This window comes from Pagrus pagrus, assembly GCF_965226575.1.
Source record: "Pagrus pagrus genome assembly, chromosome: 20".
NCBI lineage: Eukaryota > Metazoa > Chordata > Actinopteri > Spariformes > Sparidae > Pagrus > Pagrus pagrus.
The window spans coordinates 10365347-10653704 of NC_140207.1; the positions used below are offsets into that span (position 1 = coordinate 10365347).

Genomic DNA, 288358 nt, shown 5'->3' on the forward strand with positions numbered 1-288358 from the left:
CTCATTAACTTTTCAATGTTCAGCTCATTATTTCCTTACACTGTTTCCTTGAAATTACATTTATATAGCTCTAAATTGTCTGTCCAATTTCATTTTGACGGCTAAAACAATTGCTGCCTGCTTGATGTCCACAGGCAACATTATGTCAGGTAAGAACGTGCTTTAAAATATTTTTCATCATGTTTAATTGTAGGAAAACAAGTGAAATACAGTGCGGGGATCATTTTGCAGACACATTCACGGTCAGCATATTGTGCAACCTGCCGCAGACGATAATTAGTAATGCTTATAAAAATGGAGCTGCTGTTGCAAACTAGACTAAACATAATTTCCATGAAATTGCATGATTTGCATGATGGTCTGTTATTGTGTTTCAAGGCCAAAACCAAGGACACTATTTTACATCTGGACACAGCGTTGCAGGCACAGCCACATTTATTCCTATGAAAGCTGCTCAGTGGCGTTTTGAAGCCAAAAAAGCTCGACTTCCCAGCAATGAAAAATACCTGGATCTGCCATGTTGTGTGGCCCATAGAGCGTGCACAGTCGAGACCTCCACCAACTGAGCCGTTATCCACCGTTTTACAGCTTTCACAATGTAAGCTTATGGCAAAAAGTCTTGTGGGCCGCAGTGCATCATGTGCATTGAAATTACACGGTTTGGCCACTACGTAAACTGGCTTCAAAGCCTGGAGCTCTTCCTGGGGGCTCGGGAAAAACTGCCTCTTCAGGCAAGTTTCTTTAGTAGTTCATAGAAGAAACAATAAATAAATTGATCAATCAAGAAATAATCAGCAGATTTTAATCATAAGTTGCAATGACGAACATTAACTGGCTCATAGACAGTACTTGTAGAAAATCATAGCCACGAGGGATGTGACAAGGAGGAATCTTTGTTGAAATATTGTATATAAACATAGAATAAGATATATATGTTAAGGGTATGACAGAAAACATCAAGACGTCTGTGAAAAATCATTCAAATATATTAAATTTTTCATATTTCCTGTTCACATACAAATAGGTGAATGTAACAGAAGTCCCCTTTAAAACACATCCATACTGTACTGCCGATGTTTAGGTGATCCACCTTGAGGTGTGAGGCCACACTGTTTTTGATCGATGGCCCAGAGGAACGGCCGATCATTTCCAAAAATGCTGAATGTGCACTGTGAGTGAGCGGGACGTTTACAATCAATGGCCCAGGGATTGGACTGCACACAGGCGGTCCTCTACATCAAAAAGAGAGAGGAGGAAAGTTGGAGAATTTAGGGGTTGATGTGGTGAAAAAGTTGGAGATGGAGGCAGGAGTGATAGTGGGTGTGGAAAGAGGCCAGAAAATGATGATGATATGTGTCCTGATGTAAACTGATGACAAAAAATGAATACGTAACGCTTTTTAAACAAAACTTCTGTGTGCTGAGTTGAAAACGACTGTCCTTGTATAAATATAATACAATACTCGCTAAAAAAAAAAAAATCCAGGGCCGGATCAGAAACCCACTGGAGCCTGATATTACATATAGAAAACAGCAGCACAGTAGAAATGTTTCACAGTTGCAGACTTGCTCTCTGTACTGAACGATTTGCCCCTTGGTCTTAAAGCATGTTTAATATGAGCAGATTTTATGAAAGCCCCCTGCAGACCCAGCTATGTTTTCTGTGCAAGTGTCTCGGCCCCTCTGCGTGTCCTCCACGGTACATTAAAACTACTCGCTGTGATCTTTCAACAACGTGCAGTGTGGAACCGCTGCCTTTTTGATGGATGCCTGCGACTTAATGAGAAGTGAGAGCTGTCAATAGACAGGATCAATAGGAACGTTGATGCATATCTCAGCAGCTCCACTTCACAGACCTCACGCTCCATTCAGAGCCTCGTAGTGCTACCCCCACCATGCACACATACGCACACATGTACAACCCCCAGTGGACTTGGCCTTGATTGCTGTAAAGCTGAATACAATCTAGCCAACACACCAAAGTGGAAGCTGAAGTTCACAGCTGATATTCACAATCGCTTCTGTGCATATCAGGAGTTTCTATATTTAATGAGGAGGTGTTGTAATTAACTTTTAACCACTTCAACATAGCAGTAGGTAAAAGCAACAGCTAACTTACAGTATCTTATCTACTACTACAGTAGATAATTAACTGTGCTAACTACAGTAGCTAACTAATCATGCTGCTTTCGTTAGCCTAAATCACCAGCTAGCTAAAGCTTATAAGATGTATGTTGATAATTTACACCTTTCCTAATCGCATCGCATCAAAACAGTATTTTATCAAACAGTAGCGTTAGCTCAAATGTGGTGGAATGCTAATGTTAGCTGTTGTCTGATGGAAGCTAATTTTATCAAACCTGTATTAAACTATCCGTTGTCTTTACAGTTGCTAATCAATCAGGAAACAGTGACATGATAACAATCTGTCAGACGTTCATGTGACTTGTCCACAGCTGTACGTCAGCTAGAAATTATAGACCTGTTTTTGCTCAACTATTTCTGTGTGATAAGCATTTAAATGTCTTTCTCTTATTATTAATTCATGTTTGTTTTTGTGTTGTATAGTACTTGGGAAGGAGAACCTAGCTGGCCACGTTTGCACAAATTCCCAATGGACGTTACTTGTTATTCAAGCCATTCAGCAGCTGAGTGATATTGGCAGCACATTCAGGGATATATTACCAATATAGACAGGGGGGGTACTGTATATATCTTGTTAGTTATGTCTGTTTGTTGGCTCTAGATGTGTTGATGGAAAATGTTCAGTTGTCAAAACTCGTAGCAATTCTAGGAAAGCCAGTCAATCGGTCAAAAATACACATCCACTGGAGAATACCAACATAGGGGGATGCTTTAACTGCAGAGAAAACACATTAAAGTTTAATCCCTTCTGTCTAACAGTGACTAATTTGGTCCAATACATACACAGATAAATAGAAACAACCCAGGACAAGCTGTTAATATATGTGCTATATGACCTACTGTAACACATGGTGTCTGTGCATTTGGCATCAGGTGTGTATCGCGGCTTTGATGAAGATGTCAGTGATGAAAACAGATGGTTAGAAATGGTGAAAACATCACAGTCATTTATATGTACAGACGCCTCCTCCACACTACACAGAGAATTAACCTCGGCTCTTTAGCATTCATCACATTTATTGTTTAATCGTTTCGACAAACAAAGAGGAAACATGATTGTGATTTGCAATTACCAAACACAGACAGAGAGAGAGAGAGAGAAATCTGCAGTTTTTCCACAAAGGATGATGCTAATTACAAATAGCTCTCTGTGACCTGTAGAATTTTATTTTATTACAGTTTACAAAGCTGCTAATGGTTTCACACTCTCAGAAGACTGCTTCTCCTTTTAAACACCAATCCAGGCAGTGAAGGTCGAAGGAAAAGCGGCATGGAGAAGCAGCTATTTTTATCAAAGACGCATCTTTTCTCTCTTGCTTGTAAGTGCACTTATTTCTATTGAATTAGATGATCGCATTGATTTTCATTTCAGTTTGCATTTTTATTGGGTTGCAACATCCGTACCCTCAACAAGACAACAGAAGAAACATAACTTAAAAGCCGATCCTATACAAAAAAAGATACTGTGCTCAACTGTATTGCCTCTTAGAGAAAATGAAAGCTAACAAAAAACAGCTCTTACTCACAAGTTCATGTAAGAAATGGATGAATCTTTTCAGCAGTATTCTTCAGAATTGACAGCAAAACAAATATGTAATAATATTTCATTACTACTTTATTTCAATGTGTAAACAGATGCAGTTTAACATTTTATTGAAATGTTTTATACGTCTCAGCAGTCAAACGTGCCACCGTTTCTTGATACTGCTCTCTGTTTTCAACTAGTTCCACATAAAAATGCTTCTCACGTGGCTGCCTACGATAATTACGTCTGTCTGAAAGGAACAACAGGACAAATCTCGGGGGTGTTATGATGACATTTCTTGTAACGATACTCTCATGTTTCAGCTATCCTCCTTCTATACGGGCAGTGAAGAGTCATGCAGCAAATGCAGATCGGAGAAGATGGGCACCTGAACATATAATAGGACCTCGTGAGCACAGCATCCACACCACTTGTACTTGCTGTCGCGTCTCTGCAGATATTACACATTCAAACAACTTTTAATAAATTTTAATTTTGGAGTACTGTCTGAAAAGGTCAGCGTACTTTAAAGTGCTTGCAAATGGCATTACGGCATTTTAAACCCCTTCTCCCCGCCTTTCTGATATTTTAATTGGGGAGGCTGCATCTGATCTTTCTGTAACTTTCTGAAACCGACACTCCAACATCCACTCCCACTTCACACGATTAGCTGGGTGGGTGGAGGTGGAACACACACTGAAATCACTCCAACTTTTGTGACTTTTTCTGTGTATAATAGGGTTGGGATATGTCTGCCGAAATGGCATATGACGATGTCCACAGTGAAATGTTGAGTTTGGAGGAGTTTGAGTTAGTGTGTGAGAGAAAACTGTCTCCCGTTACCACCGACATACATCGCCATGTCACGTTTAAAAGGGTCTTCATCGCCACGCCACATGTCCGTCACATAGCTGTCTTCAGCCTTAGAAACTTAGAAACTAACAAAGTTAGCCGGCTAGCTATGCGGATGAAGCTAAGCTCAGAAAACACAAATAACAACAGCACAGTGTAGGAAAACATGCTAACAGCAACCTGCAGAAAAGAAGCACTGCTGCCACAAAAGTTACGGGGCGTCTTGGGTTTGCCAAACTGGGCAGCATTGATCGGAAAACCATGGAGAGCCAATGTCACGTCTGTTCAGGTTCGCCCCATGGGACCTTTTTTCGGAAAAAACATTGTATGGTAGAGACACGCACTTTTTTGATCCTGCTTGAATTGTTTGTCAATTTAAAAGATCATTTTACAACTTGAGAAAGTTGCAGTTTGCCATAAAACTAATGAAATATAAGACTGAAAATCCGTCATTATAAAGACTACACAGCCGACAGTTGCATTAGTGACGTCGTCTCGTTGAACGCTCACCAAAACCCGTAACTTAAACACTGTAGAGCTGCTCCTGTATATTAGCTCGCTCACAAAAATGACGAACTCTCCTTCCACAGTACTGCAGTTGTCATTATGACCAGATTTATTGTGATTTTAATCTTTTTTAGTACCTTTCCTGCACCGAGTTGGCTGCCATGTTGGTGTTTTGAGCGAGTGCGTAGTTCACAAGAGCACAAAACTAGATGATATTTTACTTTAATTACAATAAACTGCGACTTTATTGACTTGAAAATGCATCTTTTAAAATGACAAGCATCATATACGTAGTTCATGGAAGAACAAAAATATATCTCTCTCCATTCACCACTGTACTGTTCAAAGTTTATCTGAAATAAGGTCCCATGGGGCGTGACTTTGACACTCTATACCAGCTACATCCAGACACCACGGCTCCACTTCAATGTGTTTTATATTTTTATCTCTTTTAGGGTGCACGTGTTCATCCCTGCTTCTTCCTCCCTTGTGTACAGATGGGTGCACACGGTCGCTGACACCAGACGGATGGAGGTGGTGATATGGTCTTCAGAGTGTGAAGTGAATCACTTGCTGCTCAGTTGCGTCCACGTTTCCTTCGCATTCATTGGCAGCAGTCACACCAGAGTGAGTGGTGACCTTTAGAAAGGTTGTACAGTATACATTGCTTGAGATTAAACAAAAAGGCTTTGGGGGGCAGCTCGCGATAAAAGTATGAAAAGAAATCTGTTAGCTGCAGTGTGTCTGAGTCAAACAAGCCTCATGAATCAGAAACAAACTTGAACAAATGAAACTCAGATGAGATTAGCACAATTCATCATGGCTGCATAATTATTGCTTTTTAATGTAGCTGCTTAGTAATTAATGCTCTATTACACATGCTTTAAGAGTAAACGTGTGTTTGTTGGAGGTGGTTCATAGTTCATCGCAAAATGAATCGCCCCGTCGGAGGAATTAACGTGATAAATCACCCTGATGCCGAGCTGCGAGGCTGCAGGCTGTTTTTTCCAATCTGCATCTAATAACATACGGCTGGAGTGGCACTGATTTGACTTTACATTTTATAATAGAGGCACTGAGGCTAATGCTGCTGCGCATTGGGCCAGGAGAATAAGTGATCAGCCTGAAAAGCTTTTGTGTTGCCACATTATTAATACGGTTTCATCAACACCTCTGTTAATGTACTGGAGCTTTGAGGGCAATATCAGGACACTGAAACGTATTAATTAATTCTCTGACATTGTGCAGCGGAAGATGTTAATGGCCCCATTTCATCAGATCAGTTACCCAGGAGAGGATTAATGCAGTTTTGTCCCAAATCGTCCTCAAATGGGTAAAGAGCGATTAAATCAGGACTCTCAAAAGGACACCACCACCAAGATATTCCTTCGATGATGCTCTCTAGTTATTGTTCAGAATAATGTACTGGTGTAGAGTTGTTTTCTCAGTACTCTAGTTGTACTATAGACTCATTTTGTAGCTAGTGATGTGGCACCAAGTGGCAGTGTTGGTCTTGGTCAAGACTAAGATATCTCAATAATTACATTAGATTGCTTTGAACAGGCCCCCAAATGCCTACTGGCTTGGTAATCCTCTGACGTTCGCCACTGTTTTAGTGAAATGTCTCAACAGCAGTCGGATGGCTCGTCATGACATTTGGTACAGATATCCAGGATGACCAGAGGATGAATCCTAATCACGCTGGTGATCAACTGGCTTTTCCTCCAGTGCCGCCAACATAATCTTAAACTGTCCAAAGAGATATTTTTCACCACCCTTTGTTAGATTCATTTTTCCCACAGGCAATGTTATGTGACTCACAGTTGGTGCACTTGGATCCAATGGACACGAAACTTTCCCACTTACAGCATGGTCTCAGTTTGGAAGAGCTCTTCGCTCAAGTTAGCAATAATTTATGCAACATCTGTTAGACTTTCACAATAAAGCTCACATATTACATATTCTGGTTAGATTTAAGAAGAAAAAATGGTAAGGGTTTGGAAAAGATCATGTTTTGGCTTACCTGATGTCTTGGTAAAAAAAGAAAACACCTGGTTTTCCGAGTGCAAATTGTCCCAACGTCTTGTCAAAAATATCTGGTTTTGTTGCAACACATCCTCAGGCCTGAATGACTGACGGCTGAATGGTTTAGGCAAGAAAACTACTTGGTTAGGTTTCGGAAAACATCTCAGTTTGGCCTTGACTCCCAAGGTGAAAGTCAGCTCATATAGATGTAACGTGAGACATGACAAGTACTGGAGAAATGTGGATATGGTATGTTTGCACCCATAAAAAAAGCATTTTATATGAAAACAAAAATAGTTTAAGAGAGTTGAATGATTAATTGAATCAATGAATGAATCAGCCCCCTTATGTAGACGATGCACTGATGCTTCAAACTTTCTAAATATGGAACATACTAAAGCGCTGTCGCTGTACCATTAAGCTACAGGATGTTTTTCAGATTTATGTTCTCTGGCTGTGCTCCCATCAATACTCAAAAACACATAATGAAGCAAACCCAATGATCCATCTCACAATATGGACCCTTTTAGTTCAATTCCAGAAGCATGCATCGCTGGAAACTGACATTTCCAAGTGTGACTTTAGTCATCTCCTCTCATTCATTAGACAGCTGCTTCTTGGAAACTGCAGGACACTGGACAGGCAAATATTAATAAATATATACCAGGCAGAGGTGCTGGAAGTGCATTTCTATTAAGTCCTGCTAGCAGCACCTAAATTATCAGAGCATAAAGATGAACAGCAGAGCACAGTGAGAGCTGGTTTGGCATGTAGCTGTAGATCCATACTCGGCTTTACAACCGCTAAAATCAGAGCTGAGTGATGGAAGTGCATTGATTGCCATATGGAAAGACAGAGTGCAGTACATTTGGATTAAATGAATAATTTTAGCTGGTAACGCACCAGAAGTCAGAGACAGCTCTTACCTAACTCACACCAATTAAAAAGAACCCCGAGCTACAGCTTAATGAAGCAGCCAGTGTCATACAAATAGCCTGCGTAGTGTGGAGTCGTCATATGAAGTTTGGCCATGAACAAGCCTTTTCTCTCCAGCACATAAATGCTTTGATCCTAAAGCCTCTGCAAATGACAGGCTCATTAAACACACACTTTGTATGCAGCTGCTCAGCCAGAACAATATGTTAATAATAATAATAATAATAATAATAATAATTATTATTATTATTATAATAGTAACCAGTAGAAATGAGTTACAGGCTGCTATGTGTTCATTAGTAGTCAAAAACATATTTTAAATTGAGTCTTTCACATAACAGCCAGTCGCCAGGATAAAATGTTGGCAGTTAAAGTTTTGCAAAGCACTGAAAAGTTCACATTTGTGTCATTGGCTTCGTATCATATTCTGAAAATTTGTGTCACGTTCATGTTATATATTTATGACTATTCCCGCTGTGTTTGTGGTGAGGAAAGCTGACGAGAAGTCAGGACATCTCCAGCTGGGTTTGTGGTGACCAAAACAGGTGTTTTAAGCCAAAACATGATCTTTTCCTAACCCTGACAAAGTGGTTTCCGTGCCTAAACCTAACCAGAGCACAGCGTTGTCACATTTTTCTATATTATGTCAACATGAAACAGAAAATTGACCCTTTAGAAATGTAAAGTTCATCAGCAACATTTATTACGGTGATGCTGGAGCAACCGGTATAATGTCTACCAAAACCTTTCTACGTGGAGATTTTCTTTTTTTCCCTCCTCATTAGCCTCGAGCACAGGATGGAGCTTTAAGGGGTTGAATGTCGTACTTCAGTGTCAGCAGGGTTTGAACCGGAGCCGTGCACATGATCCAAGATGCAACCTGCTGCCTTTGTGATTCTGCCCCCAGGGCTGTCAGGCCAAAACCCAATTTGATCCCCATTTCTGTCATTTGTAACCCTCCTACATCCTCATAATCCTCGGTGTGAGCTCTGTATATGACATTGATACATCAGACTGAACTGCTTCAGTCACATTGAGACAAATTACAATCAGGGTATTAGGAGATGTACATCATCAAGATGACTTTCTCCTGACCTCTGGCTTGTCCAGCCAGAACAGCCACAAGTCAGGAGGAAAAGGCGCCGGCACTTTAAGATTACACAAGTGGCAATTTAGCAAAGGCGGAATTAAATAAGAAGCTGAATTAAGGCTACATAACGTCTATTTTCACTGTTCCCTCCGGCCTGCTTGGTGCAGCCTTGTGATATAAGCTCTGGTAAATATTTCATATTCTCTGAGGTGTTTTGAGAGCAAACTGGTGGAAGATGGATGCATTTAAATTAGGTACTGTGTTTAAAATGGTTTTCAGGGGTGATGGTCATTTTAAGGTAATCATGACCATCAGGATATTTGCAGCAAGAGGAATAACAGTGGTTTCCTGTTAAATTATTCATACCATGCACTCTATCCTGTATATATTTATGCTAAATCAGACAAAACATACAGAAGGAAAGACTGACAGCACCGTCAGATTGGAGGGGTCCAGTTTATATTTTTCCATAAAGTTTCCATAATTCAAAACGAAGAAGGATTTCAGATTTAAATTGCTTTTCTTCTCTAAGAGCAGCTCAAAACACGTGTAACACAAAGCATCACAGACACGTAATGTATGAAAACATAATCTGAGCTTAGCATCAAATTGTTTTTTGCTCGCTGCTCAAACTACAGATGTATTAAAAGACTGGATACCACGTGCTGAGATGGTTCATTCCTATTAAAGCTGCTTCACATGAATGACCTCCAGACTCAAATGTTACTGGACAGAGTGGATCAAACTCTGATAATATGAAGTCATTTCAGGGTATTTGTGACATATATACTTTTACTCCTTACTACATTTGTTTGACAGTTTTAGTTACCATTGAGATTACAGCTTTTCAAAACCACAATTTTTCAAATTTGGTGATTTTGAATTTGAATTTTTACTCTAACACCTACTTCTTAAGATAGAAAAACTATCTGAACTCTCTTGGATTTGCTGGAAAATGCATCGTCGCCAAGCTGAAAACAGGGCTGGTTTCCCGAGCCGAAGAAAAGTTGACTTCTTAAACGCACAACGTGTAATTTGGACGAGCGAGTCAGGTGCAGAGTCAGACCTTATGGAGGAATAAACACCCGGAGTCTCATTTGATTCTCCTCTGATCTGGAGCTGTTGACCGACAGGAGGAGAGCTCAGAGATGACTTTTCAACTTTTAAAAAGTGGACTTGTCTTCACTCCAGGGATCCACAGAGGTGACCTCCATCGTCGGGTGTTTCTGTCCTGTAATGCACTTCACTTCATGAAGACACTAGAAGTGAGAGAATGGGAGTCTCTTGGGAGGGCTGAGTTCAGTAAGAGGTCGACCTGCTTTCAAACGCACAGACATAAACACCATTGGTGCATGCTGTTGCTTGCTATCTTACGGCTAATGCACCGTAAAGCAATCTGGCTGTTTGAGGAGAATGAACTTGATATTTTCTAGTTTTATTTGCGTTCGGTCTCATTCGCCGGCTTCCTTCGACGCTCTCTCACTTTCTCACAGTAGATTAAGCGACAGTGGCAGTCAGGACGGTGATGCCACAAATACAAGACGGTGCCAGATTTCTTAGTGCAAACTGTTCTTCCGTAAGTAATCTAAACTATCAGCTGTATTTAATAACTGTCTCGTTACGTATAGTCTGTTTTCCATCGACAGTCCACCTGTTTAACAGCAGCAGAACAATGTTACTGCTCCAGAGCATAAAACACATGGCAGCCCAACGAGCGTCTGATCTCAGGAGGGCAGGAGGACGGGAAAGAAAAGATCATTCCCCTGTGACATATTCTTTGAAGTCACAACAAAAGGATGAAGCCGAGGCCTCCGGGGGAATCCCCACTGTGCCCTACACATTTATTTCACTTTTCATCTGAGGAATAAAGAGTGGGTGAGAGTGAGACGTTACCTGTTTTTTTTTTTTTTCACCGACTGACACCCTGCTCATTTTTTACCTTCACATTCCCTCTCGGCTAGGTTAAATTGTTATTTTTTGCTCCTGACAGGAAACTTTAAATCGGGTCATAATGGCCAGCCAGGATGTGATAAATCACACTGAAGGCAAACAGAAAGGTCGGTCACTTCTCTTTCCGTGCCACAGAAAAGGCATCCAGGCCTGATGTCTTTACGAGTAGACTGCAAAAGTGTTTATTTTGATCTTGTTTGGAATATTTACAGGGTGCAGAGTTACTTTCTAAAAGCCCAGCTGCTCCAACAATTAAATCTAAACATGGATTTGACACATCAGCTGCATCTGCTGCTGAGCGGTGAGGAGTTTGGCTTCAATACTCTTGGCTCTCATCTGGTCATTTATGGCTCCCAGCACCAAGCGGAGAGTGCTTCAGGAGGGGTAATCACGGCATAGTGTGCCGCTGTGAACAGAAAGGGCTGAATGAGAGTCTGAATGCAGCGGAGAAGGATTGAAAAGACTCGAAAAGGTGACGTTAAAGACGAGATGTTTCATCACAGATGTCAGAAAAGAGGTGAAAATAAAAATGTTCCACAGAGTGAAGGTGGTGAGGTGGCATTTATGTTTCTGTTGAACGCAAGAACGTTTTATTCACTGCAGAGCCAAGTACAACACACAGTGTGCTGGTCACGGACTGTGAGGCATGAAGTCTTTGAGAGACACTGGACTTGAATCAATATAAGGTCTCCTCCTGGCTTTTAAATCTGGACACAGCGTTGGAGTCGGAGCTCTTTCATTACTATGAAAGGTGCTTAGTGGCGTTTCTGGCGTTCATCCTGGGGGCCTGGTGACAACCAGCGAGAGGAGTGACTGTTCGTTTGAAATAACAATGACTGTAGCATCTGTTACATCAGATCTGGAGAATATATTTCATTGAAAGAACAACACAAAAAAATGGTTTTGTTAAGAGTTTGATTTTCCAACTGTCTCCACTTGTGGCAGAGAAAGATTGTGGTTGTTTAATGTTTTTTTGCGGTGGTTGAGGAGCTATACAGCACCGCTGACAAGCCTGTATGAACCCGTATGGTTCTTTAGAGGTTCTCTACTTCGGCTTCGTTTAGTTGAGTTGGGGAAAAATAAAAATAAAAATTACTTAAAAAATACTATGTATTCCTGAGGATAACACATTAAAGCAGGAGTTTCTTTTTGCCCCCGAGGCCCGGCTATTTCTGTAAATATTGCAGGACCCCTAAAGGAGACAGGCCTGTCTGTGATCGTTGCAGCTCCAACAGCACACACTCCAGTGAAGTTAGTGCAGCTAAAGTATTTGACCTCAGAGAGCCATGAAAGTGATTCAAAAACAACTTTTGTCTTTCAAGTATTTATAACGCTTAACGTATTCTTTACATGTGACAGTTACAGGACGTTCATGAGTCTGAGCCTCTTGTAATCATTTGACATTGAATGGATGACGGTCGATGATTGGTGATTGGCTGTAGTCTTTAAATAAATGTATGCACATAGGAGGCGTGACAGTAGAAGGTGTTTGCAAAGCACCAAAGAGAGGTTCGACTGTGATTATGAGCCCAAGCAACACTTTTGGGTACCATTTAGCAAGCTTGATAGTGTTGTATGGCTCCTCTAATGGCTCTACAAAAAAACACACCGCTTCTGTATAGCATAAAAAGAGGTTCCCCTATAATTACGAGCCAGCAAACCACTTTAAGTGCTACAGTACTTAGCACCATTTCTTTAGTGTGCACTCTCCTGCTCTTGATCTGATTGGTTGAAGTTTGCCTGCAATAAATGGTGATAGATAGATGGTTCGTCCAATCACCTGCAAAAGTTGAAATGAAGTTTGAAAGTATCATCCCTTTCCAAAATAGTTTCTAGCACCGTCTTTCCAGATGGTTTCTTGTAACAAACCTGCCAGGCTGTGGCTCAGGAGGTAGAGCAGGTCGTCCACTCAATCAGCAGTCCGGTGGTTCGATCCCCACTTCCCCTGGCAGCGTGTTGAAGTATCCGTGAGCAAGATACTGAAACCCAAATTGCTCCTGATGGCTGAGTGTGTGTGAACGGCTGAGAATAGAAATACCGTGGGGGGATTTGGTTTGGCAGCGCTGTGCTGCTCCTGATGAGCATGTCTGCACCTTGCATGGCAGCCTCTGCCATCACTGTGTGGAGGGGTGAATGTGACAAGTTGAGTGTTCGGTGAACTATATAGTGCTATATAGATGCAAGTCCATTCATCATCTGGTGCATCAAATTAAATTCACAAATCACAGGCTGTACAGTGTACGACACCCTCTGTCCTCCATTCAAGTAAATAAAAACTCCCTTTTGGCAGGCGCGCACTTGTGGAGTCCTTCTGGATAACTGGGTGGCTTATTATCTGAGATCCTGACTGATTAATAGCCTTCTTCTGGCTGATACAAAAGCCAGCAGCTGAATCAGGGCAAAGCACTTCAAAGCCATTGAAACTGCCACAGAATCGACTTCCATTTTGGATAATGAGAAACCTGAAGTAATCAAGATCCTGGCAGGCCTACACACAGATGGTCTGTCTTCATCGCGCGATGTGCCCCAGTGGTGTGATGCAGACAGAAGAGGCAGCAGGATGATTTCAGTTATTTATTGGTAGTAAAAGGATTACACGTCAGAACAGGAAGGTACTGAGCCAGGTTAAGTTTCGAGTGGCAGAAGCAGGAGAAAAGACAAGACTACAAAACTACAAGAGGTTGGTAACTTAGTCTGGAAAGTTTGCAAACTAAAATGGCTGGAAGTCTGCAGAAAGTCCACTCGAGGCTCCCAGTGGGACCGGATGAATTGTGGGTTTGGACAGCCCTCATCACTCGCTGGCTTCCCGCGAACGCGAGTGTGCAAGAGCGGTGAGGTTCGGACATTTGGATTCAGCCACAGAGAGGCACAGTGTGACAGTCGGGTCAGATCAGGATGATGTCTATTTTTAACCCCTCTGCTGGTCACGTTCCATTAAGGACACAGTCGAAATCATGATCAAGGACCTGCCTGACCCCCGGGGGGTTTGATTGCACCGATGAACACCTCTGAAGTCTTTGAGGCGAAACGTAAATACACATTCAGCACATATGCATTTAAACACAAGTGATGTCGGCCGATCACCAGTCTGTCTGTATGTGAGCATGAAATCAATCTCTATCTCGTATTCACAGCTGCCTATAGTTCCTGTGGACTGTATTCTTTAGTGTTGTGTGTGCTAAGTCGCTGAAGGTGAAATCATTACAACAGACATTTGAAAGCACTTTCAGTCAGTTGCAGCTGCCTGTACAGTAATAAGATCAGACAAGGTAACATAGGAGAAGCCTTTGTTGATCTCCAGAGGCTAAATTCAGGTGTTGCAGCAGCACGAGGACAGAAATAAATACAGATAAAAAGAGAAAAGTAAAAAATAAAGATATATATATACATATGGAATGAAAATAAGAGTAGAATTAAATCTGGAAACGTAATAAGGGCAATTAAACTCCAAATTACAAGACAAGCAGTTCAAATTAATACATTGTCCAGACCAGTGTTGTACTTAAAATAACGCTGTACTGTTTCAAGTGAGGCCACATAGTGATGTGATCAGTAGCTGCAAAGTCAACGAGGTGGAGTAATATGATACCATTTACTATAATACCGTAATAATAATAATATTAAGTAATTATACTGTATGCTTGTCTGAATCAATATAGAATTAAAGCACATAATGTAAAAAATATCACATGACATAATAACATAACGTGAGGGATAATGCCAGACAAGTTGTCTGTTATCAGGAATTATTAGACGACGTGACGACCAGAAATGTCCGACGCAAGGACTCCATTAATTACTGAATTGACCGATTCCGCTTATTGTGTTTGTTTCCGACCTTGGATACGTCTTAGCAACAGACGAACTGACAAAGAGAGCAGGGAGCACACAGACACGAAGGGGGTAGGGATAGCTGGACACAGGTGAAACACAACAGATAATCACAAAGGTGGGAAAACAGACAAAGGGAGGAAGTAGAACATGAGACAAATAACTTCAAAATAAAACAGGAAATAACAAAAACACAAACTCAAACTGTGACAATTGTCCCCAAATAAATATGAAGAATATCGTGAACAACTAAAATCAGCGGTACAGTGTTGCATTGATCGTAAAAAAAAACAAGTATATGATTATAGTATAGTATATGATATATTATAAGTAAATACAATGAAAAAAATAATTGGTAAAGTTTAATATACGATAAAATATAATAGATATTATGTATTTGGAGAGTGGCGTGGGTGTCCTGATGGTGGGATGATGGTAACAATCGAATACAGCGAAGAAAAGAAGCTAAATGGGATTCAGTCCATCATTACTTTAAGCATCAGGACACCCACAATGCAATGCCTCACATATATAACTATACATAGATATACAGGGACGAGGAACGAATGAACAGGGGAGTGGTTTTGGTTGGTTGCAGTCCATCTGGTGACGAACCATCACCTTGTTTTATACAATATTACACCAGCAGACTTAAAACACACCACTGGTCTCACATCATGATTGCTGACTGTATGTGATCGCTCTGCTCATGTGTGTTTATTTCCCAGAGTGGAACCGTCACATCAGATTGTTATTCAGCGCTGAGTCTGAGGCAGCTGTGGTTAATGTGGCTGTAGCTTTAAGGTGGGACACATCAGCACTTCCATCATTCTTACTGGTGTGTTGATTTCGTTGACCTCACATCATATAGAGCACGGCTTAACCTAATATTTCAATGGTAAAACAAAAAATCCTGCCATGTCTTTAAAGTCACCCCTTTAAAGTTCCAGTTTGGTTCTGAGCAGCAAACTAACTGCAGACTTCCAAAAACTTGTTGTGGTTAATCCATCACTGTGAGCAAATCAGTGCAATTAATCCGTTTTCAAAGGAGACGACCGTGCTGAGAGCCAAAACAAGAAACTCTTCACTCCTTCTATCTAAGCCCCTCTCTTAATTTAATAGTTTTTTGTCCAAAATAAATCTAATAGCAAATACTAATGTGATTAAAACAGTGGAAAATGATCTACAGCCGTCAAAGGCAGTGAGGGAATGAAGGGAAGGAGTCCTCTGCAGAGAAGCTTATTTAGGAAGGAGGTAAAAGTTGAGCCAAGACTTTCCAAAAACAGAGAAAGGGAAGGTGTGGGAAGTACATTTGTGTTTCCATTCACTTGTTTTTATGCGCATTTTCAATGGCACAAAAAAAAAAACCTGAAAAAACATTTAACGCTTGGCTGAGATGTGTAAGGTGATGTTTTAACGAGAATGAGAAGCAACAAAGTGGAATGAAAACAGCGAATAACTCGTGATGTACAGAAACACAAGATCTGTGTGCAGTCATATAAGACTTTCTGCAGGTTTTCCACTGTTTCAGGTTTGACTTTTCACCTCGCTGCGCCCTCTTCTTGGATAATAGTGACATTTTATCAGACTGAAGACTCAGAGCCATCTCTTCGTATCTCGATTAATCACCTCGTAATAGCAAATGTAAATGTACATTCATTTTAATCTTCCTTTGCAGATTTTCCAGGAATTCGGTTAAAATGAACGCAACATTTGAATGAAAATGGCACTTTCTTGACAAACTGAGCATGTGAGCAGGAAGCGAAAAGAAAGTCTGTTGATGATGAATTGGTTTGTGCTCATTGTGTCATCATTCATCAACACAATAAACCAACAGGTGATTTTTTTTCTTCTCCTTTTTCATTTTAGATAAATTAACATTTCAAACTCCATTGGCCAGTAAATCTTATCATTTGAATGGAAACCTGAGGACAGTTAACGGTACACGTCAGGATTTAAGAAACGGGAAATCAGCAGATGGCACTTCGTCGACGAAAAGAGCATGACAGCAGGAGACTGTCGCCAATTATCAGAGTGAAGAGGTCAGAGCAGTCTCAAAAGATGAGACGATTAGTGCTCATTTTGTGGTTAATCCCCAACAAAATAAACAAACAGATGATTTTTATCCTCCATCTGATTTTTAGATCAATTAACATGTTTAACTCCAGTGCCCAGAAAATATTATCTAGAGTTTTCTTGAGCTGTTCATCAAATAAATACGCGTCCTCAGATATCCACTGTATTCTTGTGATAAGCCTCCCCAGAGAAACGTAAGTCATTGTCATATTTAATGAATTCCATGTGAAATCTTTTCCAGCGGGCTTAAAGTTTCACACTGAGAGCGATGAGGAGGGTGTTGTATAAAATATTCATGTCAATCTTTGTTGTTATGTCACAAGCGCTCTGTACCGACTGTATCTATTCACTGGTGAGGACAGCATCAATCATAAGGCGAGCTATGAATATTGTATAAACTGAGGCACTGGATTTCATTATACACGTATGTTTCGTAGCGTACACAGAAGGCCTCTCCGCAGAGTGTGGAGGCTCTTCGAACTCTGACGATGTAAAGAGCGAGCAGAGTACCAGGTGCAGCCCGGGAGGATGATGAGCCTCACCTGCTGCTGATTAAGCTCTTTGTGTGTTTGTTGGTGGAGGAGTCTGAGTGGTGACTTCTGGAAGACGTATAATCAAACACCTGAAAGCATTAGACTGCAACTGCAAGCTACAACTCCTCCACTGATCATGCAGATGTGTTTGTGTTTTGTTAATTTATCTGCGTCGAGTAAAGACGCAGCTGCAAACCAGGACGCCCTTTTTCTCGCAAGTTTCCCATTTATATTACTGTGTGATGTTCGTGTGCTTCATATTCGGGAGGGATGAGCATGAAGTGTTAGTCTTGAAGCACCATTTCCATGACATCGTGGGTGTGAAAATACGGTTACTGCTTTTACGGGTCTCTAATGGGAAGAAATTAATAGGCAACTATAAATTTAGGGAATCTTTTTTGGTGTTTCTAACCAGTAACACTGGTGCACTTAATCAATTCCAGTATATTGCACAGGTCTGCTGCACATCCAAAAAAGAAAAAACAGCCTACTGTACACTCCCCTGGTACAAATATATAAAACATTTTATTCACTTAATCAAGCGATGTTGACACACAAGAATATGTTTTTTGGACATTTTAAAAGCTTCCCTCAAAATTAATTGGATCCATACTCGTTTAGCTGAAAGTCAAGGTCGCTTCATTTTGGCTGCATCGCGACTCCGTAACTTGACGCACAATTTCAGTTTGGAAGAGAAGGTTCGAACGTCACGCGGGAGAAATCAGGCGTAAATCAGTGGGATTTCCATCAGAGAGAGGAGGCCAGATGGGCTGGCTTATTTAAAGATCTGTGAGGTTTTTTATCAGGTTTAATGTGGTTTAAAAAAGACTAAACTGGTTTCCAGGACATAAAGATGATGGGATTTTGAGATTATAACATAAAGATTAAAGGTGCATTTTCACTTTAATTTATAGGGTGAATAATGTATCCCTGTGTGTACTTATGTAGTAATATTTGTAAAATAATGATAATCTTTTTTTACGACAAAACAGCTCTTTCAGTACTGTATGCATGTGTATGTGTGTGTGTGTGTGTGTGTGTGTGCGCGTGTGCAATCCAGCTATTATCAATCAAACATTTGTTGTTTTGATAAGATGTCTCATATTTTTGTTTTGTTTCATAAATGATGCTGTACTCACGAGAGCATCAATCAAACTGCTGTTGGTTTATTCATTTTAAGTTTCTCCAAATAAAAACTCTTCATTCATTCTCAAACTGTTTCCTCGTACTCTCAGATGCATTCTAGTAGCTTATTTTTAGCTTAAAGTAGGCAACACATGTTTCTCCGATTTCTCACTGAGACGTTCGCACTTCCACCGGCAGGCGAGACGCACTTGCCCCTATTCTTAAACTGTGACGAACAAACCCAAACACCACATCCCACACAGCAACACGTGCAATCAGCGAGGGGCGAGAGGTGGCCTCCAGACAGCAGGCATTACTCTTACTAATAAGCCCTGTCAAAGCGGAGCAGGGTGAGCATCCATCAGCCATTACAAGACTGCCTACCTTCAATATCTAAAACACGCAGGACGTTGCAAAATAAATGAACTTCCAAGGAATAACGTGTCTCTCAGTTTTTGCTGGTTTGAGTCACCTGAGGAAGTTTCTACTCTTTAGTTCTCAGAGTGGTGAGTTCAGGGACAGTGAGTCGGTCCGTCTTTACATGATTCAACTCAAAATGGACTCGTCTATCTGAACACACGAAGTAAATCGCCTTTATAAGAAGACATAATCCCTGCAGGGGAAATAAACGTTGAGTCCCACATTCTGTCATTTTCAGGGGATTTAACGGATATTACAATTATTAATTATAACTCATGTCATGAAGCAAGCATTTTACAAGTGTACTTCCACACCTTACACACGACAGCTTGTTTAATATTTCTTATTTAAAGCTTTTGTGCAATCTTTTCTTCTCATGGTGATTTTTCTGACTCACTTGCCCTTCAAGACTTTAAAACACAAGCAGACGGAGACACTTTTTATGTGATATACGTTTTTATATCGAGCATCCATGATGATCCCGTTGCTGCATGCATGATTCGGACGCCTGACATTTTGAAAGATATTGAGCTGTAAACATCAATTTTCAGACAATGTTTGGACGGGAATTCATTCGGATCAGCTGCTGTCAGAAAACAGCGATAATTGTGCAAGTATTTCACCCAGTCAGGACATCGTGTCAGCGCAGTGTCCTGTCAGTAAAGAAATCAATAATGATGCTAATACTCATTTTGCTCATGCGTGCGTCAGAGACTGGATCCATAAATGCATTCATCTGTATTCAAACCAAGTGGAATCTGCTGAGTTCGTCATCCTCAGACCACCAGTTGTTTACCTATTTTATTATTTCAGGACCACATTTTTGTATTATTTCTCAGGGTCAAACCCACGGAGATTCTTATGCACAGTACAGTTGCAAAAACTATGAATAATTTATGAGTGTCAGAGCAATTATTCACCATCAACCAGCTTCATATTGCTGAAGACCTTTCGGGCCAGAGTTTCTTCAGACTGGTCTTCAGGCTAATGGAGGTGACGACCAGCAGGCACCATCATACTAATGGTCATCAGCCTGACAGGTGACCTGCTAATGGGGGCTGTATCCTTTGTCCAGGTACCTGCCTGACCTTACATGCTCTTAACTACACGCCTGAGGCAATTATAGGACTGTTGCCATTTTATCCAAAGTATCCGGAAAACATTTATCACCGTTTTTGAGCGCCTCAGGGGGACAGATCATAGTCGCGTATGGGTTTAGATCAGCTCGAGTCATCACTTAAAACATCACAGAGAGTTCGGGACGGCAACACGATCCCTTTAATAAACTTTATTGTGCCGATGTGTTTCAGAGAGCTGTGTCAGTCCTCAGGGCAAACGAAAATTATATGTTTTCAAGCAGCGAGCGAGTAGCCCTTCAGGAGTCAGAGGAAGACGGCTGTGTGCGATTGAAGTGCCGGCGTCTCCTTGATCTTTGTTAAACTTTCTCATCAGCTGGAATAATAAATTATGTCTTGAAGTGGTTTTAAAATAGTTGATCGGAATAATAAATTAAATTGAACATTTTCATGTTCAATGTTAGGGTTATTTTTTTAAAGTTTTGATTTGAAGTTGTGGCTTTTAATGTCACTTTAATTACCTCTGTCTGTGTCCGTTTGTTGGTTGGTTGGTTTGTCAGCAGGATTACACAAAAACTACTGAACACATTTCCAAGAAACGTGCACTGAGGATGGGTTTCGCCCCGGAATAAACCTCAAATAACTTTTGGTGTGGATCCGATAAATCCAGGAAGACGGATCCAGGAATATTTTTCTCACTTTGAGAAGAAAAAACAAACGTTGAGCAGGAACAAAAATACTTAAATTAGATCAAAAAGCCTTTATTCAAAATATGGCTACTTACAGAACGGATGGTTTATAAATTTAGAGTGATACAAGGCTTTGGAGTTCGATATTGGATTAGATGTTGATGAAGGTTCTCAGTCATCCGGGTCATGGTTGGTATTGTATTGTAGGCAACTGGACGCTTCACCTCTCATCCAAGAGGCTTCTTCAGGTTACTATCTGGAGGGGAGCTGCAGGCTTTTAAACCCTGTGCAGGATTAGGCTTGAATGATTTTAAGGGGGCCTTGGCGGAGGTATGCACTCTACTGTGTGCCTTTTTAGTTTAAAATGAAACAGCCTACAAAAAACACGGCAACATCGACATGTAAACATTTCTACAGTAAGTGTTATATCATGTTCTCATTACATGTATATGAGCCAGTGCATGAAGGGGAACGTTGTCATGAATTTATAACTACAGCCTGTTATGTTTTCCTGGGTAAGGGAGAAGTTGAACAATGCAGTTAAAGGGGCAGACTTGTGCGATGAGTATATACATAAAAACACAATCACAAACACTATTTCTCATGGATCATCAGTGTAACTCGTGGCATACTGAGGAAATAGAAGAGATAGCTTTTCCAACTTTAAGCCCCAAACATACAGAAGGGATTCAGACCCAGAAGTATCATATCATTGAATTTTACCTGAATTTTCACTATGTCTAGTCTTGCACACATACCGGTCTCTACTCTCAAACACCTGTAAATACATGCAACTCAATGAAACAGTTTATAAATCGTACATTTCAAAACATGCAACAAGTGGATTGCCTCTCAAGCTGATGTGAAGTCGTAGTCTTTTTAGTCAAATATCAGGTCGTTTAAAACCAATTTATTCACCGAGTTATGGACCAGAAGTCCAAAGGAGCACAAGGAAGTCGATAAAGCATCTGAAGGCAGACAGGAGTCAGAAACAGGCAAGAAAAGGCTGAGGTATTGTAGCTGGGAGCGCTCAATAAATAATGAGGCGAAGACAGAAATTGGCAGAGTCAGAGTAAACAATAAGGGTTATTGGGGGATGAGAAGCAGGTGCACAGGTGGTGTTTGGATGAGTTGAGGTCAAATGCTGGTCGATATGATTCAGTGTTGACAGGCAGACAAAGAAGAAGACAGGAGGGAAAGGTGCAAAAAACAGAAGGAACCCTGACGGACTCCAAAAAGTTACTTTAGCTGTGTTACAGCTCCAGGTTTCTTCTTCAGGCTCCTCGACTCTGAGTGCTACAGCATTTATCACTTCCTGCTAAATGACATCATCAATCACAGGCGAGCCACAATCTGTCCTTGATCTGTACATGAGTTACTGCCTGTTTTAGTCTGCAGTTAAGTACATTTTGTCTTACAGCTTCTCTACTGAGAAAATTAAGATATAACTAAAATGTACCAGGAGACATTAAGCCACAAATAAAGGCTGATAACTCCCTTTGGTCATTAATTCAGTGGACGAACACTGAAAGCAGCTTGTTTTAAGTACCGTCTGCCCCACACAATCAACACCTCTCAGGGCTATTGCCGGCTTCTGTGCAGAGGAGGAATTGTTTTTATTTCCCATGTCCACCTACAACCACTCCCGTAAGTGGTCGGTTAATGGCTGCTATGTACACTAACCCAGGCATAACATATATTGAGTCCCCGGGGCATTTACGTAAACTCAATTTCAGATTTTGAGAGGAAGCCAAACAGCATTTACATGTGTTTCCCCTCCTGGTAATGTGTCTCTGACCCCGTAATCCCACCCAGCCTGCAGCGAAAGTGTCAGTCATGTGTGTTATAACAGTCTTGCAGTGTCAATACCAACTTTAAAGTTATGTTTCTTGAGCAGGACTAATGAGAACAATCGCATTACTGTCTTTTCCTATTGTTTCATGTCATCTGTTCATCTTTTGTCACACGTTTCCACAAAAAAATGTCATGTCAAGTTATATGAGATAAGTACCTAAATGTGGTTTATTGGACCAATAGAGGAGCAGCAGAGCCACAACACACAGCACCCCCACCCCTGGAGCATATGTCCATTTACTATTATATGGAGGTGGAACAGTGACAAATAAAAAGTTTACAATAATCAATGTTTAACCTCACATTTTAAATTGTGCTGAATTTTGAAAAACTAAAAAAATGTAGATTGTATGTCTTTGTGTCTAGTCAGAAAACTATTGTACAATATTCCATCATCCAACCTGTATTTGTTTGTACATGTTCAGGTTTAATCTCAGAGGGCTGCGCCTCCTCGGTTCTTTCAATCAAATCATCAATTTCTGTAGGAAGGAAGCTTAATTATTCAAATGTACAACAACCTGAATTATTCAAATATACAACAACCTGAATAATTCAAAGCCCGGCTGATTTGCTCACCGCTCACCGATTATAAATGGATTTGCCAGACAAATATCTCAATCAGCCGCCGATTATTCTTTTTTTTTTGGCGAGAAACTCATCAGATGTTGACGGAGATGCACAATCTCCCAGGGCTGAATTGAAGCAATATTGAAAATTGCATTTTTCCTCTACACTGTGAGGTATTGCAGGTAGTGCTTTTATCTCTGCGGCCCCAGAGGTTATGGGCAGCATACAGAAAAATCCTGTTTACTTTTTACCTTTTCCTACTGAACCCTGTGATCCCTGAAGGCCACGAGTGCGCTGTGGAAGAAGCAGCTCACCACTGGGTAATTGGTAACCTCTTCCAGGATACTACCAGGGACTACCATCCAGAATCTACCGGGTAAATCCCTTTGCAAAGTAAAAGCAACTGTTCCACAGCACAAACAGCGAAGATGGTTTATATCAGATCAATAAACTGTGTTCTGGCTTTCTCTTCCCCCTGTTTTAAAGACACCATCTCTGTCCTGCCCGGCCTTTGGGTCCAATGGGATCACACTCACTCAGTGTCAGTCATGCCATGTCAGCTCATTTGGAAGTGATTGAGGCTGACATCCTAGGTGGACTGGACCAATTGCCCTTTGTCTCACACAGCAGAGAAGAAAATCAAAGGGCTGCCAGCCTTGCCGCAGGAGGAGAGAGGTTTTAAACAGATCTACCACTTGACGGCTGAGGTCCCATCAATAGACCTTATCTCCCAGAGGACATCAGGAGGAGTTTGACAAAGGTTAATTACAAGCTGTTTTGTCTCAATTGTCTTCTAAAGAGGACGCTTTGACGATTATCACTCAATTCATCATATAATCCTGCAACCTTTGATGGTAGCTGCTCCTTTCAAAACAGATTATGGGCTAACTCCAAATCAACCACAAGACACACAGTAAACACTCACCACATACAATATACAGATGAATGTTGATGGTATCTTTTGAATAATAACTAGACGCTCGAATTAAATGTGGGCATTGTACACACGGCCCGAGACCTCTTTAAGACCGAGTTTGCTTTGCAACAAACAAAGCCAGGTAATTTAAGATAGGCGACAATTTTAGCTAGTGACAGCGAGGTGAAATGACTGCCGATGGAAAGACCAATGTTCAGGACCTCTTCGAGACTTTTGCTTCCCGTGTCAACGGTCAAAACTAGGTAATTTCATCTGGACGAAAACTCAAGCTAGTGACAGCTTACAGCTTAAACAAGATATCACTGTTTAAAAGTGTTTCAAGACCATCGTAACTTCCCATTTCAATGGACAAAACAAGGTTTGGTGACAATTTTAGCTAGTGACAGCTAGGTGAGTTGACTGCCAAACGAGAGACAGATGTTTGAGACCTCCTCAAGACCACCATTCGCTGAGAACCTACCGTCGGGACATTTTACAGCCATCTTTGTAGTCACAAAACTCAGTATATCTGGTGAGACATCAGACGGTTTCTAGTCATATGGCACCAAAACATGGTGTTTTCCTAACCCTAAACCCTAACTGCCTAAACCTAACCATAGAATTGAAAACCGAAATTTGACGACGCCCAAAGTTGAAACGCTAAGCCGCTAAGCCACTGACCACAATATACATGTATCAGCAGTTGAAAAATGCCTCTTTATGTCCGTGTAAAACAGAAAGCAAACAAGAGGCAAGTGGGAAGCGTTAAATTGTTCTTGGTGTGCGCACTAGGTGAGAAGCTGTCATTGGATTTAATGGCTCAGAAAGTTTTGATATCTCATCCTGTAAATCCAGTAAATCATCTATTAAATCTGTGAAACAAGGTAAACCAGAGTCAACTAAGACAGTTAATGACCAAACTACAGACCCAGGAAGAACAAACATTCTCAACTTGTTTCATGAAACGGGTCTTCTAGCTCTAAAGGAAATGAGCCAGAGACTTTGCTGTGTGATCACAAACCTACTTAATAACAGTTAGATTAGATTTCAGGCTCAGTAAATTCGGTGACTGTTTTTTAGGCAGTAAATATTTTAGATGGTTCTCCCCCTCACAGCTCACACTCTTTCTCCACTGTATGTGTGAAGCTAGGCGAAATTTATACTTCTCCCAAAACACCACAGATCACATGTATCTGATTTTAGGAGCTACATGAACAGTGATCAGCTCACAACTCCAAACTATAAACTATAAATGTTTTACTAGTAAAAGTACTCATGCTACTATTGTTATAATATTATACTATCAAATCATTAAATTATTATGAGCTCCCACAGGTTGTGTTTTCACCCATGTCTTTTTTCTTGGTTGGTTTGTCAGCAGGATTACACAAAAACTACTCAGTGGATTTCCATGAAACTTGGATGGAGGAATAGATGACATAAACTTCTAGTGCAGATCCCGATAAAGGGACGGATCCTCGATTGACAGGGCGTTTTTCAACACTTTCATTAAACTTTCGGTAAATAATGCATAGATCTAGATTTTTAAAAAGTTGTGTTTAGTTGACTGGTATCTATGCGTGAATACAATTTGATGTGGATCCTTAAATTATGGTTAAAGATGCAATATGTAAGAATTGGTCACTTGAATTCAAATTTTTGTGATATTTAAAATAATCAAATGGTAATTTGTACTGAACTACAGTACTTGAGTAAATAAAAATGTACTTACGTAGTCCCTTCTGATTTACAATTTTTTATATTTTCTTATTTATTTATATATATATTTTTTTTTACCTATGACCAGTTTTATCCAAGGTGGTTTAAAATGTGATTTACTTCACAGTCATTACTTGAATGTCAGAGGTCTCTAAGTCCAATTTATATTTACATAAATACCCGACTCGGGTTGTCACAAAGCAAAGCCGATGAAGGTCTTTTTGTACCTAGTTGCGTATATGTTGCAATTCCCGTCCTCTACTTTCAAAGATGCAATCTCAACATGGCAGCATGTTTTTTCTACTCGATATAAATGATTCATGTTTGGCCAGATTGAAAGAGAAGTCAGCGAGAGCAATTGAAATAACAAAGAGAGCACGCATAGATAGAGGCTGAAGGAGAAGGTAGATAATTTTGACGTGACTCACCGCCTTGAAGTGATGTGGGACAAATCTCAACCCATCACAGTCAAGAGATGCCTGATATAACTCATCAAAGCACAGCTCATCAAACGGATTCAAGTCACAGAAAAAACTCAGACAATAGAAGATCAAAGACGCCCTGATTATAGGTTTTTGGTATCAAACATAGGAATTTAAGTGCGACTGGTGATATTTCTGTGCTGATAAAACCTGAGTTAAATATGAGACTAAAAATGGAAAGGGTAAACTTCGCTCAGCCAAGTCAACTTTGCTTTCATATATCTGTTTGTTAAAAACACGAAGCTAAAGCTAAGAGCTAGCTTGACATCAGGACTAGAAAACAGAGGGAAACAACTGACAAGGCTCCGACCAAAAGCAAAACAAAGTACAACTCAGTCTTTATGCTAAGCTAAGGTGCTGGCTATAGCTTCATACTTCACTGACAAACATGAGCGTGATATTGATGTAAATTATATTACATTTTTCATGCAATATGCAATTTATGAAACAAATATTAAAACACCTGTCGTTAGTATGCTGCAATGGTCATGTCGTTTTTGGAAACGGTGACACATACTGTATCGTTTTGGGAGTCGCGAACGACCTGTTCAGTTGTTTTGGTACGAGGGTGTGTTGTACAAAGTACAACCACCACTGATGGGAATTTTATGAGTTTCATAATCAAAAGTATTGCCGCATAGATCAGCCTGTGTGCAATTCTCCAAACTAATTGTATTCAACCTGGAACAGACTTAACTTCTCTATTATTATGTTGATTTTTCCATTTTGTCTCTCTCTGCCTTGTTCTGATTGATGTTTTCATTTTGTATTCAGTGGGAACATGGGACTTTACCAAATGAATGTTCAAGTCTAATGTTATTTCTTGTCTGCTCTTGTGGGATATCCTGACTGAGACTCATGAAAAGGCTTTTTTTAATTGACACTTTGTCAGTGTAAATGATGAATGTCACTTTTATTGAGCTGTTTTTTTCCTCTCTCACCCTTTCGGATTTGTTTTTGTATTTTTCATAACTGAACAGTGAAAAAAGCATCTAAATGATTTTCACAATGGTAAGTCGCTTGAGGTTTGCAACCTTCAACCACTGTCTATCAAGTTTTAGGACAATATGCACATAAGTAGATTTGATAATGGTAATTAGATTTCTCCTGGGGGGTGCATAAAACCAGCGGGGCGCAATATAGCAGAAAGAAACTCATTAAATTAGATTATTCTCCTCTTCTTTTTTTATGGCTCACACTCAACCAAGAGCAGTAAAATCAGTGAGTGGGTACAGTCATTTGAACAGTCCAACAGTAGCGTCTCCCCTGGTGTTGCAGTATTTTTAGACGGGGTGCACTCGGTCCTAACAAGTACGTTAAACAAATTTGACATTCATCATATCAGATTTGCTCTGACAGCTTCTCAGACATTTTCCCAGGTGTGCTGAATCTATTACAGGGAGATTTGGCTCATCATTAAGACGATTGCTGACAGAAATGATGGTACATCAGTACAGACAGATTCATTTGTAAGAGACAGATGAAAGAAATCTCAATATAAATCTATAGACCAATCAGACCATCTACTCCCCAGTTCTGATGTAACTGATGTTATAGCAGCTTCTGTGCCGACCTCTTGAGGAGCCGCCATTGTTGTTTTCAAACGCACAGCTGCTTCTCTCACTGGTCGTTGCACGTAAACCGCGTCCATACCTGCCAGTGGTTCCTCACCGGACGCTGACTGGTTCCAGGTGATGACTCTGATGTTCAGTTTGAAGTGAAATAACCATAAAATTAAAAACACAGCAGAGAGAAGCAGGATGTGATCGTCCATATTCATGCATCATTCTTGAATATGCATCTAGCTTCAGGGGTTAAACCAGTAAACTTGCGTTGTAAGGTCACGATGCAAAACATGTTTATTTGTCGCATGTCCTCGCCTTGAGAAAAAGGCTCAGACTGACATCACAGTGGACACTTATGTGCCTGCTATTTCTAATGTTTGGGCCTCAGCAGACACGTATCTGTGGGCATGACTGTGGCGTTTTCCTTGAGCAAAACGATCTCGGCTTTCATCACACCGTGCATATTGTACAACACAAGAGAGGAAACAGGCGCTCTGAAGGCAGAAATCCTTGTCGCCTTGATGTGAAAACGGTCCACGGAGATTTTCATTTATCTCCTTTGTTACTTCTGCTCACAGCTCCTGCTAATTAAACATCAAGTTACTTGTTGGTGTGTTCTGCAGCAACACGACCTTTGACCTCGACCAACTGTGTTCACTAAAGCGATTTGTGTTTGAACATTAAAAAAACATCTAGTCCAGTAGCAAAACTGTGTGATTATCTTCCCTTCTTAACATCTTTAATAATACATAGGCGGTGGTTTCTGCATTGATGCTCTTCATAGATATAAAACAGGGTCATCACACATTTCGTATTCATCGGACAGCTTTGAGTGAAGCTATTTCGAAGGCCCAACACCAAGACAGGATTAGTAACCTTCTTAACCTCTTTTTCTAACAAAACGAAACTGTTTGAAGTACTCGAACCAATTTGTTCGACTGCCTTCGTCATTGATTCCCCTTAAATCCAACTGAACAGACACTGAGCATTCAGAGGATTAAAGAAGAGAGAGGTCTCACCTCAGTGGCGTCCAGCCTATGAGACAGTGCTACCTGTCATTGACCTCTGTAAATAATGTTAACAAAAGGGTTGTCCTTAATCCTCTCATCCCAGTTTAAGGATCGAACCATTTAATTTGTGTTTCATGTGTTTTGACCCGCATCAGCCCCGTCAGCCCAGCCCTGTTCCCAGCGATCCTCCCGGCCCATCAGCTCCTTTTCCTTCTCCTTCATTTCTTCACATCATTCTCCTCACCTGTGCTTCCACACCTCTCTTCACCTCCCCCTCATCCCATCGTTAGTTCAATCATTAGTTCAGTCTTGATCGAGTCATCTGTTATGTTTGCCTGTTCCTGCCATTGATTCTGAATGAAACTTCATCCATTGATCTTCCTGCCCGCCGTCTCCTGCATTCGGGTCCACCTTCTTTGTTCTCAGTGTGACACGATCTCCAAGTGATTTGTCAATAATACAAATACTAATATAAACATAAACAACTCTCAGCACAGTGCAAGTCACCAGGATAAGATGATGGCAGTTAATATTTCTGCAAACCACTGATACCTTCACTTTGTTATATGTTATGTACCATAGTTACATTCCTACAAAATGTGTCCCATCACATTCACATTACATGTTTACGACCTGACTGTCATATCGTTAGATGGAGTGATTCCTCTGCTGCCTCATTTCATTCTAGTTGAGGGAAATTGTGTTTATTCTTCAGCCCAGTTGAGTGACCACAAAAGTCACCAGTCAGCTAGGCTACCTGCATCAAGGCTGTCATATTTGTGTCAGTGTTGCTTGCCGTGCAAGTAGCCGGGCGCCTGCAGGTTTTCTTTTGTTTGTTGATCTTGACTGAACCCCTTGAAACCCAAGCCCCTATACACCTTGAGTTTTTATTAATATTAATATATATGATTTCACTGGGGACTTGAGAGCTTGTAAAAGAACATCTCAGTTTTATTATCCTCTGAAGAGGCATTTGTTTATTATCAAAGTACTTGAAATTTGGCTTTCCCTGTAGATGCACATGTTTTTGTTTGTATTTTTTGTTAGGTTGGGGATGGTTTGCAAGCATTTTACTGCCAGTACCACCACACACACGTATATATATTAATATAGTAATGAATCTTAAACAAAGGTTAGCAGAGGTCTTGGATGCCGTCTAAGTTTTGAAGTCCTTGAGAAATAATAAAATCATGTTTTAAGAAATAAACAGCCTGTTACTTAAAATAGTATTTTTAAAGAAACAAAACAAAAGGAGACCTTTTCAACTGAATATAAATCATTCTGACTCACTATGGAGGATAAAAACCACATCAAACATAGAAAGAATTGACTTTTGACTTTTTGCATCCATAAATAGAACGAGTCCTTTTCTGAAGTTATCTAGGAAGCCACATTACCGACTCATATCATAAAATACTGCAGCACAAGTTTTTCCACTCCAGCACCTTCAACCTGCCTCCTCGCCTGAACATCTCTTTAGAATAATTAATTCACCTCTTCAACCCCTCGAGGAACGGTAATGGAGGAAAATTGATTTAAACAACAGCGAAGGACTGACTTCTCTTTGGGGAGCTCTAAAGTTGACAAATAATTTGTCCATTCGTGCTGTTTTTGGAGCTGCGGTTCAAAGGGGCTTACAGATCCAATAAATAGCTTAAGAGGGAAGGAAAAATAACACTTTTACATCACTTGTGTTTTTATGAAAACTGCATTTCTGTCATTGAAGCCATTCGTTGCCGTTGTGTTGTGGAGGTTATGTGCCGTCAAGAAATAAATGACCCGTTGCGTGACTGTGGGCATGTATCTGCTACCCAGAGGCCTCCTGCTCCTTTTGTCATAAACAAACTCCTGAAAATAAAAAGGAAAATGCCAAATGGTGTTAGCTGTGAATTACCTGCTGTGCTGTGGGCGCTCATGATGATGCAACGCGGCAGCTCTCCAGGCGGCAGAATGGAGGATCAGAGAGCGGTCGAGTGCAGGAAGGACAAAAACTGAGCCACGACTTGAATTTTACCCAGGATCGAACTGGCCAAATTTCAGCAACAGGGAATTCTTGTAGTATTAGACAAGTGTTAAAAACGTGCAAATGAACGAGAAGACAGCTACGGTCTCTCATAACCCTGGAGCAAAATGGACAGCACAGGGGAGTGAAAGGAAAAAGGGTAGAGCTGAGATCGCATTTAAAACGAGAAGCCCAGGAAGAAAGTGTCACTAAATGCTGTAAAATTACAGATACTTCATGGGGGGAGATTTCATCCACTACCCCTTGTAACTCTGAGGGGCAAGGGGCACTCAAAAACGAGGGGTAGGGGTAAAAAAGAAAAGGGACTGAGTGTTCAACAACATTATTTAAAGGATCCCTACAACCCTCATTCCAAGGGTCCATGTTAAAAAATACAGGAGTTCCCCTTTAACACATGAAGCGTCCGATAATATAGGAAGCTGTTTACATCCACTATATCTCTCGAGTAATGAATGAAGAAGATGGATCCCTGAATAATTCTGAACTATGAGCTCAACTCCCATGAAGTATTTGGAGGGAGAGACACCAGTTTTTTGTTTTTTTTACCACCTCAGTGCAGCATTTTATTAGCAAGCCATCACTGACTCAGTCCAATTACTTTGGAGGAGCATGTTCCATTTCTCCCAACCTTCATTTTATTCCTGAGAGATCCCTAATTAGTTTCCAAGTTGCTGTCCGCGGGAGACGAGGTAAGCCTTGAAACAGAGTAATGGACGTGGAAGAACATTAAACCTTTACAGGCTTCCAGACAGATGTTAAAGACAGCCAGCACCCAGCGAATGGGTGTGCTGAAAACACAAAGATGTGTGGTGTGTACAGGATGTATGAGCACTCGGAGACAGAGAGGAGGTAGATCAATTTATCGTGACACCTAGATGAGATATTAGTTATATAGGGAGCCCTTGGGTGATCCACTAAATGATTTTTCCCACATATATGAAGATAATCTCAGTCTCGTTGAACAGACCTGCTCTCTGTTTCCTTGTGTTTTCTTTTCACTTGTCTGGCTTTAGTCTTCCTGTTGCTGTTTTGCAGTGAATGAGGCGTGAATATGAAGTGACTCGGTCCTCGTCAGTCCATTACCTGCTCTCCCTGCTTCTCATTACAGCCTCTTCCCCCGGGACTGCAGTAAACTTGCACTCTGACTGCAGGGCCATTTTATTGGATTATGCTAATGTCAGGTGTTCCTATTGTACCCTGGAGTGTGTGTGTGTGTGTGTATAGATAATAATATGGCACTTTTATAAACACTTACAGGGTACAGGAATCAGTGGACAGAGCATTTAAAAACATATAGGCCTGCAGTATATTTATAAATTATTGGACACCCCAAAAAGTATGTTGATTAATTTTGTGCTTTCTGTTCTCCGTCAACAAAATAGGTCTCTCCAGCTCACAACTGTGTCTCTGGGCTATGCAGTGTGGATGACTTGAACGTGGATGATATGGTTTCGGCAAGGCGGCGTTTGCCACTGGGCTGTTTGTGGAGGGGCAACCTGCCCTTAGGACCTCCAGGCTGTCTGCTCTCGAGGAAGACAATTACCCAAGAAGAGCTGCAGTCGCCCAGTCAGGAGGGACTGCAACAGACAAAGAGGGCAGTATGTTTACTGGGGAAACTACAGGTCTCAATCCCTGGTATTAGCAGCGCCGCTAAGCACCAGAGGAGAAGCTGTAAAATGGACTGAAGTGGACCAACCACTAGTCTTAGTCAGTCACAGTTGTTAAAACAATGTGGTCCCTGGTCAAAAAAACATCCAGTGGTTTCACCCTCACAATGTTGAAACACAGTCTCTGGATTGGCAGCCTTCTCACCTGTAACTCCACCACTGTCCCCTCCATCTCTTGATATGAAAGTCAGGTCATAAACATGTAAGGTTAACGTGATATGACATTTTTTGTAGAAATGTCAATATGGCACAGCATGTACTATATCTTATGACACATACAAAAGTAAAGGTGTCAGTGGTTTGCTGATATGTTAACTGCCAACATTTTATCGTGGTGACTGGGCTGACTCACGACCCTCGTAAAGGGTTATTATGGGCCTTCTATTGTTTCATTCAAATACATTTTATTTGAAGGAGTTTTGAGGCCTGGAGTGGTTAAAGTATCTTCCCCACTTTTGAAACTACTCTTAAGTCCATAGAAAATGGTTTTCCCAGTCTGTTGAGAAGAACTCAGCTGGTTTGTGCCCATACGTCAACCCCATCCAACACCTTCTGGATATCAGCTGTCAAGGGTCGACTAATGGTCTCGTGTCTGATTGGGAGAAAATAGAAATCTGGTGGAGGACATTCACAGGACAGCACAGGCTGTTATAGTAGCAGATGAATGTCCCTGGTTCTGGAATGACAGTCACATCAGGGTGCAATGTTTGGTTGTCCACGTATCTTGTTACTTTACAAAAACATACACTATTCATGCAGGAATACAATACATATAGTTACGTGGCAGCATTATTCACCATGCATGCAGGAAGGGCGCGCATCGTACAGCCTGAAGTAAGGAAACATGCATTTTTAATCCAAGTTCTGAATGAAAAATAAAACTTTAATACTCTACTGCAAATCCTAGAAAGGTAAAATTCATCATTGAGTCCATCTCCCTGCTGCAAAGAATCCTGATGTTCACTCTGAGTGCCTGTCACAGAAGATTGTCCTCCACAGCAAACGACTCTTCAAAAACATGACAGCTGTAACAAAACTTAAGACATCTACGGGAGGCCAGAAGAACAAAATATGACACTGCTTAACTTCTCATTTCATCAAAATGAAAGAGAATTAAGTTGAATGATGATGCCTCTCTGTCGAGCTGTATGCAGTTGGAGGTCTTCTGTTTCTCTCTCCTGCACACAAATGAAAATACAGTCACTTGGGGCTGGTTGAATTCACTGCAAACCAATTTCCTCCCGTATGAAAGCTTCCCTCGGAGCTAAATTGGAAATTAGCTGCAATTCATTGATGGTGGCAAGATTGTTTCTAAATGTGCATTGAAGTTTAAATTAGAAAATATAACTGCCCCCGATCAATAAACGATTATGAGGAGTCATTCTAGTCAGGCTTGATTTAACCAAGTGCTGGAGGCAGTTTTAATCTAAGGTTTGATCATTTACATGCAGAAAGAGTCAGTTAAGAGACCAGATTTAAATACAGCGGGGTCTTATAATGACAACAACTGTGCCTACTTTCAGGAACACTTGACTTCCACTTCATTTATTGTAAATAAACCATTAAAGCAGCTAAAATTGATATTTTTCTGAGAATAATGAGGTGAAATTGTCAGGGCCAAAAATGTTCCTGCAGAACGTGTTTCAGAGCATGTTTCAGGGCATTTGGAGTCAGTTGGTACATTTTTGTATTGACATTTTTTTGGATCAAGGGTCAGGGTTAGGTTAGAGGCAGGCTTGCTAAGTGGATGGGATGGATCAGAAGGTGTGTCAGGGGCAAAATGTTTCATTTCTTCCTCCAGGGGGTGTTTAGGAGCGTGTTTCAGGCCGTTTGGACCGTGCTTGCACCCCTCTGTATGGACACTTTTTCGGACCTGGGGTCAGGGTTGGAGGCAGGAGGCAGGCTTGTATAATGAAAGGGATGGATCAGAGGTGAATTTTGACTGTCAGGGGCAAAAGTTTTCAATTGTTCCGCCAGGGGGTGTTTAGGAGCGTGTTTTGGGCCGTTTGGACCGTGCTGGCACCCCTCTGTACGGACACTTTTTCGAATCTGGGGTCAGGGTTTGCGGCAGGCCTGCAAAATGAATGGGATGGATCAGAAGGTAAAATTTGACCGAGTGTCGGGGCCAACATCACCCTGACACCGGGGTGTTAAGGAGCAGGTTTCGGACCATTTGGAGTCCGCTGGTAACTATTTGTATTGACGTTTTTTTGGATCACATAGTTGGAGCTAGGGTTAGGATAGAGGCAGGCGTTCAAAGCTGTTACTTTTTTACAAGATGTTGAGACATTTTAAAGCCATGTTTGTAACAATGAAAGAGGATATTTTTGATAATATGTCCGGACGATGTCCAGCAATGTTTTTGACAACAAGGCCCGGTGGCTTTCAAGAGCGAGTCCGCTGTTCGAGCTGGGTTTTCAACATTTGTAAATGTTCAACCACTGACACTTTTAATGTGATGTTGTGTCACTTTCCAGTCCAGTTCCCCATAATGGTATCAAAAGAGGATATTTCTGACAAGATGCCAGGACATTTTTCAAACTGTTGTATATTTTTCTTGCAATGTAGGGACAATGTCCAGCAATGTGTGTGTCGGCCAAACCAAGTAAACCCAAACTAGACTGCTTCCAAGTGAGAGACAACTGTTGCAACTTTTTTTGGTTCTTATCCTGTGACAGTGAAGTGCCATGGTTAGGTTTAGGCAGAAAAAACAATTGGTTGTGGCTGGGAAAAGATTGTGTTTTGGCTCAAAATACCCATTTAGGTTGTCAGAAACATGTCACAACTCCTTAAACATATCCAGTGGTGTCTTGCTGACAAATGCTGAAACACAGTCTTGAACTGCAGTCACTGGCCTGCCAGTCTTGCTGCAATCCCTTCCACCATGTATAAATGTGAATGTATCAGTGGTTTGTGGAAATGTTGACATTTTGTCCTGCAAATGGGCTGGTGTTCGCTACTGAACTGTATATGCTGCTTGTAAATACTAAATAAAGTTTGTAATAAAGAGCACATCACATTTTTATAACTTTTTGTCCTTCCTTCTCTTTACATCATTAATGACCTGCTTCTGCTGAGTCAGGCTGATACATTTTGCCTGGAAAAAATCTTCACGCCGAATGTGTCAGCAGTGGATGTGATTTACCTGAGGACGTATCCAGGTGTCCTCAGCTTCCACAACAGGAGTCGTTCAGCAGAGCCCTGCAGGGGCCTGCCGGCCATTTCTGCCTTCCCTCTCACTCAGACATGCAACAATCCATCATGCCCAAGTTATGGTGCAGTGTAAGAAAGGTATTTAATCAACTGGATAAAAAATGAAAAGGAGTCATTACAGCGGAAACCTCTGTGGCCCTGCGATAAACTATGGAGAGAAGCCTCAGCGTGGGACTCTACTCTAAATTACAGTGCAAAAAAATGAGTGAAAACCGATGATTTTTGAGGTTCAGCACATTAAAAGATTTTTACTCACTGCCAAAGTAGGAATAATGACTTGTAAAGAATCGAGCTACAGGCTGGGAGAATGGGAAACATAATAACCAGAGTGAACGTTACTGCACATTTCGACTAAACGACCTGAGCAGACAGTTGTGCAGATGATTTACTGAATGTGTTTTGGAAGGCTGGATCTTCTTTGTACAAGGATGCGAGCTCTTTAAATTGATACCATATTGAATTTAGAAGTGATGCACATACAGTCAAGATTTGCAGGCAGTTTAAAGGTAAAAGATTAAAAGATTCACACATGTGCTGATGTGCTCCAGCCATAGATCACAGTTATCTCACCAGAGAGCGGGGTCCATTTAAGAGGCAATCCCTCTCAAACATTACTACGTCTACAAGATATATGATTTATTATTTGGCTTAGAGGATGACTTTTCTGTGTATTGAACTTGTTTTATGGCTCACACATACACAGCGGAAGAGGATGGATATTCCTCCTCTGCAGCAATCACCATTTAGCATATTTCCAATGTCGTATTTGCAGCTTCAGCTGCAGTGGATAATCTCGTTCCACAATATGTGCTGTGCAATGAACTCTGGGACCAGGAATGTGAAAATGAATTCAATTTGATTAGTATTCCTCCCCTGTGTGGTTGGAAGAGAGTAAATACAGTGTGTGGCCGTACTGCAGGGAGATATAGAAGTTCTGTTTTGGTCAGATTATCCAGCATTAAAAATTTATACATAAAAAGGATAGCCGCTGTCTGCAACTACAGACAACATCTAAAATAAATGTTACCCTATTAATTGGTGCCCGAGTTCATTTTACTCCACATGGTGAAGAAAAAAACCAAGATCCCTGGTTTTCTTTTGGTTTTTTTAATGAACTGAGACGGAGTTTTAGATTCTGCAAATATGCAGAAATGAATCATGAGGGGTTATTTTAGACTTATTCTGATATTTTGGACTTCATTTATTGAATATTTGGACCTTTTCAATCAAACATCATTTCAATAGTGCCAGAAGATCCTTTACCTGAGTACGCGTACTGCTTTTAGATTTTGTGGTCAAGCTGGAGTTAGTTTAAACCCCTTTATGTACAGTTTTGTCGAAGAATACATCAGAGGGGTCATCAGACGGTTGGGAACTACTCTGGTTTAACCTTTTAAAGGGGCAATTTGTTCGATATGGCCAGAATTTAAAACGCTGAATAGAAGAACTAACATTATCAACAGAGTGTGTAGAAATTGTGTCAAAGACGTCTTTGTACTGTGTTGCAGAGATGTCTACTTAAGTTAGCACGCTAACCAGCTAGCTTCAGCCTGTCCTGTCTCCTAATACCACTTTGTACCACAAGAGGCAGTCTGATAGTTCCTGTAGTTTCAAATGGGTGATAAATGCCAGCTGCTAGTGTAATGAAAGAGCAAAGAAATGAAAAACTCTTTCTTCTGTCTGCCTCACTTAACAGAAATATACAACTATACACCTTCTGATTTCAAGTTTCTCTCTTTTACCAGCTGTAAATCGCCTCCATACTGTACCAGTCCAGGCAAACTCTAAGGCCGCTGGCTCCACGGCTAACCGAGCCATGAGCTCAATGGTAAGCTAACGGTAGGTAGCTACAGCCAAGGATAGCTAGCAAAGAGGAGCAATTGTCGGCTACTCTGTTGATATGCTGCCCCCTATATTTTTGGAGCTAGCTTCAAATTCTGGCCATATTTTACAAATTACACCTTAAATCATGCATAGAAGAAATATAAAACAGCATAAAATAGGTTAACTTATTCAACTTAAGTACAGTATTTGCGTATATTTGAGTTTTTTGCCTGATGTGTAGGCAGAAAAACTTGACAAGAAATATAACAGAAGGCCAAACAGAGACTATACAAGGTTTTGGTTTCTATAATTCAGTTTAAAGTTTGTTTTTATTACTTTCACTTAATCAGGTTCTCAGTTTAGTTCTTGGACTTGCTCTCTTCTTGTTTTCTTCATCCTTTGGGATCCCAACGAGCCCTGACATGTTTAAACGGATCACTACTGCCCTCTGGTGGACACAGGCGGTACTGGGCCTCCTGTGCTCCTGGGGAGAGGCGAAGCTGCAGATGTGGGAATTGGGGTTTTCCAGATGTTTGATTGAATTATTCACAGCCTTGGCATCTAAAACCTGTTTCCTACACTCCTGTCATCCAGTTTAGAAGGAATGCGTTTCCAAAAATCTATCATTTTCCTTGAAATACTGATACATTCACATATTTTCATGTAGATTTATTAATGGTTTTTCATGGAATTTAAGCAAAAAAGAGGTTATTTTATGATAATTTGCTAGAAAATAATCCCAATATCTGGAATCTTCAATCAGTGACATACAAATCAAAATATTATCTTTGCAGTGCAGATCATCTGGCATCATCAGTGTGTGCTGCGGTAACACACCGCACATTGTGTCCTGGCTGCACGCACAGAAAAATCTTTTTCACACTTGCAGGAGACGCATGCGCGGAGAGGAAACCAAGTGGTTTGTGTCAAGTCGAGGCAGACGGATGTGATCGAGCCAAAAATCACCTGTATTCTGGCATTCATGGTGACACAGTGAGTACATGTTTATTATCGTTTGACTTTCGGCTTGTGTGTGGATCAGAAACTCTCGTTTTTTGTGCGTATATAATATTTTTTTTCCCCTTTTTGTGGAAAATAAAGCGGATGAATTTCAGGAGCCAGTCCGGCTGCTGGAGCATCTTTATGTGGATGCTCCAACAAGCAGAAATAGTCTGATTCATCTTTAATTCGTGCACATGAAACGATAAAATCGCCGATCAAACGTGAATATTTGCAGATTTTTTTTTCCTCAGAGGATGAATCCTCTGGCTGAATTATCAGCTCATCTGATCAGATCATTTCATTATGTTTCTATAAATGGCTGCACGCTGCTTCCTTCAGGCTGCTTGTCATAAATCGACCATCATGAGTGTGTGCATGTGTGTGTGTTTGCATGTGTGTGTGTGTGTGTGTGTGTGTGTGTGTGTGTGTGCGCATCCTCCCGTGGATGGATGCGACTGATGGATGCTGATTGCTGCGGTCCAACAGTGACGCCTTGTCGCTATCATTACTGCTCATCCCTCATAGACAGAGGGGGAGAGAGGAGGAGAGAGGAAGGAGGTTGTTGCTCATCACAGTTTGGTTTTTCTTACATCCAGCATGATCCAACAAACCGGTAGGACGTTTGCCATTGGCTTTCTCGAGCTGTTTGCATGAAAACTGAACCTGAACGCACCATTCTTGCTTTTAAAAACGTCGATTCATTGAGGCTGCACAGAAGTTGACCCCACCTCAGATGTTATATTTGTCAATAGTCAGTACAGCATGCATCGATTAGGCCTCCCTCTTCCTCTCAGATCTTACATCTCTTCTGATGTCTTGAATCTCCTCATGTTTATGTGTGATGCTCCAGCTTAATGCGGTAATAATCTTCCAGTGAATCCCCACACCCTCCTCCTCCTCCTCCTCCACCATCTTTCTCACTGTGGTCTCTCTTCCTCCTCCTCCTCCTCCTCCTCCTCCTCCTCCAGTCCATGGGCTCGGAGCGGGTGGAGATGCGTAAGAGACAGATGCAGGTTCATCAGGAAGCAGCTGCCAGTGTCCTCCAAGCGCGCCACAGAATGGGAAACACCCCCACCAACGCCTCAAACGCCTGCTGCTTCTGCTGGTGCTGCTGCTGTAGCTGCTCCTGGTAATAAACACTCCACCGCTTCCCACACAGACAGCAGGGCCGGAGACAGGCAAGGAGATGTGAGGTCTCAGAGCCCTTTTCAGTGTAGCGTGTGAAGCCTGCGAAACATCTAGTCCTCTACTGGTAGTATTCGAGGTTCAGATGAAGGTTTCGGCTGCTAATTTGCTGTAAATCTCCAATCCGCCCGTTATATAACCATCTTATTCTTTATTTGTTGCCATCTTCTGATTTATATCAGATCACACAGCTGCTGTAGCACCTGGGTTTCCAACGGGGGTCTGCAACCCCTACACCAGGCCCTATCAACCAGTACTTTTAGGCCCAGATTTGAGTAAAAGGTGGTGTACCAAAGGGGCGCACACGTAGCCTTCTTAGCCTGTGTCTGACCCGTAAAGCTCTGAATTTAAATGTGTTTAAACCGTCAACTTTTATTTTTTTTCTCTGCTATGTTTATTAGTTTTCACATTTGAAAAATTTGCGCCTCTGGCTGACTGCTGTAAATTCGCTCTGCTCAAACAGCTGAGGTTAAAACTTTTCAATTAAATAGCAGTATTTTGCGCCTGGCAACAGACATAACTAATGAACAGGCTAATTAGCAAAACAAGATGATCAAGGGACCGAAATGGGGTTGTTAGAGGGCTGCCAGTTGAATAGGTTTGCCCTCAGGGGTCATCAGAGTTAATGCAGGGGTGTCGCCAAAATACTGTTTGATAATATTTTTTATTTTCCAAAAAGTTAAATGTGTTACAAAAATACAAAATACAAGTTATCACCAGCATTTGAAGGACTCTATTTATTGTGTTGCAATAAATCTACTGCAGTTAGCATGGTCCAAAGCTCCCGTGGTGGCAGTGTAAACACCAACGCCCCCCTGGTGCTCCGAACTCCCATTCTGTATTGCTAGCTGCACAGCTAACTGGGCTAACTAGCTAAAGGCAGCTACAGTTGGCAGCAGTTAGTTTGGTTTTTTTATCTTAATTACTGCGTTTTCTCTGCTTTATACCTAATTATCGTCGGGTTTTTGGACTGTTGGATGGACAAAAAAACAACATTTGGAGACATCACCTTGGACTGTGAGAAATTATAGGGGACATTTTTCATGAATTGATTACTCAATATTGAATGTTACCGTTAGCTGCAGCCCTACTCTATTGTAGCTTATCAATACAACGTGTGTGAATTCAATGTAGCCAATCTCAAGTCTTTCATTCATGCTTTAGAAAATGCTGCCACTAAATAACATGCTGCAAGACACACCATGCATTAGAAAATCGGCACATTCTTGGCACACATTTGCTTTTCTGGTGCACAGATTTGTATTTTTTTTTTCTAACAGCCTGTGGAAGATCACACATTATGTACTTGTGAAGAACTAAATGTAACATGACAGCAACAAATTGCATCATTTTATAATCTGAAGTCCCTCTCGGCCTCATTTGATAGTCGCAGCTAAATAGTGGGTATTACTTCCTTTTTTGCCTCCATCCTCACACCCCTTTCAACAACACCTCAGCGCTCGCCACCCTCCCAGAAAAACAGAAACACACGGTCCTGTGACCCAGGCTGATCTCATTGGACGGAGGCCTCGGGGGGTTTAATCTGTTTTGGACTCATCAGCCTTTTACTTGTGCTTCCTCTGAGAACGGCCGACCTGTTGTGTGCAGAACACGGCCATGTTAATTCACTCCACCGGGGATGAGTAATAGGTTTTGTCTCTACGTCTATATCAGTTTCATGTAATTGTTACACGGCTACAACAGCCACATTCCCAGATGGGACAGCTCTCACCTGAGCCAATTAGTCCACAGCCAGCTGCTACATCAGGTGTTGGGGACATTTTAATTACGCACAGGAGACCCCCACAGGAAGATGTGGACAATTGACATACTTAAGTATTTACGCAAACGTTCCCAAAGTTCCCTGGAGATCGTTGTGATCTATTATTTCAAGCTGGAACTAACGACATACAGAGCCAATACTGTGGTACAGTGGGGCTGATATGCACTTTCTAACTCACTAAATTATATTTAGTAAGGAAGGCTCACATTAATGGAGTCTAGAGTTATTTAAAGTGTTCAGTATCCTGGTGGGATCAAAACTAGATGATGAGCTATTTATGGCCTGTTGATCAAAGCAAAACCAGTTTCATTGTGTTTTTTTTCTTCCAGTTTGACTGTTCGGAGTGAGGACGAGACCATACAGAGGTCAATATTAGAGCGCAGGTCAGAGGGAACCCCTAACTGTGAAGACAGGTAATGACTGAGCACTGTGACCCTTCCAAGAAACACCATCTTTCACATGATGTGCCATTACTGAGAGAATTCAATAACGATGAACCACTGTTGTTTTTATCTTTCAGTCTGAAGCCCTCCCTGGAAGACGCTCACTCCTGGCCGACGTCATTTGAAAGGGTGATGAAAAGTGCAGCGGGTCGCAGCTGCTTCAGGCAGTTCCTGCGGACAGAGTTCAGCGAGGAGAACATGATGTTCTGGCTCGCCTGCGAGGACCTCAAAAAGGAGACCAACAAGACTGTGGTGGAGGAGAAAGTCCGTCAAATATACGAGGACTTCATCTCGATCCTTTCCCCGAAAGAGGTGAGCCACCAAGGCCAGAGCTAGCTCAAAGCTAGCTCGTACAGTATGCTGCATCTTCTTAGAGTTAAATGGCCAAGCAAATTTCTGTGCCCCCTCCTCAAGGTGATAACATCACCTGGTGTATTTCATTTGGGGCTCTGGGGTAGTTTTAGTCCCCTTCCTCGATCCTTCAGTGGCAAAAGAGCACTGAAAGTCAATGCTGTCCGTGCATTTTACATCATATACTTCACATAATTTCTCGCATCTGCTTATCTTCTCCAGGTCAGTTTGGATTCACACGTTCGAGAGGTGATAAACCGCAACATGCTGGAGCCGACCTCGCACACGTTCGAGGAGGCTCAGCAGCAGATCTACACGCTGATGCAGAGAGACTCGTACCCGCGCTACATAAACTCCTCTGCGTACACAGATCTGCTGAAGAGCCTCGAGGATCCTCCCTCTGAGCCATAGACTCTCCACTGCCACACACTTAGCTTTTCAAAAAATGGCGCATGCGACCCACCCGAAGGAGTTTTGTGTTCCTGTTGGATGCCTACTATTTAGAGAAAGACAGACAGGAAAATGAACACTACTTAAAACTGGTCTTTATCCAGCTGTAACTGCTGTTTATTTACCCATGATTAGCTTACCAAAATACGTGGAGCAAACGAGAACAAATGCTAGATCCAGCATCTGTACTTGTTCAAAACATATCTATATTTTTATATATTCCCTAGCGCTTGACATTGCACTTTTCTACCTTGTTTAATGAGGGAAAGCATGTATCTGTGAGCACTGCATTTGTATTTAGGTATATTGTGAGCCTTAATGCATATCCAGTTCTTGTAGAGACGAGTAGGTTTTCTTTAACAGTAACTTAAGAAGAAGGAAAGTGCCTTGGAATAAGATCTTCTACACTAGCACCTTTGGTCTAACGTGAATGGTGCGACAATGACTTCACATGTTGGTGCTTTCAGCTCTTCTCAAAGATAAAAAGTTTTTACAACTCAACGAGCTGATACCCGGAAATAGATCTTGTCTGTGTGTTTCAATACTGTGATATTAGTCATATTATATTTAATTTAAACAAAACAGGGAACAAGACACTGAATACATGACCATGACCACTGATATATTTGTGTATTTAAAAAGGGATTTGTGTGAAATAGCTATTTGAATTCTCACAAATTAAATAAAGCACAATCGTATGTTGTTTTTTTGCTGTTCATTCACTCACAGAACATTCTTTCATATGGAGCTATACAATATTAGAAATGCTTCACATCTGGGTTGCATATTCAGCTGCTTTTAATGTGATTGATGCATATGTGCTTTGTTTAAAAATGCTTTACGTTAAGATTTTGTGTTAATTAAGAAATATTCTACACATCAGGGCTGCAAAAAATCATTATTTCCATGAAAATGAAAAGGTGCAATATGTAAGAATTTGTCATATTCATACTCAAAGCAACTGCAGCTGCCCTCAGCTATTTAGCTCAATTTGCCATGCAGCTAGCGGTTCTGACTAGGTGCTCAGGGACCAGCTGTGTTGGTGTTTACACCGCTAGCACAGAAGCATTCGACTGGGGCTAGCTGGTTAGCATGCTAACTTCTCTGCAACATTATAAAGAGACGCCATTATGTCAGAACTGTTATTTTTCACATTCTGTTGATGATTTTAGTTCATTTTTTAGTGTTTTAACTAAATTCTTACATACTGCCCCTTTAACATTTATTATTTTTTTCAATTCACTCTTTAGTCTACAAGATGTTAAAAACGCTGGAAGAATGTCCATCTTGTGCTATGAAAGTCCAGGTTGATGTCTTTAAAATCAGTTTGGATTTACAACAAATCCAAAAGACAAAATTATTAGATTTACAATCATTAAAACAGAAGGAAATATTCAAAATTGAGAGGCTGACTGGAAGCAAAAGATGTTTGGCATTTTTGCTGATAAAAAGGCCTTAAACAAATTAATTTATCGCTTAAGAAACTTGTTTCAGCACTACTACACAGATGCTACATTAATAAAAAAAGAAAAATTTAACAACAGGCCATTTATTGTGAGATAGTATGTAATAAACCAAAAAGTATAGCCCTAGTTATTCCAATACGTTTCCTACAGGAAATGGCTTGTCTCAATGGCAATTAGCTTAACAATCAAGCAACTAATGTTACTCTACTGTAACACTGTGTGGCTCCAAAGTCAGGATGCAGCATCGTTACAGTCATGCCTCTCCAGGGCTCACATGTAGCCCCTGTCCTGTCTGGCTCTATGAGTAGCAGCGTGGTTTTGTTGTCAAGTAAGTCAGTGGTTCCTCGAGCCCACAAAGTCTCGCTGGACTGAGGCCCGAAGGACTCTGATGGTGCTGTGCGGTCGCGCGGCTACTCCTGAGTTCACTCATCGCTGATGGGAGGAAGCTGCTTCTCAATGAATCGTTTGACATCCACCATTTCCTGCAGGGATACACAACAAGACAAAATATATAATACAGAAAGCAACGAGAGGTCTTGAGTTAAGTGTGACTTTTCCCCACACTGACCTCTGGACAGGCGCTGTGAGGTAGACCTCTGTACGACTTGAAGACCATGTTATCTGGATTGATGAGGTCTTTCATCTTCGCTGCTGTCTGTCTGCCAAATATGAAGGGGACCAGAGGGTCGGAGTCCCCGTGGCATTGTAGGACGTGCATGTCCTTGTTAGCAGTGTTGGCAGAAGCCTGAGAATAGAAGAGATTAGGATTATCATAATCATCTGATTATGACAGATCATGACTTGGTTATGGGATATCCCTTAATTGTAATTCAATTAAAGGAATAGTTCATGATAAAATGACAAATGAGGGAATTTTCTTTGTAATTTTGAGCAATTCAAAAGATGTGTGGTGCTTAGCGCTGTATTTTCATTGTCGATTATTTTCTCCACCAATTTTAATCACATTAAAGTCTTTTTAAAAAGGTCTTGGGGAGTACTTCTACAGATGTGAAAAATAAAGCCTTTCGTGGCTCCAGAGGAAGCTGAATGTAATCTGCTAAATTGTCTCCAGTTATGTCACTCAGTGGCTAAATTGCATTGTGGGTAATGTCGGCACCAGGTTTTGTAAAGGTAGAAGAATGTGTGGAGTAAAAAAGGTGATATCTCTGGTTCTGCTGTATCGAACAGTGCATTCTGGTGCCTAAATTACCCATAATGCAATTTATCAGATTATATTCAGTTTCCTTTGGGGCCTCAAAAGGCTTCATCTACTATTGTAGACCTGTAAACACACTTTAATGTGTAAAATGGGTGGAACTTCCCTTTAATCGATTACTTTTTGCAGCTCTAGTGAAACAAATCCTTTAATTGTGTGTTTTAGTATTTGTTGAAGCTACTACAAATAACTTTTGTCGATTTTTTTGTCGATTATGGCGTCGCCTTTGGACAAAAGATGACGAAGGTGAAACAAAGTAAACTCTGTTGTAGTGCCAACCCACATAAGTCAGAATCCAGCCAAGTGAAAGTCATTAAGAAAAATTATAATGACTATACAGAAATAGCCAATGGTCTCATTTGCTTATGTAGGTCATGACGAGGCATCAGTATTAAACTGAGACCGTTTCATAACAAGATAAAAGTACCTTGTCGTACATTTCAGAATCTGCATGTAAGACACTAGTGCAGGTACAGACAGGTGTGTGTCGTGTTTGTTCTACCTGAGGGAAGGAGTTGCGGAGCGGGAGCCAGCAGCTCAGAGCGACCACTCCAGCCAGCTTCTGCTGAGTTGTCAAAGCCGTGTAGAGAGACAGTGCTCCACCCTGAAAAAACAAACCGAACACGTTTGATTAAAAAAAAAGCCTCGGCACATCTCTCTTGTGTTTATTACTTACAGAGACAAAAAGCATAAAAGAAACGGCATCATAACAGCAAAGAACTGAGCTTATTTCGGGATCTTAATGTATGAAAAAACAGACTCACCTGTCCTTTTCTGTGATTTCACTCATTTCAGATTTGTTCATTTGCAATTAAGTGCTCACATTGTCTGGTCTAGCACTGTAAATCGTTTTGCAGCGCTGAAACTGCACAAAAACGATATTGACAGCTGGTCTGTTGAATCACAACTCTCAAGTTTTCATGTTAGTATTGACCCTGACCTGATTTATACTGAAAGTTCAGGGGATTACATGCCTGTCTTTTTCTTTCTCCCAGGAGTCTCTACTAGTTGCCTGGCAACTGCTCAGAGCAAAGAAAATAGTCCTGCACATAATCCACCATAGATGGCAAATTGTCATTTTTACACTTTGGTTTTTGTGTGGATTAAACAAACAAGAGAAGCGGTGTTAGTTTGTAAGCTTTAGAGGAGCTGGTGGGTGGATATTTTTACTACTGGACAGAGCCAGGCGAGCAGCACTGCTTCCAAGTTAAGCTGCTGCTGGCTGAAGCTATGTATTAAGCACACAAATATGAGAGTGGTATTGATCCTCTCACTTAACGCTCTGCCAGAGAGCAGATACGCATTTTCCAAAATACTAAACATTACTTGTGCTTGAATCTTACTCACCATTTCCGCCACATCTTTTAACTCAGACCCATCCATTAAATTGCACTTTACTTCATTGCATCATGTGTTTAACTTTTTATTTGCAACATGAGTAATTTCCCTCTTCCGTTGATTTTTGCGCTTACTGAAGGTATTTTGTAACTTCCTCTTTGTGTCTCATTAATAACAGTATCAACCACTGACATCCCTTCAAAGCTGAGTTTCTTCACTTCAAAGTAGCAGTTTTAATAAATTGCCAAACAACCATCTTCTTGATCTTTGAGCATGCTATGGCGAACCTGTGTTTTGGTGCATCTTATTAGCTGTGCAAGTCCTTTTAATCAAATGTATGCATTTATATTTATAGAATCTGCCCCCTTGAGAATTGCACATACAGTATACGTGTATGCATCTTCTGTTATTCAAATACCTTGCAGCAGTGAATCACAGTCAAAACATGGTTATGTAACGCATCATCCGCGTACATGCCACACCTACCTGTGAAAATCCACCGAGGAGGATTCTGTGGGAAGGTATCCCATTCTTCACCTCCTGGTCTATCAAGGCTTTAACTGTGGAGAGATTAAAGAAACAAATATTAAATTTGACTCACGAGTAAACAAGCTCTTCATCCAACAAACGGCAGCACATTCCTAATTGTGTTTATTCACCAAAGATATGAATAGACGTACTGTTCTCTGATGCTCTTTTAATACCAGCCTCGTCTTCATCTGCATCCGGGCTCAACCCATGGATATCAAACCTGTACAACAGGGGGAGAAAAAACCTGTGAGGCTCATTGGGCATGTGACAACCACACTGTATATTCAAATAAGTCTGAACACTGTGACACTCACCAGGAAGGCATGGACATTCTCATGTTCAAAGACACAGGCATGGTGGGGCTGTAATGAAGGGAGAAAAGTAACACAATGAAAACAAAACATATGAATGTTGCTGTGACTGCAAACAAGTTTATAAACATTTACACCCTTTAATTCAAGACTATACAGGTGCCTTTCTAACTTTTCCAGCACTTGCAGACACCCTGTAAAAAATACCATGGCTGCTGTGAATACTTACGCGTGTGGACAGATGTATTTCACATGTGGTAACCTGATGCCTGCGAAGGCTTCAGCCCAGCCATGCCTGTCATATTGGATAAAATCAAACACGTTTAAATACACCTGTGTGCGGCTCAATAACTGACAGACTATTATAATGGTGCACTAAATGAGAAAATAACCGTCTTCACGTACCCTGTGTCACCAAGGCCATGCAGAAAAATCACCTGCAACAAGAACAGCAACACATAATTGCCCAGGCAGGTACAGGCTAAAACATGTCAGAATTTGGCTGAGGTCTGGTGTGTCGTTAGCCGGGCAGTTAATAGAATCTAAAGCAGCTTTTTGTCTCACTTGAACCGTCTAGAGGTCAGTGTCGTCGGGTTAACTCACCGCCGCAGTGGCTTTCCGGGCAGCAGGCACAATGGCAGGTAAAGGCGCTGACATGTTGTTGCCGCACATACAGCGCTGAGGCAGCTGATATGTCGGGACAAGTTAGCTGTGAAGCTAGCTAATAACGAGACCCTCAACTGCCAATATGTGTCGATGTCGGTCCAACTCTGGCTGTCAAACACCACCCAGCTGAAGGACAAATGTCGAGCCAATATGGAGGTCAAGGTACCTCCGCCTCGTATCACCGCTGGCAGTCGGGAATTTCTTTTTGGAAGTTGAATTTTGTGGGAAATAATACACCGACCGATCAAACTAACTGCTAGCACGTTTTCCAGCAGCGCTGGTACGCTTCGTAGTCCCGCCCCCCTTCCGCAACGTGATTGGCTGTCGTTAAAGTTCCTTTACAAATGCCAAGCAGGGATTGGTTGGTTGAAATGTCAATGAGCGCTGGTTTTAAAACGATAAATCCTCAGCAGCGACAACAAAGCACACTCCGGCATATCAGGAATATAGACAATGAGATTATACAACAATACAAATGTTACATTACAAGAATAATATGTTATATATGGATTAAACATTTATCATCTTGTGACGTGACCTTTGACACAGATTTTAGAGCCAAAATATCTTTTTCATTAGCTCTGTTCAGCGATTAAAGCTGAAAAAAGTAATTAAAAATGCTCTTTTTACGTCCTATATAATACTGCCATTTAATGAGATTCGGCAAAAATCCGACCTACATACTTCACAGCGCCGCAGCAATTTGACTGCCGTGCTTTTATTTTGAAAAGCCGAAGTACTTCCGCGCACATCGGTCACGTGACCTGTGTGTCCTTGGTTTGGCTATCTTTGACATGTGAGCGACAGAAACATGTCTTTCCCCAAAAAACCTGGTGGTAAAGCGTTAGATGTTTTGCAGACTCTGCCGCGGATCACTTTAGCAAACTTGCGGCCTGAACCAGGATCCACAACGGCGGTTAGTTTTATTGTACCACTTGTAATATAGCTATCTTTAGCTAGCATCGCTTGTTAGCCTGTTACGTTCGCCAGTGTAGACAAATGCTAACACTCTGTCAGTTGTGTTGATGATACGTTAGCAAGCTAGCGTAAACACTTTTTTCTGTAATTTTCTGTAATTGTAGGAGAGACGGCGAGGGAGAGGACAACATGGTGGCAACAGAAGCGGCCGAGGGCACAAGGGAGAGCGACAGAGAGGCACTCGACCTCGGCTGGGTTTTGAGGGAGGTCAGACTCCCTTCTATCTGTCCATCCCAAAATATGGCTACAATGAAGGACACAGGTAAAAGCTTGTCACACTGCTCTCCAACCTTGAAGCTAACCAGAGACTGTTTGTCAAGTAAAATGGAGTGTTTGTTCCTACAAGTTACAAAAATAAATAGATCATAGATTACAAATACTGTTTACCATATTCTCCAGTTGTGCTTCTCATAAGATGGCAGGTACATTAATCTCACAAGCTTTCACAAATAGATGATCATGGTATTTATACGTCACAGTCCTGCAGATGGTGATGAACTTGTGTTGGTCAAACAGTAGTAAGTAAGACCTCCAGTCGCTCTTTTTCCCAAATAAAGTGAAACAGAAGATCTAAAACATTTGCATACCTGAATATTTGTTTTGTTCATCGTTTTGTTGTTTTTTGCCTCTGCTTCGGTAACGTTTAAGTCAGCTTCTCGTGAATTAAGCAACCAGCAACATATATTAAAGCATCCAGTAGTAAATGTAACTACATACTGTATTTAAGAAGAGATATGATAGACCTTTATTCATCCCAAGGGAAAGTGTTGTGCAGCAGTTGCACGACAAAGTGGGACAGATTGCAGATATAAACAATGCAAAATATTAATAAAGATGCAAGTACAAACATATCAACACAAAGATATCCAAAAACAAAACATAAACAAGGCTAAATAAAGATGATAAGTTTCTTGTATCTCAAGTTGCTTCTGAATACATTGTAGTTGTTGTACAACTGTAAGACTTTTGCATTACATCTTTCTGCTAAGCTGACCGTCAGATTCTGGTGATGAATCATTTCAACCAATTAATAACAGTGCTTTCTCCTTAGTCGCCGTCCTCAGTACCAGCCCCTGTCATTGAAGCGACTTCAGTACCTGATTGATCTCGGACGAGTTGACACGACCCAGCCCATAGACCTGACCCAGCTGGTCAATGCCAGAGGAGTGACGATCCAGCCTCTGAAGAGAGACTACGGAGTCCAGCTCGTTGACGAGGTAAATGCTGTTGATCATGGACGTTTTCACACTTAACATCGATCAAAAGACAGTTCAAAAGTTTTACTTCAAAGGTTAAAAAAAGCACTTAAGGTTCAATGTGTAAGATTTAGGAGGATTTAGGAGCAGAAATAACATGTATAATCACCTGAAACTGATAATTGTTGTGTTTTTGTTAGCTTAGGATGAGCCTTTTACTTCTACAAAAGGAGAGCGTCCTCTTTCATGGAGTCCACCGTGTTGCACATTTTTTGACGGTAGCCTAAAACGGAGAAAAACCTTTTACTATTTTTGCCATTTTAGTAGCGTCCAGATGAGAGGCTGAGACAAGGGATGTTCAGATGGTTTCAATCTGCAATCACACCACTAGATGCCACTAAATCCAAACACTGACCCTTAACTCTCCAGTTTACTGCCTTTTATCTCTCGAAGTTGTAGAAATTCATTCATTTTTAAAGGGAGAGAAAATGGCTTACATTTTTGCTTAATAGGGGGAATTTATAGTTACATTATTGTCAAATAAAATTAATATTTTTTTTGAGTAAAATCAGATTCTCAGGAACCTTAATGTTTCACCACAAATGTAGGGGAGCTGTGTATTTCTCTTGGCCATGATGAGTGTAGAAGAAGGATGGAGGGACTAGTCATTGCTACATGTTTTATGTTAGATGAGGCTTGACAAATGGTCTTTCACATTTGTTCAGCAAAAAACCCCACTACTGTACCAAGTGTAGCTGCAGTACATACGGCATTAGAGCAAAATACAATGTGGCACTATTTTTGTCAGCATACCGTCTTTATTGTCACCAGTAGAGCTGTCCATTTGCCTCATTATTACTGTTAACATCCTGGTCAAATAACTTCCATGAAACTAGAAGGAAAAGATCAAATGCTGATATCAAATTATGGATTTTGGGAGAGGAAGAACGTGATCGCTCTTGTATTATCTTGTGCCAGAAGGGGGCGCCACATAATAAATGTTGTCACTCTGTCACAGCTCATGTTGTTTTTGATCCTGGTCTGCCACAAGTTCACCTTTTCATGTGCTCTCTCTGTTCCAGGGTGCTGATATTTTTGCTGCAAAGATCAACATAGAGGTTCAGAGAGCTTCTGAAGGCGTCATAGCTGCTATTGAGAAGAACGGAGGGGTCATCACTACCAGTTTCTATGATCCTATAAGTCTGGGTAACTAATGAATGATCAATCTTTTTCACCTAGCATTCATCTCTTGTATTTGACATAATGAACTGAAGAATATATTGTTTTTTCTTTGTAGATATTCTCATCAAGCCTGTCCCGTTCTTCATGCGCGGGCAGCCTATCCCGAAGCGAATGTTACCAGGGGAGGATATGGTCCCGTATTACACAGATGCCGAAAGCCGGGGTTACTTGGCCGACCCGGAGAAAATACAGCAGGCCCGGCTCGCCCTGGCGCAGAAGTATGGATATATTTTGCCAGACATTTCAAAGGACGGACTGTGTCACATGCTCTCCATGAGGAAGGATGTTCGACAGATCTTCTTTGGCCTCTCTCCAGGCTGGGTCGTCAACATGGCGGAGAAGAAGATTCTGAAACCCACCGATGAGAAAGTTCTGAGATATTACAGCACGAAATAAGTGTTTATGTACAGTATCTCACGTCAAAACGTGTAAAAAGTCTTGAACATGTTTCCATTTTATATTAAAAATGTGGAAAAGCAGCATTCGGTGTATTGTCATTACACTTAATCTTGAAAACCACACTTTCAAATATGCCGGTTACTTAACTTTTGGGGTTATAAGCTTTATATTTACAACATGATTTAATCCACATTCATGAGTATTTCCCTGCTTTTGAGTGGCTGACGTCTGAGGGCCTCGTGTCCGAGCACAACCGGCCCGTGCTGCATGATGGAAGGAACGTGAACTGTAACAGGTGAGGGGGAAATAAGGCAAATAAGATAACTCAAAGAATGAAAACAGGAAACAGATGCCTAGTGATGTGTGTTACTTGCGAAATGGGTTGCCTAGGCCATAGAAGGGGAGTTTGAAATTAGTCATAGGCAGCTGTATCCTGGTGTGGACGTTCAAAAGATCCCTCTCCGCCCCCCCCTCTTGGAATACAATCACAGGGAAGCACATACATACAACTTCGCCCGGTTGTCCTTAAGACACATAATGATGCCATGACGATCTGTTTGTGCTTTGATATCCAAGGAAATTACCATGATTTACTCTTGATCACTTAAGGATGTCGCTCACCTTCCAGAAGTTCACACTTTCACTTAAGACTTTACACATTTCCAGTCTGTTTTGAAATCCAGTTGGTTTCAATGCAGAATCTCATAAAGATTTTTAGATATTTTAATCAACACCTCATGGCCATTTCCCCCCCGCCTGCACTAGAATATAACCTCGTAGGTTCATGTCTGATAAAAGTCCACTTGTATTTGAACTCTCCATTACGCTTGTGTTTATTTTTTGAAGTCAAAATGGCACACTCGCTATAAATAACTTGGTATTTTACGCAGATATTGTCTTAGGGGAGGCTGCCATAGAATTTCTGCTGGTATAAAAACACTTTATCAAAGGAAGCATATGTTTGTGTGAGTGTGTGCAGGACCACGAGCATTGTGTTTCTATACAAAGTGCCATGTTAGTTACCGGTAGGCAGGGCTCAATTATGCAAGAATAAAAAAGAAAAGTGATGCGCCAAACTTAATGTAAAATATGACTGATTTTATTTTATTAAGTGTTTTTTTGTTGTTGTTGCACAAAACAGCATTGTTAGGGAGAATTTCTTACATTTTTCTGTACATTTCGTAATGTGTTACCACGAGAGACAAAGGTCACACTTTGATGACTTTGCTTGTGGTTCCCTGAGTGTTTTCCTGAATCTCAAGTATCCAATAAACTACACAAGTAGTGGATACGTACACAGCTGGCCCTGCCAGGAAAACCAGCCCAAATCCTTACAGCATAATACTTTAAATAAATCAGGCCACAGGAAAGAAACAGCACAATCATTGTTTATGGCAGAACCACAGTGCTTATCTTCAAAGCAGCAGATCCTTTTGAATTTGTATCAGGTCTCAGACGAGCGAAAGAAAGAAAAAGGAGTCCCTAACAGGCACAAACATCTACTCTGTGAATGTGTGGCTGCATGGAAGAATAAAGAAGTTTTTCTCCATCGATTACACTTAAGAAAACAGTCGTTCACTTGAGCTAAAAAGATTTGTTAGTCTGTTTAAAGGGGAGCATTTCATCTCTGTGTTTCTGCTCCAAATAATCTAATGTCTGAGTCTAACCAGTTCACACTATTTAATTAAACATCCAAGCATTGCCGCTGGAGCTGAGCAGGCCGGCTTGTTTTGGTTATCTGCTGCCTTGAACGAGCCGTTTAGGACAGACAGATATCACGGTGTCTCACAGCTCTCTGTCTAGTTCCAGTTAATAATTAGGGCTAATTACAGCTAATGCAGGCCTCTGTCTGCTGAGGAGAGAAGTGTGGGTCTGCTCCTGGATCAGATTTACACATCTACTGTGTTTGAGTCCAAAATCATGGCTGTGATAAATGACCCGCTGTGATCCTGGACAATAAAAGACTTGGAAGACTTATTCAATTCCTGAGATAAGACTCTTATCAGCAGCAGAATACAATTCCTAATTTACAAAGAATAGTGCTTTTTTCAGCATGAGTGGAGCTCTGCCTCATTAGCCAGTCTCACTCTGAGCAAGTCTGCATGATAGACGAATGCAATGCAATTAGAAAGCAGGGAGGCTGCGATGTAAGGGGAATAAAAGGAGCCAGACGGAGGGTTTGATGGATGTCCTCTTGAATGAATCAGATTTCTGATCTGTTTATCACCACGTCATTAGTCACTTATTGACTAAATAATGATCCAAATTACAAATAAAATTTGCTCTGATGTGATGTCGTCTTCTTATCGTCCTTTATTGTTCTTTTTTCTTTTATTTATCTCTGTATTTGCTACGCTTTTATGTGATTTTACCTGTTTTATCGCTTTTATTCCTTTTACTTTTATTTGCTTGTGTTGACATTTTGTGTTTTGCCTTCTTGCTTTAACTCCTCAGACAGTTCCTTCTTTATTCTGTAATATTGTCCTCATGAGTTTCCTGCTTTTGCCCGTCTGTCAAAGCACTTTGTAAACTATAAATAAAATTATTATTATTGTTATTATTACTACTGTGTCACACACTCTTGCCCCACATGCGTTTATCCTTTATTAGGGTGACATTTTGGCCCTCAGACCTTTTTCGAGATCAACAGTCATTATTGATTGGTCTGTCACTTACTTTCAAGATTAATAGATTAATGGTTTAACATAAGAAATGTCAGAAAATGGTAAATAAAGTGGCCATTGAAAGTTAAAAAAGAAATGATTGAGACTAATAAATAGGAAAAACTTTATCAAACCTGTTTTCTTTTTAGATTTAATATGATTCGTACATTCTCTCACACACAATTTATTTATTTTACTTCTTCATGTAAAGGTTAAAGGTTAAATTCTGAGTTTGAATTTCTTCTCCAAAACTACATAGTGCCCCTTTTAATTATTTGATTTTATGCTGTGATGTTCCCATTCGAAGATCCTATTTTTTGGCAGACCAACAGTCCAAAACACAAAAATACACAATAAATTTACAATAATAGTAAAAAGAAGAAGAGCTTTATTTATACTATAGCTCTGAAACAAAGTAAAAAAGTGCTTTACATTAAAAACATACAGTAAAAGATATAATAGATACAATCCAGAACTAAAGCTACAAACAAGGTAAAAAGTTCAAATGATAACAATAAATACAATCAGTTAAAGGTTAACTTTTTACAGGCCTTAGACAAACAAAGAGACCTCCTGAAGCATGGATTAACAGCTTGAAAACATTTTAGATGAACTTAAAGCCATATTTTAAAGCAAACTGCCTTTTTGAGTTTGAATCATAGTGGGGGTGAGAACAAAATCAGCACATTGCACATCTAGAAGTCGGACAGGTCAAGAATAAAGGACGACGTAACAAAACTGTGGATCGAGACTGAGTTTTCCTGCCTGAGATCCCCAGACAATGATATAAAACAGAGAAAAGCAGTAAATCTTCCCACTTTCAGACACAGGAAATGGTGAGTGTCGGCATTTTTGCTGCATAAATGTGATGAATCATTAATCAACTGTCAAAAGCTGAGAATGTTCAATCGATAATGATGCTCAAAAGTTCAAATCCTGAGCTCTCAGGTGTGTCCTCTGAGCTGTGTTTGAAGTCTGGCTGAGCCCCGGCCTGTTATCTCTGCTCAGAGGTGGGGGCGTCATTGTGTTCGGCTAATGAGGCTACATTAAGCCTGTCTACACCAGGGGGCATGTAATCCTCTCAGCTGGCCTGACGTAGGGCCGGGCAGGGCACTGTTTACACGGGGAGTGTGGAGGCTAGCACTCAGGGCCCCGGGGCCCTCGGTCTATACTGTTAAATCTGCTCAAACACGTGATTAAGAAGAAGGTGGAGGTGGAGTTGGAGGTGGAGGTGGAGGTGGTGGTGGGGGCTCAGATCACTGCATAGAATGGTGTCTGAGTCCTGACAGAGTCTATCTTGCTTCTGGCCTGCTGTGCCCATACAATACAACACAATGCGATAGAGTCCCTCGCTGCGAAGATCACGGTCACCTGACACAGCAGTATTATATCCCCTTCACACCTTCCAGCCATGAAACAATGCAGCTCTTTATGAATGAAGCACTGTAAGGAAAGTCGGTGGGATGGCACCGGGAATACAGTGCTTCATTATCAGACGTTTTCTCGCCTGGGGGTTTTTCTGCAAGTTCGTCTCAGCAAATCCTCCATAATATGAGATGAGAAGAGCGTTCAGCAGCTTTTGTGGCGTCTAGAAAATGTGAGTTCAGGTGATCCGGCTCACGTGAAACCATCCTTTTCATTCACAAATCACGCATAAGTGCTCCAGATCCAACCAAAAACTTCATCCAGAGTCGCCAAGAATCCACGAGGCCCTGTTTAAATCCTGCTGAGATGCTCCTGGTGCACGGATCCTCTACCTGTGCAAGCCCGGCCATCACTGCTCCACAGCGAAGACGGAGAGGAGTGTCCCATATATGAGTTCTGTCCAATACAATGGCACATTGTGATCAGAACAATCCCCATTCAGGAAGGATAGTGCCCATTCAGCTTGTTTGGCTGTGGGACAATGCAATGATACCCTACTGTCACCTCATAGATCAGGATTCATTAATAGGACTGGAATAAAGGGCAAATTACACATGTTTTTAAAGGTATAATACGTAAAAAATTATCCTGGTGGCAAATTAATACATGGAGTAGGGTGAGTGGATAGTTAAAGGTTCACTATGTAGTTTTAGAAAAGCAATTGTAATCAGAAGAGACTGATTATTTGATTTGACCTATTTTTTGCTGTCATGTTCTCATTCGAAGGTGAGAGGGTGCAAAGTTTAAATGATAACGATAAATACCATCAGTTAAAGGTTGTTATGCAACTTTTTACGGGCCTGCTTTTGAATTTCTTCTCCAAAACGACATAGTGCCCCTTTAAAAACGACAAAATCCAGATATCAAAGGGGCACTATAAGAAATTCAAATGCAGAATCTTAATATTTACAATATTAATGCGATAATGATACAGAAATGTTTATTTTTCCATAACTGAATGAACCAGCTGTTCTCAGAGGAAAATAAGTGCTTGGAGCTAGAAGGGTGGCAGGGTCCGCCACATATAAAGAAACACAGAATGAATTTCATTGTCCTTTAAGGTCAGTTTGTTTATTCAGGCATGAAAACAAAGAGAGTTTGTTTATATAGTTTGTTTATTTAGATTTAAATGTCTTGCCCCAAAACTAAACAGTGCTCCTTTAATGATGCAAAGATCCAGATGCTGACCTCCACCTTGACTCCCAAACACTGTCTAATATCAATCAGACTCAGTTCTCGGGGCAGCTCGGCCGAAACTAACGTTATTGTATTCACGCTGCGTCGTTCAACTTAATTGATTAAATCCATTAGTGCTCTTCAAGGCGCAATGGCGCGTGCGTCCCGTTTGACACCGCGGATGTGGATTCAACCTCTAATTCTGACAACACGTGAAGAAAAGCACCTCCACCCCTCCTCCACCCTCCACCTCCTCCACCAAACACTCTCAAACTCCAGATTTTAAATCTTCATTTCTCAGGTTGGCATTGATCTCGTGACGCGTCTCGTGTTATCTGTCCTCTCAAAGCCGCATGCCACGTTTATCAGTTTCGCCTGATGGCTGACGGTTCAGGTGGACAGTGCCTTAATCAATCCTGTTATTGAATTTGCCAATGTCACAGTATTGATCGGGCTTTTATTTAATTAAGATATCAAGCTCTATTAACGCCTGATTGACTTCTCACAGCAAAGTCCAACGAGAACACTCATATAATATCTATATATACATATAAATAACAGTGGAGACTTGCATGTGTGTATTAACGCAGTAATACACAGTATTTACAATGCAAAGCGGCAGGTGCAGGTATAACTGCAGGCTCAGTCCGTGTATTGCAGATGCAAAGTCGCCGCTGTCACCATAATGACATCTATTGTCTGTGTAATGTTTGTCGCCGGTGCCAAAGACAGATATTCATTGAAACCAGGCAGAGGAAGCGAGCACCTGTAATGGCATCCTGTTATATTAAAGTGGGATCACACGCCTGAGGAGTTTCTGGAGAGATCATTAAAGCCCAATACACAAACCGACTTTATACTCTTCTCTTCAGTCATATAGTCTAGTGTAATGTCGTTGCATGTATTTATATGTTTGTTTTGTTCATCTTAATAAAGCCATTATCTCGCATTCACGTGTTTTTAAAGGTGCACTGTGCACATTTTTTTAAATATACCTAAACAAACTAAATAAACAAACTCTCTTTGTTTACATGACAGAATCAACTGAATAAACAAGCTGACCTTAAAGGACAACACAAGTCAATACTGTTTTACTTTGTGGCGGACCCTGCCACCTTTCTAGCCTCAAACAGTGTTCTGGGCCTTATTTTCCTCTGAGAACAGCTTGTTTATTCAGTTAAGGAAAAATAAATATAAGTTTGTATTTCCTCTCTAGAAGTACACAGTGCTCATTTTAATGCTCAGAAATGTGTTTATTCTGACATTTATTCACTGCATGGCACTTAATTCTGAATTTCCTGTAAATAAAACATTCCTATCATATGAATAATTCCCCAAAAAGTGTGTATTTGTACTTATATTTGTAGTTATACCTCATTATATTTTCATTTCTTACAGGATTTATAGGTTATTTCAAAGATTTTGATGTTCTTTATACTTTTCAATAACACATAAATAACACAAAACACAACAAAACAGCTTTTGTTGCTTTCTCCTAAATAACTTAAGTAGATGGGGAATTAAATCCTCAGTAATGTTTACTCTGATATTAATGCACATGGCACTTAATTCCTAATTTCCTGTAAATAAAACATTCCTATGATATAAATAATTCCCCAAAAAGTGTGTTTATGCACTCAAAAGTGAGTTATAGCCAATTATACTTTAATTTATCAGAGGATTTATAGGATATTTGAACGTTTTTTTATGTTTTTTATCCTTACAAAAGAAACTTACAAAAGAAACATACACAGGATTAAAGGATGAGTTCACACAAATATGAAAGCTCACAACAAAACACAGAGTACAACTGACATAGATGGGGACTTGTTTGTAACTCTCATAAATGTGTTTATTCTGATATTTATGCACTGCATGACAACTTAACTCTAAATTTCCTGGAACTGAAACATTCTCACAATATAAATAATTCTTCAACAAGTGTGTTTGTGTGCTCACAAGTGAGTTATGGCCTATTTAACTGTTATTTCTGTGGATATTTTAAAGCTTTTGGTGTTTTTTTATCCTTGAAAAATGTCACTGTGCAATGAGTTATTTTTAATTAGCCCATAAATTATAGAAAACTGACAAAAGAAACATAAATTATAGGTTGAAAGAGACAAACTGCAGTCATCCTGCCATAGTTTCTATGAGTCTGAATCTCTGCTGCAGTTTTGACTCAGTTCAATACACTTTTGTCTCTGTCTCCTGTTTCCTCTCAGGAAGTCAGTCAGTCTATTTTTATAGATTTGTCTCATCTTTTAATTCAGATTTTTTTTTTCAAAGTAAGAAAGCAGCTGTCTCAGTGTTTTTCCTGTCCTCGAGGTGAGCTCATCATGCCCCTCTGCACGCACCTATCAGCTGTTTTTTTTTTTTTTTCTGTGTGTGTGCGGGTAAATATTTGTGCGCGGTAATCGTGTAATAAACGCGCCTTGATCATGTTTGTTTCAGTCCTGTAAAATGTACTTTGATAGAGACAGTGGACGGCCGATAAGAGCTGAGAGCCACAATGTAATTAGTAACCAGGCCGGCCTCCTGAAAACTTTGATGTCCCCCTATCAATACCCTGCCTGCTGCCTTTCAGGACCTATTGATTAGATTCCAGTTCTCTCCAATGGGGGAAGAAGCTGTAATTTGATTTTCCTCATATGTTTTTTTTAAGAGAATTAAGACTGAAACTGGATTTTTCTTCAATGAAAGTGACAGAGAAGGAAACAATTCATGCGTAAATATCAGAAATTGTCAAAATCCAAATTTATTTGCCTAAAAAGATAAAAAGAAGGTAAAATATTCTTTAATTTTGCATTTTATACAGACATATGTGTTTACATGTGCAGTTAAAAAGTCTTTAGGTGTAATTATGGCAGCATAAAGAGGCAAAAATGCACATTTCTGATCGCATGTTCTCTTATTTTACGCAATCTGGAGATGAAACGATGGATTTTAACATTATATAACATCTTAATCTCACATCATTACACACTCATGACTCCTCCGATGTGAAGTTTCGTGAGGTCGTTGATTGGGGCGTCGGATGGGCCTATCACCGACCCGAGAAAACACCTGGAATTCACACCTTAAATCCACTCCTCCCGGCCTCCCATTGGTGGAGCGCCCACATATATCCGTCAGCATCACCAGGAGGATGACAGCGGCCTTCAGCAGCAGCCGAGTCAACCATCATCATCATCGGTAACCATGCGTTTCAGTCACGACCCCGCCGCTTTCCAGCTCTGCGCAAACATGTTCGAGAGCGAGGACTCGGGCTCCGCAGACGGGGAGCAGATGGCCGAGGTGCGCTCGCCGTGCTCGGGCCCCTCCAGCCCGCAGTCCGTGACCTCGGACTCCAGCTGCACCAGCCCCGAGGCCAAGTCTGCGTCAGCGCAGCAGAGAGTCAGGAGGCCCCTGAACGCCTTCATCATCTGGACCAAAGAGGAGCGCAGGAGGCTGGCACACCTGAACCCAGACCTGGAGAACACGGATCTGAGCAAAATACTCGGTAAGATTTTTGATCTACAGCCTGAAAAATGTTCCTAATAAGACCTGTGTTTCGTCTTAAAACTAGTAGAAATGTTTGTAGTCTTTGGGCCAAGAAAATGTCTCGTGATCTCCTGCCTGCAGCATAAAAAGTTTCAATCATATACCCAAAATATATGATTAAAGGATAAGTTCACCCAAAAATGAAAACTCTTCTATGTACTCGCCCTCATGCAGATGGAAGTGCAGTGAAGTTTCATAGTCCACAAAACATTTTCTTGAGCTTCACAGCAAAACAACGTTCTCCCAAACATCTGAAGTAGATGGGGACTTGTTTTAAAATGTAAAAAAAACCAAAACAGCCCCCATCTACTTCAATCATAGCAGAATGTTGCAACACCGAAGCTCCAGAAATGTTTTGTGGACTATGAAACTTCACCTGATTTTCTATCAGCATGAGCTTGAGTAGATAACGACTGAATATTTGTGTGAACTACTCCTTTAAAGTTTTCATTAACTGTCACTGGTCGGCTGCAGATCATTAACCCCGCTCTCTTCTTACAGGAAAGACCTGGAAGGCCATGTCTCTGGCTGAGAAACGCCCCTACATGCAGGAGGCCGAGCGTCTCAGGGTCCAGCACACCATCGACTATCCCAACTACAAGTACAGGCCCCGCAGGAGGAAGCAGCTGAAGAAGAGCTCCAAGCCCCCAGGTGCAGATGCTTCCTCTTCCCATCCAGCGCTCTGCAGCTCTGGCTTCATGGTGCCCCACAACCTCACCCACCTGCTCCAGAACCAGCAGCCATCCTACCCGAGCATGCACGCTTTCCCCAACTCCCCCGCTAACTTCAACCCTTCGCGCAGCAGCTACACAAACAGTCCAGTTTTTCCAGACACAGCAGCAGCGGACGCTTTCAACCCGCCGGCGTACCCTGCAGAGCCTCAGGTGTACTATGGCGGTCAGCACATGCAGTATGGTTTCTCCGCCTCTGCAGCTCCCCATGTGGATCAAGCAGAGTCCAGGTTGTACGGGGGCCTGCTGTGTCCTGCCGGGCCCTCCCTGGAGTTTTACCTGGAACAGGTCCAGCTGGACATGCTGTACGATCTGGACCGCAGCGAGTTCGAACAGTACCTGAGTCCGACCCCTCACAGGCCGGAGTCAGTGGACCCCAGCAGCTACCATCAGCAGAGCAGCCACAGACAGGGACGCTCTCTGTCGTAACACCGCGAACACTGACGTATTTATTTAAATCATTTCGGCGTGTCGTCTGATAACGACCGCTGGAAGTGTACACTGTGCAATTTGTTTACGAAAACTTGTGTTCTTAGATGACTGTACCGTCTTCAAATGTGATTATATTGAATCAATAAATAATTAATTCAACTGAAAATCTTCATGTCGTGCGTTGTGAATATACCCTGAAGTCAAACTTGAGTAAAAGTAAAGATGTGGTGTTAAAATATCACTTTGGTAAAAGTGAAAGTCACTCATACGAAGATACTTCAATAAAATATGAATTATCTGATAAAATAGGTACTGAAGTGTAAAAAGTACAAGTAAAATCAAATATATATACATATATTTATATCTATATTTATATACTGTATTCTAGAGGTCAACCAATTATCAGCCTGGCCGATAATTGGATATAATATTCAGCATCTAATTGTCTGAATCAGTGATTTTTTCTATCAGATTGACAATAAATTTAATTAATATATTAAAAAAAAACAAAGAACTTTGGCTCTGATGCAATTGTCAAAGTAACTAGTAACTAAATTTATCAAATAGTTGTAGTGGAGTATAAACAAGCAGACTAAAGTAAAGTACGAGTACCTCAGAATTGTAAATTGAAAAATATACTTAGTTACATTCCATCACTGTTCATGCCTTTATTAATACATAAAAAAGTAGAAAAACCACAAGAATTACAGATTAAAATGATATTTTTTTTAAACCAACAGGTGTCATAAAGCTGCTCCAGTGATTTCTGCATGTAATAACTCATTTATAATACATTGTAATGCACTTATAAGCAGAAATAAGTGTTTAATAATGTAGTTGTCAACCACTATAAATCCTCAACCACTCACACACACCCTATAAACAGATATTGAATGACAATAAAGTGAAACACAGCTGCAGAGATGTCAAACATCTCGACAAATACTAAACATTCAACACTTAACACAAAAATGTCCTTATTCCTGCTGAAAACTGAATGACAGTATGTTATAAATCATTTATATGCGAACGTACTGCTTATAAATGATAAAAAGGGAAACTTAAAGCTTGACCAACATCTTTATATGAAATGTGGATTTCCCTGATTTAGAGTGAATGATTTTACTTTTGTTCAGTACGTAGTTACAAGGATTTAGCACTCGTTTATTTATCTCAGTGAAAAATAAAAATAGACGATTCTCTCCAGGGTCACAGGAAACATCACACAACTGTCCCACATGGTGAGTCCTCATGACAAGTACACTGATCGGCCCCTTTAAGATGGATGCAAATGATTTTAAATATCTGTTTCATTAAACAATGTTGGAGCTATACTACCCGCCCTTTGGCAGAAGCCAAACTGTTGACACGCTGTTTAATCTCCATCCTCACGTCTTTCTTGGCTCACAGAGGGAAGCAGGGTGGGCGCCAGGGGCATAAACTTCCCAACTTCCTGTTTCATTTTAAAACATTTCACAAAGGCTCTAAAAATATGGCCCAAAATCGACATATCTCCAGACTTATTTGACTTTGGCTGCCAAATGTTTACTCATTTAGGAAAATGTTTACTTCCCTGCCCTGTATTTTCTGTGTCAGAGCCTCGAGGTTGAACTCTGACCGGGACAGATATAAGGCCGAGGCCCTCGATCCAACAGGTCGGGTGCTGCAAGGACAAAACCCGTCAGTTCACCCACATCAGGAAAATAAATATGAAATGTATCATCTGATTATCTGATGCTTTTACTAACTGCAGAATCTGCTATTAGATCATGTTGTGTATGTGTTTTACTACAATGTAGGATGTTTTTGGCTATCGTGTTAGTTATATTATTATAGGGTGCATAAGAGCATCCTGCAAAGGCAAACAGTCTTTTAGCTAACTCGAGTGCATTTACGTTTGTTTGAGTATTGCTTAATTTACGCCGTCCCTTTTCAAATAACATAATGATTATAAAAATAATAATAAAAATTACTTGGTGTTTCTTACTTCCCTTGGAAACTTAAAACAAAAAACTTTTTTTCCCCCAAAATGCAAATTTTATATACAGCATAAATATGAAACATTTTTAAAGATATATAAATGTAAAAGTAGTCCAACATGCCTACCAACTTTTTAGTGATTGTTACCTATAAAGATAAATATATGACTAAAAATAGCTAATGTTCATTTTAAAACATCAAAAAGTCAAAATAATAATCACAGCAGTCTTCGTAAAACTAGATCAGACTTGCTTATCTGTACTCAGTATTTACTACTAACTTCTACAAGGACACAATATTTGGTCAGAAGTTACATATCCACTGATCGGAGTGAAACTTTTTTTAAAACAACTTTTTTAAAAACTTTTCTTTAAACAAATGTCGCTAATATTACAGCTTTGCCCTCATTAATGACTGCACTGTTATTGAAAACACCTAAAAATGCCCCAAAATGTGACGATTTATTAACTGCAACACATTTACAGAGGATTAACATTTATCTTCATTGCACTGAAAACTATTTAAAATCAGAAAATCTTTCCATGGAAATATTCAGCTATTTAAAAATTAGCTGACCATTATGGACATTTTTTGCTGATTAATTGGTCGAGGGTGTTTTTTGTAATGTTATTTTGGGAGTATTTTGGGATTTTTACATGATTTTGTTCAGTCAGCCCTCTGAAGCTAAAGTGAATAAAACACTGAAATAAAATAAAACATTATTACCTTTGAAAACAGATTTACTTGTTGCTAACGTCTGGAATTTTTTAATCTTTTTTTAAACTGCAGTGCATCTTGGGGTTAGGGTTAGTGTCTGAAATGTTAAATGCAACTCGTTGTTAAGCTAAAAAACAAACATTGGTGTAGACAGCCGGTAGCAGCGTTTGGAAATGAGTCTGCAGAGGGCTATGTTGTGAGTCAGTGATGGAAATCAGATCTCGAGGTGTTGGAAGGAAATGGATGAGCACTGCGCCGGCTGAGGGAAGGATGACCTCGCTTGGACGCGAGAGCAGAGGAGCTGATTAGGAAAGCGAAGACTTGCTGCAATCCAACGCCACCTGAATAAGCGGAAGAAATCTGACGTCAGTTCAACTCCCATGACAATATTACAAAACACGCTGCAATGTCAAACGCAGAATGAACTGCAGCGCAAAAATAATACACATGATGAAATAATGCTGGTTTATGTTCTGTCAGTCCTTGTTTTCCCCCTTTTAGTAGCTTGAACTCAAAACTGTTCGTTCAACTTGTTGTTTTTGTCAAACTTTGGCCCCTCAGCAACAATTAACGACCAGTCGCAGGAACTTCCTGAAGGAAAAACAACGGGATGATATCAGTGTTTCAGGTGAAAATATCATCAACGATAAACAGAGATGGAAATGGCAGCTGCACGAGTCAGATATCTTTGTTACATTTATGAAACTCATTATTTGTCAAATATTTACAGGGCTGTGTTTACACAGACTTCTGGTTTATTGGAAAATAAACAACTGAAAGTGAATGTGCAAGAAGTGAAACTGGAGTAGGTTTTGATGTTAAATCCTTTGAAATCCAGCAAAACTTTCTCTTTTAACACTTTTACTCAGCATTTCAAGTGGCTTATTTTCCTAAGATGCCATTTGTTACTGAAGGAACAGTTTATTCTGACCTCCTGCTTTTACCGATCTGGATTGTTTTGATGTGAGTTGCAGATATCAGCCAAAGAGATGTCTCTCTTCCCTTGAAAATAAGGGAACTAGGTAACACCCGGCTTGTGGTGCCCAAAGTGCTGAAAAAAAATACATTTGAAAAACTCAAAACCTAAAAAATCATGACCTGATGACTCAAGATGATCTACAGACCTTGTTGTGAGCAGCTTCACGTAGGAACAATTTACTTTCAACTTAACTAAACGATGTAACCGTGCAGAAGGAAACATGCGTCTGCTCATGGATGTGCAGCTAGCTAACTACGCTAAGGAGGCCAGCTAACGTTGACACACCTGACAGGTGTAGTTCGGTGTAGTTTACGCCATATTTCGCCACCTGGAGAATAAGAACAGCTACGTCAGAATGCTGTTTCTAAAATTTCTGCTTTTTTTTTTTTTTTTTGAGAAACAAAACCACACATTCTCAGGCCTTTCCCCAGTTTTTCCAAAGACAATGAAGATTAAACAGGTTTCCTGTCTGAATTTATGTGATCTCGACCCAGAGTTATTTCTGTGACTAGTCCAAGAGTGGATGCCCGTATCATAAATCTGTTGGAAAGCTCACAGAGGCATGTTTGAGCTTATCACCGGTGAAGAATGTGAGGAATCTCAACATGTCAAACATGCTGTAATAAAGTGGAAACATTCCTCAACCATAAAATACTTTTCTCGTTAGAGATTAAATATGTAAATATGCCAACTCTGTGTGTCTAATATTGACAGGCCAAATAGCTGGAGTTTATATTAAACCTTAAAAATAACTCGAGCTCACTTACCTGTAACATTTTTGAGATATTCTGAGCCATAATTAGGTTTTTCTTGTCTTACCGCCTACATGAAGGTCATCAATAGTTTCCTGTCCTGAGTGCAGTTTGGGTAAACCTGTAGCTGCTGTCTGCAGATAATGCTCATCCGAGTATTATCCTGCAGGGACGTCTGCTCTGTCTGGGGCTGAGGAGGAAACTCGAACAGGAAGAGCCCTGAAGTGAGACACTCGACAGTTTCTTATCCTAAAGAAATAATGAAGCAGAGAAAAGGTTTTGTCATTTCTGCAGCTAGAAAAATGTAATTCCATAAAACAAACCTTCAGGAAGCTTCGGTTCACATGAGAACAGGAACATCCGGTTGGGTTAAATGTGTCTGTCTGATCACTTCATTATGTCGGTCTGCTCAACCTCTAATCAAGCACTAATTGGGCCTATCAGATTACTGTAACCTCATCAGGTCAGGCCTGCACAGGAGTTTCACCTGCATGTCTCACAGGTTTGTATCTTCAGCAGTGACTTCAGAAAACGTCCAGACATGTGCAGGAGTCAGTTAACTCCAAATGTAATTTTCTCTAACCAATACATTGTTACTGGACCTATTTTTATATATATCTTAAAGTGGCTCTGCACTTTACATGTTTTCATCAATATGTATTGGCCATATGTGAGCAGATTGTAATGTGACATGTAAAACGAGGCCTTCCCTTCTCTCTTGGTTTCCTACAGAAGCCTGAGGATGACTTGTTTAAGCTGTTTAATGCTGCTGGCCTGTTAATTTCTTTTAAAAGGACTCAGTTTGGCTTTTCCACGACAGTCCAAATGATGTGACGTTATGCACAAACCCCAGTGCCTCGTCTCAGTGCTTACAGAGAGCAACAGTAGCTAACGTTAGTTTAGAAATAGAGATAAATAGAAGGACAATTAAATGTTTTATATGACGGTAATATGTTTGTATATTTTAATCTGCGACGCAACTGCTGACTACAGCTGTCAAATAAGTGTAGTTGAGCAGAAGGTATAATATTTTCTCAGTTGCAATGATGCAGTGATGTTGAAGAACAACATTGCACTCACCTCCATTGTATTATACTGGCGGCAGAAATCCCAGACATGGATATCTTACAATCTGTCCACATTAAACCAAAAACCATCTGCATGGCTGGATATTAATTTGGGTGAACTAACCCTTTAGTTTGTTTTGCTTTATATAGCTTTAAACGAGAAGGTGGAGGTTTCATCCTGGTGGTGCAGAAAAGTCACAAAGAGCAACTGTTTTTGTGGTTTTATTATGACCTCGGCCGCGTTTCCCGCCAAGAGACAGCCAGTCGGTGAGCGGCAGACAGATGATTACTGTAACAGGGTCCGACAGACACACTGAGGAGAATAGAGCAGCTGGGTGTGTCCCTGTGACCTGCTGAGCAGATACAATACTCTGACAGAGTCTCTTAGCAAAGAGGCTAACGCCTGTCAACAAACACTCAAGAGGATGATTAACACAAACACAATCCTCAAACCGGAGCGGAAGTGTTTGTTTGTGTCTGGGCTGTTTTTATATTTCTCTTCGCATATATAGTCTTTTATCATATGTGTTTTGAGCTGTATTATATATTTGTGTATACTGTATACTGAAGCCTACATTTGTGGTGTTATGTAGAGATATTTTAATATCAAATACCTTCGTCACAGCGAAATGTGGCGTGTTGTTCAGAGTCATTCCTACCAGACTGATTTCTGTGGAAATAACGTCACACCTCCTTCCTTAGTGTCTGCTGGCTCTTTATGACTCAGTCTGCGAGTATGTCCATGAGCTGGTCAGAAATGTCCATATGCATGTGTGTGTTTTAAGTGTTTTAGGGCTGAGACGCACCTATCAGACCTGTTTCAGGATGTGATTGTATTTTAATTTTCTGTTTTGTTTTCATTACCGTTTTCCGAACACTACCCCCTTTCACTGGATAAAAAAAAAACAGAACTGTGATGGGAAATTAAACTCTTCCCTATTTATTATTCAGTTAGACAAGTTGGCCTGCTTAGCTATCTGTCTGTTCTCCATCAGCACATGTAGCCTGTAGGCCTACAGTTTACATTAGTCGCCTGATAGTACTGGCAGATACTGGAAATGTCATATTTAAAATGTATTTTCCAAACCATTGGTCCTTCAGACAGGTAGACAAAATCAGCGTCTCATTTCTGTACAGCAAAAAAGGGTTGTTTAAGAGGTTAAACAATCTGTTTTATCTATTTATTATTCATGCAAACAAACCTCTATGCATCTATTTAAAATGTACAACTAATGCAGGCATGTGCATGTTGGTAAATTCATAGCATTTCCATACAATGACAACACCAGCGACACCTGAAGTTACAGTCGATCCATCCCCTCAGTGTCTCCCTCTACCCCCCTCTGTCTTAATTCTCAGTGGGCACCTGTTAGTTTGTGCTGACGTGGCGTCTTTAACGCCTCAGCTGATTGGCTTAGCGGGGTAAAAGACTAACAGCTTACCGGGCCCCTCAGCAGGTAGCGGACTGTGTGCATGCAGCAGGCCGGTAGCACCTGAGGGCAACGCATTGTGTGCTAAGCTGCCGCTGTAAAATCACTTTGGTTATAATGCTCTGATACGGTGGTTGAAGCGGGAAAAAAATGCCAGAATTTAACATGAAGGCTTCACGGTCAGATCCCCCGCGAGGGATCACAGGGGGTCATGAGAAGGTTAACATCATGGGAAAGTAGAGAAGGAGAAAAAGGAGAAGAATTCCTCTCACTTCTTTTTTCTTTTGGATAAAAGTACCTCTTCAGATCTTATAAAACTGTTAAAGTGAAACAAAGACAATAAATTTGTCTTTGTTTGAGCTGGTCACAACCTGAAGACACATTAACTACAGATGAAGGGTCACACGCCTCATTTAAAGGAGGCTGCAGATGGTGTTTGCAGGTAGCAGGGCTCTAGTAAAAGCTGCCTACAGTAAATTGCATTATAAATCCAGGTCCAGGTTAGTTCAAGACACAAATATTAAAGTCGCCCTGAGCCAATAAAATCCATTTCAGGAGTAAAATATGCTTTAAACAGCCTCAGTGTCAACACCTAAGATGTAGTATGAACTTTTGAAAATAAAGTCTACACAGGCTCCTAACTATGTTACTGGTAGTTAAAAGTTTCTTTGCAAATATTAAGATTAGCAGGAAAAAGCTGATTCAACACCCAGAAGATAAAGATAAATCTGGCTTAAACTATGTACAAGATAAGGCCAACGTGTCAGAAAATGGTGTTGATTTCAGGCTCTAAGCCCGGCAGGTAGCTCAGAGTAAACAGCATTTGGTTTGATTGGCAGGTTATTGTTGAGTCTGTGTGGGTGTTGAGGAAGGTTGGACCTTCTCTCAGGACGTAGCCTCACTTCCCTCGCTCAGAGGCTCTCAGGAGGAGAGCAGTGTGCCTTTTAACTTTTTTATTTGTGCTGTGTTTGTTAAGGCCACATTCCCTGAGCTTGGCCTGCAACTTGTGTTATTCTTCCTGTGCTGTTTGCCCCACTCGCAGCTGGAAGGACAGGAAAACCGATCTGGAAAACTACTTCATGTATGTCATCGGTGATTACAGGACGGCAGCACCCGCCTGTGCCTGGTATTGGCAGCCTCATGCCCTGGCTCATGGGGGCAGGCCGGGGAGGCCTGAATAATACCGTCCCATGGGGGCGATGCTGCGCACCCCTCCTCATTCAAGGCCTCACTTCCATGCAAGGAACCCTGTGAGTCCATGCAGCCCTGTCAGCACTCTTCCTGTGGAGAAACTGGAGAGGAAGCTCCACAAGGCAGCCTGAGGTGGCCAGAAACCTCCACAACTTTCAATTTCTTTCTTTTATCTTTCAAGTTAGAACACACAGCCACACAAATGACCGACTCCGCTGCATATAAACTATAACATACATATAAATATGACTATAATCAGTAAGTTACATCTTCTGCTGAAGAGAGGCTACTATGGTAATGAGAGGCAACTGCAGGATAATTAAAATATCATGTAACAGAAGTACAAGTAGTGATGAGTCATAAAGTCAATAAACTGAGTCAGTAATGACTGTTGCGATACGATACAACAATGCGATACGATACAACATGACATGATATGATACATTACGATGGCATACAATAAAGTACGGCACAATACATTATGATACGATACGATACGATACGATACGATACGATACGATACGATACGGTGTTCGGGTATTCGGTTGTCTCTATTTCACAAACTGCTGTGATACCAGGTCGTACGCCTTGATCTCCTGAATGTAATCTGAAATGTTTTGTAGTAGACGTATAAAGTATCAGAAAACATGTAATTATGAACAAGAACCTTGAAAGTGTACTTGAGTAAATATATCTGTTTACTTTCCACCTCGGCTGTTTACAAGAATAACTTCACAGTTTTTGAGTCATCAGATCAGCCTTACAGACTATCTGGGATGCAGCCGAGTAAAATATTCTCACCGATCCCTTTTTCATTGCTTCCTCTTTCCTCCGCTGCCACTTTCCCAGGCAGAGGACCTAGAAGAGCAATCTAGGGGGATCAGGAATGACAAGGCAGTCCGGCCTCCCATTGTATGTGAGCGTTTACTCAGCATGGAAGAGCAAGGACAGTGAGGCTACAAGAATACAATAGGCTCATATTTATTTACTGCTTAGTGGCAGCCAGGGAGACCCCCCTAATAGCTGATAGCAACTTTACAGTAATAGACCTCTAATAAAGACCTCAGAGGGCAAGTAGAGGCCAGACTCTCTGGCTCTGTTCAAGGTGGTTGAAGTGCCGTTTGAAGTGCAACCAATGACATATTAAATCTGTGAGGACAGCATGATTTTTTTAACCTTTTGGTATTATAATTCTGATTTACAAACAACACAGTGAGAGTACCGGATTTATAGTTGAAGTTGCTGTCATCGTACTGTATACAATGCTACCATCACAATTATATCTATTATTTGGGGTTGGAATGTTTCTCTTCCGCCCAATTGTCCATGTCTGAAATGCTGCGTACTGTTAGCTACCATCTATTATCTCAAAGGAGATGTTGAAAATGTATCTAAAGAAATTTTCTGCAGAAAAAAGGGCTGATCAGAAAGCATGAAAAATACATGAATTATTGTAATTTGGCCTAAAGTGGCAGAAAAGTGAAATAATTACCTTCTAGCTTGACAAATATGTATTAACGTACAGTATATATATGTGCACGGGTATATATTTGTATGTGTTTAGGTATTATTCTGATATATCTGATATGTCGGCTATCAATAAAGGAAAAAACTGCAAAATAGCGTTTATTTTACCTTGTTTAACCAAACTGCTCCGGATTACAGACATGCATAAAACACACCAAACCTCTGGAAAATGTCTTTTACTCAATAAAATACTGCAGGATGGCAGAATCCTTAAATATGTTTTGCCTTAATTAATTAAACCTAAAGACACCTAAAGAACAGAGAAAGTCTTTCACCTGTCATGCTTGGCACCCCCTCCTCCCCCAACCAAAGCTTTGCATATTCGCTGTTGATTACTACTGAAGCTCTGGAGCCCAAAAAATGATATTCAGGACAGTCCTAGTATATACTCGAGGCAGAAAAGTGCAACTTTAATCTTATCAAGAGTAAGATTACGCAGAAATCTTGTCCTCCTTGTCAAATTGCTCATTAACCCCTGGACAAGCTCCTCTTTTTGTGCATCAAATGACAAATCAAGAAAAAATGTTCCTCTTCTTAAACCATTATGATAACAGATATGATCCTGATCTTTTCTGAGGAGGAACTCTTTAGAGGTTATTATCAAAATGTAGACTTTAGTCAAAGTGTTACTGAGACAGAGCTGCAGTACATGTGTGCAGATTCATCAGGCTTGTGTGTAATGCCTCTGAGCTCCAGTGGAGGGCTCCCTCTGTTGAGTTCATAATCCATCTGTGAAAAGGTAAAGCAGAACCTCTGGATGAATGTGAACTTTAAATTTTAATTTGTGATTTCAGATCAGGCTGCATTTCCCTTAAAACACCTCATGCAGAATGAAGAATACTGCACATCTAACGTAAACCCTTCCTTGTTTTTGAGCAAAGGTCAAACCAGCAGTTTATATCCAGCTGATCTGCTGTTTTAAGCACAGCCTGACAGAAGCTTGACCATCATTTACACTTGTCTCCTTCCATGTTTTAATCTGACTGAAAAATGCCTGGAAATCGACCAAACCAGCAGCCCACTACCTGACCTACATGACCGAGCCTCAGAAAATTAATTTTCCGAGAGGCATTATGAGAGCGTGATTTATTGGTTGCCTTGATGCCCTGTGGGTGTAATTGTGAGAGCAGGGCTGAAGTTGAGTGGCTTTGATGCCCCGTACGTCCCCTCCTCCAATCCCTGAGTTTCAGAGATTAACTCAGACACTGGATTAAAATCTCAAAATAGAGAAATCCTTTTTAGATGAACAGATTGATTAAAAAGGGGAAAAGATGAGTGTGTGGTGGAACTGAGCTGCTGATATTCTCACCTGCGAGTTCTCCAATGGTGAAAGTCAACTCAGAGCTCGGACAAGACTGTTTGAAGCCAAACATTCAATGCTGATGCTGAACTGAAAGTAAAACTCAGTGTATTAATCTTTTATGGTGCTATTTTCACCATACAACTTTCACTTGTCAACAATATATCATCGATGTCTTTGCTGAAAGTTGGATGAGAAGATAGCACGGTCATATCTGTGCGTTAAATATGAGGCTACAGCCAGCTGCTGGTTAGCTTAGCTTAGCATAAACACTTGAAAGAGGTGGAAATCAAACGACTAGTGTCTCGGCCAAAAAGCTGCACACTGCAAAGACCATAGCTAGCCAACAAGCTTCGTAAGATGACCTAACTCTCCATAACACCAGGTGGCGGTAGTCTGTATTTGTAATTCAAAAAGACTCCAAGCCTCCAGACTATGGATACATCGCAGGACCACCAGTGTATAATGTTAGCAGTTAACTTTTCTACAAACCACAATACGTCCAAGGTTGACATTTGCTCTTAACGTGGCATGTCATGCTCACATTATTTGCTTATTTGCTGAATTTCTCATCTGGAGGTTGAGGGGAAGCGTGTGGCGTTATCAAAAAGCTACAAAGCTGCCAAAAAGATGATCTCAGTCCGAGTCTGTGGGGAAAATCCCGGCCATTTTTGTGGCGAACAAAGCTGGCTATTTTTCACGGGGAGTTGGACCATCTCCAGCTGTTTTTGTGGTGACTTTGTGACAAGAGAGAAATAGAAAATTGAACCTAAAGTTGCAACACAAAGAAACGTTCAGTTTTAACTTGTGTTTTTGCAGAAACTTACTTGACGCTAACATGTATTCTGGCAAATGGCTTCACCAAAAAGCCACAAAAAGCCAACAAGGGCCGACGAGTGCCAATGGCACGGGACACACTGCAACAACTAGGGCCGCAGACGCTCTCATTAACACATTATGTCTCGTTTGTTTAATTTGAGCAACAAGTTACGGAGGGTTATGTGCTGGAAATCAGCATAGATGGACTATTTATTTGCCAGGTGAAGTGCCTGAGCATTATGACCGCACAATACTCCACATAAAGCCACAAATTGTTCTGTTTTGTATGCAGAGTAAACAAACAAGTTATAATGTGTCATTTAATGACATTTAGAGGTACTGCTAGGTGGATTTTGTTACCTTTGGAGAGAGACAGTTGGCTGTTTTCCCAGTTTCTGGTCTTCATGCTAAACAAAGCTAACCGTCTGCAGTATCATCTATCTATCCATCTAACTCTCTGCAAGAAAGCAGAAATGGATACTTCCCAAATGTCTCCTTTCTCTGTAAATTTCATGAAACTGCCCTTCTATAAACGCTGTAAACAAAGGTGATGCAATCTAGACACCGTTTTGGATTCTCAAATTTACATGGTTGCATTTAGTTTTTGTTTTTTTTAAGTATTTACACACGGAAAGAAGTGTGCAAGTGATAAGAGAAGACAGGAGGGATTACTCACAATCCTCCCCTTGAAGTCAAGATTAAAAAAGAAACCAAAATCATCAATGAAACTGCAACAAAGATAGGATCAAATGCGCAAAACATTGATACATTTTGTGGATGCGCAAACATGCACATAACTGCACGCCTGTTCATGGACAATACAGCATAAGAAACTCTTGAGTAATAACTGTTTGGTGCAGATTTTAGTGAAAGCTGCAGATCTTCGTTCTCTCCCTGCCATACTGCCGGCTCTGGCGTTAACAGACAAAAGCCTGATGCTTGATATCGTCATCATTGTGTGGCCTGTTTGATTGCGGGAAGCAGGTGTATGTTAGTGTGGCCTTTCAGACCAAATTTAGTCATCAACTCACTTCCCCCTGGACCCCAGGTTCCCTCTGCGTTTCCCAGCAGAGCTCGGCCCTCCTCCCACCAGCGTGCATGAAACCCAGCGCGGAGAGCTTAAACCTCTAATACCACATATAGCTGCACGTGTGTAGGGTTTGTTGCATTGCTTGGATTTCGATTTTTTTCAAATATGTCTTGTTTTTGCTGCTCCACTCTCCTCTCCGACATCTCTCTTTGCCCTCATCCCTCCGTCTCCCCGCTCTCCTTCCAGACCTAAGCTCTCTTCCTTCCTGCCCTCTCACAGCTTCCTGCTCCGGCTCTTATCACTCCAGAAAACGTGACACGGTCTCAGCCCAGTCAAACCAACACTAACCTCTGTAGTCCCCCGTTTTCCTTGGCCATCACTGCCTTAAATGGAAGTATTCTGGCCCCGCTGGGGTCTAGGTGCCTGCAGGGGGGGTGAGGGGATATCACGGAGGGCTGTGTCACCCATCTGGGCCAAATCTGTTAATGGACTTATTTATTATAAACAATATAGCCCCCACTTCACAACCTACAGAGGAACAATAAACCTGAAGTGGGCCGGGCGTGTTTTTATTTATGTATTTATTTATCTGGGAGGAAGCCGTGGGCACGTCAGGACATTATCAACTCTTTCTCCTCCGAGGGGTTTTCCTCTGAGCCGAGGAAATCGTCTGCTTTGATTTACTCTGTAAATCTGTGCCTTATAAAACAGCAGCAGGAGATCGCAAGAGGCCAAAGCTGTGAAGTCTGGTCCGTGGTAAAAATGTGCACAATCATGCTCAACCTGATGCAACCTTTTAAATAATTTTCATCACACGTCTTTAACAAATAAAGAATAGTTTAATATTTTCCATTATTAAATGCTAATGATCTTCCTTGGCTTGGTGTAATTCCTCATCAAGTCACCTCAGATTTAAAGGAGACATATTATGCTCATTTTCATCGCTACCAGAATAGGTTTACATGCTTTAATGCTCAAAAAACACATCAGTTTTCTCACACTGTCCAGTGCTGAAGCTCTGAACTGCCTCTCCGTCTGAAACGCTCTGTTTTAGCTCCTGTCTCTTTAAGAACACCCATCCTGAACAACAGGTCTCCTCTGATTGGCCAGCTCACACACGCCTGAGTCAGCACCGCTCACAACGTCTGCAGTCGGCTCTGTCATTGCAAATGTGCGACGTGGTGATGTAGTGTGATGTCAAAAAGTCGATTACAGGTGGGACTACTAACGAGGCGTTTCAGGAGCAGTGTTTTCTGTGGGAGAGAGGAGCTTCTGTTGGTGCGAACTTTGACCTTTTTTAACTTTCAAGATCTTTTGCATGCACAAGAACCGACACAACGCACTGAAGGAAAAGTAAAAATGAAAAAGCATAATAGGTCTCCTTTAATGAATGCCCATCCCAGCTTATAGAGCATCTTGAGTAACATTATGTGCATGGCTTGGAGGCTTTATTTATTGTTGTTGTATGACACTGCTGCCAGATACGGGTCTGCGAAGGCATGATAGAGCCTGTGTTATTGTAAGGCCACAAGGCCATCTGATAAGGCCCCATGCTCCACAGCCTGCAGCGATAACACATGTTTTGGATGGTATCGAGCCAAAAAAGCTGAACCTGCCGCTGCACAGAATGCAACAATTACTGCAAAGTTCAAAGTCCGCACCACGGGCACTGATCTGAATATCTGGATGCCATTTTTCAGCTGCGGATAGAGTTCTCCTGGGTCTCCATTGTTTCACACACTGCAGCATGTCAGCATAGGTAGCAGGCTTTTGTGTGGATGCAGTTAGTGATGATATCAGGAGGGACTTTCCCCCAGTTTCCTAATGGCAGCTTTTCCCATGTCATCATATAGGAATAATCACAGGAGGGATGCTGATCAGCTGACTTTGATTGCTTGTATGTGATTGGAACTGGAGGGCTTTAATTCATAACATAGGCCCTCATATGACTGACGTTCTGGGAACTTTCTTTCTGAGGGTTAGACGACTAGTTTGAGATCACTCACATGTCTGTGTGCTAAAAGTGGAGCCAGAAGCCTTTAGCTTAGCATAAACCCTAGCTTTGCATAAAGACTGAAAGGAAAAAGAAACAGCTGGCCTGGCTCTATCCAAAGGTAAAACATTCACCTGTCAACACTTCTTAAACTCAGGAATAAACACCTTATACTGCATACAATTTGTTCAATCAATACAAAAACAAAAAACTTAAGGTGACTATTTGTGGTTTTAGGCTAAAGTTACGTGCTGGAACAGTTTCTTGGCGGACCAGAAGTTGTCATTTTTAGTCTGTGTGTGATAGAAAATGATAGAAATGTGTTAAGTTAGGCTGCTTTACTTTAGACATGGGTTAGGGTTAGGGTAGCACTTCGGACAGATCCAGACTAGCTTGATTTCCCCCTGCTTCCAGTACTTATGCTAACATTAGCTAGCTGACTCCTGGCTGAAGCCCAATACTTAAAAGACTAGTTCGAATAAATGTGCTTTTTTGCCAAGAGTTGGCCTACATGGGAAAATACATACAGCTCTTAAGTAACCTAAATAGTGATTTTTTTGTAGGCCATCCCAGAAGTTAGCATCGCCCCGATTCCCTCGACAAGAAAACCTATGAGATTCTTCAATTTGATCTTAGATTAGTTTATGATACTTACATGTTTTGTTTAGCAAAGTAATCTTCACAGATGAACACCAGTTTTATAATATTTGAAGTGTAAATGCACACAAGTTAGCTAACGATAGGCGATAAGCTAACTGCAGCATGGTTGCTTAACTTCATCACCACCCTTAAGATTCCAATTACACTGAAGACTATGTGATGATACTGTATGATGATACTGTGTGATGACCTTTAATGACAACTTCTGTAGTTTTATTCCATAGAACAAAACGTGGAAATCTCTTCAGCTAGTGTTAACCGCAGATCTTCTTAACGTCATCAAATCAAAAACCCATTCAAAAAACCCACTGACTTCAAGACAAAAGAACAGCTAGTGCAAAAAGACATATTTCTTGCAGCACTCTACGGGGGAAACTCCAAAATTGCCTGATGAAAATGACCCAACCTTTCCCTATTTACACTTCTAATGAACACAGAGAAACATTAGCATTCATCCGGAGTATTTTTTCCACTCTAATTTTAGCTAGCCTGTTATTGTTTTGGTTGTGGTCCAGTATACAACAAACAGTGCAACCACAAGTTGTCACGTATGTATATAACGGTTTAATTAGTGAGCTTCACAGGTGCTGGTGGGCGGATTTTGTTACCTCTGTATAGAGACACGTTTCCCCCTGCTTTAATCCAAGCTAAGAAAAGCTAACGAGCTCTTGGCAGTAGCTTCATATTTATGGTGCAGACATGAGAATGGCATCAATCTTCTCATCTAACTGTAGGAAAGCAACTATTATTTAATAGCATACATTCCTTTACCGAGGCTGCAGGGTAGTGTTTGGTGCAGCACAACCTAAGGCAGGGAGTGAGTAGATATTGATGATCCAGACCATTGTGTGTAAATGAACCGAGGAGATAATCTCCATCGGGTGAACTCAGACACTGAGAGGTTTAGCCAAACACAGGAACTCCTTGAAGTGTAAGATAGGCCAGATATGTAAGATAATGTATTGATAAAATGCTCTCGTGGCCCACATTTCACTGAGAGGTGACTGACTGTAGTCAAAACAGATGGAAGATTTCATTTTAATTTATGTATTTTTGTTAATGTCAGCCCTCACCTCTCTCTCAAAAAGGAAATTTAAAAAAAAAGGTGAAAGCTACATTTTCACACCTGAGGTTCATTTCTTTCCACCCCGCACCATCGTTAACCTGACACCAATCCATCGTGTGACTTAGCAAATTAGACAGGACATTAATTTAACACGAGCAGAGGTTCGTTCTGTCGTCCCGAAGAAACAGCCCGACAAGAAATTATGTGTGAATTCGATTACAGGTTGGTCGGCTCTTCCTACCAACGCTGCTTGTTTCTATACAGCGTTGGTGTAAAGGGAACAACGTAGGGAGGAAGCACTCACACACACAGTGCATTTCCTCCATAAAACCACAGCTGTGTGAAAACAACATGCGGTGCATTCCTCGGCCATTTCTCTCACTTTAACGGGGTCTGCAGAGAGCCGTGGTCTCTAATGTAACTGCACCGAGGTTTAATAAAGATTCAAGTTTCAGTAAACTTGGAAATGCTAGCATTACTCTACTAAAGTGTTGCATGTTATTTAGGTAGGGTAGAGATCAGAGGTGATTATGGGAAAACAGTTTTAAGGAGTTTTGAACCGCAGCACGTTAAAGGAGAAGTTGTTGCGTCTATGAGGAAGTTCCAGCCATGAGTTTGGGAGTATTTGTTCTGTAATCTCCAGAAATGACGGCGCAGTATTTCACGGTGAAACAAAAAATTATTTAAAACATTTTTAAAAGTCCCATATAGACCAGGTCTTATGATTTTGTTTCCACCACAGTTCAGGATGTGATCTTTTCTCTTATCTTCTGCCCCTGCAGCTCCCCTTGCTTACCTCTATTGATCCAGATTCTTGCTAGGTGCCACTGATCACACACGCTGTTATTGATCGACATTGGCGAGCCCGGGCCGACGTGGCGTCCTGTTAGCGCCCTCGGGGGGTATCGCCGTTTTGTTCTGCGGTGACGCTTTAGCGCCTCGACAAGGCAAAGGCCACACATGAAAGGACTTCGGAGTGTTTGAGCGACTGAGGGATCAATTCACACCCTGATTGTCATAAACAAAGGCCTCACTGTCTCTCCCCTCGTATCCAAAAACCAAGTCTGGAGAGTTTGATCAGTAATTAACTCATCAACCTTCATCGAACACCAGCTGCATTCACCCGGACCCTAATATTAGGCTAATAATCAGAATAAACACCCAATCATGTAAACACCTCAATCGGAAGAGACTGGCCTGATCTGAATTAACTTTCAATCAGATCGAGAGCGGCGGTGTAAACCTGTGATATTCTGGTCCGAGGGAAAATATTAACCATGTAAGCGCTTATTCCGATTGTAACGAGGTAACATCATAGGCGACGCTGCTTCCAGGAGGCATAACAACATGGCTGTAGCAAAACAAAACTGGTCTGCGGCGGATGAAACGTATTCATCGGAGGTCTTAAAGGAGTTAACGACTGTTGAACACCTCAATGGTCGACAAGTGTTTGAAAAGATGATCGAAGCACGAATCCACCGAATCACTGACCTAATCAAGAACCGCTGGAGGAGTCTGAAGGCAGCCGACTAATATCACAAGGCTAAAAGTCAAAACTGCTAAAGTGGTTCAGACCGATACAGACTTACGGATGGCGAACACGACTTGCTATGATGTGGATGTGAGGTTTGAGGATAACTTGTCTGAAGCTCTTGTTCCTACTCGACGACAGCAGCATTACTGGTAAGTTCAATGACAGCTAACGTCATAACAGTAACGTTAGCTCAATGAACATGAACGTGAAAAGTGAAGACGACTTCAGAATAAACTGAATAATCTCAACACACATCTGGTTACTTTTTTTAAGCATTCATGTCAACAGTTGGAATCTTGAATTGGGATGATTTCAATCAGATTGAAGAAATACTGTCCACTTATTGTCCACTAGCTAGCAGGTCGAGATATTTTCCTGATTTCCATTTACTTTGGAGTAAAAGTGCAGATCTCTGCGACCTGAATCATCGTGTCGCTGCAAAACAGATGAGATGAATTGAGGGACTTCTCTGGGCGGAGGGGTCAAAGGCAGGTCAAGTTGCGGAGAGCAGTATTTATGTGGCTGGTGGCTGTCAGGATAACAATTATGCCTGCTTGGATGTAATCTATCATCTGTTTTCTCACCAATACTTATGAAGCAGTTCCTTATTTATGCCACACAAAGCCTACAGCAAGTGCAGGAATTGTGCGAAGCTGAAAATGACTTTTGTGTTTATCTGTTCGGCTGAACAAAGCTATTGTTTGCACATAAGTGAGCTAGTTATTGTTTAGGAGTATAATTTCATCCCTTTGATGGTACAAAAGTCAAAAATGTGTTTAATAATGTACCTGAAGTTCATTTTCTGGTGTTGGTGTGCGTGTTTTGTTCTCTTAAAAAAAGTTATTTCAGGCTGAAACTAATGTGTCAAGGACGTAAAGAAAAGAAAGACCTAAAATAGACATGTCTTATCAGTTTGGGAATGGTCATAGCACCGCTGGAAACAATGCCGAGGCGAGATGGGAGCTGAGGTTGACCCTAATAATGCGGGCTGGTCTGTCAAGGAACCTGGAGAACAGGAAGCCCACCGTACCTCTGTCTTCATGGATAAAGTCATAAAAATGATAAACATGGGTCTCGATTAGCCTCCGTCAGGACAATGTGCCAGTCGCCAGTGGGGAGGATTAGTCGGGCCAGTAAGAGTGAAGAGATGAAAGAGCTGCTCTCCCGTGTGGCTGACCTCCCTGTTCATTTCATTAAGGAAACCTGGGTTTTCCCTTTCCCCCCGCTTACTAATGGTGATTCATCAATCAATCAAGACGCTCTATTATTAGATTTTCTTCTCCCTGTGGTGCTGCTGTAAAGAAACACAGTTACAAATGAGCGAAAGTCACCCCGAGAGCAAGAGGGTGGCTTAGTTTAAGTGTACATTGTAGTTACAGGATAATTCAAGTTAAGTATAACTTGTTTTTTTTTAAGGTTTGGCTTTTGTTTCTTTTGCTTATAATAACATGAGAGATTCTCCGGTTGCACAATGTAGCGCTACGTATATATACTTTACGAACTGCACGTCCTTTGGCTTCCGGTGCCAACTCTACAGTCTATACTTAACACCGCTTATAGTGAAACAGTTTACAGTTTGTTTTTGCATATTGTGTTTTTAGCCTGTCAGCTAGCTTAGCTGGCTGCTAAAATGAAGAAAGGCATTCGTAATTGAAAACATAGCTGGACGCATTAAATTTAAATCCCTTATCCAGCAACGAGGTCGGAGCTTCACTGCTCGCTTTCAGAAGACGGTGTACATCAGTCACTTTGATTTTCGGCAGCTCTTTCAAGCACAGAGCGTAAAAACGAGCCATAGAGAACTAACGTTAGCCCTGTGGCTAACATCACTAATGTTTATCTGTCCATCGAAAGGATCGAAAAAACAAAAACAAACTTACGGTATAATACGTTGATCCTAATGGGGAAAAAATATGCATATTTGGATGGCTGGTATCTATGAGTGATGCGGATAAAATGTACTGTTGGGCCATGGCGGAGGTATGCACTCTACTGAGCTCCAGTTTTAGCAAGGCCCAGTGTTCCCAGACTTCAGCAGGTACTGCGGTGAGTAAAATGTTATGATACCTGATAAACTATGAACAAAACTAAGAAAATATACAAGTTGTAAAACAAACACATGAGCACTTTTGTTGCAAAATAAAAAAAACATCCAACATTTGTGATTACATTTATCATCAAACATGGTTTATGGTGATAGAATGAACCACATTGTAATATATATATATATTTTTCCATATACGTATGCAGTGTGTGTGTTTAAAAATGTGTGTACACCATTTTCTCCCATACAATTCGTTCACAAAGGCCTCGTCTCACTGATCCAGAGCCTCACACGGTATCCTTGACATTATCAAATTTGTATTTCTGTATCCTCTTGTCGCCTGACTGTAACTACAGCACTATGGATGTTCTCAGGAAAGAGACTTTGATTATTTTACTTGTTGCTTCCGTTTTATTGTTGGCTGACCCCTGGCAGGCTGCAAACCCTGAGGTCGCCACAACTTGTGGTGAAAAGTTTCCAAACATCCTCATGCTAGCATGACTAAAGGCATATTTAAGATTTGTCTTGGACCCGGGCTGCAGTTTAGTCAAACAGACGGAGAATGAGGGCGAGACGAGGAGAAGACGAGGCGGATGTGCTCATCTCCAAGCCGAGCAGCAGAGACAAACAAGAAATAGTTTTATCATCAGAGCATCTTCGGGAGGCGGGGGCAGGATGGTGCTGCAGAGAGGGTACGGGGTGAAGACGTCCTCAACGTGGAATGAACCGGCCAATAAACACAACAGGGCCGAGTAGATTCCCACCTGATTCCCAGCAGATCCCTGACAGATTAACGCCTCCAGAACAATGAGACGAGAGTGGAGACGGCTTCCTCTGTGTCCGCGCTCGTCTGCGGCAGACAACATCCCAGCGCTACCCCTTTCTGCCGGGTTGTGCTGTGTGCTCACGGGCAAGGAAACTTTCCCAGCAATCCCCCGGGGGAGGGGGAAGACTCTACCACCAGTAGCGCATAAAAACATCTGTGTGTGCACGTGAGCTGCGAGGCAACGCTTCAGGCAGCGTGATCGCTGACCTTTTTTATTGTGAATTTCAAGTCCCTAATTTGTGTGACCAAAAGGGAAAAAACATCACCAAACACAGACTCTCACATCCTTAATGTGGGCATAACTTAACCACCAACCCGTGGATGATCTCTCATATCTGCAATCTCCCGTATGGGGTGATTTTCAGGTGACTAAAGACACGGCTGGTCCTCAGCCGGCTCCTGCAGAGGTTTGACTGACAGCTGACGGCAGAATGAGGACTCATTTTGAATTCCTGAGTGACATTGCTAGTGTCGAAACTTGAAATGTTCCAGCTTCTCGAAAAAAGGTGTGATATCTATTTACAGAATAAGAGACGTTTCTCTCCTCCGTTCTGCACACCTGCTATGCGCTCCCCTCCGTAACCTCCTCGTTCTCTCCTCCTGATGAGCCCCTTCCCCCCAGCCTGAAACACCTCCCCCTCTCCAGAGCAGGTGTTGGAGGAAGTCATCGTCTAATCAGACAATCTAAACAATCACTATCTCACCGCTGATAATGACGAATGTTGACACACAAGACTGTATAGAACCATAACCCGGCTTTGTTGAGAGGCTGACCGTGATTTTACTGCAGGTAAATACATGGCTGTGTTCATTTGAACACGTTTTTCAAAAGGTGTGAAGATCCCAAATTTTTTTAAAGCTGCACAAATCAATATATTTACATGGAGAATGGGTCCAATGACTGTGGTGTGTAATAAAAAACAGGTAGAACTGAACCTAGAAAAGGATTATCATCCATAGCTAAAAAGCTAATGTTAAAGGTCAAGTTTGTTGGATTTAGAGGAATTTAGGAGGATCTATTTGCAGAAATGGAACTTAATATTCACCTGATACTCACAATCATTGTGTTTTCGTTACCTTAGAGGGAGTCTTTAATGTCCACGTTCTCTTCCACGGACACTGCCGTGCACTGCCACGTTCCTCCGAATGGACAAACCGACCCACGGGTTCTGGAGAGGGCGTTTTTAGTGGCTGTCGTTGAGTGAGAAATCCTACACACTGGACTGTTTTCAGTTATAAGTTACAGTACATCCATGATATTACCACGTAGTGCTTCTCACCACAGGAGCAGCAACGTAATAAGTGTTAATAAGTTAATTGTTTAGTCTATAAAATGTCACAGATCTGTGAAAATTGCTCTGGGAAATTTTGACCTTAACATCAAATTGAGTGTTTTTTAACAGTCCATGACCCCAAAAACTTCAATCAACGATGACATAAGACAGAGACAAAGAGTAAATCTTTGACACAAACAAATGTAGCTTAATAACTTAATAGCTTAAATGATTAAACTCTGCAAAAATCTAAATTATCGCCCTTAAATTGTCTGTTGATTGGCTCCTCAACCAGTAAACTAAAGTGGTGTAAGATTGTAAGAACAGGGCAGAATACACAAACATTTGCTGATGATTAGCAGAGTATTGTTTAAATTCAGAACATTTTGCCCTTCTGAGTCTTTGTCCAGCTCAGGCCTTCGCAGCTCGAGTGGCTCAGGGGATCAGTGCCGAGTGCTAACATATATATACCTTCCGTCCCTGCGATTTAAACTAACACCACTGCCTCGCAGCGCAGCACAAAGGAGCCAGCAAACACATTGTGCAATTCCCAAGAAAGCCACCCACAGACATTTATACAGCGAGACTGGCGACCAGCAGCTCCACTGCGTTTCAGAACTCGCTTGGAAGGCGGACAGTTTGTGCTGCTACGCCAAGGACAGGAAGTGCTTGCAGAGGGACAGGAAGTGCTCACCGCTGCAGTAGCCGAGGCTGGAACTGAGATAATGCCATTGTGTAAGCAAGCCAAGTGACCTCTCCCTGAGCGCAGAGTCCAGAGGCTGGCGTCGAGAGCCCTGGCCCCCACCCAGCCCCAGACTCCCCAGGCACGGGGTGGGGGACTTGGTTGGAGGGACAGGGGGAGGGAATGGAGGGCGGAGGAGGGGGGGGGTATGAGGCGTGTCACCTCCGCTCACCACCGCCTCCCCTCCACTCGTCTGAGTTGACTCTGAACCTCACCTTGTAGAGGAAATGTGGCTACGACTCCAGACTTTATGACTTCTCCCATCAAAAGCCAGGATTTTTCACTCCCACACAGCGAGAGAGGGAGATGTGGCCGGGGCACGCTCATATCCACGCCCATGTCAACACACACACACATGCAGGGAGACTGTCTTTCTCCACTCTCTTAGTATCGGAGGGGGAAAACCTTATCAGGTCATCGGCGGTAAAATAGATGATGACAGTATTATAGTCCAGATCCTGTCCCATGCAGCGCTTGGCTTGGACCCTCCATCCACAAACACCCTCCCACCAGCCCCTGGAGGGTCACCCAGCGTGCTCTGGAGTCCCCGCTGGTGTCTGCACGGGGCACGGAAAGGTTGCATAAGCATCCCTCATATTTCTGTCAGCCGCTTTTGACCGTAGCTCACGACGAGTCCGAGAAAAAGACGGAGCTGACAGGCTGAGGTCTGCTGGCCCAGATAAGAACCCCCGCAGCCTTGTGTGGGTGATGTTTGGATTTCTGGCCACAAACAGGGGGCTTCAGTCTCTGCGTAAACACTCCACGTCTGGATATTTGAGGTGTAACAGGTTGCTTTAACCTTTTCCCCCCCTCTGTAGCACCGTGCTAGTCTGGCACAGCTGCTCCAAAAACAAGGAAACACATTCTCACACATCTCTGCAGCTCGCACGTGTGTCGTGGAGTTAATTGAGTTATATTTGACTGCTGGCTGATGTCATCCACATGTATTCTGTCAAGCGTGTCCGAAAGTTTCACCTCAAACTCAAGGTGAAAATGCATGTTGTCAAGTGTCAGAGAGGGATGTTTATTCACATTTTACAGTAAATTACACTTGTTTTATTTTATTTTTTTAAATTCTACTTTTAATTTGGTTTTTCATGATTTTATTATGATTTAATGACTCAACCCGGTATGTTTTGTTTATTTTTTATTGTTTATTTCTTAATTTTTTTCATTCTTCTACCTTCCACAGCCTAAGTAATTATGTTGTTAACTTGAACTGCACAGCATTGAGTTTGTCACTGTTCCTTTTTTGTATAACGAATAAAGTTATTATCTTTTTAAAAAGTCAGACGAGGATTTAAAAAGCATACAATAGGGTCAAAATAATTTGAGATGCAATACTTCTGCTTTTTGGTGAAATGCACCTTAAAGCTTTGTTGGAGGAGGCATAAAAGACAATCGAAGCTTGAGCACATAAGAAAAACTAACATATCTTTGATTACTTTGAATACTCTGTTTCATTTTTAGTCACCACACACTTGGCATCAGTCCCTCTCTGTCCCTGTATTGTCACTGCTGTTAAAATAAGTTCAGACAAAGTTATTTGGGCGTTTTTTTCTAGATTAGATATGTTTTCTTTATTATGGAAGCCCATTTCTGGGAAAAATCATGGTGAAAGATAAGCTTGATGAAAAATGTATTCCTGTTTGGTCATAATTATTAGATGAAAAGTCTAAATTATGAAATAAAAGTCAAAAATTATGAGATGAAAAGTAGAAGGTATGAGAAAAAAGTCATTCCTAAATTATAAAGAATTTGAGAAACAAAGTCAAAATTATGAGATAAGAGTTCAAAATTGTGAGAAAAAACTTGAAATCATGAAATAAAAGTCAAAAATATTAGATCTGTTCTGACTTTGAGAAGTTAATACTTTATAAATGTGATACTGACACACAGTCAGTCACTGTTCGCCCTCATCTTAATCAATCATCTGTTTGTTTTGGGTCATTAACATCTCAGACCGACGTCTGGTCCGTCAGACACAGTGTGAGACTGTTCTGACATTTGAACGTCGCAGTCTGAGCCCCCAGTATCACAACATCACCAGTTTAGTTTTACACGGTGATGGGTGTTTATTTAACCTTCCTCCACTCTTATTGATTTCACTTTAAGGACATTTCAAATCCTCATTAACGCCCTTTTGTCCGACGCTTCTCATTAGGCTGCGGTCAAAGAAAACGTCCATCGGTGCGTAAAAGTTGCGGCTGAGGGAGCCATCAGGTCCACGCGTAAACCTGATATTCACGATTTAACGCGGTTAATTCCCCCAATACACACACTGACGACCGGGTGAGTTGATGTCTGAGCATTAGTGTCAGTGACAATTAAAACTGGACCATGTGGATTAAAGAGTTTCACGTGTTTTCGCTCCAAAATTGGCCATTTTTAAAAGAAAAAACAATCTGAAGGAAAGCCTGAGTTTATTTATTCATTTATTCTTTGTGTTTAATCTCGCTTTAAATTAATATTAATCTGCATTTTCTCCACAAAATCTGTTTGAAATCTCCTCGTCTCTGTCCTGTGAGGGTCCCAGCTCTTCAAACAAGGGTCGGAGGCGGAGTACTCAAACTTTTTTACACCTTTGTAGCGCAGAGCCCTCCCACCTCATGGCGATTGGCTGCCTGTGCGTTTATAGCGCACCAACCTTCCCATCCACCGCTGAGAAGTCGGTACCGTTCAGTCCACGCGTCTCCTGGAAGCGTCTCATGGATGTGACTTATTGCTTTATATTCCTGCTCGAGAGCCAGAAACCCTCAGTGAGTTATTTTCTGTCTGTTGTTGGCTGTTCTTCGTGCTAGTGCGCTGTCCAAAAAAATCCTCCCCGCTGGACAGAGATGAGCAGTCCCGATGCGGGGTACGCCAGCGACGATCAGACCCAGGCAAGGTGTACGATGTCAGTCATGATGCCTGGAATGGGACACTGCCAGTGGGCCGACCCTCTCAGTCCTCTTGGGGACACCAAAGTGAAGAGCGAGCCGTGCGCCTCCGGCTCCGGCAGCCAGAGCCGCGGCAAGAGCGAACCGCGGATCCGGCGGCCCATGAACGCGTTCATGGTGTGGGCGAAGGATGAGCGCAAGAGGCTGGCGCAGCAAAACCCGGACCTGCACAACGCGGAGCTGAGCAAAATGTTGGGTAAGTCACTTTAGACTCCATTTAATCGATCCCAAGCTGCCAGTCATGAGTTATTATATGATTGTTGTCATTGTTTCTGAATTTAAAGCGCTTTTTATTTCAGTTTTATGGTTTGAATCTGCTCTAAAACACCTAAATGTTTACTCCTCAGTGGATGCAGTGATTGTTTAGGCAGCAGGTGTTATTAAAAGTTCCTGCGTCTCAGTTAAGCCGCACATGTAACCTGAAAAACCTGTCCCTGCCCCCTAAAATGGCAACAAGCTATTTTTGTGTGCATCACCCGGCTGCGTACAGTATCTGCTGACATATCATTGATGTGCACTCTCCTCTTGACCTGCAGGGAAATCGTGGAAAGCCCTTCCTGTTACAGAGAAGCAGCCCTTTGTCGAGGAGGCCGAGCGGCTGCGGGTTCAGCACATGCAGGATCACCCCAACTACAAGTACCGGCCACGGCGGCGGAAGCAGGTGAAGAGGATTAAGAGGCTGGACTCTGGCTTTCTAGTCCACGGCGTGTCCGATCACCAGGCCCAGGCGATGTCCGGCGACGGCAGAGTGTGTGTGGAGAGCCTGGGCCTGGGCTACCACGAGCACGGCTTCCAGCTTCCCTCGCAGCCGCTCAGCCACTACCGAGATGCTCAGGCTCTTGGAGGCCCCTCTTATGAGGCCTACAGCCTCCCCACACCTGACACCTCTCCTCTGGACGCCGTGGAGTCCGACTCCATCTTCTTCCCTCCACACTCGCAGGAGGACTGCCACATGATGCCTGCGTACGCTTACCACTCCCAGGCGGCAGAGTACCAGCCCCAGGACGCCCTCTCCAACCACCACAGCAGCGCCATCCTGCACCGACACCCTGCCTCAGCTCCAGAGCAGCCCCCTCAGCCCTCCACTCTCCCCCCTTCCTACATGGGGTGCCCCAACCCTCTGGCAATGTATTACACCCAGCACTGCAGTCCCAGCCACCCCAAGCGGCACCCTGGCGGCGGGGCAGGACAGCTCTCCCCACCTCCCGACTCCCACCCTCACCCGGCGGACAGCGTGGAGCAGATGCACCACTCCGAGCTGCTGGCCGAGGTGGACCGGAGCGAGTTCGAGCAGTATTTGAGCTCCTCTGCGGCGCGTGCGGACATGACAGGCTTGCCATACGGGCCGCACGAGGCTGGCATGCAAGGACCTGAGAGCCTCATATCATCGGTGCTGTCAGACGCCAGCACAGCTGTGTATTACTGTAGCTACAACAACTCCTAACCTCCTGCCTGCAAGGACACATGATCTGACCTCAAGTCTCTGTAGCTAAATTTGAACAAATTCTTTTATTTTTTTAAATTTGTACTTCCCTACTAGCACAGAAGGTCCATGAGATTTTTGAAATGAAGCTTAGGAGAGTGACTGTTGTACTGTAACTGTGTAAGAAAGGAATATTTTAACATGAACACTGGTTTTTTCTTCCACCCTCGCAGGGATTTGAATTTATTTTGTGATGATAAATATTGTACAGTCACTATTTTAAAGGGGCACTGTGTAGTTTTCAAACTACGACTACTGATATTTGCAATATAAATGAGGTGATAATACAAGCTCAGAAATATTTATTTATTCCTGAACTGAATAAACAAGCTGCTCTCAGAGGGAAAACACTGTTTGAAGCTAGAAAGGTGGCAGGGTCCGCCACATAAACAAAGTGAAAACAGAATGAAATTGTGTTGTTCTTTAAGGTCAGTTTGTTTGTTCAGTAAGAGTTTGTTTATTTAGTTTCTTTAGGCAAAAAAAAACTACAGAGTGCTCCTTTAACGTTGATGTTTATACTGAAATTGTTTGGGATTTTTGTTTTTTTTATACTTTTTTTTTGCACTTTTGAGAAATAAATTTTTGCAAATAGACTCAACTCCTCTTGTATTTATTATTTCACATCCTCCTCAGACCGGCTGAAGCTTCTCTCTTTTATAATTCAGGCACATCTTAAGCTCCTTAATTTTATTTTAGGGGACGCATTAAAAGCTCTATCACCTCGAAGCCAGACACGACTGATCGGTCGGTGAGTTTGTCATGAGAGAAAATGTAAATCTTTATAGAACAAATACTTTTCACGTGGCACAACATAACTGCGGCTCTGTTGGTTTTTCCCACTTCCACACGGAGCTGATCCCAGCAGCACCAGTTGCTCACCTGGAAGCGGGGCAGCGACCCGGCTTCCTGGCCCGGACGGAGTGGAGGTAATCCCAGTGTCTGCGTTACACATGGCGCCTTGTTTTCGCAGCATGGGAGCGCAGTTTATGCTCCGGACATCCTGCCTGTAAATGATTTAGTCTCCTCTGATTAATGCTCGGGGCCATTAAAATTCACTACACCTCTGTTGAACAATGGCGACACTTTATTTTGTGTATTTTCACAGCTGAATGTGAGCGCGTCCTCCAGCTATGCGTAATAACACAGCAGTGACATCAGGTTTTATTTCTGTGGGTGCACTGACATACCCTGTGGTATATTTATCCACGAACGCCAGACCGTTGCTTCATCACACGTCACATTTATCAGGTAAAAATCTTTAAAACCTTGAGGATAACTTGTGGTATTTATAGCTGAGAAAGAGTCCCACTTTTAAAAATAGAGATTTTCCCGATTTTGAAAGGAAGAGGTTCTTCTCGGAGGGGTCTATCACCCTGACCCCACCGTCCATTTTTAGCTCTTCAGAGGAAACATGCTCCAGAGGTGTATATGTTCATGCGCTTTGTTCACGCTGAATGTTTTTTAAATATTCCTCTTATGTAGAAGTAGTGGTCGGAGCTCAAGGTAAATATTAGCAGCTCTTCCCACGGTTGTAACGATGATGTCAGCCCTCGTTTTAGTCAAGAAAATCTACATTCTTCTGACTTCGACACACATGTTTGGAGTGTTTTCACTACAAGCTGACACGTCTGAGGTGTCGTTACGTCTTCTTACTTCCTTCACATTCACACAAGACTCCTTTCCCCCCAAAGCCGTGCACAACAATCCAGCGTAATTGGTGCGAATGTGTTTAAATTCAGTCTGCAGCTGAGTGGCAGGTTTATCCTCCCTGTTGTTCCAGCTAATGGCTGCATAACAACAGGCTCAGGCCACGATCCCCGAGGCATCAGCAGGGTGGGTGGGGGTCACCTGCGCTGACCTCAGGGAGAGGCAGACCCCCCATGTCAGCCATGATATTATCTGCTCACGCTAATTGATCCGGGCTAATTGACGAGGAAGAGCTCACCGAGTGAGTTTCTTGAAAAACAAAATGCTGAGGGAGGTGAATGATTATGTTTCGTCTCTTTTTCCTTTTTCAGCATTATATTTAATTTTGGAACAAATGACAAACAAACTCACAAACATTCAAAAACAAAACAAAACCAAGAAAAAAGACAACAAACTCAAGAAGTCAGACTAGACGGGGATGAATACACCAAAGTTTCAAACCTAAAGTAAACATATGCCGAAGAATGGCCGCACAGCAGGGACCTACACAAACAATATCTGTGTAGACAGTAAGAATTAAAAACAAGAAAGATAAAGAAGTCACATTTTACACTGCAAAATGTGTAGCGTGAGTTTTCCTCTGTTGGTATGACGGCCATTTACAGTACAATACTATGTGTTTTGCATTATGGTAGTTAAGTCATATGTATTTTGGTTTCAATGTGTTGGACAAATCCTATTGTTACTGCTGGTAACTAGGTGCGTCCAGCGTGACTGTGATTATTATCATCCTGATAATCGTAGAAATATTCTTAAAACTTAAAAATATAAAACTAAAAGTGCACTAAACTAATTTTGGGATGGGACATGTATCTTGTTTTAGTGAAAAACAATTTAAGAATCTTAAACAAGTAAATAAATAAATCAAAAGGTCTTCCTGTGTAAATAAAAGACATTTACTTTTGAATCTGCAGTTTTTAACACACATTTAACTTGTCTTTGTTTCATTCGTGTGAGGATATTCATTATCTCCATTCACAATCGTCCTGATAATGATAATACACCACTTTTTATCGCGATTCAAGACACAGTCCCGTTAATTTATCTAACTTTTGCACGTCTGCGTTTGAAGTTATTGACGCTTGTGTTGCTGTGAGCAGCACTGAGATGTTTCCAGGTGTGAGTAAGACATTCAGTCAGAGCAGCAGAGGCAGAGCACGGCTCAAAGCTCAGGAAATCAGGGCTTTCATGGTGTTCCCATTGCTGCTTTTGTAGTGTGTGTTTGTGTGTGTGTGCGTGTGTCCTGGGGCCTCGCTGCCAGCAGTCTGCAGAGAGCCACTCACTCAGAGATTACAGCGGGACGGCCGGCTACATTAACACAGCAGCACTTAATCATGGCACTGGCCTAATCTCATCTCAGGTAGCTGCCTTTCACAAACACGCCTGACGAACGCAGCTTCATTTAGCCGCAGAACCAGCTGCAGTTTATTTCATTCAGCACCAGTATCAGATGCAAACACGGCGAAGCTCCCTCGGAGGGTTTATTAGTCATTATAATGTCATGATAGCTGCGGTTGGATGTGCTGTGGCTCTTGAGTAAACACTCATTGTGCAGGTAATATATGCACTTCTGTGTGAGCTGAGTCCAGGTGCAAGAAATTATGACTAATTGATTTCTCTGTGTCTTAACTTCACACCGTTCAGAGACGAGGAGAGCAAACACAAAGGCATTTTTAAACATTGATTTTTGATTTTTGGTCAGTGTAGAGATGTGGGTGTGTAGTACAGTGTAGTGTTATGACAATGACTCGGTTGAGAGATTAATGAACTGAAGGAAAACTGATTTACAGACATTTTGGGAGTGTTTGATTTATCATCGGTTGATAAATAGACATGTTACAAGCTTTTGAAAATCCACTTACCTTCTGGAAAAGAGTTGCAATGGATCTGGACTAGAATCCATTTCTTAAAAAAGCACTTATCATTGACTAAACTACTAAAAGTTATGGCTGCTTTGTTACCAAAAACAAAGCGTCAACATGATCTCCAATCTGCCAAACCCCAAGTTTGCTCCCATTAATGGCTTTTAACTAAGGTGAGGATAAATAACTGATGTATTAATCATTGATAAAGACATTAGTACAACTGATTAACCACTTATTAATAGTGTCAAACTAGAATTAATCTAATTTATTAAGGAAAATAGCACAGCTTCTCATATAAGGATATACTGCATTTTTATGGGACGTTACGCCACGTTATGTTGTGTTTTGTTTTGTGAATGTTATTTTAATTTTATGTTATGTTTATGTTTTATGTAATGACATCTCATTGGGCTATCAAGGTAATTTGTTAAACTATTTTCAAATATTTTACAGAGTAAACCTCTAGTTGATAAATTGTAAGAAGGTTCAACAACAGTAAAAAAGAATAATGCGTGCAGCCCTGACCCTAAATAACGAGCAATTTAAGCAAGTAAGTCAACAAAAGTCAGGAGATTTAGTGTTTATTCATGCACTAATTTTATTTTTAACGCAGGCTTTGTCTCAAATTACAACCTGGAAAATCTGCACGTGTGTTTGGATTCATTATAAATCCCACAAACGTGAATAAAAATGCACTGGAGGTGAAGTTTCCCTCGTCCTGTTTGAGAGACAGACACAGAGAGGCAGCGAGGGCCCAAACTGATTAAGTCATTGATAGCAGATTGCAAATACAGCATGTGAGACAGCTGCAGGAGAGGGTGTGTCCCCCGTCTAAAGCAGGGCTGGTTGCTCATAATCCCGGGCATATGCTGTCCCTCTCCGGCCCGCTTTTATGGTCTCTGCCTGTCACACCACCGTCCAGTTGTGCTTCCCACTATATATAGTGGATCCAGTCAATCTCCGCTCAGCGCCGTGACTCAATCGTTTATTTTCCTTCTGATTCCAGCTCTACTTTTGTCACACGTTCGGTTATAAATAAATCGAAAACAGGTACCCCCACTTTTTGTGCCAGGATGGCAGCTGCTGTATTCACAGGGATTATTCACAAATGGTTTTTTTGAAGTATTTTTATTGCACAGCAGCGACGGTACAGCAACATAAGGTGCCACAGCTGTGCATCAGAACTTGTTTTTACATTTCTGATGGAAAATTCAACCTCCTGCACCTGAAAGTAGACCATGTAGTGCAGGAAATCATTTAGTTTTATTTTAAAATGCTGGTCTAATATACACCACAGGTTAGTTTGTAAAAGCCTCCTTCCTAAAACAGAACTTAATTTTTTTATAATCACGCAACCAAAATCAAGCCCCGAAATAAAACTGAGCAATAAGAGATAAAATTTATATTTATCATCAGTCTGATCTGAGAGGGAAGTACCTGAATGCAACATATTGTGTCACACATAGAAATCTTTGTTTGATGAGACTTTAATGAGACAACCTGTGCCAAACAACAACAGACTGTCAGTAAATGTTGTGTTAAAAAAGATGCATTAGACATCAAGATTTTTGTTTAATAAAACACCGCAGTCATAAAACATAATGACAGAAAAGTGTTTTATATTTTTAGCGTATCACACAATAAAACAATCAAACATTTAATTTAACTTTCAGGCTTTAAATGTTAAGAATATAAATGGAGACAATCGAATCGTGGACTTAACAGTGAATAAAAGTGTAAAATCGCACGCAGATATCATAAACAGTTGCGACACAAACTAATACAAGAACACAAAGGAAAATCTAGGGCTGATTATAAAATGATTGTCTGGTGCCAGAGAACATTTTTCAAGCTGGCTGGCACATTTGTTTCACAGTCAGGAATTGAGTCAGGGAGCTGAATCAACTCCAGGCCTCTCCTGATCAGCTCGGCGCTCTCCGTTCTTTTGTTTGAATTCCCTCGTGGCACTCAGGACAATTTTTAGCTCGTGTCCAGGCGGGTAGTGAGTATAAGATGACTACATCAGCAGTCAGTTTCCTCTCCGCTGTGTTTTTCTTTGGGAGGCTAAAAGGTGTTGGCAGAGTGCAGCCACAGTTTGAGTCTTGTCACCCCTTGTTACACGATTCCCCCGTTGGCTCCGACCTCCCTTCTCAGGAAACATGGAAGGAAAGTGAGCAACGCTGTTTAGTAGCAAAGAACATGTGCGCTGTGACTAAACTGCATTAATGACTAACTTAACTTTATGGCATTAGGCAACAAAGGAACAAGGAAAAGGACAAAGAAAGCAATTTTTCAAATGCAGCTGTATTATATGAGTATAGTCTGATGACTGTATCAGGATTTCAGTCAATACTCCAGTGTATGAGCCTCGGCCTGTGTGGAAAAACAGATCAAAACTGGTTAGCAAGCTAAGCTAAAAGTGATGAAAATGGAAATAGATTAAACAAAATACACGAACAATGAAATTGCAAAAAGTAGGTAATGGATAAACTGTTTTTAAACAGTTAGCTTAATGTTGAATCAGCTAAAAGTAGCTAAAGTTTGAAATAGCTATGCTAATAATAGGCTAATGGATAGGCCTAATGGTGATTTAGCTCAGAAACAATTTAAAAAAGATAGCTGTTGAAATAGCTAAAAGTGCCTAATGGATAAATATAGAAATAGCAGCTAAATTAAACAGATAAACAGTTGAAATAGGTAAATGGCTAATGGACAAATGTTTAAAACAATGGCTAAATTGTAAAATAGCTCAAACTTGGCTAGTCAACAGTCTTTGTGATAGGCTAGTTAGCTAAAAGTTATGGAAATAGTGGAGAAAGTTGGGTAAACAGTAGGAATAGCTGGCTTAAAGTAATGGATAAATGGTTTGAACAGTTAGCTAAAACCTAAAAATAATGTGTATAAACAGCTGACGTAGCAAGCTAATAGTAAGCTAATGGATCAACAGTTAAATGTGCACAGTTAGCTAACAGGAAGGATACACGGTGGAGCTCAATGGGATAATGTCTGACTAATAATGAAGGGAAACACTGATTTTGCCTCTTTGATTAAACACCGTATGACCAACAATGACACTGAATTCATTGAATGACAGTAAAAACCCTCTGAGGCTCAGCTGAGGCGCAGTCCACGAGATAAATGTGGACCATTGTCTGTTTGTTTTGTTCTTTCTGTGGATCTTTGAATCTCTCGCGGAGCACCTGTCTCCACTTCCTCGTTCCGATGGCTCCTGTTTGCTCCATCCATGAAAGATTGGCTGGGAACATCCTCTATCCGAGAGGAAGCCGCGCTCTGTGAAATTCACACCACTCGCACCATTTTGGGAATCACCGGTTTGGACTTCCTAAAAAAATAAAAATACATAAAAATATAGTCTAAATAAAGAAGGGAGAGGGCAGAGTGTCACGACCCGGGTCAACTACTCTTTGTTGTCTCATTGTGTTTGTGTGTGTGAATGAGTTTGTGGTTGTGAGTGTGAAGAGCTGACACTTTTATTTCTTCTTCTCTCCTTATTGTAGTCGTCATATACGAGACAAATGACGGCACAACTTCTTTTTCCACCTTAAGGTCAGGGTCCCGTGCTGTTTCAAGACTAATCTATTCAAATTTATTAAATATTCTGTATTTATAATTCAAAAATAGTAATTAGGTCATCAACTTTGTGGCTCTTCCAACCCTTTTGCATGACAAAATAAATGCCTACCATCGTTAGTTCACGTAACATCTTCCAAACTCAGAAAATTTCTGTGTTTGCACCTTAAAATCGGGTCGTAAAATGTTTCGGTATCACATTTTTTCGATAAATGTTTAAGTCGACCGAACCTACAGCCAGAACAAATGTCTAGACACTGTTTGGTATTTTTCTTTTTCAATAACACAATCAGTCTGAACGCTGTCTCTTACACAGGAAGTGTATTTGTGCTCATGTTATTGGATTATGTACTTCAAACAAATATCAAACACATTTCCACTGAAATAGCAAACAGTCGACTTCCAGTTCCCCAAAAGCTGACAGAGTGTGTTCCTCCCTCTGCAGCTCCTGTCTCCTCTCTGCACGTCTGGTCCGTCAGCGACAGATCACAATCTGAAACGCTCGCAACTGTCCATACGTTCAATTTCTATAAGTTTAATGTTTGTTTTATTAATCTGTGAAAGGCTGTTTTCAGTTTTCCAGATGCTGTTAAGAGGTGAGTTGCAGTGTCGGTTGTCTCCACCAGGGGTCAGCTGTGCACAGGACTACATGAAGCTCACTGCTGATTTAAACCTTTTACCAGGTGAAGGTCTGTAAAAAAGAAGTGATATAATAATTATCTTTAAGAAAAATGTTTGTCTGATTATGTCAGCTGTAGCATTTATTCTGTGTTTGTATTTACAAAATAAAACCCTAAATAAATTAAGAACATTATATAATTAGATTGATAGCGGAGGTAAATCTATTACTTTTTTATGTGTTGGCTCATTGAAGTAATTGATTATAATGTGATGTCACAATTGTAAAAATGTTGACTGACAGTCATAAAAGTGCCTAAAGCGACCTCTTCTTAGTAAAAGCCCTGCTTAAATGTAATGGTTAAGGTTAGTTATATATATAACTTATAATTAAACCTGTATTATACATCATGATTTAATATAATAACAGTTTTTTTATTGCATTTACAAAACAAACGGTTTTGTGACTTTAACTCTGTGAGAGTGTGAGTGAAGGTGAGAGCACGTGAGTCAGGTAGGTGACCTGTCAGTAATCCGTGACAGAAGTCATCCTGTGTGGTCACGCACCTCCGCTGTCATTACCGTCATTACTTGTGAGGTGACGTGTCACCGAAATGACTGTGACTGATCATGAACACACAACAACTATGTCGTAAAATGTCGATGAAGAAGTTTACTGCCATTTATGAATTTTGTAGAAATGTAAACACTCGCTCATGACACTAAATTGAGTTTAGTTATACAGATGAATATAAGATTAAAACACCAGGCTTACAATATACTCAGCATAGCAGCATATCTACTTACATTGTAATGTGCTAAATGATCGCCTCTATTAAACAGATTTACCATTTTTTTTAGTCTATTTTACCGTCTTTATCATTTTAACTTTTATAACTTTTTAATTACTGTAAATTACTGTACATTTGGGGAACATGACTATGTTGTTGTGCCGTTAAAATGCTGTCATGCTTGTGAAGCTCATCTAACATGTATAAAGAGTAATTATCTGCAGGTAAAATGTTGCCAAATGAGTAATTATCCCATCACAGACTGTAATGCTTGTGTTTGTTCCCTCCTGGTGAGGTCCTCTCCAGTGTTGGCACATTATTATCTGAAATATTGAGAGGTTTGTGTGTATCTGATTATTGTCTGATAGGTAGCACACTTCATATTTAGTCACAGAAATGTGGAGCGAAGTCGTCTGAATATTGTGAAACCGTGCAACATCTGACATTATCGAGCATGTTTCCAGGTTTTGTCCTCTGTTTTCCTGAATGTTGTACAAATCAGAGGGTGGCTGTGGCCATAAAAATTCACGCACAGATACATTGTTAAACTTTTAATCTGTACTGATGATCTGTAACAATTACCCTTTAAGCTTTCCGGCTGCGAAAGTATTTCTGTCCTTTCTGTTGTCAAAAAATATCTCCCCCACTCCGCACGGTCGATGCTTCATTTCAGAAGTTAACTCATTGTTGTGTTCTCGGACTAAATAGCCTAATTATTTATTATTTTGAAAGGGTGAGAAAGAGGATAGCGTCCTTTACCAGCTCACAATTTGGTACAACATCAGCAGCTTAATTTCTTTCTGCGAGTACACAACAGCTGAACCTGAAAGATAAGATGAAATACTGTACATGGTTTAAATACTAGACCGATAGATTCAGAGCTACTTAGTCACAGACGGTCACTGTTGGAGGGCCGGTGTGATTAAGACAGAAACAACGACAACAACAAAGGAAACTACAGAAAAAGACACCGACACAGGACATCACAGGGTGTGTGTGGGGGGGAGTGAGGCGTTAATGCATGAATATCACAAATACAAGTGTGTACAAGTGAAATAGGAGCTGGGGTACGCTGCATCATGCAAAGGGTTTAACACTGGGACAGAGCTGTAACGCGTGAAAAAGTAACCTGAGCCCTTTTTTTAGGATTCCCTTTACAGTACTGTATATACATACAATAGACACCATTTCCATTGAAATTGATGGAGGTGGTAACCTGCTTGTGAACCCTGAACGGCAGGAACACTGATCTTTAGCAGCCCGCGGAGACGAGTCAAACAGTGGCCGACTCAGATTCACCACATCCTTTTGTTGTCGGGTTGAGCGAATGTCAAGGCCAACTCAATAAGTCTTTATCTTGGCTCCGGTGTGTGCGTGCGTGTGTGCTTTTAAGTGCGTGCAAGCCAGCGTATGTGAATAAACGACGAGAAACGGCGACTACGTGCACATTCCTGTGTATATGCCCACTGCGTGTATGAATGTGTGTGTGCTGCTCACAGTACTGTACATGCACAGCAGTGTCTGGAAAGTCCATTTGTGCAGGCGGTCAGGATGCCAGTGTCTCACACAGGGAGGCCGCCTGTCTCGCCCTCTCCACTCCACTCAGCTCTGTCGCTCAGTCACTGACCCTTAATCAGAGGAAGGTTGTCTGATGCGAGCACAGACGGATAAATCACTCCTCACCTCGGGCTGCTATCTGGGTCGCGCGTAGCCAGGTTGTCCCGTCAGTGGACTGGCCCTCCGCCCAGGCCCTCCAAAAGCTAGCAGCCATGTGGTATTGAGCCCTTTGGTGAGGAGGACACCGCCTGCCAATGCCCTCTGGAGAATAACGGTCCACATTCTGCGCATATCAGTGTTTATATTGCTGTGTTGAGAGGTTTGGTTGTTGATATACTGTATCATCACAATCTGCAGACATTCAAAAGACACATCCTCCTTTTAATCTGCCATTGTTTCCTTCATGTGTTTATTTGTCAGTCAACATTGTCTTGCTCCTGAAGCCTTTAAGATGTCAAAATGTTGTTTAATTGTGTTTTTATTGTCTTTAAATGATGCAAAGAGTGAGCTATTCATGTATGTAATGTTAGCTAACTGCTAGCTAGTAGCCCGTGTTTCTAAAACTTACTTTAGTCGGTGTTTCACGAACGGATTAAACGACTGTTCCAGCTAAATGAAGCAGTTGTGGACTCTTACGCAAGGGACGCTATATTTTGTATTTTCCCATTGGAACGTTTTTCTTGCATCCATTTTTCTGACAGTTGTCACGTTCATAATTACGGACGGAAAGACTCAACTACTGTAAATAGCTACGCTATCATTTTAGTTTAGCTTTGCTTTCCGAACACACCCAAGGTAAGTATTAACAGCAATGTGTACTCAAAAGTATTTAAAGTAAAATTGGTTTACATTAAAGTTCAAGCAGCGTTTCACTGTTTTAGTTGAGGTGGAGTAGGTGATTGGAAAATGAGGTCAATTCTGCTAACATAGCTTTAAAAATACAACCTATACACACATTTGTATAGAAATAAAACCTTGTCTTTTGTTCTTTGGCTCGGGCTTTGCTGGAGAGAATCAAACTACAGGCTAAAGTGTTGGTTATCAGTTATATGTCAGATAAGGCTAACGGTTAGCTAGCTAATTAATGCTAGTCAACCCTCTAGCTAGTGTTAACAGTCAACAGGAAATGTGTTTGGTAGGCTTGGCTTAATTGGCTAAGGTTAATGCTAACATTAGCCAACGACCACTGGTAAGCCAGTGAAGCTGTGTAATGTGTTTATTCCTTTATTCGTACTGGCAAAATCAGTGTATTACCTTAATAGGTATAGATAGTTTTCCCTTGTATTTTAACTGTCTTTGTTAATATAACAACTCAAACATCAGCTACATTTATGAATCAAATTATGCTCTAGTAGCGTGTCGGCTATGACAGTTATTTGTCAGTTTAGGCTAACTGTCAGCTAGCTAATTAATGCTAGGTAAATAGATAGATTTCTCTTGCATTTTAACCGTCTCTGTTTCTTCAGTATAACAAGTTTTACATCAGATATGTGCCTGAATCAAATTATGCTCGTGTGTCAGCTGTGTCAGTTACATGTCAGTTAAGGCTCACTGTTAGCTAGCTAATTAATGCTAGTTAACAATTAACAAGGCCCAATGTTAACCTAACAGTCAACAGACAATTTCAAGCTTGCCGTAACGTGGTTCAACAAGCAGCATAAGGTAAGCGAAAATAAAAATTCATAAGATACGCTAGCTAACATTAACCGTACTGGGAGCCAGTGCGGCTCGATGCCATGCGGGTTAGCCCTCATTTTTCTAGCTAATGTTTTAATGTTACTCAAAGTACACTGAGAGATTAACCAACTTTAACTTCACGATTAATACATGTAGCTCAGTTTAAACTATAAGTTATGGTAAATGTCTTGCCACTGTATCAGTGTCTCTGTGTTCAGATATTCTTATATTATATAAGTATAAAGGGGTATAACCAATAAAGTAGCCCAAGAAAAATTACTTGAATACTTTAAAATGTGCTCAGTTTTTCCCCACCATTAAACAACAACGAACATTTCTTTTCGATGTTTGCTTTTGTATAATTAAAGCAGATGCTGTTAAGCAAACAAAGTGATTAAGAAAGTGAAAATAACGTGAAAGCCAACCCTCCGATTGTAATTACCAAAGAATCGTGGTCAGTTCGAGTGCAGCCTAATTGAATAATGGTCATATCAGCGAACGAGTGGGGGTGTGGAGTGATTTACCGCACGGAGAAGCGTGCTTATCTTTCCCTCTGTCCCATGCAGGAAACACTGGGATGTCACCAGGCAGATTAAAAGCTTGGCACAGCTGATACGGAGCGCTCAAAATGGGAACGGGGTGGGGACCTCTGACTGCTTGAGCGAGGAGGTTTTTGGCGGGGAGGGGACAGGCGGCGGTGTGACCTTATGAGTCCTGTTTGGCAGCGATTCATTCAAAACCTGGGAATTCCAGTGGAAGTTCAGAGGGGAAAAAAGACGTAACATCGTGCCACTTGAATGGAATTTTTAATAGTAAGCATATTTTGGGGCTCGACGTCTGCCAAGCCACGTTTTTTTTTAATGTTACATTCAACTGCCCTCGAGGGAAAAAAGGAATTTATCCATGCGGCTGTACATAATTAAGAAGTCAAGAAGAATAGAGAGTGATTTTTGGGAGCAAGAAAAGTTCAAAAGAGATAATATTTGCAGTGATCAGCTGCCGTACTTTTTAATTGAAGCGAATGTTTTAAAAGTGCTGCTGGTAGTGCAGCTGTATCGCTCATAATTGAATTCCTGACAGCTGCGATGCTTGGAATTTTAACCAGTTCTCACAAGGGCTACAAGATGAGCCGGGCATTTTGATTTCAAACGCCACTACAGAGGCTAAACGCGGCACGACATCACAGCAAACTGCTGTTGTTCGCTACATGGCCACGTATGTATTTCTGCCCCTTTTAAGCGCGAGCCGCCGAGACTCCCTTGCCTCTCGAATTGAGGCAATATATGCAGACTGAAGAGAGGTGTTTGATGGGAACGCAGGCAGACAGATCTGGAGGAGCAGCTGCATGGAGGACGCTGGGCCAAATATAGAAAGGGGACAAGGGCCAAAACATATCACACATTTTTTCCCATTAACAGCATAGGTTTGAATCTAACTTGGCGCCAATTAGTTGCAGTATAGGCGCAAGGACTTAAAAATAGAGCATGGCAGGGGTGACAATACACCCGGAACGCGGAGACAGATATCTCTGTCATGGCGGCGTGTGATTTCACGTGTAATCATGTGAAGGAAAAATAACAGTCTTCATATCACCAGCTGGTTCGTTATAACTCCGTGACGTGGAAGGTTATGTGACGAATGTAGCTTCAGACATTTGTTGCTATTACCTGTCATGCTACTTTGAGTGCTTCAGCTGAGGGGCCTATTTTCAGTCTGATTTCGGTATGTTTGGCAGGATCTGCGCCGCTGTATCGGCGCAACCGGCCGTTTTTCAAACCCGCTTTGGTTTTCCCGTCTCTTATCTCCGCAGCGTCGGGGCTGGAATGAGGGGCATGCAGGCTTCAGGCCTACCTGTTTACTCTGAGCGCTTCCTCCATTGTTCCCCCTCCCCCCCTCCTCCAGCTTCCTTTCAAGGATTTTTCACATTTTTGTGCTGGTTGTTGTTTCGGGAACAGGTCATGGGCTTGGCAACATGGGAGAGCCTCCTGTGGCATTCCTGAATCTCTTGTCTGGTCGGGCTCAGCAGGAATTCTTTCCTACAGCACATATCGTCTCCTCCGTACACACCTGAGATATTTTTATGGCCGTAAAACTAAACAGTATGACAGAGTGTCATCACTTTATCCTTTTATACTGGAGCTGAAACCTGATAACTTCTGTATATTCCTTTGATTCCTTGACTTCAGCCCCAGGTTTACTGAGGAATGAAGCCATCCCTTGTCGACTAATCCCTTTCACTACAGGAATAGACTCAGTTTTGGTAACTGTTATGCAACTCGTGATAGGTCACTGTTGAGCGTATACATGGCCGGCTAATTCCACCAGAAATACGCTTCAACGTAATCTTATGGACTCCACTGCCCTTCTAAACTTGACTGTGTTTCTAGAAGACGTGTGTATTTTTGTAGGGACCAAAAAAAGTGTTTGCTATTCAGGGAATGTGTTGTTTTTTTTAATTTTATATATTATACAAACATGTACAGATCACGTTGTCTCAATCGGCAAAGGCAAATCTAGTCTCTGATTAAGTTTATTTAATAATAATCAATCTGAGTTGTCATTATTTATAGTTAATAAGTGTAATGTTCACTCCTTTTATTGAAAACAAGTGCTTTTCTCTGAGGGTCCAGCTAATGGAGCGCCCCTTAATCCTTATTATCTAAAGAGATTACAACCAGGCAGGAATATTACAACCGGACAGCGCGTTACCATCTGCTGCTCCTTTTAATACCTCTAACCTTCTGCAGGTGCAGCGTTGGGCTCTTATTTAGGGCTCAAATAAGAGCAAAACACAAGTTACAAAAACATCTAAAGATGTCAAATTAAAATGGTCTTAATCACTTTTAAAAACTGGCGTCCGTCTGATAGAAACTTCTTTTACAAAGACAAAGGAAACGACTCTTAAACTGACAAAAGTTTTAAGAATTAAATATTTATTTTATTTTTCAGGTGACTTTTTTTTAATTGTTTGAAAATTGATAATCACATTTATTAAAAATTGTTTGGATTCAGCAGCACATTGACAATATATCCCCAAGGGAAAAACATCTAAACAAATAAGTAGTTAGTAATGTATATTTAACTTTAAAAAACAACATATAAATAATTATTCTCATGTCCTTCTTCCACCTCTTCGCTCTGCTATGACAGCTCTACATGCATCTGTGCGACACACCTTTCTGAAGAGGATTTCCAAGCACTGCACTTGCAGCGGAGATTAACTTTAAGCAAAGATTAAGCAAATTAACCGTGATGGCGTCTCCCGAAATAAACTGTTGCTGTGCAGTTAGTTGAACAGCAGTCATCATGTCGAGCACGGAATAACGTTTCATGGATCTGTCTCTCTCAAAGCGGTTGGGAGTTTCATGATGCCGACGTAGGTGAGTTCACTTTGAAATCCAGCAATGTTGTGTATTTGTGTAACTCGTTTTGTTGCCTTCAGTTGTAGTCTGTAGTTGTGTTGTGTTACAGTTGCAGCATTAGAATAGCCATGAACTTAAATTTTAACCAGATGTTGTTTTGTTTTCTTTAAAAATAACTGCAAATGTTTTAATATATATATATAAAATAATATCTAATGTTGGATTATTGACAAGTAATACTAATATTGCCAACTTTTTCAATCAACTTTGATTAAATCAGTTTAAATTAATTATATTCTGTAAGTTATCGCTTAATTTTTCATGTGAACTGCACAATAATTCAGCAGTTCAGTGTTTCAAAAGCTTCGATTGATTGATTTAAAGTGTTTTGAGGCGTAAGATATCTGATCCAACGAAACGTGTCTGTTTTCATAGATCATATCAATTAAATTCTTATATACTGTTGCGCACATCCTCTCTTTCATAATACTGAAATGTGGTATAAAATACATAAAACTCATGAATGATCGTGTTACTCTGTCAACAGTTCTGTATCACTTGGTATCATCTGTGTTGATTAAACCCAGGTAATCAAATAATTGAAGATGCCATTCACGTGGCAGGTTTCTCAGAAGCGAGGTCATGTTACCTGATGGCCACAGCTGTGAGAAGTAAACAGCATATGTTTTCAAGACGTCATTAAGCTGTTTGCACATCATAAATTATTTAAGTTGTCTTCAACAAGGTGTTGTGTGTTGACCCAATTACAGAATCCTCTGAACGCAGATGTTGTTTTTTATAAATCATAAACAAACCCTGTTTTATTCTTCTTATTTTGTATGTGTTACTGCATCACTGACAGTAATTAGGGTTCAATAATACCTTTATCTTTATATATTATATATACAAAGATAAAGGTATATTATTGTTTTTGTGTAGAAGCAACTGCGTCACCGTTTTATTACCAACGCTTACGGTCTGAAGCTCAACAATCAACCATCTCTCTACAGGATCACATTCCCTCACTTTAAGCAGAAAAAACAAGAAACCTTCATGTTTCGACAAAGTGTCTAATATCTTTACTTCTCCCCCCCCTTTTTTAGCCAATCACAATGATGAATGAGTCGGGGCTTCGGAGGATCTTCCCTGAGCAGTCTTCAGGGAGTGGGCACTCCTTTGGCACCCCACGCCACCAGAGCGTCATTGACCCGATCCTATCAAAGCGGGTCTGCTTCTACAAAAGTGGAGATCCTCAGTTCAATGGTCTGCGCATGGTCATCAACAACCGCACCTTCAAGACGTTTGACGCGCTCCTGGACAGCCTCTCTAAAAAGGTTCCCCTGCCGTTTGGGGTGAGGAACATCACCACTCCTCGGGGCATTCATGCGGTCTACACTTTGGATGAACTCGAGGATGGCAAATCCTACATCTGCTCCGACAGCCGTAAAGTCAAACCTATCAACTTGGCACTGGCCAGGAAGAAGCTGCCACCCTGGTACCATGCCAGGCCAGTCAGCTCCCGCCGTCGGACTGTACAGCAGGCCAGGTTTTTCCCCGGCCAGAACCTCCACAAGAAGGAGCCAGTGGTTGTACGCACACCAAAGAAGCTAATGGTTTTTCGCAATGGGGACCCCACAGTAAAACACATAGTGGTGCTTAACAAGAGGACTACACCCACTTTTGAGTCCATCCTGGAATATATTTCAGAGCTGATCCAGTTCCACGTGGTGAAATTACACACATGTGATGGCAGACGTGTGAGTGTTTTCTCCTCCGTCAATACAACACAGTTTATTCCTAAGAAAAGAAACACTCTGGACTGACATCTTCCTAAAAAAACACCATAATATATTCACTCAACCTTCCATTCAAATACCAAGCAATCAAAGACACCAGAAAGAGTAAATAACAAAGCAATTCAGGCCCAATCTGAAATCTAGAGGCACTTTAAGTACAGCCTCACCTTGCAAAACCATGACAATTTAATGAATATATTTAAACAGATACATAGAGTGCAACATATTTTTAATTTTAAAGCCGTTGTTGACTGAGGACTGATTTAAACCTGGCCTGTAAATAGCCGTCACATGAGGAGAGAAAGTGGTAAGCTCCTTTAGCAACTCACCCTAATACTCAGAAAGGCATTCTGGGATACTGTACAGTAAGGCTTTAGGTCAACGATCTGTTGTAAATAACAAGCCTGCTGGTATTCAAAGTGCCAGTAGAACAAATAATAATAATAATAATATATATATATATGCAATCATATTACTCCCTTACATATGTAGATTCAAGGTTAATAATTGTGTTTCTATTCTTTTCCATGTAATGCTAACTGTGAGTGACAAATCCTTTTATCTTTCTGTCTCCTGCAGGTGGATGGTCTTCCAGGCCTGATACTGTGCTCTGGTGTTGTAGTGGCCTCAGGCAGGGAGCCTTTCAGGCCTGCAAACTACAATGCACAGAAATCACCAGTACAAACCCTTCTGCCTACAAATCGAATGAGACTCAGAAGACGAAAGGCTTTGAACCGTAAGTTTAACTGTCTCTGCAACCATTTTGTTTTATTTAGGTGATGAGAACATTTATTCTCCTTAATGGACCCTTGTCGTATAGCATGTACTATGTGTCTGAGGTAATCTACCTGCTCACATGGGATGAAGATTGGGGAAGTGCTGAGGCGATGATCTTACATAATTATATAATACCATAGATGACCTACATACCTGTCTGCTAGCTGCCGGCTATTGTTCTTCATGAGCTTTGAATACTTGCGCTAACTTTCTAACTTTTCTTTTCTCTCTTTTTCTCCTTTCATGCTTCCCGGGTCTATTCTTCAAACTGCCTGTCTGTCCTCTTCAATTCTACCTGAAATATTTGGACATTTCTACTTTTTTCAACGTAAAATTTTTTTGTACCTGTTTGGCTCTTTTGATTGGCTGAAAAGGTAAAAAGAAGTCTCTGATATATGCTCCAATATCAAGAAAATTCTCCCCCTACTCTGAGCGGTACATTGTCGATCGGATCCATAACTCCATTGCAGAGAGTTCATGCGACCTACCCAGTAACCTCACAAACTCTGTCGAGATGGAGTCGGGTCGTATGCTGGAGTCAGTAGCAGAAACGGAGGGGGACACATGCCTTGGCGATGGAGCAGCGGGGCAGGACAGCCTGCTGCCCGCAGACGACGACATTGAGAAGTCCTTTCGAGTGAACCAAGATGGTAGCATGACGGTGGAGATGAAGGTGCGGCTGACAATCAAGGAAGAGGAAACCATCCATTGGACGACCACTCTGTCACGCTCAAGTGTAGCCAGTCAGCTTAATGCAATCTGTTTAACAGAAGCAGAGCAGGACATGAGCTCATTAAAATCGAACTCACTGGGTTTACAAAGTCCTGCCGCTTCCATTGACACCATCAACAGGGACAAAACTGAGGATAACAATGACGAGGATCCACCATCCCTGAGCACTGGAGCTTTGAGTGAGAGTGGTAATGAAGAAGATAACATCAAAGTACAGACGGACGTGGTGTCCCCCAGGAGAGCTCCTACACCAGGGCACAAGCAAATTAGAAAACAGCAAGCCTCTGTGGAGAGCATCACCTCAGTGACGGCAGAGGGGACTCACGAGGGTATGATTGGCTCATATTCCTACAGGGAGCAGACAGAATATGGAGCCATGACCGAGCAGTACTGCATGGTCAAACAGAGTAACACCAAACCAGTGCCCAAACCCAGAAGACTTGGCTCTGTGGATGCCAACAATATTAGCAGCAGGAATGTATCCACAATCAAATCAGGGATGGCTGAAATCCTACAGATTGAATCCAGCAGAGAGGAGGTCACTGAAACTGTCTTACACATATATGAACAGCAGACCTGTCACGATAATTTCCTTGCAAATTTTTGTGGACAAAGTATGTCTGCATCTGGGATTTCTTTCTGCAGGCCAGCTACCTCAGGAACTGGACAGCTCTCCTCCAATAATGACTTTGAACACGAGTCCTGCAGACCATCAACAGCTTCTGAGTCAATTAGCACCTGGAGAGCAGAGAGCATGTCGGTAACATCTGATTTAATGTTGCCCTCACTGAATACTGGTACAATTCAAGGAATAAATGTCCAGCAACAATTCCCAAAGCCCACTAAAGGCAAAGTCAAGCCCCAGCAAAGAGAGGCCAATAAAGATAAGAGGGTATCCTTAAAGCCCAAAGTGATCAACAAACGTGTTCGTCGGCTTATGTCACCCAGGAAAAGACAAAAAGAAAATTCTGCAGAAGCTGCCGAGAAACGTAAGAAAGTGAAAGTGAAAACTTTCTCCAGCGCTGGGTTCATTAAGAAAATTTATGGGAATAAATCAAAATCACCTAAAAGCATGCTGAAGCTTACAACAGGAACACAAAAAGGAGATGGGGGCGTTACAACAGAAAGTGCACAACAGTCAGATGATACGATGAAATGTATTCCTAAAGACCCAAATATACCACCAGCAGTGAGAGAAAATACGAGTGAGACGGTTTCTTTGGAAAAAATCATGCTGAATGTTTCTCCCAATGATGGAAACCAACCACGGGGAATACTGACACGACAGACATCAATGCATCAGGAGAAAAAGAACGAAAACGAGTCTTATGATGTCAACGAAAGCATGTCACTGCCTGCTCTTAACTCCTGCAGTTCTGTTACTAATGAGTATGTGGAGAACTGGCTTGAGAAATCCCAGCTTAACCCCACAGCCTGTGAAAAAGAGAAAAGTAGAAAAGGAGCAGTTACTCTTGTTCAAACAGAAAATGGCGAGTGTGGAGAGCCTGAAAATAAGGATGGCTTGATGACTGTGGCAGAGAAGGTAAAGTGTTTGGAGGAGGCGTCAGAACCACAAACATGTCAAACTCTCAAAGCTGACCTTCTGCCTGAGATGGTGCGAAGAGCTTCTGTCAAACAAAGAATCAAGTCATTTGAAAACAAACTATCAAGTCAACCAATGGAGAAAAGGACACAGGTCGCCCACAGTCATACAACCATTACAAACACAGAAAACTGCAATAGTTTAGCTCAGAATAATGAAGAAGAAACAAGACCTCTCTCACAATATTACTGTCCTGAAACAATGCCACCAACTGATGAGACCTCAACACAAATGCCATCAGGCAGTGAAGTAGAAGATAAATCCAGTTCAATCAAAATCTCACTTCAAAAAGCAGAATCTCAATCTTCAGTGGACCTACCATTTCCACCACCGCCTGCTGAAAACATAGAGCTGTCAAACACTGAATACTGCGTAATGGATGTACCCTCAGTGGCCAGCAGCCCTTTATACAGACTCTCATCAGTGAGCAGTCAAATGTCAGATAATCATCCATTATCCATCAGTCCTACATCTGACAAAGCCGTATCACCTACAGACCACACAATGGAAATTACAACATCAATTCAGGCTGACATTCCTTCCACGCTGGAGGAAGCACCATTACCAAGAACTCAATCTGTTAAAAGGGCCCCTTTGGTCAGTAATCTGTCTCTTGACAGGAAAATGTCTCTCAGAAAGGCTTGTCTGGATAAAAATACTTTATGTAGTGATGCCACCTCAGAGACAAACACATCATCTACTCCCATCAACATAGGGGATGATAATGTGCTGCCAAACAGCATCTGTTCAACAAGAACGCAACGACTGAGTGAAACGCCACAAGAAGAGACACAGCAATCAAACAGCATCTTAGATTTGAAGAATAGTCCTTCATTTTGTACTTCTGCATCTCCTACTAGTTCGACGTCTGAAGAGAGAATGTCTACAGTCAGTATTTTATCAAGTGAGGGTCATTCGCAAAGTGATCTTTCATTTAAAGAGACACAGACAATTAAAACACAACCTTTAACTCAAACAGAGAAAACATCACTAAAACCCTTGGTGAAAAAAGTAAAACTTACCACCAGTCCTTCTCCAGAGAGAAAACACCAAACCAAGAAAGTCCCCAATGAACTTCCTCACAGCTCTCCAAAATTATCATCAATACACATCCATCCACCTGATAAAACTATGTCACCAAATGTTGGAAGACGAAAAAATGCAACACCAGACGCTAGCCCCTCCGCTGAGAGAAAGCAGCAGCTTTATAAACCTAGATTGCAAAAGAGATCGTCTCCGTATTCTCAGTCTCTGGACATGGCGTCACCACCCGTCAAACACAAGTCAAGTAGAAAGTCGCTCTCTAGAAATCTCTCCTCAGACAACGCATCCGAGCTGACAGGCAAGATGCAAAGGAGAACATCATCTGAACGAAAGCGTCGCCGAACACCACAGTCAGTAAAATCCGCTGAACTGGACAAAACACCAACATGTAACACTGCCACGCCGTTGGAAGCTGATCCGAGTGACGACAAGGCGAGCAAGACAGATGAGCTTGTAACAGAGAGATCCAAGGCAAACACACAGATAATGCCAGAGCCATTAAACACCTCAAATCAGCCAAACATGAAGCCTGTGCTTGAGGAGATTTGTTACTCAATTAAGTCAATTAGACAGATCACACAGAACAAACGTCCATCATGTCTGAAAAAGTCCAACAGCCTGCCTGACTTCTCCTCTCATGTGGCCTCTACGTTTGGCTCATCATCTAAAGCTCTCCTTGCTTTCTTGTCGGTGATGACCCTAAAGGAAGGTATAACTAATCTAAACATGGATGAGCTGAATGCAAACAACGTCAGCTGTGCAGAGGCTTTAAAAATGATCGATTCTCTAAGAGAAATCGCCGGCATCGAGGATTCCCACAAATTAAAAGACAGTTTGACAGATTTACAGAGGTCGGCTTCGAAGCAGCTCCTGCAAAGTTGGAAGGGCTTTCAGGAACTCAGCGACAAATGCAAGAGCCGCAGCTCAACACCAAATGACTCAGAGCAAGGACTCATAATCGAGGCTAGTCCTGGAATTGATGAAAATGTGATTGATGAGATCATGGACAATCTTGGCATACCTAAGGAGCTCAAGGAGGAATTGGCCTCCCTTTCAATGGATGTCAACAGTGACAGTGACAGTGACGATGAAGAAATGATGTCAGCCAGAATTATTGAAAAAGTGGAGCTGTCACCAAAAGACAACAGTGAGGCCAAGATATCCCATCTCTCTACTGAAGATGCTGTAAAGGTCAGGGAGGTCACTCAAGATGAGAAAGTTAATGTCAACGTGAGCGCCATCATTAAACAATTCACAGACATTAACCAGCCAAAACCATTCAGCACGGGTAGTATAACAGAAACCAAGAAGAACAAACCAAGTGCAACTAAAGACAAGCACAGTGAACCAAATGATGAGCAGATAGACGAAGAAAGGAAGCTCAGTAGTACAGTATTGTTTGTAGAAGATAATGAGGATGCAGTAAATCAAGAAGATCAGCAGCAGCAAGGCCACAATGAAGACAAATCAAACCAAGAAAAGGCAAACATGAGTGGAGTAGTCAGCACCGAGCAAAATCATGATCAAGACAGGTTTAGCTCTGAGGAGAGCATGAGTATCTCTGACAATGAGTTTACCTATGATAATGACTCAGGCTCAGAACAGGAAGGGCAGAACAAGCCAAGTGCCAATAAAGATTTAGAGCAGAAAGTCAGCCGTGAGCAAAGTGAAGCTAGCTCAGAAGCAGGTGAGCTACATAGTTCAGAAGAGGAACCAGAAGTTGAGTGTGAGGGGATACAACAGGAGAGCAGGGAAAGTGAAGATTTGTCCAACCCTGAAAGTCACTCAGAGGAGGAAGAGGACAAGCAACCAAGCTCTGACTACTACGTAAAACTAAATGTAAGAGGGAAGGGGAGAATATCCAGCCCAGATAGTCAAAACAAGTCTTTGTCAGAGGAAGAGCAACCTGACGTTGAGAAAGAGCTGAGCAACAAAGATGCTTTGTCAATCCCTGCAAGTCCATCTAGCTCAGAAGGAGAAGAACAGCAGAGTCAAGCAGGCCATTTAGGACAGCATGCAAGTGTTGACGAAAGCACAAGTAATTCAGATGTAGAGGAGCCATCTTCAGAGGAAGAGCAGCCTGAGGTTGAATGTAAAGAACTCAAGGTTATCAAAATCAAGGAAAGTTTGTCTGGCAATGAGGAAGAGCAGGAGAGCACGGAGGAGGAAGAGCACCTTAATAAAATTGAGGCTGGAAGTAAAAAACTCAAGGTTATCATTGAGGAAAGTTTGTCTGGCAATGAGGAAGAGCAGGAGAGTGTGGAGGAGGAAGAACACTCTAAGTTAAAGAGTGTTAAAGAAAGATCAGAGTTAAAGACTTTGATAGAAGAGGCAGAGGAAGACGAGGTCAGCTCAGACGATGAAGACCACTATGCTGATGAAGCAGAAATTTGTGATGAGACAGAAAGGCAGACTACTGTAGAACTAGGATACTTGATAGAAAATCAGGATTCATTTACCAAAAACAACAAAAGCAGTTTGATAAAGTCCGACAGGTTAGAAAAGCAGTACAGATTCAGCGCAGATGTGGATAGCGGGAACGACCACAGCAGCTGTGAAGAACATGTAGAGGCAGAGCAACCAATGGTCAAAGATGAGCAGACCAGCAGCTCAATTGAGGAATTAAGCTTATATGAAAAAGAGTCTAGCTCAGACGAGGAACATGCAACTGAGGACAGCTCAGTGGCGATACAGTCTGAAGTTAAGAATCCTGAAAAGTCCGTCAAATTATCTGAAGAAATGGTGTCCCAATCTATCGCAGAGAGAGTACTTCTTCTAGAAAAGCAAGTTGCCGATGCCCAGACGAGGAAGAACACAGTAGAACTTTCTCCTGTGAGACGTCTCTCACAAAGAAATGCCCCGCCTGAGTCGGACAGCGAGGATTCACCCTCCGATCTGCCCACATCTGACTCTGCGCTCGGCTCCCAATCAGCTCCTCAGTCATCATTATCTTTCAGCTATGATTCCAGTGGCGTTATAACCTCAGAGCCTGAGGGCAGGGTCAGATCCATCAGGGAAATGTTCCTGGCAAAGAGCACCCCAGACATCCAGCATGGACATCGACGCTTCCCAAGCCCGAACACGTCAGCGTTTCCAGAGTTAAGAGCAGAGACCTCAGCTAGTGGCGGGTATCAGTCTCAGAGTTCAAGTGAGCTGTCAAGCGGTGAAGACGACTCAGCACGGAAATCCATCACTAAGGGCTTTGTGAGAAGAACGATTGAAAGGCTTTATGGCAAGAAAGATGCTAATCCTGATGAAGAAGCAGGTGAAAGGCCCCCATCTGCGCCAAAAGAGAAAAAGAAAGAACATTCAAGCATTTTCTCTACCTTTCACATAGCCCGGTCCAAAGCCATGTCTGAGTTGTCCTACTTCAACTCCACTCACACACTGGACAACGTGACTGAAGCGACACGGTGCATCGCTTTTAATACGCAGGTCGGGCCTGGAGACAGCGTCCCAATAGACAACGAACAGTGGCTCCTGAGAGAGAACACACTGATCAGAAAGTCGGTTTCAGACCCTGTGGGAATAAACAAAGCCTTCACGAACTCTCCCCAAGGTGAAAAAATGTGTGAGGACACAGAAGAGAGCACACCATATTCCCTTTTCAGCACAACGTCCGAGCTGGAGGACAAGAAGTCGCTTTCAGGGAAGTGCACCTACTTCTCTTTGCCCCATGCTAGTGACTCAGATGCATGTCAGGATGACCTGAGCACAGTGAGCAAGAGCAGTGTGAATGATGACAGTGTCATTGATACAAAGGATAATCCAGAGGACACCAAAACCTGGGCAGAGAGGAACGGCACGCTGCCAGGAGTTGGTGTTACTGACTTTAAGATGAAGGATAACAAAGTGCACCCGCTGGTAGAGCTTCCACCGGATGGTGAGGTTGTAGTTGCGCAGCCTGGCAGAGGTCAAGGTGTTATGAGCAGGAGGCTTCAGGAGCCTGACGCGTTGGACTTACTGTACGATTTTTGTGGTCAGAATTGTCCCATCTTGTAAGGACATTCCCTTTAGCTTTGTAACTTGAAAACCACAAAACGAAGACTAAGGACTTTTTTTGTCTAAACAACTGTACATTGTTGGGCTACAGTATAATAGCTTGTCTCTGGTGCCTAAAGTTTGAAGTTGCCATAACCTTGGCATGATACACTATCATATGTCAACTCATCTGAGCTAACTGCCCAATGTGTAACAATGTGTCACACAAGCCAATGGATTAACATTTCATCAACCTTCATATTTTTACCGTCTAAGTTAAACTTGTCAGTTTATGCTCCTTGTTTAATGTAAAACTGTTGAATGTGTTTCGTCACATCTCGATTGTGTATTTTGCCATGCACACTCCAGAGCAGCTCTCGTCTTCTCGTGGGTTGCCTGTCAACAGAACAAGTACCCAGAGAATTACTGTAATCTCGTTTTAAACTCCGTTTTTAAACCGATCAAGTCCCCGCAGATGTCAGGCAAAAAGGCCAATCCCCACCGCACTGAGTGAACGGGTCAGTTTGTGGTCACAGCTTGAGTTCAGGCCAAATCGTGCCGTTTCTTTTCTTATGGTCATAAAAGCAGCTCAGAACGAAACAGGTTGTGTGCAGATTGTAGAAGTTGTCAGTAAGTACTCAGTGTGGTGCTTGATTTGGTGTTGTTTTGTATATTGTATATTGTGTAAATTTATTGATTTTCACCAAGTAACCATAGCTTAAGATGTATTTACAATATTCTGATATTTGTAATTAGGATAAATGGTTTTCAATGTGGCAGCTGTGACATTTTTGTCACTTTAAATGGATGTGTAAGAATAAAAGTGTATTTACAAATGTTTGTTTTCTCTTGTAACGACTTTTCTAGTCTAAATTCTGTCCGTGGATCCAGGATTGGAATAAACATACTGGGAGAGAAGCCTCACAGGGAAAATCAGATGACCGAGTGACAGTAAAAGTCACAAGGCCAAGGTGACGTTGCGTAATAACCTTACCTTACCTTAGGGGGCTCAGCTCAGTTGTTTTCTCCTGCTGATTAGTATCAGATCTCTGAGGAGGAGCGGAGGCCTCTTGTTTTCTCACTCTCCTGCCTGAGGAAGTATCCGTGTTGTTCTAAGGTTGTTTTGTTTCTCAGAAGTTGCCATCGAGTTGGCCCGTGTTGTGACAGGAGTGTCGAGGAATGCACTAAGAGGGGAGTGTTTACATCTGCAACTACAAAGAGAAAACATGACAGCCAGACATTTCCCACATTTGACACTTATCTCGAACATATATTCACTTTACACAGTGATGGAATGTAGCTACGAACATTTTCCTTGTCACTTTACCGTCACAATTTTAAGGGATTTGTGCTTTAGTTGAGTATTTCTATTTTCTGCTTATTGATATTTGCACTTCTAAATTTTGGAAGCAAATATTGTAATTTTTACAACAGTTGTTTTTTAACAGAGTAGCTTATTTTAAATATATCTATTGTATTGGATCAGATAATCAGCCAGAACAAAAATCAGTCGACCCGTAGTATACAGTATATACCAACGATGTGATGAAACTAAGTACATACTACAGTCAAGTACTGTAATTATGTACAATTTTGAGGTATTTTGTACTTTGATTGAGTATTTCCATTTCATTCTACTTTATACTTTGACTTCACTACATGAAAGGAAAATATTGTACCTACTCCACTTATTTTATAACTTTAGTTACTAGTAACTTTTTGCTACATCAGAAACAAAGTAGTGCATTTTAAATTGTATTTACATTGTTGGCAATCATATACTTTCATATAAGACATACAAGTCTTGTACTCATGGCTGTGATTTATATTTATGAGCATCAAACATTCTGAGTATAACGACAAATTTAAAATCAAAATAAAGCAAGGTAATAAAAAAAGAAATAAATTAGCAACACTGATACACAAACATTTATATTTGTGTATATATATTAAGAAATCTTTCACCAAATGTTTGAGTTCCCCCGCTCATACCAAAGTGTCAACTTTAAGTCTGCTCTGTAAATTATTCAAAGATAAATGGGGCAAAATATCTGAAGACTGCTGTTCCAAGATTACTGTTTACTGAAGGAACATAAAGTGTAAGAGTATGATGTTTTAGGCACAGTAGTGAGGATAAAAAGGGCGGCAATTTAAGTTATCCCTTGCAGATAAATAGATAAAACTGCTGAGGGAGGGCCACCCTACCTTCTACAGGACACAATGATGGGTGCTGTCTGGATCATCAGTAATAAATCTAAGCGGAGAGATCGACAGCATCCAACAACAACGTCCACTAGATGGCATTAGTGACCAGTACAAGGCAGTAAGACAACAGCGGGTCAAAAGCAGCTACTTCACAAGCTCCAAAAAGAAAAACCAAGCAAGCAAAAATGTTTTAAACGGTTTATTATTTAAATAAATATTTACATAACAGCTTCGTATAAATCAAAGTTATTTTCCTTACACAACACATCGTTCTAAGAGCAACTGTTTAACAAGAAGGAGGAAGAAAATAAGGTATGGATTACAATGATACTGTAAATCTGTGTTGAAATACCATGTAACACCTGAGCCTTCAGACCTTCCTCATCGTTCATTATACGTTTTGTTATAGAATGCATAAATCTACATGATCATTTGATATACATTTTAATTTGTTGTTACTAAGGAATAGCAGGATGGTACTCTACACTAACTCAATGAAAGGAAAAAAAACAAAAGAGAAAAACAAATCAACATTTTAAGTCACGCATTATTTCATTCAGGCACAAATAAAGCAATAGACAGCCTCGGTGAAATTAAAAGACAGCACTCATACAGTATAGGCTACAATGCCCGGTTACATGGTGTACAGTATATGGCTCAGCTTGGAAAACTAAACATTTCAGGCAAGGTGATCTAAGAAAAATAGAGCACGCAATTTATGCCCAAGCTACAGTTCTGACCCACATTTCTCCAATAAGATTGTTGAAATGAGTCCCTCTGATTAAATCACCTGGTTCAGATGATTAGTTCGAAATGTGACAGTGAAATTGTGGGAAAACATCGACCTTAACCGCCCGATAGGAACCGAAAAGCAATAACGATGTCATGTAAACACAATTTGAAACGATGGCAGCGTCACTGTTAACCATTAAGAGATGGACATGAACAAAACCCCATATTTACTTCATCGTGTACATAAAAGCAAAACAGAATGAGGACAAAACTTTGAAATAAACTTCTTTTTTTAATAGTCAGTCGATTTTATGCTTCTCAGGGATTAAAAGAAAAACAGTGAAATGCTCTTTGTTTGCTATTGCTGTCAGGTCATGCATGTAAACTCTATACATCTAATAAAACCAATTGTTTACTTAAAAATGTATAAAGAAAAATACTCTTTTTCAAAATACTATTCAAGGAGGGATTAAAGGGGGAATTAATAACATTTTTCAACAACACCGTTGTTTTCATCCTGAGATTTAAACCAATGTTGATCCTCATCAAGGAGAAATTTTACAGTTTTTTTTTTTTGTTGCTATGCAAATACAGATTCTGCATCAGGTGCGTCCCGTTGGTCAGTGAGCGTCTCTGCTAAATCCACTGTTACCTGTCATACTGCATCAGTTTTGGGCTGGGTCGAGTTTGTTCCACTCACAAAGTTATAAACCAAAAACTGAGAAGTGCCAAAATAATGTGTGGCAAAGAGCTTTCCATCAGGAGTCGGGTCGGAGAAAGCGATCTCGTCTTTACTCAGATATGAACCGTATACAAAGTTGTTCCTGTGCAACAAAACAAAACAGTGTTGGTTATGTTTTGATTTCTTTTGAGGTGATTTAACATCAAATCTTGAGGCTTTGAAGACAGACTGACCTGAGGCACTCGAGCAGACGTGATGCGATGCCCTGGCGTCTCATCATGCTGACGACCCAGATGCGGCTGATGCCACAGATGGCCGGCTCCGCCGTTGTGGAGCAGCACCAAGCTCTCTGACGTTCAAACATCACCTTCTCTCGCTCTGAGCCCTCCGGTACGGGCTCCTCAATCACCCTGTACCCCTGTGAGCAGTCACAAGGCTCAGTGTTCTGATGCAGTTTTATTTTTTACATTCTCAATATACATTTCCTTTTGCAGTCTCTTACCTCTTGTATGTGCTCTGCTATAAGGCATCCACCCACTTTCTTGTCGTGTGAGATGAAGAGGAAGGTCTTGGTCTTAGAGGGACACTTGGTCTCCACCTGCTGGAAGCCGAGGTCACTGTCCACCACCTCCCTGATCTCCTCAACCTGAGGGGCAAACAGTTAATGAGTAATAAAGAAATAGTATGCTGGTGGCTAAGGCAAAAGATTTATTCAGATATTTGAACAGTTTTTTTCAGTTTTACATTTGAATTAGGGCTTTAACTAACAATTATTTTCACTGTCGATTAATTTGTTGATTATTTTTTCCAATTATTATCTTAAGTAATCGATTAGTTATTTGGTCTAAAAAACAGAAAATGTTTAAAACTTTGATCAGTGTTTTCCCAAAAGAAAATATCCTTAAATGTCTTTTTTGTCCACAACCCAAAGATATTCAGTTTACTGTCCCAGAGGAGGAAAGAAACTAAAAATTAGATCATTTTGACTTTTTCTTCTTCAAGAATTTACTCAAACTGATTGTCAAAATAGTTGGCAATTAATTTTATAGTTTACAAGTAATGGTTGCAGCTCTAATTAGAGCGTGAGAGTGTGAGCTGTTTGTGTTTCAGGCCCAATTTACAGTTTACATTTTGCACCATGTTTTTCTGTAAGCTGCTAATAACATGCTGATTCACAGGTGTTTATATGTGATTCACTGAATATCACAAAACTTTCCTGTATTCTGATACAATGCAGAACCCGAGTCTCCAACATCCTTCACACTGATTTCTGATAGTGTTGTCCTGTGTAACTCTAAAGTTAATTCACAGATCAGTTTGTATTTATTCAACCCAAGGTTACCAATTCATCACACTCCTGCGACCCCTGAGAGGCAACATTGACCTGGTTTCTTTTATTCTGATTTATTTGAAGGAAAACCGCAATTACTGTCACAGGTCTCCCTGTAAACAAACTGTACCTTCTTCAGAGCATATTTGGGATCATCTGGCAGGACGAGAATGATCTTGCCGTCAGGATACTCTCCAAGGATCCTCTCTTTCTTCCATCCCTGAAAAAGGAGGGAGAAAATAATGCTAAGTGATGTTCTTAATTTGATGTACTAATGCATTGTAACAGTAACAGACTGTTCTACTTTTGCTCCATTCACACCTTTACATAAGTGTTGTTATTGTCAGCTCCGTCATCTCATAGCTACATCCTCTTGCATGCTGCAAAAACAATGCTTTCTTAAGGTGAATGAACCCAGTATTTCTGCACAGTTGCAGATAAAGAAAACACTACACTAATATGTAGACTAAAATACTAAACATTGAAATACAGCCCAGTGAGAGCTCATAGGATTTTTTCCATGTACACTAATACCTGCAGTATATGCCACACACCTACAACTGCTTCCTGGAATTGGTTCAAATCACTTTTAATTCAGTCTGCGTCCAAACTAACTAAACTGAACAAATACTTGTCGTATAAATTGCTTGGTTTGAACGCTCGCTCAGTGTATTTTTAGAAGAGGCCTTGTGCATCTGATGAGTCAATATTGTGAGACAGTAGGCAAGACAATTTAAGGAAACTTCCTCTCACCACGTATTTGACAGCGCTGATGAACTGGTTGTGGAAGAGCAAATGTTGAGACTCATCTTCAGGGTTGGCAGCAGAGTAGAGCATCCCACACACACCGCAGGCTACTGCTCCAAAATGCTTCTGTCCTGCATCCTACGAGACGAAGAAAACAACAGATTATCAGATTACAATAGATACTTGAGATATACATATACACACACAAAAATGTTTTCAACTATCCTTAGTTATGTTGAAAAGCCCACAAGACATCATTCTGACTGACAACAGTCGGCAACTTCAGCAAAGTCTGACCTGCAGCTGAAAGTTTACTTGTTTTGCACTTTGCAGTAACAGACAGATGCTCTAAATTATTGATCACAGTCTGAAGGGTTGGGACACTCAGGAATCCTGCAATTCAAAAAGGTGGACACTCACAATAATGGTTTGGGTGCCGTCTTTGTCAGCCTCCTTTAGCTTCTTGATTTCTTTTTGCAGACAAGCATCAGAGAGAGGAGTCCCGCCATCTTGTGGCTTCGCTGCTCTGCTGTGATACAAACACATATCGTGTTAGTTCAGATTTCTATTGCTACAAGGAAAAATATGTCAAATTCAGACATAGGAGAAAGTTCTTACTCTTGACAAGATTTATCCGATGTCTTCTCAGCTGTCTTCACTGTTTCTGTCTTATTCCCTGGAGACGGATCAACATCAGTAGCTGTAAGAAAAGGTGAGATTCTTATACAGCGGTACGATTTTGTGCAAACAGTCAGAGTTGTGTCTGGGAAAAAAAAAAAAAAAACACTTCTCACTTCTTTTGGCTCTATGTTGTAATTTAATATGCAACAACCGTGACACAATATCAACAGCCTTCTTGGTGATTAAAGTAACAGCCCACCCAAGAATGAAAATTCATCAGTATCTACTCACCACCCTGACAACAGAAAGCCAAATCATCTCGTAAAGTTACTTGACCAACAAAACATTTCTGCCTCCGTGCACTTGTCAAGTGGCTGTTCAAGAGCTGTGTCACTGAGTAATGGCCCTATCATTTAGTGAATAGTCTTGACATATTGCAATTTCAAGAATGGGATGAATGGACGTACATACGTAGTCCAAGTCTCCAGAAGTTCTGAAATCCCAAACTGATTTGAAAAGACTATTTACACTGTTGACACGCACTCAAGCTTGTGCAACCACTTTTAGCTTAGCAGCTACAGTGAACATTTCAGCTTTAAAAAGGGGGTAAAAAACGTCCTTTCGAATCAATTTGGGATGTCGGGGCTTTCGGAGAACTGGATTATGTTGAACGAGCTGTATGGAGCAGTTTAATATTTTTCTTCAGCTGTTTTAGTTGTTTAGGAGAATGCTGCAACACAGTTTCCCCGTGAGGCTCCAGTAACATTTGTGGACTTAGAAACTTCATCCGATTTTCTCATCGCCATGAGGGTGAGAAGATAATTACTGTTTGTCACAGCAGGATGTATTTCACATTTCATAATCCAGTCTGAACAGTACAAATAATATCAAACGCCTAAGGTGAAAATGAATAATTGCTCCTTAAAATATCCTGAAAACAGAATCACTCTTGTATTTAGTAATTGACAACAACATGACTGAAGTTTAAATAAATCGTATGCAAATAAAACAATACCTGCAGGCTTTTCTTCACCCTGCTGAGTGCCATCAGTCACTTTCAAATCCTTTTCAGAGGGAAGAGAAGAGGTGGGAGCTGATGGCAGAGAACCAGCTGTAGCCTACGTAAGACACAGAGAAAGAATAAGTAACATCTTTATTCAACAAATCTGTTCGTCATACATATCAGGGCATTATTTATTTCTGACTTACCTTGCACTTGCTATCTTCTGATGAGGAGGGATTTGGGGTTTTCTGAGGCGTTGAACCAACAGGAGCAGCAGATTTGGTTGAACCACTAGGCTGAGATGTTGTTGGAGTAGACTGCCTGAGCTGCGCTGTGCCTCCACTAGTAGTGGGCTTCATCTGAGGTGAAGCAGAAGCAGCGGGCTTGGACTGACCTGGAGCTGAAACTGCTCTTGACTGAGTCAAAACGGGAGACTTTAACAGAGCTTTAGCTGAAGGAACAGTTCTCGGAGAGGCTGTGGCAGTAGCTGTGGCTTTTGGCTGGAGTGCTGTTGCAACAGCAGACTTTGACTGACCTGAGATCTGTCCACCCGGTGTTTGAGCTCTAAGTCTCGCCTGGTTGGAAAGTTGTGATGAAACTGTTGGTTTTGACTGAGCTGCAGGTTTAGATTGAGCTGTGGGGTTTGAATGAGCGTTGGGTCCTGTTGGCTGTGCGGGCCTCGTCTGAGGGCTGGGCCTGGTTGGAGCTACTGGTAAGGGGTCATCATCGAGTTCAAAGTCGTCAAAGGTAAACTTGGGCCTGGGTCTGTATGGCTTGTACTCAACAGGCTTCTGTTTTTGGGCTTTAAGTCCGTTGGGCATGGGAGGGGGTACTGCTGGGAGGGTCCTCTTGGCTGCTGATCTGGTCACTTTTGGGGCAGGCCCCGGAGAAGGGGTTTCTTCAGGAGTTTGAGCCTTACTTAGCCTTGTAGATTTACGGGTTTCGGTAGTAGGAGGCCCAGATTTAGGGGTTTCAGTTTTGGCAGGTTCAGGTTTAGTGGGTTCAGTTTTGACAGGTTCGGGTATAGTGGGTTCAGTTTTGGGGATTTCCGTTTTAGCGGGTTCAGCCTTAGGAGTGTCAACATTGGGAACTTCTGCTTTTGGTGTTGCTGGCTTGCTAGTTGAGGCAGGACTTGGGAGAGGGGATTTAGATGCACTGGCTGTAGGTTGAGGAGTCACTGAAAATGAAGGAAATGCAGACAAGGGAGCTTGCCAGTCCATGTCAGAAATCATCTGATTTGCTTGGTCAGATTTCAGCTTCTTTACACGTGCCCAAGACATTTTCTCTCTCTGCAGTTCAACCTGTCTTAATCTCTGATATCTGGTTAGCTTCTTTTTCTCGTGGGCTTTCAGTGGCACTGAGACCTGTGTGATGAAGAAACGCCTCTTTGGAGTCTCTCCAGCAGGCTTAGCCTCAGCAGAATCAGCCGTCGAGGGCTGGGGAGTAGATTCCTCCTCAGCAGTGCTCACCGAAGCTGAGCACTCTTCGGGTCCAGCAGGAGTCGCAACATTAACAGTGTCTGAATCCTGTGTGGTAACGGGAGCACTTTCCTTCTTGCTGGCCTCAATCTTGGCTGCCACTTCTGCTGCTGCTGCTGCTGCTGCAGCTGCCGCCGCCGCTGCTTGCTTTTCTTCCTCGATCCTCTTCAACAGATTGCTGTCTGTGGCAATGTCCTCTGCGATTTCCTGACATAGGGCTAAGAGGTTCAGCTGCTGTCTGTTTGCTGATCTCTTAGATGCTGCAGCCTTTTGCTCAGCCAGGGCTGCCAGGCGGGCTTTGGTTCTGGCCTGTGTGTTCATCTCTTGTTTCTTGGGTTTATCTGCTTCCTGAACCTTTTTACCATCTCTAGACTTTTCAGCTGTGCTGTTTTGCTTCAAGTTAGCTCCACAAGAGTCATCTTTTTTCTCAATGACCTTTTCCTCAGACGTTTTAGGAGGGACTGCCTTCGGTGTTTCCTGGGTTTTTTCGATTATTGCGATGTCACTATCTTCCTCATTGTCCTCCTCTGCTACTACAATCTCACGACCGATCTCTATATCCTCCAGAATCTGCACTTCTTGCAGGTCCAAATCAGCATCAGCGTTCTCTATCACAAGTACATTGGAGTCTTCATTTGTGACTTGAGCATGAGAGTTTGTCATATCAGTTTCTGAACTATTAACGTTCATCATGTCAGCTGACGGTTGCTCGCAATGATCAGAATTTGGAATAACTTCAACACCTTCCTCAGTTGAAGGTTCAGTCTCAATCCTATTCTCCTGATCGGATACCTCACTTGAATTGGTCACTGTAGCGTCTTTGACCTCGACACGTGTTTGACATTGCTGCACTTCTGCCTCAGTGAAGACGGTTTGTTGGGAACCATTTAAAATCCTTTCATTTTCCACTTCACCTGCCAGCGCGCTGTCTGGATTCACCTGCTCTGGAAGCGAGACTGACAACCCTGATTCGGCCGCTGCTTGCGTGACAATATCAAAGTGAATTTCACTCTGTGGGACTGGTGTCAAGATCAAAAACTCCTCAGATGTACTATCCGGTATTTCAACTTTAGTGGTGGCTGTAGTTGTTGTCACAGTGACGTCTGCGTCCTCCTGAAGTCCAGTGCCTTCTTGCACCTGTTCAGAAAATTCTGTGGCACCGATACTGTCTGGGTACCCATTTCTTTCACTTTTTCCCGTTGGATCCTCCAACTGGCCATCTGGCATGCTGATGTCATCGCTAGAGCTGATCACTGCAACTTGTTTCACATCCACACTCATGTTACTCTGCTCCAACTGTGCAGAGACACAACTCTCTGGCACACTGACGGTTCGTACTTCCATCTCAGAGACACAAATTTGTTCCTTTTCTGCATTTTCCAGCTCTTGGTTACAAATTTCTCTGTTTTCTTCATTATTAGTAGATGAGTCTCCTTCCATCTGCTGGGTTTCTGAATTCTGGATGTCCAATAAAGACAGACCATCGTGATTCTCTGACGCTGAAGAAATCTCTCTACCATCATTACTCTCTGGACTACTAATGGGCTCATACACTACCTGGTTTTCATGAATCTCAACCTCTGACTGATTGACCGTCTTGATCTGCTCTTCTGATGCCTGAATTACAACATCAATGTCATCTGGTTGGCCACAAACAAAAACAATGACTTCACTGTCTCCACTTCCTTCTCGGTGTGCTTCAGTATCACTGACAGTTTTGTCAGCCTTATCAGAGGAAATGATTGCTGCCTCTTCTTTGACCTCATTAATCGTCTCCCTCCCAGTTTCCTCTTCTAACGCAGTATCTACCCTTTCTATTGATCCACTTATTACATCCATATCTGCTTGGATATGCTTGGCACTAGGCTCTGTCTGCATGTTTTCGTTATCCGTAGTTTCAGAATGAGCCACAGGAAGAGGTTTTGGAAATTCATTTGACAAGGCAATAGGGGGTTCATCGACTTCCCTCGTCCTCTGGTTTTGCTGCTCTGTAGTGGGTGCTGCGTTACAAATCTCCTCTGGCTTTGTAGTAGTTTCCACATTTATTTGAGCCTCTGGTGCACCAACACATTCAAGCTTGTCTTCATCTTCCCTACTCTCACAACTCACTAGGTCTTTTTGAGCTTCTGTGCTGAGTTCGCTGACCTCCAGGCTCCCCAGGCTTTGTATTTCCGCTGTGGATGGTGGATCAGAAATCTCCTCTGGTTTTGCTGTTGCTTGCGCATTAATTTCTATTTGAATCTCAGTTGCAGCCACACATTCTGTGATAACCTCGTCCTTGCTCTCTTCCATCTCAGTACTGGCGACAATAAATTCTTGTTGTACTTCTGCAGTGAGTTCACCGACATCCTGACCTCTCTGGGTTTGTGCTGGAGCAGAAATTTCCTCTGGCGTTGCCGTCGTCTGTAAATCTGTTTCTCTTTGATTCTCAGTTGCATCGATGCATTCTGTGACAACCTTGTCATCATTTCCGTTTCTTTCAGGAGGCTGACTCATTACAGCTTCTTGAATGTTTTCAGATGTGTCTGTTGCAGGTTCAGTGACATCTCGTCTCTTTAGGACCTGAGTTTCCACTGAAGGTACTACATTAGAAATGTCCTCTGATGTCATTGTGGTCTGCATCTCCAGGTCTTCAACCCTGCCTTCATCGTTGCTGCTCTGACCATTTGCAACTAGATGTGTCTGTGTGTTATCAGATATGTCTGTGATGCATCCACTGGCTTTTGAACTCTCCTGGCTTTGTGCTTCCACTGTAGACACAGAATGAGAAATTTCTGGTGTCATTGTAGTCTGCCTCCCAAAGTCTGAATTGTCTTTATTTTCCATTATTTCAGACTTTTCAGTCATAATATCTTGACACCTCTCAGTGGATATGTCTGTGGTGCGTTCACTGACTTCCTGTCTGTTCTGGCTCTGTACTTCCACTGTAGTCTGCAGAGTTGTCTGCATTTCCATTTCCATTCGACTCACAGGGGCACTGGTGCGTTCAAAGCTCACCTCATCGTCATTTTCTATTCTGTCAGAGTTTACCTTGTGATCCTCATCAGGTGTGGATATGTCTGTAGCACGTTCACAGACTTCCTGGCTCTTTCGGTTTTGTAATTCCACTGCAGTGGCTTGATTAGAAATCTCCTGCTCGGATGAAGCCTGTTTTTCCATTTTGATTTGACTATTTGGTGCATTGGCACATTCAAAGTTCAGCTTTTCTTTGACTTCAACAGGTGTTTCTGAAGTGTGGTCGTTAACTTTGTGGTTCCCTTGGTTTTGTAAATCCTCCTGAGGTGTTGAGTCAGTCTGCTCCTCTGATGTTCTCCTAGTCTGCATGTCGATCTGACACTCGGAGACTGTGACTACATTGGAGGACACCTCTCTTTGATTTGGCTCCTGAACAGGCACATAATCCGACGTCGTTATTTCAGTGCAGCCGTCAGTCGTCACCTCTTGTCTCAGCTGCGGCTCGGCTAAAGTCCCAGGATCAGGGACAGCAACAGTCTGAGTCGACAGGAACTCTTTCCTTTCACTTTCTTCAAGCTTTTCTTCTGACTTTCTGACTATTTTGTTCACACCGTCGCTTGTAATTCTATCTGGCACTTCGTGGCTCACTGGGTCCTGCAGGCGCTCACATTTTGAATCCTCTTTAAAAGTGACTTGAATTTTGAAACTGAGGTCTGTTTGAGCCTCTGCATTGTCAACAGACTCTGGCGTTGGTAGATTTTCCTCAGTCTCTGGATTACTACCTCCTACCAGGATCCCTTCTGGTGCAGAGTTAGTTTTATTTGACAGAGCATTATCTTCTATACCAACATCACTATGGCCTGCAGAGACACTGGCAGCTTCAGCCACCCTCGGCGCTGTATGCTCTCCTTCCTTACTTTTACTTTTCATATCTAACTTTATCGCCTCAGAAACAGACTCCGTGTTCACCTTAATTTCACTGCTCACATCTGTCTGACTTCTGTGAGCCGAGTCTGTCCTTTCATCTGCCTGCGCTTCACCTTCACAGCCTGGATTTGCCTCTCTGGTGCTCAAACACAGTGGTACCACTGTCGAAGCTTGCGTTTCATTATCAACATCCTTTTGGCTTTTAATGGACTCTGCAATGTCCTTTTCTTTTTCGCCTACCTCAGATGTGATGCAAATCTCATCTGCAGCTGTTGCAGTGACACAGTCTAATATTTCCCCACACAATGCTTCATTTTTCATGAGCTTTTGGGGTTCAACACTTTTCAATTCCTCAAGTTTACTTTCATCGGCTGCACATTCAAATTCACTGCTAGATTTTGTACTCCGTGTTACAGAGACTACAGTTTCCTTTGACTCTGCTTGTGTTGCAGTCACTGAAATCTCTTCTCTGTCTTGTTCAGATTCCTTTTTCTCGTCCTGATTAGCATCACCCCCACTTGACGAATCTGAAAATCTACCATAATTATGGTCCATCTGAATCATGTCTGAAGGTGCAGATGGTGACCCTTGGCTTTTGTCCTGTGGGTCAGAAGGTGACTCTTCAGCCTTGCGTTTAGCTTTGACTTTGTTTGAATACTGTCTGATGCAGCGGGCCTTGTCGCCATCAGCCCTCTCTCTAAAGAGGTCCTTCTTACCATCGTCGCTACTCAACTCGTCCTCGGACTCTGTGGAGGCTGTTCGCTTCAGGGAAGCTTTGGAGATAGCTTTCTGCGAGGGAGCTTCTCCGCAGGAGGCACTTGTGGCTTTCAGGAGCTTGGCTTTTTTGACAGGAGGGTCAGAAATGATTTTGCTGGGATCCTTGGGAGGAGAACTCTGTATGGATGACTTGGCTGGTATATTTCCCCCTTCCGCTGAACTAGACAGTTTTTTCTTAGTCCGTGGGGTTGCTGTCTTTTCTAGCGAATTTCCTGTTTTAGGGGACTTCTTGATGTCAGCTGGTGCAGTTTTGGATGGCAGAGCCTCCCCGTCCTCATCCAACTTCCTCATCTTGGGCTGAGGATCATGAGGAGATGACCCTCTCTTTGGGGCTGGCATTCTGTCAAAATATTGGACAAAACATGGTGATTACAATCAGCGTGATAAAGACAGGACAACAGAGCAGATGTAACTTAAGTTAATGTTCAATAAAATAAGCTTAGAGTCTATTTTCCTTTTAGATTACGTGATGAAATGTAACACCATCACAAAAAATATTTTTTGTGTCCATATTCAATACGCAAATTCAAGACTTGTGTGATATTAGAACGATCGATAACACTTTCCCAAATGCATCAACTGTTACCTGGTTTTCCTCACAAGCAACAAGGCTAACGCTGGACATAAACACTGACAAATCGCAGATAAACTAACGAGTCACACGATGTACGACTCACATTCACTCACTCGCTCGCCATTTCAACAAATTAACTTAACGACTGCCTAACAGTCGACACGGACAGTTGTCAGCAGGAGAAGTGCAGACAGAAACAGAAATGGTCAGTTAGCTTAAGCTAGCTAGCAGCGGCTAGCAGGCTAGCTGGAAGTCCACAGTGGTGGGGAGCTAACGTTAGCAGCGGGCAACTCGCAACAAATGAGCGGAGCGAGACTCGCTGCTCAAGTCAGCAAAACAGCAGCCAGACAGATGGAGCAGAGGCTACAGAGAGAAGTTCACACGATACTGATCTCTGCGGAGAGACAAACGCGAGACATTCGTCAATGAAACTCACTTTGATGTTTTCTTTTTCAACAACAGCTGTGTTTTTTTTTTTTTTCTCCTGTGAATAAAAATTAACTGTACTTCCGGAGGGGAACAGCGGATGTGACGTAGCAAGCCCCTCCAGGCTCAGACAGACATCGAGATGATAGTTTAGGTGAATTTATTTATTTATTTATTTATTTATTTATTCATTTATTTATCAGACAAATTGTACACGAATAGTTGTTATGTAAATGTGATTTAAAAAAAGTTAAAAGTTAAAAATAAATAGTATGTAAGATATATTTATAATAAAAAAAAGATTGAATAACCCAGATTTTATGTAGGTTTAGAGGCAGACAGACCAAAATGTTTAAAATGCATTTAAAATTTATTGATTATAACATTTTTGTTCAACCAAATAATTTATTTCCTGTAAAATCAGCATTACAACGTGTATAATCTGTCTGTGAATGTGAGCTTTCCTTAACTTATCTGTTCTTTTAAATCAAATCAAATCATTTTTTATTTATATAGCTCAGAAATCACAATCACATTGCCTCAGTGGGCTTTACAATCTGTACAGTGAACAACACCATCTGTCCTTAGACCCTCGTTGCGATAGAGGAAAAACTTGCCATGTTGAAAAAAGACCAAAAACCTTTAAACGGGAAAAAAGATGGCTCAAACCTCAGGAAGAGTCACAGAGGAGGGATAGATAGATGTACAGAACAAAATCAGTTCCATCGACAGAATATCTGATACAAGTAGATTATATAAAATATATGTGAAGAGTGTGGATCCAGACTGAGCATTTTAACCACCAACAGTGTGTCTGTAACTCACTTTAAAGATCATAGCTAAATGCCACAAATGAATCATCCTTTTGGCATCTTTGAAGAACCTGTCAGCAGGTTCGAGGGCGGTTTTGCGTGCGCGTGTGTGTGTGTGCACCAATTCAAGCTGTAATATCAGGAATAAGACTGATTTAAATGTATTCACAACCCTCTCTACGTGTTTATTTGGGTATGTTATGTGCAATTATAATAAACATATATTAACGGTAACTTTAATGTTGCAAATGTGTTTTCAACAATAGATAGCAAAGTGAGAGGAAGCTCAAACACTGAAGATTAAATTAATCAGCCACAAAAAGCTTTATACTACGTTTTCACATATGCAGTTGTACTCCCCAACACCTGTAAACACACTTTAATGTGTAAAATTGGTGGAGTTACCCTTTAACAGCAAAATCAAGTCAGATCCAGTGTCCATAAAGCATATCTCGCAAAACTGAGAGGTCTTTTAATCTTTATTTCATACACACATTTGAGTCATTTTCCACCACAAGCTCTGTGTAGACTTTTAAATCAATTCTCCTTATACATTTTTAATTGATTGACTTCAAGAGAAGACGTGCATAATTATCAGACACAAACCACAAGCAGTTTTTATGTGATTTTATTTTTACAGACATTTCATCACCAAATCACATTAGTAGCAAGCAGAACCAGTACAGCACTTTACATTTGTTAGATGTAAATATACAGAGACAATCCGATATAAGTGTTTTTCATTTTTGCCGGTGTACAGCTCACTGAGGGAAAGTGATATTTATTGATCAATGTGCTGATAGTAAAGGGAAAGCAGAGGGGAGGATAAAAGCATCAATAGTGCATAAATATGTGTTACTTCTTCATCTCAAGGATTCCACTTCCTGGCCCGCGCCTCTTCGCACTGCAGATGTTACAAAACTGCACCCCAGGAATCTGAAACAGGACGGAGGGGAAAGGTCCGGGAATCTCAAGTTAAAATAGAATAAAGCCTGGAGAAAGATGTGATTCATGTACAGCTCAACACCAAAGAGTGACACAGACTATAAGGAAGTGACTTACCGTTCCTGAGGATGGTAAACACTCCTTGTGAAACATGTGTCTGCAGTGAAACACCACCACGCTGAAGGGTTTGGCCATGTCTGAAACAAAGGTGTGACGAATGAATAGCTTTCAAATGCAATGACACATTAAAATACTCAGATACAACTACTGTATGTAAGAAAACCCACCTGAAGGTAATATCGTAGCATGACACGATTCACAAATGTTCTCCTCTGAAAGAAAAACCAGCACATGTATGAGTACAGCTCAAAATGACTTCATCTCCACTGTTTCTGCTTCGTGAACGCCAAGAAATTGAAGTTCACCCACCATCGACCCTGACTCCTCTCATCTGTGTCCGGTGCATCTTCTGGAGCAGAGAGAGGGAGTCGGCCACCAGGATCTTCTTACATCCTTCCCTCAGAAGAATCTTAGGATCGAGAACACACAAAGCTGAATATTTTAATGGTTAAATATAGATTTTAGTTAGTTAACATTAGTATAGCAGCAACTGATTTTATATTCTTCTTCATAAAGATTTCAAGTAAAAAAAAAAGGTAATCTACAATGAACACGTCTAACCTGTAGATTGTAGTCCTGGAGGATTTTTACTAGTGAATCTCTGAGGTTTGGGATCTCCATGCCCTCTTTAATGCGATGGATGAGCAGGATGGGATCCACATGAGTACCGATGTTATTAAGGAGGCCGGTGATGAACGCTGGGGAGACGATAACAGATAGATAGAAACAACAAAGGAATATGATGAGTGTTAGAAAATGACAAAGAAAGGCTGAATCATAAAGGCAGAAGATTAGAATAATAAATCAATAGGAGGCTGCATCATACGTGGTTTGTCGATAGAGTACGAGATGAGATCCTCCCACAGCTCCGCATCGTCCTGCTCTTTGGCAAACTCTATGGCCTTGTCCACGTCCTCCAGCTCCTCCATGATCATCTGCAGAGCTCTTCTGCAGTTCCCCATCCTGCCTGGGAACAACATTAGCTGGATTAGTTTCCCTTTTATCACTTCAAACACACTTAAAAGTTAGAAAACAGACCTTAACTAACACTTACTGAGCAGGAAGACTGTCTCTTCTACAAAGTTCCTCTGCTGACACACCTCCAGAGCCTGAGAGAAAAAGAGGAGACGACATAAGTCATGTCGTGTAGCCTCTGGAAACTGTAGCAGGATGACAGGTAAGAATCATACCTTCTCGAGCGGGCAGTGCGTGCTATCTCTGAGGAAAGGTAGGAGATTTGGTCGGTCGTATTCGGCGTACAGGCCGATCTGTCTCTCGTGGTATTTCTGGCCTTTGTGGTGGTCCCGCTTGAACAGCTTATGGAGATACTGTGGGGGGAAAGAGAGCAGTCAAATCAGTTCTGAACTCAATTTTGAGAGTTGATGTGATTACATTTATACGTCATCTCAACTCACCACGTGCAGAAGCTCCGGCCTGTCTGCTAGTTCCTCCACCACCCTGTCTGTCTGTGAGCACAGAGATGAGAAACAGGATCAGCAGGCAGCAGATCACAGTCTTAATGAAAAGCTGAGAGAAGCCAGGTACACTCACCGATATCTTGTCTTCATTGTCCAGGAGCATGTCAACAGCTTTCTGACAACGCAAATTTATTAAGAATATATTACTCAAACAGAAAAAGATTGAGACACAGTAACACTGCTGCTGAAAACATACAGTATTCTGATTGATCCTAGATCTGTTGATTAACTTTTTTAAATGGGTCAAATTAAAAAAGGTTTTTCTTTTTTAAAATTATACATCACAAAGGATCATAGGAACCTGTATTTCCCGTGTTTTTGTGAAAAATGAGAAAATGCATGTGAAAAACTACATAACGTGGATTCAAAGGTTTTGAGCTTTAGTAATAGTAATACAATATTATAACTTGTAATAACATATAATATCAAAAAAAGAAAATGTAAACTTGACAGCAAGAAGTCTTGGCTTTTACCTCTTTGTCAAAGTCCATGAGGAGAACGATCTTGTCCTCTATGGAGGCGAACAGGTTGTGTTTGTGGATCAGTTGGTAAACATCTTTGTGCCTCAGTCTCAGGTAGATCTCTAAGGCTTTGTCGTACCGCTGGTCGTACGTGTACCTGCATCAAACACCAACAAGTTACATTATAAAAATTGATTATGTGAACGTTTTCTTTCTGTCAGCAGTAATTTTCGAGTCATTACGAGCATTAAGCCTGATTATGGTCGGGCGCTCGACACTTCTGATGTGTGTCGCTCGACAGAAATAACACATTTTCAATGAATTCATATTATACTACATTTCTGCCAATAGATCCCCATAAATCCTACGCACTGGACCTTTAGGTAATTTCTGTGTCAAGATCACTCACAGTTCAGCCAGCGTGGTGAGCAAAGTTCTGTTGGTTGGGTCCCTCTTCAGGTGATCGGTGACCGCTTGAACAATCGCCATGTTGTTATAAAGCTCTCCGGGCCATTCACGGATCAGTGTGGCGAAACCCTTCATGGACGGCACAAGTGGGACAAACAATTAGCCAACACTGGATTTTGTCACAGGATGTTGAGGATAGTGATGAAGGACAAAGTACCTCATAATCAGTTTTGAGAAACTCATGTAAGATCATTTCATAGATGGCCGGTCTGAGACGCAGATCTCCTCTGGGCAAATACTGACTGATGGCCTGAAATCACAGAGAGGTGGAACAACACTGATAAGAGACTGATACTGAAAAAAATACAAAACTCCTGAACGAGAGCCTCGGACCTACCTTCAACTGTCCGATGGTCTTGAACCTGTACACTTCATTTTCCCACAGTTCCATGTTTTTTCCGAGAACCTTTTGACACTTCCTGAATTAAGAGGATGAACTTGAATCAATCAGATGAAACATGAAGATCCTCCTTGTTGACTTTGTGAGCAACAGACATGATTGTAGCATACAGTATATAAACTTTACATCTTTTGTCCTATGAAATTCATCAGCAAGTTTTCTCAATATGACTTATCAAATGGATTAATTTACTGTACATCTACAGATCTTGTCAAACGTACCTCGCAGCACTGTCATAGTCTCCTTTCTCCACTAAGTGATTGATGTAAGCCATCCCAATTTTCTGAACGTCATGTCTCTTGATGTTTTTGAAGCTGATCTCAGCAGCCATCAGGGCCTCCTGTCACAGTACCAGGACACACAGTTAAAACAACATAACTGTAACCTTTTACATTGTCATAAAATCTCAAGACAAACCTCATATTTCTTCTTCTCAAGCAGCCAATCGATGTGGTCGTCTTGGTCTCGCTCCTTGGCCACGACGATGTCTTTGGGACTGATGATGTAGAAGAGCGACTCGCCCTCAGAGTGCTCTGTTAATGAAAATACATTTATGCCTCTGCGTACGGCGCATTACAGCTGACATTTGATGAGTCGATGCATAATGAAATCAGAGCTCAGTAAAAGGCTGCGTGACATTTCTCCCGGGGCTGTTTTTATAGTCTCACCGAGCCGGTAGTCTCTGCACTCGTTGTCTTGGAAGTTGCGCACTGTCAGCGCGTCTGAAGAGATCTCCTCGCAGCTCTCAGGGAGAGGCTGGATGATGTCTAGACGGGGCCGCGCACGAAACTCCTCGTCCTGCACACACACAAACACACACACAATGAACAAAAGCTTTATATTAGGGTACAAATGAACCATTAACTTGTTGCTTATTAGTGTGCATATTAGTAGCATACTGACTCATTATTAGTCATTATAAAGCTCTTATTAATGCCTTATTCTGTAAGACAATATTCTACAACTACTATGCCACTTATTAAGAGATTTCCTTCACTAACCTAAGAACCTAATAGAAATTCTTTTGCATGAATTACAAGCTGATCATGCTTTGCTCATCCTCTCTTAATAACACTTCATAAATATGGTCTATTCTTGTGTTACAAAGCGTTAATAATGCCTAAAGAAAGTGATTTCTTACGCAGAATATGCTCATCATATTAGAGTGAGGTCTTGTTCATACCTAAATCACTAGTTAAAGGTGTTTGGCCCATACTGCGCAAAGCACGTTAAGATAATTATCACATGATTCATGTGCTACAACTTTCTTACTTATTATCCATAACCAATAATTAGGAGATTATTGAGGGATACTCTCAGTTAATGATCTATAGAATATCTAAGGAAGAGCTAATATGCTACTAATGGGCATGCTTATATTTGCACCTTTAATGTACATAAATGTAAACAAAGTCTTCATTACCATGTGATCAGAGTTCTCCTTCACAAAGTACAGGGTGACCAGCTGATCTGCAAGTGGCGCCAGACCACTGATGAAGAACTCGGTCTCAAATGCAGACACTGAAACAGAAACAGAACAACAGAGGCTCAAAGTTACTACAAATACATCTTATTGTAGAGCATTTAATCCATCTGTAAGTTGGGAGTGGTAGCAAAGTGGTAACATCCAAATATTCCATACATTTGTTGTTGCATCTTCAAACTATCAGCCTTTTTTTTTGCCTGCAATGACACGGCTACAATTCAGACTTCACACAACCAGACAGTGAGGTCCTCTTCTACTGTACTGACCTATTTACTGTTGGTAAAATGTCATCCTTCCTGATTCATCACACTTTTATCATATAACTAACCTTGATTTGAGTAAATCTGGCCCACACTCGTTTTATTTTTCTGTTTTTCTAAGCCTGTCTCATCTAGTTTTGTTCTAGTTTTATATTTCATGTCACTACTGTGGATGCATGTTTTTGCCTTCATGTCGCAAACTGTTTTTTTATAGTGCTTGATTTTACTCTTGCTTTTATGTTATAAAACACTTTGTAAGGGTTTATTATTATATAGTTTATTAAAATGCCACTTCAAAAATAAGTTTAAAACATGAATACAAGGTTTTTCTAGCATTTAATAGCCAAAACAAATCTGCTGAATAAGTGAAAATTGTCTAAAAACAAGTGCAATGTATCTCTGAAATACTACTTTCTACTTAGTTGTGTGAAATGAGATATTTTGACTTGAGATACTGAGTTTTTGCAGGTTGTGCAGTGTATTTTATACCTATTTCCACATAACGGCTGGGCAGATCTCTCATTTCAGTGGGGTTTCGCTCTTTCACAACACAAATCTGAGGAGAAATCAGAACAGAGAGTCTGAAAAGCTGTAATAGTGTCTGTAATGACTGATGAATTGAAATAGTGAAGCAGCAAACCTTAATGGACGTCCCCCAGCCAACAATGAGAGTGGCGTTGTCTTTCCAACACAGGCTGCAGGGGTACATGTCCGGCCGCAGACTGACATTGTCCCGCAGCACGTTTGTGATCCGCTGTTTTGTACCGATATCGTAAATTTTAACTCCCTGTGAAAGAAACAAAACTTTAGCACAATCACATTTAATACTGTACTCTTTAATTGTGGTCTGAGACTGATCACTCACCACATTGTTGGACCAGGCGATGAGATTAGCTCTCCACTGGATGTTAGTGATTGAGCCCTCGCCTTCATGGAGAACAGACGTCTTCCAGCGGTTCAACCAGTTTCTTTCATACAGAAGAAGCTTTGGGAAAGAGAACAGGAACATATTTATTTGAAATGAACAACTACTCAGGAGTGCAGCTGTGCAGCCCGGCCAACAGAGGGCAGTAGATGAACAGCACATCACACAGGAGCAGCCAGGCAAGGGCTGCGTCTTGCAAAAGGGCGAAACGGCCTTATAGATTTAACTGAAACTGAGTGGAACTTTCTCTTCACGCTGCAGATGATGAGGTGAAACTTGATTTTAGTCCTTATATGAGCATTAAGGCACAAAGACAATGAAGACAGATTGTTCATTAGACTCCATCTGAGTGAGAAAGCTTCACATTAGCTTCACATTCAGTGGTGAGAGAAGTAATTTTACAGTTTCACATGGTCGACGTATTTTGCAAGTAGGAGATGGTGTGAAAGCCATAAAGAGAGGGTTGAAAACTTGATGCATCACAAGCTTGATTTAATACATCCTTCTTACTCTCATCATAATGACTACACACCATTTACTGTAGTCACTGTGGGTGTTGCAATGTATAGAAACAAGTTAGGGCTGCAACTAATGAGTTTTTTTATTAAACGATTAATTTGATGATTATTTTCACAATTAATCTATAGATCGTTAAGTCTATACATGGTCAAAAAATTGAGGAAAATATCCAAAGTGACGCCTTCTAATTGTTTCAAAACCCAAAGACTCATAAATGACAAGGAAAAGCAACAAATCTTCACATTTAAGAAGCTGGAACCAACAAATGTTTGACACTTTTGCTTAAAAAAATGACTGAAACGATTAATCATTGATCAAAATACTTGGCAACTAATTATCTTTCAATTGAATAATTGTTGCCGCTCTAAAACAAGTCATAGGGGTGCATGATATGGATTTTTTTCAGCCCATGCCGATAACCGATAATTACCTGCTTTCTCATTGCCGATACCAATAATTTTAAAAAGAAGTTGATAACTTGTAGTATTTGCACACAAGGCTAAGAAAAGAAAAGCCTAGATGTAGTAAGCAAGGAAGTTTTTCCTTCCTCCCTGAACATTTTTAGCAAATTTCAATCACGTTGTTTTCCTCTGAAACTGTAAAAAAAAAGTCCCTGCCAACAACGCCATGTCAGGATCTGTGCAAACAGCCACCTACTGTATCAGTAGATACAAATGTCAGATGTAAATGCTGCTCTTGTTAAGTCAATCAAAACAGTATCGCTATATATCGTTCATCCCTAACGTATTCAGATATATGTTTTGATGCTATGTATATTCACTGTCTTGTACTCTCACAGAGGTGTGGAGGCTCAGAGAGAGATTTCTAACCAGAATGCAATGTGGCATCGCGGCATCCACTGGACTGTTTTTCTAAATCACAGTTTAATGTTCAGGCCTTGTATTGTACACGGCGTAGAGGACAAAGCCTGTCATTCACATTCCCTGCATTGTTGCTGTCCTTACTATACAAACTGATACAAAAAAGCACCCAAAAAAGTGAATAATATTACCAAGGATGCCGAGAGAAGGTTGTATAGGCTCTTTAATTCAGCAGTTGGGCTATGTTAATAAACAGTTTGCTCGACAAAGAGATGATATGACAAAAGAACTGTGGAGACAAAATTGAATTTCCTTTGACAGGATGTGGCTCCCGTTGAGGCTTATTGATTTTCATCACAGGCACATTGTGGAGGCCTTCACAACTTGGAACTGAGAGGAATCAGCGGCAATTGAAAGAAAATGGCAAAGTAACACTAACAATGGGGTTTCATAAAAAAGTTGTTTTTCCTCACCCCGTTGTATAAATGTCAGTATACTTTATTTATGGATGGTTTTGCAACAACGCTACTTCCGGGCAGTTTATAGTTGTGTACAGTAATTGGCGTGTGGTAATAGGTGGGTGGCTTTACTTCCAAACACACAAAATGACTAATCTAATGTCTAACTTTTCACCTTCCGCGGTGACATACTTCCCAGGAAAGGGATCACCGTGTATGCCCGGAAATCCAAAGAATATGTACCCTCTTGATAATGACATCTACTTGCCGTGCTTGTGAAGCATTGCCTTTCAAACACTGTTGAGCGAACAGCACTTTGTGAAAATGGGCAGCTCTCCCGAGAGCACTCCAGCGAAAGAGACAGGAAAGTAAAGAGCCTTTCACACCAGACAAAGGCCTGTGCGTTGCCTTCAGCCCAGCCAAAGTGAGCAGATTCGCAGGATTAGGTTTCACCCGGACACAATCAGGATGAATTATTGTGGCAGGAAAATTATAAAAACTTGACATAAGGACTGCAGAAGTTTAAAAAAAACAACAACCTACGACTCAAACCTACCTTGTTGCCCCCGGTGACAAACTGCTTGTAGTTTGATCTGGTGAACTGAGGGTGTAACGCAACTACCTGCAAAACAATCAGACGGTCAGATTAGACCATATAGGGACTCAAAATGTGATTTTTCGTGATGCAATAGTTACAGATACATGCTAAGACACTTAAAGGAACAGTTCACCCAAATCAACCAAACTTGACCTGACTTTCCATTGAGGGTGAGCAGATACCAACTGGATTTACAGTGTTCGGTGAACTGTTCCTATAAGTTTTCAGAAAATTTGACATCAACTTACTTTGATGGGACAGTCAAAGTTTTCATGGAAGCCCTCTCTTGTATAGAGGCCAAACACTTGAACCTGGAACAGAGATCAGACATCAGGAGCGACAAGCAAAAGGTGAATAACTCAAAATTTCTCCTTTAATTGCTGCCTCTGCAACTATCCGAGGCCAGCGGGGGGAATTGTGGTGAGAAAAGACTTTGATTGGCTCACTACGTCTCCGCTGGGTCACCAATTAGTGGACAAGTTGATTCTCTGAACCCTGCAGGGTTTAGAAACAGGAGTCCTCAGTTGGCTACAGCAAACCCTAATGTACCATTAGAGTTCACGACACCCAGTTTCTGTTCATCTGAGGCCCAAAAAGAAGCCATTTTTTTAAAAGTAGGGGAATAATATAAAACTCTGATGCAATCTCCTTTTTGGAACCGCACCAGCGATTAAGGATTAAGTTAGATTTTCAAAGGATTAACAGCCAACTGAATTGGTTGAGGGCAAACAATCGCTGCAGCATTGATTTTAATTGTCTGCTCCACTTTTTGCGCGACAAGATCTTGTTTTTTGCCACCAGAGTGCTGGAAGCAGGGGGGAGGGTTGATATCAGAGAGCATATCTTGACTGCGAAATCCATGAAGGATGGTGGTAATGATGAGAAGAGACAAGATAACAGCAAGGTGGAGAACATGGAGAGGGGTATCCATAGACGGATGATGGCTGACTGACAGCTCGACGGATCTGAGTGCGCGCCTTTACCCCTACTCTTCAAAACTGGTACAAGCTTTTTATAAATTCCCGCATCATGAAAAAAATATGGGTTTATGTGTAGATATGGGGACGATAAAACTTCAGGTTAATGCTCCGACTGTGGGGAGAACTGCCTTCTAAAAATTCACTACCAAACACTTCAAGTTCCACATCATTAGTATAAAGTTGATAAGATGAGTTTTATATGAATCAGAAGATGAATTATGTAAGATGAAAAACACTGATTGGTGATTTTCTTTTTTTTTTTTTTGCTGCAGGCCATCAGTAACCAGTGCTGATGAGCAGAGATATCTCACCTTCCCATCCTCGGAGCAGATGCCCACATTCTCCCCACTTTCATCCAGACTGATCTGGTTGATCTTCACTGAACTCTGCAGAGACACAATATCGAGGCATCTTTTTTTAGACACGGGCCAATATCTTTGTGGCCGGCAAAATGTTGCCTGCTGACATTTTACCCCACTAAGTGAAATGCCAGAAAAAGCGAAAGGCAAAAAAAAAAAAAAAATTGAGTATGTAATGGCTGCATATGTGTCGATGCATAGAGCCTGGCATTAATACTGTGAAGGTTAGAGGGTGTCAATTCACTGCTGATGCTTTCATGACACTAAAAGGATCAACCAAAATGGCATAAATTATAGCAAATGTTACTTAAAAACCATCCCTAAAGGCTTGACTGCGCCTCTGTGTAGACTGAAAGAGAAAGAGTTTTTTGCTTATCATGAATTCATACTTTCTCCAGTGCATTAGATTCACCTGGGTATTTGATGCACATATTAAAGGGTCCAGTCTAGCAGCCTTGTCTCATCCTCCCCTACAGTGGTTGCTAAAAATATGAAAAGCCCTCCTTAGGACAAGTGTTTGGTTTGTCTGTTCAGGGCTACTGTAAAAACGTGGCGGACTCCATGTAATAGTAGAGTTATTATGGATCCCTCTGGACTTCATATTAGACCTGCCCTACTCAGCCTCTGGTCTGCTTGCGTCTCTCATTTTTGTATGGCCAAAGCCCTGGAGAGGCCTTGGTGACCCTGGTACTCCATGCATATAACATCCATTATGTTTTTCAACAGGACAAGACAAGAAAAGCAGTGAAGTTCTACTGATCTCCTGCCTCCTATCTGTCGAAAAAAACTGAATAAATCTGGCAGAGATTTTTGTCAGCCTGCAGCAGATGGTGAACAATTGTTGCCCCAGAAAAAGCACCGACCACTTTGGCAGTTGCAACGGCAGTCGCCCTGTCCCTGGTGCTGTTAGGTAGAGGGCCACTCTACCTAACAACACCAGTGACAATCTTCAAGCGAAGAGCAGCTCTGTAGAATAAGAGATCCTGAGAGGAGCAGCAGAAGAGGTCGGTGTGTTTACTGGGGAAACTACAGCTCATTAAGAGCCATACTGTAACCGCAAGATAAACAGAAACAAGCAGAGCTACTGTTTGAGGTAACAGTTTGAGTCATGCGTAGAGAATGCAACCAATGGAGCCAACCAATCACAGGTGGAGTAGGACGGGTCTTAGAAGATGTCTGGTGGGGTCCATAATAACGCGTAAGAAGACCAGTTCCCTCTGTAGATACAAACAACTCATTCTAAGGTGATGAAAACACAATGATTGTTAGTTTTCGATGATTATACACTAATGAAAGCATAATTATGAATGTTATATTCCATTTCTGTGAATAGATCCTCCTAAATCTTACAATCTTGCTGCTTTTCAATGAATTCTGACTTATTCATTTTGAGACATCACAAATTCATGAGTCAGAATTCAATGGTGTCTCTATTATTCATGGAAACACCTTCATAGTTTCTTTCAAGCAACAAGTGATAACTGTCACTAAGTTTAGGTGAGCTGCACTTGAATCAGTGTTTAAATATTGTTCAGAACTCATTCCCTCCAGGTTATGTGAGCAGAAATGTATGTTGGAAATAAAACAGTGGGACTAAATCAGATATGCAAGACTAAAACATTCAAAATTGACAAAATCAACTCCCCTAATCATTAAATGGTATAGGTAGAGTGCATACATACATCATATAACTATTAAAAATAATACAATGTAACAGGAGCACTACACAGTTTCATAATTATAAATGAAAGGACTTTAATGTACTCACAATTTCAAACTTCTGAGTTACATTTCCTTGGATGTCCAGCAGGAAGACCTTTCCAAAATGAGTACCTAGGGCAAGAAACTGAAAAGGGACAAATGTAATGTAAATTAAACCAGAAGCCACCTGAAACAAATTCAAGATTTTGGAAAAAAATCTTGTGCTGATGAAGGCTGTGGAAGAGGATAAAAAAAAAAAATACTTTGTGGAGCTGGAGCGACATGGGCAGAGTGGGGATTGGGTGGGCTTGGAGGCAAAACTGTGAAATTGCAGAGGGTGGAAAAGCCCTATTTATTAAAGCATACAGTGTGAAATGGCATTTTTTTTCTCAAATTAAAATGCTTAAGCATAATAAATGCACTGTACATCTGACTTCTTCCCATGCTCCCCATGCAACCCAATCACCTCCCTGCCCAGCACAGAGCCATTATTTCTCCTGAGCAGCAACTGGTTTCTGTGTTTTGTGCTCCAACAAAAGTGCATGTATGTGTATGTGTGTGTGTGTGTGTGTGTGTGTGTGTGTGTGTGTGCACGTGAGTCCACTGGGACAAAAAAATTATAGAAACCGGGGGCTTTTGGCATTAGATTAAGTGTGTGTTCTTCCACCCCAGCCCCTGCTCCATGCCCTCCTCCTAATCCCCCTCCCTTCTAGACCAGCATGTGGATGTGCGGCGAGCCCACCATGCTTCAGTGCAGTCTATAATGAAATGCTTATATTTACAGGCACAGCTGAGCATGTCAGACAGAGCCCCTGCAATCTCCCCAAATAAAATAACCAAAAATAAATAAATAAAGGGTTCAACCTTGTGAGGCGGAGCGACTTTTAAAGGGATTTATCAGAATGGAATTGTTCAAATGAAATTCCGATTCAGACACTTAAAATATGAGGCAACATAAGGCAATATGTGCTGTCGGTGGCTTTAAGGTTGTGGGAGTTTGCCGCGGGAGTGGGGGCTGGTGTGACCACACAGGTAGCTGGATGGCAGAAGGTAACACAAGCACAGAAATCCCAGGAAGAAAGACAGTCAGATCAAATTTATGGTTTCAGCAAAGAAATGTCTCTCGCTGTGGCACAGTTGCTATTTTGAGGTAAAAAAATAAAAAATAAAGGGGGGGACCAAATCCTCAAAGTAAAGATAAATAAATGAAAATCAATAGCGGTTAATAAAACATCAGGTGAGGAGACATAACTGGTCGTGACTTTTTGGTCTGCTCAGGCGTGCATGTGTGCTGCTGGTGCCACAACGATTAACCATCTCTGCGAGAGTGGCCCTCTTAAAAATATCAACATTCGACAAACAGAGGAGAGGGGCGAAAAAATATGTAAGAGTGGGAATAAAAGGAGGAGAGGACAATGGTGTCTGGTGTCTTTTGATGTGCCTCCCTGAGAGGAAAAGCAAGGGAAAGGTGAGAAAAGAATGGGCTGCCTTTATGGATTGAACAGAGGGGATGAAAACCAACTTTGAAGAGGACATCTCTCAAATGTGTACATAAAAAATGTGAAATCTGTACTTGAGACTGAAATGCCCTTGTGGGTGGTGGATTATGACCTCTACCTTGTCATGGACGGTCATGCAGCTGGCTGCATCCTTCTGGAGGATTTCTGTCACCCCATTGGAGAGCCTCTCATACTTCAGCTTGGGCTCCTCCTCGCTGTCCTCCTCCTGGTCGAGAAAGTAGAGCTCTCACTAGAACATTTTCTTAAAAGGTATTCATTACAACCTCTCACAGACGCTATCGTTCACAATGTTCTTTGAGAGCCACTGAACAAAAACCCTTCACGCAGTAAACTGTAATATACAAAATGTCCACCTCAAGTACAAGAAGTTTGGAAATCGGACCAGTAGATAAGCTGCAGTGGCTGCAACACAATCCTTTGGAGTAACTGTGCCCCCAAAAAGTGCCACTGACAGACTGAGGTTGTTATTCTAAGAGTCTAACAACATTATGGAAACGACTCTTACTGAGACAGACTTTTTTGTTAAATGATACGATCTTTTTGGTAACCAGAAACACAAGTCTCATTCAGGGAGAAGTCCCGCTCTGAAATCTTGCCAGAGGTGAGTTGTTGTTGTTGCCTCATTGTCAGCTAAATTACCTAAATATTCAGCCATGACTCTGGAAATATATTCTTGCTGGCAGTTCCTCTAGGTTAACTCCAAACTCCTCTCGCCAACCCTGACTCATGTTCCCACTGTCGTCTTCTTGCATCAACTCACCTCTCGCAAGATTTGTGAGAGTGAGACTTGTGTTGGAGGTTGTATCTGATTACAAAAAGGATCTTATTATTTAACAAAAAGGGTATTTCTCTGTCGGAAGTGTTTCTGTAATGTTGTCAGACACTTGCCAGTGCCCAAAACAAGCACTTTTAGTGGATTTAACTTTGATAGTTGAAGTTGCCCCAAAGGATTACATGGCAGATATGTCATGGCGGCCAGACTGATTCCAAAACGTTTTGGTAAGTATGAATCATTTACACACCAAAACATTTAAAATACAGGGCCCAGGTTTAAAAACATTGGAATTCCCCTTTATGTCCTGTTGTCTGCCTTAAATATTTATTCAATTTAAAGGCAACCTGTGGAGTATTTGACCACTAGTGACGCTATGGGGTTATGTTTTCAGGTGTGGGTCCCTGTTTTGATGTTTTGTGTACGAGGACTCATCATGCAGGTGGAGCGATTTACACTCTACACTATTAGGCGTTGGTGACGGTAACAAACCAAAAGACGTAGTCAATTGCAGGGAAGAAGAAGGGCTAGGTAGTAAACATGAATGTAACACTTTAGTTTGTTTGCAAGAAAACTTCACAGGCACCTTTAAGTCCATCAAACTTGACATAAGTAAATATATAAGAAGGTCAAAATGGAAATAAATGAATTACATTTAAAAAATCAATACCCGAACATTAGTAACAATATTTTTACAAAATTCATGATATCAAAATTACATTAAGTGATAAAGATTAACTTGATGTTCAAGTGTAAGACAAATGAATACAACAGTTTTTAAACTGAACTTTGCTTAGTATTATACATTTAGCAACTATAACACACCACTCTTATATCATCAAAATGCAATAGCAGCTGATGAACAAGTTTTCATCCAGCCTTAAATGGTTATATATTTCAAGGTTCTGTAGCTCCCAGTTAGTCTCTTCTTGAAGGGGTGACATCATGAGGCTTTTTTCTGTCTTTTATTGCAATTTATTTATTTATTTAAATAAATTTGGGCAAAACCAGAATGTTAGGCCACATTTGTCTTCATTTCACTTGAACAAGAAAAAAAAGATACTATAGGGCTGCAACTAACAATTATTTTCATTTTAGATTAATTTGCTGATGCTTTCCTTGATTACTCATTTGGTCTATTAAGTGTCAGTAAATAGTAAAAATAGAACATAAAGCTCTTGATAACATCTAGGAATCCAGTATGAACAAACTATATATATATATATATAAACTATATTTTAAAACCCAGATATATTTACTTTACTATCATAAATGACAAAGAATTATGTATTACAGCCTTACATTTGTGACATTCTTGGTTAAAAAAATGACAGAAATGGTCAAATGAAATGAACAAATTATCAAAATAGTTGCCGAATAATTTTCTGTCCGTTAACTAATTGTTTCAGCTCTGTGGACATTTATATACGCATGACACATATATAAAATAAGATAATAAAGAGGACGTCCTTCATAGCCCTCAGAAGAACTGCTTCAACAATCTGCAGCAAAAAGTAATATATAACTAACACATTTAGGGAGGCTGTTTTACATCCAAAATCGTCACTGCCACAGTGTCACTGAGCAAGACTCCCTGCAGGAAAACACTAATGGACAATTTTACATGTATTCTGCCTCTTGAAAGAAACACATTTGTCTTGCTTGTGTGTATCAGGAGATTTATGCACAAAGACAAATTTCTATTATCTTGCATGAAATACAGCATAAAGTTATTTTTTCATGAGACCGTTCATCCCCAGTGACAAACATGAATTTAGTCATTTCATAAAGCAAACTTAAGGTATTCTACTGTGTTACACTTTCCAGCGTGAGCCAACATTTGCGGCCAGTCACAGCCTGAATATTACTCATAATTCAGTTTATAACCAATGCTGCACAGTCTGTGGCTGCCCAGAGGGTGCATCAACTCAAAACATTGTCTGCCATTATGTGCTACTGGGTTGGAGGTGGGGGACAATAGCGTGGAAAAAATGTTATTTTCAAAAACAATCCTTTCCCACTCAACAACGCCATATCTAGGCTATTTCCTGTGTATTCTGGTTGTGAGATTTCTGATGCGGGGGCATTTGTCACGGGTTTCAAAGGTGTATCAAACAACAAAGGCAAACTTCATCCCCAGAGAGAAACTACCCATTTTCAAACTTTCCCATCTCTTCTAAGTTGCCTTTTGTTTTGTCAACTACTGACTATGTCTTTGTGTTGTAACCATTTTCGCCATATTCATTGTCTGTTGGCGGTTAAGATTTAACAGGCTGGACCAAGCCTTCCGTCTACAACAAGGATAACACACGCTTTCAAATACACACTGAAGACTACACTAGTCACAAATCTACATTTAGGATGAGAAGGAAGGGCATGTTCTCTTCAATATTTAGAAAATAATGAATAATCCTGCCACATAACCTCCACTTCTTTCAGTCTCAAACACATATGCAGAATGATGGGTGACAAATAATCAGAAAAACCTGAATAAATGAGTAGAGAAACTCGACAAATGCAGGTGCTTTTGCACTGAAGGGTTCGATGGAAGTAGTGTGAATCCTATGCTTTGGCATTATCAGTCACCTGAAATCGACCTGGATAAACACTCGGATAAAAGCACTCTCCTTAAAACAGTTTTTTCACACTTTGTTGTTTTTTCTTTAATTTGCCACCCATCTTTTGTAATTATTAGCACCAGAATTATTAGACAAAGGCAAATTTTGTTCCCAAATCTCTTATAACATGCACTTTATTACTGACCTGGCCTGTTTTTGCCATATTATTTGCCTTTTTGCGGTTAATATACAACCGGCTGAACCATTCTTTGTGTCCATAGAGGAATAGTACACTAGTTACAAATAACAAAAGTACATTAAGGTTAAACCATATACTGTATAAAGAAGTTAACAGACCCATCGTGATGTCACCCATTGGTTTGTGGACTAGCATTTTAAAGCCTTGAGTTTAGCAATATGGCCATCACCATTTTGTTTTTAGGGAGCTAGGGTGGCGCTGAGGACGATATCCTGATTGGATCTGAGAACCCGAGGACACATCGTGGTAGCAACTTGTTAATCACAATGTAGCCTTTCCCGAAAACATACCCTGCTTTATTGTCTATTTTACTCTAATTGGGACCATAAATTACAAAATGAACATCATGCAGTATTGAAGAAGACTTGAAACCAGTGATTGAGACCATAACCTCATGAGGAAACTGTTTACTGAGGTAATAAATCAAGTGAGAAGTAGGGTAATTTTCTCATAAGCTTACATAAAATCATCTTTTTGAAACCAGTCGAGTCACCCCCTGCTGGCCCCCAGCACTGTGCCGGCCTTACAAGCATGTCATTACAGGAATGTCAACGTAAAACAATAAAATCTACTACAATTACAGGTGAGGTGGCTTGCAGAAATTTTGTTCTTTCGTTGATGCTATTCTGGTTAGCTAAAGTTAATGATTTTTGGTGGAGAACTCGGCAGGTTAATGTTGAAGGGAGATGGCAAGACAAGTGAAGTTGATTTATAAAGCACCATTCAGACGCATGGCAATTCAAAGAGCTTTAGAAAAGAAATACATATAGATGAATTCGACAATACAACAGGTTTATGAGCTTTCCTCCTCGGGCCCACAATCATATGCTGGCTCCCAAAATTGGACTTTAATCATCAAAACTTTGGTAGTATAACTGTTATATTACAGCAACAGTGTTGACCATTATTGAACATAATCTCAAACAACAATTCCCCTTTAGAAAACTGAACTCTATCCACTTGAAATATTGTAAATATAGTGAATAATAGAATTGGATTGTCATGAGTTTGTCAAGTAAATCTAATTATTTTGCTTTAGTGCTTAAGCGAGTAAGAAGACGTGCAATAAATCTGTAACTGTAGTATCATCATGTGTCATCTGTTGCCAAAGGGTTGAGCCACTGTACTGAATCAAAACCTTTTCCCTTCAGAACAAAACAATCAAAACAAGACCGAGCAAAACCACTCAGAACCAGTCTTATTACTGTATTATGTCATTATGTCAAATCAGTCCAGCCTGGCCAAAATACAAAGGTAGTGAAGAGCATGCCTCTGACTTTCAAGACAAATTGTGTTCCTGTTCATTTCTTCTGCGAGTAGCAGAGTGTAGAGCACACACTGCCTTTATCCAGCGAGGCTGCCATCAGCCAGGGAACAACGGCACCAGACACCAGGCAGGCCGCATTATACTGCAGCTTTCTAAGTAAATAATCAGCTGCTTGCAGCCACTTGAAGGAGACACAATCTCACAGTCCCTATTGCTTGTTTCCCTGTGAGTGTTTGGGTCCTATACTACTAAACACACTTTGCACAGACAGAAAACAGGATGTAGGAAACCCTTCTATTTACAAGCCTAGAATTTTCCCCTTTTCCTTTTGCCCAATCTTAACTGTTTTCTTCTGAGAGGTGCAAGCGTCCGCTGCAGCCTTTCCCTGATATTTCATTCCATTCTCAGCTTCCTATAAAGACAAATTCCTTCCTCCCTGCCAGGCTGATGTGTAAAGCTATATTTTATTTAGCCTGCTTGTGATTCTCGGAAGCACAGGTCTACTGAAACATGCCGAAGCTCAGTCATGATATTGATGGATCTGGAGAGCTATCTGTAATTCATGAGTGTTTGACACCTCTCAAACCTGACAAAGATCCTTCTGGGATCAAGCTGGGTTGATAAAGGTTAGCTATGTATTAGAGTCCTTTCAGTAGGCAGCAAGCTTGATTTGAGTTCAAAAATCACCCATGCTTGACAGAAGTATTCACACCCCTGTCATCGACAATATGTTGCTGTCGATGCATTTTTAAAATCGCCATACTGGTGCAACCGCATGACAGTTTTAGGTGTAATTTTTCTCCCTGACTCTTGTTTTTATATAAACTTCCTCCCACTTTTTGTCTTAGTGTAGGAGAAAGAGAGAGAAGCACAAAGTGGTGTTTATGGGTTTCTTACCTCAGACTCATCTGTGAATTCCTCACTTGGTTTTCTTCCCTGAATTAAGACATTTTGAATGCATAGTCTGTCATTAGCAGCAAAACATACATCTTCCACATTTAAATCTTGGGTGCACTGGAATATAATTCAACTCACATACAGATTATTAATGTTTTAATTACAAAAAGGCAACAGACATCAAATCAATGTTAAGCTACTGTCACATGACAAATTCACGCTTTCCACGCCACATAACCTGTTAAATAAGAAGCTAAATCAAATCAAATAGCAGCTGAAAGTGTCACCGACCACAGTTCTATTCATTTTTATGCACACACGTATAAAACATCAACATTAGCAAGCTAGCGTTAGCCAGCAGTGCTTACCTGCTCCTCCACTTCCGCCATTGTTATTAGCTGTATCCGAACAGAGTAACCGTTACTTTTAATATCTCAATACGCGTTCAGAAAATACATTTTAAAGGTCCACAACAGCGCAACTAGGTTTGCTTCATCTTATAAAATATCCACAAGACAACAAAGTGATGTTTGTTGTCGAAGCCTGCTCGCTGTCATGAGTAAAATCACATGACTGACACAAAGCCGTGATGCACCTTGGGTATTGGAGTCTTTGCGGCAGAGAGACGACACCAACCGTCGAAAGGAGGAGGAGAGGTGACACTAATTAAAGACAAAGAACAGGTGAGAGTTAAATGTATTTTTCACATTTTTGGTATTCATACTTGTGAATAGCTTTGCCGTCTTTTAAACTACTTTTTTTGTCGGTTTTAACCTTGTTTTTTTGTTTACTTCTGTTGATATTTGAGACGTTAACTAGCAAGTTTCTGGAAAGGTTTAACCGTCAAGCTAGCTCAAGGTCTTACATTTATAAAGTCTTAAACTGCGCCAAGAACTGGTAGGATATTCTCTAAACCACAAATCATATAGGCCTACTCACAGAGTTTTTATTACACCAACTTTAACAATTTGAACAGGTGCCAATCCAATTAATTAATGCTGGACAATTAGCTAGTTCTCCAATCTTTCCTCAAGTTGATGGCGGATGTGATGGAAGAAGTACTCAGGTCCTTCAGTGGTAAATAAATACATAAAGCTACTCAAGTGAGATTTTGTAGGACTTTTGTTCTACATTTCAGTCAGACATATTGTACTTTTACCCCACTAACTGTTATTTTCCAGATTATTAACACCCAAAACACATAACTAGTGTATTAAAGAAAATGCATTGTTAGAATAAGCTAGCAGTATATGAAGTACTTCCAAACAGCAACACCCCAGCAAGCTATAAGATTCAAATACTACAATAATGCATCATGATTATCTAATTATTTGATTTCATAGTTAAAAAAAAAAACCTTCCTCAGGGGTGATACTGCTGCATAAAGTGCTTATACTTTTTTATACTTTATGTAAATGTTCCTGGTAATACTTCCATACTCAAGAGTTTGGAGTTTGAATTCAGACCTTTTACTTGGTGAATATTTTAAATTATGTTGCCATTTCTGCTCAAGTATAGGACTTATTCCACGATTGAGTAGAAATTGCAATATAGCAAGTATTTTGAGCATAATATATCAAATATAAAAGTACCTATTATGCTTAATGGCCCCTTCAAAGTATTATATTATCATATACAAAGTAGAATCGTCAGATAAATGTGGTTGAGTAAAAAGAACAATATTTCCTTCTAAAATATAGACAGAAGGATAAAGTGGTGTAAAATACAAAATTATACATTAAAGTGCTTGATTTAATTTACTTAGTTACCTCCAACCACTAAATGGTTGTTCGACTTTTTTCTAAACTTATGGCCTATGCATCCCTTGATAAACAAAACCCCAAAATATTAACATAAAAATGATGTTAATTAGCTAATTGGTTTTGTATATTTCGAGACATTCCTGGATTAGGTTTCAAAATGAGTCCCACAGATATGAGTCAAGTCTCCTGGTCCTTCTTTATCCTGCTGACGGCTGCTTGCCAGAGTCCAGATGAATGCCAAAGGTATGATTTGCCTCTTCTTTATTGAGATTGTCTCACACCCCCATCTCGCCTCATCCATCCTCCGGAGAATCCTAATGCACTGATACCAAGGGGGAATAATTTTTTTTTTCTTTACAATCTACTTAGCAATGATTTATTGATTGTGGCTTCCACCCTCATAGAGAATTACCGATCCTTTTGGGGAAATCAGATTTTCACACCTTTCATGAGTGTGTATGTGGCGCAGGTCTCCGGAGACACTGTGAGGGGAAACTGACTTTGAGGAGCAGCGGTGTGTGAATCTCTGTGGTGTCACTCCTCTGCTGCCAATGCTATGCCCAGTGGATGGACCTGTGATTCTCTGCTGCGCTCTCTATAGTTTTGCATTATTTATCAGTTGATAAATACAGTGTCCAAGCTTGATTTCAATATGTTTTCGTTCCCTTTCAAACCTTTAAAACATCTGGCTCGCCCAGTCTCATATCATGCATGAGCCCCTCTAAGCATTTCATAGGGGAAAAAAAGGAGAAAATAATAAAAACAACCCTTGCCCTCATAGGAGGAGTCAGATTAGTGTGCTGAAAGCTTTGATGCTCCAGAATGTCAGCTCCATGGATCGATCTGGCAAAAAACACACACACACCTGACCAATCAGAGGCGTCTATCTGTTGTGGACCTGCTGGGCACCGTGGTTTACAAGCTTCAAAGAGCTCCTTTTAATACACTGCTTTGATAGCCCTCAGCCTTCACTGACCCGCCGACCATCCACTGGGGAGCATTTTAGCTTTAGTGGAGTAGAGAGGGATAACTGCTGATCATATTAATGAGTGTGGAAAAAAAAAATCACCTTGAATCCTGACTACTTTTACCACTGGCCTGCTATTCCAAAAGAGTGGATACAAAGGAAGTGGATTAAGTGGTTATTATACAGATACAATTATACCATTTTTTTTTTGCATATTTTATCATACAAATTATTAATAACACTTGTAGACATCTGCATGCATTAAGGTGCTTTGGTGTAATTGGCAATGAACTACACAAAGATCCATCTACCACAAGAGAGGGGAACAGTTTGGTTAATAACCCTAAGGGGGAGACAAATCATCATCTACCATACCACATTAGACACTGAGGTCTTGGGATATTTGCCCAATACAGCAGGGAAACAAACAGAACAGTAATTCAAGACTGGTGCTCTAGAACTATTGGTTATTATTGATATGTTAATGCAAACATCTAATAATGTTATGTATAAAGTTGAGATAAAGCTGCACTTTAATCTTAGTGTTGAGTTGTTTTACAGGTAGACAAATCAACACAGTAATTTGAGAAAAGAAAGATTTATCTGGACTTTTAATAGTCTGACATGCTTACAATTATTTATTTTTTTGTAAAACATTCCTCAATTACATATTTGAGCTCAATAAATCTTCATTTTACATTATGTTTAAATCCAAATCTATTCCTGGAAAATTAAATGAAAGAGAGACTGAAAAGTTGGCACATTTATTTTAATTTGCTGCAGCTATGAAAGCAAATTTCTTATGGCTGACAATGGATACTCATTTTGGCAGTATTTGTGTTCTGGTGTTGCTCGAGTCATTACAATTGCATTACAAGGAATACTAACTCATTAACTTTCAACATAAAAACAAATCAGCTAATGACTCTATGAATTTATTTGCTTTTTAGCCAATAGACCAAATAGACCAATGATAATGAGCTTTAAAGTAAGCTGCCGTAGATTGACGGCACGTAATAAATGATTTTATGTATTGTATTTGTGCTTAAATACTCTTGTTGTCTCAAAAAGTCTTGTAACCTGACAAGGCAAACGCATTATTTGATGACAATAGAATATATTCATATTTATAAGAACATGTGAAGCCTGAAAGAAAAGTATGACACATGGTGTGGTGTATTTTGGGGAGAATTTAAACCTTATTCTTTTTGACGCTTATTTAGTCCAGCGTTACAAGTGTCCTAAGGCGTATTCCAATCATACACTTGGCACAAGGCAGGAAAATGGACATGTGACCGGTGCATTATTGAGATTACAAAACTCATAACCTGTGTGTGCAGTTTTACACCATGTAGCGTGTTTCACTGGAGAAGTAAGGAAGTTATGTCTACACATAAACATCAGTTCTTTGCAAGGAGAAGCTGCAAATCTCACAATAATTTCATCTGGTGGTGAGACAGAATTAGAAAGGTATTCAAAAACAGCAAATTAAAGTATTAATTCAATCTAATAATCTAAAGTTTTATTGTCACTAGCATTCCAAAGTCAGTTTGTGTGAGAGAAAGTTTAATTTCTTATGAGTAATTTACCTTAAAATGCGTGATTCACTCATAATGCTTGTGTTATTTGACTAGTAGTCCAAAACGCAAAGATAATCCATTTATTATCACGTTTCACAAAGAAAAGGACCAGACCAGACCTCTATTTGTCCATTTCAATATTACACTTTTGAAGTCTGACATTTCTTAAACAGCTGAAATAGGTGTGTTAGTGGATGTATTGCACCGTTTCCTATTTGTATTTGTTTGTATACTTACTGGCACCTTAATATGTATGAATGCAGCCGTAGGGTATTCCATGTTGAATCCTGGTCTTAATATAAGACATCATTGTGAATAATATAAGACATTATTATGACGATAATGATGAATATTGATTCTTTTTTTTTCTTTTCATTAACCAATAGAGCTGAAACCCCTCACCCAGTGTCCCTCACACTGGGACACTGGTAAGACCACTAGCTATTAGCATGGATATCTGATGACACTCTGGACCCTCTGCTAACCACCGATTATTTGGCCACTGGGGGTGTTTGGTGAGTGGGAGGCAGAGGGGGGATCAAGTGCTTTTTCTTGTTCCTGCAACCTGTTCCTGGGCTGTGGCCAGACTGAGTGAACAGAAAAGAAATGAGACAAACCTTCTCCCTCATGTCTGCTCCCACCAACCTTCTTACATCCTCATGTTGTTGCTCTAACCAGAGGTCTGAGGGTTACTTAAAAAAATTAAGCTAATCCGTCACACATCCACTGCTTAGAATCAGTAATGTAATTCCTTATGGTAAATTTTTAAATATCCTCTTTTATTACGGACTTTTACAATAAGATTACAGTTATCCCATTATGTGTAATTGCATTAGTCCCTGAGCTTAAATTAATAAACACACCCAATTTGGTGGCTAGCTGTTTTGAAATGAGGTAATTAACAGCTGCGTAAGATGGTGAGAGATGTGTTGCCCCCTTATCCTGGAGCCTCAGAGGCCAGAGGAAGATTAGAGCTCTGATCTCATTCCCAGCACTTGTTTGGAGTCTGTCAGGAAGAGAAATGCCAGCATTAGAGAGGTACCGCCACACTCCTGATATGATGAAATAAGGAGAAAAGGGGAAAGGGAAAAAGATGGAGGGATGGACAGAAAGGACCCTGCCCTTCTCTGAAGTGTCAGTAGCTTGGTTATTCTATTTTTCATCGTAGCTGCTGGGGCAAAGATTCCCATTTTTCCTTTATTTTTTTTCCCCCACCTCGTAACAAAAACCACTGCTCTCATTTTTTATAGGTCTTGCAAACTCTCATGCCCCAGTGAAAATTACATTGTGAAACGGTAGAAATTTCAGGGCTGCCTGTGCTCTCCCCTGTCCCTCTGAGCTTTCAAACAGTCAACAGACTGTGAAGAATAAATAATAAAAAACTATTGATTATTTTGATGACTGCAAGATTCAATTAGGTATTAATTTTGCCCTCCAGTGGACCTATCAAGCAACTCAAAGGAGAGGAGGTGGGAGGTGGGGGTGGACCCAAATGCATGCAGAGTGTGGCCAGGCTCAGACAGAGGGGAAAATGTGTTTACCTCGGCGGGGAGAGAGGTGCATTGATGCGCAGTGTCCCACATTTAAGTGCTCCACAAATGAAGCCCTGATGACTAGTGACATTGTTACCAGGGGTATGAGTATTGACCAGCCGGCTCACATTTTTAACGACAGCTTAAACTATTTCTATTGATTAACATTTTCATAGATTATCATGTGTCATATCAAAGAGGGCTGAGCACATTAAAAAGGCCCCTCTGGGCAGGAACTCATCGACCACCCGGATAAAAGTGTGGGGGGTGTTTGATGGGTGCAGGGGCAAGATAAGAGTCACCCCCCTCTTTTTTTCCTTCCTGTGCCTATATGTGCTGGTCACCTGTCCTTTGCTCAGATATATTTAGGCTGGACTTGATTCATAAATAAGGAAGAGGGCCGTCGTCCTGCTGCTGTGTGTCTGCGTCTCAGAGCCTGAGGTGGGTTGAACACTGTCTGAGGAGCTCTCCAGTCAGGGGACACAAGGGGGAAGAGACAGAGGGAGTATAGGCGGGAGGTAGTGTGTGTGTGTGTGTGTGTGTGTGTGTGTGTGTGTGTGTGTGTGTGTGTGAGGTAGAGAAAGAGAGAGAGGGAGGAGGTGACGTGTCTTGTGCCGGGCTTAGGAAGCAACCTCAGGCTTGAACCTGTGGCGGTCGTTCAGATACACAAAGGTTGAGTTGGCTGCTTCTGGTTCAGTAGGAAGCATGTTCTAGCTGGTGTCTGCAGTGTGGTGGCATGTTTTAGCTGCTGTGTGACCGACTTCAACATTTGGACTTTCAAAACTCTTTCTTTTTTTCTCTTTTTTTTTCTCTTTTCCTCTGGAGCTTCGTTTAGGTGAGAGCAGTTTTTAACGGAAACTTTCCGTTTGATGTTTGTAGAAGTTAAACTGTATTCTGTTAATTGGGAGCAAGTGCTGGATCGTAGATAAAGATGTCCTGTTAAAATGCTCTCACATGTATCTTTTTTGTTATTTTTAAACCGTGATGTTTCAATTTATTTCACTTTGCCAAATTTATTCTATTTATTCTTTTCCAAGACGCTCAGACAGATAATGCTCTCATGTTAAATCTTTACTCTAATCATGTAGATGCTGTTCATTCCTGTTTTTAAGTGCTGACAAAAAATGAAAATAATTGGGAGAAAAATTTGGGAACATCAGTGACTTCATCTCTCGTTTAAATCAGGCCTTAAGTTCACGTTGCCTCACACTCTGAAGCAAGATGTCACCTTTGATCTCATTTTGTGTCCCCAACTGTGTGAAAATTGATATAATCACTGGTGTGTGTTTTCTCTCCTATCTTTAGATGTAGAATTATATTTATTTCATTTATTTATCAGCGCACAGCCGATGGTCCTCTTTGTAGACTGCTGTCAGCTTAGTGTTTGCTGAAGATGAGGCACATGTCAGGTAGTAATGAGCCCTTGGAGATGGATGTATCACCGTTTTAGGGCTGCAGGGTATAATGGTAAAGCCACGCGATCCGTAACAGTTCTTCACCAGGCAGCAGCCGGCAGTATCAGCGGGGTAGCACCAGCCTCAGATAAAAGAGAGAGCTGGAGAGGGAGGGAGCAGGAGAGAGAGGGAGAGGGAGAGTGATGAGTGAGCAATAGAAAGGAGAAGCTGGGTAGAGAGAGTGAGTAGAGACATAGAGAAGGACCCGGTGAGGGTGAGACGCTGAAGCACATCTAACCAGGGGTGTTTTCTCTTTTTTTTCCCTCCTCCCTGTTTCCCACCTGGGCTCCCAGCTCCCTCCAGGATCCGATGATTACAGGGCAGCTGAGCAAGCCGCTGCTTTCCCTGCGCAGCGACATGAGCGCAGCAGAACTCCGGGCGGACGACAAAGCAGCCACTTCAGACAGCGATCTGAACGACGAGCCCCTGCTCCTGCCCTCCGAGGCCACGGACAGAGAGGGCACTCCCAACAAGCTGTACGGTAAGTCAGCTAACATCTCCCATTGTCCATTTTCTTCCATAAAGCTGTTGGCTGAGGTGTGTTTGAGGCAGCGGTGAAGTGGAAACAGAGGGCTTCCAGTGCTGGGACAGGTGTCAGCAGTGTCAGGCAGCAAACTAAGTTTTAGAGCAATGAACAAGTCAATGTTTAGCTCTTTTAAAGCTTTGATATTGTTATGAGGAAAGTGTATTTTATGTCATTTTTGTGTGTTAAGACGTTTAATGCACCTTGGGACTTTTAGACTTCGATGTTCTTATCAAAGGAGTTCATTTGTCGTCAGGTTAGACGAGAGTACATTTACAAGACTACATGTAATTCCTGTTTATTGCAGTTTCTTTTGAAGATGCGGCAGACTTTTATTTAATTGTTTATCATAAAAGAATTAGTTGATAATTGTGACACTTTATTATTGCTGTATATTTTACAGCAGCTTCTTTGCATGACTCTCCTAAATATAAAAAGGTATTTAAAGTTTAACTGACCATTTAAAATCTAATCTTACTGTCACGATATTGTGCTTTAAACCACTTTCACAACCTTGGTGGTGTTTGGTCATGCTATGTACTTTTTCTTCAATTCAAATAGATAAATTGAAATATTGTTAGAATTAATAGCAAATTATGCAGATGAATAATAACTTGAATTAAAACCTCTACATTATGTTAAATATTGTATTTATCATCTACATATCAGATATAATATTAGTGTTATCGGTTATTACTGTAGAGGTTTATCTTCTCACAGTTATTTATTTTCAGTTTATTCAGTTATTTTTACTCTGTTAGCTAAATGTCTTCTAAATTAGCCAATTTCTATATCAGCATGCCTCATTATTTTTGCAGTTATCTCATTAATTGAGTGCTCACACTATTTTGGTATTTTGCCTAAATCAGTGTGTGTGTGTTTTTTGTATTATGAGCTGTTTCAGTCATGTGGACTAATTCAATCACTGAGCGTTGTCACGAATCAATAAGCATAATGATATAAATTACCATTTTAGCAAATTATCAAATTAATTGTAATGAGAAAGGTAATGTAGCCCTAAAGGTTTTTTTTCTTGAGATGCTTGAGATTTTATAATCATTAGAATCAGAAATAATTACAAACTGAATATTTTTATCAACATCAAATGTAAATGTAGTGCAATGTCCAGTAACTGCAGATTTAACAGATGTATGCTTATGGAGAGAGCTAAAGAATTTAAACTTATATTTGATTTCAATGAAATTATTTGTATTTGTGAAATGTTTCCATCTCCACTAAACAAATTATTTTCAAGACTTATTTTTCAGTAGAAAGCTTCTTTGAGTGGCAAACAAATTTGAAGGACTTCCCAAAAAGAGCTGATTTGCTCAATATATCCTCATTATTTGCTCTTTTGTCAAGTTTTAATATTATTATTATTGGAGCATTTGTTTTTTATGTGGATGCAAGGTGACAAAAATCTCTCTGATGGCTTCAGATGTTGGTTTCAGTTTTGAATATTTATACAAACTATCTTGTCTTCTCTGCTTGTGATTGTCAGTTTGTCTGTTTTTCTATTTCTGAAAGTTAAACTGTGTGTTTATTTTAGTGTGTACGCGTGCCTTAGTGTGTATGTGTGTGAAAGAAATTTTGGCATATAACTGTTTAATTGCTGGTTATGAATTTATACTGCAGTAAACAGTGCATATTTTTGTTTTTTGAGATTTTAATGAAGTGTTAATGTCGTTTATCACTCTGTCTGGATATGTGTGTGTGTGTGTGTGTGTGTGTGTGTGTGTGTGTGTGTGTGTTTCCTGGGAAGTGGCAGAGAGTATAGTATAGTGCCCATATACTGAGCTTGCCAAACATTTGTGAACGAAATAAAATCAGAGTTTGGAGGAGGGATAGCCAAATATTACTCTCAGACCTCATCAGTGAGAGTCCAACTGTCTTTTAAATCCTTATTTCAAGAATAAGCCGAGGCTGGAGTCTTCTAAACAAGAACTGTGTACTGCTGCATTTGTCTCAGAAGTGTTGCAATTTGGTTTAATAAGCATCAAGTCTCTCTCTCTTTGTTCATTTCTGATCAGTCTCTAACTGACTCCTCTCCTGCATCTCTACTTTTTGCTTCTCTTTTTGTCTCGTGCACGCACACTTAAATATTGTTAAATGCTTGACTGTTCATTTAAATTTGAAGCAATTTTAATTGACATAAGTAGTCAGTTAGAAAATATTTAATTGCTAATTGCTGTAACCGTAAGATTTTAGTATCTATTTTGTTTCTTGGTGACGTGTCTGTATACAGCATGTGGCTGAACGGAGCTGCTCCAGCGTAACTTGTGAATTTCTCTCTGGCCGGTGGCGGAGCCCTGGGCTTTGCCAGCGGCAGGTTTGGTGTGGGAACCACTGCCCACATGAGCTGTCAGAGAGAAAGGCAGGGAGTGACGAGAAGACGTGGCACAGTCGTGTCCTCTGCTGGGGGAGATAGGAGGGAAGAACAAGAGAGCGAGTGGGGGGTAGAAGAAGAGAGACTCAGCGTCTTTTTATATGTTTCCTTAAAAGTTACCAGAGAGCAGGGAGAATGGTTGGTCACTTACTTCTTTTTACTCAGTCAAGAATTAGGATGGTAGTCTCATGTCCTGTTTGCTGTTAAGTTGAAGTTTGAGTGAACATTTTGGAAACTTTATTTGAAGCGCTATGAGTTTAGTCAGCTCTATGAAGCCTATTCACATCCAGTGGAGCGTTAAAGGTAATTTTGAGGATATTCAATTTCTATACAATGAGCAGTATCTTAAGGAATTTTGATCCTTTAAAACAAACAGTGTAGACAGTAACACATTGGTTTTATTTTGTAGTTATTTGAGCCACATGTGCTTGCATTTGCTTGTATCCTGCTCTGTTGTCAACATGACATGCCGCTAATATGAAAAACTAGGCCTTACATTATTCAGTCATTTTCTTTATGTGGTTCTGAACTGTGCAGAAGCCACAAAGATTCTTCCCCTTTACTTCCGTAGTGGTGAAGAAGCGAGGAGTAAAAGAAAACTGGATTCCTCTCTAGTAGAATGCTCCAATTCCATGATTGACATGACGCAAACCAACGCACTTATCACATGCACAGAGAGAGCGAGAGAGTAACAGTACACCCTAGTAGTTTCAAGGAAATGCAAATCATGTCGAGACTTAATTTGCTCCAGTAGAACTCAAGTAGTAGTGTATCTATTGTGTCGACAGCACGAAGATGATCATAAATGCAGTGAAACTGAAGACATCCTGACTAAGTTTAGAGTTGTTTTACTACATGCATACACGGTGTTTTCATAACACAGTCAGCTGAAAGTGTGCACCTCTTGATTCATGCCCGACCCAATCTTCTGCTAAGGACAAAATACAAATAATTAGTTATAGAAAACATGTAGAATTGCAAAACTTCTCATGTCACTGGTGCGGTTTGTACTGAAAGTGTGATATTGTAACAGTTTTGAATCATCATTGCTGCAAAATCTCCACTATCATTCCATGAAGTGAATGATATGATAGCTCTGTGACTACTTTCTACTGCAAAGCGTCATATGTGTTTTTATATTTAGAGAGCCGAGCCCAACTTTTCTTCCCTACAGAGTTGACTTATGACTTTGGTTTGTGCTAGTATGAGAAGGAGAAGTCAGTGGGAGACAATGACAGTAGCGGTCATGTTTGTCTACAGTAAATTGTCCACCTTCTACACCCACCACCACATGCTTACCGCAGTGGTGAAAGGGTCGTTCTCCTCCTAAAAGCTTGCCTGTGCAAATAGTCTTCCACTTCAGCTAACAGGGGCTACGAGGCACCACAAACATCCTGCCGCCTTGTATTTATTCCAAGTAGAAGTGGACATTAGGTGGGAAAGCTGTGGTTAGTAGGGCAAGCAATTTTTTCAAAGGACGAGATGGTGTTGGATGCGTACAGTTTCTGTCTTCTCTTCTCAAGCAAATCTCCCCCTTTCAGACATCAACAGACAAGATAATAAGACACTCAGAGCACAATTCCGTATTATATTCAGCAAGCAAAGGCTCATCTCTTGTCAGTTTGCATTTACTCTCCCAAGGATGTGACGCTTCTATCATCATGCTGTCAAAGAGAGCCAGGCTGGAACGACAGGAGCACTCATTTCATACACTTACTGTCTACATGAAATGGCCTGCACTTATACGGATTCTGCCAAAATGGTGGAACATTTTCACAAAGGTCACCTAGAGACCCCCCTCCCCAAAATGAATCTTTCATTGATTCCTGGTATTGGAGGTCATTCAGAACAAAAAAGTCCACGCCAAACGCCACATCTGCTGTAATGCTGCACCTTGTTTTTAAGTATTTCCAGGCTTATAAGGCTTTATTGACAATCGGATTGTTGTATAAGTTAACTTAATTTCATTCTGATTATTCAGGGACTGGTCACTTTCACAGGAAGTATTATATTGGAGAGAACTGTCGCAGTACCAATCCTTAAATGTAGCATTAAACAATTTTTTACGATGTTGAAGTTTCATCAACCATCTTTTTTTTTTACTTGGCGGATGTTGTTCATGGATTTCTGTTCTAGTTTAGAAATTCACCTGTGTGTTTCCTACAGCATTTAAATCATAAGTGACCAGATTCATTTTACTCAAAGTCAAAGATGTAAGTTTGTGTACTAAATGTGCGATTTTTGAGTTTAGTGTCGATGGACACTTTTGTTTTATAATGCATAACACATAAGAAAAGACAGAGCTAATTTTAAACTAGTAATAGACAGTGGTGAGACAGCTTCAAGAATACATGGAAAACAGTTTTAAGTACTAATTTGTTTTCTATATTAGCATATTTAATATATGATGTGCATACTTAATAGTGTTATTATTTTGCACAGATGTCGGACAAAACTACTGTCTTTCGTGCAAAATTCTCTTTTGTGTTTGCAAATTCATACACACGTGTAGACACACAAAGAGACACGTACACACACACTGCTGCAGGCACGAGTTCTTATTATTTTTGTGTAATCAGCTTAGTGAGCAGGATGCATGGTGGGATAGGCTGCTTGCTGATGCAAAGAGCCTCGTAATGTTGTGTGGTGAGGTTAAGTAATAAAGTGGCGCAGAACCCAGCGCTGAATGGGCCACGCTGAGTAAATAAGAGTGGATAAAGAAGACGGAGGGAGAACAAGTCTCTCCCCAGGAGGTGGATCTCATTATGGGGATTTCAGCTGTCTGCGCAAACTTGAAAACAAGCTTAATGCATGCCTATAAAGCAGGTGTAATACATTTGCTAATGTGCCCGCAGTGCCCATGGCTACAGCAGCACAATCACTGCGTGGCATGGAGGACGGGGACGTCTTGTTTTCGATGCAAACAGCAGCAAAGGTCATCAGGTTACACGGATGCTTGCTTATGCAGAAATGACTTTGAGCAACACAGGGAACTTCAGAAAAACAATATGATTCTCCCTGTTGTTTGTATATTTAAAGTTAAGATGATTATTTGTGTCCAGACTAGCAACTATTTCTAAAGGAAAGCACAAGCTCTGTAGGTGGCTAGCTGTGGAGAAAATAAATTGAATTTCAATATGCATTTATTTAAGTTATACACTTTCTTTAAGTTGAGAATTCATTTTCAAAAAACTTATATGTTGTGAGGCATGCACTCCATAACCAATATCAATAAGCCTTTCATGTAGAGCTAACAAAGAGGCATCACATCTCCTGGCACGGACACGGTTGGTGTTGTTGAGATGTAATTGAAGCTGCAAGGGTCACATTTTCGGAATAGAAATTACAGTCTTGTCTTTGACTTGTGTGGCGTGAACCAGAGATGCATCCCACAGCCCTTGTGTCCTTCACAAGCCTTTATTATTTATAACGCTCGCTCTTTGAGCAATGACCAGTACTAATGCATAACCTTCTGTCCTTCTGGCTGATTCGCTTCCTTTGAAACCAAAGATTGAGGCAGGAGAAGTGGGTGTATGGTGGATGAGGCAGGGGTGTGGGCGGGTGGAAGGGAAGGGGGGGCAGTGTAGGGCAGCAGAGATCCAGGCTATCGAGAAGTTATTATGTTTTTTCCCTTTATATCTGAGGATGTGGAATAACACTGTGATGATTCTTTTCTCCAGAACAGAGTTATGTGCTTCAAAGCAATACTATTTCCTGACGTCCCTCCTTCCACTATTTGTCTGCTCCACAAGAATAATGTGCTGGGAGGGGTGGGGTTGGGTGGTGTGAGCGTCTTTTAGCAACATGATTATTTGCTTGTTTCCACCTTTACCCACTCAGTTCTGTAAATAACATTGCAACAGGGGAACAACTAATACAGGACTTTGTTCATTTATGGATAAACTCTGTTTAGCTCAGGTTCAGTGGAGGTAAAGATATACTCTCGCGCAGCTTGTATCGCCTGATGTTATCCTATAGTGATTGAGCCGGTGCTGCAGCGCTGGTGTGATCCATTGTTATTATACCTCTATGACAGAAGGAACGGGTGAGGAGGGGGGAGGAGAGGAGGCTTTGAGGGGCAAGGGGTAGAAAGTGGGACATAGGCAGCATTAGTGCCGGATAGCCCGGGGGGCCACGGCTGATGTGTCAGGCATGACATGTGGGTGTCTAGCCCCCCACGCTCACACAAACACACATACAGTGGACTGCCCTCACACCCCGATGGCTACTTCTAAGCGTCCAGTTGACCAGATGCAACTCAGGATGGACAAAAATCCCAAAGAGGCTGTTTTTAATGTGATTGTAGTTTGAAGGTCAACTGCAACTTATGATTTTTTTTGTTAATTATTAAACGGAAAATAGCCATAAAATGTCCATCCCGACTTTGAAGTTAATTTTTCAAATAGTACAAATCTAAGGTATATTTGATTTGAGATCATCATCATGAAAAAGAAATCAACAAATCATCATGTTTGAGAAGGTGGAACATGTGAGTTTTTGATAGTTTGGTTCAGTAAATAACTTCAGATGATTATTCAATTGAAAAAATTGCTTTTGATTTATCTTCTGTCGATTTACCTGTGGACTAATTGACTTGCAGCACTAGCAATAAAAAAGCAGAATATATTTCTAGAGACCTGAATAATATATTGGTTATATGATATACAAAGATGCATTGGGTAATTTGTGATTATTGAATTCCCACTGAAGTTAACCATTTGAGGAATCATTGCAAGAAATATGTGTTGATGTTATATTCTGTGTGTAAAAATTAATCTGCTGACTATTTTTCTTGATTCATAAATCATTTTGGTCTAAAAAACTGTAAAAAAGTGACACATTTACATCACTATTTCCAAAATGTCCTCAGAAGTGTTATTTTGTTCTACCAATAGTCCAAAACACAAATATATTTACTTCAACATGGAGAACATTAGAGAAGCTGGAACCAAAAATTGTTTTATTTTTCTTGAAAATAAACCTTATTAGATATCAAAAGTGATGAATTTTCTGTTGACCAACTGATAATCCTTTCAACTCTAGTCAAAAGACCACAAACAGAGTGAGAGGAAGGCCTTTATTGTGCGAAGGGTTGCAGGCTGCCGGCAACAGAATCCTATTTACAGCAAATATCATTTAAGTAATTTAGGAGGAGGAGCAAAAGTGAAGCAGGCATCTCCTAAAAGGCTTACAGCTCTCTAAAGCTAGTCTTCATCTCAGCGTCTCTCCTTTGCTGATGGCCATAAAAGGATGAAGAATAATTTGGATTGTTATTTGCCTCTTTCAACCCTGAGCTAATCAGGTTGACATTGCTTTGGGAATGAGGAGGACGCACCACAACAGATGTGCTCATGTGCAAAGTGTCCCAAGTCCCCTGTGAGGCTGCAACACAAAAGCCCTCTCCTCCCCTCCCTCCTCCATCCCTTCTCCATCCTCCTCTCCCCATCACACCATCTCTCCTTCTTGACCTTTGAAATGGGCATTGCCTCTTCTCACCAATTTACCTCCCTCTGGTCCCTCTTGTGCTTGTGCTGCTTCCATCTCCACTCCAGCATCAAGGGAGAGCCAGGTAAGAGCTGGAGCAGAGCACTCTCATGTCAAAGAGCCTTTTGGTGAAGACCTGTGGCCTCGAGTGAGAGCATAAGTGTTGGAGCACAGGGTCCTTACTGCTTTAAGCATCGTTTGCATGCAGATTCTCCGCCCAGTCATCACAAACTGGCTTACTTCTTCAAACTCGAGTGTACTATTTCCTGTTGTTTACATCAAAAACATCCAGCCAGTGGAGGCATCTATTACACCATCGCATCCATATCCTCCTTGCCTGCCCTTCCTCTTCTACTTCTTCTGTCCTCTGTGTCTTCCCTCCTCTGCTTCAGGCTTAACAGTCACCTCAGAAATAGTCACAGAACTGCTGAGGTGTAAAATCCTTTCTGTTCGGCACACTCCACGGCACCACCTCCTATGTAATTCCTTAACTCCATAATTCCACTTTGTGCCAGAATAATGAATGAGATAGATTTTTTTTTCTCCCCTGTAAAGTCCACGCCCTTGCGTGATGAGGAATCAGGCTTTAATGTCGGGGGGCCCGCAGAGATTGCCGTGGCCTCTTCTCCCTCTTGCCCTGCGCTGGGCTCTTAATTAAGGAAATGACAGCTCTCCGAGCAGCAGCAGTAGCCATAATGTAGCTAATAGTGTTACAGGCAGCCACTCAAAAGTCAGTCTCTGGCGATTTTCTATCCCCAGAAAGACTATTGAGCTATCCTGGGCAGCTTCTCCACCCCAGACTCTAAACAGAGTATTACTTCCCTGCTGGCCCAGAGGGAGCCATCTGACTAAGAGCACCTGGAGTTATTGGCAGCAGATTATGCCCTGTGTTATTGTTGAGGGCTTTGGTGGGAGTAATGAAACACTGGGCTAAATCACCAGTGATTTTGGCTCTCTTGCATTCTACAAGGAGTAAAGTAAATCACTGTAAAGCCCACATTGCATATTATAGCCTGCTCTCTGCTCCCTGTATGCAACATTACAGTTTGGACTTTATTTCCAGGCTGCTTCAGATAGAAAAATGAAAGCGAAGTGATCTGTCGCTCTACATTTCTTTCTCTCTCAGTTCTCTCTGCGATGCCACATCAACTTTCCAATTGGTATTAACAAAATCAATGGTCAAACACTCTGGGACAATTGGTTGTGTATTGATGGAATTAAACCTCGTGTATGATGTGGCTTGTTGTTTATCCGCGCCCATTCTTTACGCTTCAACAGCTCACAGATCGCTGTCCGACAAACGCTCTGAATCAACAGCACAGCGCACGTTTCATGATGGAAATTATATTTCTGTGCATGTTCCTTGTGCTAAAGATTCATCTGCTTCATTTTATCCTAACAGTTAAGAATGTAATTAATTCCTAATCTTCAGTCTTTTTAAATGTGTTCACATGTGAAATTATTTTTTCCACGGATTAGATTTCAGTGGCAAAATGATTGACAACATCTTAATAGCAAACACATGCACTCAGCCAGACATTTTCAAAAGGACCATTATAAAAATGGGGGTTGGCTGTTCATTCTGAATAGGCTGAATCGTTACCAGGCCTCTCTCGTACATTTGACAACTTACATAATGCATTTCCACTAAAATAGCTTAAGTGTTAAAGCTTCTTTTATGGGCAAAAATTGATTCATGAATGCACTGAGGCGAAAGCTAACATGAACACAAAGCTTTCAATAACACCCATTTTATTCAGACTGTCAATGTATGAAGCGGTTGCATTAGACAAGGTGGCATGCTGATTGCTTTATGAAATCCAGGCTAATTGTTTTGTGGTGTAGTCCTTGGGGCACCCTGCATTAAGACAGGCCGAATGAAGTCAAATAAATATAGCTCTTTACCCCCCCTCAACCACACACACACACAGAGAGCACACAGAGACCTTCTGCCTTGTGTGGCATTGAAAGTCGCTCTCCAGAGGCCACTTTGGTGATCAATGAAAGAGAATTTATATCGTGGTGGATATTGGCAATATTTCCATGACATAAGTCACATCAAATTGCACCCTGTGACCTGTAATAAATATAATTATTTCACTTAAAAACACTGAAAATATCATCATGTCAATGTCAGTATGAGTTTGAAATTTACCAGACTCAAATTCATCTTTTTACCTTTAATCAAAGCCATCAAAACATACATGTACGCATATTCAGAATGATGATTTAAGCTCAAGATATGAAAAGAAAAGACATAAACCCTGTATGTCCTACTGTAGATAAATGTAAAGCTGTGTTGAATGTGCATCGCCTGTTCTTTCATCCATTTGGCCTCTTCTTTCATCTCTCCTCACATCAATACGTCCATTCAATCCGTTTTATTCATTGTGTAACCTGCGTATAATCACAGCATCAAAGGACTTTCTTTTTGAGTAAAGTTTCTCTTTTTTCCACTGTATATTGTATTAATTTCTATCTGGAAATCCATTTAAGAATCATTCACATTGGATAAGTACATTTTCTTTAAAGAAAAAGCAAAACATGTACAAAGAATCTAGTAATAAAAAAGAATTGAAGATGGACTCCCTGGATATTTCTCCTGTCAGCTATTTAATTTAGTTAAAGAAATTACACAAATCCTCGGGGGGAAGATGTGCATGTGTATTTGTTTATCATCGATTTTTTCCCCTGCGATAAATGTGTTAACGTTACAGATATTTGCAAGGGGGATGAAGCTTTCTAAGTTATTGTGAAATGATGCAATGAAAGGCATCAAAGAATCGTTATTCAGACAGTCTCCCACACTGTTTATCAGATAGAATACATTATTCACAACCAATAACTACAGTCATGAGCCATACTGTTTGGAGCCTATTGATGATGTTATAAAGTCTCATTCCTTCATTATAGCTGAATATCTTAATATAGCTAATTGGCTTTATTATGATGATAACTAGACAGTTCACTGGGGTTAAAGCTGTACAGTAGCACTGCTGGGTTTATTATTGTTATCAGTCTGGCAGCTGTATTTGAGATTGTGCAAAAGTTTGAGTTGCTGTAACTGAAAAACAGACTGAAGGGAAGAAAATACTTTACTTTTATAACATCCAAAGTGAGGATTAAATGCTTAGATACAATGCCCTTAATTAAATGTAGAATTATAAAGGTATTATATGGCTTCATGATATCCCCTCCTCAATATAAATGTGAAATTATACAGCACATGATGATGATATTGTACTTTATCTGCAGCTTTATATTGGCTCTAAGTCTTTCCTGTATGCTCAGATTGATCTTAATTCCAGATACCAAGTGCACAGGGTGGGGTTGTGCACAATGTGATCCATAATGGGTGAAATAATTGGTGAAAAGAGACTGGCTTGTCAAAATATCTACTGTGTTGCGAGGTTGATAAGCGAGAGGATGTGGACTTAATGTCGAGAAGCAGGGCCAGCCAGCCAGCCAGCCAGAGGTAGAAACCAGCTCGAAAAGCAGGCTTCCCCTTGGGCTTTCACATCAGCCATCAAATGCTGGAGGTTTCTTAGGTCATGCCATTCACCAATTATTTGGATTTTATGTAAAGATGAAATGATTTTACTTGGCGGAAGGGAGTTTAAAATGTAATGCATAAATATACTTGACAGGCAATGAGATCTTGCTGGCAAGGCTATTCAGTAGAACGTTTTGTATGAAGCTTTTATAAAAGGACTAGAAACCACTGCATGCCTTGTATGTTTAACAAGAAAAAAGCCTATTCATCCTTGAATAAAAAGACACAATACACCAGGGCTTTATTTTTTATTTAAAAGCTGCGATATTCCATTTAAGAAAATCGATCTTAGAGTGGAAATGTGATTACTTTTTTTTTTTTTAATTCATTGCCAACATTGTGCAGCTTAACAAGGTCGTGTGGCCTTCAAACGCATTTCCACATGGTTGGCTTGACTTCATCTACAAAATCCACTTTATTCAGGGGAAGAGCTGTTTTATGCAGCAGACAGTACTTTAATAAAGATGTTTTATTTGGGTTTTCATACGATACACTCAAAAGGAAATCATGCTTATTAAATTACAGATGGCACGTAACCTTTTTGTAAGATGATCACATCGATGTTTTTTAAATAAATAAGTGAGCTGTATTGTGCTTGTAAATTGAGTTTTAAGCTCTCATCTGGACATAAATCCATTCTTTAAATTTCAAACCTCAGTCAAAAGTTTTCCCACATAAAAGCTTAATTTACAACATGTTGTGCATTATCTTAATAACTCTACCATGCATCTCTCTGTAACATGAAAAAGAACCAATCACAATGTTTGTTTACATTAACTTTCAGGCAGAAAACCCCTGGGTCGTGCAGTAGCTTACATACAATTCAATTGTCTTTCTTCATGATGTGTATTCATTCATCTAAGATGCATGTTTGACAGCTTGAGTTTACCTCAAACTCGCATTTAGAGATGTAGCTGTTGGGTGGATATCAAAGGCGCTAGCAAAGTAACACAGCACATAAAACAAGCACAGCAGAAATGTAAGATAGGTTGGTCAATCGTGTTTTTGTTTTTTTTTGTCTTTTAAACCTTACAGTTACGGCTGAAAATGGCTTCAGAAATAAACAAGTTTGCCTCTTTTGTAGGCTACTTAAAATGAACCGTTTTGTTGTTTGTTTTCTCCTCGGAAGTGACTGCTGTTGTTAACACAACATCATGGTGAATCGGTCTACATTTGTGACTAAATAAACAACCTACAGCGCAACATTATGAACATTTTTTTTACCTTAAAAGAACAGCTTCAAAATCATGTTGATGGTACAGTGTTTTGTCATACGGTGAATGGTGTCTCTGTCTCAGCCACACCACCCCCTAGCTCTTGTTTCTGCACTATGTAAAGTTTGCACACAAATTGGACATACAGTTACAGCACATAAAAGCACATTGAACAGATTAGCAACAGGATAGATAGTATAAAAGAATTCCTCAGCCTGTTGCATATAAATGGAGGGATGCTAAATCGCCTATTGGAGGACTGAAGTTAGTTTTCTCTGTGTAGATCATGCAATGGAAAGGAAGGAAGAAGATCAGTTAAAATCAGTTTTAATGGCCTTTAAAAATTATATGAGGCCTTTTAGAATAAACAATGCTTTCAACTCTCTGCCAGTCATTAATTTAAACCATATTATTATGGAGATTCAATTTATACTCAGTCCATGCTTGCACGTTTATGTTTATAAATAATTTTTAATCACATTGTCTGGTTATGATCAGGAGAAAAAAACAGTTTGCTTCCTACAAACTCAAGACTCAATTAGAGCAGAAAATCCAAGGAGGAAGCTATCACGGTAGTACCAATGATGCTTTGTCTACAAAATGTAGTACAACAAAAAAAATACACACAAAAAAGACAACCTGATAGAAATGTCTCTAAAGAAAATGTTTAAATACCTCGGGTAACTGCTTGAAGGTCAATCAATATGGGTTGAGGCTTATGTTGTAAAACATGCCAGTTGGCATCGATGAAAGGCTTGAAGTTGTCATTGGAACAGAGATGAATGAGCGATGAATCAGTGAGTAGATATTATCCACAATATTGACGGCCAGTCAGTTATGGAACAAGGGTCCTTGTTTATTATAACTTGACCACAAGAGCTTCACCTTCATCAACTTATTTCAAAAGGATTCATCGTCTAAACCATCTTTTCAACTCTCTTTTTTGAAAAAAATCAATGTGAGTTTGCCTCATGTATTGTACCTCGTTTCCAAAGTGTTTGTCAGTTTGTTTTGTGTTGTATAGGGTTTGAACAATTATAAATTCAACTTGTTATTGCAAAAACTTAAAACATTTCCTTACAAGTAACACTTTAGTGTGATAAAGGGACTTGTTTGTAGACATCTTGTATTCATTTTTTTTTTTTTTTTTTTTTTGAAGTGGCATTTTTTGTCCATGTTCATTATTGTTTTGGTCAAAGTTTGTACGCATTTAGTAGACTGAAAATAAAATTGAAAATCTTGGTCAGGTGCCACTGCATTTCTCTTCCAGACAGTCGTTTTGGTGAAAGACATCTAAGAGACACTTCATTTTTCTGGCAGTTCTTTCCGCAAGATTTACTCGTTTTCGCAATCCACGAGCCTTTATGTCAACAGTGAGGCATCATGCGATCTCGATATCACCGAGGTCAGAGGGTGAGGGTCAAAGCAGCCTTTCTGACCTTTTCGAGCAGTCCACACTCGTTGCACTGCTGAGAGATGCTGTGAGATAGTGATGGCTATGATATCCAATCGTCAGTGTCCTTTATTTTCCCTGCAGCCATCAGCAAGCTTATTATCATGTCCCTGTCTGCTGCGCTCCACTCTGCCCTCATAGCAAACAGGTCTAATTGTGTCTCGTAGCTGCAGGCTCACAGCGGAGGGGGGGAGTGGGTTTAGATGAGTGATACTCAGTGATGTAAATGGCTGAATAATATGGCCCAGCGTTTGTGGTAGGGCTCTATCTCTCAGCGGTAATCTAGGCCATCGGGGACCCGCCAGTATGCATCATCCCCCATCAATGAGCCTCTCTGCTGGTTGGTAATTTATTCAGTGCTACAGTGGTTATTGATAAAGCACTTAAATACAAATTCCCCTTCTTTCACAACTGCCCTCCTCTGCGCCGTGTAACTCTGTGTTGTAATATCACATCATGGTCTGTGTTGTGTGTTTATCTACTTACATTGTCTGTGTTGTTCTAAGGTGGGCTCTTTGTTTTTTTTCTCTCTGCTGTTCTGCCTGTTGCTCTCCCAGGAGCTCGTGACGGTTCAGTCCAGTCTGACGCCAGCAGCAGTCCGTCTGAGCAGAGCCAACTGGGCCAGTCCCACCCAGGATACCCAATGGGTCCACAGGTGAGTGAGCAGATCAGCAACAGACTGAAGCTAAACTCAAAACACTCTATCTGTTAATGAATGATGATGTGAACACTTAAAGTCAGCTCATATTTGGGTTATTTAAGAAGTTTGGATAAAAGAGTTGTGATGCCTGTACAGGGCTCCAGGGTGCGACTACTTTGGTCGAACATGTGCCCAAAAATGTGTCAACTTAACATTTTCATTGGTCATACCGGTGCACCTGATATTCAGCAGAGCAGGTTAAATATTTTTTTGTTAATGCAATTTATTGTCGTGTGTGCTGTGATTTAAATAGAGAAAAACACTTCTATCTGCACCTTTACCTTTACGTAAGGCGTTAGGAGATTAAACTAAAATGTATTATTGGATGCATCCGAATTATGCGCTGGAGCGCCTAAATGAAAACGTGAGGCGCACCAGTGTAAAAAGTTTGTCCGGTATTCTTGCAGGAGCAGCTAGCCTTCTTGATATTTAACTTACAGAGGTCTGGAGAAACTTAACATAAAAGTTTAAATAAAACTGGCATAAATAAAATGTTCGGGGTTTGCACTCTTGAACCGGGTCTTCTCAAACAGCAGTGTCAGGCATGTGTGGCTAAAATAAATTGTGACATATTAGGGAATAAAGTACCTGCACACCCACCTAAGTGTACATAAGTAAAGTAGAATCTATTCAGATGCAGAAAGGATCAACTTGTTATCTCCTGGTTTGCTCATGTTGTTTGTCAGCCTATTAAAAGACCCTGAACACTTAAAGCCAGAGTTAAATCAAAATTAAAGCTTTTTTTTAAAACCATATTATCACTGCTGATTTAATATGATTATTTTTAATTATTGTATTATTGCTATTATTACCCAGCATTAATATTTATTAATAGTTTATCACTCAAATACTGATCTGCTTCATGATTGATTGGGTTTGGTTGTATCAGATTGGACTGACAGTAATCAAACAACCAACTAATTAAAATATTGCAAAGTCCTGCGTTTAAGTACGTGACTTCACCTTTTTCCAAATGAGCCCTGCCTGCTCAAATGTGAAATAACCCAAACTATAATAACTTTGCCAGAAAACAGTATGTGTGTGGAGAATCCCATTAGTCATAGCAGGAAGCTGATTAAGAAAATAATTTTTCCAGCCCTTTAAGTCTCTAGAATTACAGAGTCTGTTAATAATGCATTTTTTCATATTTTGTACGTATAATAAATTGATTCTTTTTGCATCTGAAGTTCCTAGTTTTTCCTATGAAAATACTGTTTAATCGTTGGGCTATATGATCTTGAAATAATATCTTGATATTTTTATATAATATCACAATACACAATACATATCTTAGTGTTTTTAAATCTAATTTATGAATGCTAGTACTGGGTGACAAAATCAAATACCACAATACTTTTGACCAAATACCTCGATATCTATACTGGGTAATGTAATGTAGGGATGTATGTAGGGCCTATTGTTACTTTCAAACAATGTTGACACAATGAGATTTTTGATAAATAATCATCAGTAATGTGGATATAATGACTAAATGGGTAAAGGCAAGTATAAGAACAGTTAGAAAAGTCTGGTAAGTTTTGAAAATGACATCACTTTGCTGTAATGCAGCCTTTAAAACCAGGAAAAAACACTTCAGCCATATCACGGTGTCTAGGATATCTAAAATCTAAGACGATATGTAGTCCCATGTCACAATAACAATATAATATCTATGTATTGCCTGGTATATCATAGACCCGAGGCAGCCTTTCATTGGCTCTAAGTTTGGAAAAAAACCTGCTCTCTGCTTTAAAAAATGACTGTGAAACATTAAACAGACTGAGGCAAAGAGCTGCCAGCCTCATCAGGTTTCAACAACCTTGTCCACACCTAGAGAATGAAGGGTACACCAGACATAAAGGTGTAACACTTAAATAAGGTCCAGTGATAAAACGTTTTGCAAAGTAGGTCAAAATATGACTGCAAAGTCAAAATGGCTCTATGTCAGACTGTGTTAATTCCCTATCTCTCCTTAAATGACTTTTGATTTTAAAGTTAAGTCAGGTAATGTAGGGAGGTGTGAAATTCACAATATTTTCTATTCTGAGCAATATCCAGTGTTTGGTTTAACTGTAGCAGTGTTGTATCGTAACCATCAGTATGACACTGTAATGATGATAAATGATTGGACAAATTGGCGCCAGTTGCAAGAGAAGTCAGGGGAGGACTGAGTTCTCTAATTGGCTTAAGCATCCTTCTTGTTGATGATGATCGGTCCGGTGCTGTCCGTGTTCTCCTCTTTGTGTTTGGTGTTTGGTGTGGGCTCCGTCACAGCTGCTCTTTTCTCACTCGATGACCGTTGTTGCTCATGTGCAGAACAAAACCACGGAAAGAAACTAAGTTCAGCACACTAAGATTAATTTAAAAACATATTGTCAATGTTTACTCAAATTACAGCCATAATGAGATGAAGATCAAGGTGTTTTTCATGAAGTTTCATGTGATATTTCAGTGATAAAATCATTGATTTAGTCTTGTTACATTCATATTCTTTTAATGCGTATGGTTAGTGAAACATAAAACATAACACTCCCTCACTGATTGTCACACCGTGAATAATATCCAGCTACAAAGTATTTTGTCATCACACATCATCTACACATGTAATTGAGTTGTGGCGCTAATGAGCTGACAATACAGGCCGTGTCAAAACAAGCAGGGGAGCAAAGAGACCGAGCCCGCAGCCCTGTTAATAGCTCAATCAGGAATTGTCCTATCTGATCGGATTTATTAGCCTGGTGGCTCGGCGATGTTTAATGAACATCTATCTCATTAGTGTTGCTCAATGTCACCGCTCAACACACACCAGCACACACTGAGAGCGTCAGGTTTCCCTCACCCTCTTTAATAAGGCCATTCTGCCTGCACTCAGTGTTACTCAATGACAGTCAATCCTCATCAGGATAAACAAAAGAGGAAACATGAGAGGAGGAGAGCCGTTCAGTTTTGTCGGGCAGGTTTGTAGGGTGAGAAATCCCTAGTGAAAGAGTCAATCTGCTGCAAGTGGAGATAAAGAATGAGCTTAATTAAAAGCACTTTTCTGATTACAGGTACTCTCGCCGGTCAAAGCCGCTTTTTTGGTAATAGATAAGAAATAAGCACAAAAGGGAAAGCATCTCGAGCAGGCAGCAGTTAGAGTCTGAGCCTCAGCAGGCGGCTCTCAACAGTCACCATCTAATATATTAATGCTGTCAGTACAGTCTCTGTGAAGCTAACACTTTTCAGAAACAAAGGCGCTCCGCATGCCATACCCAATTCTCTTGTTCCAGGATCAATATGTTTTGATAGATTCTCGCTCCAGAGCCGGATATTGTTCGAACAACCATTATCTGATGGTAGTTTACCCAACATGAATCCACCTTCCTTCTGTTTCCCACTCGCAGTTAGGATGACAAAAGTCTGCTATCTGGGTGATTATGGGCAATTTCTCAGTGCCAGAGCTGCCAAGCAGATAGAAGGGCCTATTCTCCCCTGATGGGCAGAGAGGCTGGGTACCACATCCAGTCCTGAGTTGGGCTGCTTCCCCATCCGCAGCCCAACACACACCCAGCCTGCGCGTCCGTGTGGCCCCTAGGAGACCACTTCTCAACACGCAGCTGTCAGGCCTGCCAAGCACTGTACAGCAGCTTTCCAACAGCACCTATGGAGAGGAGGAGTGAGAGTACCAGGCGAGAAGGCAGAAGGTGAACTGCTTGTAAATCTGGATGAGTGATGCTGGGGATTCTTGTAGTAAAAGCGTGCTGTGTGGCTGCAAAGTTGAGCTCATTACGTTCATGCTAAATGTATTCTTATCTCTGGTTGTGACGTGTGCACGTACGGTGTTTTCACCTCAGATGAAGATCATAATCAGTGTTAAACTGGCACAACAAACAGCCTAAAGACTGAGAGCACTTGCATGCTTTAAAACAAAAATCTCCAAAGTGCTTTTTCTCTGTAGCTGCCTGTGTGCCTAACAGCTGCCTGTTTCTCCAAAGCTGCCTGTAATGATAAATAAATCAGGGCTACATCTGATAATTGCAGAATTGTCTTTTAATGTTATTCCCTTATATGTGAGGCCGTCTTTGCTGTCAAGCCTGGCAATCTCATTTTGTTTGACTCCGAGATGAAATGTTCAAAGAATGTCTTTGATTATACGCTGCTTCGATTCGAGATTACATTTAGTTTAAAATGCGAGATTAAACATATGTCACTTGCAGCTAACAAACGGGGTTGCCTTTGTTGTGGTCCTCTGAGGATTCTTTGAACTCCCGAATTATTAATTCATTTTTTAACGTTAATGGCAAATGTCATTTTGAATGCTCTCAGATGCGTCAGATTTTGTCATTTGTTATGCACTGTTGTTGCGTATCAAAGCAAATGTTGAGAAAGACGAATCCTATACCGTGTGTGTGATTACTTCTGCCAGCAACAATCACCTCTCTGTATGTTTTTATTCTTTTAACAGCGTAGAAACACAAACAGGTATTCATTTGTCTCTCAGTGCAGATCTTTCGCCCTGAGATCTCTCCGTGCTTTGTGGCTTTAAACCCACATGACCCTGTACCTCCTAAACTGTGATCACATGTATGTCGGAGTGGGTGCAGGCGTTCTGCACCATGCAGGGTTATCACAGTGACACGCCTGTCACCCAGGAGTACCAGGCTCGGGAGTATGGTGGGGTCTTCGCACCAGTCAGCCCGCTCTGCATCCTGTGCAAGCTGCAGACACACCATGCAAAACAGAAGCAGATAGCTGACAATTGGAGTTAAAGGCTTGTGAACGTAAGTCACAGTGGAGGAGTCAACACAGTGCAGCCAGGCTTACCTAGCAACATCTAAAGGCTGCTTCACTGTGGACGCAACACAAGCTGACAATGTACTTTTATTATTTTATACCAAACAATCCCATGTTTAAACAGTAATTCTGTTGGATTTTGCAGCATCCTCAGTATCTCCTGTCTCGTGCCTCCTGTGTAAATTCAGTTTGACATGCTCAAACGCTGACGTAATTTGAAAAAGGTTTTATCAGAATGAATGAAATTTAAGATGTCATTTCCATTGTATTCAAGGAGATTTCAGCCACGGTGCAAACCTTCCCACTTGTGGCTCAAAGCTCTCGATGAAAAATGTGTTGGTGTATTTCCAAAGCCACTTCATCGGAAAATACATTTGAAGAGATCTTCTACTGTGTAAAATATCTCAGAGCGATACTTCTGATAACATATCTTTTCCTCTATGGGTATGACTGCACAGATTCCACTTTAACTAATATGAATGAATGGATACATGAAGAGACGGGAGTGATGTGTTATATCCCTCATCAAAAGGGTGAAGTACTGCTACTTTTTTCTTTTCAAAAAGCACTGTGTATTTCAGGCACATTTCTGTGGTACCAGAGATTTGTTCAATGGGATGAAACATAAATCGCTCTGCATCTCCGTGAAAGAAAAATTCTCAGCTCTTTCACAAAGATTGGATTTGATCTCTGTCAGTACCAACGGCAGTGTGTTTTGACTGTCAGTCTGTGACACAGCAAAGCACAAAATTCATCTGCAAACACCCGCATTAATCACAACACATTGATTAGTGTTACAGTCACTTTGGTCACATCTGCTTTACTGCATTACCTGTCTCAATTAAGCATCCAAGGATAAAAAAAACAATGTATATTCATCATCTGAAATATATATATTTCTCAGCTCACAAAAGTAATGACCGGCAAAAATGTAATGTTTGATTTATTGACTACAGAGGAATATTATCATGTTATTGTTCTACAAAATTCTGGAGTTGATGATTTTAATGAGCTGTAATTATAAACTATCAAAATTAGATTTGAAGTGACCATTTTACACATATAAAGAGTTTGTCTATGTAATACTTACTTTGCTGTAATAAAACGTTGTTCATTGCTTTCATCATTATCATATGTTTTTCATTTTGTGACGTATACCATTGTTGGAAAATGTATTCATTATTATCATGATGATGATTTCAACAATATCATCCAGCGTTATAGCAGTGGTTTTTAAAAAGATATTGCTGTAATCCATTACATAATATTGTATATTTATTAAAGATGCTTGTAAAACATCAGAGGATTTGACACATCTTTAAAAGGAAAAACCTTATTTAATATTTATTTAGATTTAAAGATAGAATATGTAACATTTCTACTTTAAAATGTCTAAAAATGACTAGGCCTTGGTTATAAATTTTGTCAAGTGATAAACAATGTCTGAATTCTGAGAAATCTATCAGTTTATTATTGTAGGTAAGGGTTTGTTTCATTTGGATGCCTGTCACTAAAACTTACGGGAGAGAGTGAGGAAGGAAATCGGTGAACAAGGCTAACCATAACACAAATTAAAACTTTTAAACATTACCTCATCCGTGAACATTTCTACTTTGACTCACCTCAGATATATTTTCATCATCAAGACAACAACTCACACCCACTACTCTGGTCTTTTGTTTTGTTTTGATTGACAGACCCCTAGTGGCAGAAATTATACGCTGTGCGTTTAAAGGCACAGTGAAACAGATGTTGGAGCATCTTAAGCTTCTGTAATGTAACAGGAAGTTATTGTAACTCAAATATACATTGTTCAATCTGCCCAAACGTCACATGGTTGATGGATGACATCTACATGCCAGTACTGAGTTATAGTCGCAGCTCCACCTACTCGCCTCGAGAAATGACATGTTTTATACTTACAAATGATGTATATCCCGTATGAAACGGTATATGTGGACTGGCTTTAGGTACCAGAAGGATTTAAAAAATGTAATTCATAACTTGTGATTGGATCGTGAAAAACTGGGTGTGGCTCATTGAAAAACAGCTGCGCAGTGCTAAGCTGTAGAGGGAGCTGCAGACCTCCACACACACCATGCCGTTAGAACACATGCACCGATCAGTCGAGTGTGGTTTCATATGTTGGGTGCAGTTAGCTAGTTGCCCCAAATCACATTTTATTGGTCAAAATGATTAAACCTCTATAAAGTAAAGAGTGATCACAGTCATCAAAAATATTTTTACGTTTTACAGGAAGAGAAAAGAGACGCATGTGATACAACAATATTTAGCATGTAACAATAAAGATAAATGAGCACATAACACAAGTACAATAACTAGAGTTTGAAGTATTATTTCATTTCACTGTGTCTTTAGGCTGGGTATTAAAATAATGGTAGAGAATATACTCTTATAGTATAGTTTTTTAATGCTATGCATGTATGTTTTGTTTGTGTCTGCTGCAGTCTCTCCTGGTGGCCCAGCAGCTGGCCAATGCAGTCGGTGGCGTGATGTCCGGTGCGGCGCCAGGCATGAACCAGCCCATCCTCATCCCCTTCAACGCAGGCGGACATCTGGGCGGGCAGCAGGGCCTCGTCCTCTCCCTGCCCACAGCCAACATCCAGAGCCTGGTGGCTGCTGCTGCTGCAGGGGGCATCATGACGCTCCCCCTCCAGAACCTGCAAGGTAAGAAACAGGGCCAAGTACACACAAAGCTACAGAAAAAACTCCTTCCTTTGACAAAACAGGGTCAACATGATATCACAGTTAGAAAGTCGAGAGTAATTCAGCTACTGCGGGAAGCTGATAGATGTTTTTAAAAGACATTGATCTCATGCTCACGTAGCACTTTTTATACATGATGATTTATAGAACATGAGACACCAGGAGCTATGAGGAATAAATACAAGAAATATTGATCACAAGAGTTTGTTATATGTTCGCTGTATGACACGGAACAGTTCTGTTTTTTTCTTTAAGAGAAATGCTTTACAAAGCTTCTGAGCAGGTAGGAATCCTTCAGGGGTTTGTATCCCAAAAAGCCGCTATCCTCAACTTGCCCAGAGGAACAACCGTATTAATTACAGGTCAACGTTTTGCAGTGCAGCGCAAAAGCACTTTATGCCTCTTTCCTGTGCATAAGAGTGCACTGTACTTCACTTTTTTATCTCTTTTCCACCTCATCTGTCCATCCACATGGCTGTACTTATCCTTGCCTTTTAAACTTTAATGCCCAAGTGTTCTCTTTTGATCATAGTTGTAAATGGTTTTCATTTTAATGTTTAAAACATTGTCTCTTTTATACCATTAGATTGAGGGATGGATGGGGAAACCGTCTGTCATGAATCTTGGATGAGAGAGCTGCACTAATGTAAAAAGATGCCAGGCTACATGTAAAGCAGTGTGTTTTTAGGAACAAGATTACAATAATGCCAGTGCAGCACAAAGTGCAGGGAAGGCTCCCTTCATGTGAGGAAATGGATGGACAGAAGGCCTGAGTGAGGAAATGTGGAGGTAGAAGCCTAATGGACACAAACATGCATAAATAACAGCAGCCATCGCTGTGGGCAGAGCTTTTAATAAACCCGCATCTATCCAGCGAGCCCTTCAATGTATCCATCAGTAGTGGACGATAATGGGCCCAGCAGGCCCATCTGACTCACACTTCAACAGATCTTCCTCCTGGTGCGTGAGGGACAACCCAGAGGCTTCAGTGATCTGATGAACTGATCGACAAACACATTGTCAGGGTGTCAGAACGCCAAAACAAACACCTCTCAGTCATCCTTATTGTCCACTGCTAAATAAACCAACAGACAGTCTGGAATCCAGTGTCCTGATAAAATTCCCCATCCATGAGAGATAGTGGAAAAAAAAAACTGTTGTGGAGAAATGCCTCTGTGGCAGATCTTATTTTAAGCGTGTGGACTGACAGACTGCCTGTTCGCACGTCCTCTTATCTGAAGGGGATGCATTGAAGGGACCTCCATGGAGAGAAAGTGACACAAGTCACGAGTGAAGCTAAATGTCTTGACTGTGTCCGGGCCCCTCTGGCCACGCGACGCTCCTCCACTCTCCCCTGTCTGAGTTCATCACAGCTCCGCTGAATGAGGCCTGCTGGCACAGCACCTCTGTCAGACAACTGCAACTCTAGCCTCTGCCCCAGCATCCCCCTCACTTCCCCGCCCTGCCCCTCTGGGTCTCCAGGCCTGATTAATCACACATATAATACAGCGCCGCGCTGTCGCCGGGGAGCAGTCAGCTCATTTCACGACCTCAGGAGCAAGTGTGCTTTACAGCACACGCTGCTAGCTAATTATCGTCAGATCAGACACAAGACAACTGTGCGGCTCAGTAATGAGACTCCAGGAGGAGCCCAGCCAATGGCTGTATTTAAATGTAATGAGGCGGCTAATGACCAACTAATAAGGCTGTTTGTCTTGGGGAATGGGCGGTTAAGGGTGAAGGAATTGTATTCTATGAGACTACAAAGCAGCATGCTTATAGTCTGTTATAGTCTTTGTAAGAATCCAGTGTTTACTACGTTATATAATATCAAAATCAGGTTTTTCAGTCCAGTTTTTATACGTTTTCATATTCAGCTTTAATGAGGGAGACACAATGAAAAAACAAAATCAGAACAAGCAATAACAACAGCATGTTCGATCACATGTTTTGATCATGCTAATTAAAGCCGGCTCTGTAAGAATGAATGTTGACAGACTGCTGGACTGCTGTGAGCTTTAGGAGGGCAGCTCCCTCAGACTGTGATGAATAACTATCACTGTAATAGGGTTGTGCTATAAAGTAGGAGCGGTTGCTTAAATAAAACTGAGCAGCATCTCGTGGCAGACTCAGTAAACACAGGCACCAGTGTAACTGGTTATTTGTCAGAATGATTTATGCCTGCAAACATGCAGTAAAAACAAATTCCCAATGAAACTAAACAAGGGAGAAAGTTATCTTTTGTGACAGAGTGCACACAATTCTAGCTGACTTCACAGAGGCAAAAAGTAGGTTGGGTCATGCTAGAGGTCTGTAAATATGACAGTTAAGAATAAAAAAAAATCCTACATGATTTTCACAGTTTCAGATGTAAGTATGTGCGACTGATGCAGACAAAACATCTGCAGGTTTTTGTTGTTAGAATGATGCTAACTTTCTGCTGCATTTTTAATAGGTTTGGATTTCACATGGTTTTATAACAAGCAAAGCATGATTACCATACTTGTAAAACTAGTTGTATCAAAGCACTGTACATGCAATGCCCAATGGGAGGAAGCAGAACAAAGTCTCATCTATCTACTCCTCTTCTCTATGACTCACTCAAAGGTAATGCAAGAAGCTAGTTTACTGGAGCTCTTTCATATTAATAAGCACATCCCATCTTATTTGCTCTCAGCAGAAAGCCAGGCAGCGCATCACATCAGAGAAGCGAGTTCTAATGCTGAGGTGAGAGCATTGTTCCTCTGTACTCGTCCGCAGGAAACACAAAACAGCACTCAAGCTTCCTGATAAAGGTCGACATCCCACTCACCTGCAGTAATGAGACCCGGTGTCAATGCCAATCAAAGGCTTGTCTGCCGTTTTGATGAAAACGCTCAGCGGTGTCGTTCGCGGGTTGCGGGTGTTGCCGTGATACAAATTAGGGAAATCACCGTGCTCATTACAGCACCAAAGGGTGGGCTCCTGGGGGAAGAGCCAAATGTTTCCACACTAGTTAGACATGTCAGACTGCATCTTTTCTGCCTCAGCTGACTGCTGCTCCTTTAAGAGGTTAGATCACCGGGCCGGGCCACTGACTTAACCTCTGTCTGCTGTGGGAATGCCTCTGTGTCCCTTTACCCATTATTTTATTGGAGCTGGAGAATTCCAAGCATCCTTTTTGGGCTTGTTATAGCCACACTAGTTGCTCATTGCGGGCTCCTTTCTCTCATGTGTGCATCGTCGAATCATTTCGGGATGAGAAAAGAAATAAGCTATTGTTTGTGCACACATCGAGCCAGTAGAGGAGTGCATTAAGAGGACCCAGTGCAAGCAGTCCACATTTCCTCACATCAACATCTGCCATTTTAACACAATAGAGGCCAAACCCATCCCTTCTCCCTCATCGCTGTTTAATTTGAAGTGTTCTCAAGCAGTATGTATGCCACGTCGTCTTTTAATGATTTAACTTTGCTGTGGTTGTAAGATGACTCGCAGGGGAGAGAGCTGCATTAAATAAATAACAGTGATAAAATGTAGACCTCATACATTTCAAAGCTAATGCAACTAGCGGTGCAATAGGAGCAGCTGCACACAGTCCTGGAGCGGTAATTTGATTGATTTGTTGTGACAGCAGCCAAATAATTGAGAGTGAGAGGTGCTGCTGGAGATGAAGCGCAGGCAGAAGCAGGTTCGCCTGGCAGTCCCAGCAGATATGGCACCCGAGTTCTCATCTCTGCCATTGATATCTGCCAGTGGTTTATTGTTTGTCTTCAATAAGCAGCTTGGAAACGTGCAAGGTTACTGCCTTTGTGACAGTTTGGCGACGGAAAAAAAAAAAAAATCACCAATCAAAATGTACAGAGGAGCGATGAGAGGGTTAGAATCAAACACACAGATTTACACTCATGCGCAGGTTTACTGTACACGCACGTATGAGCACACAGACACTCCCACGAGACTCATGATTTATACTCTGATGTCTTGTTTTGTAGCTGAGATGTAAGTAAATTTTACCCCCTGGTGTTTCACTTGTTGCAGACATGCTGATGATTTGTTCTGAATTCATGTTACATATTTTTCATAATTGCACACAAATAACTACAAAGCACAAATGATGCACAGTGTATTTGAATACAATGTATGTTGTGTTCTTTCAATGCATGTATCCTCGGGCTGGGCTATGAAGCTACATTGTGATACACAATATACATCTCATTATTTATGAAATGCTCTCAAAAGCACTAAAAAAAATTTGACGAATTCCCTAGAAATTGATATTTTTGTTGGGATGACTATTGGTACTTTCACACAGTATTAAAACAATGAGATTTTTGATAAAGAATCATCAGTAATGTGGATATAATGACTAAGTGGGCAAAGGCAAGTTTTTGAACAAGTACAACAGTCTGGTAAGTCCGGAAAATGACATCACTTCACTGTAAAGAAGCCTTTAAAACCAGTAAAAAACATTTATACCTTATCATGGTATAATGATAATCAAAATCTAAGACGATATATAGTCTTAAATCATGATAATATGTTATTGATATATTTCCCAACCTTAACGGTAAAAGATTTTATTGTGGATCACGATTAAAAAAACACTCACAATAAGTTGATTGCGGTGAATTTTCATTACTGGGAGAATAGTGAATGGAGATAATTGTAAATATCCTCACATGAATGACTTAAAAATGCTGTCTAGCTCGCTGGCGTAGAGTCTTATCTTTCCTGATTTATTTTGAATTGCCTTATCCTGTCACAATGGCTGAAGGCATGGCTTGCACATTGTATCCTCTACAAAACAAGTTAAATCAGATTTCAAACTAAAAAATGACAGGGAGATGAAGACCTTATGATTTATTATTACTTATTTAAGATTCTTTGTTTGGTTGAGGGTAACCAGACCAGACTGAGAAATTTGGGACAGGCTCGAATTACAAGCAGTTGCCCCAAATCCTGTCCTAATTGTCCCATAAATTTGACTAAACCAGAGTTGTGATTAGCTAGAGCCTATTTAAACATGAAATACTGATTGTTGTGAAACACTGTTTTGGTGTCACACTTCAGCCGGCTCTGCATTGGCTTTACAGCAGTTTGTATCCTACATGACTTATGGACGTTGTTTTTTTTTTTAGCTGTGTACAGTACTGCCGCAAATTAAAAAAACAGCTACTGCGAAGGTGACGTTATGACGTTGAATTAAAAAGAAAGAATAATGGAGGGAAATTAAACTATCCATCACTGACATGGATCCCGGTGTCCTAATGACAGACAGCTGAATTCATGAATAAAAATTATTTTAGCGTTGAGTTTTGACTGATGTTTTTTACTGATCATTGCCATCGTGACCACGCCCACCCCCAACTCCCCTGTCCCAGATTTCATCCATTCTCATCTGGTCACCTTAGTTTGACTGTTTGACTTTTTAAAAAAGATGCGTGTCCTCTGTGATGCAATAAAAATATTTGTTTTCTAACAAAATGTAAGGTTAAATTGATTACAGTATGTTTTAGTGCAATTTTAGTTTTTATTATAAGAATATTTTCATGATTATCAGAATAATATCGTGAATGGCAATTAAGTTGGAGAGGATAAATCGTTACATTAAATTTTCTTATCACCCCCTACCTCACTTATACGCAATATTAAAGCAATGACATTTTTGATAAATGATTATCAGTAATGTGGATATAATGACTATGTGGGTAAAGAGAAGTTTTAGAAGTAGAACAGTCCAGTTCAGAAATTACATCAGATTACTGTTAAGAAGCCTTTCAAACCAGGAATAGACAACACTAATATTATGATGAATATATTATAACAATATATTTCCCTTCCCTAAAGTATCTCAAGAGATTTTTATGTTTTCTGTGTGGTAAGATGCTGTTGTGTTGTTTGTCTTAACCTTCTGGCTCTTGACTTGTGTTTTGTTTCTGTGGATGGTGGCAGTGTCACTCTGGCTCAGCCATGCCACAGGACAGCACGATGCCAGAGCCTGAAATAGAAAGAAAGAAGAGAAAAAAGGGAGGGAAAGGGCGGAGGATGAGTCTTTATGGCAGTGTGGAGGAGGACAATAATATTGTTAATCAGATGTGGCTGTGTCTGCTCCTCCACAGCAAACCCTGACATCTGCCCTCACTGGTAAACACTGAGGGAGGCTTTTTGCAAACCTCCTGCCATAAACACACATACAAGAGAGTCTCTGGACATGACACACTGTGTCTGTCTGCACTGTGTATGCACAGGGTGTATTTAAATGGGCTTTATAGTAGAAGTGTAGTAGGAGAGGATAAGGTTCTGAAGTCTGAATCTCATTATGACAAATTTTCAAATTAGCTTCCAATTATGAATAAGGAACATGCAAAATGATTCAATTTTAATCCAGCTGTTTTCTGTTCCCTCAGCTCCTGAGCTACAACATATTAACTTCTCCCCAGTGTAATTACTAAAGAAACATGCATGCAACTAAATGAACCATTCAGCATTTAAAAAATAAATTGTGTGGATATTTTTGTAATAAAGCCTCAATTATCTGAACCTGAAATGGTCTGCACACTGACATCCTTAATAAATATTCAGTATTTCTGTTGCATTTATTGATTAGATACCACCAACAATTGTGCACAATCAATAGAGGTCATCGTTTCATCATCACATAATCAGCCTATTGTTCCTGATCACAAGTCTAGGAGAGGAGTGAATCTGATATAAATTACAACACGTAACAGCGTATTGTTTTCATGATATTTCAACGCTTGTAAAATGCTTCCAGTAAATGCCTTGACCACTTGGCCCCGGAGTTGTTTTGTAGGAATTACATCTCACTTTTTTTCCCCTCTCCTTTCCGACCCGGCTGCTTCCGAAAGATTTGCTAAAGGTCTGCCATATTGCTGAGGCGCAATTCAGAAGCTTTCAGCAACAATCTGTAGTCAAGCATTTTAAATGAAAATTGATTTGTGATTTACATGGTCAGTGAGGGGAAAATGAACTTATGAAATGTTGTAAATGAAATATTAGACAAGGTGCAGTGGGAGAGAGCAGACAGAGATGGTAATCTTGTGGAACTGGAATTCCCGCCTGGCAGAACTGGGTGACATTTTACATTTATCTGTGTTCTGCATGAGTTGTAATGTTAATGGTAATTTTATGGGACTGAACCGGAATGAAAATGGTGTTATCACCGATTGCTTCAAATGTGGAATTGTGTAAAGTAGCACAGCTGCATCCTTTATTTCCCATTCCCCAGTAATGTGAGTTATTGCATGATCTGTTCTCTAAGGTTGAATGTGTGTATTCAGCCTGTTTTTATCAGTCTGTTCTACTCACAGCGCCTTATATCACACACCTTTGCCACGGGATGAAATACACAAACTGCTGTATTTTGGTATTAGTATAAATGCCACATTTGTGTTTGAATGTTTCTCACATTTATTCAGCAGGTCTTTGCTTTTTTGCTCTGCCTCCCTGTGAATTTGCATCACAGGTACGACAAACAAAAGATTAAATAGGATGTTTGTGGCTGTTTTTTCACTTCTAGACTGTCTAGAGGAATGTCCTGTTATGTGTAATCAACTTACAGTACAGTAATAATATTTTATGTGTGAAAATGTGCTTGAAACTACTATATGTACAGCCTCATTTTGATATATCCTCACTTTCAATATAATGTATATAACATTATAATGTAAACAAACATATTATCAATATGGATCTATCATGGACTTAATAATACAAGCAAATCAATGTAGCATTACTCTCTGATCAATACTACTTACACTCAGACCAGATGTTCTAATTTTGATCGATACCCTGTGCAGTGAATGTTTCCTATTCCCGCTCTGGCCGTGTGCAGCACATATGGATTTTCATAGAGCTCGCTCTTCCATGTTTATAAGAGAAAAGAACCAGAGAAAGAACAAACAAAGTGATGGTGCTGCAGCAGAAGCTGTGGGAGTCTGGGAGCCAGACTGGATCACACAGAGGTCATCTTTAAACACGGCTCTCCAGTTCCTTGCCTGTGAAACTAAAGAGTCTGTGGTGACATTTGTCAGCAGATGGTATGGAACCAAACCCTTCACCAGCAGGGACGTCTCAGCCGCTGCTAAAAGCTATCTGTGGTTACTAATTGCTGACCAGGGCCTAATTACCTTAATTAATGGCCGAGGTATCTGGGGGCCAGATTTGTGGGGGCTTTTATCAGTATCAGTGCAGCTTAAAAGGTCCCGTAGGAGGCCTGAGGAGCGTGTTTAAGTCCCGTGGGTGCTATTTCTGGACTAACTGCAGACACATCACAGATGGATCCTGTGGCATCGGTACAGGACGGCGCGTTTGGAGGGAGATATCTGTTACTTACAGATCATAAGTAAACCTCTCCAAGAACAAAAAAGGCTTTTCTTTTAGCATGTATTTTCTACTTTTCTCTCTCATACACACAAACCCCGCTTCCTGAATTACACTGCCGTAATTCACAATGACAAAGTAGACTTAGCACCTTTTTCCACAGACCGTGGGGGGTTTTGTTCAGTGAGCTCTCACTGTGAAATTAGCCTTGGTACTTTCATTTTCCAGCTGCAGTGAAATGGTTAAAAGACACAGATCAGCCAGTATGAAAATAGAACTGATTCAACAAAATCTGCTGCTTCCCCCTTGCTTGCTTCTCACCCATCCAGCAGAAAATAAAAAAAACTCCCCCCTATTTTCCCACTCCTCCCCCCCTCATTCCCTACTACCCCATCCTCACCCCCTTCCCCCAACCCCGTCAGGCACCTTGTCCGCATCTGGAGAAGGCTTGTAAGTTTCGGGTGCATACATTTCTTTTGATGATATATTGTCCCGGTGCGGAATTTCATTTACTGCCGCTGCCCTTTGCTGAACCTGTTGCTAGTCAGTGAGCACGATAAGCGTATAAGTAGCATGCTACTTCATTCATCATACATCGTTCTGGGCTCTCAAATATCTCATATGCGATTCAGGAAGAAACTACTAAACCGGCACAAAGGATCCCACCAGGATCAGCTGAAGTTCCATTAAACACTGTGTACAAAATAGAGCACACTTGGTAGTTATTATCAAATACACATTTTCAGCGTTGCATCTACAAAACATTAGTGTTCATTTCGTGGTGTACACGTTGTTTATGTAGCAGTGGGAAAGATGTATCTCAAGTGCAGTGTTCGTGTTGTACATAATTCCATTCACATTGCATTTTGAATGCATGCATTTTGAAATCTGTTTTTTCCCCTCAATCATAGTGGCTGCTCTGTGTTGTATTAAACAGCATTAATAATCACAAGAGGCTCAGTGTCACTCAGAAGTCTCCACATCACTAAGGCAGACAGTGTTGTGCTGCTGGGCATGTTGTGCTGCGTGAAAGTGCTTACACGCTCCCTCAGACAACCAAAGGGAATAATTAAAGACAGAAGATGGAGGCAGAAGAATGGAAAGCAAATCCCATTGTTTGGGGTTATTTCATCCCACTGAATTTCTTCTTCTCACTTTCTTTCGTTTCTCTTCTCACATTCCTCCCCAAATGCACTGTGGGTATGTGGCGCGCTATCAAAAGCATATGTAAGCGAAGCAGCGCAGAACAAAAGCCCTATGATGTCCTCCTCATACCCACATTGTCTTTTGATTATTCTACAATCATTTTATATCTGTGTAAGTTGGAAAGGAAGGGAAAGGCTTAATAACCCCATAATATACAATACTTTAGCTGCTCAGAAACTGCAATGCAAGATGTGTTTTAGACGATTTCAATACAAGCTCGCTCATTCTCCATTTGTTCCTTTTTGCTCTAATGGCGTAATTATTTCAAGACCTCAATATCCAAGTTGTTACCAAAATAAGCCACAATGAAATTCAAATTTAAGGTGAACTAGACTATGCCAACTCTACTCCACTCCATTTCTAGAGCAGTAAATGTAGCCCCTCAATCTCTCTCAGCTTTTACTGTCAGTCAGAGAGCACTCAGTCATCTCCGTGCATCAGGCCCGCAATATTGATTTTTCCACCCACTGAAACAGCCGCATGAACATAAATTTTGCATGAGGCTTTTACTCGCGGCCTCCGCTTTGGTCTGACGACACATGATGGGACCATGAACACGCTGTAATAACCCAGTCTGTCCTGCCAGGCAGACAGGCTCTTTTTTCTTAAAGAATGGGGTGGTGGGGGTCCGCGGCTTCTGGACTCTGAAGGACAAAAGCGAGGGACCCCTTACTCGCTGCCACAATATTATACACTGTCGACTTAATATCTGAAATAAGAGTAAATGCATTTCTCATTGCATGACGGAGTTTTTTTTTTGGTCATTCATTTGATTTAAGGAAGTGTTTTGAGGTGTTGATTATAACAATATAGAGTGCCGAAGGAATTAGTCCGGAAGTAAGTTAGCATTTTAGCACTTTCAGTTCGCTTGTCTCAAAAGTCAATAAGGTCTGTGGTTAAGGCTGCTGTAAGTGATTTTTTAAATTTATTTATTTTTATCAGAATGAATATTAAATAGCTCTATATTTCAACAATAATCACTGTTATACAGTGTTTGGTCAGCAATCTGTGTCTATCCTCCCCCTGCTCATGCAGTGAAAGAGAAAATAAATTTTCTGGTATCCCTTCCCATTTTACCCAATCAGGACAGAGAACACCATAAAGAGGCGGTCCTGAGAGCAGGATCCTCCAGTTTCCTGCTATGTCTACCGATTATGTTAGCACATTAGCATTCATGTGGTGACGTGGAGAAGATAGAGGGATTGCAAAACAGAAAGGAACTAAGCTAAAATGACAACAACGCTTACAGAAGCTTTTACAAAAGTTTAAGATAATTTCATGTAACCCCACATTTGAATTGTAAAGCGTTTTGGTGTCTTTAAAACTGAGGTTGCTAAATGAGACTAAACAGGTTGTACTGTAAGGGACTTTAAAAAGCCTACAAATACATCATCCATGCAGCACTCTATTCTTAAGTATAAGTAAATACTTAAAGCTTAACGCTTGAGAGAATTTTTTATGTATGCCTTAATATACAGTAAGTTTGGAGGGGACCTTCCCCTAACTTCCCCTTTAAAGCATTTAAAACTTCCAGGAAATGCATGCAAATGCAAAGGAACAACAAAATCCGTTACTTGTATCTTGAAGTTTCTACTCATAAATCTTTGCTAGAATGAAAGGCAACCAAATAACCAAATTCTACATCATGTCATTGAATTAGTTTTTTCCACATCTGAGGAGGTTTTTAGTTTTAGACCTTCAGATAGTGAATCAACTAATTCAACACCCTCACCCTTAGTTTGATAGCACAGGTCAGTATTAAAAGGTAAAAAAAACCTACAATCCACATTAATCTTTATATATCTTCTCTCAGGAAGGAAATCTTTGTTTGGGACCCCCTGGAACTCTTTCAAGGGCCCCTGGAGGTCCCTGGACCACACTTTGGAAATCAATAACCTAGCGTAAGCAACACCAAAAGGGCAACATTATCGAGCACACAGGGATTTTCTTGTATGTGTAACATCTCCATGGAGAGGATTTGATTCTTTGAAATGCTTCCCCCAGAGTGAGAATTCTACAACACAGCTTGATATTGCCTTGCATCACAAAGTGAAAGCATTATCTCTGGATCCCTACAAGCGATGTGGTTTACTCTCTAAAACCCTGTGGCTCCGCGACTCCGCTCAAATCTTAACTGCCTATATTTTTTTTCCTGTAGTCGCTGAGTTCCTCCTGCAGCAGGACTGAAGCAGTGATATTGCCTGCTGTGGCTCTGAGTAATGTTTTTATTCAGGAGTTCACTAGTTCCTTTAGCGTTTTATTTTCTCCATGTTTATTACAGCCATCGCCAAGGCAGGAATCTATTTTCCATTCCTTTAACATGATTACCAATTGTATGGACTCGCTGGTATAAGGAGTGTAACACCAATTTGTGTTCCAGTTTGTGTGATAAGAAGATTTTTGTTACTCGTTTGTTTTTTCTGCTTTTTCTTTGAAGATTAGATTACAACCTTGTTAAAATACATTTACGTGATGAGCAATAGTTGAGTCCAAGTACTTTTACTCAGGTGTTATACTTAAGTACACATTGAAGATGCATATACAGTATTTCCGTTTAACGCCACTTTATACTTTCTTAGAATGTTTTAGAAGTAAATTTTGTACTTTTTTTCTACTCAACTGCGTTACTTTTACAGCTATAGTTAAGATTTTTACATACAAGACATACATGAAAACATAATGTTTATAGACCAAAATGCCCAGCAGCACATACAATGATTCAAATTAGCTCTGTCTCGATCTACTAAAGACACTATTTAACACTATTTAGAAATGTATGCTTGATTAATAATTATCCAGTAGTTTAGTATTGCATTATTATGGTATACAGTAATAGGATAACACACATTATTTTGCATTATACGTACTTTTACCTTTAATGCTTTAAGTACATTTTCAATGCAGGACTTTTACTTGTAATGGAGTATTTTTATTGCAGTATTGCTACTTTTACTTGAGTGAAGTATCTGAATTCTTCCATCATCACTGGTGATTGGTCCGGCCCAGTGAAGGGCTTTTATTTCTTTTGTTTGTTTTAATAAACCACCTTCCGATCGCATGTAAAGGTTTATCATTCATTAACAAAACAATTCTTTAAAAAAACGTAATTGACAGATTGATCATGCAATCAAAATTCTGAATGTTTCGTTACATAGAGTGTAATCAATGTTACAAAGTGACCTACAGTGATTAAAGTTAACAGTGGAAGTGAAGGAATGAGTGCAGAAACAGTGATGTGATCCACTTAATCAGTGTACAAGTGCTCCGATCTAATCCACAGAGTAAAAATGACCTTCCTTTGACCATCTTTGTAATTACCAGATCTCATAGAGTCTAAATCTCCTTACCTCCAGTGGAGTAATTATCAGTGCGACTCACTGAAAAGGCAATTGAGACAGTGGTTTATGGACTCCCATAGTGGAACGTGAGGCAGAGCAGTAATGGGGAGCTTGTTTGTCCCTTCTCACCTCTCTTGTTAGAGAACGACAGCTGTGTTTAGACTGGAGCGGTCCCCAAAAATACAAGGTGGCTCACTTTGGACAATTTCATTAACTCCTGACAGGCGGCTTCTGATTAGCTCTTAATTTACGGCGCTGCTAAATGATGCCAAAGACATTCAGATGGTACAACAGCAGTTAGAGATGATTTGGGTCGACATTTTTCTGTTCTCAGTTTAATTATGTATCTGAACTGAGTAGAAGAGGTGCTGCACATATTCCAACTATGAAAACTACTTTAAAAGCAATAACCATATCTTTGAGAAGAGCATACAGTGCCAGAGTACTTATTATTTACTGGTCTTACACAAAAGCAACTATAGATTTTATTCATTCTTGTGAACTCAGTACATTCTTGTGAACTCAGTACATGCTGGTTTTGAACTATATTTTCCTTTTTGATGGCCAGAAAATATGAAGTCCTCTGCCTTCTCCTGACGGTACTTTATGTGGGGTGCTGCACAAACAGTTCGATAGAATGAAAGATAGTCTAAGTCCTTTTATGTAGACGCGATTGGTGGTACACTGCAGTCATTGTTCGTGTTGGCCTTGGCTGGTCCTTTTCTAAGGGCTATAATATGATGAGCATTTATTCACATATGCTTTCTTGAAGGCCTCAGTGCATCGATAGATGTTTTCTGTATTTCGTTAAATACAATTCATTAACAGAGCTATTGGTATGACTTGACATTTCAACTACAAATCAAAAATACATGTATTTCCTTTTACCTGTAGTGTTCTTTATTCATTTAGATTGTGTAGGTGTGAGTTGCTGAGTTTCGGAGATATCGGCTGTAGAGATGTCTGCTTTCTCTGTATCATAATGGAACTAGATGACACTCGGCTTGTGGTGCTCAAAGCACCCAAAAAAAAAAAAAGACACTTGAAAAACTCAACAGCAACGTCTCTTTACAGAAATTATGACCCAGTTTCTCAAGATAATCCACAGACGTTGTTGTGAGCAGTTTCATGTAGGAACTATTTTCTTTCTACCCAACTGCACCTGCCGACCGTATCACCACGCAGGACAAGGCGTGCATCTACTCATGGATGAGAGGCTAGCTAAATAAGCTAACTAATGTTACAGCTCAGCAGAGGAGGGCAATTAGTGTTGTAGTGTGAAAAATATGTATTTTTGATTTTGGGTTGAACTGCCCCTTTAACTACAACTTTCACACTTACAACACTGTGCATTTGTGGCAGTTGTCCAGCATCAGTATCCTTTATGTTCTTCAAAAATCAGATTCCATGTTAATGTGGCAGAAATGTTAATAAAACATTTGTCTCCTGACCTGACCACACCTGTACACAAACATGTACCCACACAAACAATGTATAAGGTAACTCATAGGGAGGACTTGTAAAGGAAGGTGTTGTGCAATGAGAGGAAAACAAGGAGTCGAGCTTGAATCAGCCCCAGAGAGAAAAGTGCCGTAATAGGGGGGTTGGCAGGGACTACTGAGATAGCGCTGGTAATGAGAGAGCAGTCAGCCCCCCTACCTCCACTCCCCCCGTTACTCCTCAACCACACAGGAAACAAAAATAGCATTTTGTCTGACGAATGAGCCGGCTTTGACCTACCCTTTCGACCTCTGACAATCAGTCTCGCTTCGTCCTCCACTACTTCAGAAGCCAGGGCCGGGACAGTCAAAGATAACAGTTGATTTCTACTGTGGCACTAAAGCACAAAAAGAGCTCTGAGAGAGAGATGGCAGACAGTTCTTCAAAGCACTGAGGTTGGAGGCTTCAGACTTCTCAGTGCTGGTGTTTCATAGTCCCATATGATTGTTGTTAAATGTTTAAATGGAGCAAAAAATGCCACAGTTCAGCTCGTGTCTGGTCATTTAGCTGCGTGACTCCCCTCTATGATCTGGCTCATTCCTCATTATAAACATTAACATAGGCGAGTTGTGACAGCAGCGAAAAGTGGGACCCGTGCTCTTACAACCCTCTGGCATGATGACTAAGTGGGAGCGCTGCTTGCTTCGCAGTCGGAGAACGAGTGAATATGAAACACAACAAAGAGACAGTGGGAGATATAATGAGCACTATAGGATCCCGGCACCCTCTTGCCCTCTCTCCATCATAAGTGAAGCTCCCACTCTCATCCTCGGCCCTGTGTCTGCTGGAGGAAGGAGCGCAAACAATTAGCTGAGACAAGCCGTTTGGATTATGTGCTCAACCAAAGCAATCAGACAGCTGTGGTTAAAAGAATGAGCTTCAAAATGCCAGTTGCCCAGTTAGAGGGGAAGGGAGGGTCAGTGGTCCTGACAGTCTTAACAAGATGACAGAATTTATAAAGCACTGCTGTTAAAGAATATAGTACCTGCGGTGTAGCCCTTATAATAAGGCCACATGGGGCTTCTTCCATATTCCCTCTGTATTTGTTTTCTTTTGCCTCGTATTTTTTGTTGTACCTCTTGTTCCTCGGCGTAATGGTCGGCGCTGGAGGAAATTCTCCAATCGTCTTTGATCTTCGCCTGGTTTCGATAATTTTCTGACAGAAATCTCATTTTAGCTCGCTTTTGTTTTTCTCTGTCTTTGTTCCCTCTTATTCCATCTTTAAATGGGGCTCAACATTTTGTCGTTGTGAAGTTGCAAAGGAAAAGAGCCGGCCCTGTCAGGGGCTCCGGCGCTCGCTAGACAACTTGCCCCAACATTTCAAGTGAGAATTGGACTGTTGCCGTTTGCACAAGACGATATATAATTCATGGTGGGGGTGTGAGAGAGGTGTCAATGTGTCAGGAGGTAGAAGAAATGTAAAAGTGCACTGTTTACTGGCTTTTCTTTGGCTGTGCTTCTGCGGAGTGAGGGAAGAGGAGGATGATCTGATCTTCATCAAATGTTCATCTGTGCCTGTCCTGGAGTCCTAGTGACCACACTAATCAAAGACTTGTCTGTGCTGATGTTTTATTCATCTTTTATGAGGCAACCATACTTAAATTATTTAAGTGCATTGATTCTGTATGTATACAAGCTTGTCTACGCCTGTGTTCACAATGGCTGGCTGCGTTATCAATAGATCACTCTTTTGAACCGGCGTTTGTTATTCAGCCCTTTGTGTATTTAGTCATTTTGATAGTAAACTGTGGATGTACTTTATGTAGTGCTGTAGATATTATGTTGCAGTGAGGCATCTTTCCTTATGTGTGCGTTAAACATAATAACTTTGCTGTATTTAGGGAATTTGAATGCAGGTAGAGATGTTGTTTCTTTTTATATTTTTGTGAAAAGCCTGGAGAGACAATTTGTTTCTTTGAAATTGGTTTTAGAGATAAAAGTGGTTTCTTTTTTTTCTCTGTGTTATAACTCCAGTCCAGTTGAATTTCTTTACCAATGTGACTATCCTAAGCTAATTGTTTGTTTGAAAATGCACAATGAATTTATTTTTCAGTAAGTGCAATCGATTAGTCCTCTAGTCAGTATGTATAAAGTATGCTTAAATCCTCATAGCTACTGTATCTTGCTTTTTGGTCATGGAAAATACTTTTTTGAATCTATTTAGATCATCATAGTTACGGGAACTATCGTAACCTTGCTTCTTTCTATAATGCTGTCCAGTGTGTGAAGTGCAGTATCAACATACAGATCAGGTCTCATCCCCTCAAAGCTTGTATTATCTTTTAATCCACAGAAAATCATGTCATGGTCATCTGTTGTATTCATCCTTTTCTTTTCTATCTAGAGTAACATCACAGAGTCAACAACGACAGAACAACATATTATAAAGTTTAAAGTCATTTGTTTATGTTATGCCTTTTGCATTGAGCATGACCTGTGAATAACCTTTTGTGCCAATGCACACATATTTACCGTATATAATTTATTTTTCCCGCATGTTTGACTGAAAATAGGCTGTCAAGGGCTTTCTGAATGTGAGCACCTGGATAAAAAATGGTTCTGCCTGTCATATCAGTATGGAAACTTGTCCTTTTTTCTATTTAAGTAGCTGTGAAGGTCAGTTTGGATGTTGTTTTTAAGACCAATTCTCCACATATAGTATTGCGGTTGCTGACAGCTTTTGTAGACACTACGCTGTGGTATGGATTTCTTCTAATCCACGGAATTTTGTATTTAAGTGTTTTTGAGTCAAAGAAAAGTACCATAAAGATGATATTTTTACATTTATTGTATATTTGAGATGGACATTGTGAGTTTATGGGAGTATTTGCATGCTGGTGTGTCTGCAGCCCGGCTCAGCCTGAGTGTTAACCGTCTTTTTTTTAAAACAGCATAAAAATTTAAATGTAGAAATGAGGTTCTAATGGCGTGCCATTATTGGATCCAATTAGTTAATGGGTTTATTTCTGAAGTCTCGCAGTGAAGATGGATGTCTCTTTCCTATGAGATTTTAAGCCATTAAACCAAAGATTCTGACATTCTCCAAGTGACAATGAAGACTTTTGGCTCCAGAGAGAGCAATTATATCAGTCAGGCTTGATAGCTTTGTCCTCCAGCAAGCTAAATTAAATTCACTGACTCTATCATGCAGGGAAAAGACCCTGGAGGACCTTGTTGTGGCATCATGTTATTTACATGTCTCTCACTGTTCACCCTATGCATTCCACACCTCCATGTGTTTGTGTATATCTATCTGAGGTGTGAGCATATTCTTCAAATAATGAGGGCTTCCTCAAACAGATGTTGTCAGTCCAAACTCGTTCCTGTTCAGGTCTCAAACACAAAGTGACATCAAACAACTCACTGTCCTTTCATCAACAGCTACCTCATCACTGAACTCCCAGCTCCAACACCTGCAGCAGCTCCAACAGATGCAGCAGCACCACCACCAGCAGCAGCAGCAGCAACAGCAGCAACATCAGCAGCAACAGCAGCAACACCATCACCAACAGACCCACTCCCACACCCAGAACCAGCTGTCATCCCAGCATCACATGACCCCACCCAGCCAGCAGCACACCTCCGTCCCATCTCCTGGCTCTGCCTGCTCCTCCGCCTCTGGACACCCGCAGCAGTCTCCGCCGCACCGGCCCAACCAGTCGCCGGCCCGTAGCCTCCCTTCGCCCGTCACCCCGCCCATGCCATTGCCGGTGAGTTTGCGCAGATCCAACATTTTCCTAGACTCATGGTAGAATTGGCCTCAAACTCATCTGATACTGATTCTCTTTTTCTTTGATTTTCTTTTTTAATTTCAAATTTGTTTCTGTCACTGAATGCAAATTTAGGATAATTTTTCTCTGTGAAAGGTAGCATGAGGCCGTATCTTAGATGTTCATACACCAACTTTTTACAGGCTTGTACGAATGTTAAGTCTATCTTTCTAGAAGATGTAAAAAAAAAAAAAAAAATGGTGCTTTTATAATTTCATAATGAAAAATGACCTAGAAACAGGGTTTAATATGGATTGGTTACTTCAACTTCAACAGCAGTACCGGTCTAGTATGTAAGATTTGTACACAGCTTTTTGAGTATTCACTTGCTAATAATCTCAATGCACACTATTGTACACAGATACAGCATTCACATTATTTTTCATGGACACATTAAATGAGATACATCCTGACAACCATCAAAAGTAACCAGCTATTTTACTACAGATACCATTATATAGCGTGCAAATTAGATTTATAATTCCTGTAATTCTCCACTCTAAAGAACTGAAGTGTGCATCTGAATGGTGTCATTGATGATGGTGCGTTTTGGGCAGATCAACCTTGAGAAAACACCGTGTTTAAGCAGGATACACAATTCTTGATTCTGTGTCAGCCCTTGATCTTTATCAAGTGGCAGTATTTGAATAGAGGCTAGCTGTCTATGTGGAGCTATTAGAATATGCTTCTTGTTGCCGAAGCCTTGACACACTTGAGCACATCAAACCTCAGCCGAGAAGCACGATCCTCCTACGGCAGAGAGGGATTCTCAGGTTATCTAACCTTGGGCTTTCCGGACGTAATCACTCCCTTAATCTTTGCTGCTCTTCCTACTCAACCTCCTTTTTAGTCACTTTGTCTGTCCATCCATCTCTGCCCTTCTGTCTGTCTGGCTGTCACTGTGTGACGATAATAACCTATTTTATATCCCTGTGGTTTCATTTCTGGTGGAGACTGGCCAGGGTCGCCTTTCTGTCCCTGGTCACATTCATCAGCGTCAGACCCTTATTGGGTTGTGGTGCAACCTTCTTTATGGCCAGGATGAGTTGGGCTATTTGTTTCCCCCCTTGCAGCCCTCTCCGGCCCTGTCACGGCCTAGTGAGACTCAGCAGGAAAAACAGCCTCTGGATTTAATGGGCTCCAAAGGCTAGCCGCTACATCGCACCAAACACACTGTCCAGTCTGACTGTGGATACAAGGGCTACTGACCAACATACAGATTCACACATTAGGCTTGCATCAGCGTACAAAGACCTTGGATAACAGACATGAGCGTCTGAATTGTGAGGAAACCACCTCTTTTATTCTTCAAATGTCTTAGAATCTGTGATTCTCAGACACAAAGACAACAGGAGCAGGGTTATTTTAGAACAAACACACTGCATTGATAAGACTGAGACCCTTAGCTTTAGATAGATTGTCTATGTCTAAAAGAAGCAGCACGGCTGATTATGATGACTGAGGACAGACCTCCCTTGAGGGGGGCCAAAGGGGCCACATCAGGTATCATTAAGATATTGCCTCATCAAATAGGATTATGGAGCGTGTGTCGGTGTGTGTATGTGTGTGTGTGCGTGGGTGAAGCAGAATGGCCGTAAAAGGTTTAGTTTCTCTGGGTCAGTGCTGGTGTTTTCAAAGAGTGCCGGTGTCACCCAGCGAGGGGCTCGCCCAAGGACAGGCCGCAGCCTCAGCACCCACTCAAGGCTGCAATAGGATTTAAACGTCAGCTCCGCCTCCCTCCGCTGCCTGGGTCAGTGATTGGATTTTCAGGCCCAGGATCACTGAGCATCTTGCGGGTTGATTCACATAAGTTTTTAATTCAGGGGGACTCGCAAACACCGACTGTGATTGGCCTTTTGTATGTTTTAATTGAAGACACAGAAGGGCATTTCTGGCGTCACCCAGAGGAACTGTTCTGTGGAGTAAAGTCGAGTCATAATTACCATAATACAATCAGCATTACACAGATAACACCCCTATTTCCTGCTGTCATTATTCCGACACGCAGAATCACCCAGCCATTCAACTATTTGCTGAAAATACAGCGCAGAGCTGCAGAGAGACAAACACTCATTATGTTCCAATTAATGTCCCATTGTAATTCTCTTCTCATGGGAGGTGTGTGATATTCTTTATAAACCCATAGTGAGGAAATCCTGAGCATTCATTACATCCCTGGTGTTTTACAGTGTTTTGTGTTTTTAATTTGTGAGACAAAATGCATTAATTGGCTCATTAATATCCCTATTAGAATACAAATCACACCACAACAGACTGTGTCCCCTTGAGTCGATGGTCTAAACTCAGATTACTGCAACTAATTTGGTTAAATGGAGTAAAAATGTACCTTTCTACCCCGCCCTCACCCTCTCTGCTCCCCAACATGTAGAGTACAGTGAGATGCAGCCTGTGGCTGCCTGAAATAGCCACCACGGTGATGACAAATAGACGGGGGAGATTATAAAATTTGCTTAAGTGTGTTAATGGGCTGATTGTGGGAGCCCGCTGGATTTTGCTGGAAGTTGATTGATTAGAGCTGCGGGTTTTCTCCACGCCCGGAGAGCTCAGGGATTTGACGGGGTAAAGGCGCTCGCCAAGTCTGTTACACCGGAATTGATCTTAATTAGATCTGAAAGACCTGCCACAGCAGAATGGTCGCGGCGATTAAAATGAAAAACAGGAGAAATTACTGATCAAATTAATCATAATGTCGGGCTACAGCTGTAGGTCTGGTGTAATTTGCCACTCCAGTGAGTTACATCAGCCCAGGCAGGGAGAGGAGAGGCAGTACATACTGATCCGTGGCAGCGGGAAGCTTAGGCCAGCCTATCAGTTCTCTTATTCCAGTTCGTATGGCCCGGACCCTCCTGACCCAGCTGCGCCATCCAGTGGAGCTCCATCATGCTTCGCTCTCTGTGGCTCTCATCTAATTAGTAACTTATTATTACCTTTTTTTTTTTTTTCCACCAGATCCTTCTACATTAAGTCTTTCTCCATCCTTAACAACACAGCGCCGTCTCTCTGCTGTTCCTGTCATAGCTGTCTTGTCACCAGCATGTTGTGTGTTAGCTAATAGCCTCTGACCTTGGTCCAGTGTCTGGCTGGCTGGTTTTTCGGGGGGCCTGGCAGAGATGGAGGCGTCCTGTCTTCCCCCTCTGCCAGACTCCTGCCGTCTGTCTGTGTGTCTGTCTCTACTCCCCTTCGCAGTCGTCTCCTTGATCGCTGTCAGAGCCTCACACTGGGCCTGTCCACTCTCCATCCGCACACTCATAGGGGTAATTACAGCCTAGGGGCCTGCCTCCTATCCCTGTGCTCCACAATTTACCACCAAAGCGTCCACAGACATCTCTCTTCTTCCCCACTGCACCCCGACATCACAGGACCGCAGGGCCTCAGACCCACAAGTGCTGCAATTACCTGAGCCTCTCCTCTATCCTTTTCTCTCTCTCCCCTCTCTCTTCTCACTCCCTCTTGCTCTCTCTCCTCCTCTCCCCCTTGCTCCCCTCTCTACCCCTTGGCTCCCTCACTATTCCCGGGCAATCAGCCTTCATTAGAAGCCTCTGGTGAAAACCCATCGTCACCAAGGTCAGCGGCTGCCAACCACAACGGCCTTTCAGAGGCCTGGCTGTCTGCACTCTCCATCTCTCCTCACCTCCTTGCCATTCTCTCCTCCTCCTCCTCCCCCTCCCATTCGCTCCACCATCCTCCTCAAGTCTCGGGACCATCTCTGCTGCTTTTGTCTCCAGCTGAGGCCCCTTCAGACACTCATGTCACTGTTTTCCGCTGCAGTGCACTTTTACTTATGTCAACCGCTGTTAAAATCACCACTGTCCAATTTGCTCCAAATGTCTCTCTTTTTATGGGCGGTGGGCGTCTCTCCCATTATATTAACATGTGTATTAAATGAGCCTTGCACATCGATTAATTGATTTTCCAGATCAGCCCCACGTCTATTCAATTTAGCGAAACGGGCTGCCATCATTCCATGGGGTATTAAATCAAAATTAAAATGACATGCTCAAATGTAGACCCAATGGCTCATACTGTGGCTTGTCGATGAAACTGGCAACGCCTAAGTTGAGGAAAGAGTCCATTATCTATCTCATGTCTCATAACTCAACTGTGGTGTCTCTGTCTATGGAAAAAGATCACAGAGTTTATTAATAGAAATATCATTTTATAGATGTTTTTCAGCCAGTTTCTTGCAGGAAATGTGTCCTTTTTTTGTATTTCTGATCATTTTAATTTGATTGACATTTACAATCTGCTCATGAAAGCCAAACATATTCATGTGAGTCAGAATCAATCTGTCAATTATTTTCTCGAATAACCGATCAATTGTTAGGGCTATAAAATGTAAGAAAATCAAGAAAAATGTCAGCTCAAGATGGCGTCTTCAAGTGTGTTTTATCCACAACCTGAAAATATTCGGTTGTCTGTCATAGAGGAGGAAGGAGGAGTATTTTTTCGAGCCTTAAAAAAGCATTCAGACCACAATGTTCAGAATTAAATAGTCAGAAAACGTAATTATAGGGTAAATAAAGTTCAGTAAATAAATGGTGGTGGTGTCTGGTAAAGTTGAATTCTTGCATTTAACATATTTCTGAATAGTCTGAATACACCTAAACTCTACGCATTCTCACATCTGATAATTATCCGTCATTTCACCTGTTTTAAAATCACAATTTTCTAATAAAACTTTAAAATATGTATAACTGGTATGTGGTGCCAGCCTGTGTGTTTAAATAGCTGTGCTGCTAGTTTTGGCTGTGTGGTTTAGAGCATGAACAGGCCCTCAGCTCTCCAGCAGCTCAGCCTAGCCTCTTATTAATGCACAGGAGATCCGGCTCTTAAGAAGGCAGAAAATTGCCTTACATAACAAGCGCTCCACAATTTAGAAATACAAATGTGCACTGTTGACTGAAGCAGAAAATAAGACTGTTGCCCATCAACAGAACCACATTTCATATGAATAATTATAAAGCATGGGAGCTAGATGAGGAAAACAACCTGACCATGACAGCTCTACTACTTTTATTTACTTCAAATGAGGGATTAGGCAGGAAGAAAATCTACAGACTTAAGGACCAACGATGAGCCCTGAATTTATAAATAAGGAGAAAGTTAAATTTATCATATTCCAGAGGCAACATTTGGAAAACTGTGAAGGCACTTTCACTTTCAAAATTACACCTACAGCCCGTCTTGCACTTCCTTTTTGGCCTTTCTGGTTTTGTTGGGTTTTCAGACCTCACCAAGTTGACATTTTCTTCGCTTTTTGATTTCCGCGATTCTTGTAAACCTGGCCCCGTTACTCTGTCGGCGGGCAGAGGGCTTCCAGCTCAGACACCCAGCAGAAAGGAACAGCTCCCTGATCAGCCCACATGCACATTGGGGGCAACACGCATTAGACGCCCACAGGGGAGCCTTCAGATGGAGCACCAAGCTAGGGCTCACCTAACAGTGGATAAGGAATAGGGTTTCTTTAATTATGAGGCAGGGCTATGACATTGAGTTCCCCCCTTCCTCCTCCAGCAGGCTCCCAGACACTGTCTAAGTGCTCCGCTCCGCTGAGGAGGCCAGTCCCCCCGCGGGGCGCGATTCCACTGCCTGTAATTTCTGATGCCCATTAGTGACCGCAAACAGAGCACCGGGTTCACACAAGGAATACAGCCACACAGCTCTGCCACGCTGTAAAAAGACCCTTCTAATGCAATGTTATTGCATTATGCCCTCCTCATAGACCAAGTCAAAAGTCCCATTTGTGGTCCCTGCAGAATATTATCAGAAATTCTTCTCCACAGTGTTTTCGTGAATAGCGGAGATAGATTTGGTATATATTTTGCAATGTACACATAGTTGGCTGCATGAATTGAAATTCCTCTGAACTGTACTCTGCTGCCTTGAACTGTACGAGGAACATTTTGCACTTTTTTTTCCCTGGTCGTTGATTTTATGCCCTTTTTCATTAGGAGTAGGAATGTGCAATTGATGGTTTTGTAAATAGACTCAACTAGAATGCAAGAAAAGTGCATGTTCTTCAGTCAACTCCTCAAAGAGGGGAGTCAAAACTGCAGTAATCAATACAAATATGCCTGGAAATGTCATCAATTCATCTCTCCACTTATGCTGATTTAGCTTGTGCCAACACTTGTGTATATTTGGGAGAAAAAGTGAGGGAGACAGTGAAGCAGGGAGACACAGAAGGGGGGAGGGGAAGGGGAGGGGAGGGAGGCAGATTTATCGATCAAGGGTGACCACATCTTAGCCACAGAGCCCCTCTCTCGTGATTAATCTTAGGGCTTAGAGTTGGCCAATGACACATGACAGGCCTCCCCCTCAAACTCCTCCATTTCTCTTCATTACTGGCCGTATTTTTGGACACCACAGTGGAGAGTAATCATTTACCTTTATTGTGTTTATAAAGCTGCGGCATGGATGACCCTTCCTATATTGAATTGAGGACATCAAAAGATCACTGGACATTGATTAGGAGGATATTAAAGTCATTCAAATGCTATATTTATATGTCAAACAACAGCAGAGTGAAAATAGACGGCATTTCCACCTAAACGAAAATGAATGGGCTGTAGTCGGCGCAATGGAAATAGAGCTCCTAGAATCAAGAAATATGTTTTATTACGTATTGAGTATTTGAGGTAATTGTCATCCAAAGGCTGGGTCTTTGATAATGCAGCAAAATAATATGGTTCATAATTTCTTCATAGTCTGATCTCCTGACTCCAATTTCATTTTCTCAACGCAACCGAAAACATAGCCAGGTATCCACTTTAAAGTCATAGCCGGAGCAGAAGTAGATTTACTGCAACACCGGTTTAAAGCCGCTATGATTTCCGACCCAACACTAGTGTGATACAGAAATAACTGCACCAAATATGTCACATCATGAGCTGAAACGGTCAGCACTTTCCTGTAGATACTTAATCACCAAGTAGTTTCAAATTTAATACATCTGGAAACAGCTAAATATTATAGATCATTCCTCAGGAAGAGAAATCGTATAAGAGGAATGTAGTATAACTTATATTTTTACTCGCAGAGTGTCCCCTAACCAGAGGAAATATACTGCTGCTGTGATTGATGACAAAGAACCCACTCTGAACCTCTGCGCCTCACAATTATCAACAAATGGGCTGGAGCAGATTTTATGTAATGATTAAAGCTGCTGTTAATTTCACATGAAGGTAATGAGCGGGGAGATTGACGGCCACTGTCCGACACTCCATCATCCCTTTATAGTTAGTTTAAACGTTTTCACGACTCTTTTCCTCCTTCATTTGCATTTTGCCTCATTAGATATGGCCATTTCTGGGGCTGCCCGCGATATCCATTTCCTGGAGTTAATGCATTTTATTTGATCAGCCAAACCTCCTCAGTTAACTAGCTGTCATTCTGGCGCTTCATATGACATCACTCCATTAGCACCCGCCATGCCACCTCAGCCACCTCCACATCAACACCCGCTGCACCCACCATCCCTCCACTGCCTCGAGCAATTACAATGTCCGACCGTCACCGGATGCAGCGTTATTGTATTTTGGTGGGTGTTATCTGCCCCAGTTGTTCTATCCGTCTTTCACTTCCCAATATTTTTCCTCAAGAACGGCTCTTTTTGGGGTTTATTTTTCACAACGGCTGCAGCAGAGGCCCAGTGGTGAGCAATAGTCGGCGCTCGGAGGGCTCAGAGTGCACGACCACAGTGTGAGGCCCCGCTAACCAAGGGACCAGAGGTGTTTTGGAGGGCCTAATGGCATTTTGATGTTCATAAGCACAGCGGATGTGAGGGAGGGGAGACAGGGAGGTGGGAGAGAGGCCGTTTTGGGGGAAGGAGGAGGAGGAGAGTCAGCGGAGGACTGTCAGCGGAAGACTAGCAGAGTCCTGACAGACAGAGAACGTGTTTTCTCATGTCACAGCTGATTACATTCACTCCGGAGTGGGAAAAGAGCAGGAAGAGACAGAGATGTGGGGAACGAGGGAAACTTCCATGTTGTTCCACAGATAAAGAAACAATACTGCTATTGACTGTTGATTTACACTGTTTGAGGCACGATGAAGGTAGCGAGTAAAGCATGAAGACCCTGTCACGTCACATCATACTTCCACCTGTAATCAATCTGAGAGACTTCATGAACAGGAAAATATTTTTGCTTCAATCACTTTGTCGACAAAAGTTTACATAAAGCTGTGTTCATTGTAAATTAAAAACATTACTGGCCGCTAATTTGCTAAATAATTTTCTGTGCTCTTTTATTCTCTTTCAATTTTTCTCTGATATTTTAGATAAATGTTTGATTCTGTTGTTGAATCATAGATGAGCAGAAAAGAAGTTTAACACGCCGCTGAAGCCTGAGCTTAGACAAATCTGCCCGCCTGCTGGTGTCTGCACCACTTTGTCCATTTATCTCTTTTTTTTTTCTTATATTTTTTTCCTTTTTTTTTTGTCCTGTGCAGGCCCAGAACAAAAAAAGCAATTAAGTTTCCAACGGGCCACATGAAAAGAGCAAAACCAAGAATAAACTCCAGTTAGTTTGTGTCAGACAATTTTGGTTTCCAGGGGTCTCTCCACGGTTTGCAGGGACGCTATTTTTCCTTCTATTCCTGAGATTACACGGGTTGCTGCACCAGGTGACCCTCATGGTCAAACAGGCGACGGAGAGCCTGGCGGAGTTTAGATTCCCTCCTCTTCATACCGCACAGAGAAAAGATGCATTTTTAACAATTTGTAAGCTTCTCCCCCCTTAGAGACATTTATTTTGTGTTTGTTGATCCCTGTGTAGCCCGGTATATTTGGCTATATTAAATTGTGATAGTGCAGAGAGGGACAGACTTAAAGGTGACAAGATGATGTCACATCATATAATGGAGGCAGTGCTAAAGTTTGCTGCTGCATTTCTTGCTTGAATTAAATGTTAACATCTCAAACATTTCTTTAACAAATACCCTGACTCCACTTTATTTTCTGTGTCTGTGTTATCCCAACACTTGTGTGGCTGACCAGAGCGACTGAAAATCCTCTTGACGCCCTTTTCACGGGGAATGAAAAGAATGAAACACAATGGTTAACATGCAGGCTCTGCAAACTGGAAGATCACTGTTTATCTCCTCGAACACATGCAATCAGTACAAATGCTAGGCAGGGTCTGTCATTTTGTGCCTCCCGCCGAGGTGTTGAGAGGAGTCACCGTGGCGGAAAATCACCTGTTTAGGTGTTGAACACAGCCGCGCCTCTCCTTATTCCTGCCTCTCCTTCCAACTGCTATCCATATTACCCAGTGCCAGGAGATGCAGCAATAAAGCTTGCTCTCTTTTCACCCAGATTTACCAGAATAACATAGCATCTGAAAGGGCTATCATTGAATGAAACACAATGATGATATTTCAAATAAATCTGAAAGCGTCTACAACAACCTATCACTCACGCAATGACACCGAGCACAGCAGATTTTCAGGGAGACTCTGGGTGTGCTCGCCTGAGCAGATCACATTATCTGTGTGTTGATCTGTAGGCTCTGTTTAACTCTGCTTAACTGGCCGTGTTGGCTTTTGTCTGTGTTCCCATTCACTGCCACAACTAACATAATACTGTGTTCTCACCAACATGGTTTGAATACCCCCGCTGTCAACACTTAGGGACGTATTTTGTATTCACAGTACCACAGTAGCTCGTCCAACTTTTATTTCTTCTTCTCTTCTTCATAAGTGAAATGATCTGCTGAGTTTCAGTTACTCACTGATATTAACATCCAGAAAAGACTGTCTTAAGAAAGCTCCCTCAAACTGATCACATCTGACTTTATATTATTTTAGGATTTTGAAGATAGTAGTGTTAGTTGTACATTAAATAATTACTGATGTGTTGGCCAAATCCATCTTTGTATGTGACTTTGATAACCATTTAAATAACACAAAACTCTTCCTATTTAAAATATATTTTAACAACTAAGAAAAATGCCATGTTCACCACAGAGAGGTGGAGAGGTCTCCTTTTGGTGCTACTGTTTTAAGACACTGCTGCTGAAAACAGTTTCTTTTGTTGTTTAGTTGAGAAAAAGATTTATTTTTTCTATCTCCTCCAACAAAATGTTACTTTTGCCATCTTCCACTATAATAAACATTTGTTCATCACCAATAACGAAAACTATCATTTAACCATTTGTGCATTTATCAAGATATTTACGTTATATCAATAAAAGCTGGTTGAAATTATTTAATTTATTATTGAATATTATTAAGGATATTTGAAATTGATAAAACATTGGGCAATATATCAATATTATATCATTATCACTATATATCGTCTTAGATTCTGTTAACTGTTGTCTGTATTTTCCTGCTTTTAAAGGCCGCATCACAGCAAAGCGATGTAATTGTCTGAACTTACCAGACAGTACTATTTGTTGTAATACTTGCCTTTTCCCATTTAGTCATTATATCCACAATACTGATGATAATCATCCTCACAATATTGTTGCAATATCAATATTGAGATATTTGGTAGAAAATGTTGTGTTATTTGATTTTATCGCCCAGTCCTAGCATTTATGAAATGCATTTAAGGAAATGTCAAAACATTGAGATACATATTGTGTATCGTGATACAGCCTAAATATATTGCAATATTATTTTGAGACCATATTGACCAGCCCTTATATCACGATGTGGCAAAAGTTTGCATTAGATTTGATTCTGCAAAAATATGTCTGCCTTATTAGAAGCCAGGCTTAATAACAGTGATTGTTTCATCCTGTATCGCACTCTGTATTGTAGTCACACATGAATGAAAATGTCCAAAGCATATTTTATAACGGACAGTTTGGTAACGTAGACGCAGCTTATTCTTTTACATGATACAGTTGTTATTTGAAATGACACGCTTTGGGATGTATTGTGTGCTATATGATAAATACACTTACCGTAACATTCCTTAATTGTTAGAGCACCCAAATTGGTCAACATTTTCCCCCATATTACATTTAAGATTGGTAACTTTGGTAAATTGACTGTCGAATGTTGCAGTTTAATTCTAGCTTGACTAAAGTTCTGTTATCGTATTACTTTTGCACGTAAAGTCAGAATGGGGTTTTCTAACAATTGAGATGTTGAGATTTTCCGAAGGACAACTGCTGGACACATAAAAGACAATCTTGCGATTATCGAGGAAAAACTGGATGACTTTCAGACGAGAGGAGGCAATATCAATCACGGCCAATTTGAGGCCACCAACATGAAATATGATTTCATAAGACAAATGCAGTGTCATTCTTAATGTGCTTAACCTTTACTGTCAATGAAAAAGTATTGATCGCTCTGTGGCATTTTTTCATCATTTGATTTCAGAAAGTGTAATAATATATGGTGGTGGGGTACGATAAAAGATGAATGGCAACTGAATGATCTCAGATGAACGAAGCTGAATCCCCTGCAGAGTACAGAGAGCGTGCAAAGAATTCCTTTTACAGCACATTGCATTTTACTTCAACTTAACAACATATGAAACACACGCAGTACTTTGTTATTCATACCTTTCTTTAACCTCTACTTTTAATTCCAGCAGTTTTGTCTGAATGCAGCCGGCCAGTATTAGCAGCAGGGAGCAGGCAGCCTGCTCCAAAGCAGTGTTTCTATTATTTCTCTATTCTGTTGAGTAATTGGGAGGTCTCCTATCTCTTCTTGGTCTTTGATCTACTTACTCAACCTAATAAGACTTTGCTCTGCTGCACTACAACCAAATCAGCAGTGCATTTTCAGCCCCCTAATAAGTGGTTAGCTTGATTTATATGGGTAATCTCGTCGATGTGGCGGGGCTCTACAGCCTCTCCCCGACGCAAGGAGCCTCTTTTCACAACCACAGGCCAGACCAGATGAGTCCATTACAGCGAGGGTAAAGATGGTCATTTTAACCCTCCTCTCCTTCAAAAGTAACAGTGTGCTAGTGCATTATGACGCAGGAGGAATTCTTAGTCGAAGCATATTGAAGCGGTTGACGATACAGTGATGCATGGCCACACTGCCTAGCTCTATTGTGAGAGCGGGATGCTGTTGGGCCGTTGCTGCGGGTGGAGAGACTCGGCTCGGCCCATGGGGAGCCCTGGGGGCCAGAGGAAGCACTTAGAGTGGTAAAATGGCCACTTATTCACAGCCACCCTCCCCGTTCTCACTGCTCCTCCCTACCCTCGAGCCTCCCACTGGGTTCAGGAGCACAGACCTCTGGGAACTGTATGATGGACTGCGTAGCCCTGTCTGCCGGACTATACAAACTACGCTGCAGTTAGCCTATTCCAACCTCGGCAACAAAGAAGTGTGAAGCCCCCACCCACGCCAAACCTTCCTCAACCTGCTCGTTTGCAGTACACTTGTAAACATCTGCACGAGTGACATAAACGGCCGCAGTTCTGACGAATGATTTCTTTGCCCACAACAGCTGAATCCGCTGGCCAGCCAGGTGGCAGCAGCAGCAGCGATGGGATCCATCGCTGGTTCTCAAGTGTTTGGAAACACCCTGTCGAATCTGCAAGGAGCCACCGGTCAGCTGGTCACCAACGCACAAGGACAGGTGAGCATTTCATGTTGCAGTGTTTCCCACACATAGACTTTACTAGGATGGGCTGTCCAGGTATATTTGGTGGCCCATTTTTGCATATTTCTTACTTTTTTTATCCATCCAACTAGTGGACATTCTGCCCCTCCATTTTAACAACAATCACATATGATTAGAGCCCAGCTGATATATAAGTAACATATGAGTAATTTAAGTATCGTGTGTGAAACTTATTTTTTAGAGATCAATAATGCGGAAAAAAATGCTTGGGATAATTTGACAATGGAGTTTATTGTTAAACTGCATCTGTTTAATATCTTTGTAACAAGTGTTTAATAATCACATTTGTAGGATCAATGCAAGGTGTGTGTATATCGGCAGATATATTGATATAAGAATATTTTACTTCCTAATTTCGGTATCAGCTCTGCCCCAAAATATGAATACTGGTCAGGCTCTACATATGAACTGCACTGAAGCAGAGAGAGCGAGACGTTCCCTGCTATCACCTCCCTACTATGAATGCATTAATGCACTGATTGTGATGCAACCTGTCCTTTTTAATGTATGCCTACTTATGCTGTCTTCACATAAAAGCTTGTAAGTGTTTTCATTGATAGGCTACCTCATTTACAAAATACACACAGGGCTCACCTGCTGTTGTGAAAACATAGAAAAATCTGAGATGTGTGATATGTTTCTTGGGTGATTTTTAAACACATACTGCTGACGAAGAATGCCCCACTTTTAAAATGATTGTGGAGATGTTTTCTTTTTCTTTTTGTCTCATTTTAATGTTATCAAATATGCCCCCCCCTTCCTCCACCACAGCTAAGTGGTCATTCTGGGAAGCACTTTATGGCTAACGCTAAGATGCTACAAAAAACTTTCTGAATGACCCGTTATACAAACAGATAATTAAATACTGCAGAGAGAAAACAGTTTCTGTAAGAGCTGCTGCTGCACCATCTATCCTGTATAAATGTGCAGCTCCAAATCAAACATTTGTATCGTATTTCTGATCTTTTCTCATAGATTTCTAGTGGTGGGTCTGTGTGTTGTGTTGGAGCCGTTTGTCTACACCCTAGTAGCCACCCCACCATATATTAAGCTTTTTGGGAATAAACAAATCCCTTCTTTCTGTTATCCGCATGCGCCTGTCGCAGTAAAATGCTGACCTTGTCAAATTTACAGGGTGGCTGCAGAATTGTTCCATCAGTAGCCAGAGGCTTGAACGATGATGCTTGTCATTGTGGGACCCTATCTAATGAATCATCTTATCGCAGGTGCACACAGCACATATTAAAGGAAAATTGTATGGACAATGTGCCCTTTCATGCCACTCTGTGTTATTTACCGTAACCCCTGTTTCATCTTTCAACACTTGCACTGTCCATGGTGAGACCAAACATATCTTAGCATAAGAAAGCAGTTGATTTTTAATGTTAAACTTTAACATTTAGTCTACTGGAGTGAAGTTTCAGAACCACCAGTGTGACCATGCCTCATTGTTTACAGTAAAGTGTTGTCTGAGTGCTTGATGCTAAACGTCGCTAATGAGACAGTATGGACTTCCCTGGCTCACAAGGTGCCTGGAGCACTGGGGACAGATCACTGTGGATATGGACTTGATGGGATGCTCTGTGCTTTTGTAGTGTCTTGGCGGCTGACAGCCCCTGACATAATCAGGTCACAGAGGCGGTCAAAGCCCTGGGCTACAGCCTTTGCTCCCCACCTCATTATTCCGCAGCATTATTCAAACGGAGGGCTCTGAAACATGCACTACCCTATCAGAAGGTCCAGCCCCCCCTTTCCCCCCAACACTGAGGAGATTATACAGGCTAATACATACCCCAAACAAGGCTGGAGGTCCACCAAACACGCTCTGAGAACTTGTGATGTCAGCATTGAAAGGCTACAAAACAGAAGGCAGTGGAGCAATTTTTATCACATTTTGATTTGTATTTACCAGCGAGCAGCTTTTTTATCTGTTCAGAATAGTGTTTAATTGGAATTTATGGAGCAATCTGTATCATCAGTGTACTGCATGAGTAAAAAGTCACTTCACCTTGAACGTAAAACATAGAATACTGTCTTTGAACTCTTAATTTCTTCTACAACTCTGTCAAAAGACCTTTTCATAAGCGAGAGCTCTGGGGACCTTGAAAAGTGGCAGGTTTGATGAACGTGTGGAGTTCAATATGTTTTTAAACCTTAATTATGTTGGCCCCAGCCTTTTTTTTTTATTCTCCAAGGAGAATCAATGAGGCTCTTTTGTCCCCGCTGCCTCTACAACAGTGATTAAGTCTGTGGATAAAAGCCAGAATATTGTGAAGTCACTCTCGCAGCTGAGATGTTTTTTCCTTTATGAATCTGAGGCGTTTTTGTCAACATCTTCTGTTCAGTGCAAATTATCAGCTTTAATATGGCAGTAAAAATATGTCGGGAAGTTTGGACATTAAGGACTGTTTCATGCAGCATACTGAGCGTCATGAAAGACGAAGACCCTGAAAATGGTTTGTGTGTTTGGTGTATGGAAACCCTCTCTACCCTGAATGTGGACTGTCAGGCTATTCTTCCCTTTTCCTCCCAGCATTCACAGCCTTTGCTGAGCGCTTTAGTAAGAATCACATGCACAGTTAACCTGCAAAGCAAGTTAGCCTGTAAAGTGAGTGAAGCTGAACCACAACACAAGTGTGCTCTGTGTATTGATGGAAGCTTCCAGCCCTTAGATCACTGTAAACTGCTATTGACCTTGTAATTGTAAATCTACTGTTGGGCTGCAACTATTGATTATTTTCTGTATCAATCTGTCCATGCCCTACAAGTTCCTGGATTGCTTATGTTGTCCGACCAACGTTCCAAAAACTAAAGATATTAAATTCATTATGATATAAAAACAGAGAAAAGCTTTGACGTTGATCAGCTAATTTCTGTTAAACAACTAATCATTGCTGCACTAATTTACTATATCTGCATATTTGAGGAAATAAAACAAATGCTCTTAAATTAATGGAAAACCTTCCACCCTACCCAGGAAATGTCTTCTCTCCAGTTCACCAATATGTGTCTACTGTTTGAGGCTTTGATTTGCTCTGAATGTTAGCTTTAGGACCCAACTTCCCAAACATTTTCCCTCTTGGGTCTCAATTCACTGCATGAACAGCGGAGGAGAGAAAATGGGCAGAGATATTGCCTGGCGACCATGGCTAAAGACACAGATTGCCCTGGCTGGAGAGATGAGATGACATTTCTGTGGAAACAAGAGCAGCATAATCTTAATGAGTTCTGCCGGGTGGAGAGAGGCACGTTACGCACATGTCATACGAACTGGAGCAGGAGGCAAACACAGGGAGCCAAAGGAAGGAGAAGAAACTGAAAGATGACTGAGGAGAGGGGTGAGAGAAGGGACTGAAAGCTGTTTATTTATGAAATGTTGGTACAATGAAATTGCACCTTAAGAAATGGAAATGATTGCTCACCTTCAGCAAATTTAGGCTAGTTGCAGAGAGAGTGAATCTCCTGCTGGTTGATTTTGAGTACTGCAGATTTGTAAGCACACACTCACCGAATGTGAGCTGTGCAGTGTTCTAATGTGTAACATTACTGGTGTTTGTAATCAGTTCAATCATGAGGATTTAATAGCAAAAACTGATGCGTTTCAATGACATTTTGCTAATTTGGCAATTGCTGTCCGAATTTCCTCGTTCAAACTTCCAACCTCCGACCTCAAAGCACTCCTGGTGCAAGATGCCAAAACACACATGCACAATTGACCCCCACAGCAGTGCAGCCTCCTTGCATTGACACGACACGAGGCAACAAACGCCGTTATACATTTTATTTTACAGCACATTTATACTTGTACATATTTAAACATTTAACTCCCTAGCCTTATATAAATAATGTAGTCAGGGTAAGAAAGTGGATTAGTGGTTTTCCATTGTACTTTTTCTAATAGGTCCGAGTTTTCTGGAGCAGCATTAGTCTCACAAGAAACACACAAAATCAACTGCAACTAACAATTACTTTCATTGTCGATTAATGTGTTGATTATATCCTGAATTAATCAATTAGTTGTGTGGTCTATAACATGTCACAAAAAGAAAGAAAGAAAAACATTGTTCATTGTTTCCCAAAGCCCAATGATGTCCTCAAATGCCTTGTTTTTTCCACTACCGAAAAAGTTATTCAGTTTGCTGTCATAGACGAGTAAAGAAACCTGAAAGGAATCACATTTAAGAAGCTTCAATCAGAGAAATCTGACTCGATTAATTGATGATCAAAATAGTTGGCCTTTACTTAATAGCTCACAACTAATTGAGTAATTGTTGCAGCTCTATATAACTACCTTTGCCTGAATTAAAAAAAAGGCCAAAGTAAAAAAGAAAATGCTTTTTTTCATTTAAATCTGGAAATGTTTGTTAAAAGAATAACATTTTTGCTGCTGTGCTACAGATGCATTCATCTTGTTACTCATAAGGTATTGAGGTTTGGTATCCAGCCTTGATTATCTAAAACTGTAAACTAAAGGCCACTCTACCCAAAAATGTATAACCAAGTTTTGCCCGCTGTCTATAAATCAACACTCAGACAGCTGTCTGCACTACAGACTCTACCCTTCCAGCCCCAGAAGAGCCTTGAGACTCTGCCATGAAACATCTGCCCGAGATAGTCAGATGGAGAAGCATTGCATGGTGGGACAGGGACGAGAGCGGAGCTGTCACTCGCCTGCTCTTTTATTATGCTTATAGAACAACCACTTAGTCCAATGACGATGAATAATTGAGCGGAACAAGTTCCCTGCCACAGTGGCATGCAAAGCGGGATCAGTGGGACTCGGGAGACAAGAGCGTCAGGCAAGGCAATAAAATATGCTAAGTGGCAGGAAAGCATTACAGGGAATTTGTAAAGCCGGCGCGGAGAGAGAGATAAATTATCTCTCCCCTAATGCGAAGCAACGTAAGCAAATGAGCCGTGGCAGGGATGAATTACAGATTGTCGGCCCACCTTTCTCTCACTGATCCCTCCCTATTATGTCAAAGAGACGGGGTAGAGAAGAGGGGGAGGCGAATCATGCGCTGGAACACATCAGCAGCGGTGGCGATACAGACTAGGGGGAGAAAACGGTTGGTTCATGCTGTTAAGAAGCTGTTTGCAGTTTTGTGTCGCTTTGAGTTGAGGTGTAGGAGCTTCTACTAAAATATAAACTTAAAGAAAAGTGCATTTTTTTGCAAAAAGTGGGACAAAATTTAGACTGATGGCCGTCTCATCCACGTTGAGCCGCTCTCCGGTGTAATGAGGCTTGGTGGAGGAGCGATGTCAGCGGGGGGGGCGGCCAGGGCGACGGCTGCTCAGGAGCTGCTCAGAACCAGTCCCCAGATGACATTAACCTTCATCATGGTGAAGAGGTGCTAAGACCCCCCTAAAGCGCCACTCTTGGCCACACTCTGGCAGCTCTGAGAGCTAAAACGCTGCAGTGACACTCTGCCGCCCCCTTTGATCTGCCCTTCCTGATTACAGCCACAGAGGAGAGGAAAGCAGGGGCTGGAGGGGGGTGGAGGAGGGGTGAAGTACCCCTGGGACCCCGAGTTGAATTAGAAACACAGGGTCCTGTCTCACTCTCTGATGCTCCTCTTTTCTCCCTCGTATTGTTTCTTTTCTTGGTCTTTCTTTTCGCTTCTTCCTCTCCATCTATGTGTGTGTGTTAGAGAAAGAGAGAGAGAGAGAGGGTGAAATGGGGGTCTCTGTCTCTCAGCAGCCTCACTCCTTCTCACCAGAGACAGACAAAGACACTTAAAGCACAAACACACTTAGACACACACACACACACACACGCACACTCATCCCGGTCTTGGCCTGGTGATGGATAATACAGTCAGTGGTGTGCACCATCACACACACAGGTATTCAGCGCTGACCTTTGCAGTGCGCTCCCAGCAGTCTGCTTTGGCTTCACTTGCTCTAGCCTGTAAAACCTCCTCAGTGACAGATGATCAGTGGACACTTGTGCATGTTTCTCCACTGGAAAGCTGAGTGCTCTGATTAGCCTGGAAACACGGCGAAATGACCGGCCCGTGTTTTGTTTCTGATCACACACAAAAAGCCCCCCCAAAAATAACAGACTCACAGCGGCAGAGATCATTAAGACGGATACCTCCAGTAGCGTTTACCCTCTCTGCTCCATCTTCTTTTTAAAACCGCCCAGCTGATTTCGTCTCCTCTCTACCCCCTTTGTAGATAATTGGAACAATCCCACTGATGCCCAACTCTGCAGGGCCCTCCAGCCAATCAGGGGGTGGCAACCCAGCACTGCAGGTACAGCCAATTACACCTCAGCTTCTGACCAACGCTCAAGGCCAGATCATCGCCACGGTGATCGGCAATCAGATCCTGCCTGTCATCAACACCCAGGGAATCACGCTGTCACCAATCAAGCCTGGACAGCAGGTAACACATACTCTGATGCACAAAGACACACACACGTACAGAGGGAGATATCTTATAGAGCAGCTTATTCAACACTTAGATCAAGACTTTAAAACCGCTGAATGAGCAACACCTAGTGGAGTCAGACCAGAGCTCTGTTTGTTTTTAAAGTACGGTCTGCTGTATGCTAAACACCTCATATTTTCCTGCTTCAATGCTCATTTGCATCATCCAACTTGGAAAATCGCAGCATTTGGTACGATTGTTCAGAAATGTGTGTGTGTGTGTGTGTGTGTTTTAGTGTGTGTCTGTGCATGCTTGGAAGGCACTTGTCAGCCAACCTTTCAGACTGCTGCGCCCCTGCAGAGCCCAAAAAAAACAAAAAAAACAAAGCAACACTTTTCATCACCCCACTTAAAACTCAAAGACTCCTGCGTCGGTTCTCTGTTCTCTGTCTTTTCACTCTTCCTCCCTCCTCCTCTCCTTCCTCAGTCACTCTCTCCAGACTTATGATTTGTCCTCTCTGACCTGAACAAGAAAGATTTTGTTTTGATTTAAAGGAATAAGACAAACAAGTTCCTTTTCTTTCTGAGTTCGTGCTGTAAGCGTAGAAGCTCAAACAATTTAAAGATCTATACGGTGCAACAGTGTGAAGTCAGATGCATGCACACAACAACGAGACCGTTATTGACTTGATAATGGCAATGTCAGCGCAGAATTACAGGGTAAAAGTTCACATCGAAAGCCGGCGCAGTGCGGGATGGATGAACTCTCAGCAGATGGACACCTAATTGTGGCTCCCCGAAAACACCAGATCATACTCTTGAATGAATTAATGCATTTGTGATAATGTTTATGCTTTTGTCTCCACTTCAAAGCCTGCATGTACACATTGTTCCACGGGCATAATTTACGGTTGTCAGAGCCTGCAGTCTAGAATATTTCCAGTGAAGCTAGATAATTCTCCGAGCCTGTCAACAGTCCTGACAGTGTGTGCATCGCCGTTGACACCCCCCACCATCCAAACAAACACATGCCACAGAGAAAATAATTAATTGCAAAGAAGGAGAGGAGAAGCCGGCCCCAGCTTATAGCGGAGACAGCTTTTCACTTTAAAAGTGAAGGCGTACCATCTTGATCTTGTAAAAGCAATTCAAATGTGCATAAAACATGAAAATACATCGTTTTTTCCGCCATCAGAGCACGTAGCTTGTGGATCATGAATTATGTTTGATACGGGTACTGCTGTGTCCACATGTTTTTATTTCACATTCAGGCTGCCATTATTAGCATCCTCTCGAGTCCGATGACGAGAGAGAAGACTCTAATTGTCATGAGCGCTTTTCCTGTTTTTTTAACTCAGTTGATTTTCTGCAAAGAAGCGATTATAGAGACAGTGGAGTGCCCGAGTTGACTCTCACTGCTGTAGTCTATTGAGCAGACTATTGACACTATATTCTGCTCTGTCAGTCTAAATACTCCAGGTAGTAATTAACATTTATTCATCATCTGCTACAAGGTAAATCTCATTACATTCAGCTTCTAAGTGGCTAATTTAATAGCCGTTGATTGGTTGATTAGATTTAATATTACAGCCCAGTCATCATTATGACATGATTACTGATTATCGTGATGAAGTAAAGGAAATAATGGATATTTTCTGTACTTCCTGCTGTCAAATCATTGTGTCAGCTCTGTGTGTTTGTGTTTGTGTGTCCAGCAGCAGGGTCAGACAGGCCCAGCGTCGTCTCAGCCCAACCTGCTCCACATGCCCCACAGACAGAGTCCTCTCCACCAGGCCTCTTCCTCCTCCTCCACCTCCTCCTCTTCCTCGGCTCTCAGCGTGGGGCAGCTGGTCAGCAGTAAGTGTCCGACACAGCTCACCAAAACTCAACATGCCTTCAAATACACAGAACAAAATCCTCTGACTCTAGTAGCTTCAATGTGACAGTGAATGTGCATTAAAACGTTAGGTCAAGAGTAAATTCTGGGAACCGTAGCTTTTAGAAAAACGGGAGGAAACAGTGTATATGTCAGGGATTATTTTCGGCAGCGGATTCATACATATTTGGTGCTCGAGTGAGTGTTTAGAGTAGCAGGATGGTGCATGTGAGACTTACTCCAAATACACTACAGTATGTTTGATGTGTTTCGACAACACTGGGGAACAGAGGACTGAGATTTATCAAGAAATGGCTACATAAGCAAAGCTCGTCGGTAGCATCAATTCATTGTTGGTGTTGTCCCCTTTTAAAGGTCCAGTCTGTAGGATTAAGGGGCAGAATTGAATTGAACTGTAATATTTACAATTATGTTTTCATTAGTGTATAATGACCTGAACACTACCATGTTTCTACAGAACTGACAAACCAAACACTGGCTAGGGGAAAAGGAGAAAGGTGATCCTGCTACTTCACAGTTAGCTCAGTTAGCTCTGCTTAACATTACACACCGGAAAACAATTCTTCTTCGCTGCTCTAACACAACACAGGTGCTGCAAGCAAATCTTCCTAAGTAAGTTTTAAGGGAATTATTTATTCCTAGATTAATTTAAGTTGCTGTTGCACTACTCTGATGACCTCCACTGTATCGAGGTGGAGGAAAAATCTAAATGACAGATAACTCAAAACTTTGGCAAATAAAACCAATACTATCTACATGGCTAGATGCCGCCAGTGGTAAGAGAATAAACATATCTTTTTGTAATCTGGGTGCAGTGTCTAAAGATTCAACATGGCGGACACTCAGTATCTACATTACCCTCAGCGTGGAAAGCTTTTGACTAATCCCCGCCATCCTACGATTGCTTTATTTTTTCCTGACTGTCAGTTCTTTGGTTTATTAGATAATCCAAAGTGGCGTGTGTTATGTATAATGAACATAAGTTTCATTCTCCCAATGCGGGGGCCTTTGGCAGAGCCTTATAAATCACTGGGCCACAGTCTGTCAGCATGCAGCTATTGCCTTTAAAAAGTCTGTTTTATTCAGATAAATTTCATTTGTCAGAGTCGATTCCCCTAAACTCCATGTAAACTCATTTCAAAGGCAGCTACAATGCCGCTGAATTTAATAAAAAAACAAGTCGCCATTGATCAACCTGTTGTAGACACTGTGTTTAGTTTGTATTTACTCGTAGCTTGGAAAATATCTTATAAACCATTTTTGAGTCTGCACAAAATCATTGTGGTTCAGTTCTGAGGTAAATAGAATTAATGCTTTATGCTGAGTATGAGTCATATCACTTCCCCTCAATATCGCTTACAGCATACATACACAAAGCAAAATCCCATGACAGAATCAGAGTCGTCTGCAGAGGAGAGAAGATGAAATGTCATTGCATTCGCTGGCCACAAACAAAGTGCAGAAACAGATTAAAAAATTGAGAATGTCTGTTACTGTTATATGAAATAATCAGATGGGAAAATGTCAATCAGAAAGAAGAATGTCAGCAGTATTTCGCCTTGAGGTTGTTTTTTCTTATTTATCCAGAGAACGTCAGCTGAGCATACAAACAAGCTACCTGCCATTCATTTCACCACTACAGCTATAATCTTTAAATAGTGGGTTAAACTACCTTTCTCAATGACACTTACTTATTTACACCCAGCAATAACATGCCATAGCTGAATATCCTGTCTGGATATGCTTGTTGATACAGATTTGAATTCATTCAGAACATCCTGTGATAAAAATGTGATCAGATCAGATCATCTGGTGGTGGTCCTCCCTACATTATGATCAGATGTCAGGCAGGTGCAATCTGTACAGCGTGGCCACATTCTTAAAGCTGTTACGACAGTTTACGAACAATATTACATACATATTATTATATACATATTTGGTGTAGTGTTTCTGGCAAATGTAAGTCCAATATTTACTCACTTTTAGCTCTGTTTTTGGTCTCTACCAACTACTGAGAAAATGATCTGGCTCTTCAGCTGACAATTGCTCCATTTTGTTCACCAGCTAGTCGCTAACGGTGCAATGAGAGACCCAGAATAGTGACAGTTGTTGGCCAGACAGCTAAACAATAAGCTGAAATATACTATTAAATGTGGATTGACAGATTACCAGTGTGTGCATGGATCTTGATGAAATTAATCGTACAACGTGCTACTTTGGCTCTGAATCTGATCTTTGTCTGAATCCCCTGTGAGCCCAAAACAATACCTGATTGGTAACACATCACAGCTAGTGATAACCTATCAACAATGTATAATTTGAATCTGCAAAGTCTCAAGTAATTCCATCACTTGTGTTTCTAAATTTTAACCAGTGTTGTCGGTGTTTTTCACATCATTATTTGATACCTTGTTATAAAAATATTAATTACAGCTGTTTTCAAAAAAATAATGAAAGGTCACAAACGTCTTCAACAAAAAATGAGCGTCGACAAACCAGACAGTCCCGGCACATAATAGACAAGTCTTATCTGTTATTTATAAAGGTTTTTCTAATTGTCTTTATCAGCAGAGAAATTGACTGTTTAACTTGACATTGTCCTGTTGTAATTATTAAGCATTTTAGTGTTTTATTGCTGTAAAGAAAAGAAGCTTTTAGGGTCCAGAAATTGATTGTCTCCATTGTTTCAGTGTTTTTTAATTGGCTTTTGAAACGTTTTATTCACTTTTCTGTTTGTTTTGCGAAAGCTTTACTCCACCGTTCATTATCACAAAATAAATTAGAGGGGCTTAAATCTAAAATCATGTTTGAGTTGTGACTTGATGTTCAAAGACAAATATGGATCCAGAGTTTAGGCCAGTCGAGCACCGCCACTTTAGAGTACCATTAGTCTTTCAAACCACTGAGTAAATAGACTCTGTTGGGAATGATGAAGAGATGCTCATCAATGTGGAGATGATGGGACCCGAAGCTGTGAGTGCTCATCCCTCCCATTTAGTCTCTAGTTCCTCATCTTCCAAGTGTTCACACGTCTGGAGCACGCCGCATACGCTACACGTCACTTATGAGGCACAACGAGATGGCAGCCCCATAGATTTTTGCTTAAATACGCTTGGAGGATTCCTTTAATAATTCATTGATAATGACCAAGATGAATAATTCAGAGGCACAAACTTTGCTTTAGTAAGCAGGATGCCGGGGCACCTGACATTGATGTACAATGTGAAATCACTTTTTATTAGCAGGGAAATTCTTCAAAATGCTTCAGTGAAGTTTTTCAGATGTGGAGATTCACAAACAGCAGTTCTTTGTGTAAAGAGCGGTCTCTCTCTTTGTGCATGAGGCTCGCTGGTGGTTTGACGGCCTGAACTGTCTTCACTGAGGGTCAGATGGATGAAATAATGTCCATATACATATTTCATGTGTATTTCAGAGTACCAGCTTTAGAATATGTGTATTCATACAGAAAATTAGAAAATACCTACAGTATCTATCTCCTCAAAATCTATCCATCTTTTGAATTGACGGGCTCTGTGTCGTATGGTTTTGTCCATATTGCTTTTGTATGTGAGATTAAAGATTTACACTTGCAAGTCAGAGCCATGACACGCCTGCATTCACACCTGAGATGAATTTATTCTTCAAAACATCTCTCAGGTACAAGCAGTTTACAGCGCAGGGGCAAAGAGAAATAATAAGTGCTGACCCAGAGCAGGACAATTTTTTTTTTTTTTCTAAGTTGTTGAAGACGATCATGATCACATATGTCTGGATGTTTGCTCCATTCACTCTGAAAAATGAGGGAAGCGACGGGGGAGCAGAGGGCTAATCAAATGAGATGTGTGTGTTGTATTGTAGACCCACAGACAGCCCCCAGCGAGGTGGACGGGGTCAACTTGGAGGAGATTCGTGAATTTGCCAAAGCATTCAAGATCCGCCGGCTGTCCCTGGGCCTGACACAGACTCAGGTGGGCCAGGCGCTCAGCGCCGCCGAGGGGCCGGCGTACAGCCAGTCTGCCATCTGCAGGTACGAACAAACAAAGAGGGTGAAACTCTAACAATAAAATACTCATTATTTCTGATCAATATGTCCTAATTCTGTCAAATGAAAGCAAATAAAGCCGTGCAGTCTCTCTGAGTTGTCTGGTGCTCATAACTGTCATCTATATTTCATCCCATGTTTTAACAGACATTATTAAGATATTAAAGTACATAATTGACTATCACCACCCTGACAAATGAAGCTCTCACATCTCTACTTACCCTCCTTCCTCTCGCTTCCCTCTCACCAGCTGACATGACAGCCGCGCGTTACTTATGCAAAATACATACACAAGTATTACACGAAGCACTTAAAGCATTTAATAATTACTAAGGCCTGATGCCGGTCGCTCCGCCTGAACATGAGAGAGCTTGACGGCGATGATCTGTTAATAAGATTGCCATGTTTTACTGCTGCCACGAGGACAGTTTAGTCATAAATGGTGCATTATATATTCATGAGACAATCAGACAATCAGTGTTTCATCCCTCCTGTTGTTCCACTTGACTAACACTTTGCCTGAGTATGCCAAATGAGCCGTATTTCCCTTTCAAGTCAGATAAATTGGGCTACATTGTGCCCAAATATGACTTTTTCAACAGAAACAAATAGCAAAATTATTAATTCTCAGTGTAAAATGAATTAAAAAGTTTACAAGAAGAAGTAATTTATTCAAGTCTTTTCTAAAGTCTGATTAAATGGTAAATTTTCTGTCTTTCTTTGCCAAAAACACACAGAACTTAACACCATCAAAGTGTCTTTGGCCTCCTTTTTTTCAGTAAAATTCCCGTTCTTTCCTTTTCCTGTATTAATTTTAATGTCCCTCTGCAGCGCATGTGCTTTGCTGATGACCTGTACTGTTTATGTGACATGGCGCTGCCACGCTCTTTTAAAAATTTCATCACATCAACATCAAACGGGCGATAAAATGTGAAACACTACAGAAGCCGGGGGTTCTTATGAGGCCCGACTAATGTTTAAAGTCTTAAAATCACACATGAAATATTCACGGCCAGGAATAATTCAAATATTTATAACATACATTAAAAGCCATTAGCTTCAAAAATAAACACTCTGTGGGCTGTTATGCATGCCGTTAAGACAATTTTTTTGTTTGTATGACATCGGACATGACATCCTGATGTTTTAAGTAGAGGGGCAGAAACTTCACATGCTTTAGTTTAGTTAACATCAACATAGACATGAAGTTTGAGGAGCGGCGGGACGTCACGGTAGCTCTGGGGCTCCGACTCTGAACCCAGACAGTGAACAGACACTGACAGATGCTTCCATCTTGTCTCCTTTCATTGCTCAGTATGTTTGCAGGGACTTTATTAGTTTATCTAAACAGGCACAGGCATTACAAGAGGGCATCATCAAACCAATGATGGAGCAGTGTGTCCTCGAATTTGGTTAGTTTAGATAATATGAATGTAACAAAACAGGAAAGATACTGATAGAAATTTTAAATTGTTGGACATTTATCATTTGAAGAAATGTTATAACGTGCCTTAATTTCTGTCTTTACATTGCTGAGAATTCATGTGGACATTATATAGAACAGCTAAATACATTAAAGTCCTTGTACCTGACAGGAGGGTTGAGCGGTATGAATAAAATATGTCTATATCTCTGTCATTATATATCTTGATAAAATACATGTCAGGAAAATGAGTTTAGAAATTGTTAATGGGTGAAATGAGCAGCCACGAATGTCTTTCGACTCATTCAGTTAAACAAATTGAAGCACTTCATGTATCACAATGATTTCGATGTCATAAAGAAACGTTCTTTTCAATGATTTTCAACAAAACCAACAAAGTTCTGCAGAAACCAGAGAATAGGATCGATCCACATTATAAACAGTTTATGACGGCTACAATATCACCCTCTCCTCCCTGACAGTTATCAATGAATGTCTTAAAAACAGACAATTAAATGTAAAGCAGTCACTTTTTTCTTCCAAAAGTTTAACCAACCATACAGCAGCTCTCTATCTTTATACTACACATTAATTGAAATATTATCAAAATTGCAATACAGCCAAGTGCGAATCCCTGAAGCTGTCATTTTTTGATTAAGATATTGGTGACAAAACAGCGTTATAACTACTGTAGTGCAGCAGAGATAGAGCACAACAAAAGTCAAATTTTTTAGTGTTGTATTTATTATTTTAATAGTTTTTTCAGTTGTGATCCAAAAATGATCATTCCCACTAACTGTGAATCATATCACAATCAAAACATCAAATTCAAAATAACTGCAATATGATGTTTTTTCTATTTTTTACCACATCGTGCAGCCCTAATTTAAATGTTCATACTGTAGTAACACAGTGCAAACGTGTAAGAAGTGAACCAGCGTGAGGATGAGGTGACTTGTGCTGATATTGTTGAGGTAAATCTGATCGTTTGTCTCCGTATACTGTAGATTTTAGGTCACTCTCGTCCTGATTCTGAGCGCATACCTCTCACGCAGCTCTCTCTGGTTCATGACTGTAAACCTTCAGGGAGACTGTAAGCCTAAACACACAGCATGTCCAAGCAGCCTCCTACAGTACTTTTAAGAAGAGCCAGAGAGGCTGGAGGTGCATTCAGGGCCATTTCTCCCTCGTGCTGATGCACTAGTGGAAGGAGTGCATACCCCAGCTGAGCAGCTCTCAACTCATTTTAGTATCTGCGCTTCCTGTTGATCCATGAAATGTCCTGTCTCTGGTGACTCCTCATATTTACTAATGTATTCCCCGCAGTATGGAGCCCTCCTCTTTCCACTGTTTAGGAGGAGGGTTATAAATAATACCGCCTGTCGACAAGGAGGAAAGCACCAACGAGGTGTAGAAACAGAGGAAGTTCATGCATGCATGGGCATTTGGTCCTCACTGTTGTTGTCTGCAGCCGCTCACCTCGCCATTAAAAATGTCTTGTGTGCATTGTTTGTTCCACAGAGAGCGGAGACTCCTGGTAGATCTCTGCTGTCTTTCCATCAGGGCTGTCAGCTAAAAGCATTCGCTCGCGCTCGGCACGCTCACGTTGTCCCAGAAACACACACGAGAAGTAAAATGAAGATTTCATTATCGTGTTTATTTATTTTTTTAAAGCTCAGATCGAGATCGTCAAAAACACAGACGCATATAAGAAAAAACGCAAATATTCTTTGGATTATCAGACACTAACACAGACACTGGTAACACTGGTGTATTCAGCGGTTTCAACTCCAAGCGGCTGTGATGGCCTTTTCTGGCGCAATGCAATGATGCACATTAGTAAAGGAAGTTGACATGAAAGTACTTTGCCATCCGTCTTTGCGTTTGAAAGGCTGACTAAAGTAAAACATATTCAAAATTGTCTCTGGCCTCCAAAACTGAAAGGCAAACTTGTCAGCTGGCAATGAGGAAGGTGTCATTCATCTATTTTAAGCAGATTTTCTAATGTGAGACTCAGATTTGTACCAGACAGTTTCAGACTAACATTGAGTCCTTATTTCTGTGATGAGACGTCCCGACAGCTCCGATGTCTTATTAACAAAGATGACTAAGTGTCATTAGTTAGAACCGAACCGTAACTTCATCTCATGTCGTCCTCGTCTCTCTGTGAAACGACAAAAAACAAACGAACAAAGCCCCAAAAATGATTTAAATCTATCCGGTCAGATCGGTTCAGCTCTCTGCTCTGAACTTTAAACCATTGTTGGCCAATCAGGTCCCATTCTGTCGATGAAAGACCAACATTAACTGTCAGGGTGGTGTTAAATCAATCTACGAAATATCTAAAACATTACAAAAAACAAATACAAAATAATCTTTAATAACCAACTTTAAAGATCCCTTTTCATTTGTCACATTTAATGAAAAAATAAATATCTTCTGATAAATTGCAGTATTCTTAGTAAAAGTACGAACCACCATTAAACAAACATTACAGACACGAGAGGAATCTTTTCTACCATCATCTTCATCATATTTTATTTTGACACCACACACAGTTTCTGTTCACATCACAGTAAAAGCACCTGACAGAGTCATCGAGCTGCCAGTGTTTTTATTAAAAGCTTCACGCTCCGTTCTGACTGTGACTCGCTAAAAGTACATGTGAAGTCAGAATTATGTGTCGCGCTGCCGTAAAGTTGCGGGAACTTTCAGGATTAGAGTGTGTAAATGTATTCTTATTAAATATAAAATGAGACGTTGTTGGGGGATGAAAGAAAGTTTGAAAAATGTATTAAATGTACATTTTGATTAATAATTCAAGCTCTTTTTGTAAATAAATCATGGTGCCATATTTAACTGCATGCATTAGTGGATTTTTTTGGTTTTTATCACCTGAGGGAAAAGAAGTGGGATATTTGGGAGTAATTCCTCTTTTGTTTCTCTGTTGACTTTTTGAAGAACAGTATTTAAAACATTTAGGTAGATGTTTGTTTTTGGTTCAGCTGGACCTGTTTTTAGCCGTTGGCAGTATCTCCTTGCTCCACTATTGCCAATCTGGGACAGAGAACCACAGCGCCGTCCAGAAAATTAACACACTGCTGGCGGCCGTCACCTCCAGCTGCTGCAGCTGAGGTGTTTCCAGGTGCAGAATACAGAGGAGTTTGGCTCGGATGTGTACCTGGATGTTAGTCTCAGTCCCTGTGGCATTCTGGTTGAGGAGACTAAAAAGGCAGGCAGCTTATCCCTTGTTCTGGCAGGGCACCTAAGTAAGATTCTTTTTTCTCAATTCTCCCCAGACACACCATCCTGAGAAGCCACTTTTTCCTACCACAGGAAGCCCAAGAGAACACTATAGGTAACAGTCTGACAGGCAAACTGAACCCTGGCCTTTTATATCCTGCCAGGTTTGAGAAGTTGGACATCACCCCTAAAAGCGCCCAGAAGATTAAGCCCGTTCTGGAGCGCTGGATGGCCGAGGCTGAAGCCCGCCACCGATCCGGCATGCAGAACCTGACTGAGTTTATCGGCAGCGAGCCTTCCAAAAAACGCAAGCGGAGGACCTCTTTCACCCCGCAGGCGCTCGAGATCCTCAACAGCCACTTTGAGAAGAACACGCACCCCTCCGGACAGGAAATGACGGAAATAGCCGAGAAACTGAACTATGACAGGGAGGTGGTGCGTGTCTGGTTCTGCAACAAGAGGCAAGCCTTGAAAAACACAATAAAGCGTTTGAAACAGCCCGACCTCGGCCCGGCTGCACCAATGGACCCTCTCACCGATTCTCTAGAGGAGCTCCCGAAATGAACGAGCCCTTCCGACTAAAAGAGCGGAGTGGAAAAGTGGCAGCCATTAAAAACAACAAAGGTGGATGAACTCTTCTTGACACGAGAACTGAGAAATGTTCCCGAGTCACCTGGACCGGACAGTCATGAGTTTGCAAACAAAAACTATGTGTTGTCAGTGTGATTACCACAGCTATGTAAATGACCTTGGCGAAACCAAAAACATGAAAAAAGAGATTAATATCTGAGAATTATGTAAAAACATACGGTGTGCTGTTTCAAAGAGTTTTAGATTCTGGCCTTGCAGACCAGACTATCGCCCAAATTTTGGTTCCCACGTGGAGGGATTTAGTAAAGAGATCATACCAAATCAAAACACTATTTACCAAAGTCTGTTGCATCTGAGTACTAAGAATAATTTTGTAATGTAAATGTGCTCTAAATTTTTACATTTGTACTGGCAAATCTAAGCTATATGTGTGAGGTTGAGTATACATTTTATCTTTGTCTCGCTTACTTTTTTCTTCATTGTTTGTATGTAAATATCTTCAAAGGAAAAAAAACTGAAAAACGCTGTCTTCTGATTGAAATCACGCCGATAAAGTTTCTCTTTTGGACAACAAAAAAAAAAAAAATTTAACCTTTGCTGTTAAACAATTGCATAATAATGTTGTTTGCCTCTGATTTGTGTTTCATCTGCAAATATTTTCAGTCACGGTGTAACTTTGTACAACTTTTACAGGTATTTATTAATGATCTCATGAGATTGTTTCAGAGGACGGACGTAGGGAGAGTAAAAACCAAGGACTTTCACGTGACGATGATGATGATGAGGATGACGATGAGGGGTTTCAGTGTCTGTCAAGTCGACTGCAGCTTTGTTTCGAGCTACTGTGTCATTCTGTTGCCAAAGCCTGATAGCCAAAGAACACATAAATTTCAGCTCAAGGACTGGTGAAGATTTTAACTTTTTATTTATTTGTTCACGCGGCTTTCTCTCCCCCTTTTTTCTAAAGTGTTTCACTCTGTGGGTCAACTTATTAAAAAAATAACACTATCATGTCAAACAGCCGCGACCGTGTCCGCTGTAATCACGGCAATATAGATGTTGGATGAATTTCCTTTTATGCAAAAATGTTCCTCTGCATGCTTCAACTCAAACCACATGAAGACGGATTATTACAGATAAGATTTTTTTGCTAATTTCACTGATAATTAACACATTATTTTCCATGATTAACCCTTTAATTAAGCCCTGAAATTAAGTCGACGTGTGTGGTTGAAGCCTGTTTGTTGCCACTGACCAAACTACTGAGCTCTTTCCTGTTCAGCTGTTTTTATAATCTCAATATTTCAACTCAAATATGAAGAAAGTCTTCATATCCTGCAGCTAAGTGAAGGTTTACAGACGCTACAATCAGTGGATGTGTTTCTCCTCACCTGTGAATTGATTTCTGCGACGGTGAAAATGCTTAAAAAAGCTCAGATTTTCTTCAAGATTTCATGTGTTTATGGTTTTTGTATTTGATTTCATTTCAGTCCACCGATGTTGTGTTTCATTTACTCTCCATCACTGTGTACTAAAGTGATCGTTTCACGTCGACGCCGTCGGACGAGAACCTCCCGGACCGTCGATCCAAATACTCGGCTTTCACAAAAAACCCTCACAGGAACAAAAAAAGAAAAAAAAAAGAGGTGAATGTTGAGAATAAGTGTCACATGTCAGAACGAGTGAACTTAATTTGAAGTGAGGTGAAATTTGATGCAATTTATTCAGAATCATGTGTCTGCTCGATATCTGTCCTTCCATGTCACATTGGTTATCTCTCAGTCGCCTGTGCACTGCTGTGTTCTTCTTCACTGCCTGTAAAACACACACACACACACACACACACACACACGGTAAATGTTAAATAACACATAAAGAAGCTTCACATGTCTGTTTTTTAATAGAAGGAAGTGAGTTTTGCAGGAATGGTGCACAGACTTCTCATATAATTTAAACTAAGTTTCATCTGCACGTCAACGGCAAAAAGATTCATTAGCTTTTTATTGTATTTGCACCTTTAATCACTGTTTTTTACGTTGCTTCCGATGTTTCAGGCCAAGAAACTTACATGTCTGCGTCCACCCACCTGATAAAGATATAAGAGAAAGCAGCAGAGCTCCCGCAGGTAGAATATGGATCTGTTTTGAGGCTTAACAAATAAAAAGCTGTAACCAAAATCATAAAAAAAAAAAAAAACACGACACAGAAAGGGCCTTCGCTCAACTTCTCAATGCTGGACCAAAGCTCTATAGTTATGCACATTGTACAGAGAAATAGATTCATGATGTTGACAATCTTTAAAAATCTGAGATAAAAGAATTGAAGAGTAGAAATGTACAGTCGTTCATCCAAGGTTTACCTCAGTACTGTTCTTGTGAGAATCATACAAAACGCCATACAAGCAGCAGCAGGTCAGCAGAAAAGACAGATGATTACTCTGCACTGTGTGTGTGTGTCGATGTTCACCTTCAAAGTGGAGGGAGAGGCTCGTGTTTTATTTATTATTATGTGACACATGATTGTTTTATTTTCGTGAAGTGGTTTCCTCGAGCCACATGTGACTCTCTGGTCATCTGTTTTTTATTATGGTTGCATTATTTCTCATTCGTTGTGGCTGTTCACCTCTCAGTTTTTCACAGAACCTGTAGACCCGCGTAGAGGAAAAAGGAGATTACGGCGATGTTGCTCTTAACCCAATTAGGATGATTTGTGAATCACCTTTCGATGCTTTTTTGTGGAAATTTTACTAACACAAACAAACTGGTTTGACGTTTTGTTAATAGTCGAAAGAACTCGAAACCAAAGCTGAAGAGCCTGCAGAGGTTGGTTTTCATTTTTTTATAGACTGAAAACTGTACTTAATCTATAGAGCAATATCTGTTTGGTCAGTTAAGCAGCACTTTGTGTATTTCCAAAAAAAAAAATTAAAAAAGCTTCAAGTATGTCACATTGATTTGTACCATAATTAGTAATAAACAATTGTTTGACATGAACTGTGTGTCCTGTTTTCAGTGCAAAGATAGAAAAAGCCTGCATACAATCTGTCCCGTAAAGCCAAAAATGCAAAGAATATATATTTGGATTTAGAGTAGTTATTCCACATAACTAATTAGGTGGTAACAATTTCAAATATGATGAAATGAAACCATGCTAAGGTCCTGCTAAAGCTAACAAGCTTTGGAGAGTAGCAGTGACATTAGCTGCAACTCGTTTTCGACTCAAATGTTATACTTGGTGTGAGTAAGTTCCCTTTAAATCTTTAGTTAGTTTATTATAGATTCATTTATCATTAATTGGGTGATTATTTTTTAATCCACATAACTAATTGAGGCAGTAGCTAAATCAAATCATGATTTAAGCAGCTAGCTAAACTCCCGCTGAAGTTAACGAGCTTAGCAGAGTAGCGGTAGCTGCCATTTCAGCTGTGGACTAGTGGAACTTGATTTTGTGTTGTTAGCTACCTCTAAATTACTTATTAAGTTATGAAACTAGTAAATATATTAATTAACTATTAATATAAGTGTTGTTAGTTGCCAGTTACTTCACATATTTCACACTAAATGTGTCAGAAGCTAGCTAAATTCAAACATAATGGAAAAACACTTATCTGCTATCGAAGCTAACTAGCTCAGACGAGTAGCAGTAGGCTAATTGACATCTCAGTTTCTGACTGTAGTTGAATTCATGAATTAGCTAAAGCGCATATTTAAATGTGTAAAATTGAAGGTTAATTCATCATTGATTTCACTGTTTGCGGGTCAGTTTTTTTGAGCGGGAAAAACAAGCTGCTAACGGTTAGTAAATTGAAGTCGACGGCGGACTGAGCTTTCGACTCTAGTGACATTCATTTTGATTTTGTGTGATTAGCTACTTCTAAGCAACGTATGCAGCTAGTAAATAGATTGATGTATTACTTATATTAATCTAGGTAATTCTGAATTATTACACATAACAAAATGTGTCAGAAGGTAAATTCAATCATGATGGAAAAACTTAACAAGGTAGCTGAAGCTAACTAGCTTCGACAAGTAGGCTTGCCGCCATCTCAGTTTCTGACTCTAGTTGAAGTCATGAATTAAACACATTTAAATCTATGAAATGGAAGATGATTTCATCATTGATTTAAATGTTTGCATTTCAGTTTATTATTCCACATAACCAAATGAAGTGGAAAAGTAAACTCTTGCTAACTATAACTAGAGTAGATAGCAGTTGACTGCCATCTTAGTCATCAACTCTACTTCATGTGATTTGGTGTGAAAATCACACATTTTAATTGAATTACAGGTTCAGTTATCGTTGATTTACAAGTATATACAGTGAAATTCATACAGTTTAGTGTGGCTAACCTTTAAATACCATATTTAAATGTGTTAGACTGTATCCTGATCGATCAGTGATTTCAGTATCTGTAAATATTAACAGAAGCAAAACACATTTAATTCTGAGCTGTTTGTCCGATTTGGTCTATAATCAAGAAAGCTTGAGTTCACGGCCTGTTCTGTATTTCACTTTAAAAAAGTGCGATATAAGCATACAGGTAGGCGACTGTTTGTGCAGAGTTCAAAGATTTCAGCAACATACAAATATTCTAGAAAACACCACCGACTTCTCTTTTCATCTTTTTCGACTCCGCACATAAACACGGTTATTGAAAATGGCAAATAAAACCAGACTTGTTCTGACTTTCTCTCTCTGCGAGGTCATGGTCAAGAGCGGCGTACAAACCTGTACACACCTCCATATTTAAAGTGTTGTTTGACATTTAACCCGTTTCCGCAGCACAGATGAATAAGTACGGCTAAATATTTCATGTGTTTAATGAGAGAAAGGGTTACGAAAAGAGCCTTTACATACAATATTTAGCAATTTATTTAGATTTCCTGGGGGTCAGTGGAGAAGAATAGATGTCAGGTTTGCTTCTCATCAAAGCTTCATGTGTTTGCCTCACCAAATAACAACAAGACAAGTGTAAAGAAGAAGAAATATATAAATAAACGGGGGAGAAAGCCTTTTGAAACTAAACTCAAAAGTTTGATACAGCTTCCCTGTCCATGATGCCTTTGAAAAACGGGCAGGCTGCTGAAAAGAAAGTAGTAAATAAATAAATAATAATAATAAAAAGCACAGACAACATAAATTATTAACATTAGACTGAAAACTGATGTTCGCGATGCTTTTTCGTCTTCCTTTCAGCTCTCCTCCCCCCCGCCCCCTTCATTTCAAAACACTGGATGTATTTTTGAGTGGTGATGGCTGAGGTGTACGCGGCTCCACTGACTTATTTGATGTTTCTTTTGTTGTCTCTGCGCGCCATTTTCATTGTCTTTCCCATTAACAATGTAATTGTGCAGATGCAGCTCCTGACCCATATCTGTTTTCTCAAACTGTTTGTATTCCCGCCGCTGATAAAAGTTTACTTTCTATTGTCTCTCTGCAGCGGCGAACGCTGTTTGAACGCAGCGTAGCAGCAGAGTTAAAAGGCGTCCTAACGCAGAATTATAGAGTAAATGTCAGAGGCTTTTTTCATCAATCATTCCTGGATGTGAATCTGATGAGAAAGTGTCACGCACACAAAAGTTTTGGTCCTAATTGTGCACAATTTTAGTTTTATAGTATCGGGGATTTAACAGCGTATGTACTAGAAAGTAGATCCCTTGTTCCTAGAAGCCTCTTCACACTTTTACCTGCACACATGTGAAACAGTAGAAGGAGTAAAGGAGCCACTTTATTACACAGATCTTCAGTTTTTATCGTGTATTTTCAACCGTAATCGACATCTGTCACGCTCCTCTGATGGAGCTCAGGTGTCTCAATTACCTGAACTGTTAATACGATAAAAACATTTTTCACGGGAGACGTTTTGACGTTTCACAGGAGGTGTAAATGTGTAAATGAAATGAATATTATTAGTAACACCGGTGCTTTTCCTTCTGTGACGAGAGAAATGTTGCTGTGAGGAAAACATGTTCGTTGTTTGTTCAGCAAAACTGTACACATTATTCTGCTGTTTATTTTACTGATATATTACTGTTTTGTTATACAGGACTACAAAATTGCCCAAAATGCATTGTTTTCTACTGTATATTACTGTTTTTAAGGGAAAGTTTTTATTTTTTGAATAGAGAAATCAGTCACAACAGAAGAACTACAATATATAAACTACATAAATAATTGTATTTGCCGTTATTAGAAGTATAAAGGGCAATAACTCCAGTGACTCCGGCTACATCTGTTTCAATTTCAAAACAATCTTATTATTGGATTGATGTGATTGATGTCACAGCTCTTAAAGGTGGAGTTTCATTTTATATTTTTTTATTGTATCTGCTGCGTCTGTAAGTATACTGCAGCATTACATGGATGTCAGTAAAGTACCTCAAAATTGTACTTTGAGGTACTCCAGATTCTTCCACTCCGCTAAGTTTTGTAGGCAGATATTGTACATTTTACTTTACTACATTAAAAAACATAAAACTTTGCAGATTGCTGCATCAGAGCCGTTTTTTAAATTAACTTATTTTATCAGCAATTTGTACATTTAACATCAGATACCTTCAGACTTTTACTCAAAGTAATATTTTAACACGACACCTTCACTTTTATCGAGTATGATTTGGTACTTTTTACAACACTGGTAATAACAAAAAACAATAACAGTGTTCAGTAAATAGAAAATATTCATATATACTCGAAAACTAATTCAGTCTTATGTGAAAACACTGTAAAAAAATTAGACTTTTATAGAAATGTTTCCCATATTTTGTCCAACTGATTTTTAATCTCACTGCAGCATCGTTGTGTTGGACAACATTTAGCCATGTGGACATAATAAAGTGGACGGTGAGTTTATGTTTCGTGTAATGAAAAGCACATAGTGTAAAAAAGAAAAGTACAGAAATTTAACTTTTAATCAGACGTGAAAACAAATAAATGTAAAATAGTTTCATGTGTTTGTTGAGCTCCTTTGTTGCGTCAGCTTAATGTACTAGAGTTGATTCAACCTATTTACGAGGGTTTGGTCGAACTTAATTTAATAGAGTTGATCCAACTAAGAAAGTGGAGCCGACTCAGGACTTTAAGTCGGACCAGCAGACTCGAAAGCGTTCAGCTGAAAGTGAAACAGGTGACAGTTTGTGTTCAGATTCAGAATCAAACTCGCATTTTTAAGGAAACCTTCTCTGCTCACCGAGGAGTGAACGAGCTGAATCCTCTTTTCTTTACTCAGCAGAGAACTAAGAGCTGCATAGTTTGAGGACACACACACCAAAGTCTTTGTTGTTTGTGATCTTTCTATGCGGCAAAGGAGCGTTTTGATCTCCGGATCTTGTGCTTTATTCTCGTTTATTGAAGAGGGCAAGAGGAGCAGCTGAGGCCTCCTTAAGAAGGATTTAAAGTCAACTCCTTCTCCTCTCGTCCCTCCGTCTCCTCTCCCATAAACAGAATCGGAGTGGAGAGTTTTCAGCCGACTTGTTGCAATAAAACATACCAACCACCTGAAATTGTCCCGAACGGGAGGGAGAGGGAGGCCTGGATAGAAATATTATGACATGTCGGCGCTCCAAATGGATTATGTTTCAATATCAGTCAGGACACAGGAACAGAGAGGTGGAGGGAGAGAGTGCATGTGTTGGATGCAGATGGTTTTAAATTGCTGCCTTTGTTTTCCATCAGGCATGAAGCATTCACTTCCCTTATCTTTCAGACAATGCGCGGTGGGCTGATGTTCTGGGTAAATGAACTGTCTGTATATCCCTCAACCCGCCGCCGCCGCCGCCTTCTTGTTTTCACTTCCTCCTCAAGGTTGAGATGTTGGTACACTGACTGTGAAGCCCGAGCTGCTCAGGCGTCTCCCACTTTGCTGCTCTGCACACCCAGATGCCTCTGGGGGTGCAATTACCAATCCTCACATGCAATCGAGGTTGGCCATGCATATGATCCCTTTTGCTTTCGCTGTTGTTTCTCTGCTGGTTTTTTTTTCAGCATTATTAGCAATGACACACTGTGAGGTATTCGCAGGTAGAGGAGTTAATAGCCCGGGTCTTTACAGAGACACCTGTCTGACTTGAGCCGCTGATTGCATCGACACATAGTCCATTTAACTTTCTGGGTTTTGAATGCACGTCTTTAGGCTGTGATGTCTCAGTTTTCTTGGCGGGAATCTTCTCCTAAAAAGTCTCACAAACACACTGCTCAGGTGAGACGGCGCGAGCTGCTTACATACAGTCTCCGCTCTGGATTTTCTACATTGTCGCGGGAGAAAGAAAGCGATCGATAACGCTTCGTTTGGAAGTTCACGTCCAGCTCTAATGGCTCGTCGCCGCGCACGCGCTTTCTTTTGAATTTGGCAAATGTACGGCACATTAAGAAACACAAGGCCGGGGTGGTGGAAACAAGAAAGAAATGTCAGGGAATAGTTTAAATAGTTCACTTAATAGATGCTCTAATCAATAACGGCGTGCTAAGTCTTTTAAAAAAGAAAAAAAAAAGAGATTGTGGCTCGCTTTGTGTCGACCTTGAGCATCAAAACAATTATCACAGCGTTCAGGATTGGAAAAGATGAAGAGTTTCGTCCTTAGCTTAGCTTCTTTCATTAGCATGTTTTTATTGAAGTTTGATTTAACAACTTTACGCATTAAACACAACTGAAAATGGCCGTTATGATGTAAACCCCTCCGCTCACAGCAACATAAAGAACAGAAACAAAACAACAGAAATCTCAGAGACTGAAACAAAGAGACGTCTTGAAATGTGTCTGATTTCTTCTTCAATGAGTTTGTCAGTCTTTCAAGGACGACCCTCAGAGAGCTCCTTAAATAAATAAAACTTCACTTCACCACGACGTCGTTTGTGCTCCGGGACTGTGGATGGAAATTAGCGATCCCGCTGAATCTTTGCATTTTTACTTTGTATTTGTTATGCCAATGCCCTTTAACTTGCTCCGCCTCGATCAGATAAACAAATAAGTAAATAAGAATAAATAAATTTCATGACAGCAGTGCATAAAGAAAGGTTGTTACGTATTATACATGATTCAATGATTAGTAGATTGATTTATTATTCGTTTTGATTCTTGTGATTAAGTTTTAATTTGACTTATGGTGGGAAGAATAAACACTTAACTCCTGTAAAAGCTGTTTAGCTTAGCAGAGCAGCTGAGCTGCTCCTAAATCACATATTAACACGTGTTGAATTGCAGATTGATCGATTATTGATTTCAATATACTGTAAATATTAAAGGCGCACTACGTAGTTTTAGGAAAGACATTTTAATCAGAAGAGAAAGATCGTCATCGGCTGATTTGTTTATGCCTAAACAAACTAAATAAACAAACGCTCCCGTTTCCATGACTGAATAAATAAACTGACCTTAAAGGACAACACAATTTCTGTTTTTACTTTGTTTATATGTGGCGGACCCTGCCACCTTTCTGGCTTCAAACAGTTTTCTGGGGACTTTATTTTCCTCTGAGAACAGCTTGTTTCTTCAGTTATAGAAAATGAAATGTTTCTTTTTATTTGAGTTTGAATTTCTCCAAAACTACAAACAGCCCCTTTAAGAGACAAACCGTATAATTAACAAGTGCTTAATAAATGTTCATAAAGCTTTTACTTGTTTGTTAACAGTGAAATAACTTTAATTAACTATAAATCCAACCAATCCACCAAATTTTCATTAATAAAGAACAAAACTCAAAGTTGATGAAGAGACTTTTTATATATATAAGTAATAAAAACAACAGATTTCTCGCCTGCTGCTTCAGAAACATGAAGCCATTTGAATATTTAACTCCACAACAGGCAGCTGATTAAATAAAAGTCCCTGGAATTGAAACACGTCCACACAAAATGTAACTTTTACTGCAGCGCTGAACTTTTAATCCTCTGCGTCTTTTATATTTTCATATTTTCTTCTCACTCTGACTGTGACTGCAGTTACTCTCCCGCTGTGGAGCAGACAAGTGGCCGTTGGTTTATACGAGGTCGTCAAGCAGCAAAGGTTGGAAATCAGTTTTTAAATGTGACAGCTAAAGTGTCAGCGGACCCGCTGCGGCAACAAGCTTTGGGAAGGATTCAAAGAGCCGCTCTCGTCTCTCGTTTGTAGCATGAATGAAACCAACAAAAGAGCGTCGGCGCTCCAGTTAACCTGCGAAACACAGTTAAAAAGATGCTAAGTGACCAGCAGCGATGGCGGGTGAAGGTTTTGAGGGTCTGTGCTTAAGGCCGTGATGGAGTGAAACTAAGTGCAGTTATTTTTAACTTTTGGTGACCACATTTCACATCCACATGTTCACCTTTCTTTATTCTTTATGGAGGAAAGATTATATATGAAAATCAGTGGTGTTGACATCACGTAACATTTATATATTCACATTTGGACTATAAATGCACATAAACCCACAAACTGACATGAAATCCAAAAAATGTATGTGTTGATAATATATGGAGATAATGTGTCTCCAGGTACGTTTACTCAAGTACAAGTACAACTTTGAGGTTCTTGTACTTGAGTATTTCCGTTTTCTGTTACATTAAACTTCCACTCTATTACAATTTGGAGGCGAATATTGTACTTTGTACTCCGTTTATTTAACAACTTAAGTTACTAGTTACTTTCCGATGTATTTTATCATGAATCGGATTAAAAAGAGATACAAATCATGAGAAAAAACTCTGAACACTGTATAATTTTGGGCTGTTTTAACTTAAAAATGAAAGTTCAACTGCTGCCTTAAATATTTTTAAGTTAACTTAAGTTGGATGATTAGTTGTAAGTCTGCCTTTAAGTTTTCTTTCTCTGGGAAAGACATTTTAAAATTAACTGAACTTGAGAAAATGTGTTGAACAAATTGAATATATGATGTTAAATCAACAACTGTCGAGTCACACGTTGAAATATTATAAAGAGATTTGATTTTCTTTTGCATTTTCGCAGTTTAAAGGGTCATTCCACTCAAAGAAACAGCAGCAGCTCCCGTTAAACTTCACATTTATGATACATGAACGTGAGGCGGTAGAGACTGAATTAAAAAAAGAAGAAGAAGAGTCTCAGGAGAGTTTGAACTGTGAAACAATGCATGCTGGGAACTGAAGTCTGTACAGTGTTGTCATACAACTCATTGTTCTGAGTCAACAGACTTCCTGTTAGACGAACCAGAAATTTTATTTTTTTATTTTTTAAATAAATAAAACTTATATAATTATATTTACGTCAAGTTAATTAGAAAATATTAGTTAATTCCACTAAATTCTCGATTGACTTGTTAATATATAAAATTGACTTTTGATGCTGAAGTACGTTTAATATCAGACACTTTAAGACTCGTTAACACGATATCCTACTCAACTTTGACTTCTGGGTACTTTTTTTTACAACAAAATGTAATGCATGCAAAATGTGCAACTTAAAGGAACAGTTCACCCAAAAATTAAAATTCAGTCATTATCTGCTCAGCCCCGTGTTGATGGAAAGTCAGGTGAGGTTTCGCAGTCCGCAAAACATTTCAGGAGCGTCGCAGCAAAAAAGTGTTGATTACGCTGGATGAGCTGTACGTTTTAAAACAAGTCCCCATCTACTTCAGTTGTTCAGGAGAACGCTGCAACGTCATTTCGCCGCAAAGCTCCATAAAAATGTTTCGCGGACTACGAAGCATCACCTGACTTTCCATCGACAGTGAGCAGATAATAACCGAATGTTTATTTTTTTTGGTGAATTCCTCCTTTAATGTGAATGAAACCACACACATTACACCTGAGACGGATGATTACGAGTTAAAAGCAGCAGCTGAAAACGTGAACCAGTTTCCCCTCCTGTCAAGTGGCTTGTAAGCAGCGTGCGGGAAAAAAAAAAACCCTCTGGCAAAGAGCAACTCTCCTGCACATGGGTCATCGCGGCTTTAAGAGCTGGAGGAAAATAACCGGCCCTGCCCTCCATCATCCTCTCATCCCGCTGACCTCTACGTACGGTATAGTATACTTACAGCACATGCAGAGAGAGAGCCGGGGAGGGGGGGGAGAAGAGAATGATTGCATATCTGAAGGCATCATGAGAGCAGATATGGATGGGAGAGGAGTGACATGGTCGGACACATCTTTGCTTTCTTATTAGTGAGGGCCTGTGTGGACACTTTGGTCCTTTTTTACGGAGGCCTGTGATGAAACCCCTCTTGGTGCATCTGTGGAAAATGGCCAGGGGAAATCACAGATGAGAATCACTCAAAGACAGGGAGATGTCAACAGGCACATAATGATAGCTGATGGCCCCAGAACACTCTCCCCTTTTCCCTCTCAGCCTTACCTGCCCAAGTTGCACTACACTAGAAAACATAATTAGAGGTAAAACAGAGAGACGGAAGCTTTATCTCTCTGTTTTCTGTAAGCAACACTCTTTGTTTTATACATCTGGGAGTCCTTTTTTTTCTCCTCTTCCCTTCCCAATCTCTCTTTCACCTCATGGAGACGAGAAAAGGAGGAGGAGGAGGAGGAGGAGGAGGAGAGCTCCCTCTGTGAGATGCCAAGGTGCTCCCAGTCCATTGTGCTGCTGGCTGTCAGGTTAAATTAGGGAGTACAGGCTCCGTGAGTGTAAAAAAATCAATACTTGATGGAAGATTGCTCCCCGGAAAATCTGTTTTGATTCCAGGATTAATTCTTGACCAAAGGCTCCAGCAAAATGACATGCCATTAGCCTGAAAATGAACACATTCTGCAGTGGAAATTGGATGGAAATGTGTCAGGTGATTGCCCCGGCTGCTTGTTTTGACTCTTTGAGCGAGAGGGGACTGAAGGTGTGGCTGCCCGCGAACGAGGCCTCCATTTCCAGAACAGAGACAACTCCGCCGTGGCCCTCGGAGTGGTCTCAAGGCCATTGTTGTCCAGCGGCTGCAAATGCCTTCCAACAAGGTGAAAAAGGCATCCGTCTGTCCGTCCGTCTGTCTGTCTGTCCCTGCTCTCTCCTGTGTTTTTACATAAAGCATGAGGAATGAGACAATCTGAGAAATAAAACAACAAGGAATTCATCTTTTTACTCAACGGTGAGGGGAAAAAGAGGGAGGTGAGATGTATTATTGATGAGTGAATAATGCGTTTGTCATGACGGGTGACATTTTCTTTTTGAAATCTTTAACAGGAAGCTATGAAGACGCGCTGGACAGTGATTTGAAGCTGCACAGATGCTAAAAAGCAACAACAGCAGACACGATTTCTGACACTCTGACAACATGTTTCTGACCAGAACACACGTTAGATTCGTTTATGTGACGGTAAATTGATTCTTCCTCCATGTTTTTTCCTCATCAGCCCCTGAAAACATTTCATTTGTGAAAACATTTTGATTTCTTGTCTGAACACATGATACGACTTCATAATGCACACGTAAAACAAGATTACTTTTGTGTTTTTAATTATATAAACGTAGAAACAATAAAATCAATAATACTTATCTGAATCTTTGAAGACATTTGCCTGAAATTGAGGTTTAATTTAATCTGAATGAATGCAAATAAATGACCAATTATTCCCATGTTTCACTGATCAAACAGACATGTGACATTTAATTGTCCACACTTCCTTGAGATGCTATAAGAAGTGTTAGTAACAGCCCTGCTTTTAGCTTTAAAATAGTTAATTTTCAAATGAGTTTTCAGGGTTTTTGATACATCAGAGTCGGCTAAACTCATAAATTTTAATAAATATGGAGACATGTGGTTTTACATTGTGCAGCAACAGTATTTTCTGATATACCTTGTTAAAACTGTCCTTGGCATCATGACTATATATACAGAAAGTATTTAATAAAACACATTTAATTGATCTCCCCTCTTTTGTAAACACAGTCAGTTCCTGTGTCAGAGGATGTTTCATGTTGTTGAGCTGTCTCAGTTTCACAGTGAGCCACTAGCGCCCCCTGCTGTTTTTAAGATGCTATGATCTCATGTGTAGTGTCGCTAGATGGCAGTGATGCACCGCAGCCTCACAGTTTATACGTAAATACCACAGAAGAAGAAAAATACACCTTAAAAATAAAAATATTTTGTTTCGCCTTTTTGCAAGCTTAACAAAGTGGAGGAAAAAATAGTTTATACAAAAAAATATATATTTATGTATATACATTTTGAACAAGTGAAATGAATTAAGATAAAAGAGACTGAGGTACATGACGGTTATTTATCCACAGTTAAAGTTTTGATCAATTTAAATGGTTTGTTTCTACCTGAGTTGGATATAATTCAAATAAATGTAATTTTGCTTCAAATGGATCAATTTGTGACTGTCAACCACAATATGTGGTAACACAGTATGAAAAAAAGCTCTACGATTTAACTTAATTTAGTCTGAAGAAAACTAATCAATTCAGATTAATTTATAAGTACTTGTACTATAACTGAGCATTTCCATTTTGTGCCTCTTGACACTATTCGATTACTTATCAGGAAGAAATATCACAAAAATGTGTATTACTACATTTATTTTACAACTATCTTTACAATTTACTTTTACAATTAGGATGTCTTATTCAAACAAGATGAAAACAATGAAACATGATAATCTTAGAAAGTATAATATATTATTGAAGATTAAATTAGTAGCCTATTTCCTGCTCTTTTTCCAGGTGTCTAAAGGTTGTTGTCAGGTGGACCAAAGAGAGCTTCTCCTTTTAAACATCTCACATGGTTAAATAAAATTAAATGTGAGAGGTTTTAACTTTAGGATAAATAAATTAGGATAAATTACTGAGTCCTGAAGAGGAAAAATTAGAGGTAAAAAGTTATTTAAAAAGTGTAAATGTATTCTCCTTTCCTCTCCTTCCTAAAGTTTGTTTGTTTGTTTATTTATTTATTTATTTATTACCAATAAAGACAGCCAGCACTGTAATTTCCTCATTGTCATTTTCAGGTGGATTTTCCTGTGTGGCGCAGGATGATGACGTGTTAGCTAGAAGTTGCTCCTGTGTTGCCTCAACGTTGTTGACGAGCTGGGAGACTGTTAGGATGCTCGTGATATATTAACAGTCTATTAAAAAAACCCAGATTTTCGTACAAACTCATAATGTCTTGGGTCAAAGCTGTTTCGTTGAGCGGAGAAGATGTTTTCGACGAGAGTGCGGACGATTTTGACTTGTTGAGCAAAGAGTGGGCGTCCAACATGAAGAAGAGAATCCGGGTAAAGCCGTTGTAGCTAACGTTAGCTTAGCTTTTTAAAATGTGTCTCACCGGCTTCATTTCACTGGAAATACTCGCCTGTGCGTGAATAATCACTCTGAAACCTTACAGGTATTAGTTGTGTGTGTGTGTTGGCAGTTGTTAAGCGGAGTTTAGTGTGTTAATGTGAGCTGTTTCCCTCCTGACTGGTGTTACGGACAGGATGGTTACGTAGACGGATCGGACGCCGGGGAGGAGGCCTCACTCCAGGCCGGGTTCAACCTGGGCTACAGCGAAGGAGCAGCTCTGACTGTGGCCGTGGGCCGGCTCAAAGGAATAGCCAGGTAAACCCTCATATAAGTTGTCATACACAGGTAAACAAACCCTAGATCAAGAGGGTACAAGGCCAAAGAGAGATCTGTAGAGAGAATATAAAATTATGTTTATTTTTCAACTTTTCAGCTCTTTATTTGTTGTGAAAGTCTTGGATGCTTTAATCTTTCTATGCCTTGAACAAGTCCTACAAATAAACCATCTAAGAAGGAGAAATCTCTGCTTATAACTTACTGTGTGTCACTCAAAAAGAAGAAGTACATCTGGCAACACATGATGTAATAATCATTAAAAATCGGTACATTAACCAAACTTTATAAGTAGTTAGACAGAGATGCTTTATAAACAATTTATTTATTTAAATATCTGTAAAAGTTATAAACATCAGTTGCATCTTTACAGTGGCCGTCCAAATAATGCTTAAGGATTAACTACAGTATTTATCAGCCATTCACAGTCCTGTAAAAATCATTTACACCTTGTTAATAAATGATTGCTTAATAAATGGCTAAAATGACATTTCATTGTTTATTAACAGTGAAATAACTATTAAGTAAAGCTTAATTAACATTATCATTATCATTTAGTATCGATGGTTATCATAAATTGTTATAGGGAATTTGTTTTCTCAGCACAATGGCCGAGCATGACTGTTAATATCACTCGAAGCAAAAGGTCCGGATATTACTTGAATGTTTTTGTTACGCTATTGCTACGACTGCATTTCAACGTCGACGCCAAAGTTATAGTTTTTGTTGGGACCTTACGTTGACGAATACAAACATGTTTTGCTACAAAAGCCATTTTTCATTTAACAAAAGAGGCCAGAAGTCAAATGTTGGTAAAGAAAACTTCTAAAATTGTCAAAATTAGGAGTCAAACCAGAACTACAAGTAATAATGATAATCTTTATTTATATGGCAAATTCAAAATACAGTTTAAAAGTGCTTTACACAACCAAATGATACACAAATGCAATAAAACAAGCTAGAAGTCAAAACTTTAAACACAGAAAACAGAGAAAAAAGAGTAAAACAGAAGGTCATAAAGCGAATAAATCACTGAAAAGTCATCAATTGTAAAAAGAGAGGATACATTGAGCGAACATTTATGTCAGTAGTTGACATTTTTCCTTTTATACAAATAAATGTATAAAGGTTTGATATGAAGCCTCTTTTAGCAAACAGAGCACAAAATGTTTAATTAACTTTTCACAATTTCACAATATGGATATGTGGTGACATTTCTCTCTATTGAGCTCTGCATTCACCACTAGAGGGAGAAAAGTCACACGTGGTTTTTATTTTCCTCCATAAAAACCTTTAAAATGTGGAGCTTCTAACGTGGAGATGGGCGGATGACATGTTTTTAAATGATGAAAAGGGCAGAACAATGTGTTACTGTAGCGCTGGACGGTTCGTTATATTGTTTATTGTTTTTTTTTGTCCTTCTGTCAGTTTTTAAATATTAAAAATCAAGCTGCAGAATCGTGTTGTAGTTGTTGGTAAACATCAACCAGAAAGCGTATGTGTGATTATTTTTCTCATCATTTATGTTGGAATCAGGTATTTGCTCGTTTACATGACTCTTCTTTTTTGACCTGCCTTTATATTTTCACCCTCTCTTTTTAAAAACCCTCCCATGTGTCACATTTCTGCCTCTTTCTTGCTCAGAAACATCCTGAGCCTCTTTTGTCCGGCTCATTATTGAAGACTCTTTTCTGTCCCAGTCACTCCTCTGTGCCATTGTCTCACACTGTTGCCCCTTTGTGTGTCGCGTCACAGTGCTATATCGTGCTGGTGCCAGATGGAGCATCCGGAAAGCCCCGTCCCGGCCTCTGTGACTGACCTCCTACATCGGATTTCGCAGCATGAAGACAGAATCATGAATCGCATCAGAGAGGCTTTGGAGAATCCTCCTCCGAGTGTGAGCTCTGTTTCTGACGGCATGGAGGATCTGGAGGTGAAGCCGGCAGATTCAGGCTGCTGCGGCGGAGGAGGATGTAATAAAACAGACTGCTGCAGGGGAGCAGAAAAAATGGACCTGGATGCTCCTCAGCAGCGACAAAAACCCCGTCCAGGGTCCACTGACTGCTCCTCCAGCTCAAGTGAAGGCCTGAACGACCTCCTGCAGCGCTGCAGGGATGTGGTGTCAGAGCTCAGGCTGCCACAGGAGCTCATCAGTCACATAGAGGAGCTGAGGAACATGTAGCGACTGAACATCAGGGACATTTGGACTATACTTGAATAAGCACTTGAACTATGAAACAAAACAGTTTTTAGTGTACATTTCCTACACACAGCAGCTTTTGATGTATATATTGTAGAATATAAAATATTTTACATTCAGAAGATGGTTGAAGGATATTTAAAAATAAAAATGGATTTCCTAGTTTTTCTGCACTTCTGTCCTCATAAGTATTTTGTTGTCAAATCTAAATGCAAACATTTACATCACCTCTTTTTTTATTATTGTCCTAATACACATTATGTGATGAAGAATGACCATAAATCTGTTCTGACATGTAGGAAATGTTTTGGCCCTTTGCAATCCATGAATCCTTTATTAAATCTATATAAACAGAAACATTGCCACAGAAAATATCACAAAACAAATTTTCTTTATAATTGGATGCAAAAGTGTCCGGTACAGTTACACACTCATTGACATGACAGACTGAGGTAAACTGAGTCAGAAAATCAATAGATATATTATTACCATGATGTTTCATCCTGGATTAGCAGAGTGTTTTAGATGAATGTCATGTTGTGACTTGATAATAATAGCAATGAAAAAATGTGTCTGTTACCTCACTGGACCTGTACTGTACATTTATATTTTGCAGTGCTGGGTCAGAAAATGATGAAATATGGCATGAGCCAGATCTGGGCGCATGTCTAGGGTCTCCTTCCCAGAAACGGAACAGAACATAATTTAATATCTATATATTTATTATTTATGTTCTCTTTAATCACACATATATACCATTTTCAGTGGTTTCACCTTGTAGAAACTCAGGAGAAAGCATCTGTAAATATAAATTTCTCATTTAAATATATAAATGTATGAAAAGCTGGAGACAGTGCGGTTTGTGTAACATTTCGTGTCAGGATTTATTTTGTGTATTAAACACAGCGCGGTTCACGTGAATTGCGACTTTCCGAGGAGCACTTGAACGCAACAGAACTCTGGGCGCACATGAGTATGACGTCATGCGCTCGGACCGTGCCGTGACCTGCTGCTCCGGCTATGCTAGGGGTTCGTACCAACAGATGTTCCGCATAAAACACAGTAAATACGCGTTTTTTTATTGAATGTTTCGCATTAAACGATATTGATTCAGTGATTGTAGAAGGTAACCAGCGTGGCAGCAGTGAGTGCTATGAGCGGCGGTCAGTATTTAGTAGCGCATGTGTATATTTTAAGTTTACCACAGCTAGCTGGCTAGCTAACTTAGGCTTGTTTCCAGCTAGCCAAAAGTGAAACAGGGATCGGAGCTACATGACTGAAAGCTTGTGCACTTCGTCTCCAAATAAGCTCCGTCGAGGTATGTTTGTGTTTGTCATTATTTATATGGCAGTGCCAGTTAAATGTGTGGTGTGAAGTGTGCTGTCATTATCGGTAACGTTACTTCCTTGTGTTTGTATTTACATTAGCAAAAGGGTGCAGCTGTGATTTAAGCTAATTTTGTACTAAAGGCATGTTGTTAAAACGTGGAAGCAGGTGTCAGGAAATTATGACACCCGAATTGCAGTTTAAGATGTAATACAACGTTTTTGTTTAGTTGGTTTATGTTGTCACAGACTATATTAGTAGCTACGACAAAATGTTTACCAAATATTGTGACCATAATATTCAGAGAGTAACTATCTGTAGTAGCTGTGACAGCACAGGTCTGTCTGTACACCACTGACACATCAGGTGACAATATTTGGTCGACACTTTTGTGTTTTTTCATGTTGTAAAAAATCCTCTTGTCTAGTGATTTTAAAAAAAAAGAAGAAAAATAAATATTTGTAGTGGCAGTATAGCTAAAACTCCTTATTAGGGGTCAGCCAGTATGGCTTTTCATGGCCGATACAGATTATTAGTATTAGTAGTAGTATTGGTACAGTTTACTCAAGTACCAATCAGATAGTGTTGTGGGCCGGACACTATTAAATTATTTTATCGGCAATCTGATTGAAAAATTACCGATATTGATAATCTGAAAATGCTGATTATCAGCCCTGATAACTGGCCATGGCCGATAACCGATCCACCCCAACTCCTAATCAGGTTACAGAATCTGATGAGTCACAGAGTTACATCCAACAGAAAGGAGCCATTTTAATTATTCATTCAGTGATGTTGCACATTGTGTTTCTTAGGTATCAACTCCATTACAAGACGTAATCATGGTCACTTCCTGGCATTAGCAGCAGCAGCAGCTTGACGCTCATCATCATGGACTCCTGAAGTCCTCAGGCTTCGGCGGCTCATCAGGTCGCTTGCGGACGTTTTTTGGACCTGAGGTCCCCGTTCAGCCTACAGCCTGAGTCGGAGTCGGGTGGGGACAGATGGGGAGCAGTTGCTGTCACGCTGAGAGTCCCTGTAGCAGTTTGGAGGAAAGAAGCGAGTTGCTGAAGGAGGACTCAAAGGTCACAGGGCCCGCATGTGAAACAGCGAGGGTGGGCACTCATGGCCCTGAAGAAGATGATAATGACACGAGGTGAGATGATGATTTCAATAATAGTTTGGAGACGTCAAGCATCCATTTATGTTTTACTTCAGCACTATGTATATCACTACATGATCTGATGACATTGAGCTTCCTTATGGGGAAAGAATCAAGACGTTATTTTAAACCGGTTACTCAGCAGCTCGTCACACCCTGATAGATATTTTCATGTTCTCACGGATGTAGAATAGAGATTAAACTGAACATCGTAGAGAGGCAGTTTGGCTCAGAGACAGCAGCCAGTGAAATAAAAACATTTGTACAAGAAATAAACCGAGAAAGCAAAGATCAGTGACCTTTGGGCAAACAGTAACAAATTTTCCCTCTTAGTTTCTGTCCTTCGGTCTGAGATCATAACAAATGTCAGAACTGACTCAATAGAGGAAGAATCGAATGCTTTTTACAGACAATTGTCAATAATGAAACTACGTTCGTGAGGAGGCATAGACTGGAAGATGAGACGGTGGGGACTTCCCGAGGTCTTAAAGGTTTTCAGGAAGACGCTACAGAACGATGACCTCCTCCAAACCTACAATATGGAAAGAGTCTTGAAAAGAGTCTGAATTGATTAATCATTTCAGTCCTTTGTCAAGAAAAAAATGTTAAAACATTTGCTGGTTCCAGCTTCTTAAATGTGAGAATTTGTTGCTTATCCTCTCTGTGTTCTGTCACTCAGGACACCTGATGAGGCCAATATAAAGGCGGGGATGAAGGCTGAGGCTGTACAGGTGAAGGCTGAGGCTGTACAGGTGAAGGCTGAGGCTGTACAGGTGAAGCCGACTCCTGAGGTTGCAGAGACGGAGCCCAATAACACTCAGGAGAATGGACCCATGATGGAGGTGGTCACACAAAAAGCAACACCTTCTCCCAGGAAAGGGTCCAAACTCAAAGAAAACTCCACCAGAGCACAAGATGGAGGGATGAAGGACCGTCCTGCGGACAGCGGACAACCTGAGCTTCTGCTATGCACTTTAAACTCCCTGCAGAAAGAACCCACCAAGGCTGATTGGGAGGCTTTTACACCAACAAACGTGGCACCAGAAAAAGAAAATCCCACCTCACCACAGGAGAAAATCCCTGATAGCAGCTCACTAACAGCCGAGGCAGTTTGTGCAGAAAACCATACTGAGACAAACGCAACAGGAGAGCACATTAGAGCGGCCACTACTCATGATAACGATGAAGAAACAGCAATCAAGGTTGACAACGCTGCACCCGAGCCATCGGGGGAGTCTTCTCAGAATAATCACACTCAGCTCGCTGCAGCAGCTTGTCAGGTGTCCTCCGTCTCTGCAGTCAGTCAGGAGCTCGACGAAGAGTCTCCGAGCTGGTGAGTCACATGACGAGACAAACTGTAAAGTTTCACTTTCTGTTTTGTTTTGACAAAGTGCACAAACATATCAGAAGCTCATGGCTCAGCAGTGCTTTAATATTTATTTTACTATGTGTTATTTAATTAGTATTTTCATGTCTTTTTTTAAAATCTCGTGATGTCTAAATAAACAATATACCGTAAAGCAAACACTGATGACTGTCGACCAGCGGTTCCTGAGATGGTGGTTGGGGAAGAGGTTAATCATGAGGCGTTTGTGGGAAGACACAAAGGATAGGAAATCAGAAAACAAAAAAACAATTTACTGCAAAACATTCAGACTTCCCTCATCTTTTTCTGGTGAATTACTTAATTAATGTGGCTCTTTAGTTTACCTTAACATCTTCAGATATTCCTGTAGACGAGGGCTTAACGATTCATTAAAGTTGAGATATGACCAAGTGCAATATCCAAATGGCAGGAGCTGCAAGGGTCACCGTGTCTTTTCAGCATTACTCCTTTTAAAGGGGCATTATGTAGTTTTGGAGAAGAAATTAAAAGTCAGAATTTTAATAGTTACAATATTAATGAGGTAATAATACAAACTCACATATTTATTTTATCCATAACTGAATTAATAAGCTGTTCTCAGAGGAAAATAAGGTCCCCAGAACACCATTTGAAGCTGGTCACAGTATGATGATGGCTATAAGTATTTAAAACAACAAAATGTAACTTTCTGGAGAAAGATAGCAGCTTGTTTAGTCCAACCTGTCTCTGTAGAGTCATTGTTGTGCATCAGCAGACTGATGGTGTTTAGAAATGAACCTCTCTTCTCTGTCCCTCTGTGTCTAGCGCTGTGACAGAGGATCCAGGGAGTGGATCTTCAGCGTCCACAGAGGAGGCCGCTCCTAAAGTCACATATAGCCATGATGTCCCTGAGTCTTCCTCTGGACGAGAGCCCACAGGACTCAACCACAGCGGCGAAGGACTCTCAGCCAACTGTGCCGAGGAGCCAGCGACCACAACTCCGGAGGACGCCAGCGAGAGGTCAGTCGGTTCAGAGTTTGTGGCCTCAAAACAAGACACTTGTTTACATCAACTTGTGTTTTTGAAAAACCGCACAGCAACCACTAGGGGGCATATTGACACCACCACCTGTTGCAATATCAGAATGATAGACTTCCTATGAATATTTTCTGCAATATTTGTACAACTAAATATACGTTTCATGATATAAACTGTCATTTAAGTTGCACTTTAAAGAATATAAGTTAAAGACATACATAGTAAAAGTCCTAGTTACATTTAAAGCAGGTAAAGTAACAAAGGTGTATTCTCTCTGCAGCTCAAAGTCCGATCAGGATGCAAAGCCTGATCCTGACTGTGCAACTACGAGCTCAAAGGAGGTCACTTCCTTGGAGAACAACAAACAGGATGTTGGGGAGGAAACGATGCCGAAGGGAGAAGAAAAAGATGGAGATGTTCCCAAAGCGGAGGAGAACGATGAGGTGAAGGAGGAGGCGGAAAGCGCTCCCACGGAGACTCAGGCCGGGAAAGATGCTGAGCTTCAGGAGGTGACTGAAGAAGAGGAGCAGCCGGCGAGCTCGTCCAGCGGTGTAAAGCCTGAAGAGATATCTGTCACGGAGAAGGGACACTCTGCTGAAGACGGCCTGGGGCACAGGTTCGTTAAGTTGTGTTTCTGCAGCTTTGTCGAGTGAATTGATTTAAGCATCACACACATCACATGTTTGCCATTTAGTAAGATTGAGTTACAAAACAGGAAGGCACTGTTTAAAGCTGTGTGGCACCACAGCCAGCACCACGTGTTTAGTCTCCAGCTTTGAGAGCACTTACACATCATCGTCCCCAGAGACGGACATCGTTACAAAAGTGAGTGTGTTACTGCCTCAGATTGACCACTAAGGACACACAGTTCTCTGGTGAAAGTGATGCAAACACAGAGACAATACTATTTCTATTGATATTTTTGGCATTCAGCATGTTGCCGTGGGGTGGTTTAGTCTATCGGGAGTTTAAAGGACGAGGTTGGTGTTTATTTTTTATTGTCAACAACATTCCATAAAAACACCAAAATCAACAGTGTCTGCTGGCCTCAAACCCGTCACTCTTAAAAATGTGGCACAAACATGCAGTATATTTCAGTTTTTAAACCTCCGCTCATCTCTTAAAGGGACAGTAGATGGCACTCGGCTTTTGGTGCTCAAAAAAATTGGTGAAATTGGTAAGAAATAGAAAGATCACACTATAGAGAGATTTAAATAAGATAGTAATAAATAGGAGTAAGTAAAGATATTTTATACAAGTAATAAAGTCTAAAATAACTGTAAAAATGCAGTAAACTATAATATGTGTCAACTACTTTTGTTTATATCTAGAAATAGAACTGCGGCTGGAAATAGAGCTGTAAGATATGAAGACTCCTGCTCATCATGACAATGTGGGATATAAACATTAACGTCGTCCTCCTCAGATGAGCTGTAATGTTAGCTAGCGTAGTTACCTAGTCGCTCGTCCATGAGTACATACACATAAACTTCCATGCTGTGTTATTTTTTTACTTTTCGGTGTTTAAGATGAGATAATCCTTTATTAGTCCCACGACGGGGTAAATTTGCAATATTACAGCAGCAAAGGCGGATAGCGTGGAAACAATGTGAACAATTTATACATATATATAAATATAAAAAACTACATTTACACCATTGCACATTGAGACGCAGAAATTGCACATTAGGATAATGAGATTGCACAGTTTGAAGTCGATTTTGGGGGGGGGGGGGGGTGTCTACTGGGAGCAGTGCTGGTTGTACAGTCTTAACAGCAGCAGGAAGGAAGGACCTGCGATATCGTTCCTTCACACACTTAGGGTGCAGCAGCCTGTCGCTGTGAGCACCATCTGAGCGCCATCTCGTTCTGTGGTACTAGAAGGAAGGCCCATATCTCCAAAACTCTGCAACTCACACAAAAGCAGTCTAGATGCATAAATTGCTCTGCGGATAAGAGGAAAAGTACGTATTTTTCATTTTGGGGTGAACAGTCCCTTTTATAGGCAAACGTTACTCAAGCAGGAGCAAACAGTGCATTCTTGGGGGACTATTTTCGGCTGTGGATTAATGCCAGTTTGGTGCACTAGTGAGTATTTACAGCAGCAGGACAGTGCATGTGGGATTGACTCAAAATAAACTAGTGTGTGTGATCACGGTAACGAAGCAGCATGTGACCCAGTGTGGCTCACTGATGTGTTTTTAATGGTTTGTGGAGGACATTGGAGGTCTGTGGCAAAGCGGAATAATATATATCTGTCTTTGGACCATATTTGTTACGAGGGTTTGTCTTTTTTTCTTAGGATCTGTTGACAATTAGAAAAATATGAGCTATTTTTTCTCCTTTTTCAGTGAAGAAGACTTGTACAGAGGATTTGAGGAGCTGTCAGCACCAGAAGAAGATGAACCAGGACCGCCGTCTGTGTCAGAAACTACACGTCAGTAAATCCAAGAAGTGAAATTGCATCAGAGATTTGAAACAACACTGCTTTTGTTTTGTCATGTACAACACAGACAATGGTCCTTTTGTTTGCATCCATCACTTCCTCTTTACTCTCCTCTCTCTTCCTCAGTTTTAAAGGTGGAGGACAAATGCAGTTTGGACCCGGCGATGGATATTCTGTCTTACAGTGAGAGAGAGTGGAAAGGAAATACTGCCAAAAGTGCTCTAATTAGAAAGGTCGGTGTTGCCTGCAGCTCCTGGGAAGAAGTGCTTCAGATTAAAGCCAGTTGTTGTTTTGCACGTTAAATGGCTAAAAGACTTCCTGTGGTGTCCCTGTGTGCTGCTGCAGGGTTACAAAGAGATGTCCCAGAAGTTTGGCAGCTTGAGGAGAGTGAGGGGGGACAACTACTGCGCCCTGAGAGCAACGCTGTTCCAGGTGCTCTCCCACAGCACCCAGCTGCCCGAGTGGCTGCAGGACGAGGACATCACTATGGTAAACACGCACTTAGTGAAATGCCGTGACTTGACTGTTGGTCAAGCGCCATCATTTTAGCAGATTTTACCTTTGCAAAATAAAGTCGATTCTCGCTCGGTTAGCCATCGTTAGCAATACCAGCTGATAACAACGCATTGCATGGCAGAGCAAAGTGTGTACGACAAATAAGACATAGAGGTGATAATAAATATATTCTACAGCTTTCACTTACTGCTGATGCGTGGAGCAGCCATCTTGGATTTTCTGGTTGGGGTTGGTGAGGATCTTCCGACCTCTGGGGGCGTTGTTTGGTTGAAATTTCCGACTGGGAACTCAGAGATTCCGACTTCCCAGTATAATAGGAATAGCGCCGTAATTACTCAAGACCATCAGAGCAAAGAAAAGATAACATGAGAAAAGCCACAAAACTCGACTCTAACATCCATGTTTTTAACAATCAGTGATTCAGCTCATTTGCACGCAGCTAAAATGACATCTTAGCTTTTTTTAATCTTTGTATTTACAGCTGCCGAAGCAACTGGAGGCGCAGGAAGGTCTGATAAGTCAGTGGATGTTTCCTGGAGAATGCCTGCAGGGAGATGGGACTGGAGATGCCTCCCTGCAGCTAAAAGGCTACATGGAGCTTCTCCGAAATAAGGTACCGACTCCAGATCTGCCCGGAAAACATGTGAGAAAGTATTTTAAAAACACAGAGCCACCAAACCACAGCGCTATTTTTGTGCCATCCATGGACAGTGAGGGTATTGATACTCATCCACAGAGCTTTTAGCTGTGATTGCTACCATATGTTAAAGGGAGGCAGGCCTCTAAATGCTGGCCTGCTCCGTCTCTCATGGCTTTTTTTTTTTGTCTCTGTGTGTCATTAACACACAGCCTTGTAATGCCCTGAAGAATTTGGAGGTAAAGAAGGACCCTCAGCCTCAAAGAAACTGTTTCAGCTGTTAAAACCACAGCGTCTGTCTTTACTACAACAGAGTGAGGCCCCAGACAGAATTTACGGTCGGACGCTGCTGCTGGTAGCTTGTGAGGAATTCTGGTGTTTACTGCACACACGTTTTTTTAAAAGTCAGACCCCTTCAGCTTTACGAGGGGGAGCTGCGTGCCGGTTTGTGCCCGACATTATGGATTCTATATAGTTGCACTCGGATAGACTGGGGGGGGTGTGGTTTGTATATGTATATGCAGGGAATGGGGGGAAAACCACCTTCCATTCTCCCCTCAGTGAATACCAGTTCAGTGAAAATGTTTTTTTTTTTCTTGGTTTTTGAGGCTGCAGTTTTTTGAAAATGAAGAAAAATGTTCGACCAAATAGCCCCAGGAAGTAAATAAACAACTGCAGCTCCCTCTTTTACAGTCCTGTCTGTGTTTAAGACCAATGGATCAATAATAGATTAAAAAGCATCTTTGGTTTTTTTTCTTCAACACAGAATTATTGTGTTTCTCTGATGTTTTGCAGTTAGAGATGTTTGAGCGGAGGGAAAGAGGTGGAAAGGCTGAAAACACCCAAAATCGTGTCTCACTTATCAAAACACTAAATATCATTCACGGCCGGACAGAGCATCGTTTAGATCACTGTTGTTTTTTTGGGCCGTGGCCGGAGGCTTTATGTTTTTAAGTTGTCCGGCTGTCCGTCCCATTCTTGTGAATGCGATATCTCAAAAATGCATTGAGGGAATTTATTCAGACATCAAGTGTCCACTATGACTCAAGGTCGAACTGATTAGGTGGCCAGAGGTCAGAGGTCAAGGTCCCTGTGACCTCGCAAAACACATTTTTTGTTACACTAACAGACATCAGTCCTCATATTTGTTAATACGAAGCAGCAAATATGTGGTATTGCACTTGATAATTACAAAAATAGTTATTGATGAATTTCCTCGATGTGTTTCCAGTGGCAGGCAGCAGTGGACTGCTCCTCTGCTGTGGAGCGGCAGCAGTTGTGCGAGCAAGTGTTTCACGGAGGAGAAGAGGAGCTGGGGCTGCTGGAGGCGCTCAAGCTGCTCATGCTGGGCAGAGCGGTGGAGCTGCACGGCTGCATGCAGGCCGGCGGCGACGTGCCGCTCTTCTGCTGGCTGCTGTTTGCCCGGGACTCGTCCGACCACCCGCGCTCCTTCCTCTCCAACCACCTCAGCCACGTGGGCCTCAGCGCCGGGCTAGAGCAGGTAGGAGACACCCAGCGCTCCTTTTTATTTGCAAACCGCAGATTCCCTCCAATGGGCTTTTAAAGACGTGTAATTAATGTTTTACTGGGTGCATACAGCAGTTTCCTGGCAGGTAGGGAGCATTCACGGGAAGCTTGTGTGGCAAAGAAAGTAGCTACTGGGAATTTCTTTTGAATCCAGTAATTAATTCTGATGAATAAACCACTGTCATGCTTGGTAAAGTACAAAAAAACAACAACAAGATGAGTTTGGGTGTGTAACATTCTTATCATCTGAAACCCGAACAGTAAATACATGTCAGCACTTGTGTGGCTTCTCTGTTTTCGAGCTGTAACATCTCTGCATCACCAGCCTCGGGCCAGAGGTGGTTTCAAAAAGAACAAGGTGCTGAGTGGTTTAATTGTTATTTTGACTCTTTTGATTAAAGCTTCTACAGGAATGATTCCCATAAAGAAACCCCACCCATAGATATCCTGTGCTCGAGCAGCTGTTAAGTATGCATTCTGTCACCGTGCAATTACCTCCCTGCTTTTTCTGCCTTTGGTGCAGGTGGAGATGTTCCTGCTGGGCTACGCCTTGCAGTGCACCATTCAAGTTTACAGACTGTACAAGGCTGACACGGAGGAGTTTGTCACCTACTACCCAGACGACCACAAGGATGACTGGCCGTCCGTGTGCCTCGTCACGGAGGACGATCGCCACTACAATGTGCCAGTTGTAGAAGCTGCGGAACAGAAGGAGCTCGACGAGAGCTGATCGCCGCTGCAGAGAAATCTCCTGCCATACAAACACTCCTCAGGTCGATCTAGATGAAAAGATTTACGCCGGTTAAAGGGATGGGTTGACATTTTGGGGAAACGCGCTTTCTTGCTGAGAGTTGGATGAGAAGATCGATACCAGCAAGTTAGCTTAGCAGAAACATCGCTACCCTGGCTGTGGCTTTTATGTAATCAAATCTGCCTACATATTCTCTAAAGCTCATTAATTAAAAGGGTCTTTTTGAGGTTTTTATATCACTCTAGTTACCCAGTAGTGTTCCTTATCTATTCAAATCCCCAAATTGTGTGGAGGAAAGTGCTGCAACCTACATAACTGCCTTTACTAACATGTAATAATTTTAATAACCCTGAAGAGAGCGCAGACGGACTCGCTCTTTAACATGTTATTTCTTCTTTGTTCCGGCTGAGACGATGAACTCTTTAAGTGTTTACTGAGGTAATAAATCAACTGAGAAGAAGGGTCATTTTCTCATAAGCTTATATAAAATCAACTTCTTTTGTGTAACCAGTTGAGTTGACCCCTGCTGGCCGTTTGAAAGAACGCAGGTTCAACGGCTTCACTTTTAAGACGCGAAGCTCCGTCCATATTTAACATGTTACAGTCGGTGGGCTAGCTGTTTTCCTCTGTTTCCAGTCTGTGTAAGCTAAGTGGCTTCTAGTGTCCGCTGGAAGGGGTAGCGATCTTCATAATTAACTCACAGCAAGAAAGCAAACAAGCGTACGATCCAAAATGTCTGTTCCTTTAAAAAAAATATGCTGATTCAGACCCTGTACAAGATGTGATTTACACGTTTGTACACACTGTACTGTACACAGAGTTTTCTATTCGAGTATTTGTACATACGTGCGTCCGATATTGCAGGAGCATCTCAGTTAGGTTCAAATTAGTTGGCAGGTTGTCATTTTGATTTTTCTGAGCAACCTTTTTATGTTTTATACTCAAAAACAGAGTGAGCTGCCAAAACGGTGCCAAATTGATTACATGGATGGTGTTTACACTGGAATTTGGGCACTTTGATTTGCGTATTTATTGATTTCTTTATGTAAAAAAAAAAAAAATGCATTTAAATGACAGCCGTAAGTGACGTGACTGAATTAGTCAATGAAAGGGGTGTAATGATCTATCAGGTTTCACAGCAGCTCACACCAGATTACGATCGGCGGACTTTGAAGTATAATCGCAGCAGGATTTGTGAAGGTCCGCGTGCGTGTGTTTGTAACTCTGTGTGTGTGTGTGTGTCAGACTCAATGTGTAACATGTTGCCTTTAACCAAGCTGCTCTGAGGGGGAAAACGTGCCAATGTTGCTGCAAATACTGGCAACAGTCCCAACCACCAGCCACTGGATTCAGTAGTAAAACGCTCGCTTGGTCCTCCATGTTGCCTTAGAAATAATGCACAATAAGAATGAATGTTGGTCGTTAGTGAGAAGAGGCCATTTCCTTGCCCTGATTCCAGAGCAGGTGAAGGTGATACGTTAACAGTCAAAGCATTGCTCACGCCATTTGCAGGAATGTTCTTGCACTGTCAGATTTTTGGATGGCATTTAGATAAAATGAAAGTACAATTTTTGTAAAAGTCTTTGTTTATTTAAGGTTGGTTTGATTTTATCAGCTTGGTATTTGACTTTGCCTAATTTAAAGAACTATAAACATGATTTTGAACTGATGAAGTTTCTGAGGTATGCTACAGAAAATGACATAACATCTGTAAAACATGGTTCAATACAATGGATTTTCCTACGCTCTATATCTGATCGGTGTCGACTGTATTTTCTTTCAGCAGCACTACCATCCCAAACAAGTCTTTCTGGATTTCTGTTTCTAACTGGGGTAAAACATCAAGTAACATCACTATGTAGGATAACATACTGTGCATTTGTTTTGTCTGTCAACAAAAGAAATCAAAAACATTTCCTTATTTGGTGTAATAACATGCTTTATGGTCATTTCAGTGTTTTGTCACCTTCACCAAATGTGCAAAAACTGGTTTGTGTCAAACACTTAAAGGAAAAGTTCACCCAAGAGTGAAAATTCAGTCGTCTTCTCGCCTCTATGCTGTTGGAAAGGTACGTGAAGTGTCGTAGTCCACAAGACATTATTCTCCTGAACAACTGAAGTAGATGGGGACTAGTTTGAAAACATCCAAAAATCACAGGAAAAAATTACACAAAATGGCTCCATACGGCTCGTCTCGTGTGCCTTTTTAGGCTTTAAAAAGGGTGTAAATAACATATTCAATTCAGTTTGGGCTCTCTGGGCTTCTGGAGATTTGGATCATGCCGGACGAGCTGCTTGGAGCCGTTTCTTGTTTCTTTTTAGACATTTCAAAATGAGTCCCCATCTCCTTCAGTTGTTTAGGAGAACACTGTTTCACTGTGGGCAGGTGTTTTGTGGACTACGAAACTTCACCCAACTTTCCATGAGTAACTGAATTTTAACTTTTGGTTGCACTGTTTCTTTAAATCCTTTCCTACATCTTGAATTATTGAAATGATCAAAATTTGGTTGATTTTGCAATTACTACTATTTTTACACATACAGCAGTGAGGTCAAACGACGAGGACCTGAAGCAAATGTCAAAACAAAACACAAGGGTTAATAATAAAGCAATTTATTAGCCAAATAAGAATGCCTATACAGTATATACAGTACATACGACAGTCTGAACACTACCAGGAAAATGCTTGGCAAAACAAAAGTAGATGGACTCCCAGACTGCATGGAAAGTGAACAATCATAACTGTATTCTGTAACACACGCAATGATATAACGAGGGATTCCTGACCCCTCTGGGCAATTAAATATACACATTGCATTACCTATATAAAACAACAATAATCTGTACACCATTGTATGTAAAATACGATTGCACAACCCAACAAGTCCCACAACATATCTATATTTGAATTCAAGCAAGGCCTTGCTGCTTAGTCTTGATAAAATAACATAATGAACCCTGTATTTTGGCAACTCCACTACCACTCGACAGATGTTTCATTCTTGCTGCGGAGGAGGAAAAAAAGTTCTCCTGTGTCGTTTTTCCCTTGTTTACCAGTAGACACATGGAAGTGGTTAATACAGCCACTGGTGTGATGATGCAAAACTATGAGAACTGTTGAAAAGGTCGGAAGACAACGGTATTTACACGATGAATGAACACTTGGAGGTGCATGGCTTTCTTTACAGTGTGCGTTTTAATGGTGTGAAGGTCGACGTGAAGAAGACCTCGTCACTCTTGATTCAAAGTTTAAAGTCTGTCCGGAGGACCTCTGAAACCAAATCATACTCAGGTCCTCGCTCCTCTCCAGCACTGTAACACTCGACAGTCTCCTCTTCAGCAAAGTTCCACATAGAGGTCGGCTTTACCTTCCCCCTGCTCTCAAGAGTTCACTCCTGTTCCTCCTCCTCCTCCTGGAGCTCCTCGATGGCGTCCATCTGAGTCCTGGAGCACACCTCGCTCATCGGGGCCGAGTCCTCGCCCTCCACCACCAGCTCGTTGGACATCTCGTTGTTTTTCTGCAGAGACAATAAAAACTGCATAATGCTTGGAAGACACAGAGAAAAGGAGAACTAACAGTGCCAAAAACTGCAACTGAGACCATTGTTGTGCTAATCTCGTACTTGATTAGCTGCAAAAACGGAAGAACAGTATAATTGTGAGTAATCCAGTCCTCACGTGAAGATGTAAGTATTTAGGAGCACGCAACACCTCCTGAACCCGATGACCTCATTAGGTCACACTGCTGGTTATCAGCACTAACTCGCTACCAACTGGAATATTTAGAAGGTTTACTGTGATAAAGAGTAAACTGTCAACTGGGAAAACTGGTGTTGCTGCTCTTTGGGATCTTGTACTAAAAAACAGGTGGTTAAAAAATGTTCCAAACTTGTAGTTACTTGAATAGAAACTAAGAAACAAGACATTTCGGACCCTAAATACAGGAAGAAGAGTCCTGCACACTGTCCACTTCACTTGCAATTAAGTTTATTGACAGCAATGTTTCAGTAATTAGACGTTCATCAGGTGACAGACGGTGTGGCCTGATTGGGCCATGCCAGTCCACAACCCAACTTAAGACAACCTCCCCCACTGTCTTGCAAGATAACTTGATGAAGGTCTAAGTACCGAAATGTTGTTGTCAATTAACTTAATTGCAAAGGAAGTGGACAGTGTGCGGGAGTCTTTTTCCTGATTTTGTCGGCCTTCAGCCTTCTCCTACACCCTAGCTTTTTATGCTAAGCCAACCAGATGCTGGAGTGTGGTGAACCTGAGACTGTCTCAGATGGCAAATGGGTATGAGTGAGCATGTTTTTTTAAATCTCTGCACTCTGATATCAATCAGCCACTATGCAAAAAGGGTGACCATGATTTGCTTTGAATTACAGCCACCTCATTTGCACATTTAAAGGGCAACTCCACCAATTTGACACATTAAAGGCTGTTTACAGGTGTGGGGGGAGGACTACTGTATATGTGGAAAAAGTAGTATAAATCCTTTTGTGGCTCCAGAGGAAGCTGCATGTAATCTGATACAGTGATGTCTCAGTGGCTAAACTGTATTGTTGGTAATGTAGGCACCAGGTTTGGAAAAAAGCAGTCCACTGTTCTACAGTGCACTCCTACAACACTATTGGACTCTTTGGGCAGTTTTGGTCCCCCATATTTGAGGTCTTTGCTCTCCGTGTGCATTAGCAACCGATTAGCCTCAGTTACATGTCTATTCACACCGAACACGATGATAATAATGAGTGACGGACACACCCAGTTCAAAATAGCTGCTGATGGGATTTGCAGAAAGCACAGAATAAGGTGTGTACTGTAGTACCGCACACCAGGTGTTCTCACCTGTTGTCGATAAACATAGCAGGCCGCTATGGCAACCATTGTTGACTCTCCTATGAAGCCGGCCAGGAGGGATCCAACCCCGAGTGTGGCCCCGTGAACCCTGAAATACAAAAGGATTGTAGAAAGTTTTCAGTCTCTAAATGCTTTTTAAACAAAAACTGTTTGTTTTAGGACCGTGTCAGTGAATCCTCCTCCTGTTTGATCTTTTCAGCATTTAAGAATAGAAAAGTAATAAAAGTATTTTACTGTGTGACATATTACAGTAAGCCTGAGTCACAGTGCTGACCTTTGTGACCCTGACAGTGTTCTCTGAAGTGTTGACTTACCCCATATAAGGCAGCACAACTAGACTGGTGATGAGGACAATGATGCGGAGAACCGAGCTGGGGGCCAGCACAAAGGTCTTTTTCAGGGTCATGAGCCATCCAGTCAAATGAGCCCGAACAGTCACTGCAAACACACACACACAAAGTGGAAACATCACCCCACTGGTCTGAGCTACGCCCCGGGTTAAAGCCACAGCAGGGAAGGAAAATACAGCTGGACACTGATGCTGAAAAACATCTAAAATCAAGTGTCTTACCTGGCAGGGGAAAAAAGGAGAAAATTCGGAGCGGAACCACACACAGCTCAGCGAACGCGTACTCCACTCCAATGACATCAACCAGGATCCTCTCTGACAAGTGAGGAGTCCAGAACACCACAAAGCAAAGCTGGACACAAAGTGAACAAAAGCAAATTAATTTCTGCGTTCGCTGCACCACAATAGAGTCGCCAGGCACGCCTCATTAGATTTCATTAGTTCATTAACTCAAGGGGTTTCGGATTGAATGTGGGCCTTTGAAGCTCGCATAACACAAGCGAGCGAGCGAACGCATGACAGACAATGTTATTGTTTCTAGAAGCAGTTGCCGAGGCACGTGCAACATTACCAAAGCATCTCAAAGCTATTGCTGTATAATAAGCACATTAGAGGGTTTAGCACTGAATAGACCTGTCAGACCTGAACATGAATTATACATCAATGTGTTTAAAATTGTATGAAGACAGTTTCTGAGCACTGCAAACTTAAAACAAGCACCAGGGGGCCGAGAGATCCATACAAGGTATTTTTCTGGTTACAATCTGACTTACTAGACTGTTACTAACTCAGTCACGCACTCTCATGTTGTCTCAGCTGTGAGGAAAAAGTAATCGTGTTTCATATCTGGCATTTCGCACATAGTATTTATACAAAGGGCAATCCAGCCTTCCTTGTGTAAAGACCTGCAAGTCGACCTGAGCGAGTCCACGTACAGGCCATCTCCACATCTTTACAAAAAGGCAACATAATCTAAAAAGGTACTATGCAGAAGGAAAAAAAACAAAAACAAACAATTAAAAAACCAAGAAGAAAATATATATCCATCTATCTTTGATAGATATCAAAGATGCTAGCAAAGCAACACAGTCCATAAAATAAGCATAAAGAAACGTCAGATAGAGCGAACCACTGTGTTTAACCAAACATCAATATTATATATCAACGGACGTAAGCATGTTTGCCAATTTCACATATTTCCACAATGCAAATAAACTACCAGTTGTTAGCAGAACGTCACAGTGATTCCTCTATAGACTCATACGAAAATAATCCCTCTAATTCATCACTAATGACCCACGCAGTAACTGTATCTGCAGAGACCCTGTCCTCTGCCTTTGGACGTTTCTGGGCATCAGCAATTCTAGAGAAAGACAGCTGATTGTTGAGTGGCTCGCCAACCCAAAGCCTTGGTATTTGACGACCTTAAAATGAGGTCAAATACCATTCCAAGGGCACCACATACCAACGCTTTGTGTGGCGGTTCGCCAACCCAGGCCCTTGGTATTTGACAACTGCACAATGTGACTTAACGACTAACTATCTCTGTGTAGAATCACTTACTGCACCTGAAAAATCCTGCAAAGTCAAACTTTACCTCACCTCACCTCAATCACTCTTCTTCTAACTGCTACAGTTGATCTGAGTTGAACTGCTTGTCGACTGTCAACAAGTCAATTTCATCCCTGTCCTCGCCAGACAGTCACATACTATATACACTATTCCTCACTGAAAACACATAAGAGAAAAAAACAAACCTGCCCGGGCAGCTGGATAAGAAGGTGACGCAGGCATTCTAATTTCAACAAATGGAAATTCACCCAAATTATTCCCGCTGTGAAACCAGTCCTCATTTGAACACCAGTCAAAATGTCTTTATATGTTATTGACACTCTACTAGGACATTGCCCCACAATGTGTAAACAGGCTCAGGTTACCCCGTAATAAATCCTAAACCTATCTCAAGTTGGAAACTGTAGACTGGTCTCACTTCTATCTTTTCAATACAAAGTTCTACATTAAACCCTGAGGTCAGAAGACACTGTGAACCACCAAATCATCCTGTCAACCCTATCTATACCATCTAGACCTATCTAGTTTGAGTGCTACCTCACCGGGCTAATAGGGATCCTTTCAAAGGAATCCAAGCATCCCTTTCTTTCCACTGGGATACCTCAAGGATTGGTACATGGTCCCTTGGTTTTCAGTATTCACCACCTAGCTGGGTTTGATTATCCAGGAAAATGTTTTTTCTTACATTTCTATGCTGACGATACCCAGTTGTATCTGTGCCTCCTGCAAGAGGACTGCTGTCTCAGTGCAGATCTTAGTCTGCCTCAATAATATCTCAAGGATGATGGACTTTGTAGTGATCTCAGCAAGTCCTTCTGTTTAGTATCCAGCTCAGTTCCGCCTCACTCTCACCAACCAACTTTAAGAAATCTGGGCATCCTGATTGAAGACCACACTGGGCTTGGACCGATTTTTATTGTGGTGTTCGCCATTATATTCGATATTTTTCATAATATTGAATATCAAACCGCTGTTACTGCATCTTAAGGCTTTTATTTTGAAAAGAAAATGCACATGGAGCATGTCGTAGCAGCAGAGGCAATGTGCGCCTATATTTGGAAGGTTATAACAGGTTAATTGGCCTAACGCAGTGGCATGCACGCAGTGCTTTAACACAGACATGAAGGTCTCAGTTTCTAAGAAGAACGTCAGCTCTCCAATTTGGCAGTATTTTGGGTTTAAAGTAGGAGAAAATGTTGAGCAGAGGGACTTTAACGAGGCTGCATCCCATCTTTGCGGTCGTCACCCAGCTGAACAAACAAGCGATGATGATATCATCTATTGTGATATTTGGGCAGGACAATATCGTGAAATAACATTTTGGATATTGCCTACTTCACACTACACAACATCCAAATAATCAGGTCCTATCTGACTGTGTAGGCTGTCAATTCCTTGTACAGCCATTGGTCATCTCTTGCCTTGACTACTGTAACACGCTTCTTGCAGGCCTGTCAGTAGCTCAGTCAAAAAACTGCCCAAAATCTTCACTTTTCATTATCCTCCTTTGGTTCCCTGTCACTGCTGGCTTTCAAACCATGTCCTCAGTGCTCACCTATACTGTATATGGGCCACAAGCACAGCACCAGCATTGTGTGCTCCAAAATTCAGATTTATGAGCCTTCTCTTTCACCACGCAGGAAATTCGTCTAAAAACTTGCTTGAGAAGCTACCTCTTCCCAGAGTACTTACTGGTAAATATCAAAATATTAATACATATCCAATATGGACATTTTAAACAGTTTTAATACTCTTAATACTGTTTTGGGGTATCGATACACCAGGACTAGCCAAGTTTTTTTTGCTCTCCTCTCATGCTTTGCTGTAGTGCCCACATAGCGCTACCTCCTTAAGAAGTGAATGGTCTTAGTTGTTTTATTTATCCTTTAATAAAAAATCTAAAATCTTATGCTCTCAATGTTGTGTCAATTGTGGCATTTGTGTCATTGGAACGAAGAACGTGAGTTTTGTGGCACTTCTCTGATCTACTGTGGCTTGGATTGTACCTCATTTGTTTAACAAAAGTGTTTGCAAAGTTAAGAAAATTATTTTATGCTGCCGACAGTCATACTTCAAGGTAAGAGAAAATAAGGGGAGGAGTGAGGATGACACACAGTACAAGCTCTACAATACTTTGAGTTCACTGATACCATCACACACCTGTGAAAGATTTACATATCTAGTAGGAAATGATGAATTTCTCAACAGCCTTTGATGTGGCTTTGCGGTAGTTTGATCCCCTGAACCAAAATATAGGAACAGATTACTTACAAATGATGATTTCATTAGGCATCACCTTACCATCTATCATTATTTTAGCAAGATGGAGGCACATAATAACCAATTTGTGTAGCTTAAGCAAAGCCGGCGTCTCCCCTGACTCAGCTGCGGTTTCTCCAAACAAGGTGACACATATGCACTCGCTGCTTTGACATCCTGAACGCAAACTGTTTTCATAAGATGGATTTATTGGTTATGAAACATTTCTACTGTTCCTCTACTGAATGTACCATGCATACTTTCTCTGCTGTTTTTCCATTCTGTTGTTCTTCCTTCATCTGGCATCAGAACAAGTCCTGGCATGAGAGCTGTCAGTTTGAGTTTTTCAACACCCCTACAGGCCATACCTATCTGCCTCTTGTGCTGTGTCGAGCACACACCCTCACATTCATGTTTACAGCTCTGGGACTCCACATCTGGCATGCCAGTCTCCTCCTCCCCCTTCTCCTCCTCCTAAAAAGACCCAACCTTGGCCACAAACTTCCTGTTTTTCTTACTCGAGCTGCTAAGACAAGGAACTGGTGCAAGGGCTTGTTTTTACTTAAAAGAAATGAACTTTGCATCATAACGTTGAGTCAAGGCCAAATATTACCAGAGAGACTGGCTAATCAAGAGTTCTTGCCGGCATAATTGTCCAAACAGTCTGCTGAAAAACAAAAACACTCTGCAGCAGCGAACATAATGTGACTGCAGTGCTCATTACTTAGCAGGAACGTTCACCTGCGAGAGGCTTTAGGGATGTGTTAACCGATATGTTTTATGTGAATGCCTGTTTTATTAAGCTCTTAAAGCTTGTGGGTGTGTTGGGGGGTGACACAAAAGCTCCTGAGCCTCTTCACAAATTCCATCCTACTGTGTCTCCCTCTCTCTGCAACCTGAAACCACGACAGGACAGCAAAGGAAAAGTACATTCAGTACGCCTGTGACTAAGCTGTGAACACCCCCCGTCGCTTTGCACGTTAGTGTACAGCTGGATGAGCATAATTAGCTGCCCGAGACCTTTAGAGCTCCTAAATTTTGCTCGTTTCTGCAGATAGTTTAGTGCAAAACCTTTGACAGCATCGCCTGTAGCAAGCTATGCAAAAACATGTTTTTGCATAACACTGAACTAGATATGTCAGTCATAGATCTGAACCCTGACCGACATACTTGTATCTTCCAATCTGGAATACAACAGGTTTTGATGAAGGTAAACACAGCAGAGGACAACCTAGGTCAGGTGTTTTGAGCTAGACATTCTGCATGTTAGTGATGTGTTATTACAGAATCTAAACATCAGTATGTGCAGAAATACATTTAAAAGCTGTAATTTGCAGTATTTGCCGTCAAAACATATGGATCATGCAGTATAATTAGGCATTTTAAAGGAAAAATGACTCGCTTTGGATGAGGTGGTTGTTGTAGTATGGGGCTATGGTAGCTGTTAACTGACACCAACTGTAGGAGAGGTCAAATCTCAATAAAGGACACCTAACTGTAGGCTGTAATCTAATACTCAGCTAGTGTAGAAGTGCCTATTATGAAAATGAATACTGGAACTTCATGCTCGCTGTATCAATTATCAAGGTGGGTCTAAATGTTTGAATAACAACACCTTATAGGGGCAGTTGTGGTGTCCCTAAAAAAAAGCCAGATGATGCCGGAAAACAGCTTTTCCATGTTTGATAATGCAGAAAATCATTGCATATGACTGCAAATATTGCAATATTGATGATATCCAATATTGGCCCAAGCCTACCAACCATATCAAATATATCCTCCTCGGCTGAGCTGTAACGTTAGCTAGCTTATTTAGCAAGTCTCTCGCACATGAGTAGATGCAAATGTCCTTCCGTGCAGTGACACAGAAAGAAGATAGTTCCTACTTGAAACCGCTCACAACAAAGTCTGTGGATTATCTTGAGTAACCAGGTCGTGATTTCAAAAGAGAGACATTGCTCTCAAGTTTTTCAAATATATGTTGTGCCATCTAGATCCATCATATTCAAGAGAAGGTAGACACCTCTACTGCTGATAATCAATAGTCCAAATCCTGAAGACAATAGAATTATAAATTGAATTCATAACGACATAACATGCATAGATTTGAGAAGCTAGCGTCAAAGAAATTATTATCTTAATGATGGCGAATTCTTTATCAAAACTGTTGCCGTTTTATTTTCTGTCAAACGTCAAAACATTTCAGCTTTACACCTCATAAATTTTAATTCCAGCCAGAAGTTCAGGCTTGGTTCAACACCAACCACGAAAACAAACCGTTAACCACACCTTTTTTCTGAGCTAAGTACTGCCATATTCTGAAAGCACAAACATCCAAATTATACGCGAGTGAAAACATTTTTCACCCTCATCTTACCGTGAGTGATAGAGCCAGACAGCAGAATGTAAACTTTTTAATGTTGGACTTGGTGACCGGGGTGCAAGCGTTTAGCTTGTTGCTGGGATTGTTCTGTTGGTAAGAAAGCAAAATTAGTGACATAAACAAAGCCATCGGCAATAAACTGTTACCACTGCAGTTAACACTTTTAAAAGGGGAGTCTGGGTTACCTTATCAAAGGCAGGGTACACTGCTCTCAGTTCAGTTAACCAACCGTAGGGCATGTGACCCACAGGGTATGTGGCTGTGAGGACAGCCACGGCCTGGAATGACAAAGAGCTATAAGTCATCAGCGCGCCACCGCTTTAATGTTAAAAATATCACACGCAGCACACACAGCTAAATTAATGACAGGTGTCTAACAAAAGCTGACATGAAAGCAACACGTGTGTCCCTCACTTTCCCAGTGGTGTGCGGTTTTTCACAAGTTTACGATTGGATAACGGCCTTGAGCTTGTTATTGTGTCCCGAACAACAACGGGCAGTGTCAGGCTTTACGCGGGAACAGTAGGGCCATGTCGGAATGTTTTCACTCGCTGTAATCATGCCCTGAGTTTCACATGAACATGGTGAATCACCCAAACCACTGGCAGCCAGTGTTGTCAATGATTTCCAGTTCATTCTGGTAAACAGCTTTGTATTGTCTCTAGTAGTTAGGGTCTCTGTAAGCCAGAAAGCTCCAGAGGGAGTTTGTTAGCATCTGGCATTTCATGTGTAATAACTTGAGGGAAAAAATTGGCCCACTGGCTTCACATAGCTGTAAATTCCCTGTTAATGACACCTTATATTGAACAATAGTCTATAATTACACGAGTAATTTGTGGCAAATTTATTAATAACATCCAGATAAAATGTAAAAAACAAAACTTTTACATCATGAAAGACAGTCAGTATTAAAAGAAAAAAGATTTTCTAGAGGAACAGCCGAGATATATTTGGGCAAATTAAATTCATGATACACCCACCTCCGTAGCATCAGAGGTCCCCTTGAGGTCGCGAGACACAAAGAGGTTGACGATGGGTCGGCTGATGCGCTGAGTGGCCAGGATGAGGGCCAGGGGCCACCAGAAACTCAGCATCTTTTTGATAGTGGCGTCGCCCTGCAGGGATCAAGACACATCAAATAAATCACTAAGACACATTTAAAAGCTGCACTTATAAATGTTTTGGGGAAGAAATTTTAATCAGAAGAGAAAGCTCTTCATTGATTTTTTTTTTTTTTATGACCAAACCTAAATGACAACACAATTTCATACTGTTTTACTTTGTTTATATGTGGCAGACCCTGCCACCTTTCTAGCTTCAACCAGTGTTCTGGACCAGCTTGTTTATTCAGTTATGGAAAAAATACATGAGTTTGTATTTATTCTCCAAAACTACACACTTAATTCCTTATCTTATTATGACAAAGTTCCACTAAGGTCAAGGTTTCTTTGGATCAGGAGGGTCAACAAGATATAACCATGTAGAAAACAACACTTTTCTCTAGAGGAGGAATTTAAACAGTTTAAGATTAAAAAGGCAGCACTAACCCCGACATCAAGCCCACTGGAGTCTGGGATGTTGTCGTGAATGTTACAGTAGTAACCCAGACCGACGATGCTGAAACGGACCAAGGCACCCATATACAGGGAAAGGATCGGGATGAGTAAAGGCTCCACACACTCTAGGTTACTGTGGAGGAGAATGGCCACGAACACAATCTGCGGGAAAGAACAGCGACCATAAAACACCAAAAATCTCAAGACTGCAAAACTTGCTTCCAAAATGAATTAAACTCAAAATGAGGGAAATTACCTGAGCCACAACATCAGAGATGGAGGCTGAGCCTACTATGACGCTGTACTTGTGCTTGAGAAGTATCCCTGCGTGAATCCACGCCTTCAGACAGAACAATGGACACAGATGTTATGCCAAGACACCGAGTTTTAACCTCAAAAACAAAAGCTCGACCACAGCAGGATGACAGGCTATATAATGAAAGTTGGCTCGAGTTTGAATCAGGAAATACACCATGAACAGAGGATTAAAAACCTATTTTTAGGCCAGGTGTGTTTACAGAAAGTGCATGCTCGAGTGATAAAATGTCTGACTTCTCATGTAGAACAATCCTTCTGTACTGCATACTCACCATTGCATCCAACAGAGGGAATGCAGCCAGGTACAAGAAAGCCTTTCTTGTCTTGTGCCCCACAGATTCATCCACATGGTGGAGCTTATTAATGATGTAGTATCCTAAATCTGTGTAAGCTATAAATGAAAAAAAAAGGAAACCACAAGTGAGTCGAGGTTAAGGAGTTAATTTCCACCCTGTTTTCATTGTTTTGAGCTGGCACAGGGTGCTACAACAATGAAACTTAAAAGGTTAGCCACAAATACCAAAACTTCGCTTTTAAAGGATGCGGTTTAAGCGCAGCGTGTCATCAGGCGTGCACAAACAACCCTTAACAACACACCTATCAAGATGTGAAGGACGAAGGCGATGGCGCCGGCCGTCACCATGCAGAACACAGCCTTCCTCCGGTCCCTCCTGCTGTTGACAAACACCAAGCCCACATTCTTGAAGTCGCTCATGGGTCCGGTGAAGAACTTCATCAGGGAGTAAGCCAGGCCGTAGCTGGCCAGCATTTCCACTGCATCCTCTTTGACTGTGGCTATGCCCCTGTTGAGGGCCTGGAAAAGATATTACACGGTGGAATGAGACAGCACAGGAGGGGAAGTTGAGTGTGGCACCGTGACCAGTCCACATGACCATGACTTAGCCTAACTTTATCACTGGCCAGACAGAAATAAAGACTCCACTGCAGTCGTGTGCGCAATAAAATAATGAGACCTTTGACTATTGCAGAGCAGTGTCATCATAATGTGCAGACAGGAAACACCCGGCAGAATGATTTCCATTCAGTTTTACCTTCAGATCATTTACTACAGCTGCCCTTTTCCTCTGCAGGACTGTGTGTGCTATTTATACCAGCTAACAGAGCCATTACATAAGCTTAATCCTGACATCTCCAGGCTTTTTTCCTTTTTTTTTTTTTTGTTATTACTCTCACACTATCTGCCCATTGTCTCTCGGGAGAGGGCAGCCACCACATCAGTCATTTTGGTTGAGAAAGGACAGGAAATGTCTGAGCAAGAAAATATGAGAAGAATCCCCACCCCCCACCCCCCTCCACAATAAAAATGTACATCCGCCATCATGTACTAACAGGCCCTGAGTCAGATGTACTGATTATTCAAAAAGCAAAATAAATCACAGGTTCGTAGTGTGATGCTTCTCCAGGACAGGCTGGCTGTTAATATAAATGGTGGCATCTTCTCTTCCCAGAATAAACAAGGGGCCTCCCTGTGTGAGAGCTCCACACGCCTCCCCTCTTCCTAAATAATGTATATATAAAAAAACCTAATGGACACCTCCACTGTAGCTAAGCTAGCTCCGGCTACAACACAAGCCAGCCGCGTTTAGCTAACTGACGACACGGAGGTCGAAATGTGGAGAGACGGGTTTTTTTCCCTGAAGATTAAAAAAAAAAAAAATGCAGCTGTTATCACACAGAAACATGTTTCACACACACAGCAGATAAACGTTAACGCCGTTAGCCGCTGCTAGCAAAGACAAAGCTGACAAGTGTTGTTGTTAACCGACGCCAAAGCGAGAGGGGAAAAAAAGACAACACAAGAGCCGTTACCTGTTCCCCGAGGTCGATGGCAACATTGGTGATAGCCAAAGGCACCAGGAAGCGGATGAGAGGCCAGTAAGGACTGAGAGATGGAAACTCCACCATAGTACAAGCCGGGATGACAGAGCGAGGGGCATCTGCCTCGGTCTTGATTGATTAAAAAAGACGACAGTTGGCGGCTAGCGGGCAGTCGGAGCACCTGTGTTGTTTTCTAGCGAGCACGGGAGGTGAAAGTGGGGCAGCGGCAGGAGCCGGCGGGGCGCTCCTGTGGCGGCGGCGGCGCTTCTTCGCAATGCTTCGATGCTGCTGAGCGGAGGCGAAGGTCAACGGAAATTTCAGACCGGCGCATCTTCCTCCCAAATCATCGTCGAGGGGGTGGGGAGAGACGCAAGGTGACATCAAACAGCGCCGAACTCGAGCGAGGAAGCGTCCCGCGGTGTCGCCGGTGCTGACTGGGATGAGGGCGATAATCCGAAACTGGTTGGATTAGTCTCCGAGCTCCGCATTTGACTGCGCCTGTGCTGCGCAGTCCGGCTGTTGTCGACCCTCCCCGCGGCTGGAACCAACTGCTGCCCGCACGTGGGCCAGGCATCCCGGCCGTGACATCATCAGCGAGTCTAAACCTGGCTTTTATTATCACTGCCTGTACACACACACACACACAATCAGGGCTGCATAATGTGTGTTTACATTACAGCAGGGCAGAAATAGTCTCATAGTGTTGCACCGGCTGGCATGTCATGGTGAATAAAACACACACACGCATTTTTGGGAATGTTTATCTCTACACGCAGATGCCACTAAATATTGGGAAATTTGACTGGACCCTGGTACAAAGGTTGTGCAGTTGGATTTTAAATGGTGAGAAACAACCACATGAACCCTCACGCAGGAAAATAGTTGGTCCTGATCGAGTTTTAGTGTTTACACTGCATCGTCCTTTGAGGATAGGACATTAAAATCTAGGATAAACAAATAAACCCTGATATGGCAATAACTAGTGATATACTGACCCCTGGGGGACAAAGCTAGCTAGAGAAATACTTCACATAGGCATGTCCACTGTTATTTATGTTTAGTGCAAATATTTTACAACACATCACTTTTGAGAAAATGACAAGTATACACCACTTCAAAAACAAAATAACGTTCACATGAATCCCAATATCCCTAACTCATTTTGAGTATCTGTCACAGATGTGTTTGCTCAAGGTCTTTTTAATGGTATTATAGTCCACATAATGCAGTGAATCACAGATACAGTTGGATAAACACATGAGGTAGTAATACAAACTTTGAAATATTTATTATTTTCCATAACTGAATAAACAAGCTGTTCTCAGAGTAAAATAAGGTCCCAAGAACACTGTTTGAAGCTAGAAAGGTGGCAGGGTCCGCCACATATAAACAAAGTCAGTATGAAATTCACATAAGATGTCCCATATCAAGTGAATGTGTACATTACAGGAGTGGTTGTGCCAAAATATAAATAATTTTCCTTTTAATCAACCAGGAAGGTCAACAGTCTCTTCCTTACAAAGACATGTTAACCAAAGACAGAGAGTCTCATCAAAGGGGAACTTAAGCATCACAAACCAATGTAATAATAGATATTATAGAAATGGGAAATTCCACAGTTGACATGCGACCTTTGTTTGAGCGTAAAGATACTTCTACTTTATTTGAGTATTTCCATTTTCTGTCATTTTGAGGGAAAACACTATATTTGTTTGTTAACTTTAGTTTCTAGTTACTTTACAGATTACATGCTGTATCAGAACCAAAGTAGCATATCTTTACATTGATTTAATTGTCACTAAAAATAAAAAAAACAAAAAAAACAGTGATAACGATAATTAGGAAAATTCTGACTATTTGATCCAATAATAGACCACAGACCCATAATACATGTATACACGTAAATACATCTACAATTTACCAAAAAATAACTTTTGATACTTAAGTACATTAAGTATTATTACATGCTTTCAGACTTTTACTCAATTCAACTCAACTCATTTTTTCTTTTGGGGTCTTTTTACAACACTGACCTTTCCCTTACACTCATGCAGAAGTATGCCATATGGCCTGTTTACAGTCAGTGTGAATGAAAACATGCCTCTGCGGTAGTTCAAGAGCTATGAGTCTACAACTTGAGCAATATTCAGTCAAAACAGTGAGTTGTTTGTGCGTCTGCCTGGTGCCTGAGGGCAGTTCTGCCGTGATTTTAATAGCTGACTCAGTCGTTTTACAGGCAGACATGCCTCTCCTTGGCAGCTGTAACTGAAGTCAGATGTTTACCAAAGAGCCCATACCTGCAAGTAACGTTTAGAAACCTAAAGCTGCAATATAATTCTTTAATAATGTCGGGGATTGTTTTATTACATCTACTGCTAACCGTTCACAGGGTTGTGAATCATTGATGACTTTGCGGTTTTCTTTTACAAGCAGCTTTTTAAAAAGTCCAGAAGTGTGTTTAGTGCGGCAGGTATCCAGCTGTGTGTACTACAACTCACTCTGTGATAATAAAGCATGGAGAGTTGCCAAGGTATCTTCGTATGAATGCGTTAGTTTGTGTCAGTTTGTGTACGTTGTTAACACAAATCTGTATTTATTAGAATAATGGATGTGCACATCAATAATATTTTCATTCAGATCAGCAGGTTGTTGTTTGTTCTTGCTGTACGAGGTGGCAGCTTTGGATAAGATCACTGGTATCGGCATGAACATGTTCATTTGGTGATTAATTTTCCCTGCCTTGAACAAAAATGTGTTAACAAGTTTCCCACACTAATAAAACTGTCCTTCAGCATTTATTGAATTGTGTGGTTTGGTGATATTGGCTCTTAGCACATCCAAATATCTGTCTGCTTTTTTGATTTGATAAAGATGTTTTCATGTTGCTCTGACGTTTTGAGATTAGAAATTTAGAGGGAGTTGCTAAAGTTTCCTAAACTTGAACGACACTTTTTAAAGACTTCGCTTAAAGACAGCTTGTCAACCTTAAAGGACAACACAATTCATACTGTTTTACTTTGTTTATATGTGGCGGACCCTGCCACCTTTCTAGCTTCAAAAAGTGTTCTGGGGACCTTATTTTCCTCTGAGAACAGCTAGTTTATTCACTTATGAAAAAATACATGTTCTGAGTTTGTATTATTACCTCATTAATATTGTAAATATTAAAAGTTTGAATTTCTTCTCCAAAACTACATAACACCCCTTTAAAACCCTGTCCAAAATGACATTTCATGTTTCATGGTCATTTTCAGGTAAGACACCACACCCTCTAGTGGCCATGTAGGGGGCTAACAGCTCTTATATATGATTATCAGACCAGGTTAATTTAATATATATACACTGTGCAGCTATATGATATTAAAGGAACAATACGTTAAAAAAAACTGTCATTTACATTGGAAGATACTGACATAAGACATTAATGCATTTGTCCAATTATTTGACTTTAGAGCAAGAGATATTAACTTCAAGCAGAGCGTCGTCTGTCTTTGTGGATAGACCCTCTGAATATGATGGGTAGTATTCACGCTGTCCTCTCTTCTTGCCCTATATCATCCTATTCATTTTTTCATATTCTCTCCTCTTGTTATGACAGGTCATCGTCTCATAGCTCCTGGCTCGGGGCCCCGAATCAAAAACAACATGACCCGTCAACTGTCGTCTGTCATACTGCAGGTGTGGCTTGTTTTTACTGAAAGTGACTTGACATACTGGCTGACCCAGTTTTCTCGGGGAAGTAAAAATCCATGGAAGTGATCCTGTTTCATGTGGAGGATACAGAACCGCCTGCACTTACCACAGATTGTATTATGTGCGTTTGGAGGACTGAATGGACTCCGAGGCAACAGGTGCTCAGCTGATTTTATTTCACACTTGTTGCTCCTCAACTATGAGAACTGATAAGTGGTTTAACAACTTAAGACAAAATGAAGCTTTTGTTAATGTTGTTCCTCAACAAAGCACAAACTGTTCCACTGTTGTTTTTGAATCCCGTTACTGAGAAGCCACTTGCATCATATGACTCCAGGTGCTGCCGGTTTCACAAGAGTTTGTTATACAAGACATGATTATGCAACCACGCATCATGTGTGATTAAATAACAACTAAATAAAAAGAACAATGGACGTATTGTCACCTTGGGAACAGGATTTTAAAATCATTTACGAGGAGTCATAAAAACAGTTGGCTAGAATGACAATTGAACGATGATTGTTCCCTTACAATAACAAGTCATTCTGTGTTTGTTTTTTTTAACCTTTGTCCCATTAGGTTCAAAAAGTTTTGGATCACCTCAGCCAGCTGCTGTGATGCAGGATGCAACGGCTGCCACGTAATGCATGAGGGCCACTTTAAGTGCAACACAATTGCCAGAATAAAAGTTTCAAAAGTACATTTCTGCAGACCACGGATTTGTTGAAACTTCACATTTCTTCATGTTGCAGCTTTACGTTTCTTTTCGTTCAATTCTAAATTTGATCTTGTAACAACGTTGTGCTTATGCTCTGGTTAGGTTAAGGCACAAAAACCACATGGTTAGGGTTAGGAAATCACAAATGCTAAAACACTGTGGTCTCTTGTCAAAAAATATCCAGTGTATTTCACACTTTCAAATGCTGAATCGCAGACTTGAACTGTGGCTACTGGCTTGTCTTCTCAGATCTAAGTCCACCACCACCCCCTCCATCTTCTGATATGAAGTCAAGTTAAAAACATGTAACGTGAAGGTGACAAAGATGGACCTTATTTAAGAAAAAAAACTTTTTGTTTAACCAGAAACATGAAGAAACCGATATGTCGCTCTCGCCAAATTCACCAGACTCTAATTAACTAACTAATTTTGGCATCGTAAAACGCAGTTTATTCAAACTCAACAGAAACTAGATGAAACCTACCAAAACCATCTTGGTTCGTCTTTCCGCTGTTTCAACAATCACCAACTCTTGTTTGGTCAAAATAAACCCTTCATTCACTCCCTACATAGCACTGAGACAAGTCTGATCAAGGACACAAATGATCTATCGCTTGCAGCCACTCAGTTTTAGTTCTCCTTGACTTCACTTCAGCCTTCGATACAGTGGACCCCAATCTCTTTATCAACTGTCTGAAAAGCTGCGTGGCATCAGTGATGTGGCACTGGATTGGTCAATCTGTCTCTGTAATGCTTGGAGATGCCTTCTCTTCTTGTGCTCCTTTATTTTGTGGAGTTCCCCAAGGATCTGTTTTGGGCCCCCTATTGTTTACTATTTACATGCTCCCTTGGGGCAAATCTTCCATGTACATGCAATCCATTTCCAATGCTATGTCAATGACACCCAATGTCATGTTTTCCGATAAAGCCTGGCACTTATGGATGCACTCTGTATTATGTTCTGCCTCACTGAAATTAAAAATTGGAGATCTAGAAACTTCCTGAAACTAAATGATTCAAAATCAGATGTTTTCATAATTACGCCCTGTTCCTGGAAATAAAGTGATTTTGGAGAGGTTGCTTTGTTCCTGTCAAGGTTAAAGTGTGGTTTTTAAATCTCCACTGTGAAGTTAAAGAACTGAATCAAAAACTGTGAGTCTGTTGCTGTAAAAGCTCTGCAGGTTGGGGTGTAGGTTTGGTTCTGTAGCTGTTTGAGGCTGTGTCAATAACTGCCTATTGTCACTGTTAATAATTAATGACACAATTAGCTCTTGAGTAGTCTGACAGACGTGCCATGCTCTCATTGTTGACTGCTTAGCTGGCATCCTCCTCTCACCGACTAAGCTAAACAACTATCGATTTTCCGTCTCGTACGAAGGCACCATGCTGAACTGTTTCCTCGCTGTATGATACTGAACACACCTTCGGCTGTATGTGTCTAAATGCTGCCACATGAGGAAAACCATTGACTTTTGGCACAGTAACACACACTATAGCAAAGCTGGTGTAGCCAGTGTATGCTGAATGTGCTGCATTTATATGTGTGTGTGTGTGATATATATGTGAGACCACAGAACACAGGACGTTGGGTTTGTGGTCAGGAATGAGGGAAGTTAAGACAGGCAGCCTCTGAGTCAGAAGGAAGGACAACAGTTGGTGCCCATAGTGTGAAAATCTCCCTCATGACTCATTCAACAGTTATATATTTACAGTAACTGTTTGCTCAGTGGAAACGGTGTGTGTGTGCTGCACAAGTACCCTGTGCAGATTAGTAGATCTGTGCTGGATATAAAGATCAGTTCAATAAAAATAGTTCAGGCAAGGCGGGACAGGAAGATTTTTTTATAATTAAAGTGATATATTTCTCTCTGTAAGAAGACTTTTGTTTAGTTTTCTTTCTCTGTTAGTTTGATAAGTTGCTTCCCGTCTGTTTGAAGATGATTATGGTCTCTTTTCCTCCCCACGCTCAATAGTTTACTCTAAAGTGAGCACAGACGTCAGACCCTTATGCAGTCGTGGAAGAATTCAGATCATTCCCAAAAAACAAACACTGCACTAAAAACCCCACTTAGTAACAGTGTGTATGCATGCAAAATGTATCACATTTAAAGGGCCTGCTCATTGTGCAGTAAAATGTTCTCAGTATCGCTGCTGTGTACGTTGATGCCGCTGTAGATGTTTTAAAAGTTGAGCTAATTTCAACTACTTGTACTATGTACTGCTGTGTAGTTTAATCTATAGAAAAGCATTATATTGTAGAAGTAAATTTGGCGTACATGGTGTGGACACTAGAGGGCGCTATACATGCTTATATGTCACAGAAAGGGCTATGTGATTGAGATATGTTCCTTCTCATGCTTAAATGCCGAGTTGGTTAATCAGTGAGTCATGAAAATAATCACCGTTATAGGTTAATTACTTTAAGGGCATTTAGCAGACGCGTTTATCCAAAGTGACTTACAGTAATTCCATGCAAGTTGCCGACCAGCACATCAGGAGCAATTTTGGAGTTCAGCATCTTGCCCAAGGACACTTGCAGACCAGGGGAATTGAACCAGCTTCCGAGAGGTGCATCTACCCCTGAGCCAGGGCCCCTAAATGCGACCCAGATGGGACTCGAACCCACAATCCCCAGCTCCGGAGGCTGATGCCTTATCCATTAGGCCACTGGGTCATTTTATTAATAATTCACGTCATTTCTGAATCAGAAAGTCAGAAGGAGACAAATTTCAGTTTGTGGTTTTTAGGCTTACAAGTGTGTTGTTTCGATTGTTGGTCGGACAAAAACAAGTTAAGGGGTAATTATGATGTACAGTTTTCATTTTGTTCTGTGGCTTTTTTAAGCCTAAACAATGAATCGATTAATTTAAAATATAATTGACAGATTAACCGATAAAGCTTGTTCCTTGTTCCTCCCTTCATGATTACGATGTGCTGCTGTCACTGGGATTGCTGGTATAGTAGCGAGCTGTGGCTTGATTGTCCTACGTCGTTCCTAGCCTCGTTTTATTTGCATTTTAAGATCATGAGACATCACAAATCTCCTTAGCTTTTCACTTTCACCTCTAATTGTATTTTTTATTTTTTTATTTTTGAGTTTCTATAGATTCCCTGCAGGGAAATTTGCTTTTTTTTGTTTAAGTGCTGTATTTCATTCATTCATTCCTTATTCAGCATATTTAATGTATCTATAGACCCACTTTGAATTGCCTTTGAGCATGAAATATGCTATAAGTGAATAAGTAAAGCTGCCTTGCATGGATTTGTGGTGCACTGCGGTGGTTTCACTGCTGGGTATTTGCAGTAGAGGGTGTTAATAGTTTGCAGTTAGCAGAACTATTTGGTTTCTTAACTCGTGCAGGACTGAAGTGGCTAATTACTGTTTGTAAAGATTGCAGAGTAAGAAATTACAATTTGAATAGCTGGTTTTCATCTTTATAATATAGATTTATCAGCACTTAGTATTAAACTGTCATGTCTTTAGCACTTTCTGCTATATTTATCATAATTTGTCAAATTTAATGGTAATGTCTGGCCATGATGGAAAATAATAAGTGTTTTTGTAAACAGGATTCTGCTCTTTACTTCATATACAGTACACTTTTGATCAAAAGTGGTAGAACCAGTTCAACTGAGAGAGAGAGAGGGAAAAAAACCCACAATCAAACCTCTCCCCAGTACCTTCGGTCTCCACTTATCAGAGGAAATGATGCCAGTCAGTCTCAAAGCTTCCCTCTGTGTCTCCAGGCGCTCTGCAAACACAAGAAACATCCGGAGCCGATAAACACAATGACCACAACACATGAGTCTGCTTGATACGATCGCTATCCTCCACACGGCAGAGTGAGGAAAGGAGAGAAGGGAGGGAAAGAGTACAGAGGACAGGAGAGAGGAGAGAGGGTGTCATTTCAGTTTGGGTTTTTCTTTTCCACTTCCTCTGGACTTCAAGCGATAACAAGAGAAATCATGAACTGTATCTCTCTTCTCTCCTTTTTCTGCCCTCTGGTCTGCTTTTCTCTCTGCAGTCACCCGCTCAACTATTGATTTATTTCTTCCTCTGAAGCCTGAAGAAGCCTGTGAGCATTATGAGCCACAGATCCCTCAGTGAGCCTGTGGGCACTCCTTATTCATAGTACAATCTCACTTGGTCTTAAAGAAGTTGTGGATTAATGGACCGGGTCTAAAAAACACAATGTTCAAAGAGAAGTGTTGTGCATTAATCTGTAACTTGACAAACTAAAAGCATTTTAGAGAAAAACTGAGTAATGCTGCAGGTTCACTTCTTGTGTTGTTTAAATGTGAGGCTAAACTTTGCTTGTTAATTTCTTTGAATGCTAAGAAAACAATGTTAGCTAGTGAATCCTTTATTCTAACAGTGTGACTGAGATCAAGATCTATTGGTTAAGAGACATAATATGTCTAAGAAAAACCATATAGGCCCTTCACAATAAAAGCACAGATTAGCACAAATTAGACTGATTACATCCAGGTGGGGTTGTGGTTTTTCAGAGATCTATTTGTGTGTGTGGAGGTGGCAAATTGTCAGTACCAAGTTACTTTAGAGAAACTGGTTGTCATATAATAGTGTAGTGTAAATTGCTTCATAAATCCAAAGTCACCTATAATTTCTTTGATAGAGACTCTTTCTGTTACACTGGTAATGAGCGGTGGATTAATAATCACACATCTCTAATTACGCCCAGGTAAGACATCACACTTTTCTTTATTCCCATGACTGGTTCACGGGTTTATTCATCTTAAAGGATAAGTTCGCACAAATTATCAATATGTCATAGTCTACTCACCCTCATGCTGATGGAAACAACTGAAGCAGATGGGGACTTGTTTTAAAAACATTATAAAAACTGATAAAAAGAAGTCAAATTAAGCCAGATGAACTGTATGAGCTGTTTTTACGTTTTAAAACAAGTCCCCATCTACTTCAGTTATTTAGGAGAATGCTGCAATGCTGTTTTGCTGTGAAGCTCCAGAAACATTTTGTGGACTACAACTATGGACAGATAATGTGTGCATTTTTAAAACAGTACTCACATGCCTAAAGTGGCAGTTAAAAGATCCATTTAAAAGATTGTATTTGAGTGTAATTGATGGGAGACAAACTCCACAGGTCTCATTCTGGGTTTTCTTGCTTACTTTAACTCACAATTATTATCATCTTTTTACTTATAAGCGAGTTGTGAGATGTCAATCCAATCCAACAAAACAAAAAAAAACTTAATTGCAGTGGCTCATATGTCGCTAATAAATGAGGGGTTTTTTTCAGCTAATTATAAATAGCACAGCCCAATTTGTCAAAAGTCTGCATGTTCAGATACATTTATCACTTAATTCTCTCCAGAACTGTATTTTTTAATGAAGTGACCCAGTAACCCCGATAAACAGCCCCACTAACCCACTGCACAGCCCAATTTTATGACTGAGGCAGTCATCCTCAACCCCAACAAGCTCTCACTTTCTTTAAGCTGCTTTCAATCAATAACCTCTCCCTTCATGCATGGGGGGGTTTTCTAGAGTGTAAAGTTCACCTCCATCTGTGTGACCCTGCACCTACCTGGCTGCTGTCCCGCTGCCTGGCGCGCTTTGACCAGCAGAGGGCGCCCCGAGCCCGCTCAATCCCTCCCCCTCCCCAGCCCTCATCAGGGGAGAGGAGAGAGGAGAGAGGAGAGGAGGGCACCACCACCTCCATCCAACTGCGGTACCCATCTGATTCCTTTAATTACTTCCTTCCTGTAGTTAATTGGTGCCAATCTGTCCCAACCCTCAAAAACCAGAGCTACATTACACGGTCAGTGACGCACAGATCATTTCTACGTGTCTTAACTGTGCTGCACGTTAAGTTACGCGTTTTACACACATTTATTATAATTTAGGCGTGTGTTGCCGGTTGAATTCACCTGTTTCAGCCGACTCAGAGCTGTCAGTGCCCGCAAGGACAGATCGAGGTAAGCTGCAGCAACATGCGAGCTTTGCCGCTGCATTTTCCCTGAAATCGCTGCAGGAAAACGTGCAAATGAACAGCGTTTCTGCAAAATGTGATCAAAAAGCATGTGTGTTTTTGTTTGTGCAAAACGGCAGGTGAATTAACTGGAGTTTTAAAATCTCACTCGATGGGGACACAATCTGCAAGAAAAGACTCAGATTTCACGAGGTGGATCTGAACGTGTCGCGATATTTTAGGCGGGGTTGTAGTAAAATAACTCATCCTAATTATCTCCCACTACTACTGACATTAGTATTTTTTGCATGCCTCCCCGTCAATGGGAGCTCTCTACGCTACTATGACCCCTCCCACTCGAAACACCGAAAATAGACCCGGCGCAAAAAAAAGAAAAATACATCATCTGTGAGCGAAATTCGCCGGCGAAAGTGCGTGTTTTGCGTTTAAATCAGCTGCAAGGGCGTGCGTGGAATTTTTCGAGGCGATAGAACTGGGGCGTGGACGTGAGCCGCGTGAGGTTTCAACGCCGGTGAGCGTTTCGCGGGAAAACCGGCGGAAGGACACAGCGGAGGGAGGGAGGTAGTGCTGCGGCGGGTTTTATTGCAGCCGGCTGAGCGCTCAGCTGTGATTCTCAAGCTGCTCATGACAGACTGCGCGTCGTCCGCAGCGGCTCTCCCGTGCAGCCTTTCTCAGCTCCCCATGCACGCTTCGCACCGCCGCGCTCAAAGCGACTGCAGCACCTCCGTGGAAGGATTTAATGCGCCTTTTCGTGTTGGAATAATAACTTTTCCTGCCCTTTATTTTTGTTTCGCTGCGCCTTTTGGGTCGGTTTCGCCCCGTCTTCTTCCGCCGACAGTTTGAAATCTGAAAAGGTAAGGGGAGGGAGAGGGTTTCAGGAGCTTTTGCACGTCACCTTCCCACACTAGTTTTGTTAGGGAAAAAAAAAAGAAAAGAAGAAGCTAATTAATCATCAGTAGCTGTTTAAGTGAGGATGGGGTTTCCCCCCCTTTACGATCAGTTTCCCAGTTGAGCACCTGCTGCTGCAGCACTGGTGCATGCATGCAAGGCGTGCACACACGGGTGATGTTTTGGACTGACCATGTGATGTTGCTTACAGGATCAGCGCAGGCGGGCAGCTGCTGTCTGCTTTGAACCTGCACACATTGTAGAGTAAACATCTAATCGGGCTTGTTTTCCCTCCTCTTTAACCAGCTCCGCGATAAGGAACACGAGAACACAGACATCATGCCGCTGAATTCAAGTTTGGCGAGTAAAAACTATGACTACGACTACGACTCTCTGCAACCGTATTTCTACTATGACAACGAGGAGGAGGACTTCTACCCTCAGCAGCTTCAGCCTCCGGCACCCAGCGAGGACATCTGGAAGAAATTTGAACTGCTGCCCACCCCTCCCCTCTCCCCGAGCCGCCGGCCGTCCCTGTCAAGCCTCTTCCCCTCCACGGCGGATCAGCTGGAGATGGTCACCGAGTTCCTGGGCGACGACGTGGTCAACCAGAGCATCATCTGCGACGCCGACTACTCCCAGAACCTCCTCAAGTCCATCATCATCCAGGACTGCATGTGGAGCGGCTTCTCCGCCGCGGCCAAGCTGGAGAAGGTGGTGTCGGAGCGGCTCGCCTCCCTGCACGCCGCCAGGAAGGAGTCCGCGGCGGGCGAGTGCGCGGAGCCCGCCGGTGCAACCGCGTGGAGGCTGAACAGCAGCTACCTGCAGGATCTGAACACCTCCGCGTCCGAGTGCATCGATCCGTCGGTGGTGTTCCCCTACCCGATAGCAGAGACGCCCAAGCAGAGCGCAGGGACGCCGCCTAGCAAGGATCTGGGATTGGATACGCCTCCAAACAGCGGCAGCAGCAGCAGCAGCTGTAGTGACTCAGGTAAGATGCTCATCACGCCGTCACACCCCTCTGTGCAATTAGGAATCTCCCTCCCAAAGGCTTGTCTGCGCTGCTCTTGAATGAAAGCAGGTCAGCTCATTTTTAATTCCTGTGATTTGCAGTCAGATTTCCAGGCGGGAGGTAGGGACACGCTGTCTGTTCCACCCATGTCATGTTGTTAGACTGCTGGGAGATTAGCTGGAGGGGATGGCTGCAGTGTTAAGCAATCAACTGATGTGGAAGGAGAGATTGCAGCCCCCCCCCTCCCCACCCAGTGTGAATGCATCACAGAGAGTGACTGTTTTTGCTTTTTTTGTGTGTGTTGCAGAAGATGAAGATGGAGATGATGATGATGACGAGGAGGAGGAGGACGACCAGGAGGAAGAGGAGGAGGAGATCGATGTGGTCACGGTGGAGAAGAGGCAGGCGGTGAAGCGGTGCGACCCCAGCCCGTCAGAGACCAGGCATCCAAGCCCGCTCGTGCTGAAGAGGTGCCACGTCTCCACCCACCAGCATAATTACGCAGCCCATCCATCCATGAGGCACGAGCAGCCGGCTGTCAAGAGGCTGAAGCTGGAGAGCAGCAGTGGAGGTAGTGGAGGAGGAGGAGGCGGCGGCGGCGGTGGCCACAGCAGGGTCCTCAAACAGATCAGCAGCAACCGCAAGTGTTCAAGCCCCCGGACGTCTGACACGGAGGACTATGACAAGAGAAGGACTCACAATGTTCTGGAGCGCCAGAGGAGGAACGAGCTCAAGTTGAGCTTCTTCGCCCTGCGGGACGAGATCCCCGAGGTGGCCAACAACGAGAAGGCGGCCAAAGTGGTGATCCTGAAGAAGGCAACAGAGTGCATCTACAACATGCAGACAGACGAACAGACACTCCTCACTCTCAAAGAACAGCTGAGGAGGAAAAGTGAACTTTTAAAGCAGAGACTCGCACAGCTGCAGGGCTCTCGTGCTTAAAGTTTGAATCATAGACTTTTTTGGCCTTTTTTTTTGTTTTGTTTTTTTATGCAAGTTCAAGACTTAGGGTGTACAGTTGTCGTTGCATGCAAATGCAAAATGGATTAAGTTGTTTGGAATCTTGTTTGATTTCAATGTTAAAACTGCCTCAATTGAAGTTATGGGTGGATTAAATATTTAAAAGTTTATTTTTATTAATAAAATATTAAAAAATGGGGCTACCCTGTTGAGGGCCCAAACTAAAATATAAATTTTTATGTTTTGTATATAATTAATATTTCCTAAGAAAATGTATTTTTGGATCTCAATTTGTCTGGATGTTCAGACCCAGTGTTTGGTTTTTTTCCATTATGTTCCTAGATTCTTTTTGAAATATAAAATGTTTCTTCTTGAATTTGTGTCCTTGTTCTTGCAAAGAAACACTTCACACATGGCATCATTGACATTAAAACGAGCTGGGGGGGGGTACACGTTGCAGCTGACTGGGTTCAACAGGAGGAGACGAGACACTGGAACGACTGCATGATTTGTATTAAATGAGTCTGACGTGGACTGAGAGGGTCTTGTTTAGGTGTGATGACGCTCCCTCTGACATCTCGAGCTAAAACATAAAGCACAATAAGAGTTCAAATGACTAATATTTCACTTGAAGGTGCCATTTTTGATGCCGTCACAAAGAAGAAAAGGTAAGCCTGGACTATGGTGTCAGATCTGTGTATAGAAGCATTTAAACTGGCACAATGGGACACTTTAACCTAATTGAGAGCTTGTTATTGAGGACATTCCAGTATGACATATAAATCAGGTGGTCAAATTTCATAAGTCACTCCTTGTCTTGTTTTATGGGCAAAAGGGTGAACTTGGCTATCAGAATTAGATGTGTTTAAGGAGAAACTCATCAAATGTGAATGAGTTTCAGTTCGTTTCCTACATCATTTTCTTCCTGGACATAGTTCTTGGACAAATCTTCCAAGTCCTTGAATGATTAAATATACATAGACGATAAATAGTCACTTTATTTTATGTCACAAGTCAGATTTAAGTAATTTTTTGGGTGTCTGACAGCAAAACAGGTCAATTTAAGAGTTGAAAACACATTCATTAGGGCTTATTTGCCTGTGGAGACAATTTACACAGTCCAAGTGTGTGTGCATTTAGACAAGAAACTCATAATCTCTATTATAAATGAGTTTATCATATCAAAAAGTTAAATATTTGTGGGAATATTGGGGGAAAATCCTCAATAATATAAAATAAAAACAATCAAAATAACCTCCAAGTTGAGCCCCACATGTAAACAAACCTCTATTACTATTATTATTATTATTATTGTTGTTGTTGTCGCATCGATTCTTTCGCCCTGCTTTCCAGTCTCGCCGTGACGTCACGCGCCGTATCCCGAGCGCTCCCCTGAGCGCGTGGTCCTGGTCGCGAGCACATGGAAGTGAGGTCGAGATTTGTGTGTGTGAGCCGCGCGACCGATCATCAACAGGAAAAAATGGGATATAAAAGCGACAAAGCGGCGACGAAACCAGCCCGAACAGCGCGGTAAGAGCTCTTTATAACCTCCTCTGTCGACTGCATTCATTATTATTCAACTAATTCTTGTAATTACACTCATTAACAGGGCCTGGTTGTGTTGTGAAGTACAATCTCTTTATCTTTTCAGTCTGTTTGCTGGAAACTTCATTTAAAAAAGGGCTGATAGTGACAGAGGAGAATGGCGACGAGTTTGCACACGTTTAATAAGATGTGAGTGTAAAAAGCTGTCGTGGTGCAACCTGTCTGAAAACTATTGTTCTCAGGATAAGTGTCATTTTCTGTCTGGCTTTCTCCATTGTCTGTCCAACTGCCTGTTAATACGGCACAGTTGAGAGCTGGAGGTGTTTATAACGCACGTGCTTGCTAGTCTATTGTTGTCTCATGCTTACTTTAATGCTCCATGTTGTAGCTTTTATTCTCCATGGACCACAGAGTCTATACTGCTTCAAGCGTTGTTTAATCTGTGCTGTCAGTGTGCTGGTACCATAACAAAACATGATAAAAGGCATCTAGCAGTAGCATCAGCAGCTCACAGCCAGTGTGGAGTCTGTTCGTGTGCTATAAAAGGAGAAATGTGTCTTAAGGTGTGTTTTTGAGTTGATAAGAAGATGTTGGAGCACCTCAAAAGATGGGATGAGTGTGGATTCAGTGTGTGGGCAGGACGGTGTGACCTGGGTTCAAGCCTCCATGACAACATGCATCCACCCTGTATGTGCTGAATCCCAGTGGAGGAGGTGCTCTCATGTCATTACAAGCCAAAAGACGTCGACACAGATGCATTTTATGTTAAAACTGGGCTTGGTTTGTGTGAAAAGGTGATTTTTATTTTATTTTTTTTACATGTCTTTATTACTTAGTTGCCGTTTCTGTGAATCCTCTGTCTGTGACCAGTTTTACTCCAAGTGTCTAAATGTAATTTCACTGGCAAAACACCCATAACAGTCAGGGTAATGGTAGGGTTGGGTAATGTCTGCCAAATTGGCATATGACGATATCTACAGTGAAACATGGCGATGGACGATGACATCGTTGTTTACGATTTTGAGGCAGTGTGTCCCCTCAGTGTTGTCGTGAGGCTGCAGTTGCGTTTATCTCCCATTACCACCGACATACATCCCTGTACCAGCTTTAAAGCCAAGTATCTTGGCTTTGTTCAGCCTCGTATGAAAAAAACAACGTTGGAGGAAGCTAAGCTAAGAAAACTGTACAAAAGCAGCATGACTGAGAGAAACGGCGGCCGGCGGGAAAAGAAACACTGCTGCCACAAATTTAACTGAGTGTTTTGGGTTCGCCTAACTGAAAAACCGAAATTTAAAACCCAGTTCTCACCATTATGATCACCTGTCATATTTTTTTCAAGACTGGGCTGTATGTTCCTCACTGCTGAACCAGTTGGATGGTGAAAGGTGAACCGAGGACGTCAACATGTTCGTCTTGTTTACATTGTCAGCTAGGCTACTTCTTGAGTTTTGGTGAGGACTACTGAAAGTGGAAGTGCATTCATCTGTTATTTAATTATGGATCATTACAATAGCTTTGTTTTAGAAGTAACAAGAAGTGTGAAAAAATAAATCTTGTAGAAATCATCATGTAGAAAAAAGGAATGTATGATATGGATTGTTTTCAGCCTTTATCCATAACCGATAACTTTCTGCACCTCATGGCTGATACTGATAAGGTATCGATATCACATTTTTGTGTTCCTTACCAGTAATTTATGCACACCTGAGGGTTTCTTCTTCTTCTTCTTCTTCTTCTCCCTCTTCTTCTTTTCTTTTTCTTCTCCTCCTCCTTTTTCCATTTCTTCTTCATCATCTTCATCATCTTCTTCTTCTTCTTCTTCTCCTTCTTTTTCCATTTCTTCTTCTTCTTCTTCTTCTTCTTCTTCTTCTTCTCCTTCTTTTTCCATTTCTTCTTCTTCATCATCATCATTTTCTTCTTCATCATCATCATCATCATCATTTTCTTCTTCTTCTCCTTTTTCTCCTTCTTTTCCATTTCTTCTTCTTCTTCTCCTTTTTCTTCTTCTTCTTCTCCTTCTTTTTCCATTTCTTCTTCTTCTTCTTCTTCTTCCTCTCCTTCATCATCATTATCTTCTTCTTCTCCTCCTTCATCATCATTATCTTCTTCTTCTCCTCCTTCATCATCATTATCTTCTTCTCCTTCTTCTTCTTCTTCTTCTTCTTCTTCTTCTTCTTCTTCTTCTCCTCCTCCTCCTCCTCCTTCATCATCATTATCTTCTTCTCCTCCTTCATCTTCTTCTTCTTCTTCTTCTTCTTTTTCTCTTATCCAGGGTCAAACATTGTTGTGTATTTATCTGTAAGATAAACTGCACTTAAAGGTGCAGACGCACTGGAAGTTGACAGATTCTATTCATTTTCTATGGAGAGCATCCGCTGCATGAAAGATACGGTACACGGGTTGACGGACCAATCGGCGTATCTGAA

At 41.0% G+C, this 288358-nt stretch overlaps 13 protein-coding genes across 25 annotated transcripts; 9 read left to right on the top strand and 4 right to left on the bottom strand.

Annotated features, from left to right (window-relative positions):
* The first annotated feature begins 38501 nt into the window (after positions 1 to 38501).
* On the top strand, positions 38502 to 43536 carry LOC311249760 (regulator of G-protein signaling 20-like). Of its 2 annotated transcripts, none has more exons than XM_084341061.1 (5): positions 38502 to 38612; positions 39590 to 39750; positions 41919 to 42002; positions 42110 to 42344; positions 42606 to 43536. In XM_084341061.1, exons 2-5 carry the CDS (start codon positions 39593 to 39595, stop codon positions 42792 to 42794), a joined length of 666 nt encoding a protein of 221 aa, XP_084197187.1. In that variant the 5' UTR covers positions 38502 to 38612; positions 39590 to 39592; the 3' UTR covers positions 42795 to 43536. The 2 variants fall into 2 exon arrangements, with proteins under 2 accessions (XP_084197187.1, XP_084197188.1); XM_084341062.1 differs by lacking the exon at positions 38502 to 38612 and adding an exon at positions 38937 to 39234.
* An 830-nt stretch (positions 43537 to 44366) lies between these two features.
* On the bottom strand, positions 44367 to 48672 carry LOC311249759 (acyl-protein thioesterase 1-like). The gene is made up of 9 exons (XM_084341060.1): positions 48299 to 48672; positions 48101 to 48132; positions 47925 to 47990; positions 47699 to 47746; positions 47534 to 47604; positions 47340 to 47413; positions 46018 to 46119; positions 44868 to 45044; positions 44367 to 44781 (listed from the first exon to the last, which is right to left on the bottom strand). The coding sequence occupies exons 1-9, from the start codon at positions 48365 to 48367 to the stop codon at positions 44722 to 44724; spliced, it is 699 nt and encodes a 232-aa protein (XP_084197186.1). The 5' UTR covers positions 48368 to 48672; the 3' UTR covers positions 44367 to 44721.
* Positions 48673 to 49089: 417 nt separating this feature from the next.
* Positions 49090 to 52256, top strand: mrpl15 (mitochondrial ribosomal protein L15). Its single transcript, XM_084341059.1, has 5 exons — positions 49090 to 49277; positions 49444 to 49601; positions 50391 to 50556; positions 51618 to 51741; positions 51833 to 52256. The coding sequence occupies exons 1-5, from the start codon at positions 49173 to 49175 to the stop codon at positions 52171 to 52173; spliced, it is 894 nt and encodes a 297-aa protein (XP_084197185.1). The 5' UTR covers positions 49090 to 49172; the 3' UTR covers positions 52174 to 52256.
* Positions 52257 to 60638: 8382 nt separating this feature from the next.
* sox32 (SRY-box transcription factor 32) lies at positions 60639 to 62141 on the top strand (the record flags this gene model as incomplete). The annotated part of the gene is made up of 2 exons (XM_084340825.1): positions 60639 to 60939; positions 61482 to 62141. The coding sequence occupies 2 exons, from the start codon at positions 60639 to 60641 to the stop codon at positions 62138 to 62140; spliced, it is 960 nt and encodes a 319-aa protein (XP_084196951.1). The 3' UTR covers position 62141.
* A 25616-nt stretch (positions 62142 to 87757) lies between these two features.
* Positions 87758 to 90089, top strand: sox17 (SRY-box transcription factor 17). Its single transcript, XM_084340546.1, has 2 exons — positions 87758 to 88209; positions 88550 to 90089. The coding sequence occupies exons 1-2, from the start codon at positions 87912 to 87914 to the stop codon at positions 89455 to 89457; spliced, it is 1206 nt and encodes a 401-aa protein (XP_084196672.1). The 5' UTR covers positions 87758 to 87911; the 3' UTR covers positions 89458 to 90089.
* A 10257-nt stretch (positions 90090 to 100346) lies between these two features.
* On the top strand, positions 100347 to 115223 carry LOC311249811 (uncharacterized protein). Its single transcript, XM_084341127.1, has 5 exons — positions 100347 to 100420; positions 105768 to 106421; positions 107040 to 107196; positions 107612 to 110298; positions 110821 to 115223. Exons 2-5 carry the CDS (start codon positions 105777 to 105779, stop codon positions 114616 to 114618), a joined length of 7287 nt encoding a protein of 2428 aa, XP_084197253.1. The 5' UTR covers positions 100347 to 100420; positions 105768 to 105776; the 3' UTR covers positions 114619 to 115223.
* A 1765-nt stretch (positions 115224 to 116988) lies between these two features.
* LOC311249450 (uncharacterized protein) lies at positions 116989 to 129103 on the bottom strand. Of its 3 annotated transcripts, none has more exons than XM_084340502.1 (10): positions 129065 to 129103; positions 122124 to 128394; positions 121930 to 122032; positions 120912 to 120993; positions 120714 to 120819; positions 120300 to 120431; positions 119677 to 119766; positions 118719 to 118862; positions 118450 to 118634; positions 116989 to 118358 (listed from the first exon to the last, which is right to left on the bottom strand). In XM_084340502.1, exons 2-10 carry the CDS (start codon positions 128391 to 128393, stop codon positions 118190 to 118192), a joined length of 7281 nt encoding a protein of 2426 aa, XP_084196628.1. In that variant the 5' UTR covers position 128394; positions 129065 to 129103; the 3' UTR covers positions 116989 to 118189. The 3 variants fall into 3 exon arrangements, with proteins under 3 accessions (XP_084196628.1, XP_084196626.1, XP_084196627.1); XM_084340500.1 differs by having other exon boundaries at positions 120714 to 120822; XM_084340501.1 differs by lacking the exon at positions 129065 to 129103 and adding an exon at positions 128641 to 128704 and having other exon boundaries at positions 120714 to 120822.
* A 1375-nt stretch (positions 129104 to 130478) lies between these two features.
* vps41 (VPS41 subunit of HOPS complex) lies at positions 130479 to 149670 on the bottom strand. Its single transcript, XM_084340941.1, has 28 exons — positions 149487 to 149670; positions 149119 to 149157; positions 143463 to 143570; positions 141913 to 141990; positions 140097 to 140171; positions 139054 to 139116; positions 138764 to 138829; positions 136350 to 136469; positions 136125 to 136271; positions 135974 to 136040; positions 135162 to 135259; positions 134407 to 134536; positions 134156 to 134271; positions 133960 to 134078; positions 133676 to 133757; positions 133496 to 133588; positions 133280 to 133407; positions 132883 to 133027; positions 132483 to 132524; positions 132347 to 132397; positions 132122 to 132259; positions 131986 to 132040; positions 131758 to 131898; positions 131493 to 131629; positions 131241 to 131340; positions 131099 to 131143; positions 130929 to 131008; positions 130479 to 130802 (listed from the first exon to the last, which is right to left on the bottom strand). Exons 1-28 carry the CDS (start codon positions 149505 to 149507, stop codon positions 130722 to 130724), a joined length of 2565 nt encoding a protein of 854 aa, XP_084197067.1. The 5' UTR covers positions 149508 to 149670; the 3' UTR covers positions 130479 to 130721.
* Positions 149671 to 149712: 42 nt separating this feature from the next.
* pou6f2 (POU class 6 homeobox 2) lies at positions 149713 to 230503 on the top strand. Of its 5 annotated transcripts, XM_084340943.1 has the most exons (11): positions 149740 to 149801; positions 155320 to 155401; positions 156708 to 156895; positions 171585 to 171682; positions 178969 to 179188; positions 196978 to 197306; positions 209809 to 209940; positions 216166 to 216375; positions 218075 to 218216; positions 222115 to 222283; positions 227021 to 230503. In XM_084340943.1, the coding sequence occupies exons 3-11, from the start codon at positions 156724 to 156726 to the stop codon at positions 227526 to 227528; spliced, it is 1980 nt and encodes a 659-aa protein (XP_084197069.1). In that variant the 5' UTR covers positions 149740 to 149801; positions 155320 to 155401; positions 156708 to 156723; the 3' UTR covers positions 227529 to 230503. The 5 variants fall into 5 exon arrangements, with proteins under 5 accessions (XP_084197068.1, XP_084197071.1, XP_084197070.1 ...); XM_084340942.1 differs by lacking the exon at positions 155320 to 155401 and having other exon boundaries at positions 149713 to 149801; XM_084340945.1 differs by lacking the exon at positions 155320 to 155401 and having other exon boundaries at positions 149713 to 149801; positions 227129 to 230503.
* Positions 230504 to 242477: 11974 nt separating this feature from the next.
* Positions 242478 to 245427, top strand: otulina (OTU deubiquitinase with linear linkage specificity a). The gene is made up of 3 exons (XM_084340219.1): positions 242478 to 242714; positions 242915 to 243036; positions 244810 to 245427. Exons 1-3 carry the CDS (start codon positions 242601 to 242603, stop codon positions 245234 to 245236), a joined length of 663 nt encoding a protein of 220 aa, XP_084196345.1. The 5' UTR covers positions 242478 to 242600; the 3' UTR covers positions 245237 to 245427.
* Positions 245428 to 246132: 705 nt separating this feature from the next.
* On the top strand, positions 246133 to 257752 carry LOC311249848 (uncharacterized protein). 2 transcript variants are annotated; one of them, XM_084341171.1, is made up of 11 exons: positions 246133 to 246572; positions 247396 to 247736; positions 248422 to 249075; positions 249913 to 250107; positions 250406 to 250741; positions 252477 to 252562; positions 252698 to 252804; positions 252917 to 253060; positions 253569 to 253700; positions 254956 to 255225; positions 255775 to 257752. In XM_084341171.1, exons 2-11 carry the CDS (start codon positions 247585 to 247587, stop codon positions 255979 to 255981), a joined length of 2283 nt encoding a protein of 760 aa, XP_084197297.1. In that variant the 5' UTR covers positions 246133 to 246572; positions 247396 to 247584; the 3' UTR covers positions 255982 to 257752. The 2 variants fall into 2 exon arrangements, with proteins under 2 accessions (XP_084197297.1, XP_084197298.1); XM_084341172.1 differs by having other exon boundaries at positions 246133 to 246316.
* Positions 257753 to 258600: 848 nt separating this feature from the next.
* ankha (ANKH inorganic pyrophosphate transport regulator a) lies at positions 258601 to 271713 on the bottom strand. The gene is made up of 12 exons (XM_084341173.1): positions 271131 to 271713; positions 269898 to 270114; positions 269573 to 269691; positions 269239 to 269322; positions 268974 to 269144; positions 268407 to 268541; positions 267612 to 267704; positions 267421 to 267513; positions 261435 to 261564; positions 261178 to 261301; positions 260852 to 260951; positions 258601 to 259521 (listed from the first exon to the last, which is right to left on the bottom strand). Exons 1-12 carry the CDS (start codon positions 271224 to 271226, stop codon positions 259393 to 259395), a joined length of 1491 nt encoding a protein of 496 aa, XP_084197299.1. The 5' UTR covers positions 271227 to 271713; the 3' UTR covers positions 258601 to 259392.
* An 8343-nt stretch (positions 271714 to 280056) lies between these two features.
* Positions 280057 to 284763, top strand: myca (MYC proto-oncogene, bHLH transcription factor a). 5 transcript variants are annotated; one of them, XM_084340523.1, is made up of 4 exons: positions 280057 to 280253; positions 281083 to 281266; positions 282722 to 283406; positions 283735 to 284763. In XM_084340523.1, the coding sequence occupies exons 3-4, from the start codon at positions 282755 to 282757 to the stop codon at positions 284367 to 284369; spliced, it is 1287 nt and encodes a 428-aa protein (XP_084196649.1). In that variant the 5' UTR covers positions 280057 to 280253; positions 281083 to 281266; positions 282722 to 282754; the 3' UTR covers positions 284370 to 284763. The 5 variants fall into 5 exon arrangements, with proteins under 5 accessions (XP_084196649.1, XP_084196648.1, XP_084196650.1 ...); XM_084340522.1 differs by lacking the exon at positions 281083 to 281266; XM_084340524.1 differs by lacking the exons at positions 280057 to 280253; positions 281083 to 281266 and adding an exon at positions 281271 to 281356.
* The last annotated feature ends 3595 nt before the right edge of the window (positions 284764 to 288358 follow it).

Coding starts and splice junctions, on each gene's coding strand:
- LOC311249760 (XM_084341061.1), top strand. CDS start 39,593: ATGGGCTCGGAGCGGGTGGAGATGCGTAAGAGACAGATGCAGGTTCAT. Junction 42,003..42,109: donor ACCCCTAACTGTGAAGACAG/GTAATGACTGAG, acceptor TTTATCTTTCAG/TCTGAAGCCCTCCCTGGAAG. Junction 42,345..42,605: donor CGATCCTTTCCCCGAAAGAG/GTGAGCCACCAA, acceptor TATCTTCTCCAG/GTCAGTTTGGATTCACACGT.
- LOC311249759 (XM_084341060.1), bottom strand. CDS start 48,367: ATGTGCGGCAACAACATGTCAGCGCCTTTACCTGCCATTGTGCCTGCT. Junction 48,133..48,298: donor CCCGGAAAGCCACTGCGGCG/GTGAGTTAACCC, acceptor TTCTTGTTGCAG/GTGATTTTTCTGCATGGCCT. Junction 47,414..47,533: donor TAAAAGAGCATCAGAGAACA/GTACGTCTATTC, acceptor ATCTCTCCACAG/TTAAAGCCTTGATAGACCAG.
- mrpl15 (XM_084341059.1), top strand. CDS start 49,173: ATGTCTTTCCCCAAAAAACCTGGTGGTAAAGCGTTAGATGTTTTGCAG. Junction 49,602..50,390: donor GGCTACAATGAAGGACACAG/GTAAAAGCTTGT, acceptor CTTTCTCCTTAG/TCGCCGTCCTCAGTACCAGC. Junction 50,557..51,617: donor GAGTCCAGCTCGTTGACGAG/GTAAATGCTGTT, acceptor TCTCTGTTCCAG/GGTGCTGATATTTTTGCTGC.
- sox17 (XM_084340546.1), top strand. CDS start 87,912: ATGAGCAGTCCCGATGCGGGGTACGCCAGCGACGATCAGACCCAGGCA. Junction 88,210..88,549: donor GGAGCTGAGCAAAATGTTGG/GTAAGTCACTTT, acceptor CTTGACCTGCAG/GGAAATCGTGGAAAGCCCTT.
- LOC311249811 (XM_084341127.1), top strand. CDS start 105,777: ATGATGAATGAGTCGGGGCTTCGGAGGATCTTCCCTGAGCAGTCTTCA. Junction 106,422..107,039: donor ACACATGTGATGGCAGACGT/GTGAGTGTTTTC, acceptor TGTCTCCTGCAG/GTGGATGGTCTTCCAGGCCT. Junction 110,299..110,820: donor TCAACATAGGGGATGATAAT/GTGCTGCCAAAC, acceptor CCGTATTCTCAG/TCTCTGGACATGGCGTCACC.
- LOC311249450 (XM_084340500.1), bottom strand. CDS start 128,393: ATGCCAGCCCCAAAGAGAGGGTCATCTCCTCATGATCCTCAGCCCAAG. Junction 120,823..120,911: donor TCGGATAAATCTTGTCAAGA/GTAAGAACTTTC, acceptor TTTGTATCACAG/CAGAGCAGCGAAGCCACAAG. Junction 120,432..120,713: donor ACGGCACCCAAACCATTATT/GTGAGTGTCCAC, acceptor TTCGTCTCGTAG/GATGCAGGACAGAAGCATTT.
- vps41 (XM_084340941.1), bottom strand. CDS start 149,507: ATGGCGGAAGTGGAGGAGCAG. Junction 136,470..138,763: donor TTGTCACCGGGGGCAACAAG/GTAGGTTTGAGT, acceptor TCTTTCCCAAAG/CTTCTTCTGTATGAAAGAAA. Junction 131,630..131,757: donor GTACTCTATCGACAAACCAC/GTATGATGCAGC, acceptor TCGTCTCCCCAG/CGTTCATCACCGGCCTCCTT.
- pou6f2 (XM_084340942.1), top strand. CDS start 156,724: ATGATTACAGGGCAGCTGAGCAAGCCGCTGCTTTCCCTGCGCAGCGAC. Junction 156,896..171,584: donor CACTCCCAACAAGCTGTACG/GTAAGTCAGCTA, acceptor TTGCTCTCCCAG/GAGCTCGTGACGGTTCAGTC. Junction 218,217..222,114: donor CGTGGGGCAGCTGGTCAGCA/GTAAGTGTCCGA, acceptor GTTGTATTGTAG/ACCCACAGACAGCCCCCAGC.
- otulina (XM_084340219.1), top strand. CDS start 242,601: ATGTCTTGGGTCAAAGCTGTTTCGTTGAGCGGAGAAGATGTTTTCGAC. Junction 242,715..242,914: donor ACATGAAGAAGAGAATCCGG/GTAAAGCCGTTG, acceptor TGTTACGGACAG/GATGGTTACGTAGACGGATC. Junction 243,037..244,809: donor CGGCTCAAAGGAATAGCCAG/GTAAACCCTCAT, acceptor GTCGCGTCACAG/TGCTATATCGTGCTGGTGCC.
- LOC311249848 (XM_084341171.1), top strand. CDS start 247,585: ATGGGGAGCAGTTGCTGTCACGCTGAGAGTCCCTGTAGCAGTTTGGAG. Junction 250,742..252,476: donor GAAGACGGCCTGGGGCACAG/GTTCGTTAAGTT, acceptor CTCCTTTTTCAG/TGAAGAAGACTTGTACAGAG. Junction 255,226..255,774: donor TCAGCGCCGGGCTAGAGCAG/GTAGGAGACACC, acceptor CCTTTGGTGCAG/GTGGAGATGTTCCTGCTGGG.
- ankha (XM_084341173.1), bottom strand. CDS start 271,226: ATGGTGGAGTTTCCATCTCTCAGTCCTTACTGGCCTCTCATCCGCTTC. Junction 269,323..269,572: donor TCCCTCTGTTGGATGCAATG/GTGAGTATGCAG, acceptor TTCTGTCTGAAG/GCGTGGATTCACGCAGGGAT. Junction 261,565..267,420: donor GTCTGGCTCTATCACTCACG/GTAAGATGAGGG, acceptor CTTTGTGTCCAG/CTTTGCTTTGTGGTGTTCTG.
- myca (XM_084340523.1), top strand. CDS start 282,755: ATGCCGCTGAATTCAAGTTTGGCGAGTAAAAACTATGACTACGACTAC. Junction 283,407..283,734: donor CAGCAGCTGTAGTGACTCAG/GTAAGATGCTCA, acceptor TGTGTGTTGCAG/AAGATGAAGATGGAGATGAT.